The 266,758-nt window shown below is 48.1% G+C and overlaps 77 protein-coding genes across 81 annotated transcripts in view; 36 read left to right on the top strand and 41 right to left on the bottom strand.

Annotated features, from left to right (window-relative positions):
- J3458_013216 (uncharacterized protein) overlaps positions 1 to 110 on the bottom strand; it is a gene marked incomplete at both ends in the record, with an annotated part of 856 nt that extends 746 nt beyond the window's left edge. The window contains one exon of the mRNA XM_066120311.1: positions 1 to 110. This exon is cut by the window's left edge and continues 256 nt beyond it. Within this exon, the coding sequence (XP_065974598.1) occupies positions 1 to 110 (110 nt within the window).
- A 7,913-nt stretch (positions 111 to 8,023) lies between these two features.
- On the bottom strand, positions 8,024 to 8,574 carry J3458_013215 (uncharacterized protein; the record flags this gene model as incomplete). The annotated part of the gene is made up of 2 exons (XM_066120310.1): positions 8,024 to 8,258; positions 8,318 to 8,574. The coding sequence occupies 2 exons, from the start codon at positions 8,572 to 8,574 to the stop codon at positions 8,024 to 8,026; spliced, it is 492 nt and encodes a 163-aa protein (XP_065974597.1).
- A 29,378-nt stretch (positions 8,575 to 37,952) lies between these two features.
- Positions 37,953 to 39,736, top strand: J3458_013214 (uncharacterized protein). Its single transcript, XM_007813390.2, has 2 exons — positions 37,953 to 38,230; positions 38,318 to 39,736. The coding sequence occupies exons 1-2, from the start codon at positions 37,970 to 37,972 to the stop codon at positions 39,428 to 39,430; spliced, it is 1,374 nt and encodes a 457-aa protein (XP_007811581.2). The 5' UTR covers positions 37,953 to 37,969; the 3' UTR covers positions 39,431 to 39,736.
- Positions 39,737 to 46,046: 6,310 nt separating this feature from the next.
- J3458_022483 (uncharacterized protein) lies at positions 46,047 to 47,745 on the top strand. Of its 2 annotated transcripts, XM_066123043.1 has the most exons (3): positions 46,047 to 46,343; positions 46,396 to 47,113; positions 47,161 to 47,745. In XM_066123043.1, exons 1-3 carry the CDS (start codon positions 46,237 to 46,239, stop codon positions 47,398 to 47,400), a joined length of 1,065 nt encoding a protein of 354 aa, XP_065974595.1. In that variant the 5' UTR covers positions 46,047 to 46,236; the 3' UTR covers positions 47,401 to 47,745. The 2 variants fall into 2 exon arrangements, with proteins under 2 accessions (XP_065974595.1, XP_065974596.1); XM_066123044.1 differs by having other exon boundaries at positions 46,396 to 47,745.
- A 1,384-nt stretch (positions 47,746 to 49,129) lies between these two features.
- Positions 49,130 to 49,582, bottom strand: J3458_013213 (uncharacterized protein; the record flags this gene model as incomplete). Its single annotated transcript, XM_007813388.2, has 1 exon — positions 49,130 to 49,582. One exon carries the CDS (start codon positions 49,580 to 49,582, stop codon positions 49,130 to 49,132), a length of 453 nt encoding a protein of 150 aa, XP_007811579.2.
- Positions 49,583 to 50,935: 1,353 nt separating this feature from the next.
- J3458_013212 (uncharacterized protein) lies at positions 50,936 to 52,526 on the bottom strand. Its single transcript, XM_066120309.1, has 4 exons — positions 52,362 to 52,526; positions 52,169 to 52,295; positions 51,771 to 52,103; positions 50,936 to 51,697 (listed from the first exon to the last, which is right to left on the bottom strand). The coding sequence occupies exons 1-4, from the start codon at positions 52,497 to 52,499 to the stop codon at positions 51,114 to 51,116; spliced, it is 1,182 nt and encodes a 393-aa protein (XP_065974594.1). The 5' UTR covers positions 52,500 to 52,526; the 3' UTR covers positions 50,936 to 51,113.
- A 513-nt stretch (positions 52,527 to 53,039) lies between these two features.
- Positions 53,040 to 54,539, top strand: J3458_013211 (uncharacterized protein; the record flags this gene model as incomplete). Its single annotated transcript, XM_066120308.1, has 1 exon — positions 53,040 to 54,539. The coding sequence occupies one exon, from the start codon at positions 53,040 to 53,042 to the stop codon at positions 54,537 to 54,539; it is 1,500 nt and encodes a 499-aa protein (XP_065974593.1).
- Positions 54,540 to 58,927: 4,388 nt separating this feature from the next.
- On the bottom strand, positions 58,928 to 59,434 carry J3458_013210 (uncharacterized protein; the record flags this gene model as incomplete). The annotated part of the gene is made up of 1 exon (XM_066120307.1): positions 58,928 to 59,434. One exon carries the CDS (start codon positions 59,432 to 59,434, stop codon positions 58,928 to 58,930), a length of 507 nt encoding a protein of 168 aa, XP_065974592.1.
- A 34-nt stretch (positions 59,435 to 59,468) lies between these two features.
- Positions 59,469 to 60,296, bottom strand: J3458_013209 (uncharacterized protein; the record flags this gene model as incomplete). Its single annotated transcript, XM_007813385.2, has 1 exon — positions 59,469 to 60,296. One exon carries the CDS (start codon positions 60,294 to 60,296, stop codon positions 59,469 to 59,471), a length of 828 nt encoding a protein of 275 aa, XP_007811576.2.
- A 94-nt stretch (positions 60,297 to 60,390) lies between these two features.
- Positions 60,391 to 63,318, bottom strand: J3458_013208 (uncharacterized protein). The gene is made up of 2 exons (XM_066120306.1): positions 62,562 to 63,318; positions 60,391 to 62,516 (listed from the first exon to the last, which is right to left on the bottom strand). The coding sequence occupies exons 1-2, from the start codon at positions 62,629 to 62,631 to the stop codon at positions 60,985 to 60,987; spliced, it is 1,602 nt and encodes a 533-aa protein (XP_065974590.1). The 5' UTR covers positions 62,632 to 63,318; the 3' UTR covers positions 60,391 to 60,984.
- J3458_013207 (uncharacterized protein) lies at positions 60,436 to 63,244 on the top strand. Its single transcript, XM_066120305.1, has one exon. It carries the CDS (start codon positions 62,815 to 62,817, stop codon positions 63,118 to 63,120), a length of 306 nt encoding a protein of 101 aa, XP_065974591.1. The 5' UTR covers positions 60,436 to 62,814; the 3' UTR covers positions 63,121 to 63,244.
- A 165-nt stretch (positions 63,319 to 63,483) lies between the features above and the next one.
- Positions 63,484 to 65,848, top strand: J3458_013206 (uncharacterized protein). Its single transcript, XM_007813383.2, has 2 exons — positions 63,484 to 64,412; positions 64,473 to 65,848. The coding sequence occupies exons 1-2, from the start codon at positions 63,935 to 63,937 to the stop codon at positions 65,585 to 65,587; spliced, it is 1,593 nt and encodes a 530-aa protein (XP_007811574.2). The 5' UTR covers positions 63,484 to 63,934; the 3' UTR covers positions 65,588 to 65,848.
- A 359-nt stretch (positions 65,849 to 66,207) lies between these two features.
- J3458_013205 (uncharacterized protein) lies at positions 66,208 to 67,158 on the top strand (the record flags this gene model as incomplete). Its single annotated transcript, XM_007813382.2, has 1 exon — positions 66,208 to 67,158. The coding sequence occupies exon 1, from the start codon at positions 66,436 to 66,438 to the stop codon at positions 67,156 to 67,158; it is 723 nt and encodes a 240-aa protein (XP_007811573.2). The 5' UTR covers positions 66,208 to 66,435.
- Positions 66,860 to 69,384, bottom strand: PUS4_1 (pseudouridine synthase pus4). The gene is made up of 2 exons (XM_007813381.2): positions 69,044 to 69,384; positions 66,860 to 68,943 (listed from the first exon to the last, which is right to left on the bottom strand). Exons 1-2 carry the CDS (start codon positions 69,102 to 69,104, stop codon positions 67,526 to 67,528), a joined length of 1,479 nt encoding a protein of 492 aa, XP_007811572.2. The 5' UTR covers positions 69,105 to 69,384; the 3' UTR covers positions 66,860 to 67,525.
- Positions 69,385 to 69,529: 145 nt separating this feature from the next.
- J3458_013203 (uncharacterized protein) lies at positions 69,530 to 72,310 on the top strand. Of its 2 annotated transcripts, XM_066120303.1 has the most exons (5): positions 69,530 to 70,037; positions 70,098 to 70,381; positions 70,442 to 70,591; positions 70,667 to 71,832; positions 72,160 to 72,310. In XM_066120303.1, exons 1-5 carry the CDS (start codon positions 69,773 to 69,775, stop codon positions 72,239 to 72,241), a joined length of 1,947 nt encoding a protein of 648 aa, XP_065974588.1. In that variant the 5' UTR covers positions 69,530 to 69,772; the 3' UTR covers positions 72,242 to 72,310. The 2 variants fall into 2 exon arrangements, with proteins under 2 accessions (XP_065974588.1, XP_065974589.1); XM_066120304.1 differs by having other exon boundaries at positions 69,530 to 70,381.
- cbc1 (Nuclear cap-binding protein subunit 1) lies at positions 70,854 to 75,183 on the bottom strand. 2 transcript variants are annotated; one of them, XM_066120301.1, is made up of 4 exons: positions 75,042 to 75,183; positions 74,488 to 74,963; positions 73,326 to 74,406; positions 72,296 to 73,214 (listed from the first exon to the last, which is right to left on the bottom strand). In XM_066120301.1, exons 1-4 carry the CDS (start codon positions 75,100 to 75,102, stop codon positions 72,403 to 72,405), a joined length of 2,430 nt encoding a protein of 809 aa, XP_065974586.1. In that variant the 5' UTR covers positions 75,103 to 75,183; the 3' UTR covers positions 72,296 to 72,402. The 2 variants fall into 2 exon arrangements, with proteins under 2 accessions (XP_065974587.1, XP_065974586.1); XM_066120302.1 differs by having other exon boundaries at positions 70,854 to 73,214; positions 74,488 to 75,183.
- Positions 75,184 to 75,367: 184 nt separating this feature from the next.
- On the bottom strand, positions 75,368 to 78,271 carry gsk3 (glycogen synthase kinase 3). The gene is made up of 5 exons (XM_007813378.2): positions 77,906 to 78,271; positions 77,521 to 77,836; positions 77,117 to 77,465; positions 76,658 to 77,056; positions 75,368 to 76,576 (listed from the first exon to the last, which is right to left on the bottom strand). Exons 2-5 carry the CDS (start codon positions 77,584 to 77,586, stop codon positions 76,443 to 76,445), a joined length of 948 nt encoding a protein of 315 aa, XP_007811569.2. The 5' UTR covers positions 77,587 to 77,836; positions 77,906 to 78,271; the 3' UTR covers positions 75,368 to 76,442.
- A 7,296-nt stretch (positions 78,272 to 85,567) lies between these two features.
- Positions 85,568 to 85,891, top strand: J3458_013200 (uncharacterized protein; the record flags this gene model as incomplete). The annotated part of the gene is made up of 1 exon (XM_066120300.1): positions 85,568 to 85,891. The coding sequence occupies one exon, from the start codon at positions 85,568 to 85,570 to the stop codon at positions 85,889 to 85,891; it is 324 nt and encodes a 107-aa protein (XP_065974585.1).
- A 2,152-nt stretch (positions 85,892 to 88,043) lies between these two features.
- Positions 88,044 to 90,653, bottom strand: J3458_013199 (uncharacterized protein). Its single transcript, XM_066120299.1, has 6 exons — positions 90,129 to 90,653; positions 89,870 to 90,058; positions 89,505 to 89,808; positions 89,365 to 89,445; positions 88,685 to 89,290; positions 88,044 to 88,617 (listed from the first exon to the last, which is right to left on the bottom strand). Exons 1-6 carry the CDS (start codon positions 90,140 to 90,142, stop codon positions 88,168 to 88,170), a joined length of 1,644 nt encoding a protein of 547 aa, XP_065974584.1. The 5' UTR covers positions 90,143 to 90,653; the 3' UTR covers positions 88,044 to 88,167.
- Positions 90,654 to 90,861: 208 nt separating this feature from the next.
- Positions 90,862 to 93,142, top strand: TOM40 (translocase of outer mitochondrial membrane). Its single transcript, XM_066120298.1, has 3 exons — positions 90,862 to 91,496; positions 91,573 to 92,220; positions 92,290 to 93,142. The coding sequence occupies exons 1-3, from the start codon at positions 91,188 to 91,190 to the stop codon at positions 92,395 to 92,397; spliced, it is 1,065 nt and encodes a 354-aa protein (XP_065974583.1). The 5' UTR covers positions 90,862 to 91,187; the 3' UTR covers positions 92,398 to 93,142.
- Positions 93,143 to 93,162: 20 nt separating this feature from the next.
- J3458_013197 (uncharacterized protein) lies at positions 93,163 to 96,492 on the bottom strand (the record flags this gene model as incomplete). 2 transcript variants are annotated; one of them, XM_066120296.1, is made up of 5 exons in its annotated part: positions 95,983 to 96,492; positions 95,676 to 95,780; positions 95,244 to 95,621; positions 94,436 to 95,168; positions 93,163 to 94,379 (listed from the first exon to the last, which is right to left on the bottom strand). In XM_066120296.1, exons 1-5 carry the CDS (start codon positions 96,073 to 96,075, stop codon positions 93,163 to 93,165), a joined length of 2,526 nt encoding a protein of 841 aa, XP_065974581.1. In that variant the 5' UTR covers positions 96,076 to 96,492. The 2 variants fall into 2 exon arrangements, with proteins under 2 accessions (XP_065974581.1, XP_065974582.1); XM_066120297.1 differs by having other exon boundaries at positions 95,676 to 96,492.
- An 884-nt stretch (positions 96,493 to 97,376) lies between these two features.
- On the top strand, positions 97,377 to 99,654 carry mrpl7 (mitochondrial 54S ribosomal protein uL5m). Its single transcript, XM_007813374.2, has 3 exons — positions 97,377 to 97,682; positions 97,756 to 98,449; positions 98,511 to 99,654. Exons 1-3 carry the CDS (start codon positions 97,432 to 97,434, stop codon positions 98,634 to 98,636), a joined length of 1,071 nt encoding a protein of 356 aa, XP_007811565.2. The 5' UTR covers positions 97,377 to 97,431; the 3' UTR covers positions 98,637 to 99,654.
- FES1 (hsp70 nucleotide exchange factor fes1) lies at positions 98,915 to 99,583 on the bottom strand (the record flags this gene model as incomplete). Its single annotated transcript, XM_007813373.2, has 1 exon — positions 98,915 to 99,583. One exon carries the CDS (start codon positions 99,581 to 99,583, stop codon positions 98,915 to 98,917), a length of 669 nt encoding a protein of 222 aa, XP_007811564.2.
- A 4,795-nt stretch (positions 99,655 to 104,449) lies between the features above and the next one.
- ACT1 (actin) lies at positions 104,450 to 106,100 on the top strand (the record flags this gene model as incomplete). Its single annotated transcript, XM_007813372.2, has 5 exons — positions 104,450 to 104,480; positions 104,680 to 104,735; positions 104,873 to 104,903; positions 105,038 to 105,809; positions 105,870 to 106,100. Coding segments are annotated over 5 exons (1,121 nt in total), but the record flags the coding sequence as incomplete, so codon positions are not given.
- Positions 106,101 to 106,399: 299 nt separating this feature from the next.
- J3458_013193 (uncharacterized protein) lies at positions 106,400 to 107,364 on the bottom strand. The gene is made up of 2 exons (XM_007813371.2): positions 106,939 to 107,364; positions 106,400 to 106,840 (listed from the first exon to the last, which is right to left on the bottom strand). Exons 1-2 carry the CDS (start codon positions 107,116 to 107,118, stop codon positions 106,457 to 106,459), a joined length of 564 nt encoding a protein of 187 aa, XP_007811562.2. The 5' UTR covers positions 107,119 to 107,364; the 3' UTR covers positions 106,400 to 106,456.
- A 119-nt stretch (positions 107,365 to 107,483) lies between these two features.
- On the top strand, positions 107,484 to 107,929 carry J3458_013192 (uncharacterized protein; the record flags this gene model as incomplete). The annotated part of the gene is made up of 2 exons (XM_007813370.2): positions 107,484 to 107,589; positions 107,688 to 107,929. The coding sequence occupies 2 exons, from the start codon at positions 107,484 to 107,486 to the stop codon at positions 107,927 to 107,929; spliced, it is 348 nt and encodes a 115-aa protein (XP_007811561.1).
- Positions 107,930 to 108,845: 916 nt separating this feature from the next.
- On the top strand, positions 108,846 to 109,025 carry J3458_013191 (uncharacterized protein; the record flags this gene model as incomplete). Its single annotated transcript, XM_007813369.2, has 1 exon — positions 108,846 to 109,025. The coding sequence occupies one exon, from the start codon at positions 108,846 to 108,848 to the stop codon at positions 109,023 to 109,025; it is 180 nt and encodes a 59-aa protein (XP_007811560.2).
- Positions 109,026 to 114,944: 5,919 nt separating this feature from the next.
- Positions 114,945 to 115,949, bottom strand: J3458_013190 (uncharacterized protein; the record flags this gene model as incomplete). The annotated part of the gene is made up of 1 exon (XM_007813368.2): positions 114,945 to 115,949. The coding sequence occupies one exon, from the start codon at positions 115,947 to 115,949 to the stop codon at positions 114,945 to 114,947; it is 1,005 nt and encodes a 334-aa protein (XP_007811559.2).
- Positions 115,950 to 116,879: 930 nt separating this feature from the next.
- On the bottom strand, positions 116,880 to 119,468 carry ELP2 (Elongator subunit elp2; the record flags this gene model as incomplete). Its single annotated transcript, XM_007813367.2, has 3 exons — positions 116,880 to 117,024; positions 117,091 to 119,270; positions 119,337 to 119,468. 3 exons carry the CDS (start codon positions 119,466 to 119,468, stop codon positions 116,880 to 116,882), a joined length of 2,457 nt encoding a protein of 818 aa, XP_007811558.2.
- A 181-nt stretch (positions 119,469 to 119,649) lies between these two features.
- Positions 119,650 to 121,066, top strand: URM1 (Ubiquitin- modifier 1). Its single transcript, XM_066120295.1, has 2 exons — positions 119,650 to 120,160; positions 120,438 to 121,066. The coding sequence occupies exons 1-2, from the start codon at positions 120,009 to 120,011 to the stop codon at positions 120,553 to 120,555; spliced, it is 270 nt and encodes an 89-aa protein (XP_065974580.1). The 5' UTR covers positions 119,650 to 120,008; the 3' UTR covers positions 120,556 to 121,066.
- A 1,964-nt stretch (positions 121,067 to 123,030) lies between these two features.
- Positions 123,031 to 126,117, bottom strand: AZF1_1 (DNA-binding transcription factor). The gene is made up of 2 exons (XM_066120294.1): positions 124,580 to 126,117; positions 123,031 to 124,524 (listed from the first exon to the last, which is right to left on the bottom strand). The coding sequence occupies exons 1-2, from the start codon at positions 125,426 to 125,428 to the stop codon at positions 123,961 to 123,963; spliced, it is 1,413 nt and encodes a 470-aa protein (XP_065974579.1). The 5' UTR covers positions 125,429 to 126,117; the 3' UTR covers positions 123,031 to 123,960.
- Positions 126,118 to 144,151: 18,034 nt separating this feature from the next.
- On the bottom strand, positions 144,152 to 147,563 carry J3458_013184 (uncharacterized protein). The gene is made up of 3 exons (XM_007813364.2): positions 147,206 to 147,563; positions 147,013 to 147,143; positions 144,152 to 146,943 (listed from the first exon to the last, which is right to left on the bottom strand). The coding sequence occupies exons 1-3, from the start codon at positions 147,334 to 147,336 to the stop codon at positions 145,655 to 145,657; spliced, it is 1,551 nt and encodes a 516-aa protein (XP_007811555.2). The 5' UTR covers positions 147,337 to 147,563; the 3' UTR covers positions 144,152 to 145,654.
- J3458_013186 (uncharacterized protein) lies at positions 144,717 to 145,184 on the top strand (the record flags this gene model as incomplete). The annotated part of the gene is made up of 1 exon (XM_007813365.1): positions 144,717 to 145,184. One exon carries the CDS (start codon positions 144,717 to 144,719, stop codon positions 145,182 to 145,184), a length of 468 nt encoding a protein of 155 aa, XP_007811556.1.
- A 2,261-nt stretch (positions 147,564 to 149,824) lies between the features above and the next one.
- J3458_013183 (uncharacterized protein) lies at positions 149,825 to 150,460 on the bottom strand (the record flags this gene model as incomplete). Its single annotated transcript, XM_007813363.2, has 1 exon — positions 149,825 to 150,460. One exon carries the CDS (start codon positions 150,458 to 150,460, stop codon positions 149,825 to 149,827), a length of 636 nt encoding a protein of 211 aa, XP_007811554.2.
- Positions 150,461 to 152,755: 2,295 nt separating this feature from the next.
- J3458_013182 (uncharacterized protein) lies at positions 152,756 to 153,136 on the top strand (the record flags this gene model as incomplete). Its single annotated transcript, XM_007813362.2, has 1 exon — positions 152,756 to 153,136. One exon carries the CDS (start codon positions 152,756 to 152,758, stop codon positions 153,134 to 153,136), a length of 381 nt encoding a protein of 126 aa, XP_007811553.2.
- Positions 153,137 to 153,148: 12 nt separating this feature from the next.
- J3458_013181 (uncharacterized protein) lies at positions 153,149 to 153,529 on the bottom strand (the record flags this gene model as incomplete). Its single annotated transcript, XM_066120293.1, has 1 exon — positions 153,149 to 153,529. The coding sequence occupies one exon, from the start codon at positions 153,527 to 153,529 to the stop codon at positions 153,149 to 153,151; it is 381 nt and encodes a 126-aa protein (XP_065974578.1).
- Positions 153,530 to 154,642: 1,113 nt separating this feature from the next.
- J3458_013180 (uncharacterized protein) lies at positions 154,643 to 154,873 on the top strand (the record flags this gene model as incomplete). Its single annotated transcript, XM_066120292.1, has 1 exon — positions 154,643 to 154,873. The coding sequence occupies one exon, from the start codon at positions 154,643 to 154,645 to the stop codon at positions 154,871 to 154,873; it is 231 nt and encodes a 76-aa protein (XP_065974577.1).
- A 6,799-nt stretch (positions 154,874 to 161,672) lies between these two features.
- Positions 161,673 to 162,367, bottom strand: J3458_013179 (uncharacterized protein; the record flags this gene model as incomplete). The annotated part of the gene is made up of 3 exons (XM_066120291.1): positions 161,673 to 161,883; positions 161,943 to 162,009; positions 162,075 to 162,367. The coding sequence occupies 3 exons, from the start codon at positions 162,365 to 162,367 to the stop codon at positions 161,776 to 161,778; spliced, it is 468 nt and encodes a 155-aa protein (XP_065974576.1). The 3' UTR covers positions 161,673 to 161,775.
- Positions 162,368 to 162,791: 424 nt separating this feature from the next.
- On the bottom strand, positions 162,792 to 164,388 carry J3458_013178 (uncharacterized protein). Its single transcript, XM_066120290.1, has 2 exons — positions 163,673 to 164,388; positions 162,792 to 163,623 (listed from the first exon to the last, which is right to left on the bottom strand). Exons 1-2 carry the CDS (start codon positions 163,745 to 163,747, stop codon positions 162,838 to 162,840), a joined length of 861 nt encoding a protein of 286 aa, XP_065974575.1. The 5' UTR covers positions 163,748 to 164,388; the 3' UTR covers positions 162,792 to 162,837.
- A 1,449-nt stretch (positions 164,389 to 165,837) lies between these two features.
- Positions 165,838 to 167,605, top strand: J3458_013177 (uncharacterized protein; the record flags this gene model as incomplete). The annotated part of the gene is made up of 4 exons (XM_066120289.1): positions 165,838 to 166,105; positions 166,212 to 166,519; positions 166,580 to 166,713; positions 166,789 to 167,605. The coding sequence occupies 4 exons, from the start codon at positions 165,838 to 165,840 to the stop codon at positions 167,603 to 167,605; spliced, it is 1,527 nt and encodes a 508-aa protein (XP_065974574.1).
- A 507-nt stretch (positions 167,606 to 168,112) lies between these two features.
- J3458_013176 (uncharacterized protein) lies at positions 168,113 to 168,472 on the top strand (the record flags this gene model as incomplete). Its single annotated transcript, XM_007813359.2, has 1 exon — positions 168,113 to 168,472. The coding sequence occupies one exon, from the start codon at positions 168,113 to 168,115 to the stop codon at positions 168,470 to 168,472; it is 360 nt and encodes a 119-aa protein (XP_007811550.2).
- A 38-nt stretch (positions 168,473 to 168,510) lies between these two features.
- On the top strand, positions 168,511 to 169,416 carry J3458_013175 (uncharacterized protein; the record flags this gene model as incomplete). Its single annotated transcript, XM_066120288.1, has 1 exon — positions 168,511 to 169,416. The coding sequence occupies one exon, from the start codon at positions 168,511 to 168,513 to the stop codon at positions 169,414 to 169,416; it is 906 nt and encodes a 301-aa protein (XP_065974573.1).
- A 3,263-nt stretch (positions 169,417 to 172,679) lies between these two features.
- J3458_013174 (uncharacterized protein) lies at positions 172,680 to 173,848 on the bottom strand (the record flags this gene model as incomplete). Its single annotated transcript, XM_066120287.1, has 2 exons — positions 172,680 to 173,360; positions 173,420 to 173,848. The coding sequence occupies 2 exons, from the start codon at positions 173,846 to 173,848 to the stop codon at positions 172,680 to 172,682; spliced, it is 1,110 nt and encodes a 369-aa protein (XP_065974572.1).
- A 1,205-nt stretch (positions 173,849 to 175,053) lies between these two features.
- Positions 175,054 to 175,533, top strand: J3458_013173 (uncharacterized protein; the record flags this gene model as incomplete). Its single annotated transcript, XM_007813357.1, has 1 exon — positions 175,054 to 175,533. One exon carries the CDS (start codon positions 175,054 to 175,056, stop codon positions 175,531 to 175,533), a length of 480 nt encoding a protein of 159 aa, XP_007811548.1.
- Positions 175,534 to 175,567: 34 nt separating this feature from the next.
- J3458_013172 (uncharacterized protein) lies at positions 175,568 to 176,008 on the top strand (the record flags this gene model as incomplete). The annotated part of the gene is made up of 1 exon (XM_066120286.1): positions 175,568 to 176,008. One exon carries the CDS (start codon positions 175,568 to 175,570, stop codon positions 176,006 to 176,008), a length of 441 nt encoding a protein of 146 aa, XP_065974571.1.
- A 1,415-nt stretch (positions 176,009 to 177,423) lies between these two features.
- Positions 177,424 to 177,681, bottom strand: J3458_013171 (uncharacterized protein; the record flags this gene model as incomplete). The annotated part of the gene is made up of 1 exon (XM_007813356.2): positions 177,424 to 177,681. One exon carries the CDS (start codon positions 177,679 to 177,681, stop codon positions 177,424 to 177,426), a length of 258 nt encoding a protein of 85 aa, XP_007811547.2.
- Positions 177,682 to 179,608: 1,927 nt separating this feature from the next.
- Positions 179,609 to 180,749, bottom strand: J3458_013170 (uncharacterized protein). Its single transcript, XM_066120285.1, has 3 exons — positions 180,566 to 180,749; positions 180,469 to 180,506; positions 179,609 to 180,396 (listed from the first exon to the last, which is right to left on the bottom strand). Exons 1-3 carry the CDS (start codon positions 180,660 to 180,662, stop codon positions 179,725 to 179,727), a joined length of 807 nt encoding a protein of 268 aa, XP_065974570.1. The 5' UTR covers positions 180,663 to 180,749; the 3' UTR covers positions 179,609 to 179,724.
- Positions 180,750 to 183,459: 2,710 nt separating this feature from the next.
- Positions 183,460 to 186,248, top strand: J3458_013169 (uncharacterized protein). The gene has a single exon (XM_007813354.2). It carries the CDS (start codon positions 183,700 to 183,702, stop codon positions 185,665 to 185,667), a length of 1,968 nt encoding a protein of 655 aa, XP_007811545.2. The 5' UTR covers positions 183,460 to 183,699; the 3' UTR covers positions 185,668 to 186,248.
- A 6,336-nt stretch (positions 186,249 to 192,584) lies between these two features.
- J3458_013167 (uncharacterized protein) lies at positions 192,585 to 195,328 on the bottom strand (the record flags this gene model as incomplete). The annotated part of the gene is made up of 1 exon (XM_007813351.2): positions 192,585 to 195,328. The coding sequence occupies one exon, from the start codon at positions 195,326 to 195,328 to the stop codon at positions 194,384 to 194,386; it is 945 nt and encodes a 314-aa protein (XP_007811542.1). The 3' UTR covers positions 192,585 to 194,383.
- On the top strand, positions 192,622 to 194,143 carry J3458_013168 (uncharacterized protein). The gene has a single exon (XM_007813352.2). It carries the CDS (start codon positions 192,633 to 192,635, stop codon positions 193,836 to 193,838), a length of 1,206 nt encoding a protein of 401 aa, XP_007811543.2. The 5' UTR covers positions 192,622 to 192,632; the 3' UTR covers positions 193,839 to 194,143.
- Positions 195,329 to 198,097: 2,769 nt separating the features above from the next.
- J3458_013166 (uncharacterized protein) lies at positions 198,098 to 199,002 on the top strand (the record flags this gene model as incomplete). Its single annotated transcript, XM_007813350.2, has 1 exon — positions 198,098 to 199,002. The coding sequence occupies one exon, from the start codon at positions 198,098 to 198,100 to the stop codon at positions 198,821 to 198,823; it is 726 nt and encodes a 241-aa protein (XP_007811541.2). The 3' UTR covers positions 198,824 to 199,002.
- Positions 199,003 to 199,186: 184 nt separating this feature from the next.
- Positions 199,187 to 202,196, top strand: J3458_013165 (uncharacterized protein). The gene is made up of 4 exons (XM_066120284.1): positions 199,187 to 200,594; positions 200,650 to 200,732; positions 200,797 to 200,882; positions 200,962 to 202,196. The coding sequence occupies exons 1-4, from the start codon at positions 199,693 to 199,695 to the stop codon at positions 201,136 to 201,138; spliced, it is 1,248 nt and encodes a 415-aa protein (XP_065974568.1). The 5' UTR covers positions 199,187 to 199,692; the 3' UTR covers positions 201,139 to 202,196.
- J3458_013164 (uncharacterized protein) lies at positions 201,292 to 202,173 on the bottom strand (the record flags this gene model as incomplete). Its single annotated transcript, XM_066120283.1, has 1 exon — positions 201,292 to 202,173. The coding sequence occupies one exon, from the start codon at positions 202,171 to 202,173 to the stop codon at positions 201,292 to 201,294; it is 882 nt and encodes a 293-aa protein (XP_065974569.1).
- Positions 202,197 to 202,715: 519 nt separating the features above from the next.
- J3458_013163 (uncharacterized protein) lies at positions 202,716 to 203,447 on the bottom strand (the record flags this gene model as incomplete). The annotated part of the gene is made up of 1 exon (XM_066120282.1): positions 202,716 to 203,447. The coding sequence occupies one exon, from the start codon at positions 203,445 to 203,447 to the stop codon at positions 202,716 to 202,718; it is 732 nt and encodes a 243-aa protein (XP_065974567.1).
- A 216-nt stretch (positions 203,448 to 203,663) lies between these two features.
- On the bottom strand, positions 203,664 to 204,001 carry J3458_013162 (uncharacterized protein; the record flags this gene model as incomplete). Its single annotated transcript, XM_066120281.1, has 2 exons — positions 203,664 to 203,818; positions 203,872 to 204,001. The coding sequence occupies 2 exons, from the start codon at positions 203,999 to 204,001 to the stop codon at positions 203,664 to 203,666; spliced, it is 285 nt and encodes a 94-aa protein (XP_065974566.1).
- A 791-nt stretch (positions 204,002 to 204,792) lies between these two features.
- On the bottom strand, positions 204,793 to 205,299 carry J3458_013161 (uncharacterized protein). The gene has a single exon (XM_066120280.1). It carries the CDS (start codon positions 205,188 to 205,190, stop codon positions 204,855 to 204,857), a length of 336 nt encoding a protein of 111 aa, XP_065974565.1. The 5' UTR covers positions 205,191 to 205,299; the 3' UTR covers positions 204,793 to 204,854.
- On the bottom strand, positions 205,278 to 207,079 carry J3458_013160 (uncharacterized protein). Its single transcript, XM_066120279.1, has 2 exons — positions 206,666 to 207,079; positions 205,278 to 206,612 (listed from the first exon to the last, which is right to left on the bottom strand). The coding sequence occupies exon 2, from the start codon at positions 205,831 to 205,833 to the stop codon at positions 205,342 to 205,344; it is 492 nt and encodes a 163-aa protein (XP_065974564.1). The 5' UTR covers positions 205,834 to 206,612; positions 206,666 to 207,079; the 3' UTR covers positions 205,278 to 205,341.
- Positions 207,080 to 213,083: 6,004 nt separating this feature from the next.
- Positions 213,084 to 213,389, bottom strand: J3458_013159 (uncharacterized protein; the record flags this gene model as incomplete). Its single annotated transcript, XM_066120278.1, has 1 exon — positions 213,084 to 213,389. The coding sequence occupies one exon, from the start codon at positions 213,387 to 213,389 to the stop codon at positions 213,084 to 213,086; it is 306 nt and encodes a 101-aa protein (XP_065974563.1).
- Positions 213,390 to 213,935: 546 nt separating this feature from the next.
- Positions 213,936 to 215,373, top strand: J3458_013158 (uncharacterized protein; the record flags this gene model as incomplete). The annotated part of the gene is made up of 1 exon (XM_007813344.2): positions 213,936 to 215,373. One exon carries the CDS (start codon positions 213,936 to 213,938, stop codon positions 214,608 to 214,610), a length of 675 nt encoding a protein of 224 aa, XP_007811535.2. The 3' UTR covers positions 214,611 to 215,373.
- On the bottom strand, positions 214,648 to 214,959 carry J3458_013157 (uncharacterized protein; the record flags this gene model as incomplete). Its single annotated transcript, XM_066120277.1, has 1 exon — positions 214,648 to 214,959. One exon carries the CDS (start codon positions 214,957 to 214,959, stop codon positions 214,648 to 214,650), a length of 312 nt encoding a protein of 103 aa, XP_065974562.1.
- Positions 215,374 to 215,837: 464 nt separating the features above from the next.
- On the top strand, positions 215,838 to 216,416 carry J3458_013156 (uncharacterized protein; the record flags this gene model as incomplete). Its single annotated transcript, XM_007813343.2, has 1 exon — positions 215,838 to 216,416. The coding sequence occupies one exon, from the start codon at positions 215,838 to 215,840 to the stop codon at positions 216,414 to 216,416; it is 579 nt and encodes a 192-aa protein (XP_007811534.2).
- Positions 216,417 to 220,347: 3,931 nt separating this feature from the next.
- J3458_013155 (uncharacterized protein) lies at positions 220,348 to 221,205 on the bottom strand (the record flags this gene model as incomplete). The annotated part of the gene is made up of 1 exon (XM_066120276.1): positions 220,348 to 221,205. The coding sequence occupies one exon, from the start codon at positions 221,203 to 221,205 to the stop codon at positions 220,348 to 220,350; it is 858 nt and encodes a 285-aa protein (XP_065974561.1).
- A 187-nt stretch (positions 221,206 to 221,392) lies between these two features.
- Positions 221,393 to 223,283, bottom strand: J3458_013154 (uncharacterized protein; the record flags this gene model as incomplete). Its single annotated transcript, XM_066120275.1, has 4 exons — positions 221,393 to 222,064; positions 222,109 to 222,866; positions 222,925 to 223,024; positions 223,086 to 223,283. The coding sequence occupies 4 exons, from the start codon at positions 223,281 to 223,283 to the stop codon at positions 221,393 to 221,395; spliced, it is 1,728 nt and encodes a 575-aa protein (XP_065974560.1).
- Positions 223,284 to 225,670: 2,387 nt separating this feature from the next.
- J3458_013153 (uncharacterized protein) lies at positions 225,671 to 226,522 on the top strand (the record flags this gene model as incomplete). The annotated part of the gene is made up of 1 exon (XM_066120274.1): positions 225,671 to 226,522. The coding sequence occupies one exon, from the start codon at positions 225,671 to 225,673 to the stop codon at positions 226,520 to 226,522; it is 852 nt and encodes a 283-aa protein (XP_065974559.1).
- Positions 226,523 to 226,574: 52 nt separating this feature from the next.
- Positions 226,575 to 228,911, top strand: J3458_013152 (uncharacterized protein; the record flags this gene model as incomplete). Its single annotated transcript, XM_007813341.2, has 1 exon — positions 226,575 to 228,911. One exon carries the CDS (start codon positions 226,575 to 226,577, stop codon positions 228,909 to 228,911), a length of 2,337 nt encoding a protein of 778 aa, XP_007811532.2.
- A 1,042-nt stretch (positions 228,912 to 229,953) lies between these two features.
- On the top strand, positions 229,954 to 230,370 carry J3458_013151 (uncharacterized protein; the record flags this gene model as incomplete). The annotated part of the gene is made up of 1 exon (XM_066120273.1): positions 229,954 to 230,370. The coding sequence occupies one exon, from the start codon at positions 229,954 to 229,956 to the stop codon at positions 230,368 to 230,370; it is 417 nt and encodes a 138-aa protein (XP_065974558.1).
- Positions 230,371 to 230,491: 121 nt separating this feature from the next.
- On the top strand, positions 230,492 to 232,536 carry J3458_013150 (uncharacterized protein). The gene is made up of 2 exons (XM_066120272.1): positions 230,492 to 231,164; positions 231,245 to 232,536. Exons 1-2 carry the CDS (start codon positions 230,876 to 230,878, stop codon positions 231,553 to 231,555), a joined length of 600 nt encoding a protein of 199 aa, XP_065974557.1. The 5' UTR covers positions 230,492 to 230,875; the 3' UTR covers positions 231,556 to 232,536.
- Positions 232,537 to 232,682: 146 nt separating this feature from the next.
- J3458_013149 (uncharacterized protein) lies at positions 232,683 to 235,875 on the top strand. Its single transcript, XM_066120271.1, has 3 exons — positions 232,683 to 233,304; positions 233,361 to 233,528; positions 233,586 to 235,875. The coding sequence occupies exons 1-3, from the start codon at positions 233,172 to 233,174 to the stop codon at positions 235,514 to 235,516; spliced, it is 2,232 nt and encodes a 743-aa protein (XP_065974556.1). The 5' UTR covers positions 232,683 to 233,171; the 3' UTR covers positions 235,517 to 235,875.
- A 1,814-nt stretch (positions 235,876 to 237,689) lies between these two features.
- On the bottom strand, positions 237,690 to 238,611 carry J3458_013148 (uncharacterized protein; the record flags this gene model as incomplete). The annotated part of the gene is made up of 2 exons (XM_066120270.1): positions 237,690 to 238,502; positions 238,564 to 238,611. 2 exons carry the CDS (start codon positions 238,609 to 238,611, stop codon positions 237,690 to 237,692), a joined length of 861 nt encoding a protein of 286 aa, XP_065974555.1.
- A 924-nt stretch (positions 238,612 to 239,535) lies between these two features.
- Positions 239,536 to 240,277, bottom strand: J3458_013147 (uncharacterized protein; the record flags this gene model as incomplete). The annotated part of the gene is made up of 2 exons (XM_066120269.1): positions 239,536 to 239,980; positions 240,054 to 240,277. The coding sequence occupies 2 exons, from the start codon at positions 240,275 to 240,277 to the stop codon at positions 239,536 to 239,538; spliced, it is 669 nt and encodes a 222-aa protein (XP_065974554.1).
- Positions 240,278 to 240,463: 186 nt separating this feature from the next.
- J3458_013146 (uncharacterized protein) lies at positions 240,464 to 241,679 on the bottom strand (the record flags this gene model as incomplete). The annotated part of the gene is made up of 2 exons (XM_066120268.1): positions 240,464 to 241,036; positions 241,335 to 241,679. The coding sequence occupies 2 exons, from the start codon at positions 241,677 to 241,679 to the stop codon at positions 240,464 to 240,466; spliced, it is 918 nt and encodes a 305-aa protein (XP_065974553.1).
- A 3,366-nt stretch (positions 241,680 to 245,045) lies between these two features.
- On the top strand, positions 245,046 to 246,911 carry J3458_013145 (uncharacterized protein; the record flags this gene model as incomplete). Its single annotated transcript, XM_066120267.1, has 3 exons — positions 245,046 to 245,282; positions 245,368 to 245,774; positions 245,834 to 246,911. The coding sequence occupies 3 exons, from the start codon at positions 245,046 to 245,048 to the stop codon at positions 246,909 to 246,911; spliced, it is 1,722 nt and encodes a 573-aa protein (XP_065974552.1).
- Positions 246,912 to 247,061: 150 nt separating this feature from the next.
- On the top strand, positions 247,062 to 247,664 carry J3458_013144 (uncharacterized protein; the record flags this gene model as incomplete). Its single annotated transcript, XM_066120266.1, has 3 exons — positions 247,062 to 247,134; positions 247,209 to 247,228; positions 247,308 to 247,664. The coding sequence occupies 3 exons, from the start codon at positions 247,062 to 247,064 to the stop codon at positions 247,662 to 247,664; spliced, it is 450 nt and encodes a 149-aa protein (XP_065974551.1).
- A 335-nt stretch (positions 247,665 to 247,999) lies between these two features.
- Positions 248,000 to 249,351, top strand: J3458_013143 (uncharacterized protein; the record flags this gene model as incomplete). Its single annotated transcript, XM_066120265.1, has 5 exons — positions 248,000 to 248,119; positions 248,178 to 248,405; positions 248,501 to 248,977; positions 249,037 to 249,103; positions 249,161 to 249,351. The coding sequence occupies 5 exons, from the start codon at positions 248,000 to 248,002 to the stop codon at positions 249,349 to 249,351; spliced, it is 1,083 nt and encodes a 360-aa protein (XP_065974550.1).
- A 143-nt stretch (positions 249,352 to 249,494) lies between these two features.
- On the bottom strand, positions 249,495 to 250,115 carry J3458_013142 (uncharacterized protein; the record flags this gene model as incomplete). Its single annotated transcript, XM_007813335.2, has 1 exon — positions 249,495 to 250,115. One exon carries the CDS (start codon positions 250,113 to 250,115, stop codon positions 249,495 to 249,497), a length of 621 nt encoding a protein of 206 aa, XP_007811526.1.
- Positions 250,116 to 251,895: 1,780 nt separating this feature from the next.
- J3458_013141 (uncharacterized protein) lies at positions 251,896 to 253,339 on the bottom strand (the record flags this gene model as incomplete). The annotated part of the gene is made up of 1 exon (XM_007813334.2): positions 251,896 to 253,339. One exon carries the CDS (start codon positions 253,337 to 253,339, stop codon positions 252,179 to 252,181), a length of 1,161 nt encoding a protein of 386 aa, XP_007811525.2. The 3' UTR covers positions 251,896 to 252,178.
- Positions 253,340 to 263,057: 9,718 nt separating this feature from the next.
- On the bottom strand, positions 263,058 to 263,675 carry J3458_013140 (uncharacterized protein; the record flags this gene model as incomplete). The annotated part of the gene is made up of 1 exon (XM_007813333.2): positions 263,058 to 263,675. The coding sequence occupies one exon, from the start codon at positions 263,673 to 263,675 to the stop codon at positions 263,058 to 263,060; it is 618 nt and encodes a 205-aa protein (XP_007811524.2).
- Positions 263,676 to 266,758: the final 3,083 nt, after the last annotated feature.

Below are 266,758 nucleotides of genomic sequence, written 5' to 3'. Positions count from 1 at the left end.
CCGAGGACCCTGACTTTGAATTGATCAGCTGCGGTCAATTTTTTGAATATAGCGGAGCCCACATTGTCAGCCGTTCCGACAATGGTAACGGCCTTGATAGCTTCAGACATGTTGGAAAGTCGTTGGTGTTGACATGGGAAACGGGGGCTGGACGAACCGTTTCTCTCTTTTTTGTCCTATGAAGAAGACCGTCGTTCTTGTGAAGGATATATATAAGTCAACTAGTAGTGGCAGTAAAAGAAAGTCTACGGCCGTAAATGGGCTAGGATACGTTGAGATAATCTGAAGGTTTCGTACGAGGCTGACTCGCGATGGCATACCAAGAAAGCAGTCTGCCCACCCCGTAATCTCATTTATCGGCCAATGTGGGTAAGGTCATCTGTATCCTCTGCTTACATCACCGCATTTGGAATTGATAAGTTGGGTTAAGCCAGGTCAGATTACAAATGCGGCGTGACAAAAGAATCAGAGGTATTTCCGCTGCCATCTTACAACCCCTGGTCTATCTACTACTACTCACGCCACACAAATTGCGATCAGACGCCTCATAGGTCGATCCAAATAAACATTGTACGTAAATGGCAATGGAAAAATCCTGTCAATCTGGTATGTCACGATTTAACGACACCAAGTAAAAGGAAAATGCCACTTCCACTAGTGCCTGTTCTAATTCAACCTTATATACCTCTTAGTTGTAGATGCCCTGTAATCTTACCTGTTGACATGATGTCTTAAGCTGCGTTCGACTCTAGGTAGTTGTGATGCCATCTATACCGCCATGGACCAAGCGATGGACCAGAGTAAGGCGGGCCGCTCTTGGAGATTGGCCCTGGATTGCTCCATATGCTAGACTTGTATTCCAGAAGTCTGCTTTCTCCCCAATTCCCCCGTTCTTTCTGTTGCAGCGACTCTCACGAATATCTTGATTCCCCTGTCACGTACTCGGTAAGAAAATTGACCCAACAGAAATATAGCTCCTAAGATTTCTATTATCGTTGTATGTCTAGTTTCACCCATCTTAACAGTTTAATTACAAAATCAAACATTTCTTATTTAATAGTACTCTATGGACGGCTATATTCGGCAGCTCCCCAAAGCCGAGAAATAAAGCATCGAACAGCTGGTGGTGGAGTCGACCTGTATCAGATCCCTGCAACGCTCTCTGACGAGGTTCTGGGCAAGACGCACGCTGCTCCAAAGCCAACTGATGTCGCCAAAGCCTCCGGTTGTCTACATGGTCGTGGTCGAAATATTGGAAAGTGAGAGAAGCAGGCTGGAAATGGAGCAGAACCGAAAAGTCCAGATTTCTTCCCGGCCAATGACACGCAGTCCGCGAGAAAGCAAAAGGGATTTCTGCGTGGGTGGCCTGTCAAATGCACAATATGTAAGATCCGTCTATCAATTGGCAAGAGAGATTTCCATAGCATGATTAGCAAAGCTTTAGTTAAAATTGCGAGGATGTAGCTATTGCGTTTAATAATTTGTTGATTTGCTGATGCTTATTATCTACCATGTTTATGTGCCAAAGCGTATCTTTGTTGCTTGGCCATTCCAGTTCTGTGATCTCACACTGGCCTAGCCGTTACCATGGAGATCTCCCCTATTACTGCGGCTGTAAAATAGAAACCTGGTTGAAGATGTCGTGCAAACGATACGGTGAATGGCTCTGATCAATGGATGGTATTTACCCATAAAGACGGCCACGTAAGTTTTGCTGTACGTGGTAACGGCCATTCGGTTTTCCGATATCATCTACAAGCGTTTTCATAACCAAGATTAGTTACGCGAAAATCCGCGTGTGTGACATAAAAACGTAGCCTCAAGTGCTGGCCAGGACGGCAAGAGGTCCAAACGCGCAATGTGGCACTTAATCAAAATCGGCACGTTGGCAAGCAATGAAGCTGGCTGTAGCTTCCCGATTTACCTCTTTCATGTAATATAGTAGGAGTATTAAGTTATGAAAAAAAAACCAATAAAAAAAAAGGGGGGGGGTCCTGAATGAAGGGCATCTGGTAACACCGTATTTTGGCCGTCCCTAGGTCAGGGAACAGTAATTAGCCATGGAAGACACCATGAGTAGACGCATCGCGATGCGTCAGACACACTAGCGGAATCGGTGAGCATCTCGGTATAGGGCGGTTAACACGCGATAATGATACGCTTTATTGGCGTTGTTTTGGCAACGACGTCGCCATCTTGAAGCTATCAACTCCAATTGAAGGCCATAATATCCGCTATGCCAGGTTGCCGGCCAAGGACTTGGAGTCCAAGGTCGATTCCATTGAGAAGCATATGACTCCCAACTTGGACTTTACTTTCCGCATGTCAGATATTGATCAGTGCAATGGTGGAAAGTTGATTTCTGGCCCCCCCGGATAGGGGAACAGATGCATTTCAGTGTCTAGAGAGGCTTACGAGCCTATCAAGCAGGATTATGCATACTCTTAAAAAGCCCTCACCTGCATGGCTCAGTAGAGACAGTCTATCAGCGTATGCCTAGCAAAAGTATGCACTAATGTTCTGTATGTTTTATTATAGAGTGAGATAGCCGGTATCTGGTCTGGTCAAATACCTTTTGCCTCTTACTGTATATTGAGGGCGAGTATTGCCCGTAGGGCAGGTTCCTTCTCCTTTTATCCCTACCTCGGCAGTCAGATTCCCTGAAAAACCATGTCAGGGCCCCTTCTAACGAGCCCTAGAAAAAGCAACTATCACAACTTAGCAGGCCGTTGTCACGCAGCAGAGCCACAGGCCACGAGAAACGAAGGGAGAGGATACACAAAGAAGGTCACGAGACGCTGCCAGCAGGAGATTCGTGCACTATTAGCTCTGGGTGTACTTAAACGGTAAGAAATGATCTCCCTCTTCTGAATCTTCAAGCGAACTCTTGAAAGGCAACTGATTAAGAGACTTTCTTAGGAAGCATGTATTCACAATGTTTGCACAAACTCTTTTGATGAGTTCCTTGGAAGAGGCGAGGAATGGGATGTTAAATCATATACGTTCTGTGATCAATCATCGTCTCATTTATGTGTGTGCGTCGATGACGCGCTCATAGTACGTGCTTCTGCGGTCGTCAGTTTGGAAGCCACATGGCGAAAGTCTGCTTAGATGGATATTGCGTAGCTATTAATAGCCCTTTCGCTAGTTTGCAGTACCAAGTTGGCCTAACTGATGTCTATTAGGTTGCTCCCGGGACTTCTGTTTGGGTAGTTCTAAACTGCGTAAAGCGTAGGTACAATTAACATTCACTACCCCTGGTATAGATTTAGCATTACATTAGTTGAGATTATATATTCTGACGTAGCCAGGACCACAGCTAGTCACATTTTCATAGCTATTTGAATGAATCTGTGAAGCAAAAAGCGCCTTTTTGTGAATGCCACAAGGATCAAGGATGTTTTAGAAGGGTCCATGTTCGTTCTTTGTGGCTGTCATTCACGGACTACATTCCGGGCGAACTGTGAAATTGCCGAGAATGCCCCAAAGAATATATTCTTGAACAGTGAAAAATGACTATTGATGTATCATGCAATATGTGGGAGAGACTTTATCTTTATTTTAGTTCTTTGTTTGTTTTCTTGTTGTGGAGAGAGTGTTCGCATTCCGTTCTAGAAGAGTCCTGTAAGACCCCTGACGGCGAGACTCTCCCGACGGACTATTTAATCCAGGCCATCTCCCTCGACGGACGGCAAACTGGAAAATTATTACCTATTGTATAACAACATATTTCCCATACACATCTACAAACTTCTTCCAACTCCTTTCACCCACAAAGACATCATCACATACACAACTACCAAGTACTTCTTATTCCTCTCAAATACAAGAATATTAAAGCAATCAAGTATTTCCAGGTAAGTGTAATATAAAGCAGGGCTAAGACTTTCATTTCTGCTGCAGACGAAGAGGGCGGAATGCCGGCGAGACAAATCGTCCTGCCTGCGATAGCAGCCAGATTAGTGTCTTTGGGATTGTGTAATAATATCAGCGAGAATGCTAATGTTTTAGGTTACAGGCCAGACAGAGAAAAACAGACAATGACTGGCAAAGAGGACATTGTTGATGTGGCCAACTTCACTATTACAGTGACCTCGCCGGATGCGCTCCCCATCATTTGCGAATATGCGGAATCTAAAATACGCGAGGCGAATTTAAGCTATGCATTCGCTTTTAAAATCAACGACACCGTGATGTTTCAGATGAAGCCGGACGATAGCAGATCGAATGAGGAGGCCAGGTCGGAGTTTAGTCACCTGAAGGATTGCTTACTGGAGTGTGGGTGTATTCAGAAAAGTTCAAGTCAGTACGGTGTAAATTTGGAATATAGGTTGATGAGGGCGGAGAGTGGTTGAGCCCGCTAGGTGGATCGTTGAGCTGGCTTTGAGCTGGCTTTGAGCTGGAGTGGAAAATCGAGAGAAAATAAAAAAAATATTGGGGGAATTACAGAGTCCTATTAATGAAAATCTTGCGTGTGAGAAGGCGGACGGCAGTGGCCGACTTCCATGATGTGGCCGTTTTGAAGCCCCGGCTCCCTTCGCGCTGATCGAACCAAAGCAGACGAAATCACGGCCGCTTTGTATGTATAGATAAGGGACCTTTGTCGCAAGGACCTTTGATACCAAAGAAAATCTTTTGTTAAGAGCCCTTGTCAAGAATTCATACCAGCACCGGCAAGACAACAGCGAAGGTTGGGGAAGAAGATGGAAACACAGTCAAGTGTATGTATTGGCTAGACAGGTAAAGACGCGCGCGCACAATAGTCTTGTTCGGCCTGTGATTGCCAAGAGAGTGGCGACATTTCCTCTGTTCAATGTTTTTTCAGAGCTTGGGTGAGCGTCGTGGCGCCGGGCTTTTGTACATGCACGGAACGTGGCCTGCACTACCAACAGCAGTGGTGTTATGCCGTCAGAGCCGATTGTATTGAAAGGATATCTGCTGTAAGACCTTGCAATATATGTGGCTAAGAGTAGTCTTCTCCATCTTTAGTTGTGACAGCGGACAAAATCCGCATTTATGCAGACCGTGAATGAACATATTTGTCTCAACAACATGTTTGATGCTATAGCCGACGAAGGGCTTCGCCTGGGTCGACAAGTAGAGGTATTTTGAGCAGGGTCCTTGGCCATCCAGACCTCGAGTGTGCATGAAAACCCGCAAGCTGGAGACGCGGGTCGTTGCACCAAAAATGAAACCAAGAAATTCCTCCTTTGTTCGACATGCGTGTTTGAGTAGTGTCTTGAGTGAACAGTCAAAGACCCCCTTGAACGCACAGCCCGTTCTAGACCCCATTCTTCGCATTTATTTATTTCATTGTGGCCTAAGGCGCAGACGTGATATTTCTGAGCAGTTTTACCAGTGTTCGCATTCTGTTCTAGCCGAGAATCTCGAATCGGAGCAAATTCTCGTTCTAGCCCATGACTAGGAGGCCGCCAGTTGGTGTAACAATAGTTGGTCTTACCTCCGGCGTGGCCAAGTTCACGGCTCATCACATTTTAATAGCTAGTTGGAGGAATCTTAACAAAAAGAAATAAAAAAATTAGCGCACTTTAATGGACACCGCCAAGTTCAAGCAGTTTTGACAAGGACATGCGAATGAGTGTACGACGTCTCCAGTGTAGTTACTAAAGGTATGGCTCTACATGGAGGTTTGTTATTAGTTACAAATCTTGCACGAATATTCCGCATTCTCTTATTTTTAGTTAGTAAACATTCTGTTCGTTTTTTTGGGGTTGCTACACGCCGCACTACCTGCAACTTGACCTTGGACAGGTAAGAATGACTGATATATCACGCAACACGTCAAGATATTGCAGGCCGCAGTCAACTTGCATTGAATAAACACTAACGACAACGCGTGACTGGCAGTGACTTGTCGCCTCAAAGCATTTGTCAAGTCTTTGTAGTGTGGAGAATCGGTGAGGCCCCGAGTGCCTATCAAAAGAGCATGTGTTGCCAAGCCTTGTGGGAGCATGTGTCGTTATCCTACTCCTTGTATGTTTTCTTATTATTGAGCGAGTGTTCGCATTCCGTATTAATGGATGTTCTTCAAGGCAAATATCGGCAAGACTCGCCCAGCGGAGCAGCTATATGCGGAGCCCTGTTTCTGGTGACAGCACAGCTACCACAACATACAGGTCCTCAATTTTCACCTGCAATTGGACAGTCTAATTAATTGATCACCAAGTCCGACAGAATGTCTTGTCTAAGCTGATGAGGTTGGTGACACGGGAAATCAGGTCGGCGCGCTGTAGGTATTTAACCAAGGCCACCTCCCGCGATAGATGGCTAACCGGAGCACCATTCACCATTTCTTAAACATTATACTTCCTACGCACTCCTACCAAATATTTCTTACTCCTTTTAGTTGAAAACACATTATCACACAGAAGTCTTGCTTGTTTCAGCTACAAAGACATCCCATACACGTCTTTCTTCTATTACAAAGACATTACCCCAACCACTTCTCGCTTCTTTCAACTGCAAAGAAAATATCCCACGCACGTCTTGCTCCTTTTGGCTGCAAGAAACTGCCGCATGAACGTCTTTTAAACACTTCTTACTCCTTTCAACTACAAAAATATTCAAATAATCAAGCATCTTCTGGTACGTGTACTACGAAGCAGGGCAAGGCTTCTATTTCTCCTGCAGACGAAGAAGGGGGGGTGCCGTGGTGACAAATCGTCCGACATGGGGCAGCAGTCATAGTAGTATTGTCTTTTGAATTGTGTAATGATCTCAGCTAGAGTGCTAATATGCTGGGTAACAGGTTAAACAGATAGCGACGATGAATGGCGGTAACGCTTCGCCCGCATCGGTTAGCCCGACCAAGTACAGAATTGTGCTGGCATCTCCAAATGCAATTCAAACTCTCATCGATGCGGTACAACAAGAAATAAACCGTGACGCTCTTGCCTACCGATTGGAACCAAGACAAGAAGAAGAGCGAGTGGCGGTGTTCCAGATGACGAGGCAGATCGGCAGGATGGAGGGAATTCCATGGGAGTGTGCCCAACTCTGGCAATTTTTGATCGACATGGGATGTAATCAGACGGGTGCCGATGATTTTGGTGTTTATTTTTCTTATCAGCCTGCCCGGTAGAACAAAGCGGATAGGAGAGTGCGGCAAATGGAAGAGCCTGCTAAGTGAATCACCGCGATGGCTTTGGGCTAGAGTGAATAATGGATAGAAAATACAGAAAAAAAATTATGGAATATTGCAGAGTCCTGTGAGTGAATTATTGCCTATGTGAAGGCGGACGGCAGTCCTCGAGTTTCTACTTACGACCCCATGGTAGTATGTACCATTGTAGCCCAGTCTTTTGCAGTAGATGAGTTAACGAATACCTTGTAAGTGCGTGGATGTGTATAGGGGCATGTATATGTGGCTTGGACACTGTCACGAGCCAAGGGAGGTCAAAGAAAACACTGATGAGTGAGATAGCTTGTCATACTCGGCCCAGGACCGATTTCTGCACGCCCTGTTGTCTTCTTCACAATACAGAGCTTAGCTTCAAACTTTCTTCAACCTAAGCTTCTTTTAATAAATACAACGTATATATACAATTGATTATAGATAAAGCAGCCCTTACACTCCATAGCCTACAAAGTAATAAAACAGCTTGGTTACTACCAACGGGTAGCAATCCAACTTTACTATAGTATCTTCGAGTAGCTTCGCAGTCAACTCACCTGTGCATAGTGTCGTTCGAGTACCATGCGATATCAATCTCGTCAATCACTCTCCACTTGTCCACCAGCTCGGCCAACTAGCGATCCATCTTCTCGACTGCCAAAACCTCGGCGACCGTCCTGTACGCCGAGTTTACAGCCCCAATGATCCAAGAACGTCCCGTACTCAATGCATCGCCAGCAAAGTGCAGCCTTCCATGCGCTCCAGGCTGCATCAAATCCGGCATGACTGTGCTGAGATTCCCGGGGCCAAAGAGGGCGAGCGCGCCCCGGCGTTTTCGCCACGGTACCAGTTCCAGTGATGCGAGTCAACGTACTGCGATTTGAGGTACTAATACGTTATGTTGTGCATGGCTGCTAGCTTGCGGAGGGCAACGTCTACAATGTTCTGTTTCGCATCGCCGGAGCAGTAGGCGCCGAGACGAGCACTGTCCTGAGCCCATTTATACGAGGTTCCCGGGGCGTCCGGGGTGTTGATACCGTAGGAGGGATATACACACCGGCGGATAGGCAGGTCTGAGAAAGACTGTCCGCCTTTGAAGGGGCCCGAGGCGAGATGTTCCCACCTAAAAAGAGTAGTTAGCTGAGCTGGCAGGGCTAGTGCCAGATATCTAGGCTCTCGAACCATCTATTCCTGAGCCTTACGCTTAGTTTGTCGGCTGAGTCACAAAGAATCTTCCTAATAGCAAGCTTCTTTCGGTAATCGAGATTAAGGTCAGTCATATCCATGACTTGCATGGCTCCCAGGGGCACTGTGTTGATAACATGGCCGTAGGTTCTTGTCTCGGCGCCGTTGCCAGGTTTCTTGATGGCTGTGACGCGTTTGCCAGTCTCGACTGTCTGGTTGATAGTCCTGGCCATTCCGTGTGTGATGCGGTCCATGCCGCCTTCCAGTCAAAAGGAGCTTCACCAAAAATCCACTCTACGATAACAGCTTCCGAGAGTGACATGGTGTTGTAGTGGGTGGTGGTCTCATTGACCGTCTCAATCCAGTCGATCTGTTGAGAAGAGTAGCCCTTGGTGGCCAGATACTGTCGCACGGAAATCTGGTCATATTGCATCAATTTCTTGAACCCGCTCTAATCTCAAAATTCACTTCCAACGAGTGAACCAGGTCGCTGACCGCAGCACTAAATATGGCGCCAGGGGACATGTCGGCGAAGGCATTGTTTTGGATGGTTCCGCCTTCAGAACGCAGAACACCAAATGTTCGCGCCGAGGGAGGGTCTTGGTTGTACACCAGGCTGTCGTTAAATAGACGGAATGTGTTGTGGGCTTGGAGTACGCAAGGGATCAGCTTTACCGGCTGGTCCCCTGACTTGAGCCTCGAGTTTATATAGGGAATGAGTGAGTTGCTTGACTTTCCAATAATGCGGCTCATTCAATCCATGCCGGAGAATCTCATGGCCCCGACATCCTGCAACGTCGATGAGTGGACGGCTGACAACGAGGCTTACTGGAGGGCTTACATAGTAATCCTAATAATCCGGTTGTCCCGGCTTCGAAGCATCCCAGGCCTTTTGGTCAAAGCGATGGGTGAATATCCGCCCTCCAATCCGCTCACTCGACTGCAAAATCTGATAGTCGATGTCGAGGCTCTCCAAAAGAATGGCTGCATATAGACCAGCAACCCCGCCGCCAATAATACCAACTTTGAGCTCGTCATGACTTGTCGCTCTATGATTTCGCTGGATACTAGACATTGATATGGATGCTAAGGTCGTCGACCGTGTTCGTAATAGTATTATGGCTTCACGGCCTGAAGGCTATCCATCAATGGATCAAGGCTAAGTAAAAGGAGCGAGCATGTCTAAGTCAAATTTCTGTCATTATTTCTCTCGGGGCGTTATCTTCTCCAACTTATACGCGGGAGGCTTTATGTTTGTCATTAAGTCTAGGAGATGATATCTCGTTTAGCCTCAGCTTATCGTCAACTGGTGTTACTGAAGTAGCTGAAAGATTAGCTTATGCTTTTCTTCTCAGCCCAAACACGTAGTGTTAATCTAGCTTATTCCCGGACATCCTTGAAACGGAGGCAAATTAAAAAACCACCAGAGCTCGGAATCCATCTTCATCCTTTTATTCACTGTTTCATAACCGTTCTAGTCTAATAAATCTTCTAACAGGTCGTGCCTTTCTCCATCCGCCTTATCGAGAACGAGAATAGGCACACTAACGATAATGACCAGCTCTTGTCGCTCTTGTCCTCATCATACCGCGCGAGTTTCGGTGACTTGGCCGCCCAGGTCGGGATGTCCTGGCCTGTGTCAAGAACGAGCTTGATTTGCAACGGCTCACCTGCATCCACAAACGGCTTTAGCTAGCTGCCCGCCTATGCCACCACGCCCATTGATTACCAACTTCTTCTCGGCCGAGATATCTGCATTACAGAAAGGATGGACATGCAACTCGTCTGGACGGCCGGCCGGATATTTCTCAAGCCGATTCCTCGCTTTCTACTCGAGCCGCGTTTCTGGACAGAGCATATCAGCTGTGTGCATGTATCTGGCTGCCCCAACGAGACTTGCACATCGCCAAAGAAAAAAATCTGCTTCCAACAGAGATACAGTGGCCCGCGGGGGGGCTCTTTGCCGAGCAGCTGCTCACATAAACTATCTACCGGCGCATTGATGCTCGATTCCACCAAGACGTACTGCGCCTGCGCCAGCGAACAAGATCTACTTCTGGCGGTTCCCGCTCGGAGACAGCTACATATCCCGCTGGAATCAATATAGCATCTTCTTCCGCGATAATTTTGCCCGGCCGGCCAGCACGACTGTCTACATGGTCATTGTCCTCACTGCCATGCAGGTCGGGCCCACGTTGACTGAACTCAGCAAGAACAATGCCTTCCAATCCGCGTCATACAGCTTCGCCGTCTTCTCTATCTTGGCGCCGCTTATCGCCGCGACCCTTATTATCATGGCACTCTGCTGCCTCTTTATGTATAATTGGGTCAGGACAATCAAGTATAACAAGACACGGTATGCAAGCATGGGCCTAACGACGCGTGAGGCAGATTCGCCTGCTTAAACAGGAGAGAATCAAGTCCAAGTCCTTAGCGAGGCCGGCACACTTTAATGATGTGTATTCTAGGGAGGCTTTGGCTCGTGAGAGGAGCAATATCATGAACAAATTCCTTTTTGAGAACGTTCTAGCCAGTGGCGAAGTCCTCACGCACGTAAGCTCCTAGACTATTGGTTGTCCGACATAATCTGAGAGCCCAATTTACGCCGCCGATTAGAAGTTGGCAAATAGATGGCTCTGTTCAACCGTGAATTGCACGCGATCCCTGTCTCAGCCTAGGTTTGCCGACATGTCCAATTCCCGCTCTTCAGTGTTTCACACGGGCCGACCCTCCCGAGGATCCATGTAGGCTGGGTAATGTAGAGCCCAAAACATCAAACAAACATGATTGGTCAAACATTTGCCGCCACCAGTTGGGCGTCAAGTGCGGAAATGGTTGGGGAGAGGGACATCGGGACATCTTCGACGCTGCAAGTTAGCAGCCGTTCCTTGGCATGAGCCATTAGCCAACCATTCAGAGAACTTGAGCTATCCATCTTTGGGCGGAAGTATGTGCTTCTCCTTGGCAGTCAGGAAGTCTCTCTTATTGCGTCGGACAAGAAGAAGCTCCGTGGCCGGAAAAACGGAGTGCAAAAAGGGCAAAAGCGATGCTAAAAACCGCTGCCTTTCCATTCCATTCCTCTACAGTTTCAAGAATCGTAGGCATTCTCATCGCAGGCCTCTATGAACCTGGTGTTGACAAGACTACATTGCGGTGACGGACTAGACGCCATGAGTTCTATCATGGGTGGCGGGGATTTCGTGTCTAATAGGATCGACCAGGAAGGGTAATTGGTTGCTGGTTCGTATAATTGAAGCACCATCACGCAGGATACTGCATGTCATCTGGCAAGACTGGCACTGGCAGAAGTTGGCCGACTTTTCCTTGCTGCCACTCACGCTTGAGTGTCTATGATCCAAACAATTCAAGCAACGCTTCACAAATACGTCGAGTCGGAAAATGACGCCGCTTCTCCCTGATTCAACAGCGGTTCTCGCTTTAGTCTTCTCCCTTGCCGTGGCGTTGTTGGCCGTCATTCGCCCAAATCACAAGTCGAGGCACGTCCGCAAGTTCCTCACCGTTCGGATCTCAAGTGTCCCCCGATGTCTGACCAAGGACCAATTTCGTAAATAGTTATTCTGCTCCGCCTACCCAGTGGGACTACACCTTCCGATCTGCTTGGTTGATCATACACACCTGCTGCAGCCTCCAGTCTGTCGGGGCGATTGTGCGTGGCTGTCGTCATGTTTTATATACACCGTCAACGCTAGACAAGTTGGACAAGGACATCAAGCCTGGGAGTGGCGGTAAAAGCCGATCGTTTGAAGGTGGATTTGGATTTCGTCGACCTTGCTGAATTTGCTGACCCTGTAGAAAATGTGACTGGGGAGTAGGTCTTTTCATTCCTATGAGCTAGAGGCCACAGCGCTCATGTTGTGAGATGCTTCAGGCTATAAGATCTGACTGGTCTCGTTCGTTACGGCATCATGGTTGTGACTGGGTTTTCTGCTCACGCGTTTGGGTTGTGCAAGTCAAAAAGCCAACCAGACATGTGGCTTCGCGACTCGTTGCCCATGTTCTCAAGCGGCTTTGGGGACATCATTGGCCTCGGATGTGACACATGAATGTAGGCCCTAATTTAGGTAGTGAAGGCAGTCCAGATGACAAGGCAGTTTTCCTGCCCTGCAGTGCTTCCATTTTTTTCGCTATTCCAGACCAAGGCCTTGACAATAGGAGCTTGACGACAATGGTAAAGGACAATCAAATGAGGATTTAGGGAGAGATCTCTCTGAGAAATTGGCTTTTTTGAGATTGTTGCGCAACAACTTCCGTAATCTCGCTAAGCCCTGAGAACGCCGACAGTTGGAGTGAGTTATGCTTCTTTGACCTGGTTTTCTTACCACCAAGAATATTGACTATAAATTCCTCCAGACTAAATTGGAACGGACCCTCTCCGACCCCAACAGCCAAGCTACAGTCGTTTGCTTCTGTTTCTACGACCAACGTGACGAGTACCGGAAGGTCGGCGCAGTTCCAACACCTGTCACCGAGCAAATGCGATTGCTTCGAGGTGCCTTCTAAATTGTTTCCCATTGGTTTAATATTGAAAGTAACGCCATGAAACAAGACTCCCTTTGGGGAATTTTAGAAGATGTGCTCGGCGATCCAGTCTTCCAAGAGGGCAGCCAGTCTTTCAAGAGAGTCGTCGAATCTCGGGTCCAGTCCAGGGTAAGCAGACCCGAGATCCAGGTGGGGCTACGACTGGCAGCTGTTTGATTTCCACAACTAATTACAGTTACTTCGGCTAGATTAGTAGGTGGGGTGTATATTAGGGCTTATACTACCTATAATATGTATTAGTATAACTTATACTTTATATTTTATATAATAAAATAATATATATAATTATAATAGGTTATAAGCTTAATAACTTTAAAGCTTTTATTATTACCTTAAACTTCTTTTAAGCTTATAAAAACCTCTTTTAATAAATGTTTTAAAGATTAAATCTTCTTCTTTAAATATAATTCTCTTTCTTTTATATTAAATATATTTATTATATAATAAATATTACTTTATTAAATTTATTATTATTTATTATAAGTAAAAGTAAGTTTAAGATAAAATAACCTTAAATCTTAAATTAAAATAATATTAAATTTATTATTCTTAATATTATTATTATTATTATAAAAACTTAATATAACTTTAAGAATTTAAATTAATAGGTAAGTAACCTATTATTTATTTTAAATAAAAAGTATAATAAGCCTATTAATATTTTAATAATTAATATTAACTTTAAACTTAAGTAAGTTTTATATAAAAAGAATATTAATATAAGTAATTATTAATATTAATAAATACCTTTTAATATAATTAAAAGAAGTAATATTTTAAGCGTAAATAATTCTCACTTAGTAATATCTTTTAGGTAAAAGTTAAGGGTAAATTAATATATTTAAGTCTTTAAAGATATTTCTTTAATAAGTATTAATTTTAAATTAAAATTTTTACTTATAACTTATACGTAAAATTAATAAAATACCTTTATTAATAGGTATTTTATCTTTAAAAGTAAGCTTTAAGTAATATATTAAAGTAATCTCTCTTTTAATTTAAAAGAGATTAAAAGTAAAACTTATACTTTATAAGTATATATAATTATTTAAAATATTTAATATCTTTTAAACACTTAAATAAATTAAAAACTTAATTATATTAAATAATTTAATAATCTTTAAGCTTTTAAGTTATTATTAGCTTTTATTCCCTTAAAATATTAATATATATTAAAACTATTAAGTTAATACTTTAATAATATATTATATATAATAGCTCTTTAATAACGTCATAATATTATACTTTTTAAACTAATATTGAATAAAGAACTTAAAGTTAATATTAATAACTTTAACGTATAAAGCTTAATAATTAAAGCTATTAATAATAATAATAATTACTTAATTATACTTAAACTTAAGAACTTTATTAATTAAATTAAGTAAAATAAAGTATTAAAGAATATTATTATAATTAAATTTATTATACTTATTCTTTAAGAACTCTTATAATTTACTTTTTTAATAAAGCTTTATTTAAATAAAATTTAAAATAAGTACGTATAATAACTTATATTTTAAAAATAATATAATTATAATTTACTTATAAGTATTTATAAGTTATACTTTATTTATATAATAGAAAAGATTAAAGTTTAAATAAACGTATATAAAGCTTACTTAGAGTATTAAAAGTAGTATAGTTTTATAGTTTTTAGTGAATTTTAGTATAGTGTAATATGGTATAGTTTTACTACACTACATTACATTTTAAAAATTAGTGTAATATATAGTATTAATTAATTTATAAGCTATTATTAGCTAATATAATTAGTAAGCTAAAATAAAGCTAAATTTACTTACTAATATTAGTATTAGTAAGTAGGGATTAGCTAGCTTAAATAAGCTAAAAACAGGGATTAAAAAACTAATAAAAATATAAAAATAAGAGAAAGTATAAGGGAAATTTAAGGGATTTATATTAGGTAAGTAAGTATTATTTTATATTATAATTATAATTAAAATTTACTTAATTTAATAAAGGAGAAAAATCCTATTATTTATATATAAATATTTTATAAAAAAAGAGATTTAACTTATTACCCTATAACTTAAATATAAAAATATTAAATATAAATTTATATTTTGTTGGCCTAAACGCGACACACACACACACTAGTAACTCTATACGCGGTATCGCGATCTAGTTACTTTCTAATTCTCGTAACTCACTTCTTAAGGCTAATAAGGTCCCTATATAAGTAGTAAATTAATCTAAATAGAGTGATTAAATACTTTTAAAATACTCGTAATTCTAATCGCATATATCGTAGGCTATAGCCTATTATAAGTGCAAATAAGTAATTAGATAACTTAGACGATTTAGCTGTGTAGCGTAGGCTCGTATAAGGCTGATTAAATAACTTAGTAAAATATTAGTAAAAGATCTTATAAACTTAATTATAAAGGCGAAACTTATTAAATTAAAGACTTATACGTGTGCCTATCCTCTTATACTAATAACGTGGCTACGATTAAATGCACTATTTAACTTCCTCCAACTTGTAAGCATAAATGCCGCCATATAATATAAAATATAAATTTAAATAACTCTTTATATAGTTAACTTTAAATATTACTTTTTAAACTTTTATAAAGCTAAAATTTCACTCTTTAATATAAAATAAAAAATAATAATAAAAAAACCCTTTTAATATTAAATTAAGTATTAGAATTATAAATATTTTCCTTCTCTTCTTCTTCTTTTATATTCTTATTAATATTTATATAATTAAACTTAAAAATATTCTTATTTTTATTAGAATTAGTTAAAACTTTATTTTAATCTTCTTCTTTCTCTTTTTCTTCTTTTTCTTTTAAATTACCACTAAAATATAAAAATAAATTATAATATCTCTTATTTTCCACCCTTTTATTCTTATTTTTAACCTAGTTTTTTAATAATAAAATAATTTAAATATTTTCATGTAATAAAGTAGTTCTTCGCTTAGTAATAATATTAATTTTCTAGTTAGAATTCCCTTTTATAGCTTTTAAAGTAGCTGGAATAATTAAATATTTTTAAGCTATTATAGAAAGAATTAAGAAAGATTTAGTGGAATTAGCCTATTAAATAAATATATCTTATTATTAAAAGTTAACTTATAATTATAAATGTATAAATAATATTATAAAAGATTATAAAAGATTAAGAATACTATATCTTCTTTAAAATTAAGCTTTAAATAACTAGAAATCTTATTTTTTTTAGTTTTTTTAATAGCTTTAGTTTTTTGCTTTAAAAATAAGTTATTAAATAAGCTAGGCTTTTTTTAAAGCCTAATATTATTATAAGAAGCTAAATTAGCTAATTATTATAAATTAACTTTAATTCAAGTATTATTCGTATTTTTAGTTGATTTTTTAGAATTAAAAGAAATTCCTTTTAATTTTATATGAGAAATTACTTTATTTTTAGGGTCTTTTATATATTTATAATAGGTTTTATTATATAATTAATTATTAAGAAATTTAAAATATATATTATATATAATAAATTATAACTTACTCTTTATATTTAGCTTTTAAGTCTTTTAATAGTTAATTAATAGTATTAGAATTAATACTTAATTGATTTTTAATTAATTATAAATTAAGCTTAGAGTTTAATATAATAGTAAATAAATAAGGCTTTTAAAAATTATAATTACTATTAATATTCTTAAGAAAATAGTAATTTAATTTATATAAGCCTTTTTTTAAAGCTAAAATAAAGACCTTAGCTAATAGATTATAAGTATTTAATTATAAAATAGTTAATAATTTAAAATAAAATTATAAATATTATAAATATTATAAAACTTATATTTTTAGGCTAACTTTTTTAATCTTTTAATATATCTTAAAGTAAAGTATAAATTCTTATTAAAAAAAAATATATTAAACTTATAGTATTATAAGATTAGCTTTATAATTATATTATAAGCTAATTAAAAATCTCTAAAATACTTATTAAAGTATTTAAATTAGCCTATTCTTACGTAGTTAAGCTAGTATCTTTAAAAGCTATTAAATTCGTTTTTTTTCATAATATTTTAATAGATTCTATTACTAAAATAGCTGTGTAAAGTATTTTATAGGTTAAATTTTATCTTATTACGTTTACGAATATAAGTAAAGTTAGTTATTAATACTTATTATAACTTATTAATATTAATAATATTATTTATAAGCTTTTAAAGCTTTAAATAATATTTATAATATAGAATTAATAACTTACTTAATAGTATTTTTATAAGATTATTATTTTTAGTAATAAATCCTTTATCTTTAACTTCTTTTAAAGCTTTTAATTATTATAAATAAAGTTATTAATTATTTTTAATAAGAATAGCTATTCTTTTAACTTTTCTAATAATTTCTATTTTATAATTAACTTAAATTATATAAAATAACTTAAAATAATTAATATAATAAATACCTGAAATTAAATTATTAAATTTTATTCTTTTTTTAGCAGATAAATTATTAAATTCTTTGGTAGAATAATATAAAAATTTACTATTTATATAATCTTTAATATTTTTAGTATTTATTATTTTATGAATAAATATAAATATTATACCTTTAGCTATTATATTTAAAATATAAGCTGTATAATAAATATTTAAAGGCTTTTTATACCTTTTAGAATATAAGTTTAAAAAAGAAGATAAAAAGGTATTATTATTAGAACTATTATCTCTAGTAAAGCTATAATTAAAAAGTTAGTAAATTAATATTATTTTATATATAAACTATTAACCTTATAATGTTTTTAAGGTTTATATTATATTTAGTTAATAATTCATTGAAAATTAAATTAATTAAGTAGCTGGTATAGCTAGTAGGTAAATATTTAAATCCTAAATATATAATTAGCTTTTAAATTATAATAATAATAATAATAATATAAATATAAGAATACTTACCAATTAAATAATATTCGAAGTTAAATTAAAGGTTTAACTAATTAGCTATAACCCCTAAATATAATTTAGAATTAATAGAAGTTTAAATATTAAGTTAAATAAATATAAAACCTATTTTATTAACTTAATTTTAAATTTTATTTATTATATTCTTTTTTATATTAGAATGTAATATTTTTATATAAGATATAAGGCCTTTATAATGAAAAAAGCTAATATTATAACTAAAATAACTTAATATTAGTATATTATATAAGTTATATTATATATATTAATATAACTTACTTGTAATAATAACTTAAAAGCTTTTTAAAGCTTTTACTAATTATAATAGTAAAAGATAGGTTATTTTAAAGTATAAATTTAAGAGCTAATATAAGAGTAGTATCCTTAGAAAATCTATTACTACTACTAGTAATAGTATTATTTTTAGGTCTTTTATTACTTCTTAAAAAGCTAGAAAAGCTAAATTCAATTAAAAAGTTAAAAATTAAAGGTAATTCTATAATAGTAGGGATTATTTATAAGTATATTAGTAAATTATAAATTTATGATATTATAAATATATAAATTAATAATATAATAAGATATAAAATAATAAAAGAAGTAACTTACTAGTTATTTTATCGTTTTCTTTAGCTTTTAATACTATAATAATAGAATGTTTTTTCCTATAATATATTAAACTATTAAAGGATTAAAAATAGCTAATTAAGTAGGTAAAAGTAAAGTTATAGCTTAACTAGCTATAAAAAAAGGTGATTTCTCGTGGTTTTTTTAAATTAACTATTAAAACCTTATAAGAAAAAAGGTTATATTAAATAATATATGATTTCATGCGAAATTAATAGCTCTTATTATTTATATAGTCTTTTTTAATTAAAGTTTACTAAGAAAAGCTTAAATTATTTATAATAATAAGCGGTGTAATTCTAAGAGGGTTTTAATCTATTATAAAGGTAAGTTTTAAATAATAAAAAGTTTTTATAAGATGGCTTAAATTTAAGGCTATTTAATAATAAAAAAAGTTTAAATAAAAGTTAAGTATTTATAGAGTTATAAGGGTAAGAAGATTAATATAAAAAAGAAAGGTTTTAAACTTTAAAGTAAGAGAATATAATTAATATATAAAATAAATTTATAATATAAACGGTTTTAAAAACCTTAAAATTTAGGCATTTTTTTAATGCTTAACTTACCCCTTAAACATGTATATTCGTGTAAAAAATAATAGAATAGTTTTACGAGAAAATGTAACTATAGTAAAATAGTTAAAAAAGCTAGTATACTTATAATATATTAAAAGCGTTATATTATATAATAATATACTATTTTATCACTTAAAACATGTATATATAGCTTATAGGAAATCTTTATATCTTAAAACTTTAACCGAATATAACTCCCAGAATACTAGACTTATAATTATATAACTAGTATTAAATTAAAGGGCTTTTTAAGGGCTATTAATTAATTATAAGTTTATACATTTTAGTTAAATATTCGTAAAGATATTAGGAAATAGAAATTATAGCGTTTTTTATTAAAGTAAAGTAAAACGCTATAACGTTTTACCCTAGTTAACTTACCCTATTAAATACTATAGCTATTATCTTTATAATTAATAGATAAAATTAAGTGGGGTTAATATTTTTAAATAATTAAGATTATAAGCTTTAAAATAATATTACTCTTATTTTTAAACTCCTTTTTTTATAAAGTTATAATAGTTTTAATATATAGAGTAAAAAAAACTTAAGAATAAAGTTTTTAATATTTATATTAATCTTTATATATATAGAATTAATTATATTAAATATATATTTAAACTTATAAAATACTTTATAATATATAAATTAATAATATATATAATTTTACTTTAATATAAATAATATATATTAATTAAATTAAAAAGCATATATAATTATATATAAAATAATTTATATAAATTTTATTAAATATATATTAAATAAAGTTATATATTTTATATTAATAACCTATTAAAATAACTTATATAAAATATAAAAATACTTATTACTTATTTTTATAGATGTATTTTAATTAAATAAAATATAAATAAAAACTAAAAATATTTTAAAATATTATTTATATATAATTAAGGTAAAAAAAAATATTTTAAATTTTTATATTAATTACATATATTATATATATATAAATAACATTTAAAAAGCATTTATTTCTTATTAAATACTTAAAATAAATTAAGTTAATATCTTTATTTTTAGAATTCTTTAAACTTTAATATCTTACTTATTAATTAACTTATAAAGGATATTTTTATAGCATTATAATAAGCTAAAATTATAGTATTTTTTAGTTATTTTTATAAGCTTATAAGTCTACTTTTTAAGCCCTTATAATTACACATTACACTATGAATATAATTATAGTATAGTTAAACTATACTAAAACTATAAAAACTACACCACACTAAAAACTACACTAAAAAACTACATGTAGTGTAGTTTTTTTATTAATGCTCTAAGCTTACTTAATATTTTAAAAACTTAATTAATAATATAAAGTTAATATTCTTAATAAAGTTATTATTAAACTTATTATTAATACCCTATAAAAATATAATAATATATAAGAATTTACTTAAGTATTTAAGAAAAAACTATATAAACTTAAACGTATATAGCTAAATTAAATAATATTTAAAAAGCTTTATTAATTATAATTTCTTATTAATTTAAGAGATACCTTTAGTATTTTTCGTTTATAAGTTTATTAATAATATTAAGTAATTAATATTAATAATAATATAAATATTACCTTAAACTTATTAATAAACCTTATTTAAGATAAGTATTAACACTTAAAGATAGAAAAAAAGCTTATTAATTAAAGTAATAAAGGCCTTATTAATCCCTTTATTTACTATACTAATAATAGTATTAATAGTAAGTATAAAAGAGATATAATAAAGTTAAATTAGCTCTTATAAAAGTAAATAAAAGCCTTAAAGCTTAATAATTATTAAGAGCTCTTTTAAAAGATTTATAATATATATAAATAATTAAATACCTTAAGTAATTATAATAATAATAAGTATATAGTTTAAAATAAATAACGCGTTAATAAAAATACTATAAATAAACGCTTAATAATATATAATAGAAACGCTAATATACTTTAAAATATAAAAGTATTTCTAATATAATTATAAAATTTAAATAACTTCTTTATAATAATAATTAATAAGAATAAGATTATTAATATAATAATTAAAGGTTATAAAGTAAACGTAAAAAGCTTTAATTAAATATTTAATAATATTATAAAGTATTATATTTATTATAACTAATATATATTTAATAATTATAAGGTATTTAATAAATTAATCTTTATAAATAAAGTAAGTAATAATATTTAAGCACTTAATAATAATATAATTCTCTTAATAATTTAAAGGGTTAATAATATTAAGCTTATTAAGCTTTAATAAGTATTATATATCTTAATATTATTAATAAATCTATTAACTTTAAAAGCGTTTATTAAAAAGCTATACTTTAAGTATATATAAAATTATTATAAAAAGCGTGTAATATATAATAAAGAATATCTTATTATTTAAAGTATAACGTATAAATAATTTAATTACTTAAATTACTTATATACGTAAATTATAAAGTATTAAAATACTCTTAAAGTTATTAATAATTTAATAGCTTTCTTTATAAATAATACCTTATAATTTATCTCTTTATAAGTATTACACCTTAAAATAAGTTATTTTAATTATGTAAATTATATTAAGTTAATAATAGATTTAAGTATTTAAGTAATAAATAAGAGTATAAGGCCTTATAAAGCTTATATTATAAGAAAAGATAAGGCTAAAAACGCTTAAAGCGTAACTTATAAGGCACTTAATTAAAGTTAAAGATAAATAATTAATCTTAAAGGTTTTATTAGTCTATCAACTTTAATAAAAGAAGCTTATTACCTATTAATAATTAATAATCTTATTAAAAAGTTATAGGTTTACCTATTATAAGAGAAGTTATAAGCTATTATATATATTTAAGCGAATATAATAATAATAAAAGTATAAACGTATAAAATAATTTAATAATATAAGTTAAATAATAATAATAAATTTAAGAATATAATTCTTTTAAACTTCTTTAAGTATAAGAGAATTATATTTAAGTAAATCTTATTATATTAATTAAATTAAAACCTTATAAAGTAAGCTTATTAAATAATATAAAATTAAGTTAAAGTTATATTTTATAATAATAAATTACTTAAGAAGCTTTAAAAGAAAATATTATAAGCGGTTATTTATACTTAAAAAAGATTATTATATAATATAATAAGCGATATAATACCTTATAAAGCTTAAATTAATATTAAATTATATATATTATACCTTTAATAATTAAGCTATTAAGTATATAAGCTAATATTAAAGGTTAAGTTTTTAAAGAAGCTTAATAATTAAATATATTTATACTTTCTTATAGAATATAAAGCTAATAATATTTATTAATTATAAAATTTAATTATTAAATTAATTAAATAAGTTAAAAAGATTACCTTTAATAAATAAACGTAAATTAACTTAAAGGTTAAATTTAAACTCTCTTAATAAAGTATAAACTTACTTATATTACTTTATATAAAAGAGATTCTTTTAATTAAATAATTATAATAATACTTTTTAATTAATTTTAAGGTAAAGTTAATTATAAAAGCTCTTATTAATTAATTTAAGAAAAGAACTTAAAAGAGAAATTAACTTAATTATTAAGTATAAGAAGTTTAAAAGAGAATTTAATTAACTATTTATACTAATAAATTAATTAATAAGCTTTTAAAAAACCTAATAATATATTATATAATTAATCTATTAATATAAAAATAAAAAGTATTAAGTTAAATACTTTACTTAAAAACTTTATTATAAGAGTTTACCTTTATAAATAAACTTTAAGAACTTCTTTTAATATTAAAGAATATTATATCTCTTTTAATAGTATATCTTATAACGTTAAATAAATTAATAAAGAATAAAAAGCTTAAAACTTACGTAAAGGCCTTATAATTAATTAATTAATTAAAATAAAAGATAATTATTATAAATAAAGTTAATATCTTAAAAGAAATAAAACCTATAATAAGGTAAATAAAATAAATAATATATACGTATTAATTAATAAGTAAGTATTTAAAGCTAAGTTAAATTTAACTAATAAAATTAAATATTATAAGACTTAATATATAATTTAAGGCTTTAAATAAAAGTATAATATTAATTATAATAAAACCTTTATTTTAATAGTTTAATAAAAGATTTATGTTACGAACTAAGGGTACTTAAAGTAGTTGGCCGGCGTTATAGGCCGCTAGTATGCAGATAAGAATGGGGCTAACAGGATTATAAGTTACGTGAGGGGATTAGATAGGATTAGTTTAATTTAACTTAATAGATTAAAGGGGATTAACCTAATCTAATACAAGGGATTAAATGGGATCTATTTAATCTAGAATTATAATAAAGAGATAAACGAATACTTAAGAAGAAAGTATTTTTATAATTAAATAGTCTAGTTCTCTATTAATTAATTTAAGTAATAGTTTTATTATTAAAAGTTATACTCTTAATAGCCTTATTATAATACTACTTAAAAGCTACTTTATAGCATTTAACTTAACTTACTTTCTAAGAAATAAACCTATTATACCTTAGAACCTAAGCTACTATTACATTTTAATTAATTTTATTTAATAAGTTACCTTAAAACTTTAAGTAGTAATAACTTTTAAGATATTTACTTTAAGCAGAAAGATTATTAACTCTAAAAAGATAATAAAGTACCTTTATAATAAGATTATTAAGCTTAAGAAGTAGAATTAATAGCTTTTTAATTAATAGAATAATCTCTACGAAAAACTTAAGGTATAAAAAGAGAAACTTATAGTAGTTTAAAATCTTATACTTATATTCTCTATTAATAATAATAATATATTAAAATTCTTTAAGCTTAAATTATATAATAGTTATAAGGGTAATATAAGAAACTTTCTTATATAAGCTTAAGCTTATTTATAAGTTAACGAAAAAATCTATATAATACCTAAGTTATAAATTCTTTATATTAATAACCTTTCAATTAAAAAGGTAATAAAATAATAGAAGCTAACCCTTCGCGTATATCTTAAGTATAGCGTTAAAGCTAAAGTAAAAGTTATTTATATTTTCTTTAATTATAAAATCTTTAAAGAATAACTTCTTATTACATTTAAAAACTTTAATAAGTATAAAGAAGCTATATAATAGCTTACTTAACTTAAGTAAACTAGATTTATAGCTTATTATATTAAGGAATTTAAACGTATTATAGTAAAACTTAATTAAAATATTAAACTTAAAATAAAAGTTTTTTATTAAGAACTTAAAGAAGAAGTAAAGAATAACATTTATTAAGAAGATTATTTTAAGCTATTTAATAACTTTATTAAAATAGTTATTAAGGTAAATAATTATTTATATAAGTAACGTTATAAAAAAAGTTATAGGAAATTTAAATTATATACTAGGTTTAATAAACCTAATAATAATAAGCCACATTAAATATTAATAGTATACGGGTATTATATTAGACTTATAGAACTTAATGCTATAAATAAGAAAAGAGGGAAAACTTATTATAATTATAGTAAGATTAAACACTTTATAAATAAATATAAAGCCTTAAAAAAGCTATAAAAGCTAATTTTTAAAGGTAAAAAGCTTTATACTATAAACTAAAAAGACTTATTTACGTGAAATCTTAGTATAATAAGTAATAAAGAAAGCCTTACATTAATAAATAATATTAATTTAAATAAAGATTAAAAATTTAAAACCTAACTAATACCTAATAACTTTTAGAAATATTAAATACCCTTACTAAAAAGTAAACCTTTATTAAAATAAATCTAAGAAGAAGAGAATTATTTAATTAAGAAAGATAAACCTAAAATTAAATATAAACTTTTTAATTAAACCTTTTATTATAATAATAATTACTATACGTATCTTAATAGTAAGTAAGGTAACGAATAGTTTCTACGAGAATAAAAGAAAAGGAGAATAACCCTTATAATACAATTAAAATTACGATAAATTAATTTAAAGATATTAAACGAAAAGTTATATTATACTAAGAATAACGCATATACTATTTAAGCTATAATCTTATAATATAAGAAGAAAGAGAATTATATAACTACGAGTAACTCGCTTAGCTTAAGTTTAATTAATATAAATAGTAGGTTAAGTAATTACTAAGAAAGCTTTAATAATATATTAAAAGATAACTGTTAATAATAGCGCCTAGAATAACGCGTTAAAGAATAATATAAGAATAGAATTAATAAATTAGGAAATAATAGCTATTATTATAATTAAAACCAATTTCTTAATAGAGATGTAACGGTGGCTTAGGTTCTAAGGCATAGTAGGTCTGTTTCTTAGGAAGTAAGTCAGGTTAAATGCTACAGAGTAGCTTTTAAGCAGTATCACAATAAGGCCGTTAAGAGTATAACTCTCAATAGTAAAACTATTGCTTAGATTGATTAATAGAGAACTAGACTATCTGACTATGGGAATACTTCCTCCTTAAGTATTCGTTTATCTCTCTATTATAGTCCTGGATCGATTGGCTCGACCATTAATCCCTTCGAACCTTGATCGACTGGCTCAAGGTTCGGTCGGTTTAATCCTCCCTGGTCAATGTGTTTGAACATCGACCTCTTCGATCGCCTCTTAGGTCACGTGGCTGGTCACGTGCCCCTGCCTTCTTCTTGTGCCCACGGGTCGTGCCTGTCCTAGCTGGTACGGTCCTGTCCCGTGTCTTATGTAGTGTCGTTCGTAACATTATGCCCCTTCTCTGTTAGTCTTATCCTTAAGGCCATTGAAATAGGCCGGCTTAAGTGTCGTGCGTTTTCTTCCTTCTATTATCATGTGCTATTATATCGACTAACCGTGTCTTAAAACAGTGGTTTAAAGCTTCGTTTACTTCTTCCCTTCGCTGGGATAACCTTCTTTCTGCGATAATTAACAATTCGTCTTTGTCCTTTATAAAGGCTTGCGCTCGCTACGCTCGTATGGGACTTCCCTAATGTGAAGCCTCCGTTTCCGATTCGAGTTATTATGTGAAGTGTGTAGTGGATAAGCAAGGGAATTATAATATTGCGGGGGTGACCCCTTAACAGCTTCGCAGCATTGCGAATTAACATTACAAGCTCGAGAGGGAGCTTAAAGAAGCTAAGGAGCGTGCCTTAGCCGAAAATTAAAAGGTCTTGCGTTTACGAAAACAAAAGAAATTATAGTTTAAGAAAATAATGCGTGTGGTTACGCGTGGTATCGATAACGTTAAAGAGTTGGAACGTGTGGAACGTGAGGAAGCGGAACAGCTTTAGAAGACTACGGGGGTCCTTCCTACTCCTTCCGAGGATTTAGATCCTGCTTTGGTTCGTTCCTTGGATACCGAATTTAGTATCAAGTTATTAGACGGTGCTTAGGAGATTAATTGGGATGCGTTCCTTAGGAATGAAACTGTTTAAGCAACGTTAAGCAGTTCGTGAGATTTTTGGCTGGTTCCCAGGTGTTTTCGGAGTTTAGATATCCCTTCCATTTAACGAGATAATAACGATTCTTTGTGTCTCCCCGTGCTTTAAGTATCCGTTTAACTTCGTATTCGTTAGTATCTTCCATTGTAATGTTTATAGCGATTATAGATTTATCTGGTGCTTTCTCTAGTAGCAATATATGAAATATGGGATGGATTCTCATTCCATCTAGTAATAATAGTTTATAGTTGGTATTTAAGATTTTCCGTTTGATAAGGAATGGTCCGATCTTCTTCTAGTCGAGTTTATCGCTAGGTCGTTTAGTTTTGATGTTTTTGTGAATAAGGTATACTTTATGTCCCTCCTTTAGGATTAGCGCTGGTAATCTCTTTTTGTCCGCGTAGTGTTTTATTCGGTTCTGTAAAAATATCCATTCCTGTTACAAGTGTTTCTATATTTCTGTTATGGTTGCTGCATGCGTTGTAGCTGCTGGCGCGTTCACATTCTGTGTTGCATGTGTTTCGATAATAGGGTCAAATCCGTAATTTGCCCTGAATGGTGACATCTTCATGTTGTCAATCTCAGAGCTATTGTAAGCCCATTGTGCTAGTAGTAGCCATTCTACCCAATCATTCTATTAGTAGTTAACATAGCTTCGCAGATATTGTTCGAGTATTTAGTTCAAGATTTCTATTTGTCCATTTAATTGTGGGTGGAATGCCGTTAATAAGCTTTGTTTGATCTTTATAGTTTCCATGAGGCATTTCCAAAAGTTTGAGGTGAACAATTTATCGCGATCCGATATAAGCTTTATTGGTAATCCATGTTGTGTAATGACTGTTTTAAAGAATATATACGCTAAGTCCTTGGTGTTGCTTGATTCCTTGTATGGAATGTAGTAGGCGTATTTTGTAAGTTTGTCCACAATAACTAGAATGCTATTGTAAGCTACTCCTGTCATGGGTTCTTTTGACTTTGGTAGTTTAACGATGAAGTCTATTATAACAGTTTGCTATGCTCTTTCAGGTGGTGATATCGGTTGTAATTCTCCGTATAGTGCGTGTCGCGCTAATTTTACTTTGTTACACGTATCATATTTCTTAATAACTTCTTGTACTATTTTTTGCTTTCTGGGAAGTCGTACGATCTTCTTAGCCTACTAATCGTTTTCCCTACACCCTAATGTCCGTGTAGTAGGTGCTCATGTATTTCCTTAATAAGTTATTCTTAAAGTGTACTGGGAATATACTGCCGTTTATTGTATAAGAAGGTCTTACCTTCCTTAGACAAATGCGTTTTCGTTTCCTAATTGTCCAGATAGCTATTATTATTAATGCATAATGCGATCCAATACATCCATGTTTCATTTAGCTTAACTTACTAGGTTATATTAATTTCTTGGGTGCCTAGCACAAGGTTCCTATCCTTAGTAGCGCGTAGTAAGGGTGCATTACTCACTTGCTTATCCGATTTTAAGTCCTCTCTTTGGCTGAGCGCGTCTGCTCTTTCGTTTTCGGATCCTTTACGGTATATAATTTCAAAGTTATAATCCGTGAGGGTTTCATACCATCTAATCTGTCGTTTATTTAGATCCTTTATGGTTAAGAACGATATGAGATTCTTGTGGTTAGTATAAACCTTAATTTAATACTTTGCTCCTATGAGATAGTGTCTCTATTCTTTAAAGCACTTAATAATAGCTATGAGTTCTTTGTCGTGGATCCTATAATTGAGTTTGGGTCCGTGGAGTTTCTTCGAGAAGAATGCAACTAGGTGTAATCTTCCTTAATTATCTCGTTGTCTAAGCTGTTCGCCTAGTGCAAAGTCTAAGGCGTCCGTTTTAAGCTCATAAGGTTTATCCTAATCAGGTGCTTTTAATACAGGTTCTAACGTAACTAAATTTTTCATTTTCTGGAATGCTATGGCTTCTGGTTCGTTCCATTAGAAGCTAACTTCTTTCTTTGTTAGGTTTGTAAGAGGTCGTGAAATGTCTCTATATTCGCTTAAGAACTTGCGGTAGAAGTTCACGAATGCTGTGAATCCTCTAACTTCTTTTAGATTCTTTGGTGTAGGCTATTCCTTAATGGTTTTGATCTTATCCGGGCTCATTCGTATTTCTCCGTGTGTGAGCACGTACCCTAAAAAGTGCATAGTGTTCTGGTGGAACTGGCATTTCGAGGCTTCAACTAAGAGTTTATTGTCCTGTAGAGTTTGTAGTACCTCATGTACATGTTGCTTATGTTCCTTAAGGGTATCCAAGTAAATAAGAATATCGTTAAGGTATACAACCATAAACACTCCTAGTTGTTTCCGTAAGATTATATCGATTATTCTTTAAAAGGTTGCTAGTGCGTTAGTAAGCCTAAAAGGCATCACTAAATATTCGTAGTGTCCTCTACTAGTTCGAAATGCTGTCATCTACTCGTAGCCTTCTTTTATTCGTATAAGGTTATAGGCTCCTTTTAAGTCGAGTGTGGTGAACCATTTGGCTTTTCCAACTTTATCTCTAATTTCCGTTATAAGCGGTAACGGGTATTGATTCTTAATTGTGATCTTATTTAAGTGTTAGTAATTAATGCATGGTTGTAGTTTCCCGTTCTTCTTTAGTACCCACAGGATTAGGTATTCTGCTAGGGACTCTAATAGTCGTATATATCCCTTTTATAGCATGTCCTCTAGATACTCCTTAAGCGCCTTGTCTTGCTTAGGGTTCTGAGGATAAATTTTATTGAACGTTAGTTTAGTACCGGGCTAGAGTCTAATCTCGTAGTCCTAGCGTGAATGCTCCGGTAGTCCTGTTTCTAGCTCTCCGCTAAACAGCTTACTATACTATGAGTATTCCTCGGGAATCTCCGTTATCTTAGCTTTTGGCTCTCTGGCGATCACATATATTCTTAAAGGCCTGTCGTAGTTTGAATGAGGTGCCCTTTGTAGGCTGCTCTCTGCTTCGTAACCGCATCCTGGTAAATCCCATTAAAGTTAGCCGGTTCTCCAATTAACTCGTGGATTGCTCGCTTATAACCAGGGTATCCCTAATATAACATCGTGTTTTGAGATCACTGTAATATTTAATGTAACTCGGTGTTTTGTGCCTTGTATATCAACTAGAAGCTGCGCAACTTCCATATCGACTACTCCTTGGCTATACTTTACCGCAGTTCCTTCCACAATCGTAAGTCGGTAGGGCTCGTCTTTGGGTGTCTAAGGCAATCGTAATTTGTTAACGAGATTTAGCGAGATAAAATTTCCTTATGCTCCGCTATTAATTATTGCCTAGATCCTTTGTCCTATTATAGTTATGTCGATTATAAGGTGTGCTATGCTGCCGATGTTTACAGTATATAGAGACCTGTTAGATCTCCGTTGAGGAATCGGTCTTAATTGCGATGACGGCTGTCGTTTCCCGATTTGTTGATCCTATCCTTATGTCGTTCTCTAGCGCGTTATTCTAGGCGCTATCGTTGGCGGTTATCTTCCGACGCATTATTAGAGCTTCCTTGGTGATCGCTTGATCTACCATCTGTGTTAATCGAACTTAGGCTAAGCGAGTTACTCGCAGTCACACAGTTCCCTTCCTCCTTGCATTATGGGGTTATAGCTTGGGTAGTGTGTGCGTTATCCTTAGCATAGTATAACTTTCCGTTTAATATCTTTAAATCGGTTCGTTGTAATTTCGGTTATATCGTGAGGGTTATTCTCCTTCCCTTTCGTTCTCGTGGAAACTATCCGCTACCTTGCTTGCTGCTAAGGTGCGTGTAGCAATTGTCATCGTAATAGAAGGTCTAATTAAGGAGTCTGTGTTCGATTTTAGGTTCGTCTTTCTTAGTTAGATAATTCTCTTCTTCTTGGATCTATTCCAGTAAAGGTTCACTTTTTGGTGAGGGTGTCCAGTGTTCCTAAAAGTTGTTAGGTACTAGTTGGGTTCCGAATTCCTAATCTTTATCCGAACTAATATTATTTGTTAACGTGAGGCTTCCTTTATTACTTGCCACACTGAGATTTCGCGTGGGTAAGTCTTCTCGGTTTACGGTATAGAGCTTCCTACCTTTAGGAATTGGCTTCCATAGCTTTTTCAAGGCTCTGCATTTATTCGCAAAGTGTCTAGTCTTGCCATAATTGTAACAAGTCTTCCCCTTTTCCTTATTCGCGGCGTTAAGTTTTATAGGTTCGGCGTGGTACCCGTATGCTGTCAATGTTCAGCGTGGCTTGCTACTATTAGGTTTATTAAACCTAGCATATGATTCGAATTTCCTGTGACTTTTTTCGTAACGTTACTTGTATAAACGGTTATCTGCCTTGATAACCATTTCAACGAAGTCGTTAAATAACTTAGGACGATCTTCTCAATAAATGTTATCCTTTACTTCTTCTTTAAGTCCTTAATAGAAGACTTCCATTTTAGGTTCGGTATTCTAGTTAAGTTTTGCTATGATGCGTTTAAACTCCTTAGCGTAATGAGCTGCAGATCCGGTCTGCTTGAGTCGAGTAAGCTGTCGTGTAGCTTCTTTGTGCTTATTAGGGTTTCCAAATGCAGCGAGAAGTCGTTCTTCAAAGGTTTCGTAATTAAAGAAGATGTGGACAACTTCTACTCCGGCTTTAGCGCTGTGCTTAAGATGTGCGCGAAGGGTTAGCTCCCACTATTCCATTGCTTTCCCAGTCAAGAGGTTACTAATGCAAAGAATCTGTAACTCAGGTGTCGTATAGATTTTTTCGTTGACTCGTAGGTAAGCTTAGGCTTGTGTGAGAAAGTTCCTCACATCACCCTTGTAACCATCGTATGATTTAGGCTTGGGGAATTTTAGCATGTTATTATTAATAGAGGATGCAGGTGTGAGATTTTAAACTGCTGCAAGTTCCTCTTCTCGTGCCTCAAGTTTCTCGTAGAGATCATTCTGTCGGTCGAGAAGCTATCGATTCTGCTTCTTAAGCTCGGTGATCTTGTCATGGAGGTACTTCATCATCTCCCCGGGGTTGGTGGTCTTTCCGCTTAAAGTAAACATCTTGGAAGTCGTTACTGCTCAAAGTTTCAAGGTAACTTACTGAACAGGATTAATTAAAATGTAACGGTGGCTTAGGTTCTAAGGCATAGTAGGTCTATTTCTTAGGAAGTAAGTCAGGTTGAATGCTACAGAGTAGCTTTTAAGCAGTATTACAATAAGGCCGTTAAGAGTATAACTCTTAATAGTAAAACTATTGCTTAGATTGATTAATAGAGAACTAGACTATCTGACTATGGGAATACTTTCTCCTTAAGTATTCGTCTATCTCTCTATTATAGTCCTGGATCAATTGGCTCGACTATCAATCCCTTCGAACCTTAATCGACTAGCTCGAGGTTCGGTCGGTTCGATCCTCCCTGGTCGATGTGTTTGAACATCGACCTCTTCGATCGCCTCTTAGGTCACGTGGCTGGTCACGTGCCCCTGCCTTCTTCTTGTGCCCACGGGTCATGCCTGTCCTAGCCGGTGCGGTCCCGTCCCGTGTCTTGTGCAGTGTCGTTCGTAACAAGAGATTTAACAGGTCTTTATATACTATAAATATTAGTAGTATAATATACCTTATAATTAATATAATTATAATAGAATAAAGGATTTAAGTAATAATTAATAGTAGAGTATAAGGAAATTTTATCTCGCTAAATCTTATTAATAGATTATAATTACCTTAAACACTTAAAGATAAGCTTTATTAACTTATAATTATAAAAGAAACTATAATAAAGTATAACTAAAAAGTAATTAATATAAAAGTAGCGTAACTTCTCGTTAATATATAAGGTATAAAACACTAGGTTATATTAAATATTATAATAATCTTAAAATACGATATTATATTAAAGATACCCTGGTTATAAGCGAGTAATTTATAAGTTAATTAAAGAACTAGTTAACTTTAATAGAATTTATTAAAATATAGTTATAAAGCTAAGAGTAGCCTATAAAAAGCACTTTATTTAAACTATAATAGGCCTTTAAGAATATATGTAATTACTAGAGAGCTAAAAGCTAAGATAATAAAGATTTTTAAGGAATACTTAAAGTATAATAAGCTATTTAATAGAAAGCTAAAAATAAGACTATTAGAGTATTTATACTAGAACTATAAGATTAAACTTTAACCTAGTATTAAATTAACGTTTAATAAGATTTATTCTTAAAACCCTAAGTAAAATAAGGCGCTTAAGAAGTATTTAAAGAATATATTATAAAAGGGATATATAAGACTATTAAAGTCTCTAGTAAAATACTTAATTCTATAGGTATTAAAGAAGAATAAGAAACTATAATTATATATTAATTACTAATACTTAAATAAGATTATAATTAAGAACTAATACCTATTATTACTTATAATAAAAATTAAAGATAAAGTTAGAAAAGCTAAATAGTTTACTATACTTAACTTAAGAGAAGCTTATAATCTTATATAAATAAAAGAAGGCTATAAGTAAATAATAGTATTTTAAACTAATAGAGAATACTATAAATATTTAATAATATCTTTTAGGCTTATTAACGTATTAATAACCTTTTAAAGAATAATTAATATAATCTTACGAAAATAACTAAGAGTATTTATAGTTATATACCTTAATAATATTCTTATTTATTTAAATACTCTTAAGAAATATAAATAATATATATATAAGATACTATAAACTCTATAGAATAATAAACTCTTAATTAAAGCCTTAAAATACTAGTTCTACTAGAATACTATACACTTTTTAAGGTATATACTTATATATAAAGAAATATAAATAAGCTTAAATAAGATTAAAACTATTAAGAAATAGCTTATATTAAAGAATCTAAAAGAAGTTAAAGGATTTATAGTATTTATAAACTTTTATTATAAGTTTTTAAGTAAATATAAAGATATTTTATAATCTCTTATAAACCTAATAAAGAAAGAAGTTAGCTTTTAATAGAATAAACTAAAAGCTATAGTATTTTAAAAAATAAAAGATTTAATTACGTTAAAACTTATATTAAAAGCACTTAATTAAAATAAACCTTATAAGCTTAAAATAAACGCCTTAGACTTTATATTAAGCGAATAGCTTAAATAATAAGATAACTAGAAAAGATTATACCTAGTTATATTCTTTTTAAAAAAACTTTATAAACCTAAACTTAATTATAAGATTTATAATAAAGAACTTATAGCTATTATTAAGTGCTTTAAAGAATAAAGATACTATTTTATAGGAGTAAAGTATTAAATTAAAGTTTATACTAATTATAAGAATCTTACGTTATTTTTAATTATAAAGGATTTAAATAAACGATAGATTAAATAGTATAAAACCCTTATAAATTATAACTTTAAGATTATATACTATAAAGAATTTAAAAATAAAAGAGTAAACGCGCTTAGTTAAAGAGAGAACTTAAAATTAAATAAGTAAGTAAGTAATACACTTTTATTACGCGCTATTAAGAATAAGAACCTTATACTAGGTACCTAAGAAATTAATATAATCTAATAAGTTAAGCTAAATAAAATATAAATATAAAGAATCGTATTATATATTAAGAATAATAGTTACTTAAATAATTAAAAAACGAAAACGTATTTATTTAAGAAAGGTAAAACTTTCTTATATAATAAACAGTAGTATATTTTTAATATACTTTAAGAATAGCTTATTAAGGAAATATATAAGCACCTATTATACGAATATTAGAGTGTAAGAAAAATAATTAGTAGGCTAAAAAGATTATATAACTTTTTAAAAAGTAGAAAAATAATATAAGAAGTTATTAAGAAATATAATACGTGTAATAAAGTAAAATTAACGCGATACGTATTATACGAAGAATTATAACTAATATTATTACCTAAAAGAGTATAATAAACTATTATAATAAACTTTATCGTTAAACTATTAAAGTTAAAAGAACCTATAATAAGAGTAGCTTATAATAGTATTTTAATTATTATAAATAAACTTATAAAATACGCCTATTACATTTTATATAAGAAATTAAGTAATACTAAGAACTTAACGTATATATTCTTTAAAATAGTTATTATATAATATAAATTACTAATAAAGCTTATATTAAATTACGATAAATTATTCACGTTAAACTTTTAGAAATACCTTATAAAAACTATAAAGATTAAATAAAACTTATTAACGGTATTTTACCTATAATTAAATAAATAAATAGAAATCTTAAATTAAATACTTAAATAATATTTATAAAGCTATATTAACTACTAATAGAATAATTAGGTAAAATAGCTACTACTAGTATAATAGGCTTATAATAGCTTTAAAATTAATAATATAAAGATATTACTATTTAGGTAAACTATAAATTTAACCTTATTATTAAGATATACGCGGTATAAAATATAAACGTACTAGTAGCTATAGCGTATATAGTAATAATAATAGAAATATAGAAATACTTATAATAAAAATAAATATTTTTATAGAATTAAATAAAGTATTACGCGAATAAAAAGAGATTACTAGCGCTAATTCTAAAGAAGAGATATAAAGTATACCTTATTTATAAAAATATTAAAATAAAATAATCTAGTAATAAACTTAATTAAAAGAAAATTAAACTATTTCTTATTAAACGAAAAATCTTAAATACTAACTATAAACTATTATTACTAAATAAAATAAGAATCTATTTTATATTTTATATATTACTATTAGAGAAAGCACTAGATAAATCTATAATTACTATAAATATTATAATAGAAAATACTAATAAATATAAAGTTAAACGAATACTTAAAGTATAAGAAGGTATAAAGAATTGTTATTATCTCGTTAAATAAAAGGGATATTTAAACTCTAAAAACACCTAAAAACTAGCTAAGAATCTTACGAATTACTTAACGTTACTTAAATAATTCTATTAAAGAATAAAAACTTATTAAAAATAGGAAAACCTAAGTTTACTAAAAACTTAGGTATTTAATTAAGTATATTAGACTTTAACTTTAAACGCTTTTAGGCCTTTAACTTGTTTAAACTCTTTATACTATAAGTAATTATCTTTATAGCCTTTTATTATAAAAATTTCTCTTAATAATAAATCCTTTATAAACGAGCTATTACTTACTTTAAATTCTTTTTAATTAAAGCACGTTCTCTATTAAGATAATTCTTTTTATAAAGGATATAATTATAAGTATTTAAAAACGTTTCGCTTAAATTATAGCTAGTATAATTACGTAAAGTATATTCGCTATATTTATCTTTCCCTTTAGTAATAATACACTCTTAATTGTTTTTTTAACACGAATTATAAGAAAGTATAATAAAGCTAAAGGTAAATATAAACTTAAAAAAACGTTTACAATTAATCTTTTAATTAAGGTGAGATTACTATTTTAAAATACGGTTAAAAGATATTATAAAAAGAATAATAAAGAAAGAAAAAAGGGAAAAGAGAGAAATAAAGAGAATACTTATTAAATAAAACGAAATAACCTTAAGAATAAGACTAATAGAGGAGAAGTATTATATTATAAACTAAGAGTACCTAAAGCAGTTAACTAGCGTTATAAGCCGCTAGTATATAGATAAGAATAGGGCTAATAGAATTACAGGTTACGTAAGGGAATTAAATAGGATTAATTTAATTTAACTTAATAGATTAAAGGGGATTAACCTAATCTAATACAAGGGATTAAATAGAATCTATTTAATTTAGAATTATAATAAAGAGATAAACGAATACTTAAGGAGAAAGTATTCCTATAATTAAATAGTTTAATTCTTTATTAATTAATTTAAGTAATAGTCTTACTATTAAGAGTTATACTCTTAATAGCCTTATTATAATACTACTTAAAAGCTACTCTATAGCATTTAACCTAACTTACTTTCTAAGAAATAGACCTACTATACCTTAGAACCTAAGCTACCTTTATAGTTTATTACTTATTATTTACTTTAATTATACTCTTAAATTAAAAGATTAAATAAATAAATATAAAGATAATCTTTTTATATAATTATATAAATAAAATAATTTACATTAAACTTTTAAATAACTTTAAGAAATTTAATAAGATTTAATAATTAAAGAAGGTATTATATAGCTTAAAATAAGCACTTAAAGTATAATTTAAAATACTCTTTATTAAATGAATCTCTTATAAATTTAAATAATTTAAATATAATAAGGTTATATTTATTAAGAATAATATTATTATTAATATTTACGTAAATAATTTATTATTCTTTAACTTAAATAAGAAAGTTATTATAAAAGTAAAGGGTAAGTTATTAAATAAATTTAAGATAATTAACTTAAATATAATAATATTTTTCTTAAATATAATTATAATAAGAGATTATAAGAAAAGAACTCTTTTATTATTATAATAATTATATTTAAAAAAATTACTTAAGTAATTAAAGATAAATAATATAAAGCTTTAATATACACTTATAAATATCTTTAAAGTATTAAAACCTTATAAAAAGAGTAAAGAATATAATAAGAATAATAAGTAGCTTTTTTAATATATTCTTAAAATACTAATATTTATAATAATTAATACTTATATTAATTTAACCTATTTAATAATAAAGCTTAATAAACTTATAATAAATTTATTAATAAAACACTTATTTATAATAAAGTATATATTACGTTATATTAAATATACACTTAATTTATTATTATAATTTAATAATAATAATAATTAATAAATTATAAATTACTTTAATATTAAGTAAATATAAGATAAGAGTAACTTAAAGTTTATAAATTATTATATCTTTTTATTAACTAATATTATTATTAATTAAAAGAGTAAAAAATAAAGTATAATAATTACGTTAAGCATTAAATTTAAGTATATTAAGCTCTTTAATATAAGACTAAAAATTATATATTTAAAAGGCCTAATAAAGAAAATATATAAAGAGTAAATACTATTATAATTATTTATTAATAATAATAGCGCTATAATAATCTTTAATAACGTTAAATTTTACGAATAAATTAAGTATATTTAAATTTAATATTATAAGATATAAGAGCTTATATAAGAAGATATAATAAAAGTTAATTAAACTTTTAAGAAGAAAAACCTAATAAATTTAAAAATAAAAGTATTATTATAATTAAAGTTAAAGAAGTAAGTTAAGTTTATTAACTTAAGGTAAAAGAAAAAGAAAAAGAAAATAATTACTTAAAAGAATAATATTAATAAAGAATATTACGTTAATAATTATTAATTATTACTCTTTTTCTTATAAGATTTTAATAAAAGTAATAAAATATATATATTAACTTTTAATAAATAAGCCTTTATAATTATATTAAGAAGAGGTGTTTAATTTTTATAATTAATTATAATTACTTTAATTAAATTAATAAGTAAAATATATATTAAAGCTTATACCGCCTATAATATATACCGGTGTAACTTGTACTTTACATCCCACATAACGGGACAATACATACAGTTGCAACAGCAGCACTAGTAGGATATTGGCCGTTCTGGTTAATCTAAAATAGCACCAGATTAGACCGGACCGGACAAACCGGACTTCACATCACAATTTCAATGTAATGGCTTCAAAAACAGCAGCCATGCGCTGCATCGTGCGCGCACAGCAACGCCCAAGGCATTCGCCATGTCGCCTAGTCCAGCAGCGCCAGCTCTGCAACACACCTCGCCTCCAGACAGACGGCGTGTTTCGAGCATTGACTGAGCAAAGGATGCAGGTTCCCTGGATTGAGGCATTTCGCAAGCAGCAGTCCGAAATGGCCAACAAGAGCCACAGCGAGCCTCGTGCGCCAGCTAAACCTGACCTGACGCCAAAGAAAATGTCAGACAGCTACCATAGCGTCGTAAGTGCCACGAGACGTTGACCGGTACGGGAAAGACACAATGAGTACTACCAATGTCTGGGCTCTAATGTACTGTTTCACCTTCAGATCCTTCCTCTCGCCCAAGAGCCATCTCTGCTCGACACCTACCTCAACGCCACCGGCCACATTCGTCTAGGGACCATCTTCATGGACTTGGACGCCTTGTCCGGCGTCATTGCCTACAAGCACACTGGCGAAGGCGTCAACACTGTCACAGCCGCCTTTGACCGCATCACCATCAACCGCCCTCTCACAGACATCTGCGACCTCGAGCTGAGCGGCCAGGTCTCGTACGCTGCCGGAGGCTCGAGCATGGAAATAAGTCTCCAAGTCGCCAAGGCGCCCAAGGACGGGCAAGAGGTCAAGCAGGAAGACGTCATGATCACATGCCAGTGCACCATGGTGGCCACAGACCCTGCCACCAAGAGGCCCGTCAAGATCGCACCAGTCCGCACGGATACCGAAGAGGAGAAGCGCATCTTTGCGCGGGGCGAAAGGAACAGCAAGATGCGCAAGAAACTCTCGCAGCAATCTCTGTTGAAGACGGCGCCCAACGACGAGGAGAGCGACCTCATCCACGCCATGTGGCAGCGGCAGCTCCGGTACCATGATCCCAACGATTCGCTGCGCAAGCCCGACAACGTCTTCTTCATGGACACAACAAGGCTCAACACGGCAGCCATCATGCAGCCCCAGTATAGAAACCGCCACCACTTCATGATCTTTGGCGGGTTCCTGCTCAAGCAGACGTTTGAGCTGGCCTTTTGCTGCGCCGCCAGTTTTACCCACACGAGACCCAAGTTTGTGTCGCTTGATCCGTCGACGTTTCAGAATCCCGTGCCAGTCGGCAGTGTTCTTTATCTCACAGCGACAGTGGTGTATACGGATCCGCCACTGGTCGACCATGGCGCCGACGACGCAGAGTCCAACGAGACGCCGCGTCAGACGCGTGTCCAGGTCCGCGTAGACAGCAAGGTGAGAGACGTCGAGCATGGAGAGACAAAACCCACCGGGCAGTTCAATTATACTTTTCTCGTTGATAAAGATGTCAAGGTTATGCCGAGGACGTATTCCGAGTTTATGATGTACGTGGATGCGCGGAGGCGGGCCTCAAGGGTGCAGCAGGCCATTGCGAGCGGTGCATCGGAACCTGGCAAGGGCGAAGGCATCATGGAGTAACGACTTGCAGCACCAGGCTATTAAATAGGTTTGGCAGTACGCAGGACATTATCAAGAGCAAACATGACTGTGTCACGTCACGTCACGTCTCTGGGCACCCTGCTGGCAGCCGTGCGCTTTATAGAGGGAGTTGCGCGCATCCAAAAAACTCATTCTTGGGAATCTAAATCCGATTCACCGATTGCAACACATGCATTAAACCTGCGATCAACTCCAGAAGGTCATGTCTCGTGTGTAGCCTTGGCCAATCTTCGACTGGTATTTCCCAAGTAGCTAAAATACTAGCTTATGCTCGTCTTCTCGGTCCAAAAACGTAGTGCGATCAAGTCTCTCATTCTTGTCTGTGATGGGTGCTGGTGTGCTGATTGTAGATTCTTGTTCCACCATTTCAAGAAGTCGTCGTCGTCGATGTTGCCTCAGGTAGAGCAAGTGACTCCATCCATTTGTATTCACCCTGTAGCGTCTCAGTCAACTTTCGGGCGACTCAACCCCCTCCGTCTTCCGGTTTTCGCGTATATAGTGCCACTTATACCGAGGGTGGCGCAAATTCCAAGTACAGTCGGTCTTTTCGGGACGTGGCTCTGTGCGAATTGCCCCAAAGCAGGCCTCGTCTTGCACAAATGCTGCAACGCAGGCGGGCGTTTCGTTAGTAAAGCGACAGTACTTGTCTAATTTCACCTATAATGCCGTATTCGACTCGTCATTATTTCCCTCTTTTCTTGACTTGACTTATGTCAACACAAAATCTGTAATTTGTCGGCCCCAAAGCAACACACAAACCACCAAGTCCCAACACCACAATTATAACTCAAGTCCTCGTAGTAATAAAGGCTTTAAATAAGTGGTAAGCTGATACTAAAACGTTGATTAAATGCTTTTGAATATCCTACAACTGTTACACTTGTATTATAAGTGGAAGTCGCCTCAACGCTGTGTAAGTAACAAGGTAACGTGAACGATTTAGCCGTGCGGCGTAGACTCGTACAAAGTCGAGAATAAGACATATATAAAAGACACGATACAATTACTCTTAAAGATGGAACTTGTTGAATTGACGAGGCAGGCGTAAGGCCATCTTCTTACTCCAAAAGTACAGGTTCACCGCAAATGTGCCTCCAATTATAGAGGTCATGGCATTAATTTTTGGAGGATGGGATGCCGCTTTTGGAGGACAATTTACGAAGCGCCGAGGCTGACTTCGGTCGGCCCCACCCGACCATGTCAGCGCCACCCGGTCGGGGACCCACAGCACGGCGCTTTTAACGCATGGGATCCCTAACCTTCTTATAACCTAAAAGAGCGCCGACTAGTAACGTGCCACCCCACAACATCGTTAGCCCCCCATTTTCGTCACATCCACAACGACGCGATTGATGTAAGAGCCCTTTTTTTAACATTTAATAACTTTATTAAATTAAGCTCTTTTAACTCTAAATTTACATTATAGCCCCTATTAATATCGCTTATAAGAATAGAATTAAAGCCGCTATTAAAGACGTTAATTCCGGCCTTTTAAAGGTTTAAGTAGCTTAAGATTATAGCCTTTCTTAAATAACCCTTTATAATTAACTTTACGGTTATTAACTAATTTAAGAGGTTAAAGTAGGCTCTTAATAATTATTATAAAGATAAGAGAAAGACCTAGTAAATTAAATTCTATATAAGAAAGAAGCTAGTAGATTACCTAGCTACCGTAACGTTTAAGCTATTATATAGGTTATTATAGCTTAAGGTAATAATAGTAACCTAATTAAAAAGTATTAGGTTAACCGCTTTCTTTAACGTAACCAAAGGTTAAAATAAAGGTATTATAAGGTATTAAATTTAAAAGAACTCTTAACGTAATAGAAGATTAAATATAAGCTTTTTATAACCTTCTTAATTATTTAATTAAGGTTTAATTAATTAGGTTAACTTAAATTTATAACTTTAATGAAACTAGTATTATAAAAGGGGATTTTAAGGCTAGTAAGGTTATTAAAAGTAGCCTTATTAGATATTTAATAAGAATAATAGAGTCTTCTTATAAGTAGGCTTTAATTCTTAAATATATAAGCGTTATAGGTTATTATATTAAGCTTATAATTATCTTAAAAGGCTTAAAGCTTTAAGGGTAATAGTTTCTTAACTATTTTCTATATTAAGCTTTTACCTATAATAATTCTAGTTAAACTAATACTTAAATTACGATAAAATAGTTTAAAGAGGTCTTTTTACTAGAAATAACGCTTAAAAACCTCTTCTTATAGTATATTCTCGTTTTAAATAGCGTTAGGTTATACATTTTAATTAAATTAATGTATATAGCTTATATTAATCGTATATAGCTTCTTTTCCTTTTAGTAAAAACATTATATATTACCTAGCTATTAAACGTAAGCGTTTTTAGGCCCTTAAAAACCTATTATTATTAATAGTAAGCTAGTATTATTAATTTTAATATCTTATTACTACGATAAAAACAGCGATTTATTTAAGCTTATAAGAAAGCTTTTAGAAAGGCCTTTATAATAATAAATATTTAAGCTGAATTTTAAGCTACTAGTATTTTTTCTATTAATATTAAAAGAGCTCTTTAATCTATTATTAAAGATAATAGCGAAAATAAGCCTATAACACTAAAAAAGCAAAAAATTAATAAATAATAGGTTTAATAAATACCTTATAATAGTAAAGAGATTTAAGCTTAAGTAAATATATTATACTATAACCTTAATAGTATTAATCGCGAATATTAAACCTTAGCCTTAAAGGCTAATTATAGCCTTAATTAAAAGAATAGCCTTATTATAATCTTATCCGCTAAAAATAAATATCTTAAAGCTAAATTTAACGCTTTAAAGCCTATTAGCTAAAAGGCTATTAAAAAAGACCTTAATTAAGCCTTTACTATTATCCCTAATATCGTAAAAGCTAAAGCTAAAGCTAACTATATAATAGCTCTTTATAAAGAACGTTACAGCTATATAATTAAAGAAGATGCCCTTAAAATTACAGGCATAAATTAGTCTAATATAGAATTTACGTTCCAGTTGTAGATAGCTAATATATGCCCTTTTCGTTGAAAAATGCCTTAATTTCGATGTGTTATAATAGAGCCCTGGATATGACGAAAATGGGGGGCTAACGATGTTGTGGGGTGGCACGTTATTAGCGGATCTTATATGTGCTAATACAGGTAACTTGAACGAAGAAACGAAACTGAAACATCGCATTTATACTACAAATGCAATGATACTTCTTGGGAGAGAGCGTGAAATCCGGCGTGTGAAGTTTAAGGTGGATGTAAGATTATAAGAGGGACTGGAAGTCAGGTAGCCAAAGTAGGGGTAGCTGTATTGTAATAACTAAAGCTTATCCTATTTTTTAGTTGTGCGAGATGCAGGGGATATGGTCCCAAAGCCCCCGTTCCACGTGACGTTGTCAATCGCGTTGCAGGTGGGCGGGGTTCCCCAACCACCTTACAGTGGAGGCATAGACCGATGAGTTTCCTTGAAGCTGCGATATAGATTAATGCTTTATCTGCTTCTGGGACGAGTGTGCGCCCATGAGCTAGAGGCTTAAGAAGTTTTACTCTCCTTATCAGAGCATTGGAAGTAGTGTAGTTTTGTAGTTTTATAGTTTTTATAGTTTCAAATATAAAAAATTATATTAAATCTAATAAAATACTTATAGAATTATAAGTTTTACGGATAACTAGTATAAATTCTATATTATAAGCTTATATTAAAAAAAGTGGGTCCTTATATGATATTATAAGCTTAAAACTTAAAAAACTAGATTTTATAGTTTTTATAGTCTAGTATAGTATAGTGTGTTTTTAGAAAATTACATAATCTAGTTTTTAAGCTTATAAGAAGCTAAAAGGACCCACTTTTTTATGTGAGCTGATTGGTTATAATATTAGCTAATTTATGTATTTATTATTATAATTCAAGTATTTTATTAGATTTATTATTAATTATTTAAGCTTTTTTGAAAATTGAAAATGTAGTTTTCTTGTCAATGCTCTGACCACGGGTAACCTAATATAAAGATAGGTACCCTATAGATACCTATAACGTATAATAATATAATATAATAATGTAAATTAAATAAATAAATTAATTATAATAATTAACGTTAACCCTTTAATATTTAATTATATTTATAATAAGTCTTAAGTTTTTAAAGCATAAAGTAAGTTATATAAGTCTTATTTAGGTACCTAAAAATACCTAATATTTCTAATAGATAGTTATAGGTACCCCATTTTCTCCCATAAATCTATTTAGGTCTTTTTTTCCTACCCATACCTACCTAAAGGCTAAAGCCCACGGGTAAGCAACCCACACGGGTACCCGTGGACCTTTTACACCCTAGTCGCGCCCCTCTAACCCTGCGTAAATTGATGTAAATAAACCAATCCATATGTATGAATCAGCTAAAAATGAAAGGCAATATATTATTTACAGCTATTTAATGCATACGATTAGACGATTAGCAGTCATCTCGGTACAAAGTCAGGAGACTGGTGGAATCAATGGCGTCAGTTGTATCGAGAGGTAGCAAATTGAGAATCTGGAGATCTTATTAGTTGAAATCCCTGTCACGCTAAAATGTAACAGTCAAAGGGATAAGATCACCCTGGCGTCTTAGCTCTGTTACAAACTGGTGCCGTATGGAGTGAAATATTCAGGTGTAAGACTAACCAGTTTTCAGCGGCGACTTGAGATCCAGAGGTTATTTCATATACATGGCATTTATCTTAAGGTCAATTGCGGGATAAACGGAAGGCAACATGTCAATTCGTAGCAGCTAAGAGTACACTAGGGTAGAACTACAGTAAATTGTTCTCCACATGACGTCTGAGATCCTGCACAATTGAGACATCCCAAGGCCTCCCCAACTCAGCCTCCCTTTCAGTCTTAGCAGAGATATACATGCAAGTATTCAACAGATTAGCTGGAATGCTTCTGAGGACCGCCGAAGAAAGTTCCTTAGGCGGAAATTCTGCAAATAAGCTCCTCTTACTATACGAATATTAGCTCAATTCGCCGGTCGTTTAAACCGAAAAAATACCTACATAGATGTCTCGGCAAAGTCCGAGTATACCGCAAGCAAGAGGCTAGAAGGTTCTGCATAAGCTCTCTAACGTCTTCCTATTAACCTTTTCCGCAATAGCTCTTGCCTAGGCGATTTTGCTCTAGGGTCTGAGCCAAGGGCATCCAGGTACATATCGTAGGCGATGGTTGTGTACCTGCCCCTGCGCCAATCAAGAGCGTTTGGCCATGTGTCCCGCTCACTCCTAATTCTGAACTCCAAAGCGTCTAGAAAATTGGCTAGCTGGAAGTAACCAAACCTGGCTGGTAGGGTCACTCTAGGGTCGCCGTTGATGACACTCTCGAGTGCATTCACCGCTGCAATGACATACGTACGTCGCATAGGTTTATTGTTCGGAAGAGATGTTATTCGAAGAAGGGCAGTCCAGGAGTCTACAACTGTTTCCCAAGTGTCAAAAAAGTCTCTTTTCGCGTTAAATTTAATGAATCTTCCGCAAATATCCTCATAACGTGATACTTTATCTGCCGTTCTCTCGGTCCAATCATTGGTGAATGTGGGAGTAGACATTGGGTAGAGCTGGCTAGGAGCGATTTGAGAAAAGACATTTTCCTGTCTCCCGGGACTGATATTGTGGCGATGTGGCATGTTGGTAGCATTAATTTGGATTGACATGATGTTATTTTCAGGACTTTACGTTCAGTTATCTGTGCTGTAATCGTAGGAGTTCCATGGTCTTTTGTATTTGGACCCTTCTCTTCATTTTTGGCTGCCCATTTGGCTGCGTAATTTGGCTGTCCATTTGGCTGCGTATTTTAGCTGCCCATTTGACTGCGTATTTTTGGTGCAGCGCATTTGGCTGCGTTCCATTTGCGGCTATGGCACACTGGCCGTGATCAAGCATGTTGCTATGAAACAACATAATCGAGATTAGTGAACCAACACAACCTACGCTGATGCGGCCATTCCTGCAAGCCGCATCACATTACAGCTGGAAGGTAAGAAGGGAAGGAAGGATACAAGGCTGGTGGGCTACGATCCTACGCTTGTGCAGACAGTGCCCGCATGCAAGGCCTAGTCAACGGCTTGGTGCACAGGCGCCGAGTGAACATGCAATGCGCAGTCCACCAGCCATGTCGTCGCGATTTCACTCAAGGAAGACGCTCTCCTTGAATACTTAAATGGGAGTCGACTCCAGGGAGGGAACGTTCAGATGCACTCACTTTCAATTAAACCTTCGTCTTCAGTTTGGCAGCTTGAACCTTCAATCTTAAGGTAACAAGTGCAAGCATCCATTTTCTGTTGTTTATCATAACTAACTGTTTTCTGTGCAGAACAAAGCACCTATAATGGCTCAGTGCAAGTCGTGTGGTGGGACTGGCAAGGAGAGGTGCGGGGGTTGTGGGGGCAGTGGCTCCACCTCGAGCGAACCATATACTTGTTTCAACTGTGGTGCAACTGGCCAAACTACTTGCTCAGCCTGTAGCGGATCAGGTGCGAAATGATAAGGGTCTATAAACAGAAGTAGATCAACCATAGCCATGACACTCTTTTTTTCCACTTCCGTGGTTTTTTTTTAATGAGGGCTGGCACGGTTGCTTCTACAGGGTTTGACAAATTCGATGTTATAGTTGCAATATGAGCTGTAAATAATTACTTTTCCCACTCTTCTTCGTTCCCGGAAGTTATTTTTGCCGAGCCGAGCTTGTTGGTGACCTTGCACCCGCAAAAATATCCATTCCTGCACTGGCAAGTCCAGAAATCGTATGATCATGGTGCTGAGTACTCAAGAGCCTACTCATCCGCCGCATCTTGCGGTCAACGAGGCAAAGAAGCCTCGGGTACAGCCCTTGGTACACCTGCTCGCCGGCGCGTAAGGTCTTTCAGAGCTCTGACTTGATGACAGTAGACTGACATATTCTCAGGACTGGTGGCATGGTAACGGCCACTATCACTTCTCCTCTCGACGTATTAAGAACTCGACTTCAGTCAGACCTATATGCCTCTCCGCCGCATGACTCAAAGTCTGGGCTTCGTTCATTTAAAAGCCCCTTTCGTCATGTTTATGACACATTCCGTACTATTGGCACAATAAGGGGACGCGAGGGGTGGCATGGCTTGTTCCGCGGTCTTGGACCTAGCCTAGCCGGCGTTGTCCCTGCAACCGCCGTGAAATTCTACGTTTACGGCAATTGCAAACAGCTTTGCGTTCGGTATTTAGGCTTTAGGTCTGACGAGCCCACTGTGCATGCTTTAGGAGCTGTCGCCGCAGGCCTAGCAACTGCAACGGTAACGAATCCAATTTGGCTCGTGAAGACCAGGCTACAACTCGATATAGCTCAATCACACGGTAGTGCTTTAATGCGTCAATATTGTGGTAGCTTGGATTGCATACGGCAAGTCGTACGGTCTGAGGGCATAAAGGGGCTCTACCGAGGGCTGACAGCCAGCTACTTGGGTACGGCTGAAACAGTTATTCATCTTGTGCTGTATGAGCGACTTAAAGCGGTCTTTCATAAATCGCTGGCCAGATTCACAATCACAGATACCCCGGCCCTCAGCGAATTCGCCAGCTGGACCAGTACAAGTGGCGCCGCCGGTTGTGCTAAAATAGCGGCTGTTTTAATGACATATCCTCACGAAGTATTGCAGCTCATGCCTGCCACTTGATGCAAGCTAATTTTCGATAGGTGGTCAGAACGCGGTTGCGCCAAGCACCGGTAGAGAAGGGACAGCAAGGATATTCTGGGCTCCTGCAGTGCTTTCGAATAATATGGCAACTGGAGGGCTGGCGAGGATTTTATGGAGGGTTGACGCCACATCTAGTACGCTCTGTTCCGTCGGCAGTGATCACACTCGGAATGTATGAGTTTGTCTTGAGACTGGCCAAGACACCTGCAACCGAACCTTTCAAGCGATTTACTCCATAACACTGCTCTCATATGTACACACAACTTCTCCAGCCTATTGTTAGCAAGCGGGACTATGAGTGACAGCAAAAGCAGGCCAAGAGAAGTCCCCCGACTGGAGGAGTACAGCGAAGGATTACCTCGTCCCCGTCAACCAATTTAATATCGTGCGTTGGAGATAGCGAAATGACGAAAGATCAGACAACATAAAATGTAAAGGTTAGCAGTCATCCAACGTTGTCACTGGCAACGTGGCACCATATGGTGTTCGCGAAGTTGTTGCTAGTAGCACGGCAACTACGTTGGTGGTAACCTCAGGTGCTACAGCCCAGATGCTCCAACTTCCAAAGTGATCGCCCGTGCCCACATACCCCCGCGCCGCTTATCTACTGGCGAAGGAGACCATAACTTCATATCACTGTCGCGTTCTCTGTCGCCGGACAGCACTCCTCATGAGAACCAAGAAAGTCTTCAAGCTAAAGGAGATTTAGAATGTGGAGACATACATTTGCCATTTGCCATCTAGTCCTATTTACCCTTCGTATCCACGCAGCCGAACTTCCTCTTCTCCCTCTCCCATGCGACGTGACCGAACTTTCTCATTACCAAGTCTTTCGCCTCCTTGATTGCCTGTTCCCCACGTAATTAGTCGCATAGTAAGAAGATAAGTGCCTAAAACACTTTAACTTTAATTGACCCATTTAACGCTTAACGCGCTTCTCTTAGTTGCTTGTATTTATACTCTTAAATACTACTAGATAACGCACGTTTCGTACGCGAGAAGCCACGGGAAGCACCCTTCTTCCACCGCTAGGTCTTGCGCTTTAAGGTTTAACGTTACTGCGAACGGGTAACGCTCATAAGGGGGCGTGGGATAGCTTAATAGCCGGGTTTTAGATGGTTAAAGCGTCAAGATTCGTCATCTATAAATCGGCTGTAAGTCAGGCGAGGCAGGTACTTAGGCGAGGGCTTTATCTTACTCTTAACTGGTGAGCCATGGCGTTCACGTGGTGCCTCCTGGCTATTGATAAGCTTGTCATACTTAGAAAAGAGAGCATGAAGGCGGTCGCTGTCCAAAGGCGTGGGTACAGGAGCCCTCTCGAGTACATCCTGCCCAGCCATTGGTTGTACAGTGGAGGTGGTCGCAATGCCCAAATCCTTGTCAGAATTTTCGAAACTAGATTTCAAGGGAGCATCGTCGGTGTCACCGAACATGTTCCATTCATCGTCGTTAATATCGTCGCAGCTGCTCACACTACTCGGCGAGGATGTGATCGTTATCGCGGAGTCCCAAGAGGAGCCAGGTGATAATGGTAGGTGATTTTGAGGCATGAGTGTCGGGTATGACTGTGCTAGTATAATTTCATGCATCATGAAGTCAAGAAGTCAAAAGTCGGAATCGCTGGGAGAAAAGAAGAGCGGCATGATGGAGAAGGTTTTTTTGTAGTTGACAGAACCCGACTCGTATAGCCTTTATATAGACAGAACCTAAGCCGTTACCTGCACCACCAAATGGTGATAGGGCCACGAAAGCTTCGCTAGAACTGTCTCTAAAGGCTTAATTGGCTCCACCCACCAAATGTTGTGAGCCTCCTAGTGATACGTCCAAGTTCATGACTGGTTCTATAAGGTCTCTCACATCATCCTAGATCTGCCTCCTGTTGCTTTTCCATTTCCCCTGCTTAAGCAATTCACACCTTGGAAGTTTACTGTCCCACTTCCTACTTCTCTGGCCCCTCTTTCGGCAGCATCAACTGGTCAGATGTAAGAACCAAGGTGGGCATACCGCTTGCCAACTCTGCGTGTCTTGGTTCCAGATTCCCACGACGATATTAACCGCTTGGGGGTAGCCATTGCTTCCCACATTCACAGAGTTCGCGTCCTTGTTGGGGTCGTTATTGTTGATGACCCATTCGCCAACACTGGTCAAGTTGTAGGATTCGCCAAGCTTGCAGGCTTGCCAATTTCCGGTGTAGATGACTTTGGCACCAGGATCTGCCATCTGTGTGGTCCAGTTGAGGCCGTACTCGGGAGTCCATGAAACTTCCATGTTTGGTGCGAGGCTCGTCGACTTGTAGACCACGTTGAACACGGGTTTACCCCCCGGTGCAGATACAGCTTTTGCGACCTGGAGGTTGTAATGGTTCTTGGAAAGGAATGCCAGATCATTTGCCCCCTCCTGAACAGTGAGTGTAGTGGTCATGGTGAGGATTGTTGTAATGGTAATAAGAGCGTAGGAACTCTGGTGGGAAACGAATATTTAGAATGGTAGCCCGTCTTGGGATACTTTTATATGCGTCTGAGCTACAATACAGCCGTAGAATGGGGGAGAGGATGCCTTTCAATCCCCCCCTCCTTTTTTCCCTTTGGTCCCAGAATTCCAACCATACATATGCCCAAACTGACAAGTCATCCTCACTATGTAGTTGTGAATGTAAGTAAGGCAGACAGACATCCAGGAGTCTATGAGGCATTTTATGCAATTGGCCTTGAAATATATCGTGTCATTGTGACAAAAGCACCATGCAAGACAATCACTACAAGCACATAGACGTAAATGTATCGAGGAAGACTCGTTCGACTCGGCTCACTGCTAGTCAAGGGTGAAGAGAGGACGCTTGCTTTGCAGCAGGTTCTGACCACAACCAGTCGCAAGTTGCCTTGCTGCACGTGTGCCGTCACAACGTCATGTCAATGCATTTAAGCTTGGGTTCTCGAGATGCCTGACGTCACGTCGCGCAGCCGACTGTCGATTAAAATGCGATGGACAATCCCATGGGCACGCCGTCTCTGACAAGGCGGCATATCTCCCACGGACAGTCGACGCTCTGGGTTTCCGGGCCCAATCAAGGCTTGCCCATCTGAAACAGCCAACGACAGACGAAACTAACTCTGCATAGTTGTGCCTCTTTGCAAGTCAGAAGACCCAGCTTGGTTCAAAAGAAATCCCAGGGTAGGATGCGCGACATGTCATGTTTTGGCAAATATGCCTCTGGCAACGGCAATCAGGCGACAACCCCATCTGCAACACCAACCACTTCTGGACTGGGCTGCAGTTGGCAGTTACCCGGTGTAGCTTATGGCTGCCAAGATTGTGACGTGACTTTATGTAGCCAGGGTCATTTCTGGCGTTGCAGAAGTACAGAATTGGGATTGAAGCCATGTGATTGGTAAGAAGGGGGCCATGTATCGTCGTCTACTGCCGTGATTAACCTTGGGGCATTCGTCAGTCGGCTTTCAACTGGCTATTCGCAGTTTGTACGTAGTACAGCTTAGAAATAAATATCAAGTCTCTGGTCCCCGGCAGGCAAGGTGACGGCGAGAAGATCAGCTTCTCCCTACCGAGGACATATGCCAAGACACTGCCCTCGAATACCTCTACTGGGCTCAGCATAGTCAGCTTTAGAATAGTCATGTTCAAAGCGTGAGAAATAGAATATATATTACGGAGTAGACAGTCCATCTTGGGTCACAGTACATTGCAAGCGGCAGAGCGCAAAGAGCAGCTCCAGCAAGTCACTGCAGTCTACTTGTATATAGGTCACACAAGCGACATGTCGTACACGAAACCACCCTGACGACGCTGTAATAGGAAAGCATTATCCGGGGTACAAAACCCGCGTCTTGATACTGCCGCGTAAGGATTTGACGACGCACAGATTCGTTGTATGAGGCTACCATGGAGATTGCAGCAGCCGGCCTAGATTAAAAGCGTACAGCCAATTTAACACGAACTACAACTCATCCTTGGCGCCGGCCGCCTTCTCCCTGGCGCCGTCCTCCAAGCCCCTCTTCACCATGGAGCTCAGAATCTCATAAACCACCTGCGCGGCCGCCAGCGCCGTCTCCTCCCCGCGCCCCTGATACGCAGGACTCACCTCGACGACATCGGCGCCCACGAGATTCAGGCCCTCGATGCCCCGCAGGATCCTGATAAACTCCCTCGTCGTCCAGCCGCCCGGCTCGGGGGTGCCCGTGCCGGGAGCAAACGCCGGGTCCAGCACGTCGATGTCGACAGACAGGTACACGGGGTCCTCGGTGCCCAGCACGGCCATGATGCCGTCGACGATGCCGCGCGTGCCCACCTCGTCAATCTCGTCGGCCGCGAAGCGCACCCAGTTCTGCGCCGTGTCGGCCTCGTGGTCCGCCCAGTCGGTGCCGCTGAGGCGCGTCCGCAGCCCCGCGTGGACAGACTGCCCTGCCGACGCGTTGGACAGCAGGCCCTCCTGGCTGGCCATCCAGAACATGGAGCCGTGAGTAAAGTGCGTCGAGCCCCATGCCGACGGGTAGGCGGCCGGGTCCCACGTGTCCAGGTGAGCTGTACAAGATTCCAGCTTAGTTCTCAACATCCATTTACGTCCCGCTGTAGGAAGAGAGAAGGACAACACTACCGTCAAAGTGAAGCACGCGAACGGGCTTTCCGTAAATCTCCTTGAGGGCCCTCAGCGCAGGCAGCGCGAGGCTGTGGTCGCCGCCGAGCGTGACAAGCTTGGGCTTGCCGGCGCTCAAGGAGCTCACGGGCCGCGCCCTGCCCAGGTTCCGAAACGCCTGCGTCATTTGCTCCGTCGCAATGGCATTGTCAAACGGCGTGACGGGGATGTCGCCGCAGTCAATGATCCTGGCCCAGTTCTGGTACGGGTTGATGTTGGCGCGCGGGTTGAAGGCGCGCAGCGACGTCTGGCGCGACGAGGCCTGCCGGATCGCCCTGGGACCAAACCGGGCGCCTTGGCCGTACGTGTGAGCAGACCGCGTGTTCAAGGGGGAAGGAGAGAATGACAAATTCACCTACCTGGTCTAAAGGAAACGGCCGTGTCAAAGGGCGCGCCGATAATGGCAATGTCGTACTTTTCCTGCGGGTTCGTCAGGCACTTGACGTAGTCGAGGTGGGCAAACGACCCGATGCCATTGAACGACCACTAGACGGGCAACGTTAGCAACCGCTTTTTTTCACCGTCTTTTTTCAAATTGTCCTAGCTTCTTGCCTCGTGGCCCCATTTCTCCTGCAGCTCTTCCAGTTCCTCCTTGGTCCATTCCTTGCCGTTGTCGTCGTCGTGGCCGCCGCAGGCGTGTGCGCAAGACCCGGCGAGGGCCAGGAGGGGAAGCCATGTCGCGGGCTTCATTTTGTTCCAGACGATTGCTCAGCTCGCTTATCTATGCTCGCAAGAAGAATATGAGTAGCTTCTTGCTTCATTTCCCCTTGGCCCCCTTATATATTGCAAGCCGCACCCCCCGGACTTTGGCCTTCCCCACATTCTCCACTCCCGGCGTCAACGGCGGGAAGACCGACGTCGTCCGAGATCGGCGGAGACGGGCCGGCAACCAACGACGTCCCGATAAGGCAGCCAGCCACATGCTATCTTGACCCTTGTTTTTTTCAATCTGTCCCGCCGATATTTCGCGATAACTGATATGGATTCTACCCCAGAGTTTCTCATGGCCCCGGTGTTGTTCCCCGCAAGCAGTTAAATAGCATGGTTCGCGCCTCTCGATTCTAGATGTAACCCAAGGATGGTGGTGACTGGCCCAAACCATCCCATCACTGCCCGACTCCTGATTCTACCCCATCTCCCGCCCTCTTCTCCAAACACACGTTTTGATATATAAAACAGGACAATCAACATACAGCTATGGACGACAAAGGGCAAAAACCACATATCACCATGGCAGAAAAACACCCAGACCCCGACGCGCAAGACGAAGCCGCCGCCCACGCAGGGGATCAACACCTCAAGAGGCGGTTCGGCCTCGTGTCCGTCATCGCATTCGGCTTCACCACCATGAACTCGTGGGTGGCATTCGCGTCGGGCGTCGCCGTGCCGCTCTCGTGCGGCGGCGGCCCGGGCCTCATCTACGGGCTCATCGCGGCGGCCGTCGTCATGGTCGTCATCAACACGGGCTTCGCGGAGCTGGCGTCGGCGTTCCCCTCAGCCGGCGGGCAGTACCACATCGTGTACAAGACGTTCCCGCCGTCGTCGCGCCGGCCCGCCGCCTTCTTCACGGGCTGGGTCTCGGTCATCTACATCACGGCGGCGGCGGCGTCGTGCAACTTCTTCGTCGCCTCGTCCGTGCTCGACCTCGTCGCCCTCTGGGACGCCGGCTACACCCCGCAGCCCTGGCACACGTACCTCGTCCACGTGCTGCTCTGCGTCGTCGCCTTCCTGGCCGCGTCGCGCTTCCCCTCGGCCGTGGGCAGGCTCGGCGTGGCGGTCCTCGCCCTCTCCGTCGCCGGCTTCGTCGCCTCCGTGGCCACCCTGCTCGCCGTCCGGCAGAGCAGGCCGCCGGCGGACGTCGTCTTCGGCGACTTGCGCAACGAGAGCGGCTGGCCGGACGGGTGGGCCGTGGTGGTCGGCATCACGGGCTGCCTGTGGGCGTACAGCGGCGTCGACGCCGCGACGCACGTGTCGGAGGAGGTGGACAACCCGAGCCGCAACGTGCCCGTGGCCATTGCCGTCACCATGGCGCTGGGCGTCGTGACGGTGCTCGCGTGGAACGTCGCGCTGCTGTTTTCCGTGACGGACCTGCGGGCGCTGATGGAGTCGACCGTGCCCATCCTCGAGGTGTACAACCAGGCGCTCGGGTCCAAGGCCGCCACGACCGTCTGGGCCGTCTACTACATGGCCATGTTCTACGACATCGTCATCAACCTCTTCGTCTTTGGCGGGCGCACCATCTGGTCGCTGGCGCGGGACGGCGGCGTGCCGTACTCGCGCGCGCTGGTCCGCCTCGACGCCGGCGCGAGTCCCGTCAGCGCCACGGCCGTCGTTCTCGTCCTCCAGGTCGCCCTCGGCGTGCTGTACGTCGCCTCCACCGCCGCCTACAGCAGCTTCATCAACCTGACGCTGTTTGCGCTCAACATCACCGTGGCGCTGCCCCAGGCCGCGCTGCTGTTCCGCGGCCGCCACATCCTCCCCGAGCGCGCCTTTTCCCTCGGCAGGGCTGGCTACGTCGTCAATGCGGCGGCCACGGCGTTTGTGGCCTTTTTTTCTGTCGCCTTTTGCTTCCCGGTTGCGTATCCCGTTTCTGCGAGCTCCATGAACTATTTGATTGTGGTCATGGCGGTTGGGCTCGTCGTCACGGCGGCCGCGTGGGCGTTGAAGCTGCACAAGACGTTTACCGGTCCGCGGGGAGATTTTGAAGAGGGCGAGGCTGATAATATCTAGATGTGTGTGTTTGGCACGCGGTCTTGATTTATGAAACAGCATGCTTTGATTAGATAGTATAGACTATAACATACGGTACATGTATTTATAGCAGGAGCATAATCGATTAATCTGCGCAAGATATTCACGCGTCTGCTGGGAAGCTTTAACAAGTGAGAATTGAAAAAGTATCTAATTTCAAAGTCTAGCCTAACAAGGCCATCGTGAGTGTCAGCACAAACACGACCCAATACACTGTAGAGGCAAAAGGCTACAGACTGGAACAGAACATTAATCTAGACGGACCCAGTTTCCTTTCTCGAAAGAGTTCCTGAGCTGTGGCTGCTTTATCTTGAGCAGCTCCGGCGCTTCAGTGAGCCTCAGTGAGCCTCAGTGAGCCACCCTGAGCAGCTCACTGAGCGAACCTGAGCGTACCGGAGCAGCTCCCAGAGTTCCTCCGAGTCTGTTGGAAAGAACAATATACCAGACACACTTCTGACACTCTAAAAAGATTACGTAGACTTTGTGAGAGACTTACGTGGCCTTCATGCATACGCCCTTTTCGACCCGCTTCGCCAAAGATAACGAAACAACAGCTATCCATTTATTTGCGTCGAAGCTTTCTTATTAAATGAAAGATATCACAATTGTTTCGGCCATGGCGATGGATTCCTAGAATTCGGCTGAAAACATCGTCTTGGCCTGCTGTATTCAGGTTGCAGAGCCCGATGGAAACTCGCGGAAGTCTCGGGCTTCATCTAATCTATTTTATTACGTCTACCTTATTAACTTTGCCTTGGAGGTTTGCAGCAAAGACACCTTGTGGCAGGTGATTATCGCGGCTAAGCCCTCCCTTGAAGAATCGAATACTCGCCCACTGCGAGGTCTCTGGGTCTAAGGTGAGATAATCTGTCTTGAGCAGAATCGGTGAGGACTCAAACATTTGTATCGCAAGCACGATCTATAACATTTTTTTGCTCGTGAGGTATTGCACATATTTGACACTGTTGACTGTTTTGTACAGCCGCATCCACTTCAAATCCTGTAGGTCAAAACATGCGGCAGGTTTTTTCAGAAATGAGGCTGTGCAATATAACCTCAGCATTCAGATGACGAACGGATAAGGCTTATTAATGAACCCCGAGAGATTTGGTCTGAAGCGATTTGTCCATCTCGTGGGATAAAACGATAAACGAGCTTGGGTCACTTGCTTAGAGTTGCAAGCACATAGATACAGCGTTATTGCAAAATGGCATTTCTACTGTGAATACATGTGTTGCTGCATGGTACTCTGTCTCTCGCGATTTTCCTTGTAAAAGCTTTCGCATGATCAAAGTCACTGGTCGTCATTCTCCACTCGTATGTTTGGGTCAAATGCGAGTTTGAGAATAAATGGCCATAAGTATGTACATTGAGGCTATCACCAGGAGGCTTAGGCTTTCTCCGATTGGCCAGTTAAAGAAACAGATGTGGCTTTAAAACTAGTCGCAAAGCCCAACGGTGTCGATTTTTCAATGGCAAAGTCATAAAGGGCAGGTTTTAGCGCACATTATTCTGTTCTTTTTTGGTTTGGGGAACTAAACATTTCAACGGACAACGAATGGCGCCCTCTGTTTCCATTCGTCTGGTGTAAATTTAGACATGCACCAAAGAATCGGACACATGTGAGGTCAATTACAATGGTCGGGTCATCCACACTCCCACCTCTGGGCGACACAGATGAGAAGTTCATGGGCGGGACGGCCCGCCTTGGTGATCACACCATGGGGGAGAAATGGGACATATTTCGTGGAGCCGTAACTACCCGGTTGAGGAGCGGTTTTCAGGGAGTTTGACTTGGGAAGCAAGTGTTCTGTCAGGCTGCTGCAGCCTTCTCAGACTTGCCTCTAAACGCTATTTCTGGAAATTCTTTACTTCCGGCTCACGGGGGGCTACAACCTAACTTACAGAAGAGCTTACTATCGGAAAAAGAAACATTGAACATATACGAGGCCCTAAAATAAGGTAGCCTACCCTGTACCTTGCGATCGAACACATCACCCCTATGACGGGCTCTCCGCCAGGACTACGCCTCGGGTGGCGGCGGATGCTCGCTGTAGACAAAGTCTTATTCACGATGCGACTTCGCTCGTAAATCTTTCTTGCCCGTCTTGACCGTCAGCCGATGCATAATAAAAAATAACTAAACAGAGACAGAAACGCAATCGAACAAACGAGAAGAGAAGAAGCAAGCAAGAACGCAAAAACAAACGCAAAGTGCTTCTCTCGGACAAAAGATGATCAAGTCCAGCCCGCCTGGAAAGGGCGTGTGAGCGCTGAATCTAGCTCGAGTAAATTCACACCCTCACCAACTGCTGTCCAAATGTGGCGCGGGTCAAGGCTTAACAAGGGCTCGTCAGCCCGTTTTGCCTCCTGTCGAACCTGTTCAGATCTCTCTGTGCCTGCGCTGTCCCTGCTCTTTGTAACTACTCTCTCTTGAACGGCTCTGCCAAAATCATGGCTCACAACTGCTGCCTTATGTTCGCCATCTCATGAAGCCAATCCTGAAGTCTCGGTTGGGAAATGCGTTGATTATGTCGAACCATCGCTCCCCAACATAAATACTGGAAATGGGCACTCCAAGCAAAGTACTAAAACGGTGGCCAGTACTGACAAGAGATGTATACGGGTTACAAAGTCCTTGAAAAACGTTCTGTTCACTTCTGAAGAACGCAAACAGAATCAGCATCGTCATTTTTCCATCACGCATTTTCAGGATGGCCGCATACTGCTAGAGCCGGCAACGCAAGTAAGGAGTTGTATGTAGCCATAGCCTTTGCATACTCTAGCTGACCAGACCATTGTCACAGAATCAGTGTCATCTGCGGCGACATGCACAGAGTCGAGGGATGGAGAGCTCCCGCTCCCCTTTGAAGCCTCGTTATTCCGAAAAGCAACGAACAAACATACTCTGGAAAACATCGTCCCAGGACTGCCCTAATGATCCAGACGCATATGGAGCACACATTAGCGATGATGCCCTCTTCTTTTACGATGTGCGGAGGAGGCGTAGAGCTCCCCACTCTGGTGGTGTCGATAATGTCTTACCAGCACCCGAAAACAAACTACCACAAATAGTTGGTGGGCAGCCCTCAGTCGCCGAGAAGAATCTCATCCATCTACCTCGACGAGTTAGCTTCAGCGATAGTGAGCACCTACCCGACGACAAACAAATGCCGACGGTTGGTGGACAACCTTCGGCTCTGAATCAATACTTGGCCGGTTTACTTTAATTTCTCCGTATGGTGAAAACAGAAGAGCCTTTGCCCAGGCCGCTTTAAGGCCGTGTGGTGTATTTTGCCGTTTCCATTCGGTTGTGAGAAAGCTTTGCAATCTCGTCACAACTTGAGAAACTGGGTCCCCATGACAGGAAAACCTTTGGTTTGGGGGGGAAGTTTTCAATTTTGCCGACCGGGGGATGCGGAGCTTTTAGATAGGAGCGAGTGAAAGACTCTTCCTGGGGTTTGTTGGTGCTTACTTAAATCCCTGGAGGCAGAAGAGAAACAACAAACCCAGTACGGACCAATCTGGTTGAGCAGTCATGGGGTTGCAATTTTCTGCACCGAATCAACCAACATACCTATGACCTCCGTTCGGAGTGCCTAGCCTTGTTAAGTCCCAAGAGGCAGCCTGTTATACAAGTGCTGGATCACAGATGGTTCCAAGGCACCGGACAGTATTAAAACCCAGGCATGGAACCGCGATATATTTTGACCCAATCCTTTCTAGTCCAACCCATCAACCCTATTCCTCCTTTCTCTGGAATCTCGGCTCCTAAGACTTCTTCCAACTACCCCACCACTACGAAGCTTACGAACCCGGAACAACCACTATGACTGACTGATAGCGGTGGTTTCATCAAAGTACCAAAGCCAGATGAGGAGGAAATGATGCTAAAGGCAGCCGATGATTTTAGAAAGCGTCGAGAGGAGTACAGAAAGAAGAGGGAATTGGAGGAGCTGATGAAGAAGGCAGCCGACGAATCTCGGAAGCGTAGGCAATTGGGTTCCAGCACCACCTAAAGGATGAAATCCTATGGCCAAAGTATGTCAAAATGGGTTAGAGATGCCGTTTATCCTACTAACAGATATGCAGGCATCTTCGCTCATCCTTTAGCTGGATAACCAAGACCTCGGGTTAGGCATAATCCAAGGCTATCACTGCGGCATTGGTATCTAGTAAAGGGCGTGGACTGAGATAAATTTCGTGGGAGTGTAGCATATGTAACGCATGTTTCCTAAAACGTAGCGGTTGCTACCATTGTGTACCATTGTGTACTGACATCCCCCGTTCCGTGTGTGCTACTGTAACACGAAAGGTCTTCTCGTTTCATTGCTCAATTGAGGCCATTCTGAAGAAAACCCTACTAATTACTGCCCTTCGGGGAACCGAATGGCACACTCCTCTTTGTATGCCTTCCGTTGCTCCATCTTCCTCCGAACCAGGGGATCCAGCTTCGTCATCGTCACCTTATCAATGAAGCCGCATCCATCACTGCCCGCCTTATCGTGCAAAGCATGCCAATATATGTCATCCATATCCAAGCACGTCCTTGCGGCGCAGTTGAACCAGAAACGCCCCGTCTTCCACGAATCCCGCATCCGGGCAGAAAGACGTGGTTCCCTGTCCAAGTCTCCGTTCCCAGCCGATTTTTCTTCCACTTGCTCCAGCGCTCGCAGGAACTGCTCCATCCTTGGAACATAGCATGCTACGAATTCATCCATGCTACCACGATCAAGCCACACGTCTCCCCGTAATAACAACCACCACGGCGGGTCATAGATGAATTGCGCTGGCATGCTATTCGTGAACTTGAAATCGAGTATGGCGGTAATACGAAGGGATTTTGGGTCGATAAGAATATTTGAGGGTTGCATGTCGTCGCAGAACAGCTTAAATGGGCCTGCGTCTTCAATGCAGAATTTGGGGTATCAGTTGCTTAAACGCATGACGGGCGATGAATCGCCTGAGAACATCAGCCTCATCTTTAGCCAGATTCCGCTGGGTGTCAAGGTGAAGGAGACGTTGGCGCGCAATCGAGTGGAAGAAATCACTCGAACAATGGAATGGCGAAGTGGGAAGTTGGTCCATTGGATATCCTGTTCCGGTTACCAACTCGTTCATATCATATGTCAAGGGCCTTCGGGTGACAGCCCATGCCCCAAGATCATCCTTAGAGACCGCTCCAATAAGAGGGAACTCAAGTTGAGAAATCTGAAATATGTAGTCGGCTAGCTGGTCATAAATAACGTCGAGGGTTTCGTCGTCAATGGCAGGGTCCAGGATAATCTCAGCATTTTCGTCTTCGGTCAGCTGCTTAAGAAACCTCGATAGTTTAATCCCGTCAATCAATTCCATGATGATAAATGGACCCAACTGTTGAGGGCTCTCCTCAGCTAAACCCCAGCAGCGTATGCAAGGCAAGGGAATAGTGGTGTGTTGGCGAAGGTACTCAATAATGTGCACTTCGTTTTCGACCTTTTCGGCCCTCCACTGGAGATTTACATGGCCGGGTTTTGCAAAGCGGATGAGAGCGCTTGGTCCTTGACCCCTAAATCCGATGTGGAAGCTGAGGTTAAATGATCCCTTGAAGAAACCAAGGTACTCTCCAGCTCCCTTGCCATCCAACTGGGCATCAACAAATGCCACGACTTCATCTCTCGCGTCGATAAGCTTACGTACCCAAGCCCTACATTCGTCGTCGGCATTTGCCTGGGCAATATTATCGCAAGTTGTCATTTCGGCTTCGGGGTAGGTGTAGAATTGCGGTCGTAGTCGCCATCGCCGGATTTTGCTTTACGAGGTGACGGCTGATTCGGTCTACTTAGTACGGGTAACAATAACAACTTGATGTGGTGCATGGAGTTAATTGGAACTTGTCTTTAGTTGCATGTATTATTCTGATGCTCTTGAACGCCAATCTATCAATGCTGTAACAGCTTATCAATTGCTTCGTCATGCATTAATGATAGCGTTATAGAGCTGGCTTGGGTTTCCTTCAGGCGTTCCAACGTCCATCCTCTCATCCTTATCCAATGGAAAGAGAATCTTTCGGATCCTCAGACAGAGAGGCTTAACGGTGTAGAAAGCCTCTGCGATGAACATCTCGAAATCTTCCGATAATTGACGTTTAGCGTCCAGGACTTTTGAAGGCTGGATGTTGCAGCGGTACTGCTTAATAAACTGCCTCACCCATTTCAATCCAACTTCGGGCCGGTTGATGTCGTTCGTAAACGTCCGCGTCTTCAAAACAAGGCGGGCTGCATCGCGAATAAACTCCTTTTGCACCGCCAGATTATCACGTGGCAATAATGCTGCTTTGGGACCTATACAGCATTCTTTTACTGTTATGTATCTTCAAGGGGCCTATGATTACAAATTACACGGTTGCCACAAATCTCTTCGCTGTTGAAATATTCACAACTCTCTATCCTTTCCCGTGCTTTCGCCTTGGCTTCTTGACCGCGGCTGGCCCTGTGAAAGAAGAATCTGGAGTTGCTTGTCGATAAGAGGTCTTGGGCTCAATCGCCAAGTCCACCTCTGACTGAGATAGGTTATGACTTTCAAGATCCTGTGAGAGACCGGATTCTTGAAGAGAGGGGACATCGAAGTCCAAGTGAGACGGCAACTGGTCAATGGCCAAGCAGATTCTCTTAAAATGCTTTGGCATCCATACTTGGTAGACGTTCTTAGTGAAAGAATAGGTCACCCACTTATCCTTGCCTTCAAGCTCCGTAAAATCGAATAGGCGGATTGTCCGGCGATGGTAAGTTGTTTCTTTGCCCTGTATTTCAGGGTAGTGTCCATAAATTCGCACAGACTGATGGTCATGCGAGACGGAGAATGCGAGCAACTGCCGGTTAATTTCATCTTCTCGCCCTATCGCACGGAACAGCTCAACTACAGCCCGCACGGCCAGTGTCATGCTGTGAGTATTTTGACGATCTGCAACGTCCAGGGCGGCAGCACCGCACTTTACCTCGCAAGTTAGAAAAGGGAAGTATATTAGGTACGTCGCCATGAAGAAGGACTGGTCTCCAGCAATCCAGTCACCAATGAACGGGGACAACCTTTCTAGCTGGCCTTTAGTAAATGCCTCCCGCCTGAATCCCACTGTGTAGTCAGGCTGTGGGCGGGTGGCGGTCAAGGGGATAGAATTATACCATCCTTCGTTTATGCTCTCGATTAGGCATTCGAGTTCGCTTGCTCCGAAAATAGCGAGTAGTTCTGCGGATGGCACAAGCAAGGGACTGATATCTCGCATGACCCTCAGTTCATTCCTGTCTGCGACACTCCGACAGGTTTTCTTGAAAATATCGTCCCGAAAGAGCGAGTCTTTGGGAATAGTCTGCTTAGAGCTCAGCAACTCAAGGATCATATCTCCACTCCCATCGGCGACACCAAGGGCAGACTCATCCATAAAGCTTCCTCTGACTTCAAGCAATTTCTTGTAGCGTGGATCGCGGTACGGAGCGCTCTTAGCTTCCCTGAGCTTTTGGTCGCTGGGCGTCGCAGAGCTCGCAGAACCAGGCTCCGAACGCTTGCGGCTCTGCAGGGAAGACGACGATTTCTTCCTGGCCAGGATGCGATTCATATTGGGGGCTTGCGCAATGAAGTGACTCGGCCAACGCCCTTCTCTGGCCCAATGAGCGATCGGGTTGGTATCTCTACTGTCGAGTTCCTGTCGCGACTTTTCCCCTCCGTCAGATAGTCGTGCTCGCTTGAGGACTGGTTTGTCTGCTCTCTCTAGAGTATCTTGGGCTTGCCGCTGCCTTTTCCGGCCTGGGGATATCGGGTGCAGCTGTGTTTCAAGCTGTTGGGGCGAAATGTTCTGCGCTGTGTATGTTGCTGTCCGAAAACGAGAACCGGAGTGACTTTGGTTGGCCTGCCTGGGTTCGAACTTTCTTTGACTACTTCGGCATCTTCTCTTGCGGACCTTGCCGCTTTGGACTTGCCTCTCTGCTCTGTGTCAGCGAGCGGTCCATACGAGGGGATGACACGTACCTTCACTGTGTAGCGCTGGAAGTTGGTAACTCCTTGACTCTGCGCGAACTTGTGCTCGGGTGCGGGCCATGGCGATGAGAATAGAGGAAAGATGTATGCTTTCATTATGATGGGAGCGAATCGCGAAGAAGTTGGATGCATTAGTAGTCCCCGTGTTGCGTGGAGGTGGGACAATTCGGCATCCAACGTAAGCTTGATTGGAGTGTGGTGATTCTCCGACGACGCGAGATTTTTCACGGCAGCAAAACGTAACATGGCGAGTGAGTCACACGCGTCATACCCCACAGCAACCTCCTGTCGGCGCGAAGGTTGGCGGCTACCACCAGTAACACTGTCGCAATTGAGTACAGTAAACCAGGTCTATAACGATATCCTTCGTGAGGCTTTTTTCATCGTTATAAGGCGTCCGTCTGCCTTATTGGACTTTGGCTCGTCCGACTTCAAGTCGTCCATGTTTAAAGAAGATGGTATGAATGATATAGATGTGAAAGTTGGGCAGTCAAGGTGGGCAGATGGAGGACTTTATATAGAATACTTTGCTATGGATGATGAGGCTTGATGGGGTACTGGTCCAGCAAACAACACCAATGACACCCCCCTTGTACAGTCAGCAGCTCTGTGTGCCTACACTTTTGGCTCAGGGAAAGCAGGAAGAAGTTCAGGTCAGCTCAGGTCAGTTCAGGTCAGCTCAGTGGGCACTCAGGAAGCTCACTTTGGCTCCGTGAGCAACGGGTGATTAGCGCCTGGGTTGGTGTGGCTTGGAGCGGCGGTGCGGGCCGTCTGGATTAACGTTCTGTTACAAATTGAACAAGTCCCTCACGACTCGCTGCAATTAAATCGTATAAATTTCTAAAGAGACATCTCTATATTTTTCATAGAAACGTAAACGATCAAGCAATACAAGATCTAACAGACTCGCAAGGGGACTTTGACAAGTCCGTAATTCTAGTACAGGAGCATATATATACCATCTGAGGCACTTGGTCTTGATTTAAAACAGCGTAAATTGCTCCTTAACTAATTCCACGTGCTTTTGCTCCGTCCCCTTCCCCAACCCCAAGACGTGGTTCTTCCCCACGGTCCCACGTATGCAAACGACTCGCCAGCCAATAAACGGCCAATCCCTATCGTCAACTGATAGAATTGATACGCTAGTGACATGAATTGATAACCAGTTCTGTTTGCCGCCGTTGACGCCGTGCATGCCGTGAACCTCATCCCGAGGACCGGCTCTGCTCTTGTCCGCTGCCCTCGTCACCTTTTCCCCCAGACCATCGTCGCCTGCCGCAATGAAATCCCCATTACCAAATTGTTCCCACGTTTGCCGCCATTGACGCTGCCCGTCTGACCCGGCAGCAAAAATCCACTCAAACATGTCGGCGCTGGCCGTCTCCCCAGAAGCAGCACCCGCTCCCGTGCCGCAGGCTCAAAATGTTGCACAGCGCAAGACATTCAAAAAGGGCGGCTACACGAGACAGCGCCGCGGGTGTCTGACTTGTCGCCAGCGCAAGAAGAAATGCGACCAGGGCCTGCCCATCTGTGGGCATTGCTCGCGGCTCAACCTCGTCTGCGCGCGCGAAAGGCCCCGACAACTGTCGAGTCCTTGGGGCGAGGATGCCGTGCAAGACCGTCCGCACTGGGGCTCCGGCAACCCCTGCTGCCTGTCGCAGGGCGACCATGTTTCCGAAGTCCTGAGGCTGGCGAGTATCCCCGAGCCGTTGGATCTCGTGCATCCCGATGACGCCGTGGGTCGCGACTTGAGCGCAAGCCGGAGGACCATGATGCGCTACTACACATCCACTCTTGCCGTCATGCTGTCCGCCACCGCTGAAAATAACTGCTTCTTGTCAGGTTTGGTGATCCCAGTCTCTCTTTTACAATGTTTCGTTGGTTGACACGCGGACCGTCTAGTCCTGTTGCCAATGGCATTCGACTGCCCTACCCTCCTTGACGCCATGGCGGCATGGGCATCCTCCCACCTTGCCCTCCGTGAGCCCAGTTTCCGCGACACCTCGCTGCTGCATCGCGGGCGGGTGCTTGCGAACCTGGGCGCCGCCCTGAAAGACGGCAGCCTGTCTGGGGAAATGTGCCTGGCCGTGGCCATGGCCATGTGCTCCATGGAGACCATCTCGGACGCAACCAGCAGCAGCTGGGCTCACCACCTGTCCGGGGCCGCCGCCGCACTGCAGCCCGGGAGCTCTGGCATGCAACTCAGCCCGCCGCGAACATCGGCGTCTGTCTTGAGCGGGGACTGGCTGAAGTCGGTGGAGGGGAGGTGGCTGGTGAGGAATTTCGCCTATCACGATACCCTCATGAGCGTGTCCCTGGACAGACGGCCCTTGATGACTGGTGATTACTGGATGTCGGCTGACGATGCCATGGCAGATCCATACTTTGCCTTTGCGTCGAGGATCATGCTGTCGACGTCTGAGATTAGTGTTTTGAACGCAGATTGTGCGGAATACTACAAGACGTCGCTTGGGGGCGGTGGCTCGAACACGTCTGGACTCGCCTTGGATCCCAACTACGACGCACTGCTGCAGCGTGCCCTCGGCATTGCCAGCGACCTTCGAGAATGGCAATGTCCGGCCGCCTCGACCGACACGCCGCTCACGTCCCTCAGCGAGACGTATCGAAGCGCAGGGCTGATATACCTCAATCGCGTGGTGCGCAAGTACCTCCCACAGCATGCGACGGACGTACTGCCGGAAGGAATCCGGGTATACGTCGACTCGGTGTGTGAGGTTGCCGAGAAGGTGCCCGGGGGCTCGTTGGCCGAGTGCTCGTTGTTGTTCCCTCTTTTCATGGCGGGAGGGGAGGCAGAGGAGGCAACTCACATGGAGCGCATTAGGAGCAGGCTGTGTACCATGAACAAATGGAGGCGGTTCCGCAATGTAGATGCTTGCAGGGAGGTTTTGGAAGAAGTTTGGGAGCAGAGGGAGGAATGGAGACGGGGCATGAGGAGGGACAAGGTGGATTGGAGGGATGTTGTTGAGCAACGGGGTTGGCAACTTGCCTTGTCGTGATTTTTCATGGCGTTGATGAGAACCTATGACTGTAACGATACTCGATTGATGACGGACGGCTAATTTCTGTTGACCTAGGCGGTAGTAGAACCACGCGGAAAGGGCCACATGCTGATGATGGTTCATGTTGCGGTGTAGCGTTGAACTTGATTTCATCAATTGATCTCTAGCTTGTGCAGCACAGCGTAGCATAACAAGGTTTCAATGTTGTTCAAGGGGAGTTGACGTCAAGTAGCTACAGGGTAGGCCAGTACGAGTGGGGGCCAAGATGCGGCCATAGCCCCTTGCACATCGCAATGTGACCAGATCATGTTCACGGGCCTCGGCCGCGCGAGTTAATACGCGAAAAAGACCACCGAGTTGAACAGCAAAAGAAGCCTGCTTGAACGTTTTACGCCCATACCAGGATACATTCTTGCGAGAAGTCGCGGCGCCATGGTGAAGTTCATAATTTCCGAGCTGTCAAAAATTAAACATTGTTGAACCATGGAACCTTGCGCCTGTCAACCTGTCACAGGCCAATTCAAACTCCACTATCCACGGTCCATCCCGTTGTGCCGTCTGGTCCGCCTTCACGCCCCGCTTCACCTGGACAAAACTCACAACGCACGTCGAGCATCTAACAAACAGCAGGAAGAAGAAAAAAGAAAAAAAATTTTACCAACAGGCACTACCCCATCCGGCCGAGGAATGAACACGCGAGTATCCTTGGCATTGCGACACAATTTTTTCCTCTCCCCGTCACCAGCGCGTCAATCAACCTCATCCTCGGTTCCCCAACCATAAAACCTGCCGACTTGTCTCTCCACCACCACCGAACAACCTCAACACCCCAAAAAGCCACCATCATGACAGCCACAACCACGCTCGCCGCGCCACCGCCAACAACCTGCTGCCCCAGCTGCGGCCTGTCCACGGCCCCCTCGGCCTTGGCAGAGGCAGACCTCGCCCTCGCGCGCCAGAAAATCGCCCAGCTCGAGTCCATCATCAACGACCTCAACGCCAAAGCCAGCGACGCCGTCGGCCGCTGCGCCAAGTACGACGAGGAGCTGCACGCCCTGCGAGCGCAGCACCAGCACCGGCCCTCGACCCCGCAGCGGCCGCCGTCGCAGCCTTCCCCCTCGCCGGCCACGACGACGACGACGCAGTCGCCCACGCTGCCGTCACGCCTCTCGTCGTTCCTGTACCCGCGCAAGTCGACGCCGACCCTACGCGCCGACACGCGCCGCCAAAACTCCCTCCCGCTGCCCGCGCCGCCGCCGCCGCCGCCGCCGCTCTTCCCCGACACCGCCTCGACAGAGGACCTCGTAGAGGCGCTGACGCGCGAGCAGACGCTGCGCAGGGAGGCCGAGCGCCGCCTGAGCGCCACGAGCAAGGAGGTCGAGGAGCTGAGCGTCAGCCTGTTCGAGCAGGCCAACGAGATGGTGGCCGCCGAGCGCCGCGCCCGCGCAAAGCTCGAGGAGCGCGTGGGCGAGCTCGAGAAGCGCGACGACGACAAGGGGAGGCGCCTCGATCGTCTGGAGGCTGCCGTGGCCCGCATCGAGCGCGTCAGGGGCATGCTCGGCAAGTGAACCATACTGACTGACTACTTGTACTTTGGGGCGTTAGACGAGGGGGCAATCCGGCTGGGAGTGATTGTTATTAATTTTCCTGTTTTTAGAGCATGAGATACCAGGCGTTGTAATGGCATTTAGAGGACACTGTGTTCGGATCATACGTGTATGACTAGAACCTCCTAATACATCACGGTGTATGACATACGAGATGGGATGCTCGTGTTTGCCTGAATATATCGACATTGCGGCTCCCAAGTGCGTCTTGGTCACATTTCCTAATGGCACGCATTTCCCCCCCGAGGGTTGAGGGCTGAGGACTGATTATTTAGATGCTTCATGAGCCTTGTTTGCAGCATTTATCTTTGTATATATACATATTTCTCTAGTCTTCAATGCCATGCCATGACTTTTCGTCATCTGATTTAGTTGCAGCTTTCAGGGTGGGCTTTGCCGCGGACGGGGAGGTCCTGGTTGTTTTGCGGGGAGGCTCGGCAGACTCGCTTGAAGGTGACCGCCTCCTCTTGTCCTGCCGACTGGGCGAATCGGCCTCTGTGGACAAGCGGCGTTTCTGCTGCTTCTTGAACGCCAACTTGTCGTGGTCGGGCTTGGGGCTCGTCTGCCGTCCCGGCCAATTGCCCTCTGGCTCACCGTTCCAGCGCGCCAGCATGTCGGCGACCTTGGGGCCCCAGACCTCTTCGCCCTTGCCCAGGTCGTCGTATTCCAGTGTGTTTGTGCCGCCGACGGTGAAGTCGCTCTGACGCACGCGGCACAATTCCGCCATGATGGCCGCCGACCCCAGCTTGGAGCCCAGGTCGTGGCAGAAACTCCGGACGTAGTACCCCGATGACACGGTGAGCCGGATCTTGCACGCCGGAGGGCCCTCGTCGTTCCATGGTGGAGGTGTGCTGGAGTCCGGCGTGGCCGGAACCAAATTGGATCCCTTGTTCGAATAGACGGGTTGGGGCATTTGTCCCAGAGCCCCCGACATCAGAGCCTTGCAGTCTTTTCTGTGTCGGCTTTTCTTGAGTGGGGAGTCTTTGATCAGCTCATCCTGCCGCTCCTCGAACCGCCTCTTGAAGGTCTCGTGCGCCGTTATCGCCTGGTCGTCCTGCTCCTTTTCCTCGGGCGTCAGCGTCTTGCCCGTCTCTTGTTGCTTCTTCACCCTCCACACTTGCTCGGCAAGATTGCGCTCCGCGGCCTCGGCCTCCTCTGTTGGCCACCTGTGGTTGTGCTTCCCAGGCTCGTACCACTCGACTAGCTCGACTTCCAGCGCCTCTACTTGCCTGCTCTCGATTTCCCTGGGGATAGGCTTGCCCTCTCGGGCATATTCATAAAGCGGCTTCCCGTTCATTTTGAGAGCCGAGTACAGTGGCGGGATCTGTGTCTGCTTGCCCCGAAAGCTTTCCAGCTCCTTTTCAACCAGTTCCCGGGTAACATGATCGTAGCCTTTTCTGGATAGAACCCTGCCAACTCGGTCGTAGGTGTCGGTGCTCACTCCGAAGACGACAGTCGTTTCATATGTCTTGGTGCAATCGAGAAATTGCGACAGCACCTTGGTCCCAGAACCAATGCCTAGGATCAGCACGCCAGTCGCCAGAGGATCCAGGGTGCCTCCGTGTCCTATTTTGACCTGTGATGCCTTCTTTTCGGCCTTTCGGCGATTAAATTGCTTGCCTGACTCCTTAAGCCGTCGCGCCAGCTCGGCCTCAATCATGGGTCGGAAGAAAGTCGAAGGGTTGAAGGCTTGTTGGCACTCTCGCACCACCTGGGCCGAACTCTGGCCGCATGGTTTGTTGATGGCTGCAAGTTCGGGTTAGCAACTGCCACAAGATGATGATGGCCATGCTGTTGCGTTGGGCTTTGTGCTGAGAGAGAATAGAAAGCGAGACTGGAGACTCACCAAAGACGCCATCACGGACGACGTCTGACGCCATTTTCAACACCTTTCCAGCTCGTCGCATGCGAGCGCAACTGACACCTGTCGCACAAATGAGGTAGCGATTGTGCGATTGAAGAACCGAAGCTGCCTTTCACGGGCCAAGTTACACGTTCCAGTGGAATAATTTACAACCGGATAAATCTGCTGCGGTAAAAGTCAAGAATTCAAAAGTCCAGGATATGGTGTTGCGGTGATGCGATGATGCGATGATGCGCCGCAAGCTTTCCTGGGCAACCAAAGGGACTTGGAAAAAAAAAAAGTTGGAGACCACCACAGGAAGGGGTCAAGCGCAGTTAAAATGCTCATTGGTCGAGAGGTCAGCCAGGCTGAGGCCAGCCAGACGGTCCATGTTCACTGCCGAGTGCTGATGTGGATGCTGCGGTGGAAGCTGTAGTGGATACTGCAGCGACCCGCCCTGCAACTGCCAACATTGAACATTGAACCAGACTGTTTGTTGCCTGTCAGCCCGCTGTATCGTATTGTTGTGGCATCAAGTGTCAACTGACGCCAGGCATCGCAACATTGAAGCGCCGCCAACTTGCACCAGACTTGAAACTGCCCCGCCAACTCGATCCGCAATCGTCGCGTGCCTCACCGCAGCACTTCGCGACTTCATCTCCTTCTCCGTCCACCAACCTGCGAGACTTACCCAACGCCTTTCATGCCATCTCCTCTTGCATCATAGCAAACATGACGGGGCGCAGGCGCAGGGCGTCTACATCCAGCGTGGAAACCGTCGATGGCTCGCAAATCCGCTGGCGTCAAGAGACCTCTGTCGTGCGATCCGTACCAAAGGCCACTTCCTCCGACGACTGGCCCATCTTCGAGCTCCAAGATGCCATCGTGCTGGATAAAGACGGCGAAAATATCAAAAACGCTCTTCACGCCGGCCATGAAGGCCCATTCATCGTGAGGGGCAACCTCATTATCGATGATCCCGCCCAAAGGACGCACCGTAATACGGCCCATCCATCTACATTCACTCCCCCAAACGACTGCGTCTGACATTTGGCAGTCATTATGAAAGTGCGCGGCGCTACCCCGCTCGAGATTCGCCGTTGCGCATCCTACTCCATTGGAGAATCGCCCGATGGAAGACCGTTGATATGGGTTTCCGGCCAGGGCGGCTGGTACGAGATCGATCCATGTCCTGCCTACAAGCCCATGTATAACAAGATGTGCGAGGCAACAACCATGTACTACAACATTCTTGACATTTATACAGACGACCCGCCAAGGAAGACCAAGAAACTGAAAAATAGCTCCGCCTTGGATGAGCTGGACCAAGTATTTCACAAGGTATTCTTGCTGTCCCTTCTCATTTCGAGATTGCCGTGACATGGGACCTGACAAAAGCAGTACGCCGCGCGCATTGGTGATGGCGCAACCCTGGAAGAGGTCCATGAGAGGGCCAACGAACACAGTGCTTTCTTTATTGACCAATTCTCACAAGATGTGGACACTTGGAAGTCAACGGGCTTTTATCAGTATATCACCACGAAGCATGTCGTAAGCTCATCCCGCTGCTATGTGAGTCTCTACGTAGGGGCGATGCTAACTCCTCTTCCCTTTCCCCTCTAATAGGAGCTGGGCAACAGAATTAGAGACGCAATGGAGAAGCTCCGTCTCCAGCCGTACGCATCAGACGCAGAACACAGCTCCCGCTCGATGGGCCGCTCCCGCTCGATAAAGAGCAGCAGCGTCGAAGTCCCCGACAGCAAGGCTTTCCAGGCAAGCCAAAGGCCAAGACCAACCCCAACCGCTCCCAAACGCGCCGAGAAGCCTGGCCAAGAAGCCACCCCAGAGCCAGTCCCCGTCATGTCACTCTACGTCCGGGGCGGGCAGGACGACGCTGCCGACTCGCCATTGCGCTCTGCCCTCGCTGCACTGGAAGATGTATACAGCAATACTGGAGCCAGCAAAAATGGCATGACATACCGAGCAGCCCTCACCAAACTGTACTTTAACTTTTACTTCCCAACTTACAAAGACAGCCGCCCCGGCTCCTACAAGCAGCCCGTCGAAGACGCCCTCCACTACTACTCCAAGGCTCTCGTCGAAACCCTGGACCCAAAATACCGCACTCACGAAATATACAGCAAACTTCAGGAACTGGCCACGGCCCCCTTCCAACCACGAGCATACAAACCATCCGACTTCCCCATCATTCTTGTTCCCCGTAAATCACAACCTCGAAAGGGCACCCCTGCGCAACCGCCTCCGAACGTCCCCAGCGTCAGCCCCGGAAACCACACTCACCAGCCCCCTGCTGTGACGGAAACTCCCAGGCCGCAAGGCAAACGTCCTACACGCACACCCGGAAAATCCGCCCTGCGCCCCGTAAACCGCGCCCCGAAACGACCCCGCGATGAGTTCGAAAGCGATGATAACGAATCCCCCGTCGCCAAACGCTCCCACTACTTCGTCGAAGACGACTCCATGGACGGCGCGCCCGACCTCAACTCCCAGGATGAAAACGACGCGGACGACGATACCAAAGAAACAAAATCCAAGTTTGACATAGAACCAATCAAACTCGTCATCAGGGCCGACCGGGTTCCCGATTCCTCCCCCCGCGGTCCCCACGACATGTGGACCTGCGACGAACAAGGCTGCAACTACATAGTCCGAGGAGGCGACCAAGAAGAATGCCAGCAGAGAATCCAGCAGCATTTCAGAGACCACGAGAAGCAGCTCGCACGGGTCAACCTCGCCATGAGGGAGGGCGCCCGCAACCACATGCCCATCAAGTACGCCTACTTCCCCCCGTTTCTAATCCAAGTCTGCTTTGATGCCCCTTTACCACGTCATACGTATCCCGCACCCCCGCTACCTCCTCCTCCATCCGTCCCGTCTTGTTCCCCGTCATCCTTATTCCCGTCCATTGCAGCAGCAGCAGCAGCGTCACACGACACGCCGTCAAGCACGACCGTGTCCCCCGATCTAAGTAGATTAGCCAGGGGCCGTTTCCGCGCTCTAGTCGAGCGGTTTCGCAGAACAACACCCCCGCTGCGGCGGCGCGCAGTCGACAGGCAAAAGAAAGAAAAAGGAAAACAGAAAATCTAACTTGCTCCCAGCCATTTACTCGAAAAGATTAAACAGATGAGGGGTGAGCAGGAAGAGGGTGTGCAGCCGATCAAACGGAAGCTCATTGTCTGATGGCCAGGCCACGTTGTACATGTACTTTAGTAGGCGTTCGGTTTTGATATCCATGTGAATACGATTTATTTATTTTTAATCAAGTACCCTTGTTGAAGTAATTTACATGCCCCGATCCAAATACTCCACTAACCTGTACAGCCCATTGATGATATGGGGTCTCACTCCTGGCCGCCGCCTGGTTGCGTCGCCCCTTCACTTGCGGCGTCGGCTGTGCTGCTTGTCCACCGGCCGTTCTTGGCCTCGGCAACAAACGTCTCCTCTATGGCGGCTAGGCGCTGGAAAACGCGGAGCCAGCGCTGCCCCCATCTCCGGATCATGGCCTCTCGCTCCGGGGACCCGTCCCCGTCCTCCATGAGTTGGTCTTTAGTGCCCGAGGCCCAGCTGGCCAGGGCGTCGTTGATGGCGGCGAACAGGTCGCGCATGGAGGAGACCTCCTTGTCGCGGGTGTCGGCGTCTGCGTCGGGAGACGTGAGGAGCTGGCGGACGCGCCCGCTCACCTTGGCGACCGTGTTGGCCACGAGCTCGAACATGTGAGAGCGGCCGAGGGCTTCGCCGCCCTGCGTGCCGTTGGAGGGGCTGCTGGCGACGAGGGTCCAATCCACGATGGAAAGGGGCGTCAGGATGGAGTAGTTGAGGAGCTTTTCGATGATGGTGATGGCGACGCCCGGGTGGGCGGCCCAGTAGTTCATGATGGACGAGATGATTTGGGAGCGGGCGGCCGGGTGCGCGCTGCCGACGTCGATGAGGCGACCCTTTGTGCGGTCGATGCATGCGAGCACGTGGCTCAGTGATTTGGATCCGACCCAGCACACAGCTGTCATGAAGACATCTGTGCTGGCGACGACGGGGTCGAGAGCTTGCTCCTTGGCTTGGGCTTGGATGCTGTCGATGAGGGGCTGGATTTCCTCATCTGTTGCTTTGCGTCGCAGGAGGGCGCTGATTTCTTGGCCTTCCTTGGCAAAGGGGGTATCTGTGTTGCGGTCAGCCTCGTTTGTTTTCCTTGTGGTTTTCTTATTTTTTCCCCTTTTGTTCCCAGCAAAAAAGGCTGATATTTCCTGGAAGCGAGAATATGTGTACTTACCAGGATTTGTATACTTGAAATCAGGTACGTCTTTCTCCTTTTCAGGCCCAATAAGCGGTTGGTATGGCTCTGGGAGCGTCTTCTGAATTCTCTGTGCAAAACTTAGCCGAATCTCCTTGTCCAAGGCGCCCAGCAGGAACCATTTGCATGGGTGGAGGTCAGGTAAGCCAGTATCCTCGGACCACTCAGCCCACTTCCAAGTGAAGCCAAAGTTGCTGAGATGATGTGAGAACCAATCCAAGAAACGGTAGCTTAGTTCAAGGTCTGTCCGTGGCGTGTTGCGGTACAGAAATCGTATGGCTCTTCCAAGACTGGGGGCAATAGCTGCTGGAGCAAGTTTACAGGCTTCGGTCAGTACGGCGTGATAGTACACGACCTTGTGTTCAGACTTGGGAAGCTGGAAAAGCTGTGAAAAGACGGCATCCACTGCAACATCTTCTGGCTTCCATGTTGATCGATTATCAGGCTGGTTGCGCAGCTCGTCAAATGGAGTAGCCCGCTTGACAAACGTCCCGTCGGCGAAGTAGCAATCAAGATCCATCAAGAATCGAGCAGTAGCATTTCTGTTGAAGTGCAGAACGTTGATGGTGTCAGCGAGTGAATCACGGATAAGAGATGCGGCAATGTTGCTTGGAGGCGGGACCGATTCGACCTCTTGCTCGCCGTACACAGAGAAGTAAATCTCCGGGAACAACAGACGAGGCCCAGCGATGGCCGTGGGAGGGACGGCAATCGCAGGAAGTGCATGCTTGGTCGCACTCGCAAGCTTCTCTTGAATCTCGACCTCCTCTAGCGGCATTTGCCACGGTCGAGGGATGCAAGCAAGCGCCCAATTCTTCGACGCCTCAGCCTGCAACTGTTTCTGGAGCAACATACACAGGCTCATTGATGCAGTAGGGCTTTCGTCATTTCCTTCGGGATGGAACGGATCGACGAGGGCTTGAAGAGCGTGGGGTTCAGAAGCAATGACGTCCGTCTTTTCCATAATGTCCGCGGCTTGTTGAGTAAATTGACCTGGCGCAGCAGCCATCGCATAAGGAATAGTAAGAAGAATAATCTTGACGATTTCTGTTCCGATAACCTGCGCTTCAAGCATTAACACAACCAAAAAGAAAAGAATGAACAAATACACAATGAAACTTGGCAAGCCAAGGCCACTTACATCATCCGAGCTTGCAGTCTGCAAATCTGCAGCCCTCATAAACAACTCCTCCAACAACGGAAAGATGCCATTCCCTTCCAAGCACCCTTGCAGACATGCCAGAAGCTTCAGCAGGAGCTTCACCTCTCTCCACTGGCCCTTTGCGATATTCTGCTCCAGCCCAGTTGCCAGACGTGCAAGTACCACATCCACCAGTTCCGCCTTGAACGTATTAGCCACCACCACGACGGCACCGACAAATGGCGTTTTGAGGGGTTGCTCCACGGCTAGCTGCAGCACAAGGTCGACAAAGTTGTTGCGCAGATTTTCGTCTTCGTAGTTGTCCGTGACCATTCGCGCAAGGGACGTGACTTCTTCGGACCATCGGCGCAACGGGGAATCGGCAAGGCTTAGGAGCTGACGTCGAAGACGGACCGGTACAGGTGCCGAATCTATGCGTCGGCGCTGTTGACGGCGGTCGTAGTGATCATCGTCATCTGTGTTGAGAGCTCCTTGTTAGTCTTGCCGTGGAGGGGGCCAAAGTAGCCTCGGGCGAGGGTAGATGTGCGACCAACCTCTATATCGCCTCTTGCGGTTATTATACCCGCCAGACTGGCGTCTATCGTAGTCCGCCATTGCACAGTTGCCAACAGAGCCTACGGGATTGTATGCTCGTGCCAATGGGTTGTGAAGGCAGGTATTGATGTGGTCTCGCGAGGGCTGGCGGTACCTTACAGAGCTCAGGTTGGAAAGTGATAGCTGATCCACGAGCCCAGCGTTGGTTCGATGCCTCAGGCAACATTTATGATGCTGCCACCAATTATGGAGTACCCAACTCACATTACACAAAGGCCCAGCCAGCTATGAATCCCACTGGTATACAGGGCACACACAGAGAGAGAAAAAAGTCAAGTCGCGTTGTTCAAAACACAGCTTCTCATGCAAATAATCCATATGTTAATGCAAATCCCAAGGTAGGATCCAACTTGGGAATCAGAATCGTCCTTCCAACCTCGTGGTATATAGCCAGGTCCACAGCCGCATGCTGGAAACAGACAGTCAAGACACCATCCGTAGAATTCGTTCGCCAAAAGCAATGACACCTCAAGCGAATCCTCTTCTTTTCCTTTTCTCACTCTGACGTCAAAACTACTCGTCCAGATACCAGATATGCTACTCACAAAATAATGCCCCACCCGCGATCCACACCTTGTTCCGTTTCTCGTGGTCCTATGCAGGGCCAGTGATGCCGAGTCCAGCCAGGCCCATCTCCATACCGATCAATGATCGTTCTTCATCAACCAATGCTGACAAGACACTCCACAGCTAGTCCCTCCATTTTCTTCCTTTTTTTTTTTTGTCCCCGCCGCAGCAAGTCGTCAACTCAAGGTTCGTGTAAAAAAAGACATTGATTGAACAAAGCAAGCCAATCGTTCCAAAACCACAACACCAAAAGAACTCGTGACACATGGACAGCGGAAGAAAAGAGGGGAAAAGCGAAAGTGATAGCCTCCCTTTGTTGTCATGCATCGGAACTTGGTCTAAAGCGTCATCATCTTCCCTCCCATCTTTCACATACAGCCACCTTGGCCGTTTTTCCCAAGAATATATAGATTAAACCCGGTCGCCCTACAGAAAAAAAAACCGGATCCTCGAGGATCATCATCATGATCGCTTCTCTTCGTTACAGATTGAGTCTCGATCTCCAATTCCCTAGAACACACTCCTCAAAGCCCATCTCGCTTGGTGACTGACCGATCGTTGCGCGCAAGTATTTGCCGAATCAATCATGCCAGTCTCGAGAGCATAAAGTCCTCCTCCCGACATCCCGTTCTGGCTTGCACATCGAGCATCTTCCCCAGTTTTCCACTTGCAGCTCGATGCCGGGAGTGGATGGGGCATATGTTCCAGAGCCGCCTGATGCCGCATTAAGCAACCAATGGCTTACTTCCTCTCCTGTCTGCCTGAATAAGCGATCAGTCCAGTTTGGCAATCATCTCCTGCTTCGTCATCGGCGTGAAGTTGTCGATATCAAGTCCTTGTGAGGCCAAGACAGGTTTAATGTGAGCAGGAACAAGCTGCGCGTTCAGGTGTGGCGCAATGGATAGCTCTATGGGAAAAATACGGGTTAATCACAATCATGTAGAGTAGAGTTTATAACGTGTCAAGTTTAACCAAAGATGATGCTTACCATGTCGCGTAAAGTCGAACAGAGCAGGCAGGTCTCGGAGCTGACCGGAGCCATGTCTTGAGTCAGGCAACTTGGTGCCTGGATCCCGGAGCTCGTCGAAGAATGGGTGTACCATCGCGTCAATGGCTGATTGTCGCTCGGTCGGCGTATATTCGAGCAATCTTGCAATCAGGTCAATTGCACTCGCATCTGCCTTACGGAACACCTTATTGAACGGGTGAGGCTTGATCTGAGGAAACTTGTGCTCCATATAGTTGGGGTTCATGGTACGGATTTGCTCTCGCGTTGGGGTGCCAAGGACCTTGATAATTTCGACTAATTGGTCAATACCCGACTCGCCAGGAAACAACGGCTGGCCCAGCATCAACTCAGCCATGACGCATCCAGTTGACCAAACATCTACATTTGAAGTTAGCGGTGTCAAGTCTACTGATTACATTCCGGGATATGAATCCATACCAATCTTGGTTGTGTAGTTGGTGGCACCAAAGATGAGCTCGGGGGCACGGTAGTATCGAGAGCAAATATACGAGACATTGGGCTCGTTCTCGACAAGGATCTTGGCGCTACCGAAATCGCACAATTTAAGAATACCACTGTTAGGATCGAGTAGAAGATTCTGGGGCTTGATATCACGGTGGCAAATTCCTTGCGAGTGGATGTATGCCAGTGCTCTAAAGAGTTGGTACGTATACAGCTTAACTTCCAGGATGGGCATGGTAGTCTTCATCTTGTTGAAAAATCGAGATGCTCGGTAGACGGTTTCAGGGACAAATTCTTGGACCAAATTTAGATAGACTTCATCTTTCTTGGGGTTGGTTAGTAGGGAACACAAATATCATTGCTAGCAGGTGGATACGTACCCTTTCACCGTTGGAGTAATAAAAAGCTTTGAGCTGGACAATATTTGGGTGTCGGACGATTCGCATGATTTGGAGTTCACGATTCTTTGATGCGTTAGTGGATTTGCCATTTTTCTTCTCATTGTCATATGCCTATCACCAACCTTGAATCTCTTGTCTTGTAAAACCCGCTTGATAGCGGCATCTTCTCCTGATGGAGACAGCTTGGTTTGAAACACTACACCGAATGAACCGTTGCCTACGATCTTGCATTGCGTGTACTGCAAGTCCCTGGTCTCTCCTGTTATTCCATCTTGAACCTTCTCACGAATGACCTCTGTAGCGCAGATCAGCAACTCGAAGACATTGTAGCAAACGGGTAACAGGGCAGGGCGAGAATACTAACCCCCCATCCTGAGGTTGTTGAATGCATTTGGCCGATGAGACATCCTTGGTGAAATGAAACCAAAATCAACAAACTAGGGCTACCGGGTATCGACAGTCAAGAACCCGGGCTGAGAGGAGATGTGAAGTATAGACTCAAATGCGGCGTACCGGGCCGTGGTGGGCAACTTGTCGAGCTGTTTGAATTGAAGAACTAGAATAGTCGGTGCACCGGGGCACAGGGGCGCGCAAGACGGACGTAGATAGAACTAGTGCCAGTCGCCAGCTGGTTGTTTATAGGAAACTATCGTCTCGGGTATAATCGAGGCGATTGTGATGACGGATAGGAGGCGCAAAAAAGAAAAAGGTCGAGATCTCAAAGTGCACCTATCGCGGATGAAAAAGAAAGCAGAACCAGTCAGTATAAACGTTGTACGTCACTCAGGCAGCGATAGCAAAAGGAAGGATAAAATGACAAAACAAGCAAATTCGAGCATCAGAATCAGTCAAAAGGCCACCGAAAGAGCATCCGCCTGATGGTTGTCATGCTACTAGGTAGTTGGGCTTCCTTTGGCTAGCAATAGTGTATAGGAATGCTTGGGCCCAAAACAAGCTACGAAGCCGTGTTCGACGCCGCCAAGATGCCAAATACACAAAAGATGCTATAACAGCGTCGGTATGGCAAGATTGAGTTGGTACTCAAAACACGGGCGTAGCAGCACAGGCTGTCACCAGACACCCAGTGGCACCCATTTGACAATGCCCAAGTTGGCTTCCCCGCAATTTGGATGAAGATGTAGGCAGTCTAAAAAAGCCGTATTGTAGAGCGCCATATAACACCAAAATGCGAGCGCGAGTCGTCCAAGAATTGATAAGGATACGCGAAGGACAAGGAGGGTATGATTTCTAGGTAATTTGGCGAGACCAATGCGAGTGGGACGGAAACCGAGTGCAATTAATTGACTGCGAAGCAAATGGTGGGGTTTTGCCCATGTGCCCCGGATGCTGGGAGGATTTGCGGCGCACAATTGTTGGAAAATGGCGAGAACGGAAAGTCGAGGAGAGTGAAAAGCGGGCATAGGCAGACAATTCCCCATTTCCTTGTCGACGGGGAGCAGCAAGAGAGAAATTGCAACGGATGGCGCATGTGAGGCAAAATAAACCCGCACCAAGACAGAAAGAAGGACGTGAGGGGAGGGGAGGCACAAGGAGGATGCAAACGAGACAAACAAGGGACAAAAAGAACTCACCAAAATGGGATTCAAACGGCGGCAAGAATACTACTCGGTCGGCAGATTGCGTCAAGGCGGACGCAGTTGGGATCGGGAGACAAAAAAAAATTAGGCCTGGTCGAGTCGAGTTGGCAGAGATGGGAGAGAGCAGATGGATGGGTGTTTGCGAGGGCAGCGGGTGCGAGTGGGAAGAGGTCAAGTCGACGCTGGTACAAGCACGGAGTACGGAGTACATACAGCTGGTGCTGATGGTGCTGATGGTGCGAATGGTCCGGCTGGCACTGCGGGGCAAGGCACGAACGAGGCGGCGGCCGATGCAAATGCTTCTGGTCTGGCTCAGTGTCGAACGGGAGCTGGAGCTGGTCAAGCGGGTGACTGGAGGTGACAAGCGACAGGCGACAGGCGATAGGCGACGGCGAAGGCTGGACAAGTCGACGTAATCGCGGGGAGGTGGAATTGCGTGCGGATGTCGACACAGGCAAGTCACGACGGGCTATCTAGGCGTCGCAGGTTTCCAATGTTCGTCAAGGACGAGCGGTGCGAAGCAATGGCGGGCAGTGTCAAGCTGCCAGGCGGCGAGGCTATCCGATGGCAGTCGCAGAATGCTTCAAGACGGACAAAGTCTTGATGTATGGTGAGTTGTAGGAGGAGCTCTCCAATGTGTCTGGTGGTGGCCACGGCGGCGTCTGGAGGGGCTGGTGGGGGGGCTGGCAGACTGCCTAGAGGGCCCCGGGGGGCCTGTCAGTCAATTGCTCAGGGTCAGGAGGGCTTGATTGAGGCTTGAGAGGGATGGGCCCCCTCAGACCCGCTTCCACTTTGCATCTTCACTTGCGCAGGGGGAGCTCTCGCCAAAGGACGGAAGACGAACCTGATGACGCCCTGCTGCAGTCTGCACAGAGCCTTTGTTAGGGGCAGTGGTGCAGAGCGTTGTTTTTGAGCTTCCAAAGTGCCAGCTCAATGCTCAATGCTCAATGTTGAACGTTGAATGTCCAATGTCTACCTACTTAAGTAAGCAGGTACTTCAATGTCGAGAATTCAATGTTCAATGTCGGTGCGGGGCACGCGCGCGATTCAACCACTCTCTCCACTCCTGCCTTGCCGTGATGTGATGCCCTTTTGCCCTTCGATGCCAACTAGATGTCGCGGCAAAGAAACGGTAGTCTGCAATGCGTATTGTTGCAAGTCTCCCGTCGAGCTCTCCAAGTGGTGGTGCCTTTTCGAGTCCCACCTTGTGCGTGCAGCTGGGACCAGGGCAAGGGACTGATTGACTAGGGGGGTCAAAGCAGCTACTAGTAGCTCAGGGTTGTTGCTGGGATCGTGAGAGCAGAGCTCCAAAGATGGCGACTTGAGACGGCAACGGTGAGATGCGAGGCGGGGTGGTGTAGTGGTGTGTCCTGGCTTGCGTCGCGAGGATCTCGGGTATGTTGGAGCAAGCTTGATGATGCAGAGCCTATCGTGGTGTTTTAATAAATCCAACTGTCGCCTTGTCAGCCTTTGTCAAATTCCATCCACACAACCAGACCGAGCAGCCCACTTGAGCACTCCAACATGCTTTGTTCCGGCCCAGCAGCGGAAGTGGCGTGGACCATCAGAAGTAAAAATTCGCTGGCCCCGTGCCACTCTGGCGCCCCAACCCAGGCCTGGAGACTCGACGAGATGGGCCAACAAGCCATGCTCATGTTCCACCGCAAAGCGGTGCAAACCCGACGCCCAATAAAGTCAAATTCGCATGGTCGACTGCTCAAGTGCTTGCTCTCTAGCGCCCTGGAGACGATTCTGCTCAAGGCCAATGGGCTCGTGCTTCTGCTCCTGATCGTGCTTGTTGTACTTGTGCTTGTACTCGTGCTCGTGCTTGAAATAAAAAACAAAAATAGAAGAATGAAAAACCACAAGCCGTGATATCTCGACAACAAACGTCGTGGCCGGCCAGGCAGCAGTCTTTCATTTACTGCACATCCACCTTTCCAAGGCATGACGGGAACCGTCTCTGCGAAGAAGCCCAAGCCCAGCCCTCCGTACGAACGAGACCAAAACAGCGGAGTAGGGGAAAGGGGGTGGAAGGGCAAATGTAAATGCAGAATGCTGACGGTGCTGGCGCTGGGTACTGTACCTTTCGAATACTACTCAATCTCTACAAACTCAACGTCAGTGAATAAGACAAAGGCTTTTCCAGATGTTTTTGGCAGAGGACAAGATTGTTCAGACAGGCAAGATAACAAACACGCTTGACTGCCTTCCAGCGAGGACAAAAACAAGGGGGGTTCAAGAACAAAGATAATGGCAGACGACAAGCAGCTTCGACGTTAAAAAAACACAGTCAGGGGCCGCCGATGACGGGTTATGCCACCGACACACTAGTTACTTAGAAAATAGATGTACACGGGGGGGCGCGACAGCATGGAGCATAAGAATAAGTAATATTGCAATTATCACGGTACGTACTCCGCACTCCCTTCTTGCATCTCTCTGTACTTTATCGACGGTCCATGATGCTACTTCGGATGGAGTAGCACTTGAGCAGACATCTTACACCGTGGACGCCTCAACCCGGTCAACCCAGAAACTCGCCGTACTAAAATGGGGTAGACCCGCAGCGTTGGGCTTGGAAGTGCTCATGTGCTCATTTTTGAGACGGGCAGCATGGCGCTAGGCGGCCGGCAAGCGGAAGTCAAAAGAAACTGGCAGATGCTGGCCCAGATGTCCCGTCATCGTCTGGTTCCCTGCAAGATCAATTGAGGGCTGATGCACCACGGGTGCAACGCCGAGGCCGCACAGAGACCACCCCGCCCAATGTCCCCCATACGGTAGCGAAAAGAGAACAAGGCACGCCATGTCATGACATGCCAAGCGTCTTAATACTGTTGCGGCTCCTCGGTGCTTGAGCTCTTCTTATTACGGAGCGACATTCTGGTTCGCTGTGATACTGTCATATTGTACTTGACTGTACAGTACCGTACCGAGTATGGTGTTGCTGGTGCTGGTGTTTCCGAAGACTTTGTTGACCTGCGTCATGGTCACGGGGCCTTTTCGACATGACCCTGGCTGGGTGGTATGTCCGTACCTGTCTGGCGATCGTCTTCAAGAACCAAAGCTAGCGTGGCTTTTTGCGTTCTTTAGGGTAAAGATGGCACATCCAGTTATTTGGGACGGCGTGTATGGCTTCTAAAAGCAGACGAGTTTGGCTCACCTCGGGGGTATTCACTTCCTGCGAGAGAAATGGTTTGGAAGGAGAGGCTAAAACCTCATATGTGAGTGTCATTTCCATCCCAGCGTTTCCTGCGTCATTGTGGCAACCATATGCGTCACGGAGCACTGGTGAGTGTATTGCTGGTCATCATGGCCTCTGGCTTGTTGGTCAGTTTAGTAAGTACCTCGCCATGCTCCGCCTGCCCCTGTCCCGGCCAGTGCTTTGGTCAGCAGCCTAGCCCAGTTTTCCCAAACATGCCCCGTTCACGATGTTCTGTCGCCCTATCACCTGACCACCGGGCAGGGGCTCATACGGCCCAGACCAGCCCATTTGCCTCGAGGTTTCCCAGCTGATCTAATCTCGGATCTTTGTCGTCCAAAAACATGGTGATATTGCATTGAAGACGGCTGCGGACTTGTCTGTGGACAGCAACGCTAGCTGGTTCAACCGACCAGGGAACCTGGGCTTGGCTGGTAAAATGTAGATAGAAATGTCTCGACTCTCGACGCTACTGGCAAGCACCGCTACAGACAGAGCGCGTGGCGATTCAGCTTGGGAGTGGATACACGAAAGCTGATAGAGGTAAACTACCCAGGTAGTTACTTGTCGATGTATTGGTCCCTTGATATAGCCACACTGCCACATGTGAACATAGAATTTTGTGTACGGAGTCGAACAGGTAGGTTTGGTGCCATGTTCTATTCGAATACCTGGGCGGTCGACACGATCAACGCTGGCAATGTCCTCATTGTTACATGACCGTGTGTGGATTGCCGATGCCCATCATGCCCCGTGATGAGTCGGGCGATGTGCGTTCCTGGCCCAAGTTCTGTGGCCACCGGATCTTGTCAATTCATGCGGATTGATGCAGCCACGAGTTAGAAATATTCCAACAAGAACTCGTCAACTGACGATAATTTGCTTTCTAAGTTGCCCAGGTACCGGTTATGGTTGGAAAGTCGAGTCGGCAGGGGATGCTCGCTCCTTCCCGGTTTTGGTTGCCAATCAAGTCCTGGTCAAGTCCAGCGCCCTTCGCACCGTTTACTGGTTGAGCACCACACCATACTTTCTGGTCCTGCACACCATGATTTTGAAATCATCGTTGTCATTGATGCCCTTGAGCGAATTATCACTTCAGATCTGTAACATGTCAATGGACAGTTCTCGCACGGTCGCTTGTTTGGGTGTCTGCACCCCTAGATGGAAAGCCACCGGTTGGATTGCTCCTGCGGATCGTCCAGTTTTTGAGCGCCCATTGACCAAGCGTCGAGGCACGTCAAGGAAGAGAACTACTACCTTTTACAAGCGGCAGCCTTCCGCTGACGAAACGGCCCCATAAATACGCTTACTGATGCTTTTCCAACCAGACGGTTTCTTAGTTCTGGCCTGCAGCATCGACCAGCTGCTATTGAGGCTGGACGTCCTTTGCGAACTGCCCTCGTGAGCTAAGCTCGCGCTCTGTCTGTCTGTCTGTCTCCTCCCTCAATTACGAAGAGTTCTCAATTACAAAGAGTTCAGCACCGTCGCCGTATTGAGGGACAATTTCATGTTTCCGTTCAACACGGAACGTTTGCTCCCCAGAAATGGATCGCCTTCTTCCACGAGCTTCATCCCAGTTACCGGCCACCCGTGCGGGGCGACTTGGCTTGCAAGTGGACCAGATGCAACTAAGTTACGGAGTGCTGCAATGTTTAAGAGGGTGTAGTTCCTGTTCCGTCATATCATTCAAGGCACGGAGTACGGAGTAGGTTGCCCTACATGAAAGCCATGGTCCATCGACCCAGTGCTTGTCCCTGGTATTCGACGTATCATGGTGTGCCAATTGCCTCTGCGCCGGTCGAGAGTGGAGGTTCACATCGTCTGAAGAGGCAGGCCACCCATATGTACTCGAGTTTTGAAGTGGATTATCTTGCCCCGCGCTCAATTGACTTTAACACGGCGGCTTGTCCAGTCCGCGGAGCATCGAGGCATCCATATCTAGGCAGGCATGTATATGCCCTCATTCTTGCCGCAAGTCAGCATGCTTGGGGCGTATAAAAGCTGTTTGGGAGAGCATCGCTGACAGCACAATACCAAACAATCTCAATCCATTACTTGGCTGGCTCCAGATTCTTGTTTCTCTGCGTGGGGGGCACGATACATAAAATACCGCGGAGCAAAAGACCGCCAAGCTAAGTCTCACCAGTGGGTGCATCGCCTTGCTGCCCCTGTTTTCTTGGTCACGCTACAACTCAGACGTCATAACTGGGCCGTTGGCGAGTGTGAAGGTTACGGTTCAGAAACCTTCAGGCTAGTTACTGCGAGTCGGCCCTCATCAGGAGGTCTGTCCTGGCACGGCAGGCCAGACAAAGATTAGCAGTTCGACACCGTGGTGTTTGTGTTCCGCTAATACCAGTGCGTCCAAAATGACGGTTACACAACGTCTGTCTGCCGCCACGAGACTGCCGGCTTGATTGTTTTGTTGGGTTGGTGCGCGGCTCTTACGAGGTTATTTGCGGACTAGCACAAAATCTGAAATACGTGTGGAATGTCTGGAGGTCTCATGACCCTGCCATGCGGCGCTAAGGGCCGATTTAGGTTCGTCAGCGACAAACACTCATTCATGCCATGACCTGGTTCACCACCGGCTACGACGACTAGCTTCTTGCTGCTTCGAGACAAAGAAAAGGGGGACCTGGTGGTGCTCCCTTTTTATTTTATCTTTGCCGGTTGTGCAGTTTCATGAGATACCTCGCTCACCAATCGATTCCACAGATCTTCTTCACCAATTGCTTTAGTTCGCGACATGGAGCATTGCCTGTTGACTTCCGACTATTGGCCCAGGCCTGCGGGCTGCTGACGTACAAGGCAATCTGCCAGACCATCGGCGACAGAACTCCCGCAACCGAGAAGATGTAGGACTGCCCACTGAGATCCTTGCAACCACAAGGAATGGTTCCACATCACATCCCAGACGAAGCATTCTATTCGTAGGCGCTGGTCTGGCTGCGATTGTGGCTTCAGTAAGTACTCCATAGGTGCAGCTGTGATTCTGCAGGTGAAGTATCCATAATTGAGGACCCTTTCGCTGACACCAACACTTCAAACAATGTTCGGAAATAATTTTTGCATCTCCAGCATGACATTCTCAACACCATGCTCATACGATTCCGACGGACTTTGCACGTACGCCTAGACGTGTTTGAATGGGAGTTGGCCGTGCCAATGTTGACAAAAACCACCCCTGTCCTGTGCTATGACAAGATTCGCATAGCAAACGAATGAAATGTATAATGGGGTTTTTGAAGATGCTGGGAACGAAACACAATACTATTCCAGATACTGGGTCAACTTGATCCCTCACCACTCTCTCCAAACCACACACCTTTGGACAATGCTGCACAGTTTGCTAGTTTGGGTAGGCTTTGTTCCAGGAACCGTTGGTCTTCTAGTCCCTATTGGGCGACAAGGAACTAGACCTGGTTATCTTCTGCTTCGTTGGAGCCAGGTCAGTCGGGCTCTTGCAGCTGCCAGTTGGGCAAAGCTTTCGGTCAGCCCACTCGTCATCGTCTTCAGCTACGTTGGCCAGGGCGCTGCAAGGCCGGGATGAGCTATTACATGGGTGAACATGCTGCAGGCGAAGTGTGCCCAGTGCGTCAGATGGTGGCCGGTAACGACTCTGGGGCGTGCCAGACGTGTATGTCTTGTCTTGGCGTTCACATGCACCTATAAGACGCCATTGATGAACTCTTTATACCGGAGAAGACAATTGTCGATGTCTCGCTCAAGAGAGAGAGCTGCATGATACATATGTATGGATGATCTCAATACCACATTCCGGCCGGAGTAGCGCAGGATGGGGCATTCTCGTCTCGCATCGGCATAATAGGGAGGCAGTATGTCCCAAATATCTCACATTGGCGGGCTTTACCGAAACTGAACAGAAAACTTCCCAGATGATCAGTACCGATACTCGGTGAAATGGCTTGCGAGTATACGACGCTGGCGTAATTTGGCAACAGCTTGACCAAGTTTGTCGTCCGAAACAAGGGAGATATAATCTCGCATACATTACCCCACGTACAATTAGTAACAGTCGAAATGGCTGTCGAACTAGGAATTCTCGGGCTTTAGTCCCTGGTATCCCTGGTAAAAAGGCTTTTGTCCCTTCTTCGGCTCACCGGTGCTACTTTATTTCCAGGTTTATCACCGAATAAATGCATTTGCGAGGTCACCTTGTACTGTACAAGCTACCTTGGGAAACAACATGTAAATACATACATACGTGTATACGAGGTATGTATATATGTCTAGATATAAAGTAGACGGAACGGGGGTCCAGCTCTGTAACCTGAGCAGGCTTTGATGCGGATTACAGTGAGCATGGCCAGAACAACGGAGTCAATGTATTAGACAAGGCCAACGATTTACAAACATACAGGAATATCAAGATTCGACGTGATCTCCTCACGGCATATACTTGGCAACTTGTCAACAGTCCTCTATTTCAACAAAGTATAATAGTCGGATTCCAGACTCCCCCTTTCCTGCCGACTGAAGCATTTCTGTTCCACCGAAACCGCTCATGTCACCGCCCCCCTCGACATCGGGGAGCAGACAGTATCTTCACCATCCTAGAAAACACCATTCAAGACCCCTCAAAGGCGAACACTTGAGCCCATTCAAGTCGGCCGTATCACAGAACCACACCTCGACAAACGTCTCCAAGCAGTCGGCGTAACAGCCAGGCAAATACCACCACCAATCGAGCCTCGCCAACATCATCGCCAGGCAAGCACATCTTTTCCCGCTCATCAATCACCACCAGGTACTACTCCCCTCTCCCACAGGCTCACGTTTTTGACAGGCCAGATTTGGGGGCCAGAAGACCAAGGGCCCCCTCGTCGCACGACGTACCCTCGTGCACAGTTACACCATGCTCAAACACGCCTACTGGGCCTTGCATCCTACATCCTAGAATTTTTTTTTTCCTGTACCGAGTACGGAGTTGCTAAGCAGGTTTTTTTCTCCTTTTCTCCTTTTCCTAGTCCTTTTTTTTTTTTTACGCCCCCCCCCCCCTTTTGATTTTCTGCCTCCATCCAATTATTGCCGGCGTGTTGTAGCCAATTTTTTGGTGTTTTTCTGACATCCTGCTGGCTGGCACCTGCGCGAACAAGTCGACAGGGGTAGAGGGCCTTTCACCACCTGTGCATGTATGTAATGTAGGCAAAGGGCATGGGCGGAGCGGGCGTTTGAAAGAAACATGCATGGCGTACAAAACACGCTTGGTTTACCCTGGCTGGGTAGGCAGAGCATCATCACTCTGCAGCATGTTCGCGCCCCGGGCCACCAAAGGGAAAGAAGCGAGGCGGATGGAAGAATCGCAGGCCTTGGTGGTTGAACTCCTGCATTGGGCATCATGCATCTGGGTGGCTGGCATCATGTGGTCATTCCGGGAGCCGAAGGGGCACTGAAAAAGGCACGAGACGAGGGGGGGAAGGGGCGGAGTGACAGACAGAGGGGGAGAGAGACGCGTTTGCAGCTGTTGGTCGTGTTCCTTTTTGTCGCTTGCGTGAACTGTGTGAGCGAGATCTACGCAGGAGGTAAGCATGAGTCAAGCTGCTTGAGGCGGTGCCAAGGTTTGGCTCGTGGATTTTGTATCACCTAGAGCTTCCCGTCTTGCCTTGGCTAAGGCATGCGCCGGACAGTCCGGTGGACAGCAAGGTGATGATGGATGATGGGTGTATTTTTGTAATTTTTTTTTTTTTTCCACATCCATGTTTGCCCTACTTCTATATCACGTCGACCCGGTGAACAGAGTGACTCTTTACACCAGTGTGCACCTCCCCTCCCTAAATGGCATCCCCCATGTTCCATTTTTAGAATTCAATCCTCATCGTCCACCTTGTCTGCCACCATGTCCTTGGCCGTATTAATCACCTTCTCAGGTGGCCGCTCCAACGGCACAGAGGGACTGCTCATGCCGCCTGCAATGGGACTCATCTGACCACTGCCGGGGATGCTGCCTGCTCCACTCGCCGGGACGCTGATGCCTTGCACCGGAGTCTGCACGATATCCGGTGATCCAGGCAGCAATTTGGGATCGAGGCCGGGAATGTGGATGCGTTTGGCTTCATTTTGGTACGCAGCGGGAATGATCTCAATGATCTCATCGCGGGGGAACTTGAGGTTAGGAATTTCCATCGTGGAACAGTGCATGAGGTAGGCGTAGAGGACGCGGAGGACGGATTCGTGCGCGATGATGAGCAGGTCGTTTTGTTCGCGCTCGAGTTCGAGGATGATTGGCTCCAGGCGCACGGCTAGGTCATGGTAGGACTGAAATAATGTTAGTGAGGGGCGTGTTTGGAAAAAAAGGAAACTTGCCGGTTACGAGTATGCATACCTCTGCTCGAGGATATCTGTGGTGATATGGGTCCAGATCACGCTTCTCAGCTTCCTCGGGATAAATCTTGCGAATCATGTGCTCCGGCATGTTCTCGCAAACACCGGGGTTGATCTGGCTCATCTGCGAGCGCAGGCGAACCTTGTAGCCCTTGTCTTTGAGATAATCAGCCGTCTGGACCGTTCTCATTCGCGTGGACGTCCACACGGTGAGAGGTCTGAGGGGGATCTGCTGGCCCTCACTCTTCTCCATGTGCTCCGCGTGTTCTTGTTGGCGGTGCTTGAGGAGCGTCTCGGACATTCTCTGTGCATATGTCTTGCCCAGTTCACACAGGGGTGCGTCGGCCTTGTAAGAATCCTCTTCCTCCGTGGTGCCGGCGCGGACGAAGAAGGTGGTTCTTGATTTGATGTGAAGGTTGGTGAGATAGAAGACAATCCTGTGGGAGAGGTAGTTGAAGCTGACGTTGTTGTAGAAGAACTTTGCGCCGGCGTTGATCATTTTAATGTAGTTGAGTTCTGCTTCATTCATGGTTTCGAATACGGGGATCCTCATTTCGATTCTTTTGAGGTACAGTTTGGCGGCCTCATCGGGGTCCATTCCCGCGAACTTTATATGAATATGTTAAGTTTGTCTTCTGGGGGGAGGGGGGGAGGCAGGAAACGGCTTCGCATTGCGCTTACGTCTGGAGATGAAATTTTGACATTTCTAGCATTCTCACGGAGAATACGCTCATCATCTACAAATGATTCGATAAACAGGGTCTTGTTCAAGTCAGCTATGTTTCTGTCATTGGGGTCTTATATGTGGGCTTGTATTTCACCTGAACATCGTGTTTGCCCAGCTCCTTTGCTAGCGATCGGCGACCACTAGCCGTTGGGTTCACGGCATCATAGATTGCCACTTGGCCATTTTCATGATTCAGCCAGGCGTAAATGTCTTCCCGGCACTTCTTCAAAATTTTCTGACGCAGAATAACGGATGATGGAGATGCATCGGGGAAGAAGTAGTCCTCGGGCACCGCACCTTCTGGGCCGATAGTAGCCCGCCGGTAGTCGCCAAGATGGAAGATGCGCGTCTTGACGCCAAGCCATTGCAAGTATCGGGCCAGAGAGACACAAATGTGACTGCGTGTGTTAGGTACATTGGTCATTCGTGAGGGTGAAATCAGCACTAGACTCAACTCACGTCTTGCCGCGAGCTGGGGGGCCAACCATGACGATGGCAATGCGTCCCGAGTGAAACAGCCTGCCGGACATGGTACTATACAGCTGGGCGGGTGCCATATTGTCATTTTCCGTCACATCATGAATACCGTCAATAAAGGTAGAGCTCTTGCGGCGGTATCGCGGGGCGTTGGCCGCGATCTCGGCAGTGCTGGCGGCTGTTAGATTCCGAGAGCTGTTGTCATGGCACAGAAGAGGGTGACTGGAGACAAGAGACTCACAGTAATGTGTCCATGATGGCCTGTGGATTCAAATGGCCCAAGGCCAAGGTTGACCGTCTCGTCGGCCGGGCTTATCTTGGGATTGCCCCCGCCGTTGGACTGAACTCAACGAGCCGACAAAGGTGTCGTGAGCCGGGGTCGATTAAGCAATGGCGAAAAAGAAGCAGACGGCGTGAGCGGCGCAGGAGGCTTGCACGGTTGCAGGTGTGGTATGGTGATGAGGTAAAAATGAATCTATAATAACCCCTAATGTGGTTGGAAAGAGTTGCACCATGGAGGGGCATAAAGGTGTAGCTAGTGTCGTGTCGGAGAGCCGTGGCCAACGATGCCCGGGTCCTATCGGAGGGCTTAGGATGGGTTTTTAAGACCCAAGAGGAAATGCGGCAGCTCCAAGGATAAAATCAATTACATGTAATACTGACATCCTGTAACATGTTGACGCTGTCACAGCAATGCAATGCAAAATCGTCAATCCTACTCGAGTAGATCTGGTGCACCTGCCTGTAGGGTGGCATTTGATCGCGCAGTTGGACACTCGGAAACAGGTTACTGGCTACCTGGGTCGAGTCGTTAAGTCGCCAGCTGCCAACCAACAGCCAGACAGGCCAGACATGGAGTAACGGCGGCATCGGCACGGAACATTGAGGCTCCGCGCTCCTCCGCTCCAGCCTCTCTCGAGACGCAAGCTCGTTAGCGCGGAGAAGCGTGCTGTGGTCCGGGCGGAACCACCACACACAAACACCTGGACCCAGTCAGTTGCCAGCTCCAGTCTGCTCAAGCCATCGGCGGCTGATGAAAATTATTCTCCAACTCCATTTCCCCCAACGCCAGCGAACCTCGTCATCGCGTTACCTGGCGACATCACCCCCGAGACAATTTGCCATCCGCGAGGCCCGGCCACCGCCTTGCAAATTGCTCCATCCATCAGGAAAGCCGAATTTCCTGTGGTGTACTTTGTCCGTTTCTCCGCCGCGGCTTCTCCTTTTCCTGCCATCACCAGTTTCTTAGCCATTCTTTAATACCGACGTCGTCGTCGACTCGAGCCACAACCCCGTCACCATGGCTGCTCAAATAGAATCCATTCGTTCCCTCCTCCTGGGAAACCCCGTCGCCGCTGCCATTGGCGATGCGCTCAACTCCTTTTCTGAGCGCAGAGCAAAGCTGGGCCTCCCCAATCCTGGCAACATGGAGGGTTTGTCCAAGGAGGTCCAGCGCGATGTTCTGCTCAACAACTACATGTTCACCGGTATCCGTGCCGACCTGACCAAGATCTTCAGCATGGCTCCGCTCTTCCAGGTCTCTCACCAGTTCGCCATGGGAGAGCGCATCAACCCGTACACATTCGCCGCCATGTACGGCACTGGCAAGGTTTGTATACCTACCTTTTCCCCGGACTATGCATCTGCTGGAAAGGACAGACAGATTAATAATTTTTTTTAAACAGGTATTCTGCCAAGGCAACATAGACAACGAGGGCTCCCTCTCCGGACGATTCAATTTCAGATGGACCGACAAGCTCGTTTCCAAGTCTCAGCTTTCCATCACTCCCGGCGGTCAGGATATGGCGCAGTTCGAGCACGAATACAACGGCGACGACTTCAACGCATCTCTCAAGATGCTGAACCCTTCTTTCCTTGAGGGCGGCATGACGGGCATCTACATTGGCAGCTACTTGCAATCCGTCACCCCCAGGCTCGCTCTTGGCATGGAGACTCTGTGGCAGCGACCTGCTCTGACCCAAGGACCCGAATGCGCCGTCTCGTACTGTGCCCGATACAAGGCTGATGACTGGATTGCCACTGCTCAATTGCAAACCGCCATGGGCACCCTGAACACGTCATACTGGCGAAGACTCTCCGACAAGGTCCAGGCTGGTGTTGACCTGAGCCTCGGTCTCGTCCCCTCCCCCGGCGGCTTGATGGGTGGTGGTCTGCAGAAGGAGGGCGTCACCACCGTTGGTGCCAAGTACGACTTCCGCATGTCCACGTTCCGTGCCCAGGTCGACTCCAAGGGCAAGCTGAGCTGCTTGTTGGAGAAGCGTGTTGCGCCCCCGGTCATGATGACGTTTGCCGCCGACATTGACCACTTTACGGTTCGTGTAACCCCCCCTTTAACTCCGCCAAAGCTGCTCTCACCAGACACTAACAACAAGCTTCTGCAGCAACAAGCCAAGATTGGCCTGGGTGTTTCCATCGAGGCAGCCCCCGAAGAGCTCCAGGACCAGCAGGAAGCCCTCGGCGCCCAGACGCCCCCCAACATCCCCTTCTAAACCTGGTTTCTTCCTTCAAACCACCACCCCGTCTCCGATGGACTCGTCCCGCCACATACAAACCCTACTCTACTCCTACCTAATGAGGTGAGAAGAGCACCCAAACGTTCTCAATGCTATCGCGGATGGAACAAAGAAAACGGCCTACACCTTGATCTATTTTCCTGACCCCCTGTCTTATTACCCCGTTTCTCATTTCACCATTTCGAATCATGTACTCCGGATATTCCAGTTCCTTAGCAATCAGCGTTGAGAAGTGCTCTTCCACAAGGGATCCCTTCATCGAGACTTGGAGACGAAAAGAAAAATAAAACCGCCAAAAAAGCGGCTGGCGTATGATTACAGGTTTTATTGTTTGGCCTGTAATCGTGTATATTATGGGAGGCGCAAACGTCGCATGCCTCGATTAGTTGGTGCATTGGTCGGGCATTCACCGACTCACGCGAGCATGAGGTGGCGATTTCTTTTTTTTTATATCTTTGGTTGTACGTGGGTGCATCTCGGGGCTACGAGGGATGTAGCTTGTCATACAGGTGCCATGTTCAGTGTATAGGGAAGAAAGAAAAAATAGACACGAATGTTCTGTAATGTGCTGTGTATGCTAGTAGGTCTGTAGGAGTCCCCTCTGTACTGCCCATAAACGCCTGGTATCTAGAAGTCCCAATGTCGCTCATCCAACGGTCTCCCCCTCCGTTGCACCATATAGTAGTTATGTACTGTTTGCCACACGCCATGCATGCACGGTGTACCTGTATCAGATGTAAATCACATGACTGAACATTCTCGCTCGGGCTGCTCCCCAGTCTTTTGCTTTTCCACCTTGTCTTTATCCTTTACCTTTCCACGATGTTTATGTTTCTGCGCCTGCGGGGTAGCACCGTGCTTCTCCCCGTCGGCAGGCGAGTCGGGGCCTTTGGTCGACGTTTCCGAAATGGGAGCTGTAGAGTTGGAGGCAGACATTTGTAACCCGTTCGACGGATGAGGCTCAATGAGCGGCTCCTTGCTGGACTTCATAAGTCCGCCTAGACGGCTCATGGAGAAGCTGAGTCTTCCCTCGCCGGATTGGCTCTCCGGCCGGCTCTGTCGACCTAGTGCGAAGCGGGAGGCAGCACGGGACAATCTCGAAGCGGTAGGTTCGTCGCTGGGCGTCATGACAGGCGAAGCACCGCCTGGGGTGACGGCTGGTGATTCCGTGTTGGCCATGCTTTCGCGGCGGGAGGCATTGGGCGTAGAGCCTGTGTGGGATGTGACCCAGGAAGGGTCAAAGGTCCCTCTGGTCGGACGATCCATATCTGCGGATAACCGAATGCTAGGAGGTTTGCTTCTTGGGCCGAGGTCGACGGCTTGGAGATCGTCTCTGTGATGTCCCGTCAAGCGGCCGAATGCAGAAGACGACAAGTCGCCATTAAGCTCCATGCTCGTCTTAGATTCACTGTATGACGGAGGGTTTGTCTCTGTGCCGTCGGTTGATGCGCGGGGCATGTCGACCATGGGGACAATTTGGTAAAATAGAAGGTAGGGCATCTCGGCCTTTAACGCATGCTTGATGTCATCCACGTAAGTGATGCGGCTTTGCGCCTCCAAATCATCGAATTTCACCCACTGCGCCTCCTCGTAATCAGGGGGAGGGTCAAAATCGTGCCGTCGGTTTCCAGTCAGTAGCTTCGGGGCAACCCGGGCAAAGGAAATGTAGTGGCCGCTATGGAGTGAATCTCCTCGATGGCAGACCACAGACTGAAGCACGAGTTTGTATTCGGTGCTGAGCCCATAGATGTCTTCCTCCAACTTGGGTCCCCCGGCAAGGATGAAATGCGGCAAGCGTAGACTGTCGGGGATGTCAATAAAAGTGTTGTGTCGTTGTGCTTGTCCGAATTCTGTCATGACGTAGCGTTTGAGGCAGATGCCAACTACTGGTCTCTGGTCGAAATTCAAGGCTACTTCAGAGTCGCTTCTAGGCTCGTTAGGCGCCAAAGCATGCCAGGCTGTGAAGCGTTAAAAAAAGAACGAACATCAAAGCTAACGGGGTACACAGACTTACGAATCAGTCGGAAGAATTGCCAAGCAGGAATTGTGACAGCTTTGACGACCGTTGAACCCTGACGCTTGGCCCGTTTTTTCATTACTTCGCCCTCTGTGCCTGTTGGCCGGCCATCTTCGTCTACCACAACACGCTGAATAACACTAGTAGATCTTATCCGGGCGTTGGGACTAGTTGGTGTGCCTTCCTCTGCACCTTGGTTCTCGTGCGACGGTCCATCCTGGGAATGGACCCGATGAACACTATGCGATGCTGACGTCTCAGACACGCTTCTTTCCATGGAGATGCCGAAAGATTTCTGTGACGGCGTAAAATCAACCGGCGAAGCAACCAAAGGTGATGCGCCTCCTTCTTCTGACCGAATTAGCCGGACAGTATTCTGGCTCAGGAGAGGCGACCCGTCCCCCCTATCATCTATGCTGCCTTTCTTTCCTTCTTCATGATCTCGCAAAACATCAACTCTGGCATTGAAGTACTCCTCCAGACAATCCTCAAGCTTAATCCCCTTGCCTTCGGGATCCGGGGGCACAGCCAGATTCAATAGTCGCTCGTATACCACCTTGTGATCATCCTTGTCACCTTTGCCTTGGTGAAAGAGGTCGACCTGCAAGGATAAAAGCGGAAGCTGCAACGTTTCGGTGAGAAAAGCAAAAGCTTCAGAAGTGTCCTGTTGTTCCAAGAGTTTGGCATCGGCCCATCCACAATCGCTCAGTGATTCTTGAATCAATTTTGTCTTGAAGCAGATCAGCTACTCGATGCGTTGCAACTGCCATGCAGGCAATCGGGCGCGGCCCTTGCGTGTACTTACCAAATCGGTACGAATGAGCTTTCCTGATCGCAACATGTTGACCCATATACGCAGCAATGTAGCAAGTTTTAGTCTCGCGTCATCTGCCGGGAAAGTTGACTTGAGCATACACTCGAAGGCGTCGAGTTTGGCGAACATGGCGAACAGTAGTGAATCCAGGTAACATGTGACATTGCCTCGATTCTCAGCACCAAGCATGTGCACCGTCGGATCGTAGGGCAAAATAACGCCTGAAGCGGATTTCTGTTCCAACTTGATAAATTCGGCAATCTGCTCGGGGTCGTCTTGGGCTATGTTTGTTGACATGATATCCTTGATATACTCGGCTGTGACGTCTGTCATGTGCATTTTCTCTAGGTGATGCTGGACAAGTTCAATCTGGCATTGCCATCATCAGTAGCTGTTCCTATTTGCTTGGCGGTGCAGTCCAACCTTGGTGACATCGGGGTCGTTCTCGTCGGTGTCGGATTTCAAGTTTTGTTTCGAGCCGTCCATCTTGAACATGGCTCGGAAAGCGTCTGCGGAGAGCGGGCGAGCCTGGGGTTTTTGGACATGGTCAGCAATCAGACTTTGGGAAAACAAGGTAGTAGCATTGGTGTATCGGGGGGGGGGGGGCCTGAATGTCTTGCTTGGATTGAGAACAATGGCATTGAATGTTAGCGACAGACCCCACCCCCCAGAAGACCAGGACGCAGAGCTGTGTCTGTAGAGCTATCATGTAGCTGTCACGTAGCTGTACCTTGTCCTTGTGTCCCGGAGGAACAGACTTGCTCCGACGATGGATGGCATTCTTGTCGCGCAGGCTAAGAAACTTTCGAGGGAACTCTTTCATGGTGGGAGGCTGTCGCGGAAGTGCTTAGGACCCCGGCCACGACCACGACAGCATGAGAAGTAGGGACGGGAGGAGGGAGATACGTTGGGGCGACGCAGCGGCCTCGCAAGTGGCTAGCGAGACAGCAATGGAGTTCTGATTCCCATCTCAGGCTGCCGAGGAGGTATTTCAAAGTTGTTGGGGCGGCGGCGACGTCGAGCCCCGAATGTGTTGACTTGCGGCGGTTGGCGGGGGAGATGGTCTTCGGAGGTGCTCGGCGGAGGTGCTCGGGGCAGAATGTAGAGGCTGTCACTAGAGAGGGACGAGATGGATGGCGGGCAGCAGTAGGAGGAAGAATGATGATTGAAACGGAAGCTAGGATAAAGATATGACCATCTGCCTGGGCGGTTGCGAGAAGAGATGCTCTATCTGGCCTGCCAACCCAATCCCGGCATCGGGTGGAACTCGACGATTGGACATCTGGAGTCACTGGTCTAGAATGTGGTCGGTTAGTGGGTTGGCGGGGGCGGACAGGACAGGCTCAGCACCTCAAGTGCCAGCACTATTAAACCTTAATCCATTGCCTCTCGGTCCCTGGTGCCTGCGGTGGACCATCGTCGCACTGTCGACAGCATCTATGGCAAGGCGAAAAGCGTCCAACCCGAGTTGCATATAGAACAGGCATCCTTGCCCTGGTGAGACGCCCACCATTGCCTGCGTCACATCCCATGGAAATCACGCTGCCAACGAGTCTCGCCAAGTGCGGCAACGTGTTCAACTTGATAGTAACACGGCTTGTCTACTGTGACTCCTGTGAGCAGCGCTGTGTTCTGTGAATGAATCGATTGTACAATGAGCACATTGGACTGCAGTCAATGTATCACGCTGAGACACCAGCACCGGCCAAACAGTCTCAATGGCTATGTACTCTCTGGCTTGCAGTATAGTTGCAGCTGGAGCCTCGTTTCTGACAAGAGAAGCATTTGACCCAAGGTCGAATATGGTCTCAGGTTACTAACGCTGCACATGGCTGTGGAGTTGCGATACGTGCCTGAAAATCGGCACTATAGCATCTATATCTATTTGTTATCAATCGTTTCGAATTTAGTGTAGAGAAAAGCTTAAATAAGTGCGGGACAGAAGAATAGCTAACCATTGTTCATGAGACTCGTTCCCTTGCTGCTTCCCTGCAACCATCCCTAGTAGTCAGGTATTAGGCGCCGAACCAGAGATGCCACCGCACAGCCACACTTCAGGGACGCTGTGGCTGACTGTAAAGCCACATCCAGCTAAATGGAAATTTCCCACACTCACTTCCATCCATCGTACCATCACGGGAGCTTCAATCTATAGCTTCACGACTCTCTTTATCACGCCATGTCTGGTGTGCGCAAAGGCTCCCGCCTGGTGAGAACCCTGGGCCAAGGGAAATTCTTTTCGAAAAAGACACCCTCATGCGCGAGGAGTTTCGCATCCGCGGCCGAGGCCAACCCCCGCCAGAATGACCATCTGAGCGATCTCGAGTCAACGACGACATTCACATCGCCCGCGCCTGACCAAAAGTCAATTGATGCATTCAACCAAGCCGAGAAACTGAGCGCCAAGGAGAGGAGACTTCCCGGTAACCGGTAGGTGTCTTCTCTTCCAACAGCCGTCAGCTTACCTCACGAGACGGACAATAGTAAACTGACAATTTCAAAGATACCAGTATCACCCCCCCAAGTACTACCGTGGTCCTCTCCATCCCGTCCAAACACCCCCAGCCTCCGATCCAACCGCCCGAGATTTTGTTCCCGGTCCCTTCAACTTCCCGCGACTCAAGCATACCTACGACAGCACCATCGCCCCGGACCTGCTGACCATGACCTACCAACACACTTCTCCCGGCACCGAGCCAGTCGTTTCCCAAAAGGGCACCTTGAGGCAATGGGACGGATCCTCGCCCTACCACAAGAACAGACCCAGCCGAGGTCCCCGTGGCGGCGGCTCCTCAAGACTCGGCATAATCGAGCGCAACATCGACTGGAACAACATCCCCGAGATTGAGGCAGTCACCATCAACTCGTACGCCCCCAATGCCGCCCAGAACAAGGAGTACCTGCACGTCGCCCGTGCTGTGGTCCAGGCCATCAGCGGTGTCTACCCCGAGGTCACCACCGTCAAGCACCATGTGATCCAGTGGGGTGTCCGCAAGGGCGACAAGGCCGGCGCCAAGGCGACACTTCGCGGCGGCGCGGCGTACGAGTTTGTCGACAAGCTGGTGACGCTGGTTCTGCCAAAGATCAAGGATTGGCCGGGCATCAAGGCCTCCACCGGTGACGATTCGGGTAATTTGGCATTTGGCATGAAGCCAGCTTGGATGGCTTACTTCCCAGAGATAGAATTCAACTACGACGTAAGTTGACACCATGTGCCTTTGACGGGGCCTACAGCAAGCTAATTATTTGTGCGTGCAGATGTATCCGCCCAAGCTGATGCCCGGATGCGACATCTTCATCCACACAACCGGCACGTCTGACCGACAGGGACGCTTATTGATGGAGGCCTTGGGATTCCCCTTCTACGGCAAGGCAACACGCTAAATGCAGCTCGCAAAAGCGACCGCGTATAATCAAAACTTTGAGCAACGCTGGGAATAACGAGATGTGGCATAGACATGTATAACATTTTTGTATCATAAAAATAAAATCGCAGGGCTGCCATTCCACAAAAGCAGCCCCAGCCCTTTATTCCTCATCAGCCCGTCTATCCCTGTCTTTGACCTAATACCCAACGCCAAAAGAAAAAAGAAAGTTGTCATAAAAGGCCTCAAGAAACTCCATATAATGCGCCTTTCCAAAAATATCCCCCCAAACACCCCCTACGCACCCTTGGCCTTCTCCCTCAACGCATGAATAACAGCGTCCACGGCGTCCATGTCAAACGCGTCAATCCTGGCGCCGTCCCCGAATCCCCTCTTGCCCAGCTCCTCGACACACACGTCCATGGCGGGCTGGTAATTCCGGCAGGCCGAGCTCAGCGCGTAGACAGCCTTCCTCCTCACGTCCTCCTTCTCGGCGGCGCCCAGCGCGACGGCGACGAGCGTCGGCAGGCCGGCGTCGCCCATGGCCACCAGCCTCTCCTGCGTCTTCTCGTTGTTCTGCACCGCGGTGCCGACGCACCACGCGGCCATCTTCCTGACGTCGGCCTCGCCGTGCCTGAGCTGCTCCAGCAGCGGCGTCCACAGGCCCAGGTTGGCCATGTTGTTTGCGTTGTCGAGCGACTCGATCAGCTGCTCAAAGTTGTCCCACGCGATGAGCTTGTTCTCCAGGTTGACCTCGGCGTCGGGCGCGGTGATGAGCTCCATGGCCGCCTTCATGAGGTCTGCGTCCGAGGGCCCGCCCATGAGGGCCGCCATCATGTCCGGCGTCAGCTGCGACCGCGAGGGCTGCGAGGCGGCGGTTTCGGCGGCCACGGGGTCGTTGAGCGTCACGTCTGAGTGCTCGACGGACCAGCGGAGGAGCTCGGTTAGACGGGGGTCTTGGGCCATATTTGTGAATTTGCTTTGGGTTTATTATTTTGTATCTTGGCGGATGGGTTGTTTCAGAGTATGCGAAAGATTACGTTTGTGCAAGTTTAGACGTCGGCTTTTTTTGGGGTGGTTAAGCTTGGGATTTTTTTTTCCTACGGAAGCATCATGCTCATTCTGGAAGCTTCATAGAGGGACTAGTCCGAGTGGGGACTAGTGCGGCGGCGCATGTAGCGGCCAATGTCGAGCAGATCTTGGTGACGGAGATGCACTGCTTGGAGTGAGTTGCTAGACTGAATTATGAGTGCTGAATAGCTTCGTTAACCTGCTGTCTGGATGTATAATTTTTTTTTTTTTGCAGGCGTTATTACGGACTGCCGTGCTCTGCGAGGAGCCTTGCAGTAGGGAGCCAGAGGAGGGAAGAAAAAGTTCAAGGAGCACTTACCCCGTCATGCCCCTCCTCGCCAACCCGGCCCTGTGTGCCACAAAGCCCTCAGCCTGAGTGTCGACAGAGGCAGGATGCATCATGGTATCAGGCTTCACAATTGAAGCCTGGGCTTAAATTGGCAGCAGCTCGGGGTTGCGCCCAAGGCAACATGGATACATGTGGAGTGCAATTGGGATTGTGGGGGGTTTTCAAGCCAGCCTGCTCGTGTCTTTTCCTCCCGGAATGCAACGGATCTGGGCATCTTGTCTTGGCGGGCATTGGGCCACGATTCTACAGGAACCGCGTAGAGTGACATTCGATCCCATATTGGGGGGCGGTTTTTAGGCTACTGTCCTTGGCCCGGGAGCCGAAACTGCAATCTTCCCAATCAATGCCACGCCTAGCGACCGAGGCCATTCGCAAGCAACTCAAATCATCAAGGCAGCAGCATAAAGACTTGCCGCCCGAGACAAAACATGGCGTCCATTACGTGTATCTCCGCCTCCGCCAGTAATGCTGACGACGCCGCCCCCTTTTTTCCCGGGTAGTCCGTCAGTCGGAGCAGCCGCAGCGTTTCCAAGCTGGGAAAACGAGAAAAGACGAGGACAAAGAGTTCTTTTTTTTTGTCGTTAGCACCAATGGTGTCCCGATGGGGAATGGTGCTCTTGCCGCTCTTGCGAGGGGATTGTGGCCGTGTTTGACAGCCTCGTCGACGGTTTGCGGTCAGGTGATTTGCCAGCAGGCCCGTAGGAAACGGCGTTTCGAAACGGTGTTCTAGTGAAGTTGGTTGGTTCCTTTTTATTCTTTTCAATTCAGTTCACCTATCCTAATATTCGAGCAACACTGCAGCAGGTAAGGCCCGATACAGCCACATCAACGCGCTGTGCCTGGTCGTACCTAAACCAGAGAACCGTCATGTACTTGTGAGAAGCTATGATTCATGGCTCATAGCGCGGCATGCTACGCGCCGGCAAGGGCTACACCTCACCGTGGCCTCAGCCACTGCAGGGAAGTAAACTTGACATAGATATAGGTTGTGCAAGTCACTGACTGTCCGGAGTGGGTGTAGAGGGAGAGTGACTAGGGAGATTCTACGTACGAAAGGACTCGCCATGAGGTAATTGCTAGCTAGGCTCGCAGATAAGACTATATTCATCTCTGATCGTCTAACTTTACACTAGCACTTATCTCGTGTCTGCGCTCGTTGGTAATCCATGATTTCTTGCCTCTTTTCTCTTAACAATTACGAACCCAACTACCCGTCAGATCTCGCTTATGCCAAGTCTCCTTGAAGTACTTGCAATATCGGCTAAAGCAATCAAATCTAACCGCTACACGGCATATTATCTCAAGACTCGCACTGCGTTACTGGCCTACACGTGGACTAAGGGCTGAGCTTCGTACGGCAGTCCCATCAATCAAACGTCTAACAACATTAACGCAACTGCCAGAGCAAATGTTGCCTGTTGTAAGATGTGAGGAATGAATCTAATGAGACCTGTGGGTAAAAAAGGTACCATAACGGATCAAAGGCTGGCCTCTTTTTCTAGCAAGAAGGGCTGCGGTATCTTTGTTACCCATCAAGACTTATTAGCTTTAATCCTTTAATGTTATAACAAGCAGTATACTTGCTTTGAATCTTAGACTTTCTCCCTTATTTCTTATCTACACCCCTTCTAGCTTTGTTTGATTTCTTGATTTCTTGAAAAGGTTTAGCTCTTTCGAGACTGGCCTCTTTAGGCGCTGAGTCGATATACTTGACATACTGCTGGCATATTGAGACTGGATGAACGGAAAGGCATGGTGGATCGAATGGTTATATATGTACTAATGTATGTTGTTCAGACGTGGGCGAATATGACCGTATAGACCCCAATGCCGACCAAAGCACGAAGGGGTGGATGACTGCCATTCTTGAGCTCGGCGTTTGGCTGGATAGCTTGCTCTGGGGTGTGTTGGCCGAAAGTATTTCCCCATATCAAAGCCTAGTCGTTACTTGACGAGAGTATGCGGCAGAGCGTTTTTCTACACCTGCAGGGGCAGACAGCTTGGGGAAGTTCAAGTTGCAGTTCGTGACGGTCCAGTCGCCATGTCAGACTACGGGTGTGATTGGGCGTGTCGTCATGGCTACTGTGCCCATGTTCTTTCACGTGCGTACCGGATTTGCTGACACGGATGCTAGCAAGCGACCGGTGTAATGTCGTGCTGCATTATGATCCGACAATCTTCAAGCGGCTCAGGCTTAGTAGCAACACTACCGCGCTGTTGGCGACGGACGTAGTCGGCACTGTCATGTCCAATTTGGCCCTTTATCAACAAGCCTGACCTTTTATCTACAAGGTTCAACCCAGCTTGCAAGCTTGAAAATAGAAGCCAGCTGGCTAGCCTAAAACCCTTTGATGAATTGAAAAGGCGTCATTTTCCATGTCCATCTTCAGCCAAGTATAAGAAAAGCCTCTATCCAGTGGCTAGATAGCAACTTCATTGTCAGCCAGGCGACACCCGACGTTCTCTAACAAATAGTGTACGCGATATATTATATCCTTGCTATTCTCCCCCTAATGGGAACCGGGTGCGTTTGGTTCTTTGTTCCTGGGCCCAAGGGACTTGCCCTGCAACTCATGGTAAGTTAGAACCCAAAGAAAGCACCGATTAGTTGCTGATAGACACACCAGAATGCCCCGCTTGACTCTGAACCGGACGAGCAGGACGACTTTGGGATAATGGTAGACATTACTCGTGACCTTGTAGCCGAGATGGATGATTCGGCTTCGAGAGCCGAGAAGCGTGATGACCGATGGCTTGATGTTTTGCCGAAGCTGCTCGACCGAAGCAAGCAACTTTGTTGAGTAGGAGCTTGAGTAGGGAAACAACGACAGTTACGAAGCATCTCATTCGTATTTGGCGGACATGAGGCACAGGCCAATTTTCCAGTGTTGAGCCAGGATTATGATGGGCTTCTCCCAGGGCTGACGAACGACACAGACAACTCGGAGAGCTCTTCTCCACGCCTAGCGGTTCGTGCTGATGGCAATGTAGCGGGTGCGGCAGCGGGTATTTTCCCTGTGAGCTGTTGATGTGTTGGTTCGCACTGGCGTCTGGGTGGATTGTGGTGTGGTTTGAGCAACCGAGCACACCTAGATCGGTTCTCGTACATGGTCCGTACGTTGACAGTTGGAGTACAGTCTGTGGCAGAATGTGTTTGCCCGTCAGGTAGTACGTACTAATAAGGTACGATGGTATATTGCAGTATGGAGCGCGATAGCCAGTATCTGATGTGGTTCAATACATACTTTTTGCCTGCCACGGTACTCCGTACGGAGTAAGCACTTGGTAAACGGTGGATGAAACGGTGGGCAGGTCGACGCAAGGCTGTGTGGCTGAGCGGTTAAGATGATGGAGGGGCGAGGAATCGCTGAGTCGCTGACCTCGCGCTCGCTCAGCAACTGCCAATGTGTCTGGTGGGACAGCTGCAAGAGCTGGTGTCAAGAGGTGTCAGGCGGCCGTGCATGGACTGTGCCAGATGTCAGGGATCAATGTTTGGTGAAGCACAAAGGCGTATGTTGTTCCATCCCTGCCAATGTTCCGGAGAGATCTTGGAGGTGAGGACAAAAGGAAAAGGACGGGGCCGGGAGCGGTTGGTTCTGTTGGTTCTGTTGGCTCAGTTGGAACATGTACGGTGTTTGTGTGGTGGTGACGACGGTGAAGACGACGACGGCTTGACGCATTCTCGAGCAGCGTCAGATGGTGAGAATGGAGGCTCCGTCGTCTGGCGCGCAACCAGACCCAGCCACCACCACCAGCCAATCATGCACCGTTAAAGCGGCAGCCCGGCGGGCAAAGGGGGGCCGCCCGAACTGCTACCAGAGACAGCTACTGGTCGTTTGGCGCTGATGGTCTCGGCTGGTGGAGCAAGCGCTGCGTGGTGCGCGGTGCGTCGGCGAGGGGCTGACAAGACAACGAGCGCCAAAGAGCCAGTGGGCCTAGCACCAGTTGAGCAGTCGTCTGGTGCGCTCGCCGCTGGCACAGACGCTCCCCTGGCCACCGGTCCAACTCTGTAGCGCCAGGCGCCAGGCTGCCCTCCTTTCTCCCCTCCACTTAACATGCCCCAGCCACTTCTTCCTCCTTCTTCAACCTCACATCCCCCAGCTACCACCAAATCTTTCCACCACCGAGTCTCCTTCCTGGCTCTTCCTCATCGCTTGCTTCGTTACTTTCGAATTCCCCTTTATCTCGTGAGCCTCATCCATAAACGCCCAGTATACCGCTTTTTCTTGCTCTTGAACTAAACTGTACTCTTTTTCTTTTCTCACAAACAGCTTTCTATCTTAGTCAGTCACCATGGAGGGTACGTCGCACGCAACCACGCATCCTCGTCTCGAGATGCTGCAAAGCTGCATCCCCAAGACCATAGATCTTGTGTGTAATCGTCGCATTGCTAACCCTTCTCCTCGATACAGAAGAGGTTGCCGCTCTCGTCATCGACAATGGGTAAGCTCTGCTGTGCTCTGCCACGGATATACCGTCCTCTGCCACCCCCGCTCCCTCACCGACCTCTCGAGCGTCGCACCCTGCGTCCCCCACGCAAGCGTGTCGAGCAGCACCAGAGCCGTCGGGGCGATTGGGCCATCAAATCGAGAGGAATGAGATGGCTATTTTAATTCGAATTATCGTGCTGACTTGATGGTAGTTCGGGTATGTGCAAGGCCGGTTTCGCCGGTGATGACGCTCCCCGAGCTGTTTTCCGTGAGTACCCCACTTCGTGTCCTTCCAGCTCCCATATGGCCTTTGTAGCTCGTTGTGGGAGCATTTGTTGAGCGGCGCGCGCAACCGTCGCTACCGCCATAATGATTACATCAAATATGCTAATTTTTCTGCCACAGCTTCCATTGTCGGTCGTCCCCGTCACCATGGGTAAGTTTTTTTCCCCGCAACCGCACGATATCTATTTTTTTTTGGGTCGCCTAAACGATTTTTGCGCTGCAATTGGATGCGCACCACGCTCGATACTATGTCTTGAAACTGGTCGTCTAACAGGTGTTTTGCAGCATCATGATTGGTATGGGTCAGAAGGACTCTTACGTCGGTGACGAGGCTCAGTCCAAGCGTGGTATCCTCACCCTGCGATACCCCATTGAGCACGGTGTCGTCACCAACTGGGACGATATGGAGAAGATCTGGCACCACACCTTCTACAACGAGCTGCGTGTCGCTCCTGAGGAACACCCCGTCCTGCTTACTGAGGCTCCCATCAACCCCAAGTCCAACCGTGAGAAGATGACCCAGATTGTTTTCGAGACCTTCAACGCCCCCGCCTTCTACGTCTCTATCCAGGCCGTTCTGTCTCTTTACGCCTCTGGTCGTACCACCGGTATCGTCCTCGATTCGGGTGATGGTGTAACTCACGTTGTCCCTATCTATGAGGGTTTCGCTCTTCCTCACGCCATTGCTCGTGTTGACATGGCTGGCCGTGACCTCACCGACTACCTGATGAAGATCCTGGCTGAGCGTGGCTACGCCTTCTCCACCACTGCCGAGCGCGAAATCGTCCGTGACATCAAGGAGAAGCTCTGCTACGTCGCTCTCGACTTTGAGCAGGAGATACAGACCGCTTCTCAGAGCTCTAGCCTGGAGAAGTCCTACGAGCTTCCCGACGGTCAGGTCATCACCATTGGCAACGAGCGATTCCGCGCCCCCGAGGCTCTGTTCCAGCCTTCCGTCCTCGGTCTCGAATCTGGCGGTATCCACGTCACCACTTTCAACTCCATCATGAAGTGCGATGTTGATGTCCGAAAGGATCTGTATGGCAACATTGTTATGGTACGCATCTCGTAATCATCATCTCCATGTCTTTACTTACTCAAGCTAACTTTGCCCCAGTCTGGTGGTACCACCATGTATCCCGGTCTCTCCGACCGTATGCAGAAGGAAATCACCGCTCTTGCTCCTTCTTCCATGAAGGTCAAGATCATTGCTCCTCCCGAGCGAAAGTACTCTGTCTGGATCGGTGGTTCTATTCTGGCGTCTCTGTCTACCTTCCAGCAAATGTGGATCTCGAAGCAGGAGTACGACGAGAGCGGTCCCTCGATTGTCCACCGCAAGTGCTTCTAAGTCACACCAGAACCGAAACACCCCCCGCCCATGACCAACTCAAGCCAAGATCACGGAGGTGGCGGCCGATGCAGAGCCTTCTCGGCCTCGCGAGCATCTCATTCCGGTGTCATATTTACGAAAAGTTTTTGATAGGGTTCAGGAGGCGGGCCGTGTCTTTTATCCGAAGAGGGATGATGGGTCATGTGCTGTAACCGGATGGGTAATACGGGCCTAGTGGTAGAGCTAAGGTTGATCAAACCAGTACTTTATTTTGCTTTCCGTTCTAGACTCGTTTAAATGGAAGAATGTAACGATGTCAAGGCAGAGTTCCACTTGTGAATGCAATGTGTTTTGCCGGTGGCAGGATAACTGCGTCACGGCTGTTTATTCTTTTCTTGGGGACGTCTGGTTTCCTCTACAACAGTCTCTCGCTGAACCTGACTAGAGCTGTCGAGCTCGTGTGGTGGTAGTTGTTGTTGGGGCTCGCCCTGACCTCCTGCAGCCCCCCTCTCCTCCCTCTCCTCGTCCAACTTTCTATACTTGCGGCGACTCTTTTTGGCTGCACTAGCGGCCTTTTTCTTCTTGACTTGGCCGACTATGCTCGACCGGCTCTGCTCGCCGTGAAGCAAGTCGTCGACTTTCTGGGCGAGCAGTTCGCGGGCGTGCTTGCGGTTCTGGCTTCTCGACCGGGTGGCCTGGGACTTGACGACTATGCCCGTCGGGACATGTTTTAATTGAACCGCCGAATTAGTCTTGTTCTGTGGGCATCGAATTAGAAAAAAATAAAATAAAATCACCGTGTGGGTTGGAACATGTGTGGGATTTGGGGAGGTTGTGGTTTATTTATTTTGAGTACAATCTTCTGGCCGCCTGGGCCGGAGCCCTTGAGGAAGGACTCTTCGATCTCGCAGTCTGGCGGGGGTTTAGGGCGTGGCGGGAGGCTTTTCGATTGCGGGGCCGTGAGGGTGAATGGTCGTGAGAGTGTTGCGAGAAGATGCGTTCTTGGTATGCGCCGAGGGAGGCGAAACATGTTCATTGCGGTGGGATGCGGAGGTTTGGGCTTGGGTGTCGCCTGTGTGATGGATGATGGAGTTTGGAGATTGATTTGGATTTGAGGATGGGGCAGACTGTGTAGTGACTTGTATTTAGGGGCTGATGAGCCTGTGGACCAAGTACATGTACATCTGTGCAACTGCGTGGGGACAAAAAGTTGGAACCTGACTTTTCCCCCTGGCCCTCGGATTCAGGGACAGTCACTCAAACGAACCATCTGAAATCCGCACATCTCGACCGCGACACCCCTCGACTTGCCGCCGCTCGCTACGCTTATAGACTCCCCGCGACGCGCTCAGAAGGAACCCGGCGTGCTCTACGATTTTGCACCGAAGAGGGCCCGCCGACATGTCCGTGGCCGCCGAGTGTCAACGCTGGCTGCGGCGGAAGCAGTACACGTTCGAGGTGACGTTTGCGCTGAACATGTTTCGGTCGTGGGAGAAGAGCGTCATATGTACGTGTGCCCCTGCTGCGTCTCCACGCCCGGGGAGAAGTTGTTTTGCTATTAAAAAGGAGCGAGTTGAAGAAATAATGCTAACGTTGCGGATTCAGACTCGGTCCTGTTCCTCCTTTGCAGCATGACGTTTATCGCCGCGGTGCTCTATCTCCCGCACCATGTTACCGTTCTTGCCGGCCGCGCGTGGTACTACATCAAGGGGGAGCACATCAATGTCGCTGCGGCGGCGCGGGAGGCCGTGCAGGAGGTGGTGTCCAAGAGCGTGGCTGGCGACGCGATGCCGACGGTTGAGGCGGTCAGGGAGGCTGTTGTGGGTGCTGTTGAGAAGGAGTTGTAGGGACGGGAAAAGTGGCAGTACGGTCGAGGATGGTTGTCGGTGGCAGCGCAGGGGGATATTCGCATCGCGGGCATTGTATGGCGCTGTTGATTGGCCTCGCTGGGCTTTGGCTTCATGGTACGCTGCATAGTAATACTAATGACATGGAATGTATACTTGGTGTGTGTGTGGTGTGCTTGGTGCTGTGTTGCTGTTGGTGTTTGATGACACGGTTTGGCATGTGCCGTGAGGAACAATGAAGGAGCCCATGTCTACGAACTGCTATGACTACTTGCGCGGTTTGGCGAAGACGTCAGCGGTGCGTGCCAGCCCGCCTCATCATAGACAGTCCGCTCGTTACCGTCAAAGGATCTTGGGCTGGAGGAAACAGTCAATCAAGTTTCATCGTGGAGCTAGGTAGGATATGTTGAAAGATGCACCGACACAAGCAAGTAGAAGGAGGACGCCTTGTCTCTTTATTCTCTCTCTTTTTTTTTTTTTTTTTTTTTTTTTTTTGGTGAAACACGTTTCGAGCCTGGGCACGGGGCGCGACGTCATATGTCATAATTCGGTATCTTGGGTTGCGGAATTGCGAGGCGTGTTGGGACCTCCCAATGCCCTGGTATGTCCGGCTGGTGATGTGAAACCGACATTGTTGCTTGAACCAATCACGTACTGCCGTCTAAAAAAGGATGGCCATTGTATACAGTTGTTCAACCTGGTATATATGCCCTACGAGGAAATCGAACCCGAGGGGCTTGAAGTGAAAGCCGGGGCAAGGCATTCTTACAACTTGTCAACTGGTACCAGACTTTATTTCACTTGGGGCTCCGACTGGATATGACAATACAGCGCCCTTGCTATCCTTCCCCTGCGTCAAGAACAACTTTATTCAAAACGGCTATATAACTCCTGCTCTTGTATTTACCTGGCCAGGATGCCCGTCACCGTCATCAACTCAAATGATCAACTCAAGACGTTCCTAAAGAAGAACAAGAAAGTCGTGGTCGCGATCGCGTCGCCCGGTCTTGCGCACTGCGATGGTATGAAAGGTGAAATCGAGACACTCTCCATAAAGTACCCAGACATTGTTTTCGTCCTCGGTCGACGGCGGTGAATTCCCGCCTAAGGTCGGGGAGGCCAACAACTATTTGGTCCCTTGGGTCACGATGTACGAGAAGGAGGAGAAGTTCGGCGATTGGACATTTATCGACAAGGTCAGCCTCGCCGAGAAGATTGAGGCGTTTGCCAACGCTCAGCCTCTGACATCGGCGGAGCCATTGCGGGAATCTGGCTCTGAATGAGGAATCCAATGTAGAGAGTGGTTGTTTTGGTCATCCAACGCTTGATGGGCCAAGTGCACAGATAGGAGATACAAATGTGGCGATTTTACAGGAATAGCCGACAATCTCATGTATTATATATAAACTTTCCATAGAAATTTGTCTTTGACCATCTGCAAGTCCACAGAAGAACCTTTCTGCCCACTTCTTGGGGAGCTAAAAGAGGCATGCCGGTCCATTGCCGTGTCATGTTATACCTCTACTAGGTGGGCACATTCGCCATCCAGGAGACTGGAATACTATAAATTAGCTGCATGGCAAAACAGATGGCAACGTCAACTATACCGCGGGCCGTGAATACATTCTGCCCAGCGTATACTGCAACGAGCACGACGCACGGCAATAGCAATATAGGCGTTATATTCAAAGACTAAGCCCGGGCCCTCGCATATCTCATTTATAGGAAAACCACACCAGGCTGCGTGGCTAGATGAGCTAGCTGGCTGCCTAGTTGGGCTGAAAACCTATTCCCGTGAGCCACCCACTGTCGTTGTTACCTTATATTTCTTCCTCCGCATCACCACTCTCCCCTCCAGCTTGGTCTGGGAACAAGAGTTTAAAGCGATCTGTGATTTCTTTGTCACTCATACGGTTCCAATCGGCTCTACGACTAGAACCAGCGCAGGAATCTTGTTCGGACCCATCGACCGTGCTTGGTCGCTCATGGTCTTCTGCAATGTCTCAGCTGTCGGAAACTTTCTTTGGTATCTGCTCCCACGCCTCCTCTGCAACTTTTGGGTCGTCGAAGAACAAGCTATAAAGGCTCCCGAGTAAATTTGAGTTTGTGGCAAGTCTTAGCCACTGCAGGCGAAAGCCCTTGAATCACGTCACGCTTCGCCGAATCAAGGTGCCGCACAATGTCAAGAGGTTCCATCTCCTCGCCAGCGATTTCAACAACCTTGGGAATCCATTTCTCTTCGAGCCGTCTATTGCCCGCCAAGTAATGCTTTAATCCGTCTTTCAAAGCCTCTTTCTCTTGGACTCGGAAGGCTATATGATGATCAGTGTAATATCTACCACAAGAAATACGCTTCTTACTTTTAGGCTTGGACATTGTGTCCTAGGTCTTGTAAAGTGTACCGGAAAGCGTGCGGAATTTGCGTTGTGTTGAGCAGCTTTTTTGTGCGTTCGGCTGGTAGACGGTTGTAGGTGAGCTTTTCTTCTTTTTTCTCTTCTTTGCGATGCCTTATGTCAATGAGAGTGTGTAGATGAGAGTTGTGCTGGCAGTGGCAGTGGCAGTGGCAGTGATGGGGATTTATATAGTTGTTTGACATCACTTTCGTAGCTGACTGGTTGTGTGCTTAATGTGAGAAGGTAAAAACATTTCCAAAAGATACTGTAGAGAAACAAGAGGCTGAGTGAGTGTGCCTGTTGTTCACGCAGTAGTGCTCTTTGTTCATAGACATGAAATGTATCGAACCTCGAACGGCGAGTGTACAACAGAAGGACGCATTGCGAAGCGGTAAGAAATAACATGCAAGTTTGTTAAAGCATGTACCTGGGACAGAGCACCCTTGTTTTTCTTACACTTGTTGGTAGCTAGCTCTTATCCACGACGTGTTCAGTTGGCTGGACAGAGGCACGCGATTGTTCACAAAAAGAGGTTTCACAAGGAGAACACTGAATGATGCTGTATACTTAATAAGGCGGGACTTTCATTAAATAGAGAGGCTGCATCATTGCCTCACACCCTTTCTTTTGTAGCGCAGGGCGCTGGTGGGCAATTTATCATGCGGCGAATCATTCTACGCACTCAGCGATGCCGAATCTGAAAGGCCTGAAACCGCCCGTACCTCAGGACTATGCAGCCGAGTCTGATATTGCCCTACCTTGAAGTTCAGAGCGGAGGTCCCTGCTGTTGTTCAAAAGGTATAGGGAATAGATGACAGGTTCATTACAACTACTTACATACTGGGTTTTCAGCCTTGGCCTGCTCCCGGACCTTGGTGAACATATTGACAACAACTGTCGTAACAGGGCTAGTTGTAGTCACGGTCCAAACCCAGAATCATAGACACTTACGCACATCGACAGGGGGTAATCTTCTCAAGGTCCAGGTTATCCGGGCAACAGGCTAAGCCCACAGCTATCCGAGACTATTTTGTGATCTATATGCGGTACCTCTTGTACCAACTAGTTGCGTTCTTGCACGACGATTATCGGGCTTGGTTGCTGAGCCACGGAGCAAAAAGACGCAAGCAATAACGACCCTTGGCCGAACATGCCCGATATCCAGCTTATAATCGTATCATTTGGGCTCTTTGACAGAGCTCCAGTCAAACTTTCAAACACATCCAATACAGATGACGACAGAAGTGGGTCAGCAAACTATTTGTGAACATCTCCAGTGAAGTGAAACCTATGCCATTCACAACGTGGGTAGAGTCTAGGAACCCCCTTCGTAACCATGGATATTGTCCCACGGCACACGAGGGCTACGATTACGGGACCTAGGGCAGAAGGCCCTCACCTACTACTTGTATTTATAGAGACCTTTGGTCCCTCAAAGACTTTGAAGATCAAGGACGTTTAATACCAAAGACTGTTATTAAATGAATTAAGCTACAACTCTAAGCCCTCATAAAGCCCTTGCCACAGATATGATCACATCTCCCCTTATTATCCCACAGCCTTGCATAGCTGTGATAAACGTTTACCATTGATAAATCCCTTGATATTCCTCCCAAGTGGCAGTATGTCTACCCAAAGCCGGAGACGCAGCTTTCGCAGCTGAGTTGCAACAACCGTCAATACCATTGCACAGTTCATATTCGGCATTACGCTATGAATTGGCAGAAGGGGCTGATGTTTATTATGCATCACTATAGGCGTAGATGAATCGGCACAATTCGAACGAATAACCCACCGCGAGCATTAATTGCTTTGCGAGGCTGACAAGCAGACTACGCATCCATTGCCAAGTTGCGCAGCGGCGGAGACTAGACCGCTCTTACAGTCTGTGGCAGGACATGTTTGTCCACCGAGGAGTATACATTAATATGTTGTAGTATGTTGTCGTGTAAGCCGCGACAGCCGGGTAGCTGATCTTGTTCGTACTATTTGCCTCCCACTGTATAACGGCGTAATCACCGGACAAGCTAGGTTGCTGCCTGCTATATGGTTTTGACACTGTTTTTTCAGCTCGTTATGAGAAGAGATCCGCCCGCTTATCTGCGTGGGCAATGCCTAGGCGCATTCTTTCTTGTGACTGATTTGTCATTCGCAAATGTCAGCTGCTAGTCGTACATGTTGTGGTATAAGAATTCCGCTGCCCTGGGTCAGTCCGTGGACGGTAAACTAATCGTCCTCAAATCTTTGATTTTAGACCTACCCGTGAAGAGAGCACAATCCAAAGGTAGACCATTCCATTGATTGTCTTGGAAAAGGTACCCCGGGATCCTCAAGGCCTTGAGCTGTGAGCGTGCACCTGTTTCGTGATTTTCAACTTCATGCATCCTCACGAATCTAGAGGTCCTTACATCGGATTTTGTGGAACCATACCGATTACGAAGAGCTAGCTCTTGTGAATCCGAGCAGCTCAGCTTGTAGGGTCAGTACCTTCAGGGTCTCAGAGTGTTTATCGGGCTTGACTACTAAGCTACGGAACAAACAGATCTAGGAACAACGGCCCTTGGCCGAATATCCCCGATAGCCTTATAAATGTACGCCCTTGGCTCTCTTCTTTCTTCGTGGTCCTGACGCAAGTTTCGTACTAAGTGCTTTCACGGCTCAAAGCCGTTCTCTCAATCGACGATTATTGCCTTTGGTTCTTTCTCATACTTCAGCTTTGCTAGACTTTAAAAACCGTTCAAGGTCGAGCCCGTCCAACCCAGCGGGATGATGAAGAAACTTCCTCCATCTACTCTAGCTTGGATGCAGAGGTGGCCAAGACCTGGGCAAAGTATTGGGTCAATGCTGATGATGTTTCTCCCCAAAGTCGGCCCTCTCATCAACTTGCCTGGCTTTCTCACCGTCTTAGAGAGCACTACCAGCGTCTTATTGATAAGCAACGCACAGAGGGAGGCAAAAAGTATTTAACCAGATCAGGTATGTGGTTATCGCGCTTTATATTATAACATATTATTGTATAATTCTCGCTCGGTAAGATATTCCATCACAGACTGTATATTATATCATAAATCATGTACTTAAGCCAAGATTGAGTCAAGTACCTGATGTAATGCAGGTTTTAATTATATATCATCCTAACAGCACTCCTAGTTATATTCGTTTAGGAGGTTAGCCCTGTCCGCTTGGTCAATTACACAACCGGCCTGTCACCGGTGACGACTTCTCATGGGCGAATACACTAGTCAGGAGTGGTTCCACCAATACCCAGAAGAGGGCATTCGCACTGCAGTGGCCGCAGGACGGCAGCGTGGACCTGTACAGCGTCAACGTGCCGCTGGTGGAGGATGTCGAGTCACGCAAGACCGTCTTTGCCGACATGCTCCAGAATACGTGGGAAGGCAGCTGCTTCGAGGAGGTCGAGGATGAATCGGGCGATACGGCCATCGAGGAGGCGCTCTGAGCAGAAAAGAGCTGCTGCTTTGAGCATCTCAGCGAGCCGAACTGTCAAGGGGATATAAACAGGGGATGTGGTTATTAAGAGAATGTTACTATTTCGCGGGGCCCGTGGGAAACCAATAAGCTAATATAAGCAATCGTGCAAGATAATCAGGCCCGGCAGGTAACTGCAGTCAAGTAGCTACAGCGAGGTAGATTTGCCAACATATAGCCAGCCCTGTATCAGGCATATGACTCCAAATGTTGGAATCTGGTGTACCCGAGTTTCGCTTTCCGACCGTACCAGGTCCCTGAGCAGCGCCTGAGCGATATATTACGGTTCAACATGGCCGCCTCTCACCAAGCGGTGTCCAACGCACCGATAGAATATCCCGCTTCAACCCCAACCATGGCAAGTTTCACGTCTCAACTCCAGCATCGCCCCCCTGGTCGTGTAGAGTCGGCGAGCATTCCTTCCACCGTGGCCCCATCCGGAGACCTCTGCGCATCTCTGCTAGGCTTCCTCTTTCACCAAACGACCTTGATCGCAACCCTTCTCCTCCTCGGCCTCCTCAGTGGCATCATGGTGTCCATTGCGTGCAACAGGCGCGTGAGCCTCCTTGCAATCCACGCCCGGACACGCTCCGCACCGACGACGGGCTTTGGACCCTTCTAAGCCAGGTGTTCCTCCAGATGCTGTCCGTCTTTTGCACCTTGTACCCCGTCATACTCATCCGTGAGATAAAAGTGTCCATTGCCAACGTCTGGTTCCTGTCGCTTTTGGCCGTCAGTCTCGCGGCGGTAGTTGGGGCCGTCGCTGCGTACTCTTAGAGCTGGCAAGTGGCCGTGGTGCTGAGTTTTGTCATGAGTTTTGCACAGATCATATCTGCCGGACAGCTGGCGGTGAGTCTGCACTCGATTGATGGACGACGTGGACGTGTTAGGAGAAAAAAAAGGTTGGAGATGGAGGAGCGATAGTACTATTTCTTATGAGGTCAGTCGCGTAGTTTGAAAAAGGGGGCCGATATAGACCACGACGAAACAAATCAATGCCGATACCATACAGTCTGATTCTTCCACATGTTAAATTATGTACATAGTACAAATACGGCTCAATCGTTAGGCCATTTGGAGCATGCGAATGGCGGCAAGGGCACTTACGATTTGAAAAGATTATTTCCACGATATTACAAAAAGTTCCCAGCAACACCAGGCTTAATCTCCTCCAACTTCTGCGTCAACTCCCCCCAAAACATCTTCTGCACCTTGCGTCCGTCCTCACTCCCCAAAAACGCCGACGGCTCAGTGACCACACAATCAGACACATACTTGCCGTGGGATTCTTGGCCCATCGAAGCCGCAGCAACCAGATTTCTGCTCCCGACCTCGGCGGAGCGCGCCAAGACCAGCTTCAAGAACCAAAACCCCCAGGTCGGATAATCACGGCCCAGCTCCGAGTGACAAAGGCCAGGGTTGACACAGTTCACGGTGACGGGAAACTTGGCCGCGGGGCTCTGCTCGCCTATGGCCCTGACGCCAAATATCTCCAGCAGCTTGGAAGCCGGGTACTGCATTGCAAAGCGCGTCTCGACCGTCTGCCGGTCATTGACCAGCGGCCACAGCTCTCCCGCCGCGGCGGCCCGCGTAACGAGATCCGCGGCTGAGGCATGCACGCCCGACGAGGTGATGGTCAGGGTAGGTCTGATGCCGAACCGCCTCGCCGATTCCTTCATCTTGGGGAGGACCAGCGCGGCGAGCAAGAAGGTCGACACGACATTGACCGTCATCATGCTCTCGTTGCCTTCGGCGGTGTAGTAGCTGCCTGGTGCGATGCCCGCGTTGGCGACAAGGACGTCTACGCGGCTCAGCTCCGAGTCTACGCGGGCGGCAAACTTCTCGACAGAGGCGTAGCTGGCCATGTCGAGCTGCCAGACCTGCACCTCCGTCGGGCCATCTGCGCCGCCTGCATCTCGTAGACTGCTCTCGATTTCTTCCTTGGCGGCCTGTCCCTTTTCGAGACTGCGCACGGCGAGGATCACCTTTTTGGCGTGGAGCCGGGCAAAGTGTCGCGCTGCTTCTTTACCCAGACCGACGTTGCTGCCCGTAACGATGACCGTCTGGTCTGCGTGCGAGCCTGATGGGTAGGGCAGCCGTCGGATGAGTTGGCTGTATAGAAAGCTGGCCAAGGACATGGCTTTGGAGATCTTGTTGGGATGGACTGGATTGAGAAATGCATTGATGATTTGAAGACGTGGTGGCGGTTTTATGTGCTCTTATGAAGGTATTTTGCACCCGTCCGTGAGCATTTTGGCACCAGTACACGTGGTAAATTTCCCGGTTGGGAAAGTGTTGTGCAGAATGCGGCTCCCGGAATTAGCGGAGCCAACGCACAATTCGCACAGGCTTGATGAGATCAATGGCGGCCGTAAAGCCCGTTTCGAGCGATTGGAAGGGTGCGCCTGGTATCAGGAGAGTCTGGTAGATACTCCGGACAGATGGCTCGCTCGGCGTCGCCTCTACAGTGGCCGTATACGCCTGCTGCATCCCTTGGGAATTGGAGATGAAGTGTTTCGCCTGAAAACATGACGCCTGTCGCATGTTAACGCAGGACCTGCCACCGTCACGCATTTTACATTACCTCGTTTGAGACTGACAAAGGTCACTGTGAGTGGTGGTTGACTATTCTGATTGTCTAGCCTGGCACCCCAGCATTCGAGGTCATATTGCTGCACAAGATGAAGCATTGACGTGCTGTGAGGTTGGCACCATCTTTTGTGAAACTCGGTCAAGTAGCAAGACAGTGGCGTATGGCAGTTCTTGCATTCATCACCCAACACTGTAAGACAAGACTAATGATATGGTTGACGTTGAACGGCTGGCAAGTATAAAAAAGGGCGCATCGCTCACTCACTCTGTCAATAATGTTGACCATCACAGGAATCCCAACGGTGAATAAGATCTGCCAACAGAAGGAAAAGGCACACACCAAACTGCCACTAGTGTATTGATCATGTGAGGCGGAAGACAGACTTGTACTTGCATTGCGTCAGAGTTGGCAACACCTGGATGAAAGGTCAAAGTATATACTTTCTTTTTGCAACCGTATTTTTATTTCAGTCTATTCATTGTATTCGTAAATAGGCTTCATTGAATGAAATCAGCCTCAGCGAGCTATCGTCACCAGCCACGGCTAGTGTGTAGGCAGACTCGTCGGTTTTGCGGATTGGTTTCCAGGCCAACTGAAGAACTGTCTTGGGAAGCTTCAACCTACATCATGTCAGTTAGTCATGGGATTCAGCTGTTGGATGAATACTTGTCCCGCTATCAGCTTACTCTGGTTGTGATGGCAATTCAGTGACCGCCAGGCCATCTTCTTTTACTAAGCAGATGCTGACTTTGCCCGCTTCTGTTCCGACTGCCAAAACCAGCTTTCCCCCGACCATGGTTGATAGGAAGTCAACAGATGTGACAGAACCTCCGCAGGGAAGACTGGTAGTTTGGGTAAAGTGCAACTTGCCATCTTCTCCTACCTGTGAAGACCAAATTCTAACCTGCTTGTCTCTGCCTGCCGTGGCAAAGAGAGGCGCTTCTGTTGGTGCCCAGGCAGCGTCGAGAATCATTCTGCTATGGCCTTTGGGATTTGACTGGAGCAGCTGGTACATGGCGTCGATGCCAGTATTTCTCTCAAACACAGCCCACTGCCGGTCGCGACCGACGCTGAGTAGGTACTTGTCGTCGCCTGAGAACCTGAGTCGAGTGGCCGTCAGAGAGTGTGCTACAAGCGGCGGCCGGATTTCTGTCCATTTCTCCGTCTCAAACAGTCGAATCACGGCATGGTTTGTAGAGCTAGCTTTGCAGGCGCTGGCGATAATTCTGCCGTCATGGCTGGTTGCAAGGCATGAGATTTCATAGCCATGGCCATATAGCTTCTCAACCTCTGGCCACAGAGTGTGTCTTGAAAGGGTTTCTTCAAATGGCGGGTGGTCAATTTCCAGGTATGACTTCTTGACCACCGAGGCAGGATCCATCGCTTCTCGGTCGCGGTCATCGATTGGTTGGATCTCTTGGTCATCATCCACCGCATCGATGGCCTTGTTGGAAAGTCCGAGAACAGGCATATTAGCTGCATCTGGCATGTCTTGCACATTCTCATGGCCAAAGCCCGCAAGCCTGTTGAGTAGTGTCGCAACTGCCTTCGGCTCGCTGAACACTCTCATGAGCTTCTCATCAGCGCCGGAGACAAACTGAGAGTCTCCCAATGAGTCAATGCAGTTCAAGTCGTACCCGTGAATTTGCGGCCGAGACATTTCATGCCACGTGCCAGCGCCAGACGCCGTCCACCTTGTATGCAATCGTGATGTCTGATCAGAGCTTGTTGACAGGAGATAGTCGCCGCCCTTGGCCCAAGTGATGCCAGTGACTGCTTTGGTATGACCAGTGATGGCGACACATGGCTTCCATGTATCGGTTGAGGAATCGTGTTGCCAGCGTCTCCAACTTCCTGTCCTTCCAAGACAAGCAACAGAGTCGCCGAGCGGCGACCACAGTCCAGTCCAGAAACCGCCAGTACTGCCAGTTGCTGTCGTGGCCCCCTTTTCTCTGCTGATCTCGCCCAATCTTGCCATGCTAACCCAGATTCCAGAGGCAGGATCAGCTTCCCAAATTGCCAAAGAGTTGTCGGCGGACGTTGAGAGAAGTTGCAGCTTGCCATCGGCACGGGTCTTCCACCTTGCGCTATAAATCCAATCTTCGTGGCCTAACAGCAATGCTTCGAACGTCACAGAAAAGTCTTTGCCTGCGGCTTTCAAATGATGTACCTTATTTGAAGGCGATTTCCCAGGAAGAAACGCACCGCTCAGTGGATCTGACCCGGCTGCTGCTAGAGCCGGTAGCTCTTGTCCTTGGCGAATTCTCCAGATACGAATGTACTTGTCTTGACTGGCTGATGCCAGGAGGAGATCGCTACTAGGTTCGTTTGTCTGCTTTGTAAAGCTCAACGATCGCACCCAGCCTTCGTGTCCAGATAGGGTCGCTTGCACACTAAAGCCTATGCTTGGAGCATTGAGATCAGCCGTGAGGATCTGGACCGTCTCGCGTGTGCCAGCAGCTGCTAGAATGAGCACGTCGCCGTCAATAATGCTCAAAGAGAGAGTCAAAGGAAAGAATTTTGGTGTTGTCTTTATGGATTGAAGAAGTTGCAGTTGACCATTCTCAAAAGACCAGATCTTGATTGTTGCGTCAGCAGCTCCCGTTGCGACAATCCATTTGGCCGGTTCGCCAGCAATCCTCACGGCAGTAACGCAGTTTACAAGAGCGGTGTGTTCGGACGACGACTGTACAGCTTCAAAGTTGTGGCCATGGTCTGTCGACTTCCAGAAGATGAGAGTCTTGTCATCAGAGCCTGACACGATGTAGCTCGAGTCATCCTCGTCGTTTTCAGGCAGAAATACTACTGCTTTGACTGTTTCCTTGTGGCCACTCAGAATACTCTCAATACCACGAGGAGGTTGAGCCTTTGGAAAGTTAGTTTGTTAGCGTCAAATGCGAATCGCAAGGTTTGGCAAGGGTCAAGAACTCACGGCCGGGCGCCAGAGGGCAATGTTCACATCGGCTCCAAAGGCCAACAACCCAGTCTTGCTCCAGTCAGCAACCGAAGTCTGCCTGTTAGCACCGGCAGACAGGTATTCTACCGACAGCCCTTCAGCGGCCATGTCGACAGCCGTCTACGAGAAAGCATTCGAGGTGAGTCTGAAAATTGTGTAGACTGGACGTTGTGGAGGAGCAATGATGTCCTTATCGATAAGCAGTGCTTTTGCACTAACAAATTCTGCACATGCATCCATGATATTATGCTAAGATTCACTTCCAAGTGGCCCCCGCGCGCAAATCCATCATCGCAAATTGTAACTTTTTGCTATGCCTCTTTGTCTTTTCACACAACCGTACGCACAAAGAAGAATGGCGACAGCGGAAACTCCGTGTCCCGACGGGCAACTTACTGTAGCCGTCGAATTCTCGTAAGTCCACTTCACTTCGCACGCAATCCCTATTTTGTGGCAAATTCAGCTGGACAACCAACGGCCTTCACGAGTCAGGGACCTGGCCTGGTCTTTGCAACATCGCCATACGCCCAATCGCCATCTCAATGGCAGCCATCATTATTGAGATTTATGCGTCCCCTGGTCCCAGTCCTTCGTCCATCATGACGCTAGAACCCGACTAACAATATCGACTGCAGAGGAGGCTTGGAGATGCTCTTTGCCGACCAGCGAAACCATTCGCTCAAACTTCCTGTCAAGGACAAGGGGGGCCAACCGGCTAATATCGCTTTCTTGATCCATCATCTTTGCCAGAACGTTATGAATGACACACGCAAGGAACTTTTTGTCCTGGACGACCATCTGTATGTGAATTTCCAGTTTTTGTGTCTCATCCCCGTGCGGTCTCTCAAAACACGCACCCCTTCTGTTGTGAGAAGTCATTTTCCACTCGCAACGTTGCCTGCTGCTGGGTGAACGTGCGCCGACAGAATGGCTCAAACCAGTAGGATTGGTCAAGCGACCACTCGGGTAAAAGCATGGCGTATCTCATCATTTCAGGTCCTTTTTTTTTCCTTGCAGCCGCTATTTCCGTTTCGGCACCACTCGAGCACCGCTAACCAGGCTGTTGGGTCACGGCAGTCGGCCGGGAATCCTAGTTCTCATCAACGATGCTGACTGGGAGTTGGAAGGGGAGGAGTCGTATGAACTCAAGAGTGGCGATAACATTCTCTTCGTGTCAACTTTGCATGGAGGCTAGCTCCATAATCCGGATGTAGCTGGACAGCCTCCCCGTTGCCGCAGTTAGAGTCATGGATGGAGTCTCCCAGCGCTTCTGCTAATCGACTACTCTTTTCCCCGAATCCATTAAGAAACGCTGGCGGTTGAAGTTTGGAGAGTGACGGTTGTGTTCGTCAACTACATGCTGGAAAGCCACTCCCCGCGTGACTTTTGTCTCAGACGGAGAGGGGTGTCGATGCTGGAAATCAGACCACTCCAGTTTTGAAACTGGCCAGCCTGTTGGTTTTCATCGCCGCCAGTCCGTCATGGCCTCGGCCTCTCAAACGATCCTTGCAGTGGTCTTCCGGGCGCGCCGCCCAAAGGCTGCGGGTTTCACTTCATGATAGCGCCCGTTGCGCTTGTCTGTACTAACTCAAACAAACTCTCGGCAGAACGGGCTGGAAAACCAGGGGCGGGCAAGGTGATCGAAGAGTCTTTGTCTCTTCCCTTGCTTGGTCTTTCTTTCTTCTCGGGTGTGTCCTTAAAATACATGTGGAATGAAGATTTGGTGATTCATTATGCTTGGCCCGGCTGTGCTTTGGTCCTAGTAACGACGGCATTGCGCTTTGATGCGGAATAGGAGGACCATTTTCGGGTGCAACATACATACAAACACAAAGGTGTTTGGTAGAGCATTTGGCATTGTTGATCGCCAGGTAGCCGGTACCAGAGGTGTTATTCGTCCTGGAACTGGAACAACATATTCCGTCAAACCCGCGTCATCACCCGCCAGCAACCTACGATACTCACGCTTTCTCGTGATAGTGAGACTTGCAGCTGCTGCACGGGGTGCGAAACCCCCCTCCCCAACCTGTGCTTTACAACAGATGCAGTTTTTCACAATAGACCAACCCTGAAAGATCCCCGTCCGCAGGCGGTGAATTCGACGATGTCGCAATGCTACCGTACGTCCCGAACAAGCAGCCAGATCTGGTGCACCCATGCAGACCGATCTTTTCAACAAACCATGTCAACCAACAGAAACGACGTAGCTTGCCTGTACGCACGTCTGTCTCGCCAACCCAACCCATCCCGTCAGACACTGGTAGCAAGGCCGGGAAGCTCTCAACCCGAGATAGTCCTGTAGCTGCGTCTGCAAGTCTTGCTCGAGGATTTTCCAGCTTGTCGGCCGATACCCTGCCACCTCCAGTCACCACCTTGCCAGCCCTGCCGATACGCACTTGCCATGTCATGCCCTCGCCTGCACTCTCTGTTCGGAAAAAAAATCTGGTTGCCAACGCACAAGTAGCGGTCATGCCGCACTTCACAAACACACAGAAACCGAGGAGGAGACAAGACGGTCAAGCCGCCTCAGAGCCCTTGTCCATGCAGCTTACCAGATGCACAGTTGCGCCACACTCAACCTGGCGAAGCTGGAACCATCTCGGTTCAATCCCAGTTGTAGCTCAAATCCGTCATCTCATCTCCATAAGTGTGGCTAGGATCATCGCCGATGACCGCCGATTGCCATCTCCAACATGCGTGGCGTTCCGCAAATAGTCATTATTCCTCCGTCCATCAAGATCGGATGAACCACCCTGGGCATTGTCTTCAGCACAGCAAGTTGTGTAGCCCAGCAGCAGTCGTGCTTGTGTAGCGAAAACAACCAGAAAAATTCATGCCCTCCCAACTTGTTCCCCCCAGACCTCGACATGCAGCCCAAAGCAACCGGGATCTACCGCTCCCTATTCCACAGCATCGGGACCAACAGTCGCACGGTGACAAGTTCGGCATCTTCAGACGCATCAGTCTATCCCCGGAAAGTCTTTTATCACTCTTTTTTTTTTTTGGGACCCGAGGTGGTCCACGTCACCAGTAGTATTGCGCCATGCCCGTCGTGCGGCAAAAGATGCACGTAATGCACACCCTCTGGCTACATTGTCGCCAACGTAGAGGAGCGACTGGGAGGCAAACCGGTCCGTCGGAGAGAATTGAAAATGACAAGACGCAAGGAACACCCATGTTCCCGGGTACACGGTGGCCTTGTCCAATCATTGTGGCTGCCTTTTTTGGTCCTGGCTAGCCCGGGATATGGTATGGTGCTCTCCCAACACTTGACTGGTTTGAGGGCAAAATCGATGTGGCCAACAAGCTTCCTTCCTCTCCGCTATCACTTTTACTACTTTATGGTGTTTCTTACCACAAAGAGGCTTGAGCGAGATATCAGACCCCGGGGGAGGACTCCGATATGGACAAGTCCCATTCATATTCATTCTCCCTGCATGGTGTCTGAGTGTAGTGGAGAAGAGGCGTGTATGTAAGTTTTAATACTACTCACTTCGTTCTCTCCCTGTCGGAACAGTCGGGATTTCCGCCCATCCGAACAGAAAAGGCCCAGGAATAAAGTCGAAAACAGGCACAAAATCCGATTCACGTCTTAGCGTTAGAAGAAGGTTGCGAAGCAAAATAGATCATGTTATTCTGTCTTGAGAGAAAATCCCCATACAGGAAAGGACACCTAGCAATAACCTTGGCCTCGGGGGCTCCTCTGGCGTACAACAAATGACCCTTACCAAAAAAGTATCCAATACCATAGCACACTAAATCGATTCCATAGTGATCGAACCGCGAAACCAGTTCATATTCGTACAGAGAAAAGCAGCAATAGCTTGCCCATAAAAGCGTAAACAGATGGTGGTATAATGATGCAATGGTGACAAAATATCAAACGATAGGCAAATAAACGAAACGCATTTGAAACAGCCTCTCTGCATAGACAAAAGCACGTTAAAACTCCTCCAAACTAAGTCGTTTTAACATCACACGGGTATTCCAAGCCCAATATCCCATTGCTCCTGCAAATGTAAAATAGCCACGCAATTTTTGTTTTCTGCGAAAATGCAGACACACTTGCCATACCCAATGCTGATGGTGACTAAAATGTCAAAAAAAAAAAAATTGAAATTGATACAAAGCGCTGCCGACCCTGCTAAACTTTTGAAATATGGTGAAAATGAATTGTTTATAAGCCGCCCAGGGTATTCCTCCAGGAAGGTATTGCATTACATAATGCGTTATTATTAGCGGTTAAGGCTTAATTACCTAGTAATAAAGGTAATATATTTATTGTCAATGCATTACTGCTGCTTCCCTATGATTAGTATGAACCTGTTAATATAACCAAAAATATGGCTGTTATTAGCAGCTTAACATTTTATTTTTATTTTGCCCCTCATCTTTTTTTTTTATATGTTACGGACGAAGGGGTTTAAGATGAGAGGTAAAATAAAAATAAAATGTCAGGCTACTAATGACAGCCATATTTTTGGTTATATTAATAGGTTCATACCAATCATAGGGAAGCAGCAGCAATGCATTGACAGCCCCGCGAAAGTTGTCGGTATCCATACGGTTTATCATGTCGTCGTGTATGTTATTCGTCCTATTAGTACAGGCGGTTGGCAAAGGCCATCTGTCGAGCGTGCTCGTCCTCATAGAGCATACCACTTGTCGCATGGTCTGCCTCAGTCTCAAACATGCCGAAGTTGCGAGGAACATACGCCGAAGCCGAGCTAGCCATGTGGGGTTGGGAAAACTGGCTTGCCATCATAGGAACTGTAGTAGCAGTCTGTTCAGAGTTGCCCTTGGGCTTCCTTACAGCAACAGTTCTGGCCTTGCCACGCCCTTTGATGCCCTTGTTGCTGTTCTTATAATGCTCCTTGAAGTAATCAAAAAGATCCTGGTGCTCCTCAGGGACCTCGCCCAATTGAGCGAACTTCACAAACATGCTTGTAAGGCTCTTCAAGGTCTCCTTGTGGAAGTTGTTCTGATGGGTCTTCATATTACCGAGCTGAGAAAATGACTTGTTGCAATCATCGAGCCTGCAAATGAAAGGCTTCAAACCTTTGTGCGTTTCTTCGTGGGATCGGACGTTTCCTCTCTGGGCGAACGTTTTACCGCAGATGCTGCAGGAATATGGCTTCTCACCGGTGTGACGACGCATGTGAGTCTTTTCACAGTTAGCCTATCAAAGTGCTTTCAGCCCATGAGTTTGATACACTCACCTTCAGATTTCCACGCTGAGAAAAGGTAAGTCCACAGTTGTCTTTGGTGCAGACGTAAGGCTTGAGGCCAGTGTGGGTTCGGCGGTGGATGTCGAGATGCGTCTTCTGCACGAATCGCTTGTTGCAACTTGGGCCGTCACAAACCCACTTCTTCTTGGGCCTGACTTCAGGGGCGGGTGTAGAGGCATGACAGGATTTGGCTGGACTATGGACATCAATGGCCATCTCAGCTTTGGGTGTATGTGCGGGGGTCAAGGTCTGTCCCGGTGTATCATTGCGGTCGTCGTCTTTGGCCTGAATAGCCTTCATAAGTTCATCCACGTCAGTCTCGAAGTTGATACGATCAGCTGGGTTAATGGTCTCGTTGTATGTGATAGTCTTGGAGTTGGCAGTCGGATTGGAAGCAATCGAATGTGCCACGGAAACATTGGAGTCGCTCCGAGCCGGAGACTGCAAACGAGCATCACTAATCTGTCTCGATCTTCGTCGAGATGAAACCGTGCGCATAGCCTCGGAATCTGTGCCGATTGGCATGGGGTGGGAACGATCTTGAAACTCGGGCTTAAAAGGTGATCCGACAGGAGTTGACGGCGGAGGGCTCTGATATGTCGCATATGTAGCGAAGGGGTTCTGAGCCTGGTAATGAGTAGTCATAGATGTCATCGGCGCCGAGCTGTACGCAGGAGACACGACATATTGAGGTGGCATGGGCCTCTGCATCTGAGCTGGGTTTCCGCGGGAGTCGTAAGGCATGAAGGAAGGTGCTTCCATCATGGCAAAATCGTGAGGCAGCTGCTGCGGCCATCGCCCCCAGTTGTGCGGAGCAGCTGGTGAAGCTGTGAGAGCCATCGAACCAGTAGTCGGAAAGTCTCGTAGTGTAACAAGACTATTAGGACAGAAAAGAAAGTTGAGAACAGATGGTATATGCTTAGGCAGTAATGAGAAGAGCTTCCAACAACACTGGCAGAGAGTTCTGGCCTAATTGCGTATTTGAGAATAATACTTGGTGACAATGCTCTTCTGTGATGGTGAAACCTCAGCGGCAAGGGGAGGGCGGCAGGATATATAAGTTGAAAGAGCGATGAGGTTGAGAGAGGGGTCTGACAACTCCGCTGAGGAAAGGGGGTGTCGTATGAAGTTGAGGTCAAAGATGGCCATCTTGTTAAACGACGTTCAGATAGAGGACAACAAGCTAGGGGTGGGTCCGACTGGTCGGTACATGGCAAGATCTTGGCTTCAAAATGCCTGCATAGATGCGACCCCGAAAGCTGGTCCTCTCACAGCAGCTTGAAATCCTAGCCATCGGGGGACAGATGTGGCCCAGAAGGCGTATTACTTGCCGTACACGCCAGGCTGAGATGTTGAGCAACCCCCCTCTCTCCACATAGCGGGTAGGAGACGCTACCGGCCGGAGGGAGGGGCGTGTGAGTCAAGTCAAGCCCAAAGGGGTCTGAAGGAGCTGGGATAAACGCCTGTGTCGGATGCATGGTGACGATGGCCGGGGCGTGAGGTGGGAGTGTCGAGAAAGAGACGATGAGAGAACGGCGGGGATGTCATGTAAGATGAGCAAGCATGAGCTTTTTCGAGCACAGCTGGAAGACAAGGCTATGGACACGGGTGCGGGATGATATGGGGCCGGTTGCGCTTCGATTGTGTATGTACATACACTCCGTACTCCGTCTTGTACAGTAAATGAACAGGGGGGCAGGTTGACAGGGTGTCCGATGAACTCCGTGTTCCGATTTCCCCTCTGCTCATGAAGTCACTGGAGCGCTTGAACAATAAATGCGGCTCAGATACTGAGGGACCACACACCTTAGTATTACTTCCGACCTGTCACCTCAGGAGGCTCGGTACCGCTTCAAGACTCAACTCGGTGCGTTTACGGAGTTGCGCGAACACATACATGGTCAACCACGCACTATACTCGGATGGCTCAGTAATAGTTGCAGTCAGCTCGGCGCTTGCCCGCTCCGCCAACTCGTCCTTGGGCTTCGTCGGACCCGAACCGTTCTCGATCAGTGAGGAGCCATGGCGGCGGCCGCTGTTGCGCAACAGGGATAGGGCATTTGTAGAAGGTGGGTTTGTTGGCACAGCAGCTGTAAGATCACAGCCCTGGCGTCTTCTATCTGCGGAGTGCGGATGTATGCATACTGGCCAATACTCGGTACGCATATAATGTGCATATGCAAGCTTTTCGCGATTCAATGAGACATGAAGCAGCAAGCAAATTAGCCACTGGACCGTCAACACGAGTGGGCAAGCCAACGGGTACGTGTAAAAGCCCAAGTCTAGGCCTGCGGCTTTGGCTGTGCAGCAAATTCACGTCAGCACGGTAGACAGGCGCCACGGGTACAACAATGCTGGACACGGCGCACAACCCGTAACACACGGGCGAGGCAACCTAGCCATGCAACGATCTAATCTCGCCAGAGATGGTGCTATGTTGGTTCTGGTTTGTCGTGGTCATTGTTGAATGAAGTCATGATTATTATACGGTGCACTTGTTGCGATATGATGGTGAACATGAGGGCTTTGGCGGCATGCGGCATGCAAGCGGCCCCGAACTGCAGGAGGACTGGTTAGCTGATGAAGCAAAATTTTTCGAGCTAATCCTCTGTACCAGATCGGACGAGTTGTTGGCGCCATACCTTGCACGCTTGTACCAAAAGGTGTGGCACGTTCATGACAGCAGCGTTGGTCGAATTAGAACTGGGCTGATTTTGGGCACAGACGTCCGAAGGCAGACCCGCCTGGCCCCCCTGGGCTCAGCTGTCTCCAATGATGCCAGTTTGGGCTGGCTGGAAATAGCAGTCTCTTGCGCAGGTCCTGAATAGCTTGTATGCGATTTGTGTGTCTTGAGTAAATCCAGTTGTGGCATTGGTACTGAGTGTGTCTAGCTCATCAATTCGGCCCAAGATGCGAGATGTAGTGGCGAGAGCCAAGGCCAGGCCATTGGCGGTGCTCGGCACTCCCACACTCCGCAGAGATGGGCCCAAGGCAGGTGCACGCAGATTATAGGCAGGTGCAGGCAGGTGCCAGCTTGCCTGCCCGCCTGCCTGCTCCTCTTTCATCTCATCGCATCGCATCGCATCGGGTCTCATCTGGAGGCCACCTCAACCTCCACTCTGTTTGGAAAGGGCGTCCCAAAGTTGACATGGCAGCCCGCCCGTACCTGCCCGTATCTGACCACCCAGTTCCGCGCTACCTGTACTTGGAGCAACCTGGCCGCTGTGTTCTGCTGGACTGGCTGCGACTGGGCAAGGACGGCCCTGGTCCCTCCTGCCCACCCGGCGGCATGCCGCCCGCCCTAAATTGTCTAGTGGCTGTTCGGCTAGGCTAGGGTTGGACCCGCGAGAGCGCTAGGCCAGGGACGCCGGCCCATCAAGCCAACAATTGATCAAGCCATCAAGCCATCAAGCAAACTTCCCCACCCTCGACTCTTGGCTCTTGATCAACTGAGCCCTCGAGATCCCACCACAACCACCTAACCACCGTGGCTCTTGTCTAGCGTTTTCCATGCGAAATTGTCCTGCATATGTTGTGTCGCGCTTTCAGTGCTCCCGCCAGTGAATTGTTGGCGAGATGGGCAGCCGCCCTGTCTCCCTTTTACTCTACAAAATCCACGTCCCCGGCGCTCAACAGGCCAAAGTTCCTTGCTAACCATCACCAGGTTTAGGGCGCTGCCTGCGCGTTCCCATACATGCACCGACTACGAAGTATCAATTAATTGTTGTACAGGGTACGGAGTTGCCAGCGTTCGGATCAAGAGCCATTCGGGCAGCCACAATGGAAGGAAGGTTGCCTCTTGACACCAAGACTGGCTTTCCGGCTACAATCGATACAACCACTCGTGTCTTCATATGCGAGTCTCAACTGCTCTTGGTGTTTGTCCCGCTTACACTTCGACTTTGTAGTAAAATCTCGTCACTGATACCCTGCTTTTTCTGCATGGAAATCACGCCAAAACACTGGATATGCGGCCGCACATTCTACGGCGCATCTCGACGATGAAGCCCATTTCGTGACATGGACAGGATTTCTTGTGTATTTGGGAGCACATCTTTAAAGCTCTAAATAAGTCGCTTCTTGGGTTAAGACCCAAGAGGACATACTACACGAGGAATTGCGTCAATTCTGCTAATCCATGTCTTCTCTATTTACCTGGCCCAAACAGGCAGGGCTCATGTCTCGGTGTTAAGGGCTTGCTTCTAACCTTGATGATCGCCCGGGGTATAAGCATTCATTTGAGGGCAAATCGAAACTGGTTCATCTCGGAGATTTATGCCCACATCATTTGCCCGTCTTTTCGTTCGCTAGATTCAAGCCCGGATTTCATAAGAGGAAATGCCTCCAGCGACAACGCGGATTTCTGGCACAATTTACAAGGCACATTGGAGCTATGGCCATAATTTAACAGTTGAAAAGCACTAGCTGCTAACGAAAAAAGTGGTCAATCTTCCAGTATGGTCGGCGGCCTTGTACCAAATTGGCCCTGCAGAGCGGCTGCCCATAATCTCGGTCGTTAGATCTCCCGACTAGTACCATCAGTTCCAGGCAAATCGCCCATGCGGAGACTTCATCACCCATGAGACGGAAAGACATGCGGCTAGCAGGGGGGAAATCCCCCGAAACCTGTTCCTGCTACTTCCAGCCTAGAGCTCTTCTCTCAATCAAGCTCAGGTGAGATCTTTACCCGCCATGAAACACAAGCCCAGCACCCAGCAGAGTTGCAAGCCACCTTCGCGGCTCCACCTACCCGCCAATGAAAATACTGACCTGTGATCATGTGTTGCCTATAATCTTGGGTCAGACGAATCATCACAAGCAATGCCACAGGATAATCTGAAGAAACGTTCAACCAGCGAAATAGGCAAATGCGGGGTAGGGCTTCGCGGAAGATATGGGGTGCCTCCACCAAAGCCGGATTTCAATACCTGTCCAACTTCACAATTCCAAGCATGAATACGAAACTTGGACCGGTCTTTGGGTGCTGGGAGCATGCCAATGGCAGCAATTCGTGCCCATGGCATATTGCATTTGATGGGATGCGTACATACGGAGTAGGGAGAGAAAGCCTCAAGATGGTGGCGTCAGGGGTCTGCCTGTCACGAAGTGGCAGGTGTCAGACAGATTGAAGGAACCGGGATCATGGATCTCGGATCACTCAATGAGATGCAACTGCTGGCAGAATCAGTCCATGGCGTCTCAGCTTGGCGCACTGCACCCTGTACACCACCGCTAGTACAAGCTCGCAGCTTGGTCAGGCTATGACTGCACAGTCCTTTGGCATTCCCGATTATGAGATCTGACGGTACTCAGCTGGACCAGGACTGCATCTGTTTGACTTCAGAACCTTTCGACTATCATCGCTGCTTCATGATCGTCATGTAGGGACCTTCTTCGGCCTGTCACAGGAACTTATAGCGCTCCCCGTAAAGCTTTTATTAGTTGACGGGAAATATCCCTAACGGAGGAAGCACGATTTCAGACCTTCCGCCCAATGGCAAATCACACCCGAGCCCGCTGTCACTCATTCATCGTCCAGATTAGCATCAGCCACCTGACAGTTTGGGTGTCTGTGACCCATTAGCGTGGGAATGTCTAAATTGCCAAGTCCGGTCAATCTTGTAGATAGCTATCAAAAGAGCATCCAGACGCATAACGAGGATCGCCTTGGTGTTTTTAATGGGCAAGGCATTGCCAATACACAGGAACCTTGAATCCCATTTCTCCCTCTCTTTCCCGCGTGAGTAATCATTTCAAGCGCAGATACTGCCGATAGCAACAAATCTACGACCATTCTCTCCATTCTTCAATGGAGCCGAAAAGAAACTGCGCTAATAGCCCTACATTACCCCGTACAACAAGGGCAACGGACAGTTGCATTGGCGGATGCAAACGGGAGCGTGGCCCATGTTACCCTCACATCCACAACCACCGACTTTACGGCCATATACCTCGGTCTAGTCTCCCCCGAGCAAATGGCCAGTGGAGGTAATCCATGAGAGGCCAAAATGTTGTATTACAAGCACCACTTCCGGTCGTTACGCTCCTTTTTCTGCCTTCATTCAGCAATCAATGCTAACGTACCTAGTATGCTACATAAGTAGACGGGGTTGGCTCGATGGTCGCCAGTCATGTTTGGCGGTTTTGCCAATCCAATAAGATTTTGACTGTAGTAAATGCCATAAACTATGGCATCGAGTGTGTAGAGAAGACGAGATTGTCAGTCTCCGGCCGAACCCCGATAATCATCGGCTCAGAACCGAATACTTGGTACTTTGGATGCCGCGTCTTGTCCCTGTCACGGGATGCGCCGGCATGGTTGGGAGCTGGAGCAACAGGAGCACAGAGTTACTCCGTAGTTACCTTGTGAATTGGTGTACAAGGTAACGACCCAACCACGAAAGTGGTCCTGTTAGTTTCATGGCTAATTATGGCAGTGATGTGTCCCCAAAAAAGGAGAATAGAATGCCTTTTGGAGGTGACTATCATATTCCTAGGGCAGATCGGGAAGAGAACAATGCGTTCTACCACTATAAAGGGCGAGAGGTTGAGAGACAATCCTCTTAGTCCGGTTAGAGCGTGGGCCAAGTTGGTGCAGGAAGACCAACGATATCAACAAGCACACCACAATCCTCAGCAGTCAAATATGACACATCGCTTGCATGGAGACAACCCAGCAGCCACTGTGGCACGAAGAATTTCCGTCCACTCAGTATCAGCTTTGCCAGGGAAAATTGGTGTCGTCAGTCCTCGCACGAAGCAGTCACCTAGCCCTTCTGGGTTCGCTATTTCAAATATGTTCCAGCGAGTTATCATTGGCGCCAGATCCGACTGCCGGCAACAAATAGGCCACGCCATCGGGGGCACGCTGCCTCATGTATTTAGGATTCTGCTGCTATGGCCCGGTAGTATGACGGTCAAATTTTGGCAGGGAAAACAGGCTAGGGTTATGTTCAGTCAACTAACTGCTACCATCCCACACAACCAGAAGTCCATGCGTCTGCCAGAGCCAATTCAACACTGGCTGTCGACTAAAGATTGTATGTATGAAGCTGCAGATCAGGCATGTTGCTTACGGTCGACCCTCGAGCATGACGTTTGTTCATACATGAATGAACGGGATTGTCTCCATAGCACTTCGATATTTCCGGTAAGGTATGAAGTGGGCAACAGGGCAATTGCCATATGGAAAATTAGACTCATGCGCCTCCGTCCGGGGAGCAGGCAACCAGGTTCCGGGCAACCATAACCAGACTTTTGGAGCCAAGTTGCCTCCTTGAGGCCGCCAAAAGCAGCAAGCTTAGCTGCTCCCAAGTGTTTGCTTCTACGATGATGATGATGTCTGGTAAAGCAGTCGAAGTGCACAAACGTCTTTCCTCATTTCATTTAGCCGTTGGTTTGTTATTGGCCTTCTTTTTGTTGGCATCCAGGAAAATAGAAGCGACATGTCATTCTGTCGGCGTTAATTTCGGAGGTTATAAAGATCTTGACGTCGAGATATTATTGTCACGATCGATGGACATAGCTGCGACCGCTCGTGCCGTAGGTTTGGGTGATTACTGAACCGAGTTGAAGCAAAGGCCACATGGTCTGCTGAAGAACAAGAACCCACAACCCGGTTCCTATACGCTGAAATTTATACGCAGGCGAGATGTGACAGAGGCACCAACAACGAGCCATTGTGAACCTGGGCCAGGAGAGTGAGTAACTAGGTCAAAGCCCAACTAGGGTTTGAGATGGGGACCTTGCACAACCGAATCTTTTGGTCATGGCAAAAAAAGCTCCTACACTGGTAACTCGTCCTGCTCGTTTCAAATATTACAAATGTAAAGCACCCTGCATGAACTAGCAATCACAGGATGTTAACTGCGGCAGAAGGTTTTTTTTTTTCCCACGCGTGAGCAACAAGGCAATTGTGGATCGTCAGGCAGAGCAAGTCTGTCAAAAGCTTCATCACTTCGAAGACCACTGACTACGGAGTATCAAGCTTAGTTTGTGGGGAACCCAAGAGCTCCCACGTACAACATGAGATGCCCAGCAGGGAAGAGCAACTCGAGGACTGCGAGGTTCCAAGTTACCTCAAACTGGCGGAGCAGCGGCAGACATCTTGCCACAGTCCCACAGTTCCGACACCAACACCCAACAACATCAACATCAACAAGACGAGATGAGCTGCAAGTGCCAGGGGTAGCAGCGGGCTGCTGGTCAGGGTGTGGCTTAAGCACAAAGCCACAGCGACACTTTGGCCAGGACCCCCGGTGGCCGAGATTTAACGGGAGTCCAACCAAGGCAAAGGCTGTCCAAAGCTCTCCAGCTGAAGCCGTCCCGGGTTTCTGGGAGAATTGAAGGACTTCCGGTAGCCGTGATTGGCTTACGAAAACCGATGCCCTGGTAAACTGGTGTACTGGCATACCCGGCTACCTGGTCACGCTTTCATAACATATCACCAACATGACGAACCGTGCAAGCTAAATTGGCGGGTACGGAGTACAGGAGGGCCACAGCTGAAGAAGTTGGCTTCTTGGACAGTTGCATCATTGGCCGTGGTACTCCGTACTCGGTAGTATCATCATCTCTATCCATCGCAGCGTCATCGTCATCGTCATCGTCCGTGCTATGCCAAGATTGAAGATTTCCATTACTTGGGAGTGGCCAAATTTATTATTATTATTTTTTTATTTATTTTTTGCCCATAGTCTATATGTTTCTCTCCATGACAATGCTCGTCCCCTCTAAACCTTGCGTTTATTGGCGCACATTTGGTCGTCCGGAGTACAAGGCAATTTGAATGAAGATGAGCTTCAGCATTACCGATAGGCTATCCCGGTAACGCACTGCAATACTCCGTGCATACAATATTGCAAAGAACTTGTCAAAAACAGATGATGATAGTCCTGTCCTGGTTCAGTTGAGCCAATAAAATGCCGCACAAGGGGGTGTGGGCGTGTGGCTTTATGAAAAGAGTCTACGGAGTAACTACGGAGTAACCAACAGAGCATACATAACCCAGCCAACAGAACAGCGTGGCGGAGGGACGGCTCATATTTTCTAGAGTTTATGTGATTGATTGGCTTTCCCCGCCTTTTCGGCATACTCCGCCAACCAACGCAATCAGCAAGTAAATTACTTTCCCCAGGTTTTCATCGTTACTCTGTACAACAGAGACATACGTCCTAATCGGTACACGGCCCCAGGGCCGTGTTAGCATGGGTTTCTCGTTGCTCATTATCTGTGTCTCGGTTGGTTCGACCAATCGTGGCCATCTGCACATGATGAAAGAACTCTGCTGCCTGTGCCGCCATCACGAAGACTTTGCCACTAGCCATGACCACGGCATGGCCGCGAGTTCCTCGTGCTTGTCTATCACAGCACCCTGACTTCATTGGCGCCCGCATACTCTCAGAAACGATCAGCGATATCAGTCCAAGGGGAAATGTACACGAGGTGGCCGGGACAAAAAAAAAAGCCAAATGGCAGTCCAACGGACTGGCCCAAACCTATTCGGGCCATCAAATGCACGACACCGCATCTGGGTTCCATTGTACTGGGGCGAGGCTAACCCGGAGACTGCTTGGTTGGGGGAGGCTTTCCGTCTGAATCTTGCCTTGACCCGGACGAGCAAACCGATTTGCAACTTTGGCATGACAATATGCCACAGCGTGAACGCCATGGAGAGGAATTCCCAAGGTTGCCCCGTTCTGCCCACTCAAGGGCATTGGCATCTATCTTTCTGCTCCCATCTTGCCAGCATCTGCCCTCTGGCTTGTCATGTGCAGCTTTACTGTGTCCGATCACAGATCCTAGCCATAGACAAAGATACCCTCAAGGAGCATACGCCTAAATGTCTAGGCATCGAATCCGTCGTCACACCTACAATACCATCCCCTCACATAGTCTTGCAAACCGTTTCGTTACCACGCCTCAATGGCACTCTCCCGCGATCAGCCGATGTCTGAGACGCTGTACGGAGTGCCGTGGCCGTCGTCCGATCAGGAGGAACGAAGTAGCAGCACAATCAGAAGAGGATATTGTAGCCCCCGGATGTTATGGTCCCCCGACCGCGTGGCTTATAATTGAGAAGGACGTTGCTACGCGAGGAAAGTCTCTCAGTGGTGTTATTTTCACGAGTGCTCGCTACGTTGGAAATTCTGCTACTTGGATCTTGTAAAACTGCAGAAAACGCAGTTTGAGCCCCTGACGGTGCCTGACCCAGTGCCCGTGCACACGGCAGGACGGCCCCAGCTGGGGAAAGGAACAAACAAATCCGTTCGTCCAGCAATTCTAATAACAAGGGGCGTATGTGGGTATGATGATGATGACAAGAGGAACAAAGAGGAAAGGGGGGGCGGGCAATTAACAGAAAACATCCTCGCATACGGAGTACATACCGATCGTTTTGCATTGTGCCCACGAGTGGTGTTTTGGTAAAAGTATACGGGCCAGTGTACGGAGTAGGTGAAACACGCTTTCTCCCTCTCCCCAAGCGACCGTCTTTCTGCAAATTCGTGCCCCGTGGCTCCCCTAGACAAAAAAAGACGTGTTGGTTCCTGTGGCAACACAGCACGGCCGCTGTGTCTCGTGGTTCCATGTGTTCCTACCCCGTTATTCATCGGGCGTTTTTCAACACACGCGAACTGGTGGTTTCCCTGTTTTCCCGCAGGGTCCAAAACGGGCGTGTGTCCGAATGCATGACTTGGAATGGGATGCAACGGTGACGAGCGGCGGCGGCGAAATTGAGCCACCTGAGTAGTATTGACTAATCCGGGCGCATGGATCTACCAGCGATTAAGGCGGTTCGCTTCGACGGCTGTTCTTGGCAGTGCGGAGAGCGGGACGTATATCTGAGCGGCCGGTTGATTCCGAATAGAGGCAACGAGAACAAAAACAAAAACAGAAGGAGTAATTCAACAAGACTAGCGACGGTTTCATTTGTTTCAGCGTGTTGCATCGTCGACGTCGACCAGATGGGTCCTACTTTCGGTACAAATCCGCTTGGGGGTCACACTCTTCACCACGCCGACATTATGATATTGCGCCAAGGTTTTGCCCGTCGAGTAATCGAAATCCCGTGTACGGGGGGTATTGAGCCCCAAACTCGGACCCGATGCCGATGCTCGGCAGACCACCCCCCCCCCCCCCCCCCCCCCCCCCGCTCCAGGCAATAATACGTGGTATATGCACGGGTAGCCTGTTTGCAGAAGTAATAAAATGGTCAAGTCGCGAGAATTATAAAGGAAAAAACTTCTCTTCCTTCATTCATACAAAGATCCACAGTCCGGCGAGCAAACTCCGCTCCGTCGTCGTGGTTCTGTCGAGTGGCTGACATGCTGCATGCGCAGTTTTGCCGGTGTTCTCAGTTGCTACAAAACCGGTCCGCGTTCGATACAGAAAATTTTCATTCAAGACGAATGTAATCAGGGTGTCTGATGTAGGTGGAGGCGCCGCATCCGTGCACCATATTGCCGAGTCTCTTGAGTTGCTAACTCGACACGGTGACAGCTAGCTGTAACTGGTGACGGAACTACTCCGTGAGTACGCACGGCCCAGATGGCACTCACTGCAGAGTACGCTCCTCGTCAGAGGTTAGCTCAACCCTTCTTTTTTTTCCCCTCAGATCGCATACTGTAGGGTCTGCTAGCTGGCGTGACAGCTTGGTCCCGGGTGTGTGGAAATGTGACAAAGATTCCTGCACATTGACGGAGTAGACACGCATAAGTGCACTCCATTCCCGTACACTAGGCATAGAGATATCAAGATACGCGGCGAGGACAAAGAAAACATGAAGGGGCCAGGCATCGAGCACGGCCCTTCTCCGCACATCTGCATACATGTCAATGGTTCAAGTTGACGCAAGGCACGCCATGTTGGTTGAGAAGTGGTGGCAAGCCTTGCCGTAGTCATGCTGCTGCGAGTCCCCAAGGCAGGGGAGATGATGGGAAAAGGAAAAACAAACGGCTCACGCGGTCGTGTGGAACATGGCATACATACGGAGTACCTGCACCCACTCCCTCTGTTTCAAACAAAAAAAAAACCGAATTTTTTCTGCAGCCAGTTATCAGCCTCTTGAAGCGTCGCGGTCCAATATAGCGTTGGAACCAGTCCAGTCCAGCCCTTTGGCCGCTATCTGGGGCGTTTGCATATTCGGGGCCTAGATGGCAAGGGACTCGAGGTGCTGCCGTCCGCCAGCTGGTCACTCTAATGCAGGTTGGGTTGAAGCCATTTGCGGTAGTTAAGCTCCACGTAGTTAGCCCGCGCAAAGAGCTCGAAGTAGCTGCTCCGTCATCTGTATTGATTGCTTGATGCCTCTGCTGCTTCATTTTCCGTCATTGTTCATCGTCCAAGGCACCAAGGGACGAGAGAGAGGTATTCGCTTCGGAAAACTACGTTGAAATGCCGCAAGAAGAACGTGCCTGGTCATTGATGTTCCCGGCCGACGCAGCCCTCTACCGCCGCAGAATCCTCCGGGAAGGGGTTTACATATAATTCCTCGAGGCTGTCGGTTCATAATCGTAACTACAGGAACCAAGTAGTCTGATTGGTGGCGCGAAAACTCCGAAGGTGAAAGCTAGCGAAACGGTTTCCATTGGGTGACATATCGACTCCAGTGTCTCCCTTGACAGTACAGGACACGATAACTGCAACGCAAGCACTAATAAGCGACGCGGAGCTAGGCTGGAGTGCTCGGCAGGGAAAATAAGCCACTGGCGCATGATGCAGCAGTGGAACGCCATGGAGAACCATTGCCATGGTTCGTGCTGGTACCACGGACCAAGCGTTCGGGTGGCAGCGACGAGAGAGCGTCCAGACCTAATGCCGGAGTATGGAGCATGTAGCACGTAGGACGACATGCTGTGGTTGATGGGATGGGCCTGGCCCAAGCCAAGAGTTGAAGTCAAGGGAGCACTCGAGGTTAGTTGATTTGGGGCGGCGCCATTTTTGGTGCTTGATGTGAGCGGTTTGCTAGGTTGATTGGGGCGGGCGGGCGCGCCGGTGACGGCCTGTTGATCACTGATGTCTGGTGATGCCTTGCGGGCACGTGCAATTGAGCGGCAGATACAGAGTAGTCGAAACGGACCAGACAATGAGAAACGCGGTCAAGGGGCAGCTGGCGACTGGCGACTAGCGACTAGTGACTAGTGACTGGTAAAGGCAGCTGGCAGCTGGTATTGGTGGCTCCTGCCGCATGAACCACTGTGAGGCGAAGCTGGCTTCCCAAGCAGCCCGAAATCCGGAATTGGCACTCGACTATGGAGAGATGCAACATGAGCAGCAGCATACTATTACAAGTGACTTATGAGCAGCAAAGATGAAATACGACTAGTCGGAGAGACGGGCTCTTCCCCCCTGCCTTGTCCGGCATAGGCATCACAGGCGCCAGCCGCCAACTCCACTCTGGCTGGCTTCCGCTGTTCCAAGTCGATCCCAAACCGTCCCCCCACAAGCGACAGCATTTTGCGATTTATTCACAAGTACCATCAGACGCCCTGCCCTCATCACCATGATGCAACAGTAGGAGCCGACTGTTCCCAGCTGGGTCGGGACAGCGACGCTAGCTGCTGAGCTTGATCCATCGTTGGTTAGTCCTGCAAAGCGCAACCCCTACAAACGCAAGCTACCAGGATGCAGTTTTGCTAATCAAATATCGACTTTTGACATTCCCATGTTTTGAAAGTCGCCCTGGACACTGGTCGCTCCACAACGCCGAACGCCGTGGGAAATACTTGAGCTGCAGAAGAATGGATTCAACGTGGAAGCATTACAATACCTAGCATATAGTAGCGGGGTGGCTTTGTCCAATGTCAAACACACTCCAGCCTGGAGCGATTTTAAACAACGTTGATGGGGACTCGTGCTTACCCTGCATCAGCACTAGTCATAAGAAAAGGCTGAAAATCGACGAGATTGCGGCCGCGCCTCTTGCTCGTGCTCCAACTAACTATCTCTATTTGCTTGCAATATTCCCCATCCACGTGCCAATTGTTACTCTGTTTTTGGCTCTGGTGTGCGCAGGTACGAATTGCATGTTGACTGTCTGTCGATATCACGCTAACCAAATCTTTAGCCATCACCTTACACTCTACCCTTCATTATAACTTAAACCGGCCCGGCGGCCGTGAAAACATATACGCGCTGTGCCATACATGATGCCGCATGTACTCAGCACCGCACATTATCTAGCCACCTTTAATCACTAGTCTGGCCCCTTGGTCCGTCTGGCCCCTACAGTGACGGCCCAGAGTTGATTTGCGATAGATACGGAGTATATGCTAGCCATCTGCTGCATCTAGGACAAAGTCGTCAGGTGCGAGTTCATCAACCGAACACTGGAAGCAGGCCCCTCTCCCCCGGCTCGATACTAGCTTCCTTTGGGAAAACAGCATGTTTGCGAGCCCAACTGGTGCTTCGGCTCGTGGTACAGCGTCATAACCGAATGCAGTCCACTCCTTCGCTAGATCTAACCTCATGTGCCGAGTGCAACTAGCTGCATTTCCTACTTGGGCCTGACTTTCTTGCAACACAAACCCCTCTTTAGATCATATTTGGCAGTTGCTCTGCCCCGGGATTATACATGAATCAAGCACTTAATCGTAGCGCACGTGTGAGTTATGCCGTCACCGCGTCTTTCCTCTCCGTGGTCAAGGTGGCAATAAACGCAAGACGCCATCCGCTGCGTCGTTTATTAAGCGATTCCATAAAATGGGAATGGTTATGGCATCTTAGGAACAGGCATCGAATTACTTACTTTACTTGGCGATTCTCTCTCCTCGGCCATTGTCCGCAAGGCACATTTGTGTACATGACATAAACCCATTGCCTGCGTGGGTATCGGTTACATCTTGGATGGACAAGTGCATCCAGGGGAAGTCAGTTGACGACGCTTAAATGCCCTAGACGATTTTGGGAACGACCAAGTCTTCTTGAGCTTGTCGTCAGCTGCAGCCAAATCTGTCAACTATCACAAACGCCAAAGATGGACGCAGCCCCTCACATCATTCCACAGTTGGCAAAGCCCCCAGTGGCTCACACAGGTGCCAAGGGACCAATCTTTTCACAGAAGTGTCAACTTGAAAGCTGTCCAGCTCGCTGCAATAAAAAATGGACTCGCAACCATCAGAGAAAGAAGAGTAGGGGTTCGGAGACCCGTAAAGAGGATGATCGCGCACCTCGGCGGCGCCTCCCTTGACAGCCGCTGCTGCCAATGGACCCGTTCCTACAGTACGTAGTACGGAGTAGACACTTGAAAATATTGCTACGCTCGGCTGGCATTACTACAGCGAGTGCCCACTTCAACAAGCATCGACAGTGTGCAGAGCACTGGCACATATGCTGCTCCTAGCGCCCGCAGTCCGAGATCGACGGCTTGATCCCGCGAAGCGTCCGAGCGTGCGTTGGGAATTCCAAGCCGTTCTTCATCTGGTTCATAACGTCCCTTCAGCTTCTTTCATCCAGGCACCCCGAACAGCTGGATCCAGGTACCACGCCAAGCGTCTCCAGCAACGCGAGCCCGTTCGACATCCTGACGGAAGCAACCTGGCTTGCCGCTACTAGATGATATCGAGTCCAGAGCAGACGCCATGTTCGGCTGGCGGCGACTGCTTCGAACGCCTTTGGAACTCATTGAAACAGTTTGGCAACCTCTGACGTGTCCCTGTCTCGTTAGTTGAGAATATATCAACTGATTTGGTGCTGGGGTGCGAAGCAGGAGTCGTTGTTTTCTCGCTCCCCCATTTCCTGCTCCCCCGCCCATTGCCCCCCATCCCACTTCCCGTCTGCTAGTCGTTACGCCACAGACGTTGGCCTGCTGAAGCTGAGCCGCCGTGGTGTGGCTCATGTCTCTGAGGTTGATCTTGATGCCCCTGTGAGTTCAGATGCCTACATCCCAGCAGGTGATTCCCAGATCGTGAGGCTGCTCTTCGACCTAAACAAGTCCGAGTTGAGGTCTTGTCGGTCCTTTTCTTCATAACTTGCTTACAGGCTGGGTCAGATATTGGCAGGCCTTGGCTAATATTGAACCAGACTATCATTTTTGACAGGTGTTTCCTTTTCTTTTCACCAATATTTAATGACCCTCATATTAATACCCAATATTAAGTGGTAGGACGGACGGGACTGTGCTCAATTTTTGTTGGTACGGACGCTTCAATGCGCAAAAGTGGCGCCCCCAAATTTCAACAGTTCTCACTCTCTTGCCGGGAATCATGCTACAATAAAAGCCACAAATTTGAACATCTGGAACATGATTGGTGCATGAAACTTGCAATATAAAAAAAAAATATGTTGACAATGATGTCGTATAATCATGGCGCAGCATAACAGGGCCGCCCCTGACACGCCGACGAGGAAATATTACCCTACTCTTATGTATGAGTTTGCGGATTCGGCCCAAGGGTGCGCAAATCGCAGGTTTTGCCACAATTGATCGCAAGCCCAACTCCAGCAATAGGGCATCAGGAAGCAGTGCTCGTTGTCAACCACGCACCATCCTGAACAGTCGTCAGCTAATAACCTTTTTAAAGCAGAAACGGGATACGAGGAGAAAAGAGGTACCTATAATCTGGCTTCGTCAATGAAGTTCCCCGGGAACGCTCCGACTCATGTCTACCGGCTAGCTATATATCAATCTTCCAAAACTCCGGCTCTTAGCTGAACCCACTATAGCATCAATGATCCAAAGAAGCAGTTCACTATGTAAATTCCAGAAAAGGTACTCCGTACGTTCGGGGGATTCTAACCGCTATCCAGTGTTTCTGACACTCTCACAGAGGATACCTGGCATTCACATCTACCCCAAGACATCGGCGATGTTTCTGCTGGCATACTTACACTCGTCGGCCTCGCTGCCGTTCAAGAGCGCACACAATTAATTATCTGCCAAACCTTCGATTCTTGATCTCATAGTTCTTGTGCCTGGAATTCACCTCCTTGTAGTCTTGAGCAGGAACTAGTGGGGAAAGATGGCCATTCCCACGCCCGCCCCAGCCATCAATACGTTTATTATCCGACAAAGAGCCCGTTGAATAGATTTAGGATATCCGAAGGCAGAGAAGAAGGCGATGTGCTTATACCTCTAAGCTAAGGTCGTTGAATTGGGGCGAATGGATGCGTCAGTTGTCTCCAGGCTGTAATCTCTGCCTAATGGCCACGCTAGATAGTCACATCACTGCGATAGCTGCTCTTTCCGTTCACCTAACTGCTGCTCTGGCAAGCAATATGCAAGAATTTGGAAAGCTCCCACTGCATACTCTTCTGTTTGGAACTGTCGGTCTTCTGGCATGCGAGGTCACTCGGCCAAGGTTGTTGGGGAATCAACCGGTACGAAAGATTGCTAGATCTGGGTAATAAACGGATACAGGGGCCGAAACACGATACCGGGAGGGGGGGGGGGGGGAGGTTGCATAGGTTAGATCGTGAAAGAACGTTAGTCTACAGACAAAAGGAACTCTCAAGTTCATTACATGATAAATAAGTGGTACAATACGTATGAAACCATGTCTCTTAAGTGGTGCGTAGGTATTTACTGTAAAAGTCCTGATGTCCGGGGCCGCTGAGAAGCGTAGAAGAGTTACGATCCATCCTAGGCCGAAGTTGAAAGGATGGTGTCGAAAAGCCAGAATGGATTAGGAAGTATCTTTGCAGTCGACTTCTTGTCAAGATGCTCTGACTGGAGTCTGATTCAACACCAGACACCAACATTGAGGGAATAAGGAGCATCAAGGATTATAATCCTGTCGTGCAATTACCGTAACTATATGGTATCCTTCTAGCATTCCACCCCAACATGGCCCGAATATATATTCTGACTGAGGCGTTAGTATCCAGGTAGTGGTCTGTCGGAGGACTATAATTGTAAATAACTCACGGAGTATAGGCTTGAACAATGGTATGGTCTAAATAACCAGCTTCAGCTTAATCCGTAGATCTGATGGCCATTAACATAAACGTCTTGGTTCCTTGAAAAGATGTTCAATCACGGGAAAACACCTCTGTTTAAATGATAGGCCAGTAGCCGGTAGAGTCAGTCGGATGAGCGGGTGAAGAGCCTGCACCCATCATCTCCGTTACAGTCTGCACACGCGAAACGATCCGCCAGCGCCCCCGGCATCTGAACCATTCATGATCAAGCTCACGACCTATCGGCACTCCACGATATTCCTGCAGTCGGCCGCGCTGTAGGCAAAACCGGCCCAAGACTGTTTGGCTAAAGGCACAAGCATGCAAGCCCGTGACTAGCTTATTCGGCACAGGAAACTGTGGGCACCTCCGCTGCGTGAGGACAGAAACGGAAACAGTGATTCTCGCGTTCATTCCGCCATCCGCACCACGTCGCTGCGCAAAAGATGGACCGCCGGCTCATAGAGCTCTGTCTTACGATGGTGTCCATTACTGGACGCTCAACGAAACACGGGAAACGAAGCAACTTTGGCCTTTGACATGAATCATCCGCCCGTGTCGTACGTCTAAAATGTTCCAGCACGTCTCAGTTCGACGATGCCATTGCAGGACGGACGGCCTAGCGACCGTTTCTCTTGAGTGGTGCGAGGGTCGGGATCCGCTTGACTTGAGGCTCCTTGATTCGACAATGGAAAGATGCAACGGGTTTCACGACTGAGCCTTGCCGGATGGGAAAGCCTTGGGTGAAACTCTAATGGCAAGGGTCTGTAGATTCTGTTGTGAGTAGGATTCGCATCGGGGTAAAAGTTACCGAACTCGTGTTGGGCATACCTCGTGGATTGCCATGCAAGAAAACGCCGCCTTCTGACTCAAGTACACATACTAGACAGAAACCAGCCCTTGTTTTCTCTTAAACAAAAGAATGATGCTATTGGTGCTCTCTATCAAATTATTCGGTTGTGTGGTGTACCTGCTAGTTGTAGGGTAGCTTGCTATAATTGCAGAGGCCACAAGTACAGGCGAGGTTTGCATTCAGACTATCGCGCTGACATGTAGCTCTACGTGGTCCTAATTTACCATTGACCAATTAACTACCGCATCCAAGATGGGACCTTTGGAACGACACACTATTGTGGGCGTGCTGCCAAATGCTTAACGCCACGATAGCCCTTGCATGACTAGGAGAGCGTCTCTATCCGCGTTTGGAAAAAACAGCCGCCGGGAAAAGGTGTATAAAACATGACAGAAACAGCAGCAATACCAATAGAGTTGATGTGGCGCCTGCCTTGAAGAGGCAAATCATCATGGCGCAGGCCATGCCTCCCGAACAATCCAGGTGGCGTGTCCAAGTAAAAGGTAAACGCCGCAGGGCCGGTAAAGGGTTCCCCTCTTGACCGTCGGCCGTATACCGCGCATACTTGGTTGCCTGCTATGGTGTCGAAAGAGAAAAAGAGACGAAAAAGAAAGAAAGAAAGGAGTGACATGACGATGGTCCATGGTAGAACATGTGGCAGGGCATTCCCAAGTCCCAGCCAGGACTGTGTGTTTCCGCGATGCTGCAAGCCAGTTGCTACATGCTGCCTCAAAAAATGGCCATTCGTTACAATTCTTCCCATGTCAACGCACACGCTTGCCGTCAGCAGCACAGGATGACAGGCGCCTTGCCAAGCGTGCAATACGAGCTCCGTTCCCTCTACTGCTGACGGGCACGTTCAAAATTAGAACCTTTGACGTAGGTAGTATTTCAGAGAGTGTTGATCTTGCCAAATCAAGGCTACCACTTTCTCCAGCATAGCCTTCCCGCCCACAAAAAGGAGCCAAGTCAGCGATGGGCGCGGAGTCCCAGACCGGAAATCAGCTTTGGGATCGGTCTTTTGGTATCTGATGCCTGCTTAGTTTGCGTGTTATTCTGTCCATCAACCGTGTCTGACGGGTGGTGGAGAAGGGCGATGGACGGTGTTTGCCAGTTTTGACCACGTCCGATGATGATGGGCCCGAAATGCACCGTATAAGCTTACCCGGCTACTGGAGATTCATACCAAGGACACGACGGGACTGTCTGATACGAAGAGGATTCATGGCCACGAATTGTGGCCCGTCGCAATGCATGGCACCGAAGAAATGTATATAAGACGGGAGACGTTCTGCCTCGTCTACGCCATCACCATGGAACCAAAAACCATCTCGACAGCTTTTCAGTAACTCACACCTCGCAACGACCATCACCGAGAGAAAAATGAAGGCCACTCAGACTATTCTTGCCGGCCTCGTCGCCGCCTCCTCCGCCATGGCCGCGCCCGCCCGCGCCATACAGTCGGGCGATGTCGTCAGGACCAAGGCCGCGTTCCAGGCGCAGTTCAGCCCGGCTCCCGTGCCCAAATGGACCGTTGAAGAGGTGCAGCGTGCCTGCGCCCCGGACGACGGCTCTTGCACCTGGCACTTGCTCATCGACACGCACGTCGCCGGCAAGACGGACGTCAACTTTGTCGTCGACGGGCCGGGGGCCTCTCGCAACAACGGCGGGCCCCAGGACTTTGGCGACTTTACAATCACCTCTGGCTATGACCCTGCTGGCTTCACTACCTTTTCTGCCGTGGACAACAAGGACGGCCTCATTGCGTTCCCGGCGTACAGCGATGCCGAGGTTGCGAATGGCAACGTTGCTGCTGCCCGCGACTACGACGTGTACTACCTGAGCTCGTGAATGGTGGCTCTTTCTGCATCGACGTCGGGACGGATGCTGTCATGGCATTCCTGGAATAGCGTCTGCGTGTCTGGTGACCGGCGCTGCTAGGGAAGACGGAGCAGCTCGGTGTAATGATGTTGATGAGTCCAATTTTGTTTGAGGTTATCGGCCGTTCCTTTGTATAGAGCCTCGTTGGTTTGGGAGCTGGGAAGTTTTGTATAGATGCAGAAATGGAGTCATCAGTCATTCGTACGGATGTCATACAAAAGACTCCTCATTTTGTATAGATGCAGAAATGGAGTCATTAGTCATTCGTATGGATGTCATACAAAAGACTCCTCATTTTGTATAGATGCAGAAATCGAGTCATTGTTACGAATATCACTTCAAGGACCGCTTTGTGTCCCTCCAACAAGGGCTCGAGCCAGTAGTTATTCTTGGGTGAGTTGATGTACCACTACACAGCACGTGCGATTTCCAGACTCGTTTCAAGACTTCCACCTGAAGCCGGGATGTTTCCAGTCCAGATCCTCGATTTGCTTGGGCGTCAAGCCGCTCAACTCGGCGTCGACACTGCGCGTGGCTCGCTGGCGATTATCCCTCTTGATCCACGCCCACATGAGCGCGCTGGCAACGAGCGTCATGCTCGCCGTCGCCAAGTTGAGCCCGTTTCCGACGTGATAATCCGGCGCATCCCAGGGGAGAAACGCCCACGCGGCAATCAAGCCACCCATATTGCCGCACATGACGTTGAACCCAATCGCCGCGCTCCGGGCGGTGTCGCTGACAATATTGGCGGAGACGTGCGCGTTGGTCAGGGGGCCAAAGGCAAAGGCCGACGAAGCGACGAGAAATGTGGCCGCGTACCGCGCAGTCGCGTCCCCCGTGCCCAGGAACACGCAGTAGCCGACCATGACGAGAGGCGCCGACAGGACGAGGAGGACGAGGCGCCGATCGAGGCGCCAGCTAATCAAGGGGAGCAGGACGGTGAAGAAGGCGCCGACAACGTAGGGGGGCACCGTGTACAGCTGCTGCCGAACCACGGTCGCGCCCCCGTAGATGGTCTGCACAATGGTCGGCGCGAAGAAGGCGAGGCTCTGCACGGTGACATTGTTGAGGAGGAAGACAAGGGCCGTGGCGAGCGTCACGGGGCAGCCCACGCCGCGGAGCAGCTTGACTGCGTCGATGGTGTCGAGGACGGCGGCCCCCATGCGCTCCGACTCGATGCGCGCGACGGCAAGCGCCTTTTCCTCCCGGGACAGCCACCGCGCCGACAGCGGGCTGCCCGTCAGGGTGACGAGGGAAACTAGCCCAAGACCGATGGTGATGATGCCCTCGACGGCAAAGATGACGCGCCAGGCGCGCAGGCCGCCAAAGTGGTCGAGGGTCAGGATGGCCGACGCAAGCAGGCCCCCAAAGGCGCCGGCCAGGGGCGCCATGACAATGTACAGAGACAGGCGAAAGGCCAGCTCGGCGCGGCGGTACCAGCGCGAGAGGTAGTAGGCGATGCCGGGCATCATGCCGGCCTCGAAGACGCCGAGGAGGAAGCGCACGCCCATGGCCTGGGGCACCGTCGTGACAAAGGCGTTGCACACGGACGCGACGCCGAAGAGGACGACGCTCAGCGGCAGGAACCAGCCCGGGCCCAGCCATTTGCAGCACAGCGTCGCGGGGACCTCGAAGGCAATGTACGACACGTAGAAGACGCTGATGAGGCGGTTGTAGTCGTAGCCGTGCATGCCGAGGTCCCTGTCCAGACCGGCGATTTTGGCATTTCCTGGGGGCGGGAGGCGTCAACTGTCAGCGCGTCAATCTCGCCTTCTTCTCCCCCTCGCCACGTACGCACCTAGGTTGGCGCGGTCGATGAAGCAAAACAGGTACAGCAGCGAGACTGTCGGGACGACGAAGAGGTCGATTTTGAGGCACAGCCTGCCTTCGGCGGCGGCGGCGTCCGGGGGGACGGAGCCCTGGGCCAGGCTGGCGCGCACAGTTTAGTATCTGCATGTGGTGATGGACTTCTTGGTGGTGTTTGACCGTACCTCTCTCCCCGCGGCTTCTCGTCCTGAGAGGCGTCGCTGGACTGCGCCTTCATCATGCCTTGCTCACGGCTGCTGCGAGGCGGCAACGGCTGCGCCTCTAGATGCTGCACCTTGGACTCCTTGGCCGCCATGGAGGCGAATACATTCAGAAAGCTGCCTGTGATGCGGTTGAGAGAAAGGGAGGAGCGTGTCGGGAATTGCGGGGGCAAAAGTTGTCTGTGCTTTGTATGAACCCGGCGTTATTATCACGTCAGCTGTCGCGGAGCTGATGACGCTTGACTGCGCTCTTACAGGTGCCGTGCCAGTTGCCGTACCCCAGGTTCGCGGGCTTACATCGTCACCGCATGCAAGCATTTTCCGCCGTCAAATGCTTCATTGGCAAAGGGGTGGTTCCTGCTTGGCACATTGAGCGTGGGGGCCAAACCCCTCAATTTGACATGCACCAGTTGACGCCTTGTCCGAAGCCATTGCTTGTTGGTTCCGAACAACCCTAACCCTCTGCGGGGCTTTTCGGATGCCCTCTCGGCTGCTTGTCGGGTAGCTTTCCTCGTTCAATTCGTCGTCGACGTACAATAAAACGGCACGCTGGCAAGCGACGAAGCTCGCACAAGTGGTGTTGCGGCCCCCGGCAGGGTCCCCGAAGGGATATATCACAGGCCAATGTTGGCTCTCTCCGCTTTGCCTATCCCTAGGGCAACTTGCTCGTTGACCTTAGGGTCTTGTATTGTGACGGGCCTGGAGTGGACTTGATGGCGACAAGGTCTGGCTTGGTGGTTGAAAGGGAGTGTATAAAGCCCTTATGTGCCTTTCGATTGATGGCTCATCTTGGATCTGTCGGCCTTGGGGCTTCTTGCGGGAAGCACATGTAGCAGATGGCCGCCCATGCGTGCAATACCACGGCTGCGTAGTTGTAACCAAATTGGGAGGCAAAAAGTATTTTCTCAAATCGGGTACCTGGCCAACGGGCTTTACTATAATATATTATAGTATCTTGGTGTATACTTTGTGATAGGCAAGTCTATTCTGCCACATGTTTCTTCCTCACAGATTCGATACCGTCAGCCTCCACCACGATGAGTGCCGTCAGCCGTGAGATGCATGCAAACGAAATCTCCGCTATTTGTCCCAGGCACGGGGCAATGACCTTTGCAAGGAAACCATTGCAACATTATACCCACCTTTGTCCGGAGGGATGCTCGAGGCATGCTGCAAGAGAATAGCCAAATATCGGCACAAAGGCGAGGACCGAAATAAACAGATAAAAATCCGGTAAGAGTCCGGCACCACTATGATATCGAATCATGTTAGTCAAATCGCCTGAGCTAATGACCATCTTGGACAGCTGGTTGCGCACCTACCTCCCGTTGAGGAAATGGTGAAGCAAGAAAAAACCAGGAAACAAAGCCTCAACCAAGCTGCGCAGCCACGTACTCGGACTGCAGTAGTTGCTCAGACATGATAATGGCAGCAGGAGGCTGAAACGCAGCGTCACACATATCAACAGCGGTAGAAGCCATGGAGGCCACCTCGGGCGAGAGGATACCGGTAGTAGATGAGAAACGATGTCTTGGCGATACATCCAGACTGTCAAAGGGAGAAGATGGGGAACAAGACCCCGTATGATTGGAGGAATGAGAGGTAGTATGCTGCTTGTCGCCATGTTGGTGATGAAAGAGCAGTGAAGCTGCGTGCACGGAGGCGGTTCGACTAAGCTGCAGTGCATTCCTGGAGGAATGAAATCAGCCATGAGCATTCGGCGTGAAGAGTATTTATAAGTGTACAGATATGGTGCGTGGACACTTTGGGTTTTGACCAAAGTGTCCCCAAGTCACCTAGTAGACTGCAAGGGCTTTACTTCTTTGTTTAGACTCGCTAGCCAAAATTCGGCCCAGCATACACAATTTAACTGTAGCACTTGTAGAGTTTCCCGGCGCTTGCCCTAGCTAAAGCCACCGAGCAGGAGCTACGGCAAGCAGCCATGCTCTGGATGATGCGGTGTGGCTGAAATGGAGAAACGACGAAAATGTCTCGGCCTAGAAAGAGCTGTCCTTCCTGCCAACTCCAGGGGATTACCTCGACTCGGCGTCGCGACCAGAACTGCGGTTGCCGTCGGTCCCTTCAACGTGGCCAGTGTTGTGCCAGCTTTCAATCTAGCAAGCCCAAGAAGCAAATGTTCAACCAGGTGATTATAAAAGCCAGCCCTCGGGAACATGTCCAACAAGGCTTCCTCAGATAAGCCCATCATCACCAAGAACATTGCAGGTACAGCTAGCACAATCCTATCCATCATCTTGACCCTAAAGTGAGCGTTTCCATCTGACTCGTAGGGCTTAGCGATCATGACGTCCGCCAATCCAACACGTGAAGAGCTCCGGCTTGTGAAGCGCCGAATCAGCGAGACGATGCAGGACATGTAAAGGAAGCAGAAAATGTTGCAAGATGCGCAGGGGCTTATCGACTCGATCCCACCCGAATCCAGGGAGCAAATGGTAAACTCTGCCTCTGAGTCCAGATCAAGGAGCAAGAACGCGAAGAAAGGTGTTTCCAGCTCTGCAAATTATTGCTCGACGCTTGTGGAAAAGTGGACACAGACAAACGAAGCAGTTTCTCAATCATGGCTCAAGTTGGGGGAGTTGCAGGGTCGGGAGCAATACTTGAAGGCGCAAAGTCACAACGCCCGGCTTGGTTATTAGGTCCATACTTGTCATCCAGACTTGCAATCCCGCTCTTCAACTTGGCAAGCAATTCTTCCCGTCTCTTTTCTGCCTCTTTGTCAACAATTTGCAGTCCATGTTCGCGAAGATATTGAACGTAGTTCCTGGAGTTCTCGACACGATGCCTAATCTCCTCGGCCAGCGTTCCATTCTGATTGTTTTGTGCGAAAAATTCCAAGACTACTTGTTCACGGTCTCTTTGGAAGAACATGCGGAAAATAAATCTATAAAATACGTGGAGGAGGGTCTCAGGCTGGCGTGATATTTGGACTATGGGAAATGCGACTTGTGCTTGCCGATTCCATTCTTGTATGAGCTGTGCGCAATTCTCGGAGGTGGCGGCCTTTGTCCCGAGGGCTGCGTAGAATTCGTTGGCATTAGTGTCCGTATACAGGTTTATATACCCATCCCGTCCGTGACCCGTAATCCACAAACGAGGTGTGAAATATTCCAACGGCACCGTTCCTGAAAACTCCCAATCGATTATGCCAGCAATACTAAAGTCTGCATCAATAATAATCTTGCTACATCTAAGATCCATATGGGAGAGAATAAAAGGGCCATTCGGTGACTGCGAGTTACAAATGGTAGGAATCTGCTTTGCCAAACTGGCGAGGGCAACAATTCCTCTTCTGCTTGGGCCCGCTCCAAGTCTTCCGAGGGAAGTCTGCAAGTTTCCGAGAGGATATAGTACTGATAGTTTATGAAATATTTTGTGGAGACAAATGGCCCTGGGTTGTCCCGTTCGCCTTGGTATCGGTGCGGTTCTTTTCCAGCCATGGTAAGCTGGCCGCCGACGATGGGCTCGGAGTCGCGGCCAGGGTTGGGCATCAATCAGCCAGCCATGGGGTACTCCAAGTGGTGTAGCTGGACTAGAATTTCTATGAGCTCGTCGAGAAATCTTCGTCGCTGCTTTTCCGTAGCGTTGGGCAGTGCCTTCATATCGAGGGATTGGCCAGCGACATGATTAGAGATAATAAACGCCAACGCCTCGCAGCCGTTGTTAGTCAACGTCGTGTCTTCCCCAAAAGCTCGAACTAGGGGGACAGGAATCGTCCATTCATGCCAAAAGTATCTATTTGACTCAATATTCTGTATCAGACGCTCACTACACATGTGTATTATAGAGCAAAGGGAGGTGTTGTTACCGCATCGCGGCAACTTCGCTCCGGCACTTCATCCAGACCTTGTCGACAACCGGATGGACGGGATTCCCACAACCCACATAGTTCCGTCGTTGAATTGTAAAAAAAGAAGCAGACGTTAAAACTCCCATTACCGCGTCCAACATTTTCCATGGCTTTTGACCGTTATGTCGCGAGGCCAGCCGGCCTATAGCATCCTCGTCAATATTCTGGATGGACTGATCGATTTGTCATCAATTTGCTCGGCGGTCAGAGGGAACCTTGTTGGCGAGTCTCCAAGAAACTGGTAGTAAAGTCGCTGCTCTTTCGACAGTTGGCCGGCCCTATTATCCTCTTGTCCTGTCGCCGCAACGGTGGCAGGCAGTCGCCTCGGTTTGCGCCAGGGACGCTACAGAGATCCGGAGCTCCATAAAATATGGACCAGTATAGAATCGGCATGATTCGTCATGTGTGTCGCTTGCTGGGTTTCGCTCATTTTAAATGTTAGATGTACAAATGACCCGACGCAATACCTGAACTGAGAAATGAAAAGAAAGAGTCCTGGGAAGAAGCACGATGCAAAAGATATCACTACTAGTTAGAGAGTTAGGTAGGGTAATACTAGGTGTTAGGTTGTGATGAGATTAAAAAGCTCGCCACTTATAATCCTAGAGCGAACACTGTACAAATACTAGAGAATCATCACACAAAAATTACACCACTAGGCCAAAAGTGAAGCTCGACTAATGAGGGTGGATTATCTTGGATATACGGAGTAGTACGTGCGACAAGATTTACGGGGTACACGTGTAGGGCCATGTGTGTAATTGTCGCGTATCTGCACCTTACACACGACTAGAATCTTATACTACGAGGCCGACATATAACCTAATAAGAGACGATTAATAAAATGAAAAGCTTTTAATATTCATTTTCATTAACTTAAATACTTAATTAAATTTTCAACAGTTAAACATCACTTTATCGCTTATGCTAATTAGGTTATTTTCTCGCTCCAAGTATCAGTGTACCAGACCTTCCTAGTATAACAAGTTCAACAATCGCCGAATACGTGGAGTTTAGCTGCCGGCAGTCAACCAACCATTGTTGACGAAAAAAGCCGAGCACTCGGCTTATTAGCAATGTGCCAACAAGTGCCGCCATACGAGTATACGATATAAAGAGTGTTGTCGTTGCGAATTTCGGATGTATTGGGGCAAGCTTTCTTCCTCATATGTTATTTACAATGGCTGAGTCTACTCTACAAACATACAATGCTAACTGCAGCATGGATATACCATCTGAGCGAGAAGAGCCCAAACCTCCCGCAGACTGGCCCGAAGGAGGCACCAGGGCGTGGTTAGTGGTCGTAGGAGGCTTTTGCGTGTCATTTTCGACATTTGGATACTCGAATGCATATGGGTATGGCTCCCCAGTCATCCCTTACTTCATCTTGATTCCTTGAGAATGCCACTATTATACCTCAACGCAGCATTTACCCAGACTACTATTCCCAACACATGCTTTCACATGAAACACAGTCGACTATATCTTGGATTGGATCCGTCCAGCTATTCTTCTTGTATGCCGGTGGCGTCATCGGAGGACCACTGTTCGACCGCTACGGCGCCAAAGCAAGTACACCTGTATTCCCCTCTTGACTTGGCTAACACCAGTGACTGCAATAGGTGATACCGCTCCCGGGGCTCATAATGGTTGTGGCAATCATGATGACTTCGCTGTGTACCCAGTACTATCAGTTTATGCTGGCTCAGGGCATCTTGGGGGGGCTTGCTTCAGCCATGACCGGCGTCAGCCACTACTTCCACAAACGTCGCGCTGCTGCCCTTGGAGTAACCGTCACCGGATCATCCCTCGGAGGCGTGGTGTTTCCCATTATGCTCAGCAGGATGATCAAGTCTCTCGGGTTCGCCTGGTCGGTGCGCGTTGTGGGATTTGTGATCCTGGCCACCATAACAATCGCCATCCTCACAGTCAAAGAACGGCTGGCCCCTCGCCACGGCAGCATTCTCTTACCCTCGGCCTTTAAACAAGTTCCATATACGCTCGTCGTCGTGGGCATCTTCTCATGACACTTGGTCTTTTTACGCCCTTCTTCTACCTGCGCAGTTTGCGCAGCGGCAAGGGATGAAGGACGACCTGGCTTCATACATGCTCTCCATCTTGAACGCGGCATCGGTGTTTGGCAGATCTTTGCCGGGGGTAGTGGCCGACAGAATCGGACGGTACAACGCTTTGGTGATTGAGGGGACATGGAGCGGCATTTTGCTGTTATGCTGGCCTGCAGTATCATCAAACGCCAGCGTCATAATCTTTGCCATCCTATACGGGTTCTTCTCCGGAGGCATCATATCGTTAATGTCTCCGTGCTTCGCCCAAGTTATGCCACAGTCCAACCAGATCGGGACGTATCTCGGAATGGCCATGGCCATGTTAGGTGTTGCCGCCTTGGCTGGAACACCCATTACCGGAGCCTTGCTCGAATCCGGCGGCGGCTATACACACCCTGCCGTTTTCAGTGGTGTGGTAATGCTAGCTGGGGCAGTGATATCGGCCGTTGCTCGCTAGTGGCAAAATACGGCATTGCTTGCAAAGGTATCGTCGCATGTGTTACTCTTCAACCGTTGCTCAGGGGCCCGGGGCGCGCAGCTTTCCATTCAGCCGCCACTCAAGGGGTCAACGCAGCGTTTTGTCTTTTCAAGACTGGAAATGGTACTCTATTCTATCTCCCAGAGGCTGGTCATCCATCTTCAACTAATCTAAGCTGGGCTGATTGCCCATGTCAACACTGATGCCCCGGTTCTGTCCCGACCATTGCTGGCTCAACCCGAGCACTGGCTCCAACGTAGGTACCAAGGCATTTAGCACATTTATTTCTCGGGATTTGTGAAGATTGGTGGTCATAGGTCGTAGGATGCGGGCAAGTTCCGTAAGACCGGGCGTTTTGGTGTCGACGGGATATAGAAATGTTGGGATTACTACCTCGCTGGAGAATGACGGGATGGACAGTTCTTTTCTTGGAAGGCAGTACCAATATTGAACATCAAGTCCCTACTAGCCACCTTTCCCGTGCGAACCGTATTCAAACCATGCAACTATCCGCAAAAGTCGATGCTCGTCCTCGCTTCGAAAAAATCAGCGTGTTGTATTGCATGAGCCGTCCTGCCCCTCTCGAGGGAATTTATCTTCATAATGGCCATCCTCCTGGGCACCGGGCCAGAGTCTCTGTTCAACTCTCACACGGATTTCGCTCGTTGCACCCGAGGGCTTACACATACTTCAGTTACTCGTCAACATGCTCGAATCGGCCATCCCAGATCATCTCCAATGCAAGAGGAGTCAGCCGGCCAGTACTCGAAAAGGTTACGCACCGCCATTCCCTATATACAGCGCTCGGTTTCACCAAAGGCGAAAGAGTTGGTCATGGCCATAATCGGCGCCTATTTTCCCTCTGCGAAGCTTGATAGTTTAGGGACAATGTCTATAATCACGGCGTTCATGGATGCTAGCCCTTTTAGGCCGTCTTGCTGGGAAACTGTCTCGACCACCGATGTCTTGGCTTCTGCAACGTAGCTATCATGGCTTACTGGCCAAGCAAAGCCGACTATGCAGAATGGGCAGAGAGCAGCGGGTCCCAGAAATGGTGGACAGAACTGAGCGCAGACGAGCAACAACACGGCTGGTTCCGCGAGGTGTTCTTCCCTCCCGTAGAGCGATTCGAGACAGCATTTTCGAACAATGAGATTCCGGAAGGCGCGGCTCATATGTGGGAAGTTATAAGCGGCGAAATACGGAAACATACATACTGAGGCAGCATGCGAGATGGCCTCCCCATCGCCCAGACAGACCGTCTTGCCGGAGATAAGGCCTCGATAAGCACTGCCAAATGAAGCTGTCCCATGTATTATCGCGTTTACGTGCCGGGCAAGAAAAACCTGGGCATTATCCGTTCGGGCCAAAACTGGGGCGCAACGAACCCCCACGAACGGAAATTATTCAGCCGAAGGCTGACTCTACATTAATCCATAAGTTTTCCGAATAATGAGGGTTTGGTGCAGGCTTGACAAATAAGTTTCTATTGGTCCAAATTTTGTATGGGAAATCGCGAAAGAAGGCTGGATTGGTTGGTGGCTCTAGAAAAGTGGGTAAAGGACAGCCACCGTCTGTCGGTGCTTCTTTGTTTACTTCTCTGTTTACAATCGTTTACAATCGTTTACAATCGTTTACAATCGCTAAATTTGCCCAGCGATCTGTTCGTTTGCTTGGCCAGCAGCCTTTCTTCCATTATTGAAACAGATGTACCGCATGGTTGGGTATGGATTATGATTCTAGGGGTAATATTAGTCCTAGATCTGAATTGGCAGTCCATTGCCCGTCTTGCGACCGAACAAAATCACCAAGTAATTTCGTTAGCAGGAGGAAATCTGCCAATCCAACTACAACCTGTCTGGAATGCCGGGACCACCGCAATTCCGAGGTAACTGACACCATTGATATACTATATATGCCTCCCTAACCTGATCAAGCGTGCCAGGTCCAAAGGTGCCGTCCTTGCATTGAGAAAGCTGGCTGTCCGTCCTACCTCAGCTGAGAGATCTGCCCCGAAAAGAACCGACAGAGACGCTGGCCTATCGCCTCCTAACCAGAGATCTGGAACCCAACCTACATCGCCAGAGAAGCTACGGCAACAACATACAGCTAGGAGTTTGTTCGGAGAGCCAGGCAGCCAGCCGCAGATAGTGCTGGGGACGCCGATCCCACCAACCCAAGCGAGCTCGCGGCTCTTCCGGGCTCTAGCTCCCTCACCGCCTGTGCCGCCCTCGACCGATCCTGTCGCCTCACATTCTGATCCATCTACTGTCCGAAGCAGCACGACTGGTGTGGACTACTCTTACCTGGCTGTTAGGTTCCACAAGGGCGGGAAGGACTCGCAAGATGATGCCTCCAAGGCCGGCGCCAGGGCCAAGCAGGCCACTATTCGGCGCGACCATCGTTCACGACGCCGTGCAGGGGAGGCTGTGTCACTAACTCCCACAATCTCTCAACTCGGCGTCTTTGAAGGTTCTGATGGTCCTGGAGAAGGTATCCTTGTGCTGTGGTCCCGGCAGTTTGTTCAAGCTAACCACGGAACGTAGCTGGGAGTCAAGATCGACTACAGGCAAATGAGCTCCCAGATGGGGATGGAATGACCAAGGAAGCGGATGACAGGGGACAGTTCTCTGAATCTGATGTTGACGTCGAGGACTATTTCAACTTGCTGCTTTCACCTGCTCGACCACGGAAGTACCTCGAACACCTAGGGGTAGAGTCTGATTCCGATCTAGGGGACGAAGACGGGAACGATAATAGCAATGCCTTGGACGAAAGCCCTCTTCGCTATTGCTCGCGGCAGCCTTCCAGAAAGTCAGGGCCTCGTCGCCGTGCTCGCCGTGGTCCTGCCCCTGGTACAGGAGGGCGGCCAAAAAAATCTCAAAGGCAAACTCGATCGTCGGGGCCGCCACGACGGTACCGGAGTCCAGTGATGATTCCACCTGAAGAATCGGCCGTATTTCACGCACAAGATCCGGTGTGGAATGGGGACCTGGACGCTTGCGCCTTGACCTGTCGTGATAAAGCAATCCTCCGTGAGTTCTGGACAAAGCTGGACAATGACCAAATGCAATTTTGTGGTCGATGTCAAGAGCGTTGGTTCCAGATGAAGATCGATTCTGATGGCATTTGTGCGCGTTGCTGTCGAAAGGATGATAAACGCGGCCCTGAAGAGCCGTACTTCTTCTCTGTGGACAACCAGTTGGATTTTGGCTCCGTACCGACTCAATTGCCTCAGCTTACACCTACTGAAGAGTCTTTAATAGGCCGTGTTCACGTCCACGTGAATATTATGCTTGTGCGGGGCCAGCAGTACAAATATCGGGGACATGTTGTTCACTTTCTCCGCGAGGTTGGCTTGGTGTACAACCAACTCCCGCTTTTGCCGCGGGAGTTGAACACTGTATTACTCCGTCCTTCCAATACGTCGTCCCATGCAAACCTTAGCCGGCAATTCACCCGCCAGTTCCGTGTACGCCGCCAGCCAGTTGCCATATGGCTTAACTACCTCCGGCGCCATCATCCTGGCTATCGATGCATCGTCATCGACGAAGAGCGGCTGAGTCAATTGCCTCAAGATGGCAATGTCCTGGACGACATCCCCCAGAGCCAGGTGGAGGCTGCCGAAGTTGGACCCGAGGAAGATGAGGAGGCAGAACCGGACCTGGAGGACGAGGCTGCGGTGCCGGACCTTTTGGCCAAGGACACGGAGCTCGATGCTCTGCGGTCTATTCTTGCCGGAGAACCAGAAGCTGAACCAAGGCTTTCCACAAGCTTCCAGGAGCAGGTGCAGCACGAGCTGCAGCTTCCGAATATACGGCGCACACCCATTAATGAGTTCAATCGCTCTCATGCCCTACTCTCCTTAGCTTTTCCCTGCCTCTTTCCTGACGGGAGAGCCGACTTTGTTGAGCCTCGGCTACGGTCAATCGACTACAAGGACTACATCGAGCACGCGATGCGCTGGCATGACGGGCGTTTTGCACGCCACCCGACCTTCCGCTTCGTCGCCTTCAATACTCTGATGCGGTCACAGGCCCGTGCACGGTCCAAATTCTTCGTGAAGCAACACGATGGTAGTCATGAACCGCTCACACGGGAGCAGCTTGTTCAGGCACTGGAGCACAGCGAGGACCCTGAGGCGCAGGTGCTAATCAACTCAATCACAAGACATGCGGTACCTATTCGCGGCACGCGCCCCTTCTGGAACAGGAAGAGGCAGGACCTCGAGGCCTATGCCTACAACCTTGGATGTCCTGGTGCATTCATCACATTCAGCCCGGCAGATTTACACTGGCGGAGTCTCTACCAGCACATGCCCCGATATGATGAATGGCTGGCTGCGTCCGAGTCCGAGAGGATGGGTCTCTCGCGCCAACTTTTGCGTCAGAATCCTCACATTGCTGCTTTCCATTTCTACCGCCGATACTGTTTCTTTCGAGATATCGTGTTAAGCAAGAAGTTCAACATTACGGATTACTGGGATCGGTATGAATGGCAAGGGCGTGGCAGTCCGCACAACCATGGCCTGTACTGGATGGAGAATTGCCCAAGAGTCGACATGGTGGATGAAGCCGCTCGTGATGTTTTTGCACGCACGTGGGGATTCCACATCACTGCCATTAATCCTGAGCCGACTAGGACTATGCCCCAGGGTGAGGGTAACCCCCTGAGCGTAGATCCACTGAGTACAGAACTGACATTCCTGCGTCTCTCACAAATCGTCAACCGCTGCCAGCGCCACAGATGCAATACCACATACTGCTTACGCGTAAGGAAGAGAACCGTTGATCTGGCGAGGGATATGGAAGGCGCTGCTGCAGATATCGAGGCGGCCAATGCGGCCAATCCAGAGCGGGAGTGTCGTTTTGACTTTCCTCGTGCCTTGCGGGAGCTGGCCGCAGTGATCAGGAAGGAAGGCAAGTCGTACTATGTCTTCGAGGCGGCGCGGAATGACAACCTCATGAATCACTTCAATCCCGCCATTATACTAGGCTGGCTAGCCAATATCGACATATCTCCTTGCACCAGCCTACAGGCGGTTATTACGTACGCTGCCAAGTATTGCAGCAAATCTGAGAAGAAGACTGAGCCTTACTGTAAGCTTGCAGACCAGGTTTTGCCGCACACGGCACACCTTCAGCCGCTATTATCCTTCTCCTCTCGCCTGATGAATAAGCTGATTGCCGAGAGAGATTACTCGGCGCAGGAGATTTCCCATCTTCTCCTTAACATTCCTCTGCAGGAAGGCACGCGGATGGTGGTCTCTGTCGACTGCCGTCCTTTGGAGCAACATGCACGTTCGTATCGCGTGGATGAAGATGTCAACGAGACCGTCGGCAGCTACAGGAGGTATCTCGAGAGAAATGACCAGCACGAGGATGCAACTTACCTCGAGTACCTGCAATCGTATAATCTCAAGACGTGGAGGAGACTCGCTGCCAACGCGAAGAAGAGAGTCCTGTCTTACTTTCCTCGATACAGGTCCGTGGAGGCATCTCCCCAGTTTGGTGACTTCTGCCGTGTTAAATTGATGATGGCTCATCCGCATCGCTCTCCAGAGGAGTTGCTCACCGTGGGCGGGCAGCGGTTCGATTCCTTCGCGGCTGCGTACAGGTTTTGCAGAGAGCAGCACCGTGACACCCATGCGGACGATCATTATGGGGAGCCAGATACAAATGAATTGAGGGCTGAGGACGACGAATTTGAGCTTGAGGTCCATGAAGAGCCCATTGTGGATGAAGACTGGCATGAACTCGCCCGCATGCTTCCCGACCGCCCGCTGGAGGAAGAGGATATCGACATGCTCGGCCGCCGAGACATCGACATCAATTATGATTGGACCCCTCACGTTGGACGGTATACTGATGACGGTATTCTCAAGGGCGACTACTGGAAGCAACGCAAGGCGGCAAACCGCCTTGACCTTGATGTGGATCATCAGCCCTTGGAAGCTCGAGATTCCCTAAACCGGGATCAGCGCTTAGTATACGATACCGTGATGGACCACTTCCTGAATCAGGAACCCTCTCAGTTGCTGCTCCATGTGGATGGTGGAGGTGGTACCGGGAAGTCATACCTCATTAATTTGCTCTCCGCGCACCTCCAAGCCGCTGCTGCCGGGAGAGGGACACCTGTTTGGCGTGCCGCGCCCACTGGCGTCGCGGGAAATCAGATATCGGGCACTACTTTGCACTCCCTGTTACACCTTCCAATCAACAAGGACTTCAAGCCCCTCTCGCCCACTGACATGGCCCAGCTCCAGAAGAAGCTGAAGGACATCAACTACCTGATCATCGATGAGAAGAGCATGCTGGGACTGCGACAGCTTTCTTGGATCGATGACCGCCTGCGCGAGGCGTTCCCGAGTAGGAATGAGGAGTTCTTTGGTAGTCTTAACATCCTTCTGGTTGGCGACTTCTTCCAGCTTCCACCCGTGCTACAGAAGCCGCTCTATTACGATAAAGAGGTGCAGGGAGTGGAGATCAAAGGCAGGAACGCATATAGACGCTTCGATAAATCAGTCTTCTTGAAGGTTGTCCAACGGCAACGGGGCGACGATCAGAAGGCGTTTCGCACAGCTCTCGAGGAATTGCGGCTCCTCCAACTGTCAGTCGAGTCCTGGAAACTCCTTTCCGGTCGAGTACAGGCGAAGCTAGATGATCTGGAGGTCGCCAGGTTCGCCAACGCCTTGCGAGTATACGCCACGAAAGATAGGGTGAACGAATATAACCACTACCACCTCGACCGCCTCGGCCGGCCAGTCATTCAGGTCAAGGCTAAGAATGTCGGCCTTGGCGCGGCTGCGGCGCCTGATGACAAGGCGGGCAACCTTGCGAAGCAGATCCCTATATGCATTGGCGCCCGTCTGATGCTGACATCTAACCTTTGGCAGCCAGTTGGTCTCTGCAACGGCGCTCGCGGTACCGTTTACGATATCGGCTGGGCACCGGGGGCTGACCCAGTCCAAGACCCTCCCTGTGTTATCATGATGGAGTTTGACAAGTACAGTGGACCTGTGTTCCTGACCACCGCTGATGGCAGAAAGATTGTCCCGATTCTCCCAGTAGACAGGGACTTCCTCATCGGAAGCACTCTCTGCACTCGCACGCAGTTTCCCCTGATCGTATGCTACGCCATTACGGTTCACAAGTCGCAGAGCATCACTGAAGATGTCATCGTGACAGATCTCTCCTGTCGGGACTTTCAGACTGGTTTAAGCTACGTAGCTGTCTCTCGCGTAAAAACGCTCCAGGGCTTGATGCTGGATGCGCCCTTTGATCGTGGTCACCTGTTTTACGAGTCTCCACCAGAGGGTATGAAGATGAAGATGAGGGATGAGCGGCATAGAAGACGACAGGTCCTTACACGGAATCCATATAGGTCAGACCACGGCTCTGCATAACTAGATAGCTAGCTAAATGTAATGGCTTAATAGTTGCTTGGCCCAAGGACTCCCAGCCTTCGGATGATCGTACCCCTTGCACCCACAGCTCTAACGTGCAAGGGGTGGCGTAGTATTTTACTGATTTCGCTTCAAGTTCACGCATGGACCACTTTCAACACCAAATTCAATGCCATTGTCGTAGTCGTACAGAATAGCCTTAAATAAAGACATCCAATAGATATGCCAATGTGCTTTTCGTGTGTAGGCAGGCTCGCCGAGTCAGATTGGGCTGACAGGGAAGTCAGGAGGACGAAAGGAATCACGCTTTGAAGACGCATGTTTAATAATTTAGTGTGCCTGGACGGAGTTTTAGGAAAAGATAATCAAGACTCGGCAAGAATTCCGCAGCTCCCCCTTTTAAATATATATGTTCATTATCCCTCGGAGAGAGCAAGTACCGGGACCACGTAATATATGACGCACATCCAAGACAAAATGCTGTCCGATGCCGTCCCAAGCAAGCCGAATAGTGCGTGTGCTACTCCGTTGTGCGGCGTCGAGAGGGTTCTATGCGACTGATGCGCGGTATTATCACACCGAGTAATGCGGGATAGTCAGACTCGGGAGAAAACGGCAGCATTATGGCAAACTATTTTAACAGATATGTATATGATAAAATATTGCGCGAGATAAGCTGGCATTATATAAGAGCAGCAATATTTGTATCGTATAATCTCACGCGTTCCATGAAAACAATGGAAGATGGGACGCCTCGGTGTCAGGATCCTCCAAGAAGGAACCAAAATTAATATCATTTAGAAGAAAGTCCATATCGTCGGGTGTCTATGTCTATTGTCAGCAACAGAGTTTAATGTGCATTAGAGGTGCTGAAGGTATCTTACAAGAGTGTGAAAAAAATCCGCGTCGTGGTCACGAGCCGCACCAGAGTTTGCCTCACTGGCATAGGTGCTATGAGCTGTTAATATCCCACCACTTGTCTCGGAGCTACGCAAATAGGCCATGTTGGGACCCACATCGGAGTAGTTGAAGATCTGTGCAGGGCATTATAAACGACTCTGCTCACACGTACCACTTTCTCGCTAACGTCTTTAGCCCAAGTAGCCGAAGATGTTGGAATATACAGCGACTTGACTAGCCCAATTATCATGGAAAAAACGTAGTAATCGCTTACACCTTCTAGTGTTAACGTGACTCGCTTCTCCACGATTCGCCAGGCATGTTCCACGGGCGATGTAAATGGCCCGACGAGTTCCGGAATGGACGAAATAATGTTTAATGCTGATAGAATTTTAGTATTAAAACACATGATAAGTCATTAAAGCTAAGGTATAGCTCGTGGCAAAGATTCATTACAGCGAAGAGTAGTCCGACCCGACAAGCTGTTTCTGTAACAAGCCGTTATTAATTAAGCGAACGGTATTGACTTGGAATCACGACTACTGTGTCGAGCCTTGCTTGGCGGCAAACTGCCGTTATAGCGGTTGGCGGCGTTTAAATGGCGGCAGCAACATGCACCAGCAGAAGATATTGGTTCAAGATGATGCTCAGTGACGTCTCCAAATGCACCATCACCGAGTGTTTTGGACTGCCTAAATGAGACTCACCCCACGCTAGCACTTTTTGTAAAGACTAAGTCAATGAATCCGCAAAGGCTAGAATTCGATCAATCTCGGTATTACTCTGACAGCCGTTTACCACGGCGCAAATCTCAGATCGAGTGGCATATGATTGTCGTAGAAATACCTGGAACAAAGAGCCCGTCCACGTGCCTAGTGGCTAAGACGTCACTTCTTGGGTGCCTGATAGAGTCATGACTTCACCATCTTCGTTTACTGGCGCCTGCGTATTAAACTCATCCTGTCTAATGCTAGGGGGCATTCCGCGCTCCATTGCAGCCAGCAAGTCAAGCTCAGTTATTGTCGCCCACAGCCTTCGCCGCATCTCGCGATAAAATGGAGAGATTGGAGCCTCTGACCCAACTTCCCGGTGATACCCTGCCGCCATTGCCCACCGTACCGATGCCCCCGTCGATGCCCAAAGCGTAGTCTCGTGGATATAGTTTGCCCTTTTCGCAACCAGCAACAGACATTGAACTTGTAACGAGGGCAAGCTCTCCACAGAGGTTGGATGTTGGGAGTTTAGCCAGGATTCCGCGGCTTGAATCCATTTTTTTGCCATTTCGATGGGTTCTGGACTCGCGACCAGCGTGGCAGCCTCATGTCGCGTGGCTGATGCGATGGCCATGATGAGACACAACTGAACTAGAAAGTTTTCTGAAGTTTCCTCAGCAGTCTCCCAGTGGCGGTTGTACTGACGGTAAAGAGATGGAATGTAAAGAACACGGTGAGTGACCTCGACATGGTCAAGGTAGGTTTGCACCAAGGCGTCCACCACTTCCTTTCGAGGAACCAGGTTCACCAGGCTTTGTGTATCAACCTGGGTCTGATTACTGTGGCCACTCGCCGGCTTTCTACTGGCTTTGAAGAAGATGTCGTCGCACAGCCGGTTGATGAGAGGATACTGGGCTTTCACCTGAGAAATATATCGCGGCAGATGGGCAAACTGAATCGATTAGCCACAGATACCAAATGGGATCATCAGACGCCTATACCTGCTGGTAGAGATTCAAGTGATAACTGAATCCGTAGAATCTAGTTGAAGCTGCTCGACCCTTGAAGTGTATCATGCCTCTGGACGAGATTGTCTGCGGAGGATCGTTTGTCTCTTGCGCGAATGCCTGCGCCGACTGGCCTCGCCCATTTGGCTGCGGACCTTGGACATCCCTCCACAATGCTAATGGAACAGCATCTCCAGGCTCCGGCAAAGACGACTGCGGTATATTTGCAGGAGAGCTGTTCCTGTAATGACACCAGACTCCTGCGGCCTGCCCGTGACCACTCTGGACGCAGCGGTGACACACGGGAACTTCTCGCCCGCACTTCACCTTTCGGCAGTAGCACGGAATGCAAGCGACTGGCGGACGCCGCCTCTTCAAGTCCGGCCTGGGGACTCTTTGGCGAGACGAACCCTAACCTCGGCCCATGTTGCCGTTGGTGGTGCTGGCAAGAATGGTACTGCATGCAATGGGCCGAGATGTTGAAGCAAGGAAAAACTGGGGATGCCGGCATTTTCGGCATTTTCGCGACCACCATTTACTTGCACGTCCTCGAAGGTGGCGGACCATATTGAGCTCCCAGAAATAGTACGCTTTGCTTGTGCGATTCCCATCGCATCGCCATGGTTCACGACACCAAATCCGTTCAAGTACAACTTGGCGGACCTCCAGTCAGACAGGACAAATCATCAAATTTTACATGCGTTAGGCTAGGCTCTATATGGCTCCTAGGAGCTCGTGTCGAACATGCATGCTGGCCAAGTAGGTATTATGAGATGCCCTGGTTTCGAGTCAAGTGGGCAGGGCACCGGCATCTGAAGCCATCGGTGGCAACTATCATCAGGCCAGGCGGAAAATAGATGATGCGTAGAGCGTTGTGCGGCCTTTGGAAACGGTGACGAACAAATGGTGCTTACCCTTCACAGCTCAATTCGTACAAAGCGCGTTCAGACCTTCAGACTCAACTTCTCATTGTGCTTCTAGTATTGTTTGGCAATAGCATTGCAAACTCTCCCCTCCATCTAGTGTGTCCGAATGACTGGTTGCTGCCGTCACCAGGAATGGCCTCCCGTCCCGTCTATCTCGCCAAATCTCGTGCGGCTTCGAGCCAACGCGCCCATTTTGCTATTTTTATTCCGAACTCCCAAGACGCTGGTCAAGATGTCACCCGGGATTTCAAGTCTTTGCCCTGTAAAGGCACCGTCTTCAACGTCGTGGGCGAACCTCTACTCCAAGGCTATGTACTTGAAATCAAAAGAAATCATGACTGCAGCAGTTCACGAGACCTGAGAGAGATGGTTTCACTGGGTCATGTAGACCCGGGCAATTTATAGGATTCCCCATACGACCAACTCGGGGAAGAGAGCCATCCGAGGGGGCTGCTGGAGCGTGAGGCGGCCATGGTAACTCCGCCTCCGCGCGGTATTGACGGTGTATGTACATTGGACCTACACCACGGCGGATATTGCTGATAGCGCGGCAGATCACTACGAAAAGATGTCAGGAGTGGACGATGGAATACCTTTCTCGACTCGAAGAGAAAGGCCTAATCAGCACTGGGGCTGTCAGCATCGCAGAGAGCCACAGAGATCAGCCAACTCACGGCATTTTTGGCCAGAGAGCCGCTTAGAGGCCGGGAAAGTCTTGCACGGGAACATGTTGCGACTCGGCTGCAAGATTAGTGTTGGGATAAAAACGACTAGCGTTACAAGTACTAAGATTAAGTAGTGATAGCTCTTCCCGGGAGTTCTCGTCAGGTTGTGCTTGCAGCTAAGGCAGCGATACGAAACCAGACGCTTTTACAAAGATTTGCAGACTTTTGGCCACATGTTTTCCCATGTTCTGGCAGGCATCCACAGATCAACTCGAAGTATTGCCTTGCGACTCCACAGGGCTGAAGGTGTGATGCTGTGTTAGGCTGACTGGCAAGTTGACGCTGACATCGAGGCACCCAAATAGCTAATCCAGTCAGCAGAGGAGTCTTTTCGTTTTTGCGTCAGACGGCGCATTCAAGCTCCGCCACGAATCGTCATCGTTGTCATCTGCCGGCTTCGAGAGATGCGCTTCCTCGACGTCGATATTCCATTTGCTTGCAACACGTCATCACGCACATCTTGATGGCTGGACGGACGTCTGCTCAGTTTCGCCCGGCCGCAACTACTATGCCAGGCACTAAACAGTGCTGGGAGTGTCGCAAAAGGCGGCTTGTTTGCGACTTTGGGCGCCCGTCATGCATCAAGTGCCGGGACAGAGGAGTGCAATGTCCCGGATATGACCACAAGCCTCTACGATGGGTTGCGCCCGGCGAGACCAGATCCAAGAAGCGAAAGGCCCAGCAGCCCTCCGTTGGCCAGTCAGCTGTGACTCGGATACCACGGGTCGATTTAAAAGATGCCGGTGCCACGGATCTGATACAAGCAATAGACTATTGTAGGTTGTTTTTGCTCTTGAAGCGGCTTATTTCGCTAGGACGAGCTTTCAACTTTTCACATACTTGGATGGTTGGAGGGCTTATGCTAACTTGACCATGACGCAGACAACCGCGTCATATGCCCAGATTTGCTCGCGACGAACAAACGAGCATGTGAAAACCCATTCTTTGCGCCGCCAGCTGCGGCAGCACACATTCTTCCCGCTATCGCGGAAATGGTTGTCTCTACCGCGCTGGGACATCGCATTTTACAGAGCAGCCATTGTTCGACATCTGACCGAGTAGCGTTGGCAACCAAGCTGCAACACCACCGAGGGTTGGCCATTCGGTTGATGGCGGACGTCTTGGCCACGGACGGCATGCGGACAAGTGACGAGATGCTCGCTTGTGTCTTGGTGTTTTTGTTTGCCGAGGTGAGGATCACTCCGAGCGACTTTGGCGAGCATCAAGTTACTGATTGGTCCTATTCCCAGATACAACAATCCATTTCATCCTCTTGGCGTCAACACGCGGATGCAGCTTGGACGATAATCAACTCACGTGGCGGCCTGGGTGACTTGATACATAGCCGCGCGCCATTTTGCCATTTGTTTCGCTATTTTACCATGTGAGTCGCTCCATTGACATAATCTGGTGCGTGCCATGCCTACTTGCTGACTTGCCGACGCTTGATGCATTGCAGCATCGACGTATTTGGTGCGACTACTTCGCCGCCGCTCCATCTTGGCCGAGCACGCCGGCAGCTCGATGTCTTGCCGGTGCTACCTACGCTGTATGGCGATGGGCTCCAGACATGCGTGCCATGTCCTCCTGAGCTTTTGGGACATGTCATCCTCGTTAACCACTTTAGGGCAGATTTACGTGGCCTTGCGGGCGAGCAGAAGAAGAATCATCATCTGTTTGCAGCGGCTAGAGCAACGTTGCAGGAAATTTGCAACTTTTCTGTGCACAAATGGGTCGACGACACCGTCCTCCCTAGTTTGTTGATGGATGATGCTGAAGAACCCCGGCGGCATGCAGGCTTGGATTCTAGCCAGACCATGGCTCGGCGATGGATTTGGCTTGCCCTGACATCGGCTTTCAAATCAGCCATGGCAATATACTGCATTGAAGCAATATTTGACGGTCGCACCTTTGAAGCTGAGGACGATGACAGGACATGCAACGCCCTCACCTCCTTTTTTGATGTCCGCATGTTCCACAAGGAAACGCTTCGAACAAACTTACAAACCGTGGCCTCCGACGAGAGAGGGAAGCTTCGAAAATTCACCATTTGGCCATTGGTCGTTCTGGGGGTGGTGACGGACCCGAGTGACGAGGCAGCCAAGAGATTCATAACGGGCGAGCTGAAATGGATTAGTGCAAATGTGGGCATTTCTTCACCTTTGATCGCCACTGAAGTTTTGGGAAAGATTTGGCAAACATCTCGCACCCGGACAGACAAGAAAGACGTGAGGTGGGACGACCTTTTTGAGAAACCGTACATTTTCGCCTTGTAACAAGACTTGGTAGTCCTGTTTGAAAAGATGGTCCTTGAAAAGAAACCTATTTAATCGTATATTAGACTCAAACTATGATTTGCAACACCCAATCCAGATATTCTATAGCACCCTTCTTCTATTACATGGCCCGCTGGAACTGGTCTTGGCAACACCTTTTGTGGCGGCGTTACGAAACGAGCATTGATTAGCACTGGTAGGTCTTGGCCAGTTTTTTTTACCTTTTAGGAAGTATATGCCCATGGCTGTGAAGTCGATAACAATAATCCGGGACCGTGGCACTGCAGCATATACGCCCTACAAGGATACTTCCCTTTGCGGTAAAAAAGATACATCGCGGGCTGCATTAATGTTTGCCATGGTACACGAAATGCCGGAGCTGAGCAACATTATTGCCTCAAGTTACTATATAAAGACCTTTAAAAGCTCAGCTGAGAAGGGACGATGTCTTCTACATTGTTACTTCTCCGAGACGTTTCCCACGTAACTGCACATATGTGTCGCAGAATGCGCAACTTGACAATCCAATCGTTGAGTATATTCTCCTGTTTCCAAGCTACTCTAGCATTCGGAAACCAGTCAGATTTCCCCATACTTGCCGACACCAACCGCGATGGTCTTGTTGACGACTTGGACAGAGACCACAAGCACATGTGGACATCCAACCACGGGGCAATCTTTCCTCACGATATCGGTGACGAGTATCACCGCTGCGCAATTCAAGATGGCAACGGGGCTTCACTCAGTAATTTGGAGCGTGCGAGCTGCAATGATGCGGCAGGGGATGTTCTGATCGCTCCGCGGTACGCGGCGCCCCTTTGCACAGCCGGCAAAATGGCGTATCCAAGTGGCAAGCTCAATTTGTAAAGGCAGCCGACGGTACCCTGGGCAAACTGCCGTCAAGAATGCCATTGCTTGTCCTCAACGACAGCATTGAGGTTTGGGCCCAAGACTTCATGCAGCCAGCATACGCGAGCATGCCAGGGCCAAACGGCCCCATTTCTCACCGGAAACTTCTTTGCACCGCACAGTCCACCCGTCCAAATGGCAGAAGAGTGTTTGAACAGCTTCGAGGACCAGGGGTTGGAGGTTGGCAACCGGGACTGGGATCGGGTTTTTGCTGGGAAGAGATCAACTCTGGCGGCAACATCGAGACCATCCCCCCCTACGTCTCCCGATCTGGCACTGTTTGCCGCAACGGTCGGGTGCTGCTTGGCAAACACTTTGACAAGTACCCTGCAGGATCCTTCGTGGGCTTTCTCAAGGCACAAGTTGAACAGACCCCATTATTCCTGGAAGCTGGCTGGCCGGTCCCCGGCCACATCGACGAGATGGTCCAGTTTTTGCCTCACAATAACAAGTTGGGGTTCAGGATGGCAATTGAAAGCATAACCTCTGCCTTGAGGCTTTTCGAGGAGCTGAACGACACTGGTCATGGAGCAGCCATCCTCAGCTACAAGGGCGATATGACGCCCGACAAGGACGCAATCTTTGTCGACCCTGATCTTCACAATAGAACTGTCGATTCGCTGCTGTCCAATGAAGATTTTGTGCAGGCAAACGAGTACGCTCAGAAGTTTCTAGACAGCAATTTGGCTCTTCTGCTGCAAGAGTTACCCATTGAGGAGAAGGACGTCATTCGCGTCCCAACACTGTGGAAGGACACGACGTATCCATGGCCACGGAGCCCTGACGGTGTTCCCACCCGGCTTCACCGAACGCTCCCCGGCCAGGGACAGCTGCGGGCATTCTACCCATCAGCCGTAAATGGGCTTGTCCTCGGGTTAGACTATGTTGCGCCGAAGCCATAGGGACTGATCGTCCATGGGAGAGATGTTCTCGAGGATGCCACACGCGACGTATACGAGGCTGCGGGCATGGACCTAATTTTTGTCGATGACTACATGTCACACCACGTTCGAGGTGGCGAGGTGTACTGCGGGACGAAGACGCTGAGGGAGACGAGTATTTCGCGGTGGATGTTATAGTGGCCCGGCATATCCCACGGCATTGTTCGCTTAGACGATGTATTGGTAGAGGGTGTAAAGGCGACAGGGTATCCAGCTATAGCATGTCTTGCATTCGTGGGTAATTATAAGCGCTTCGTATTGTCCTAAATACACTACAGTATGATTTGCAGTACCTAAAACAGTCTAGCCTTTCGGCTCTATTGAGCACCCGTTAAGTGATTCGACTTGATTACCTCATCTTATAGCTATGTTGTATTCATGGGAATAGAATATCTCAAGTAGATACCCAGTATTAACTAGCTTGTTTATTGGTGTCCGCTAACGTATATGGATCCCATGGATACCGATTCCTATCGTTGGGTATCCAAGGGGCACCCAATTCTGCAGGCTTTATAGATGGACGTAAGTAAAGGCATGTATATCGATCGCAAAAGCCTTCCGTAGAGGACACCATAGTGTGGAAATATTTTTCAAGGAGCTTCAAGGTCGTCACTGTTTGTTTTAGACCCACAACAAGTATCTGGCAAAAAGGCCGGCAAACGTGTCAACTGGTCTCTGTTGGATGACTCTGAGGTAAACGCGGCATGACAACCTGGCCGCCAGCCCTGATGGTGCCGTGTGTACGGAGCATGCGGATGCTTATGAAAGATTCAGCATCTCTGCCTAAAATCTCGGACATGTGTGGCACACGCTGCCAATAAGCCATGGTTCACTCGGAAAAGTAATTGATCAGGCGGACGTGGCCGGCACTTCCTTAACAGCAGAATACCACAGAACCGGCCAGGCTGGCAGCTTCTGGAGGTCATCCCACCACACCCCCGAGCCACATACTTGAGACATTACACGGCAAAAACAGGAACTGAAAGCCACCCAAGATATAGTCCGATGGCTGATAGCTCACCCTGGGGAGTCATCAATGTGCGTCAGCGCGTGGCACACAGGGAACAATGCTCGGCGGAAGGTCCAACTTGGGGGTGGTAAAGTAACGAAGGCTGCATATATGAGGCCTACTCCTGTTTATTCTACTCTCGTGATGAGCGAAGAGGTTGCAGCAGTGGATGCTATCAGGACTCGTACGTGCCATTATTGCCCCTGGCGGACCAAATTCGTGACGAAGGCCGGGAAAGAACCCGCCTTAGCCAAAGAGCTTCTTTTTGGTTTTGTTTCTGACGTTGCGATTCAGACACGTTTTCATTGTTGTGAGAGGCCTTGAGATTTACGCGTATTGCTACAGCTCAGTCTGAAGGCATGGAGCCTGATGAGCAGGAACCCTGGCACAGGGGGACGAATATGGGCAAGGTGAATTCACCTACCTCGAGAACTTGTCAGACACTGTTGACGTGCTTACGCTGATTAATGCTGGGAAAAATATTATTAGCACGACAGCAGCCATCCTACTGTCTGGATCGACCATCATGACTACCCATCCGAAATTCCCTCGAGAGACTGGGCATATGTATCGACTGCACAACTTTTGGTAAGCCTACCATATACCGACAAAGGTAAGACTGCCACTTTATTTCGCCATGGGCGACCGCGAATGATTTTCCATTTGCACCTCCCAATACTTATGGACTACAGAACAACTTCCCCCGGATTCACATGGCAATAGGATACCAAGTGATGCAACTTGGACGAGAATCGACCGTCGATTCATAAGCGTCGAGATGCTCCAGAAGGCCGGCGTGCGGTATGAAGCGCGTGAGGATTTTGTCGCCATCCTAGGCGCCGTCACAAGCGCACAAGTCGTCGAGCTCGTGCAGCATAGCACCGCGATACGACAGCAGCGTCGGCCGATACATGGTACACATGTCGCGGATCCTCGTGGAGCGAAATCACATGGGTCTCAATTCACGCAGGGTAATAATTCAAGCACTGGAAGGTCTGCCCTTTTTCCTGCCGAGTCCGAGTCGGAAGAGGACGTGAACGGAAGCAGTCGGCCTAAGCGCAGGAACAAAGAAAGATTAAGACCCCATGTGAGTGGCTTTGAGAAGAGAAATGAGCTAGAGAACGAAACATCATACTCTATTTCGCGACTACAAGGCTCGGGGCATAGTACCTCGAAGATGTTGTCTCGGCAGAGTCTGAAAAGTACAAAGGGGGACCTGGCTGTTAAGACTTTGAGCATCGCTGGATCAGTCGCGAGCGTGGTTAGTTTGGCAAAGGACTTTCTGAAGAAATAATGGACAATTATATTGTGCACGCGAAAGCAACATGGCTGACGTCAGACATTAAGCTGGGTCAACATGACAATGACATGGAGCACGACACTTTGCACCGTCGCTTTCAGCCGCACAAGCGTGGGCGCTGATTTCTTTTGCTTTTTCCATCATGTTTGTGCCGAGGCCGCCATCGACCATGAAAAAGTCTAGTGTCATTCTTAGCATGCTGGTCAAAGATGGCTGTCGGGCCAACAACTCTCTTTCCCTTGTCCCCCGTTGAACTCCATCTATCGTAGTTACTTGTTTTAGTCCCCATCATACCAACGATGTTCTCTTTCGTTAAGAAAAGGCACGTTTTCGTGAGGAAGAAGCCAAAGTAAGAGCGACACGCGCTTTTCGCGCCGGCATCTCCATGGGATCAGAAAAATATAATTGGTTTGAAGACTAAGTCGGGCAGGCAGCACAAACTACACCTGAGCTGCGTTTCATATACTTGTCAGTGAAACATGGAAAGAATACATGATGTGAGGGCGGAAACTAGAAGATACTAGTTGGCGTTCATATTCTGAGATGTCATTCAATATAATCATCCAACTTACAAAGTGTCTACAAGATTCTCCTCGCATAAAACACACTATGTTGGCCGGAGATTGTGAAGATACGTAGATCGTTGCTCATGACGGGAATTCAAGTCTCTGTTCTGTATCAAAGGTACGACCCATGGCTATACTGGCAAACATCAGCACCAGTATCCCGGTTCATGCGGTATCTACACAGTTGTCCATTTCCTCGGATCCAGCCTTATCGTCCCCAACGCACCATAATCGCCAAAATCGACTTTCACATGGCTCCCTCTGAATATCACAGCAGCTTGAACCGTTGCCTAGCCGCTGCTCACATTGTACTCTATCATTGCCCTTGAACTTTCCGATGTGGGTCATTTTAAAAGAAGTAGCCCCTTCCGAGAGGGAATCGACGGGCTCCCACCTGGTGATGATGGATTCCACAGGCTGGAGGCTTGCCGAACCATCCACACTTTCTCGCCTTGTCATGACAAGCTTCCTGGCTCTTGGACACGTGCCATTGAAGCCTATCAGCTCTATCCATCTCTTCAGAAGTAGGCACAGGGGCGCTCGGCTTGGTATAGTATCCCTCGTCTTCGGTATAGAACTTGTCCTCTCCTGTCCTATTTGCGCAGTACCATTCGGCCGAGTCAAGATCATAGCACCTGTTCTTGACTGACCTGATCACGGGGTGAGGGTGCTTGTAGCCACGAACTTGGTCATCCAGGTTGGGGTAGGCTTCGTAGTAATGCCAATGGTTGCTAGCATCCCTGTACTTGGCAATTTGTTGATCCGGGTCGTATTCGGTATACCCTTGCTCTCCAGATTTGAGTAGATACCTTCCAGCCTTGTACCCTATAATTTGAGGCTTTTCCCATAGTGGCAGGATAGGAAGCCTAAATGCCAACTCCAGATGGAAAGGCGTCTTGCCATCAGAGTCCAGAAGCGGCGTCTCAACAGTGCAATTGTTTGTTACTTTGACCCTTTCACGGGATCCATCTTTCCAATGTGCCCATTGATCGCACTCGAATGGCCCTTCATCAAACACAGTCGTCGGGCACTGTTCTGTTGGCCAGATCTTGTCTGCGCTGTCATTTCTCAAGATTTCCTCAGTTTTACAAGCGTCTTGACAGTCCAAGCTTCGGTCCAACAAGAGTATTTGGCTTCACATTGGGAATCAGCCACTTCTGAAATTGTCTTTTCCGTAGTTTTAGTCGTTGAGCGGGAATAGCCCCCGGTGATGGTGATGCCAGCCATGTTGCCAGTGTATGGACTCCTAAATCCCCCGTTGATCTGGCCCCCAATGTTCCAGCCCTGGATAGTGCTCTCCATGTTGATGGAATTTTTTTGTGTGTTGAGTTGCATTGTGCCGCTTCTTTGGTCGTTGTCTAGTCGGCGGATCTCTTCAGTGTGAATGGCAAGGTCATAATCTACCTTGCTTATGTCCTCAAACACTATTATGATGACAAAGTGCGTATGGAGGAGATTCCAGAAGTTCCAGTTGTGGCTCACATGTTTCTTCCTCAAAGTCGGATTCGTATCGGGCATTGAATAAGCCAAGGTTGAGTCCCGGCTTGAGGTTGCTAAGAAGATCGTTTTTACGCTCCTCGCTCTGGTCCGGCCTTAGACTAGGACTCGATGATTCTTGGCAGCAAGCTCCTGCTGCGAAAAGGGCGGCTACTAGAGCCGTAACTCACATATTCCCAAGTGGTGGTCGGGAAATGAGCTGCTAGCAGGAAGACGATGGTTGTCGTGTGAGGAGCTGGGCAACAAAGAGGCCAGTAGGACATGACTGGATAATGCTGTACGGTGGCTTGCTGAGGGAGCGCCGTGCATAATATATAGAAGGTAAATCAGTACGTAGGGCTATACTTGTAAAATTAAGTTTACATGTAACTTGTTCAGGTATGATATTCATTCTCGCATCACGCTTTCTATAACGTAAATGTATATTGCACGCATGAATCATGACTCATCTCTTTGTATAGACACACATAGTGTTATAAGGCAAGCTCTAATTGGAAAATATGCTCTCCAGCGAGGATTGGGATAGAAAGCCTTACCGGTAGGGCGATGTTAATGGAGGAGTGGCCGCGATACAGCCGCTTGCAGGGGGACCGAAGGACTCAGAAGCATCAAATTTTGTCAATAGCCTCGCCAAACTGTTAGCCCCCGCCAAAGATTGAACTAATCTGGTCTGACTATGCTTATTTTTTAGCAGAATGTTGGACACCGCAGGCCTCTTTTTGGTTACGCGATATTTGATCTCTTTACGTGTGCGCGCCCTGATGGGGCCCGTCATACAGGGTCAATAAGCCAACCAAGCGGTCAATACCTCAGTAGCTTATTATAGATGATTAAACAAAATACCAGACGTATATATTATTTTTTCCCTATTTCAATCACTGCATCATACCGGACTATTTCTATCCTAGGACGGTTATGTATCTCGGTATATTACTTAACCAATGGGCGCGCACGCGGAAAGAGATGGGATTTTGATTCCAAAGAAGGTGGCATTAATTGCATGAATTAATCCCGTGCATTCCTGGTTTTCGTCTATACGAGCTACTCTTCGTCCATACGATATTTTATAGCCTGCAAAAGAGACGAATGAGGTGTATATGCCAAGTACTTTAGTTGATGTCCCCGTGAATCCTCTTGTATGCTAGCCCATCAACGAGTGTCTTGTTTCTTGTTCATAGTGACCAAGAGTTCCTCGTCAGTTGAGCCACGACACAACGTTTTTCGGTATGCGTGCTCTTTTGGCCGTATCGCTTTACCTCTGCCTCGGGAGCAGGGCAGCCCCGGTTGCCCTTCTTCAAAGGGCCGTTACAGTCGGACCGCCCTACGAGTTAGGAGGAGGAGGAGCCCGTCTGCTTCTAGAGGTCAACGTACCACCAGAGATAGAGCTTCTCCCCGAGGGAGCAAGACTGCCGATAGAGAATCCTGAGACGACTTTACCCGAGGGGTTGCCCCCTACTAAAGTCGAACCGCCAAGGCAGATACCAGGAGAACACAACCCTGACATGCCTGGGCCTGAGGGATACCCGCCGCCACTACCGGGCGTCGAGAGTCCCGAGGCGTCTGCACCCGGAGGACCCGAGGGACTGCCACCGCCCGCGACCGAACAATCCTCACGGGGGGGCAAGTCCCTCGAGGACATCAAGGAAATGTGGTTTAAGGAAAACAAAGAAGGCAGAGCAGCCATTTGGGAAAAATCCCGTGCATGAAATATGGAACTTGTTGAGCAGGGATGAAAGGTTTATGCTCGTGCTCGGAAATCCCGGTGCCAAAAAGTGGCCACACTTGACGCCCGAGCAAAGATTGCATCTCTGGCAAGAAAGGCCTATATTGAAGTCAAGCGACAACCAGAAAGTGTGGGCTCTCTTGACGGCGGAGCAACGCGAAACGTATTGGAATCAGGCCCCCAAAGTGTGGCAGAACCTGACGCCACAAGAACAACTGACGATTGTTGAATCAGTTCGTAAGCACACACTTTTCCAAGGCTTGTCAGGCGAGGAAATACGACGAACAGTCGCAAAAATAGACCAACTTCCGCCAAAGGAAATGCAGGCTCTATCTAATGCCAGCATCGAGGCGATGAAAGAGGCCGCCATTGAAGTGCTTGCTGAAGAAAGTAGGCAACTTGCAGCACAAGCGGCAAAAGCCAAGGCGGCTGAAGCAGAACACCCAGTGGGCCGCTAGGCAACTAGCATTTCCTCTTTGGAATGCCGAAAGATTCATCTTTCGATACTGGAAATTACATTCAGAAGCCGTACTATGTGGATAGGAACCATCCTATCAGGAGGAACATGAACATATGAGACTGTCAAGCGTTACTCCGTGGCTTATTGTACGAAGGGGGAATACTCATGGTAGTGAGAAAGGGGGCAACTTATTTACCCTTTATCTCAAGTATCCCTTGTTATGCAGTAACATCTTTATTCAACCCAGCATCTGGCACTAGCCATAGTCTTTTTGTTGATAACTTTGCCATATCTGTACTCCGTACGAAATTAGAAGTCGCCGCTCAGAAGTATAGCATATCGAAGATAGCCCATCAAGGTCAAATCCCCAATTCAAGACAATGACATTCTTGCAAGGCGATTGCAGTCTAGAGTTCTTGCTTTTGTATGGTCCCACTCCTTTACGAAAGGGATGAGGACTCCCTTGTCGCCCATTTCAGGTATCATGTCTTACCCGTACATGTTGCAGTTACATTGAACCAACTGTGCTACGTGACAGGGCACTTTTCGGGGTTTGTTGCGCATGCCCGACTTCCGAAGGCGCCGGAAATGTAGAAAAACGCGGAATAAAACATCAACTGTTCGTCCATCTCATGCCATGCCATCACATTGCGCCGCTGTCAAGATGAGCCAACGGATTAATAGTCCTTATCGCTAGAAAACTCTTCAAAAAGATTGATGGCGCAGATTCAACAATAAAAAAGACTTCAATTCTGCAGGTCCGTCTGAAGCTCAATAGATTGATGGAGCACAGAATGACTAGTTGCTTCGAGATTCGGAGTGAATAGAGGTTGCCCCCCCACCATTGCAATGCATTCCCTATGAGTAGTGTTGAGGATATTTCCACCCGCAGTCCCAGACTAGAAGCACACACGCTAGAGAGAGGAGTTGGGTCTTGGAAACCGTATGTACTATTCCCGCGTTGCATTTTTCGTACAAATGCAGCCTAAACACACGGCTATTTAGTTGATAGAATTTGCTACTTAATCGTAATGAGTGTACGAGTGCAGTTCTTCTAGTAGAAGATGCAAGTGTGTCGAGTAAAGAGAGAATATCGCACCCCTACCCCAACATAGTCATTTCAGTTATTCTCATCTCAAACTACCAGCGTCAAATGCGTCCGTTGCATGCGACACAAGCTTCACAACAGGAAATAAACGCCATGTAAAATGACGTCAGGGTTAGAAATGAATAAAATGGCCAATACATGACAAGTAAAACACTTGTTGATAAGTTGATTCATTGGCCGTCTCGTAGCTTGGGACGAATCCTCATTCAAAGACTCTCCTTTTCCTTGTCTCTATCAGCACACTTGTAGCCCTGGTGCCAGCTGCAGTAACCCGAGCAACAGCTAGAATTAAACTTGCATTCTGCTTAGAGGTTAGGACAGTACAAGAGCAGAGTAGGCAGCGTATACGCACTAGTGCCATTTTTCCGACAATTTGGCCACACAGCTGGATCATCAGAGTCTGTCATGATGTTTATCACAACGGGAGCCTGAGTAGACGGCTTGGTGTCTTCCTCTGGGACTTTCACAGCAACAAGGACTTCTTCATTCTCGTATTTGAAGAATTGAGGCGCGGCAAGCACGGCCGTGGCAAAAGCCAGAAGAATAGAGTTCTTGGCGACCATGATGAACTTCTAGATATAGATTCGAGTGGACTGAAATGCCAACGGCTTCTGGTGGATATAAAATTGAGCGGATTCGAGTTTGGAGAGTTGATGAGCTGGTTTAGGTGTCCAGGCTATAGAAATAACTGGGAGTCAGTTGGGGTTTATGTAGTTGAGCAGAAGGAGGGGGCCCCCTGAGGCCATGTCGATCAGTCAAACAATTCTTCACCATCACCGAAGACTGTCCTGTCAAGAGGATGTAGGTTGCAAATGTTGTCACCCCCTCAAATCTCAAGACATGCATCGCCCTCAATTTGCGAAGAAAACATCACATTTCATTTATTTTCATCCTTCATGACAACCCTTAGTCAAGCCTTTGCAGGTGACTTGTCTTTCTCACAAGCTTTTGTGTGGTCAGGTATCAGCCATTGCTCATTATCATCTGAAGAGGGGTGAGATGTGCAGGCTCAAGTGAAGAGACGATCATCTCGCAAGCCACGGAATTGACTGACGAAAACAAGGATTCACGGATTATTAGACCTGGGCGTTATAAATTGTAACCCTGCAGCGCAATGGCTGACGTTTCCTTGAATGAGAGACTCGATCTCGACAATACGTAGCTGTGTTTATGGTCTGATAATGTTGGTGAGAAACGGCTCAACGAGCCAGTAAAGCTGACGCAGATGCAGAAAATATGTAATTTTCAGGTGAGATGCATGCATGTAGGAGACACACACAGCAGGACTGACTCGATATTTGCTGTGTTGTCTGCAACAATTGCTCGAATACCGGTTTCTTTACTCCGTACTCCGTATGCGTAAGCTTGATCAGCATATCCCACAATCATGATTCAGCAAGGCACCGTGGCCGCTTTCATTCGGTGTCATGTCTCATTCCAATTCTGCTCTTCTCGTCACTGCCTCATTGTCAACCCATTCCACTTCATCACAAACATGTCTTTCATAATGTTACTTGATTAGTCGAAGTCACGATTTCGGCCGCACCAGGGCAAGACATACTTTCTGACTGCATGAAGCCAGCCTTGTACACATCCCGGCGAAAATCCCGGCAGGAACACGAAGTACTCCGCGCTCTCTTTTACCGCATTGGAAAAGCCAGGCTCTTTCTTGAACGCGATCTTCTGCGGTATTTATTTCCTTCCTGGGTTGGTTATCGCTATCTGTACTGCTCTCCCGGTCCAGTGACCGGCTGGAAGCTCGACACTACACAACAAAGCCGCCGGGCTGCCTCTTTTACACGACGCATTTCTGCTATTGGTCGCAATCTGCAATGGAAGATGAATGTCAATACGAAGGTAAATGTGTGGAGGAGTGGAGTGGACGTGGACTGCATTCCCAATGGTCAGGGTATTGCCCGTCTGCATGCTCGCAGCGTCTCCGGTGGCGTTGCTTACTTCCGGCAGTCACATTTGATGAATTGTGATAAACGATCAATGATGCGGGGAAGATCTCGAACCCCACAAAACACTTCTGTCAATAACTCGGAGCACCAGAAACTTCCATGATGCTTGAGCTGTGGAGAATTAGTCCGCCCAGCTGCGTCAAGGAATCATGACAACTACAGCTTTCTTGATATCGCATAATTAATGCTTCGGTGTTGATTTGCATGAATATATGGTGTATATCGTGTGCCCAAGGCATTACTAAATAGAATTAGTCCACTTCAATTTATCCACCAATTTAGCTATCGATTGGCGTTTTGTATCTCAACCGTCTTTAGGCACAATGTGGCCTTATTGCCTTGGGAGCTGCTACATGCGCGATAGTATTGGATGGATGGCCCGAGGGCGATGAAGAAGACGAACCCGGGGATAACCGATAAAGAGTAGTAGCGGACAAATTGCACTTGGTGCCGCAAGTCACACATGTTATCGACTACAAGCAATGAGTAACAGGAGCCAATAAAATATTTCCCGTTTAGAAATTGCCGATTTTTGACGATTTTTCCGAGGTAAATTTTGGGCTAAGAATTTATAACCTTTCTGACAAAAGGCACATTACCGGCATATCATCACCAGTCAGGCCGCCAGCGTCCTGCACCGTGTTATTCTTCCTTCTGGCCCTCTTTAGGCTCTTCCTTGGGCTCTTCCTTTGCCTCCTCGCATCGTTTCTTATCCTCCTCTGCTTTCTTCTCAGCCTCCTCCGCCTCCCTTTTCGCATTCTCGGCTTCTGTCTTACCCTCCTCAACCTCCTTGGTACCCTCTTCAACAATCTTCTTCATATCTTCAGCTGTCTTCTCAGCCTGTTGGACGTTATTCTCATCCGCCTGAGCCTTGCGCTCGAATTCCTCAGCCTGCTTCTCAGCATCTTCGGCTCTCTTCTTAGCCACTTCAACTAATTGCTCGCTTTCTTTGACCTTGGCCTCAGCCTCCTGAACCTTTACTTCATCTTCCTTGACTCTCTGCTCAGCCTCTTCAGCCTCCTTTTTTGCTCGTTCGGCTTCTGTCTTACTTTCTTCCACCTTCTTTTTATCCTCTTCAACTACCTTCTTTGCCTCTTCGACAACTTTCTCAGCCTCAGTAGCCTTCTTCTCATTCTCCTGGACCTTTAGCTCGTTTTCCTGTGCTGTCTTCTCTGCCTCTTCGGCCTTCTTCTTAGCTTCCTCTGCTTTCTGATTAGAGGCCTCTGCATTTTTCTCACACTCCTCATTGCCACCTTCAGCGCGGGCAAAGACGTGTGCCGCTAACATATTCCCCACGGTGCTTGTGGCTCGGTCCTAGGCGTAATTACGGCTGTTAGCTATTTTTGGAGCCACGTCGTGCCTCAACCCATGCTGGATCTTTCTTACCGCGATGTGATTATCAGCTGCTGGGTCCATTCTGACAGCTATACAAAGTTTAGCGCGTCACTACTCTTTTCTCGATGCGGCTCGTGTTAAAACGTACGTGTAAGAGACCCGACTTTGCCTATTGCCAAGGGAGTGGCAGCAGCGAGCGGTCCTGAGACGGCAACGACATAGACGAGAGCCTGTTTGAACTTCATACTGCTAGTGTAAGGAATTATGAGATGGCAGTTTTGTTATGGGACGAGATGCACTAGGTGTGACCAGGAATAAGTTCAAGAATAGAAAGACTTGTCAATGTAAGAAGATTGGGTCGATAGACATGGCTGGGCATTTATACAAGTCTTGGCATCCGAAGCCTCTTCAGTTCTATGACTTGTAATTTTACACAAGACTCCCAATTACTAGTTTAGTTACTCTCTGGGGTAGCGGCTTGACTCTCGCAGTGCATTTAAGACTATACTTGTTAGATCAGCAAAGGTCAAACTAGTCAATAACATAGGGTGTACTAAAGGAAAGCTTCACATTAAGCTTGATAACGCGACATTGAAGAAGCATCAAGCTCAATTGGTGCGGCGGTAGTGGCACAAGCCCGGTGTATCGAATTGGCGTTTCGCGTGATGAAACGGTCTCTAGTTCCTGAAGTCGCCATGGAAAGGAAGCCGATCTTCGTTCCGGACGGGCGCGGAGAATTAGGGTGTCGCACTCTGGGACAGGAAATTAGGACGAGGATCTCGGATCGGAGAATTCCGTGCCGTGTTTGCCGTGGTGGAGAGGCATTACAAGGATGTGGGTGGCTGATTTAAAATCATGAAACTAGCTGAATCACTTGACGACTATATTTAGAGGCATCATGTTAAGGTGGTCTGGAACATATCGATAGCCATCAACTGCTCTAGCCATTTTTATGCGTAGCGCCCGCCCCAATTACTTGGAACTTGCAACAGACTCGTCAAGGAGTGAATTCACAAAGTTGAGTCGATTCCCAAGGGTGAGTCCCCAGGCATGACGATGCGGGGATTTCGTGCTTTGAGCTAGTAGCGCAGTTTTGCTTGCTGAGCTGGTGAATGAGTATGACTCGGTTGATAGGTCAGGAAAATATGATATAATAGCCAGTTGTCATCGGAGTCTGTAAATAAAACGTTCCGGTTTGGGTTGGCTGGCCAGCTTTGACCGTCGATTGGTTAAAGCTGGCATGAGTAGTGCCAAATTTGTCACAATAATCTGTCACAATCGTAGAATAATAAAATAGAGTAAAGAAAAAAGGAAATTACAAAGCCCACATCTAGTACAACATGCATGATGCGTATTAGGTCAGTATGGAACAGCCAGCCCCTGATGGATGAAAATGCTGCCGGTGTGGTTGGCAGTGCTGTCTATCAATTCATTTGTTACGAGTTGAAGTCAAGGGTGCACTAATGATAGATGTTAGAGACATTCAGCTATTGGACCAATGTTGCCAGATTTCCTGGCCAATGACTTGATGGCTATAGCTAATAAATTAGGGTGAGGTCACGCCGCCTGTTCAGAATACATGTTCTCTACTCGGTCTTTGCTACTGCTGAATCATGGGAAAGGAGCTGAATGAAAAGTCTCCGAGTTTAAGCCGAGCTTCCAGAATTCCGCATCCGGCTTTTCATTCACGCCGCATAAACTGGTGAGTCCCCTCCGATATATATTGTCAAGCAGCATACACTGGGCATCTATGTAGCGAGAAGAGAGGGCGAGTCTAAGCTTAATTAGGTTGTGATGCGTACTAAATCCTGTCTCTTTTACTCATGAGTGTTTTCACAGCTTCTTCTTCTTGAGTGACACCGCCTTCCTGCTCAGGGTTTTAATCGCGCCCCGCCGTGCCTTGATATCATGGGGTTTGAGACATTCTAATAGTATCAGGATGTAGTCTTCAGGAAGGGCTTCCTGATTTGTGAAAAAACTTGGCCAGCTTCGATCGTACGCGCTCCCCAGGATCTTATTGAGAGGATCCTATCATAAAGAGCGCTTTCATTGGTAGATTTGTCGCTTGATCAAGATAGGAGCTGCGGAATTCCGTACCTCACATCTTGTACAAGGCCGACACTGCATCGGATCATACACCGGTGGAAGGATGCTTCGGCGAGTCTACTATTTCTGATATCAGCCACTCTGAAAATCTTTCCCGACCCTCAAAGACCTGAGATGCATGCAGGCGAATCGCATAAGTCTCAACTATTAGCAAAAACGGCATCAATAGACCATATTCTCTGGCAAAACCACACGAGGAGATGAGAGCAAATTGACGGCAGTCTCCTGTAAGCTCCGTGAGATTCTCCTTTTAAGCATGAAAGGGTTGAAAAAAATCATCGGCCTTTCTTTCTATGAATGTAGAGCTGCGACTTGGAAACCTTCGGGTATATCTCACATTCGACTTGTAAGACTTGATTCAGGATTTTGCCCAGAAACTCCCATCTCAGTTGCCAAGTCATACAATTTCTCTGATGAATAAAGATGCCGCTCTTCATGAGGGTTAGGGTTAGGTCGATTATAGCTTTCTTGATAATCTTAACGAGCCTAAGAAAGAAAGCCTTGCAAACGTATCGTTGGGGGACGACTTTGAACCTCATAACCTTAAAACTATCTTTTCTAGATGCCCTGTAGTGAATTCTATAATGTCGCTATGCAGGAAGAAGTTGGAGTGTCGCGATCTCAGGTTGGACTTCACAATCCGGGAAAGCAACCAACGGTCAACAACACTTCTTTCAGGCATTCCAAGCGGAAAAAGAGACTTATATCATTTGATGAAATCTAATGCAAGAGGCAGTCCTTGCGAGCTCTCAATTGTTATTTGCGGTTCAACATAAAGATGCATGTTTAGTAATGACATAGTGTCGCAAGCCAAAGGCATGAGAAAATCCGAGGATTTGCCGCACAGTTCCCCACCATGGCTGAAGGTTGTGTGTGGTCACACAAATCAAGGGCAGGGGAAGAAATATCAGCAAAAACCCCGATCGGTTCAATGCCCTCTCGTTACATCCCAGCAGGCCTGTGTAACCATCGCCACGTTGTACAAGATTTCATTCCGATATGTCATGTCCTTATACTAGCTCTTAAAGTTGGGTTATATTTTGTATAAGCGGACAGCTCCTGTTCAGTATCCAATTTGCTCGCATTTGTCGCGCGGAGCCGGGATAGACGGTTGGCGGTTGACTGTTTCAGGAATCTAGACCCCGAGAGACGTGGCACTTGATCAAGTACAAATCCATGATGGCGGGCAATACGCTGTTTATGACGCCGGAGGAGTCGGTGCGTGTGCAAAAGACAGTGCAGGATCTAAGACGGAAATGTCAAGAGCAAACGGGCCAACGACGGGTGCCCAACGACGCAAAGTCTTTAATCCAACAAGCGACTGGATCATCCTTGATGGAAGACATGGCGTCTTCGTTGTTCGGCCTGTCACAGCAAAGAAACAGCCCGGATACCATGCCGGCATACGCGGTCGGATCGCCGTACCTACCGTGCACGACAGCATTGTCGGAACTGAAGCCTATCGGGCTGTCAGATCTGACTATGGAGACACATCATCGTGGGCGTGTTCTTCGAGTGCGCCGTGTGTCCCCCGTGGTCGCATTGAAAGCGTCCTCTTGGGCGGTTGTGCAGGGACAGTCAGTTGACGATGTAGAGCGGATCGAGGTCTTCTTGCACAAATCCAAGTACGGCCAGGAACTTCTGGATTTAGGTTCCATCTTTCTAGTCAAGGAGCCGTATTATACACTCAACAGCCAGGGGGAGCCTGTAATCCGCATTGACCACCCGTCGGACCTTGCTATTTCCACGTATAGCGATAGTCCAGAGTCATGGCGCAATACGGAAAGTGATTCAGCTGTCACAGCCAGGACGGCTGCAATGTGCAAGGAGGAAGGGAACGTTGCACTTGGGAAGAAAGACTTTCCACGAGCTCATGCCAACTATACCGAGGGTTTAAGTCGCATTGGAATTGATGATCAGGCCAGCAATACCTTGGCTAACGACCTCCACCGGAACCGGTCCTACATCAACCTTCTGCTTCAGCGCTTTGAGGAGGCAAGGTCTGATGCACTATCATCTCTAAATCATAGCGATGGCCAGGATGAGAAGCTCTTGGATGCAAAGGCCTACTATCGTGCTGGCACCGCCGCCTACAGCCTAGGCGATTTCGAGGATGCAAAACGTTTCTTTGACGAACAGCTAAAGCTTGAGCCTGACAACCGACTGGCACAGATCAACTTGCGGCGAATCAACAAGCGCATCGAAGAGAAAACCACTGGAGTATATGACTTCACCAAGATTGTCGGCAACTTGTCCAAGACCCAGGGGCGGGCCGACGCGGCAAGCTTCAACGGCGACACCGAAGTCAAGAAGAGCCCTGGAGCTGGCCGCGGTCTGTTTGCCAGACGGGATTTTGAACCTGGGGAGACCATCATGTGCGAGAAGGCCTTCTGCGTTGTATGGGGCCATGAGCCCGGGGCATTTTCTGCCCTCACATGCGATGTCCGTGATGACGCCGCAATCCGAGTCTTCCCTGCTGGCTTGCACAAAGCTGTGATGCAGAACCTGCTGAACAATCCCTCGCAGGCTCACAAGGTCCTGGATCTCTTCAGCGACTATAAGGGACTCGGCGGTAAACCCCTCGAGCAAGACGGCAACCCCATAATTGACACTTTCCAGGTTTACGACATTGTCCAACGGAACGCCTTCGGTCCTGGTCAACAAACTGAGGACGAAGATGTCACAAACGCCAGCACAGGACTCTGGGTCCGCGCAGCGTACATCAACCATTCATGCGTCTCAAACGCCAAGAAGGACTATGTGGGCGACCTCATGCTCCTCCGTGCTACCCGTCGAATCGCTGCTGGCGAGGAGATAACACACAGCTATGACGAGTCTAGCGACTACGATTCGAGGACTGCGGCCATCCAAAGGACATGGGGGTTCAAATGTCACTGTGCGCTGTGTGCAGCAGAGGAGGCGGATGGACCAGCTTTGCGGAAACAGCGTTTGGAGCTCGAAAATGAGGCAAATGCATTTTTGCAAAAGGAAAATCCATCCGGGGCAAAGAAGATATCAATCAACAAGGCGAAACGACTTCAACAGTCGCTCAAGGACACCTACAATGATAAACGATACAAGGGTCTGCCTCGTCGAGCGGTGAGCGGACTGGAACAGTGGCTTCAGACTGCCCTTGCCAGGTAGCTCTTGAATCACATAATAGTTACAGGGAAGCCACAGTCTTTTGAGCGGAGAAACGTGTGTAAACGATGGACTTTCAATGGAGAGGAAAGTCAGAAATCCCGCATACGCTGCACTAGATGGTTGATCTTTTCCTGCTAGGAGCAGCACGATGGTTATGGTGTAGATTTACAGCCTCGGTCCCTGCCCCAGACGAGCACAGCGCAAGACATAACAAACGTGCGACGATATTCCGACTGGCAGCAACATCTTAATGCTCTTTTGATTGCCTGACGGAAAGGATGAGATACTTTTGAATAGCCCTGAATCTTCAAATTTTCTCATGACTTGACTGTGCGGCAACAGCGCTACCATACCCTTTGGGGGTTGAAAATAATCCGTCAAAGTGGTGTTTACTGCAAATAATCAGGCGAATCCCTATCTACTTACTTTTTGATTACATATTTACAAACTATCTAGTCGATGGGAAATCTGCTGTGCAGTAGACCGTAGCATTGAGTTTCGTAAAATAAACGCACGTTTCAAAACTCGCCAACATTCAAGAAAGTGGCATCTATTTGACACCTAGAACCCTTAGAATTTCCGCGCGGTAACGCATTCTTTGTAAATTGTAACTTTCCTCACCCGGCTGTGCCAAGCCAATACTAGTGACTAGACAACAAACAAAAGATAATGCCAACAAAAAATATGCTCTCGTCGAGAAGGATTGTTTTCAGTTGGCACATAGCTTGAACTTTTTCAAGACGAAGAATTCGAGTAGCTGCCATATCACTCTTCTCCGCCTCACATCATGCAAGACAGAGTCACTGGCGCGGCGCGGCCAACAAGCTGCTGGAGAACTTGGAACAGCCCAACTCACGGACAGAAAGCGTGTACTTGCACAAGTAACCACAGGCAGGATCGAGTCCCAGGCGCGTAACTATTACGGGGCGCAAAACCGCATTCAGTAGCGTTTAATTCTCCAGGGTAACGGTTTAGGCCAGATGGTTACGGTCGAAGGCGTTGAAACAGGCCGTGACATCCGTAAACCTCACGTCCATCATTGTAATAAAGAGAAATAAAAATTACACAACGGCTATGAGCCTCAGAAAATGAAAAGAAATTCCTTGTGGGCAAAAGAATGAAATAGGTAAGTCATATTACCTCTAGGGGCTAACTATGCATTTCCCTTTATAGCATTATTTGACACAGCTGCTAAATTACACCCGAGATTTGAATCCGAGACACACCGCTAGAGATACTGGATGCATTTGTAAGAGTGGTTATCGGGCTTAATACTAAGCCATGGAGCAAAAGAATCCAGTAATAGCTTCCCATGACCGAATATCCCTGACATCCAGCTTATAGGTGTGCCCTCTTGGTCCCCTCTCTCTGTGGCCTCCGACAGCATTATATATTGGTACTTGGCCCACAAGCAAGACTTTTAGTTGATTTTCAGGGCTTTAAATGGATCCTATCTGTGCGTTGAATAATCATATCCAACTTTGTACACCACCCGAGGTAACGCGCTACATATTGCAAAGTATCCTTAAATAACTAATATTAGGAAACATACCCTATCATTCCATCGAAATTATTTCGAGAGCTGAAGATCCTTTCGAGATCAATCTATTGAACTTTCACTTATACCTCGACTATGTCTTGCTGGAGATTCGAAACTACTCGGGCATATTGTCCGAGAAAGAGAAACAAGTCATTGCAAAGCTTATTACCAAGCAATACAAGTCATGGACTCGCAGCATTTTGGGTCAGCGTGATTTTTCATGAGAGTCCCGTCGGATATTTCTACCCTGGGTAAGTCAGCCTTCCTCATCGTATTTTTCTTGCCATCTACCAGGTCGTGGCGGTACATGAAATGATAGTAGGTCGCACTACTCATCCGATGCTCCACTTCAGTTCATATCCCATAAGGTAACTCTAACCCAAACCCAAACCACTAACCCTAACCGCTAAACCCTTGGTCCGGGGGGGGGGGGGGGGGGGGGGGGGGGGGGGGTTCGGGTGAGCACCCGCACCTAATATCGTATCTTCACGTCCCTCTACCGGGCCCCCCGGACCTTCCAAACTGAAGAAGAGGGATTGGCACTTATTGACAGCATTCACTCATCTATTTGACCAGCTTTAGAGCCAAAGAACTGAAATGGGAGTGCAATATCTACGAGCATCTTTCAGAGAATTGAAGACCAATGAAATGGTCCCTCGCATGTCAAATCCAGAAGTGCTGGCGAAGCCGGTGCAAAGAAATGAAGCTATGCCGTACTAAACTTTGATACTTGGCCAATAACACGATTGCAATATTGCTTTCCCAGTCAAACCAATTACCTTGGAACAACTTCTTGAGAGTTCCAACCCTTCCTTCAAGATGTAGAATCAGTGGACTTTCCACACAATTGGGCGCGGTTACCCTAATACACACTACTACAGTGTCATCTGGGTTCCTGACCTAAACCCGGCTGTTTCTGGGGACGTAGTCCATGGGCAAGTGCATCAGATGCTGTACGAAGCCAACACCGAATCCAAACGCCACGAGTGGATTTGGTCTATTGAAAAAGTGGAAGCCCATGATCAATATTATGTCGTCCCCGGACGTCGTCAACTTGAGGACAAAGAGGATGCGTGGCACTCGCCAGCCACCAAGAGATAGATATGTTGAGTATTTTGAACAAGTTTGAAGTCAAGCGCAAGCCTGAAGATGAGATGTTTAATGCGGCACGTAAATTGTATACGAGTTGGTACAATTCCAATACACTTGGACTTTGTGCTGCGGGAATTCTTCTTGCTCCTAGGAAATCTAATGTTTAAATGAAGCCACGAAAGCTACTTGCCTAGGCAAAAATACACAGCAACATTTGCCCTCGCTGTATTACAAGCTCCCTATCCGCACTTGCTGTAGCACTGTCCACTTGAAGTCGTTCGGCTCAAGTTTACTCAAAAATCAAGTATCTTCGAATGGTCAATCCGGAGCTATAATTAGCCTCTCACTCTGGTAGCACATTAGTTTCGGTTGTAGAAGGTTCGCGAGTAAATCTCTAGAGGAGGCTTCCTGCGTTTCCCTCGACTTTCAGGTTGCTACGTACATCAACATAAAATAACTACCGAACGAGTCAGCGATTATTCCACCACTATTCCATGCAGCACGGCATTCCCTTAGAGTTGCTCTCAGCCCAAGCCCTCTACAAGTGGAAACGTGTGTTGGCCTGTCTCGAGTCTAAGTGCAAGAAGTAATGAAGCAAAAACAGAAAAAAAATAAAAAATAAAAAAATTAAAGATAAAGAAGAAGGAAATTCAAAGAGGAAAAGAATTTATCCCATGTCGTGAGAAATATCAACTTGAATTGTTGTATGCCGGGACTAAGGAAGCTACCGGCCAACTGGGCGGACACATCAATCATAGTTTTGAGTTCCATCCATCTCCCCAGGAGTTGAAACTTGCGAATTTTCTCAGTCTACCTTCTTTTTTTACTCTAAACCAGTGTAGTTCTATTGCATAGCCATGACAGATCCGCTGCTTGACCATTCCCCCCTATGTTGCCAAAGTACGCCCGCAAACGCTCAGCAACCCATTCCGGATTTTCATCGGCCATGCAATGTCCGGATTTAGGTGTAATGTCTACTGTCAAGTCAGACGCAACGAAACCCCATACCTCCCGTATTGTGCTCTCGAGAGCAAAACTAGCCTCTGCCCCAATCGCAATCATTGGCATTTGCCAAGGTGCGTCCCCTAGAACCTTGGTAAAGAATTGGTTGTCTGCTCTCACAGCCGCAGTAGAAAAGGAGCAAGCATGTTTCGCAGAAAGCCTGGCTTGCTAATTAGCGTAACGTTGTAGTACCGGCTTCGATGTGGCTTCGTTACCCGAGTGGCTTTGATGATAAAAGTACCAGGCTAACATTTCCTTCTCCTTTCCTCGGATAAAAAGCTCGGCCGCATCCGGTACACTAAAGAAAGCAAGTTGCCAATTGGAGTATAGATCCCAAGTTGATGACGGACAACTTCTTTCCTCGTAACCGAATCCAGGTAGCAAATACCCGGAAACGCCCAGAGCAGGTATCAGACTTGGATATTGGAGGCAAGAGCAACGGCTGGACCGGAACCCGTATCATGGGAGAAGACAAAAGTGCGATTGATTTTCAGAAAGTCAAGAAGTCCTTTTAGGTCACGAGCCATTGCTCGGGGCTGTAGTCGTTGTTTTCCGGGATGGAGCTATCGCCCGTACCGCGGTTGTCGAGAGCAATGACTGTATACTGGTTTGCCAGGCTGAGACCAATCGTGCGCCATGTATACTATCTTGAATCATTAACACCTGCTCCGTAAAGGTTCCCTTGTACACGTACGCTATGTTGAGGGTTGCCATGGACAAACAGCATCGGCGGACCATAACCCGCGTATCGAAAATGTATGCTAACGTCGTCTAGCTGCACCCGACCATGCGACCAGCTATCAAAAGATTGCGTGTCATCATTTGCCGATTGGAAGCCGCTAAGGCTAGTGTCAAGGCAATTCGTAGAGTCATGATGTGTGGAATCTATATAGTGGAATCTATATGTTGGACAGACTAGTTAAATGGTATAATAGGTCTATTATGATAGTTGTGGAGCATCTCTTATAGATGGTTTCTTAACAAATCGCCTCATAGCCAAGAGGATACGGGTACGCAATTATCGGAGGAGAAGACAACGTAGGCCTGATAAATGCTTTATCAGCCTGTCAAGACGGTCTTCTTGGGAATCGAACATTGAATTTGAAATTCTAGAAGAAATAATGGGTTTCTAGTAGAGAGAACCGATGCAACGTCGATTTGTCAGGTAAGAGAGATTTGTGGTACCCACCGATAGCTTTCACAAGTGTGCTGTCTAAACGAAGCACGCACAAAACTAAACAAACTTAGTTCTATTCATCAATAGTCGAATCAAGACATAGATGAGCCATGCCAAGACATTGCTCATCATCTTGTAAAAGAATTGTAGAGCATTGACTAATCCGGGACGGGTAGCCCTTGCGGGATGTAGCTTCAAAGATTGAACACGCTATATATCACCATTTGAAATATGTCAAGTACTATAAAATAAACCACCTAGCATAATATTCTCGGTCGGTAAAAATATATTATTTTAACTAATTCACTAGACTTTACTGGAAAAAAAAAAGGAGGAAAAAACACTACGAGCACCATGTTGCGTCTACATCATTTCTTTTGCTTGCTACTTGTGTGGTATCCGGTCTGCACGGTTAGCTTGCTTACCCCAACGGATCGCTTCTCAACAACTCTCATTGCACCAGTCCTGCATTGACCGCAGTCTCACTTGCGATAATGCAAAGCTCTATGCTTCGCTCTACTGGCCCGAAGGGAGATCCCGCGTCATTGGTACAGGCGTAGCTCCTTAGATTTGCTGATCCTCGGCGGAAAGCTAACTAATACCAAGGTCCCAAACGTGATGTTACCATGATGGGCGAACGAGAGATCTGGGCGAATTATGACTACGCGCACTCCGTCTTCCCGCTTTCGCGGTGGCGCCACTCGGTGGGCGCTTTCGAGATATCCGATAGCCCGTTGCCAAACTATCCCTAGCCGCTAGTAAATAGAAGTGCTGGGGGAAATGAGAGGGCTTACGTGCACTGGAACTGGAGAGTTGACTGGAGAGCCAATACTACGGGCGTTGTGAGCACAGGAATATACGACGATGTTTTTGAGAAGAGAAATGGAGAATGGAAAATTCTGGCCAAGGTTAGCCGGCATGATGCAAACTGGCCGCTTTACATGTTTGAACCGTATGTTGTTAGTCAGGTGGCAACATATCGGAGCACTTGTGGCGACACAAGTCTTTGATCGAAGTCAAAGTCGAGACTAGGTACCTGTGCTGGTATTACAGGCAGCCATAGAGTATAGTAGTGACACTTGCGACTGGCGGCGGGGAATATACTAGTTTTATTAACTGTGAACCCGTAATTTCAGCAATAGGAAATAAATTGACTGCCTGGTTTGCTTTGAATATGGCGCAAGGTTCAAACTTGGCCAGCGTCACAACGGTAATTGGACAATCACCGTTTTCTGAGGACTATTCGGCTAGATGAGAGGATAAACATTCGAGACAATCACGGGACACGAGGTTTAATTGCATTTGAGGAACTTGACTCGTTTTGATACCAAATATTCACACCTCGACCTTGTGTTAGTTTTCATGAGACTCCAATTTCCTGTCGTAGTCCCAAGACATGTAACACAATCACAGCAATCAGCAGGCATCAAAGTTGTAGCCTATGTCAGTATACTCCCACAGCCGATTGCTTTTGGAAGGACCTTGGGCATTGGGAATGGCCAATGAAGTCTTGAAACACGTCGAGTATCGGTGCCGCATGACTCAAGTCTTTCCAGCGGCCTGCACGTGGGCTGCTTCTTGACTCTGATTCAGCTCTGTAACAACTAGCAATACCTAGAATACGGCAATTAGCCTGCGTCAGCCACGCACAAAAGCCAATAGTCTATGCCTGAAAGTGTGTTCTTGCGTTGGCGGGCGGGAAATTAATGCCGCAGGACAGAGGTGTAGGGCCGCCAGTTATCAGCAGTATCTGGACTGCATAAACCAAATTTAAGGGGCCGGAAAAGGGCAACAAGGCGTTTATCAGACGATTACGTGCTCGCCCCATTCGAATTGGCCCAGGTCTCGGTCGTATTCGGGCATAGGCCCGGGCCGGGTTCAATGTTGGCATGTAGACCAGTGACTCCAGAGTAGAGTTCCCCAGCCGGCTCAGCCACGCGGGCCAAGAGGAGATGTCAACCTCGTCCACGGAGACATCCGCGTCAACATGGATATCTGCCGAGCCGAGCACCTCCAATCGCTTTGTCTACCAAGATGCAACTTTTAATTGCTCGACCCACTTCGCCATCTCCACGTCCGTCCGCCTACTGCTGCCCGTCTTGCCGTCTTTTCACACGGTGGACTTCCATGTGCAACCTGCAAACGCCAGCAGAGATGAGTCAACAACCCGAACCCCGGGCTGTGGCCAAGGAGCTGCTGTCGTGGATTGGCTTCGACGTCATCTCCTGCAGCATACTCCAGACCCTTTGGGCGGGATACGGACACATTTGCGCCATCCACGTCCGCCCGCTGCCGTCTGAGGAACCGGCCCAGACCACACATGCCAAGCAGTCTCTCATCTTGAAAATCGTGTCGCCGCCCCACGGCCGCAAGGACGAGGGCCATCTGCGAAAAGTATTCAGTTACCAAGTAGAACAGCATTTCTACGACCAAGTTGCTCCCACACTTGATGGGTTGCCGTTGGCAGAGTGTCTGGTGTCAACATCAAAGTTTCCACAGAGAGCCGCTGCTGCAGGCCTGCAGCATGTGACTGCTTCCGTATTGACAGATTTGCGACTGGAATATCCCGTTGCAGGGGGGAAGCGGACAGTCCTGACCCCAACACAGGTCCATTCTGCCCTTCGCTGGCTGTCGCGCTTCCACGGCAGTTACTGGAAGTCGACAAGACCTGCTATGGAGAGTCTGATTCTCCCACCGCTCCAAGAAAATAAAAAAAGGCTGCAATCAGAGACCTTGGCCAGAAGAGGTTTGTGGCTCAACGGGGGATATACATATCTCGCTACCCGTCGGAATGAATACAATGCCCTGGCCCAAGACGGTGACTCGGAATGGTCCCAGACGTTTTGTCAGCTAGTCGAGGGAACGTCCATGTCAGTTGCTGAACTTGCCGCATTCTTTCTGACACCTACTGGCCGCGACTTTGAAACATATCTCCATGGAGATGTCAAGTCGGAGAATTTGTTCTCTACAGACAGTGGAGACGAGGTCGCTTTCTTTGATTTCCAATATACCGGCCTGGGGCTCGGGGTTTGCGACCTGGCAAAGCTATTCACCTGCTCGGTGCCTGTGGAAATGCTTACTGCTTCGACGAGCGGGCCTCGTCGCTTGACGATGGGCGATGGGGAACGTCATCTCCTGCACCAATATCGGCAAGAATTGCTCAAAGGGAGAGGCGTTATGAATGCACCGTTATATGACTGGATCGAGTTTCAGCGGCACTGGGAGACGGCGTTGGTTGACTGGTGCAGATTCCAGGCATCGTGGGGTTTCTGGGAAAATACGAAGTGGCTGCAGGCCAGGGTGCGGTCCATTCTACACGAGGGAGAGTGGCTAGAGTGGATCAAGAACACAAGGTCATGATTGCAGTTGAGTATAGAGCAGCTGATATACTGGACCCTGTTTGCTAGACTGGACACATACACACCAATTTGGACTCCCGAGCCATGTATTCTATTGGAGGAATAGAATCGATGATACACTGCTCAGGCCCCCAAGTCAGTAACAGGGTGTTTGTTGCAATCTTAATGGTTCTTGCCCTCCATTTGAAGGGTGAAAAGAAGAGCCCAACGTAGAGACAAAAGGAGACGGAACCCGCTTTGTCATGCAGACATTCTCGCCGCGTTAGGTCTACCTTTATAAACACAAATGAATGAGACAATTTTGATACACAAATAGAATGTCTATTTTCAATGCTACCGGAGGGTTTGTCCATCAAGAGCCAAGTAGAAGACGCAAAGCAAGCCCGTGTGAGCTCCCTCATTATGCATGGTCCTCGTCTCCAAGCAGGAAGTAACATGGGGTGAAAGTAACACAATCTAATCACACAAAGGTAGTCTGGGCTGAAGCCGCAGCCGCAGCCCGCAGCAGTAATTGTGTGGAGAGTCGGCCGCATTTACAGCAGCCTCTTAGTCAAGAAACTGGAACTTGGTTCCCTGCTTCATAGCCTCCAAAACCGTCTCCTTGGTTCCAATCACGGGCTCCGCTGCCTCGGCCCTTGCGCTCTTGGTGATTGGGTGAAACACCTTGACGATGCGGGTGAAGGTCTGGTAGCCGTTTGCTTCGTAGACGGGCACCTTGATGTGAACTTCATCAAACTTGGCAGGAATATGCACCGCACCGCCCTCGAGCTTCTCCTCGGTGCACCACTCGTTGAATCTCTGCGTGAACTGCTCGCAGCTTCGCAAATTCTTGGGCATGGAGCAGGTCGGGATTTCCTCGCCGTATTGATTGGCAACGCTCCATAGCTGATAATTTCCATTAACCCTAGGCTTGGCATGGATGTCCATGTGGAACGTCCACGTTTCAATTCGGCACTCGTAGCCGACTTCACACCACTCCTCGCGGGTAACAGTCTTTGTCGTCGAGTCCGTCTTGGTCGTAGTGTCGGAATAGGTTCCAGAGAGCTCAACCAAGCCGCTTGCCACGCCTTCCTTGCCAACGGTGCCAGTAAGCTTGACGCCGACTGTCCAGCCCTTGGTGTCCACCTGCGATGTGGTGGTGGAGCTACTAATAGTCATTTTGCTCTTCTCTGTTCCCGGACCCGGATTGACTGAAGAGGTTTCCACATGGGCGATGTAGTAGGCCTTTGCGCCCAGGATATTTTGGCGGGTGATTGTCCCGGTCTTGAAGAAGGCAACTTGCTCTGCATAATTCAAGTTCTGAATGCAGATACCCTGCCACTCCTTGGTAACATTGAGCTTGGGCAAGTTGGCATCATTCACTTTGAAACCAGTCTCAATGTTGTTGAGAGTTTGTACGGCATAATCATCGGCAGTGACTTGACGAGCAGTGTGCGGTTGGGCGCTTGCGGTCGACACCAACGCTAAACTGAGAGCTGCGAATGTCTTCATTTTGGAAAAAGCGGTAAAAGAGATTCTTGGTGATGATGGGGGAAGTAGTTGGCAAGATGTTGGTGTTGTACGACTGCTTTGTTGAGATTGGAGATGCAGTTCTGGGTCTATCGGGGGCATTGACAAAGGCTTTATATACGCAGGGAATGTCATCAGTCGCTGTTGGTATATTGCCGAGACGATGTTGCTAAGACTGAGTGAAACCAGCTCCTTCGGCAGTTATGGCAACCCACGATTTGTCGGAGCCACGGATCCTGGCCGCGGAGGACCTTGATGGAAAAGGACCGGGTGCCAAGGCCCATGTACGCGCATTACCTGCTGTACAGCCCCAGAGGGTCTAATACGTACCGAAACATTAGCTAAATTAATGCGGGCAACTTGGCCTTTGCTCGATATAGTAGTTCTCTTGCCCCGGCTCCGCCTCCCGATACTCGTCCCACTTACTCCTCCTGCCTATTTGGTTACTAATACACCTGTACCGGAATAGTACGAGACTTGAACAACTCCCTAGCAGCACGCGTTTATTTGTAAGGCTAAACTGTGGACTATGGGACGACCGCGCCTCGGGTGTCATGCGTACCCCAGTCCCCGGGGCTCAGTGAGCTATCGCCGAGTTACCCGAAATTTGTAAACCATAGTCACTCTACCACACATTTCGGCCAATAAACAGCATTATTCGGGCTTTGAGAATGACGGGATTTGAACTTTATGCAAACGCCGCCTTTGGCCCATTTTCTCCCAAGTTACGGGTCGGCAATTCACTCAATCCTTTACAGAGAAGTCATCATATGATGGGGCGGATACCAAACATATCGACTATTCGAATTTTGCATTAAATCAAGCTAAAAATTGAGACCTGGACCAATTCATGCCGTTTCAAGGGCCATGTGCCGACATCCACAACGAACATGACGCTCTCTTATCTCAACTCATGCTAGGTTCTGGCATCGTTACCAGAATTGCGCGAGTTTTCCTAATAACACCGGGACATGGGACTTCAAGCCAAGAATATCAATTGGAATGACTACATGATCCAGCATTGCATGACATAGACTATCGATGACAACGGTCATCGCATGATCGTATGAAACATTCCTTGCGATGTAACTTCATGGCCCTTCGCTAGCCCCCTTTCTTTGTCTACTGAGTGACGCTTCACCATGTAGTTCTTCGTATTGTCAACTTCTCTCAACACGTAAGGAATCGCCTTGGAGACATGGGCCTTATGAAAAGCCCCGGTCAAGCTAAAAGTAAGCCGTTGTGTCGGTACCTTTGCCGACATAATCCGCCATGATCCCGAAATCAGCCGCAATTATCCATTTTCTGGAAGGTTCAAGTAGATTGTTAACTTATCCCAGTTGATCCTAGTGTATGCACGTCATGAATCGTTCGAAATTGCCTCCTTTACCGCACGCTGAGCCGCACCGGGATTCTCCCCCCAAGAAATAGGGTTTGTATGATGGATGCATGTGTTGGATTACGCGGCCTTGACTCTTGTACGTTGGTGGTCGTCTTTCAGAGTTCAGGCAAAACCCCCCTTCTTCATGAGTAAAGGAATTCTCTGTCTAGGACGGCGGTTTCTGATGTTCAAACTTACCCAAGTCAATAGCTTTATCCAACATACAGCTTTAGCTAGAATCCTACTACATGATTGTACATATTTGGTACAGTTATAATGATGAGTTATTTCAAATATTTACTCAAGAACCAAGGGTATTAGCTACAAGCATAACCCGATGTTAGAGAATTGCGAAGGTCTGGGCCAAACCTAAACGTGCCTGTTCTCAACACATTGGCTTTACAGTACCAATGGAGCGAGTATCGAGTGGCTTGATCAATTCGTATCCTTTTGTCGTGGTTGGCAGAAAGGTCAGGCGTAGCCTGTGCGACTGTGCTGATAGTCACGATGGCCGGTTGTGCCAGTCTGTGACAAGAATTATACATAGCAAGAGCTTGCTCTATCTAAATATATCCAAGGCACTGTGTGTGCCGCAGCGGGCTGGTAGATCTGACTCCTACCAAGGTCAAGTCGACTGCAGCCACGCAAAAGTAGTTGCTTGGGCTCTCCAATCTCTTGACTCTAGGGTTGGCCAGTCAATCGGGTGCATAGGCAAACCTTCCCAAATGTTATAATACCAGACATTATCCATTATGAACATTACGAATTATGCTATTTGAAATTTATTTTTCAACTTGTTTTTCTAGTCTATTAAAACAACCCTCCAACGCAGGCAACCTACCCTATTTGAATACGTACGTACGGGTAAAGCCTCATCCGCCCACACAGCATTACAATCCAGGAATCCCTCACCAAGGAAGAGGATCTCGGCAACTAAAGAACCCGACTGTCGGATAGTAGCTTCGGACCTTGATGCGTATGTTATTCTGTGAAGCTTGACATCCAACGTCGGACTATTTGGTGCAGCATTCGCCGTTGGTTTACCATTACACTGCTCCCGACTCATCAGGTTCATCCTACCGTTCAACATGACATTGGCATCTCCGCAGCTCCGCATCGCTGTTATTGGCGCAGGAACCATCGGGCCTCGACATGCAAGCACGGTCGTAAAGGACAATAGGGCTTCAACTTGTCGCTGTTGTTGACCCGTCGCCGCGGGGAGAGCCTTGGCAAGCGAGTTGAGCGTAAGCTACTACACAGGTGTCGACAACCTCCTCAACTCAGCTGAAGAAGTTGATGCAGCAATCATATGCACTCCAAGCCACACACACGTGGATTTTGCAAAGAAGTTTGCTTCTCGCAACATTCACATGATGATCGAGAAGCCGGTCAGCGCGGATGTGCGCAGCGGGCAGGACCTTGTGAATTGTCTTTCCTTGGCCAAGAGCAAAGTCCTGGTCGGGCATCATCATCGGTTCAACTCTTATATGATGAAAAGTAAACAAGTCATATCTACAGGAAAGCTTGGTGACATACTGGCGGTAAACGGGATCTGGGCCTTGCACAAACCGCCGCACTACTTCCAGGCGCCGGCGGAATGGAGACAGACTGAAGCCGGCGGCGCAATCCTTATCAACATGATTCACGAAATCGATATCCTCCCTTTTCTACTAGGACGTATAGTTCGAGTTCACGCAGAACGAATCCTTCCTCAACGAGGCTATGCCGCGGACGAGGGAGCAGCCATGACGCCCAAGTTCAAGTCGGGAGTGGTGGGAACGTTTTTGCTTTCGGATTACGCCCCGTCGCCGTATAACTTCGAGCCTGGCTCTGGAGAAAACCCGCTCATTCCCCAAGCCGGCCAAGACTTTTACCGCATATTTGGGACTCAAGGTTGTCCAAGTGTGCCGGACATGTCGCTGTGGTCTTACAGGGACAAGTCAAAGTCTTGGCACTCTGAAATAACAAAGCAAGAAATCCATGTGGACATTGCATTGCTATTTGAGCTGCATTTGCAGCATGTCATCAATGCTGTTGGAGGGTTGGAAGACATGACAAGCACAGCACAGTCTGGGCTCGCGGCGCTATGGACGTAGGCTGCTGGCACCGTGGCGAAGATCGGGGTGCATCAAGAGTGTTTAGCTGGTCAGATCGCTCTTTGAGATGGCGGCAGTGGTCTGCCTGCATGGTTAGCCGAGTTGGATTGGGAAATGGATCTATTCACCTGCAGGAGTCAATTGGGCGACTGTACTAGGGTAGAAGAAATGGGAGCTCATCGTATGTCATGGCATGGTCCTTTTGCTCTACAAATCAAGGTGCTCTGTTTGGCCAGAATCTCACCAGACTTTTGGTGGGGGAGGGGGGGCACTGGGAGGAAGCGTCATGTCTGGCCACGCCATTTTGACCCCGCTTAAATCTCGGAAGCGCCACGATCACCCGGAGCGAGCAAAGCTTCGAGGCTCATTTTCGCATCATTACAATATGCGTCCGTGACGGTGTTCACGAACAGAGCAAGGTGCGGCTCAGATACGGCCATGTCCCCCGTCAGCCCGAATCGAGCTGGCGCAGCAGCAACATACGCCTGAAGCGCAACCCCGATGCATCCGATCCGCGGCAGGGCCCTGCATTGGGCCGTGACGGGTATGTCATCGGCCACACCAGACGTCTCGGAACAAGCGGCGTTCACGGCTGATATTCGCGTCTAGCTGCCAGTTGCCAGGCATTCTTACTCCTAGGGTACGACCAGGGAGTAATGAGTGGTCTCATCGGTGCAGACAACGAGTTTGGTGAACAATTCAACCACCCCGATGCAGGCCTACAAGGAACTCGTACGTGCTGCTTGGCGCAGCTTCGTCGCAACCCGGCAATCAACTGACCAACCCTAGTGACATCCATCTACGACATAGGATGTGCCGTCGGCTGTCTTTTTGCCTTCTTCTGTGGTCATCGCGTCGGCCGCAGGAGAATGATCATGGCTGGCGGGACCATCATGATCGTAGGTACCATTATACTCGGTTCTTCATACAGCGTCGCGCAGTTCATAGTCGGACGATTCGTGACCGGTGTCGGAAACGGCATCAATAGTAGCACTGTGCCGGCGTACCAAAGCGAAATGGCCCTGTCCAAGCATCGGGGTCGATTGCTCTCTGCCCAGGGGACCGTCACCATTGTCGGGCTGTGCATAGCATACTGGATGGACTATGGCCTTAGCTTTGTGCAGAGCCCGATCCAATGGAGGCTGCCCATCAGCTTCCAATCCTTGTTTGCCATTTGCCTCGTGCTGCAAATGATTCCTTTGCCAGAGACGCCCCGGTGGCTCTGCGAGCAGGACCGCCGCGAAGACGCTGTCAAGGTTCTGACGCGCCTTCAACCTGATGCGGGAGCCCCAGGAGCCGCTCAAAGACTGCGTCAATGCCTCTTGGAAATCGAAACAGCAATTGCAATAGAGTCAGCCGGAGGACCATTCCACTACAGGGAACTCTTCACCGGAGGCAAGCTACAGAACCTGCGCCGCATGATTCTTTGCGGCCTGGTCAACTTGCAGCAGCAATTCACGGGAGCAAACATGATCAATTATTACGCACCCGTTGTCTATCAAAACGTCATGCACTTATCCAGGAATACATCTCTGATTCTGGGCGGATGTACGGCAATTGTGTATCTGATCGGCTCGTTTATTCCCCTTTGGAGCATGGACCGCATCGGGAGACGCATCTCGCTGATGGTCTCGGCAGCTGGGCTCTCGTTCTGTTTTGTCATGGTTTCCATCCTGCTGTCAATTGGGACGCAAAGCTGTGCATATGCAGCCACTTCCTTTGTCTTCATCTTTCAACTCTTCTTGAGCATCGGCTACTTGCCCGTCCCTTGGTGTGCCAACCTGCCTGCTCTCTTCCGCTGATCCTTGGTAGCTAATCGTGGCCAGGTTCTATCCGAGTGAGGTGACCACGACCCGAATCCGTGCGCGCGGCCAGGCCTTTGCCGGATTTGTCAATTGGATGTGTGTTTGTAAGTAGTTCCTGTAGCCCTTCTCACTGTGTGAACTGGCATTCTGACGGATTTTCGTGAGCAGTCACTGTAGTGCAGATCACACCAATTGCTATTCATGATATTGAGTGGCGGACATTCATCATCTTTGCGTGCTTGTGTGCATCTTGGGTGAGTATTGTCAAATTTGAAACCCCCCGAACGCTTAAAAAAAAAAAAGAAAATAAGTCGAGTTGACCACTGCCACTAGATACCCATGGTGTACTTCTTTTTCCCTGAAACCAGCGGTCTCGAATTGGAAGACGTCAATCATCTGTTTGAGGATGGCGGCATCACCGGTGGCGTTTTTGCGTCTAGGGGAAGGCCGGTACGACCAGGTTGTCACCGACGACAGGCATTGAATATCCCTTTGAAACATCCCGTGTAACGACAATGTGAGCATGCCTGGAAACATGACGAAACATTCAAAACAGCCGCCAGGTCATGCATGTAACGTGCTCACGTCCATGAAACACGTGTGTACATTGACTCAGACTTCGATTATATAAGTGCCGCTTGTGCGGCTACATAGCTCCATCCTCTACTTCCAGAAATGAGTAGATGCACTTGGAGGAATGTCATTTTCCCCCGATCCCCAAGCACCCTGTGATGGCCCCAGGGTCAGCTCCAGCACGCCGCCATTGCTGAAAAAGTCATGAGTGATCCACGACTTCGTATATGGCCTATCATTGAGCCTTGCGCTCTGTATATATATGTTCTTGTACCCCTGATCAAAGTTTACGTTCCTGATGGTTGCTGACTTGCCAGTCCCGGGGTGACGAATGGTGACTTCTGGGAAGAATGGTGGGATAATGAGGTACACGTCTTGGCCGCTCATCGGGTAGAGACCCATCATGGACGATGCCGTGAAGCTCCCCATGGCGCCCGAATCGTCATTCCCGGGAATGCCCGCCAAGGTATCATTGAACGCACTGGGTATATACCTGTGTGCGTAATGCGAGGACAGGCCTGGCTTGCCGACAAAATGAAACAGATATAGGAGAAGATATGATTGTTCGTCTCCAATGTAAAACAGGCCAGGTGTGTTGTGCAAGAACTCCAAACGACGGACAAACTCACCGGCGCCACCAAGCATTGTGATGAGGGTCGCCTGGTCGTGAGGAACTTGGAATGTGTAAAGCCACGACCCGCCCTCGTAGGTCTCGTGTCCATCCGGGTTCAGATAACAAGAGGTAAAGTTGAATAGAGCCGTGCAAATGGCCGGGTCCTGATAGCCAAAGCTGCCATTTAGATATCTTGGTTGCAAGAATCCGTGGAACCCACTGTCCACGAGGCCAGCCGGATCGTGGCTTCCTGTAGTATTGAGTTTCGAGCGAGAAGTAGGGTCAAACATGTTCTTCCAATTGGTCGAACGCTTCAAATATTTCTCAGCATCGGCAGCCTTGTTCAAGTCTCTGGCCATTTCCGCTATACAGAAATCGTTGTATGAATATTCAACGGTTCGGGAAATAGACCGAGTAAAAATTCCTACACCATACGGATCGAAGTCGTCGGTGGGAATATAGCCAAGCGTCTTCCAACTATGCAGTCCACCCCTTCCTTCAACTGTCCAAATGGCAGGCTCATCTGAACCCCCGTTAACAACTACGCCAGGAATAGCAAATCGTTTCCGACGCACTCACCTTCTGCATCTGATACCACAGCCTCATAGCCAGTTTCCCAATCTATCCCGTCCCTGAGTCCTTTGAGATAGGAATCGGCTAGGACATTGTCGGCGTTGCTTCCGCCCTGGGTAAACCCTTTACAAAGCGACATGCGGCAGTCGGGAAGCTTGCCTTCATGGCGATACACATCAATCATCGCGCGAACCATTAGTGCTTGAGCATGCGGATCGATCAAAGTGAGCAACGGATGCGTGCTCCTAAAGCTGTCCCAGATACAATAATAAGAGTCAAAGTAAGGCTCATCGCTCTTCCACAGCGGGTTTTCTCCTAAAACATGCGGTTAAATGGCGGTAGACTCTGGCACCGGTGCGAGGGACGTACCAGTATAGTCCTGGGGAGACAGCATCGTGCGATAGACGCCGCTCCAAAATGTCCTTTGTAAGGATTTTGAAACCCCAGTGTTATTTACCTTGACGACATTCAATTTGGTCCGCCATGCCTTTTCCGCCGCCCTCGTCACATTTTTGAAGTTGAAATCGGGTATCTCGGCCTCGGCATTGTTGCATGCTCGTTCTGTGCTGATAAAGGACAAACCAACTCTGGCCTGAATCTGATTCGACTGTGGCGGATGGAACTGAACCCAAGCGCCCCCTGGCACTGTATTACCGTCTGTCGGGAGTTGAAGCGATTTCGGCTCAGTTCCAGCACGGTTGTTCATGAAGACTCCCGTATCACGGATCTCGGCGCCGTTAAAATCGGCACAAAAGTACGAGTTGTAAGTGCCGATGCCGAATGAAGGATTAAACGTTCCAAGCCCCGTAATTCTTCCCGACTGAGCATCTACCGAAATACTTCCATGGCTTCTCGAGTCTGCCAAGTCTGTCAAGTCAGCTAGGATCAGGGGACTGTATGGCATTTTCAGCGTTGCATTTCCGCTACGCTTGGTGGGAGTGCCATCAGTCGGAAAGGTGAATCGGTACAACGCAGTGTGGCTGGTGACTGTCATTTCCGCATGTACCGATGTGTTCATTGTGACGGCAAAATAACCCTGGTCTCGCCTGGACGGTTCCATTGATCCTCTGTGAAGCTCGTGTTGCCTTTGGGAAGTAGCAGTTGTTCAGGGCATCCCCGTCACACCCGGTTTGAGGAAACAATGGGAAATTACCCAGAGAGGCACCCTACACGCAATTAGCGAATGGATGCATTCCCACCGGCGACGCAATGCAACCTACTCCGCTGTTCCGCTGTCATGCATATGTGAGAAGCCGGTAACTAGGAGTGGCATTTATTAGTAGGGTAGGAAACGGTGCTGCGCCACGGAAGCAAGCTTCGATTCCTTACTTTCGCCGTCGTTGGACGTGAATCCACCCTGGAGTTCTTTGTTCACGTCCGCAACTGCCTTTGCCATTCCATATGGCAAGCTGGCGCCGGGAAAGACGTGGCCTGGAAGTTGTTCAGCCGGGAACGAGTGTGGAATCAAGTCGCACGGATCGTACCTCCGTTGGCAGTACCAATGAGAGGGTCGACATAGTCCAAAACATCAAAGTGTGCATCGTCCGGTGTTGTACTGGCGAGCGAGCCCAGGACGGCGTGGGAAATGGCAAGTAAAACGTTGAGCAAAGGCATCGCGAGACTGTGAAATATTCAGAACCAGAGCGTAACGGCGGATACAAAATAGCCCTTGCAGTCCCAGTGGTATATTTCTAGAGGCCACAAGAACGCTGACCAACTAGCAGTAGTAGAGGTGGTCTCACTCGCGACAGTCTCTGCTTATATTCATCTAGGAAATCGGCGTCTCCAGACGAAACAAGTGGGGTATTGTTGCATTCCATACCGGCTGTTGTTGCTGGAAGGCCAGGGCTCGTACAAATGCCCTTTCATAGCCCTGCCGATCCCTTGGTTTTGCCAAATATCGTCGTTACACTGCGCACCATACCCCTCACAAGTTCGCCTTCCGCATCGCGTCTCGTCCAACTTGCGGGGTGACATCGCATGCTTGTAAAATTGGCAGTTTGAGACACTTCTGGTCTTTATGAAAACACCCGCGTACTATTAGCGGTGCCGTGGATTTGCTGGCTGTGTCATTTTGTCGGTAGTTGCGGATGCTACCATGTGCACCTTGGTGGATAATTGAGTTTGGCGTCGCGGCATCACCGCCGTGGTGGCGACGTGTAGGAATCATTTCTTGCGACCGATCCGCGTGCGTTTGAGAGGGATTGATTCAAAGAAAAGTCATGATGACTTGTTGTTGCATGTCCATGTTCATCAAAGAGGAGAGAGTGTTCAAGCCGAAACCCAGAGCCCAACGTACGATACTACCTCGCAGCCTTTCACGCCTGGTAGTGAATAACGTTCATAACCGATGTTAAAAGTGACAGATTTAGCGGCAAGCCACCCCCCGTCGTGCCGCTGACGCTGTGGTTTGTCGGGTCCGCCGTTGTGAATCAGGTCATGGACATATGAGACGTCATTCTCGTTATTATGAAGGGTTTTGTCTAGTGCCTGTAGCCACAGAATTGGCAAAGCTTGCACAAATCTCCCCATCAATTCTATGCTGTAAACATTGCTCTGGCAGAGCGACCGGTAGCACGTCTTCCACAATAGCCACGTCTGACGGACCACTTCGAAGTCTATGTGCATGCATATTGTGTAGTCTGGAGAAGCTGCGCCCCGAGTCAATGTCAATACCTTCAACGCCAACAACAGTGGAACCATATTTTATGAGAAATACCAAGTGTAAGCCCGATCGAAACAGCCACGAAGGAACCAACACCCGCCTGGGACCGAAATGGAAGTTGGTCAAGGGTATGGCCATCAGCTACCCAAGCGCGACGAAAATAAGTGCGAGATAGGCCAGCAAGCCAAACGCAGACGCGAGGAGAATAGCCATCAGCGGTCTGCCCTTTTGATCCACGTATGAGAGCATCTTTGGCGCGTGAGACTGTTCCGCCAGAGACGCCAGTATGCTAGAGGACCCGAAAATTGTCGAAATTCCCGACGCTGAGCACAGAAGTCAGGATGACTAGGTTCATGACTCTCGGCAAAACTGTCGAGCTCGCGCCCTCGACAGCAATAACAAACGGGCTAGCTGATGCACCCACAGAGCTTTCTCCGCCAATGATTCGTGGTTCGTTATACGGAACAAGTAATCCAACTAGGAGCAAAGAAACGATGCAGAATTTGGCGATCCTCCAGAACAGCTGACCTAATGGCACTAGGCAGCGATTTGCGCGGGTTCGCCGTTTCCGCAGCTGCAGGTCCAACGAGTTCTGTACAAATGACGAGGCGACCAGTACACTGCAAAATCCCTTGAAGCCATGGTTTGTTGAGCCAGGGTCCCGCCAGTTTAGGTGCCGGGCACTATTTACGACGATGTGGTTGTGAATCAAGTCGCGGACTTGTCGACGGTTAGTTCGCTCATCTCCTAATCTCAAAATCTCGCGTATACACGGTACCATTTTTCATGTCCTTTGGCTTCTCCGGCTCGCGTCCAGCCATGGCAGTTCTGTGACCGGAGGCTGCTCGGTCGTTGAGCTCGATGAAAGGACCAGTACCGTGTACGTCTATTCGGAGCTGTATTTTAGTGTGCCAAGAAGGCTGTATGCTACTGAAGTGAGCCCGTTGGCCGTGTATAACCTTGGGAATCATCTTCAGTCTTCCCACCCCTAAGCCAATCATAGCAGCGATTATCATTTTCTTCCAAGTCCTCCTTGGTCCGCCTGCTTCCCCCGATTATTCCATATACAGGCCGTTCAGAAACCAACGACTCCTAGAGAGCGGGCCTTGGTCACCAAAAAGGCCCTGGAAGATGCGCTCGCTCGATTGCCTCTAAACACACTCTTCATCGTTCTTTATATACGATCCGACCCTCCCCAGCCAAATGACTTTCACACTCGCGCCCAGGGAGGGTTGAAATATGAAAAACCTGGGCGGGGGATGGATCCCGGACCATGGCCCAACCGGAGGCGTTTCAAGTCCAATTTCCTGTGCGTCCTTGTCGAGATCGCAAACGTCCCACTCGCAAAGCATGGCCCTCTCGACCAGATTATGAGATCTCGTGACGGAGACGTCAGCTCAATTCCTGGTATGACCTGCCGAGTATGGCTAATGGTCATCTTGCGAGAGTTGGTTCGACAAGGGATAGTACACGGCAGTAATATTGTTGGTTTGCAGCAGGAATGTATGGCTTTCGGAAACCAATACAGTTCCGGGGCAGCGAGCAATACCCAGCCACGACCTGTAGTTAGATCAATCTTGTGTTTGTGAAAGTAAATTAGGGAGGGAACGTACGTTCTTGAGCAGAGGAGCTGCTTATATTTGTCTTGTTTTCTGCTCTCTTGTTTATAATTCGCGATCGTTATCTAAATCCATCTGGCCAATGCCTGCAAGCCTCTTATCCTTCAAATTACCAACTTAACGTCTAGAAGCCCCAGCCACTAAAGGGCTATATAAGAGTCGACGGTTAATAGATTTAGAGCCACATCGGAGTCCAACTCGTCCCAATATTGTGTTCCACCCATCCAAGAGGCAACTTGGAACCACCAGCTGTCTTTCCCAAAGCGCATAGCCGTAGTAAATTCCCAGTATTCGGGATACCAGCCTGCGGATTCCCAGTCGAGAAACCCAGATAAATGTCCATCATCATCGACAAGAATATTGTGCGCTTTGAAAATCCCCATGAGTGAAGACAATTCTATGTTTATGGCTCAGCAATCTTTTTGCGCGTGACAGAGTCTTTTGGTATTCGGTGTCGGATTTGAATGCATGGGCGGAAGCCGGGGCGAAAAGGTAGTTGTAAAAAGCCTCCAGGCTGGAAAATGGACCCATCATGTGCCCAGGAACTCGTGAGCTCCGTAAGCAGGTTCCAATAGGAGAGCATATCGTCTCTGACCCTGGAGAATGCCACGATCGCATAGAGGTGATACATAATGTCAACTCCTCTAGCCACGGCTCCTTTGTATCAACCTGTAGTCCATCATTCGAGTTCTCAAGAGGTACACCAGGTAGCCTTGTCATCAAGATAGAAAATCTTCGGTTAAAAGGCGCATCTAGGTGTTCACCACAGCTGATGACTTTGGGTACAGGCATTCCGGCAGATCTTGCCATTTGCATTGAGACGGCTTCCTCGACGCTCGTCCGGTCCGTCCATTTCATAACAAGTCCAAATGGTAATTGAACAATATTTGCGTCGAATAGTAGACCGAACCAAGAGCAGTACCATTGCGAGAAGTAATAAAGGAACTTGTGAATGATGCTCCAGAATATTCTGGTGCATTTGCCGGGTCCAACTGGTACGTGAGGGGTGGTCTGCCGGATTGCAGACTGCATCCGCCGTGGCCAGGTATAATCTGGCCGTAAGATCGATGGAATCATAAGGCGAGCCATTGAGTCGTCTATTAGCCTAAGTTCGAAAAAGGAAGCCGAGACGTCGGGGTGGGTTTTTCATTTCCTGTCGAGGTTTGTGTCAATTTCGACCTTATAGAAGACTAAGGAAGCTATAAGGCGTAAACAATCAATTCTTCATACCGTTGTACTGCAAGAATATCCGAAAGTCCAACGTGTCGAGGACCTGGTGTGGGAAGAGGTTGACAGTCATCTGACAGTCAAATCAAAGATGGCCGTGGTTACCGGCATGCTCTTTTTCCGGGCCCGCTCAAAGACTCGCCTTGGCTCGACATGGCCAAGTCTGTGGCCGTACCCGAAAGTTCTATGCAGGAGTCTTGCAATTCAGATGCGCATGAAAACACTCCTCCTAATAGGAATGTCTGCCTTCCTTTAACCCCTCCTGCTTCAGAGCGGCGCCAGTCATTCGCTGGGTTGGAACGCTGTAGCGATATTTGAGGACGTACAAAACAAACGTCCCGAACTCTCCCACGACGGACAGAAAACAATATATTCACCACCTGAGAAGTACCCACAACTGCTAAAAGCACTTGAGCGCGACCGATCACTTCAGGAATACGTCACAGACAAAGTGCGGTACGTCTCCTGCTATAGACACCCTGGCCCCTTAACGATTCACCGCTAACAGACACGATCCACCAGCAGGGCTCCTCTGTCTGTGTTCGCATGCCGACTCCGGTGCACGATTTTTGTCGCCAGCTCTATTGCGGTTGAGATATGTAAACAGCTCCAGTGTATCGCAGATGTCGAAGACGCCGCTGGCGAATTTGCGGAGCAGATCGCAAATGGAGGATCATCTCGTATATATTTGAGGGAGGGCGATTCCGAAGAAGAATCGGCGGATTCAAAAGTTTTGCTACAACGTCAACCGGATGCGTAATTTCAGTTCTGTGGCACAGCGTATCCCGGTGTAGTGCTGGAGGTTTCCTACGCACAAAGGGGGAAAAATTTGCGGAATCTAGCTCGGGATTATATTTTACGCTCCAACGGCAATATCAAGGTAGTCATTGGCATCGATATCATTACGGCGAAACAAACGAGTCAACCGTGTCAGTATGGCGCCCCATTTACATTCATGAAGAAGGAGAGGAGCTAGACGTACTGGATGTGCAGCAAGAAATCGATTCCCAAGTAGTAAAAAGTAATAATAGCCCTGATTAGGTATGCTCCAGAAGAAACTTCTCGGAATAAACCAGGGGGTAAAAAAACTAGGATATATAAGAATACTTATTGCGGCTATATCTAGCTTTCATAATTAATATACTTGTTATTCTAGAGTGACCCGATCTTGTGGAAATAACATCTGCGCACGTGTATCCTGATGGGTCGGTGGCGTCTCCGAACGCTATTTATGGCCGGGTGAAGCTAGCGGCCAATTTTGCTCTGACATGGCCTTTGATTTTGCGGGGGCGGGCCGAGTAGCGCAATTATTTCCGCGAGGTGCGAATTTGCGTCATAGTGGCCATTTATATCATGTCAACGGTACCTGCTGGAATAATTCCTTGCTACCAAGAATATTCCACAACTAACCAGACAGGATTATTAGCATTAAGCCTAAGCCAGCGAGTACAACTAAAAGAAAGGTGAACAAAATTCTCGTTGTATTATAGATTCACCTCCAGAAAACAGGAACAGGGGTCTTACTAGTGCACCCAAGTTCCAAATATCAGCCTTAAAATCCCAACCGCAGCCAAGGATTACCTCTGGAGCGCGGTAATAATCTGGTAGGATAGAATGAATACCAAGCTGCTCTCTTACCATTCCACTCCGAGTAGATGGCTTGTCGAGTCTTGTTGCGAGCCCGGAATCCGCTATTTTGTGAACCATGTTCTTGATTTCTCTGCCATTAAGACCACCGAAGTCATTATGGCAGAGGTAGATAGTCCGACCACTCTCATCATCAACCTTGCATGGCATTGGTTGTTGTCGTTGAATGAAGTTGGTAAGAACATTTTCGTTTTCGAATCAAATAAGGATATATCCCAGCTTAAGATCTGACAGGTAGGTTAGGTCTTTATGTTCTAGAATAGGCACGGAAAGCACTGACCTGTGTAGACCACTTTGCACTCCGAGTGAAGATAATCAAGGCCAGCGAGGAGGAAGTAGATACAGGCCTTCGCAAATAGGCAAAGGAAGTGTGTGATCAATAAAACGCTTCTGTAAAATCGAGATGGGCTCCCTCATTAATTCATAGATAAGGCACATGTGCTTTCCTTCTAGGCCAGTTACCCCAAAGTCATCCAGGCATGTCCGTGGAATCCAGGCATGTCCGTGGAATCACATGGCCACGATGCTCTGGATTCTGCTGTCTGACATGGCTTTCAATTTCCTTCTCATGACGAGCTTCGTGGACATTGTTACTGTTGATTATTTTTCAGGGCCACTGTTGTTTCGGATTGCCATTTGAGTCTTAATTATGAGGACCAGTGTTAGTTTCTCGGTAACATGAAATAAGCAAGCGCGGTTACGGTTGCGCGTAGGTACTTGGAAATGTCTCGGGCGAGCCACACGGTTGATTATGATCCCCAGCCGATTTTGACAAGTAGTTGAAATTTCTTGGCCAGTACTTCCCCGGGTTATACTGGGTAGAAAGTCGCCGAGTTATAGTTAAGACACACCTCATCCTGAGGAATTAAAGGTCTTAATTTAGCGGGTAAGTGCCAGAGCGACGTTTTGGCGAAGGAGAACATTGTTCGACGAGATGTCAAGTTCGGCCGCCAAAGAGGTGACATTTGGCCAACCAAGCGTTACTGGAATGCTCTGGAGATCATCAAGTATTGGGAAAGGTACAGGAAGCTGAGCTCGAAGTTCTCTAATGTCACACGGATTAGGTCAAGCAAGGATTAGAAGCCCTTTATTACACAAGAAGATTACGAGAACTATGGGGCACACTAGGCACGGGCCGTTCCTTTCATGTATATAGATGGTCCCCCCCTCGCCTCATGGCTTGGGAAAACCAAGGACCTTTAACATCCTACAAGATTATCATTGAATTGAGCCCTTTTGCTTTAAGCCCCCTAATGAATCCTTGTCACATCTAATTAGCCGTCAGGAGGCTGGTGAAGTAGGATTAAGCGCCAAACACCATTTGGCAATTTTGAGGCGAACTGGCAGATATGCCAATGGAACGAATATCCCAGGCCGATCTTATTCTTGCATATTTGCGTAATACCTTTCTGATCATCCTGTACCCCGTCTGTTTATGTATATAAGGCCGAGCTGGCGGTCATTGATTAGGACACACGCCGCGTAGGTATACTCCGTCATTTATATACTTAATTAATTACTTTAATATTTGAGAATGCATACCACCAGACCATTGCTCGCCTACCTGACCTGACCCGACCATTATAATTGCTGACCTGACCACTTGTCTCACCTAATTCGTTATTCAAATTTCATATCCCTTGGCTCACCCTTATACCTAGCCCTAACCCTAACCGCTAAACTCCTGGGAATGGGTCGGGTCAGGTCAGGTAGGCGAGCAATGGTCGGGTCATCTACAAAGTACACTCTCGTTAAATTTATTAGTCAGTAGTGGGGTAAAACACACCCCGAGCAAATCACAACCAGGGGCCGAGTACGTAAGTACCTTATATCGGTACTTTCGGAGTTACGTTTTGCCGGGGTCGAGCCATAAACGCCGTGCCTCCTTTGCAAGGGGCCTTTGCACCTCTTCCAAAACCGATGACATTCAATTCTCTGCGAAAGCACCAGCAGATGGCACTCGTTTCAAATTGTACCAGAGCTTGTGGATAAATCATGAGCAAAGCACAACATTTCAAGGATGGAATAGTACAACATTCGGTTCACCGCCAGCGCGATCAGTTCGTCAATCAACTACGAAGCCGCGAGAAGGACATTCTCAAACTCGCGTCGACAAAATGCGGGAAGCCGTCCGCTAGCTTCTTCCAATCGACTGCTCTTGGTGATTACCATGCCCGCGGAAGCTACAACGTCTCATTCTTTATCCGGTTCGCCGACGGGGAGAAATGTGTCTTCCGCGTACCGTTGCGGCCCTGTCTAGCATACTGTCCCCGTCTCAAATTACAATGCGAAGTCGCCACGATGCAGTAGGCACCCTTATCCCTCTTATCCATGTCATGGCATTTGCTTATCAGAATCAGACACTTGTCAGAAAGCACCACAATCCCAGTCCCAAAAGTTCTGGCCTATTGTGCAGACAGTGGCGCTGATCCTCTATCTACATTCATGATTCTCGAATATATCGATGGAAAGCTGCTCTCGCCAGCCGAATTTCGTCGCTTACCCCCAGACCCAAAAGCCGAGCTATACAAATCACTAGCAGATGTCTTTGTGCAACTAAGACGGCAGGAGTTCCCCTCAATTGGCAGGCTTAAGCTAGGAGCAAGCGGGGTGCGCATCGGTGAAAAGACGGCATCGCTTGAGATGAATATGATGCAACTCGAGGGCTTAGACCCCTTTAGCATTCAAGATTCTCACCATGACAAGTCTGGGACCCTAAAATCCGCTAATTCATACACAAGAATGCTGTTAAGCGTTGGGTACAACGCTTTTCTGAAGAGTCGGAATGCTGTGGCAATCGGCATGGGCCTAGAATGCCTCTACAGCCATTTCTTGTTCTGTAAGCATGTTCAAAAGTGGGTGGACCCTGACCTAGATCAAGGGCCGTTTGTGCTGGTCCATGGCGACCTGCACTTGTCAAATCTATTAGTTGATCATGATATGCGGATTATTGGCGTGCTTGATTGGGAATGGAGTCGTGTCGTGCCGGTTCAGTATTTCGCACCGCCTTTTTGGCTTAGCGGAAAAAGTACTGTCCAATTAGCCGGTCCTAATTCATGGCAGCTCTTTCTTGAGGGACCGTTTGCCGATTTTCTAGCGGAAGTTAAGACGCGGGAAGGGGAATTGTTTAAAAATAATCTACTCTACGATGAATGGACTAGACGAACGGAATACGCCGAACCGTTGGTCGCCAATGCTCTCGAAAACTGGACCGACGTGGATTGGTTTGTCCATCGATACTTGGCCAGCAAGGAAGCGTCCAGCGCCAACGACACTCTGTCGGCATTTGCTGACGAGGACCCTTTGCGCTCTTTGCTCGCAGATATAAAGGAACAAGACCACCGCAAATATTGCAGAGAGTTGGACTTGTTACGTAACTCTGATAACTATGAAGAAGGAAACGCAAAAGATGCGGCAATGCCGGCGACCGTTGATAGGAGAGCTCATGTCCAACAATGTATCCCAACGGCTGCTGGCATTCTCGGTTTGACTGTAGCGGCTTCGATTGTGATAGCTGCTGTCTGGTTGAGACTCCGACCTAACCCCACCCTCTAAGAAGATCAATCTCGTCCTGAATTTCAGCCTTTGCCTTTTTCAGTCTCTTAATATTGATATCAAGTGCATCTACCTCGTCTTGTAAGCTAAGGGATGTCGATTCCATTTGGCGGGCTGCCCTTACTGCAGTCGATGATGACAAGAGCTGTGCTTCAGTTTCGTTGGATATTTTGTCTTTTAATTCCTGCATTTTTGCCTGCACTGTCTGGATTTCGGCCTCGATGTTATTTCGCCGCCGGAGTTTGTCCTGGAGCTCCTCGATTCGAGCATGACTAATCTTGTTGGACATGGTCGTGAAGAAGTGAATGCACTATACATGCCGTCAGTCAAAACCTGCAGTGTTAGAAAGCCGTAAAACGCCATGTACTTACCAAGATTACTAGGCGCTGAGATTCTCCTCTTTTGTTGCCATGTTTAGGTGGCAATGTCCCCAGCCGTTAATACGCTGTTGAGTTTCGACGAGAGCGGGAAGCAGCGGAATGTCAAAGCGGGGTTATCCTGCCCATAACGTTCTCACCTAACAGACTCCCTCCTAGGCAACTCTGATCGCACCTGCGGGCCCGGTAGAGGGACGTGAAGACATGATATTAGGTGCGGGTGCTCACCCGATACTACCCCTCCCCCCAAGAGTTTAGCGGTTAGGGTAAGTGGTCAATGTTAGGGTTAGGGTTAGCCTATGGGATATGAACCACAGTCATCGAATGATTACATAATCACATTGTGGGTTCAAGGACATCTGGAAGTTTACTGAAACCAGAGAGTCACACTCGACTTCGGTCGACACAGCATCGATGACAAAGAGATCTATTTCGATGATTGAGTGTTGTAGCTCATCATGGGGGAGCTTCCTACTGAACCTTCAGGCCTTTTTATGAAAGAAGACTTCATTTCACCAGAAGCCGAACGTGAACTGTTGAAAATTTTCGCACATCTCGAGTGGCCAACATTGCCCGGTCGCCGGTCTCTTCATTATGGCTACACCTTCAGTTACAAGACGTTTGGGATTGACCATGATGTCCCCTTTAACACTTTTCCTGATTGGCTAGTTCCGCTGCTGCCGCAAAGAGAGAACAGGCAGCCCGACCAGGTTTGCTTGCAGCATTATCCCCCCGGAGCCGGCATCCCTCCTCACGTCGACACACATAGCGCATACGATCAGCTCTATTCGCTGTCGTTAGGTTCCCCGGTATGCATGCAGTTTTGCGACGGCGACTCGGGCAAAAAGGTGGAAGTGGACTTGCCACCGAGGAGCCTGCTACAGCTGAGTGGTGATTCAAGATTACACTGGACGCATGGTATAAGAGCCCGCAAGACAGACACATTGCCTGAAGGAACGGTGCGGCCGAGGCAAGACCGCTGGAGCATCACGTATCGGTGGTTGCGGGAAGGGGCTACTTGTGAATGCGGAAATGAGAAGCTGTGTGATACTGCGCAAAGCAGACAGGGCATCGCAAGAGCATACAGATGGCAGAAGACGAGTACTGATGACCCTGAGAATAAGACGTCATAGAATAAATCGCACCGCAGGGACCATTCGGCATTTGCGACTATGAAAGTATGCTGAAACTTCTGTGTGGGTGAAGGCGACAGAAATGTTGACGACGCAGCTCTTTGGGCCAGGTTAGGTCGCGTGAAGAGGACAGGTCTTGTTCCACAGTTGACCCCAGTAATGACTTGGCACATATCATTGTCGCAGGATCCAGGCGGCCTTGGGTGTAGAGTCGCTCGGTTCGCCTGAAAGATCTGAGTGAGCCTCTCACCGACAGGCAGCCGTAAAGGCGGCACACAACTGTGCTTGAGTACCGCAGCGGTGTACCATCCTTGGCACCGAAAAGTCTCTTGCCACATTCAGCTTTCATTCTTGATTCTCGGCTTTTGGAACATCTCCTTGCTGAACAATCTGGACCGTGTCTCAAGTCTTTGGTACCCTACTAATTGGCCGGGCTTGATATATGGTTCATGGCAGAAAGTTTAAAATACGAAAATATCGTTCTCGAAATGACTCAATTCTTTCTGAACAGCGGTGGCTTTTAGCATTGAAGGGTGCATTTATAGTGCTAGTGAAGGGCTGCCTGCAAGTTGGCGAGGATAGAATCTTTCTCTTGATAATAGACTCATAATATTTCTTCATCAGCATAGCCTTTTCGGGATTCACTACTCTATAAATATTTGACGTTATTAAATTGTGAAAAAAAAAGAGGGGGGGCTAAATGAAGGGCATCTAGTAACACTGTATTTTGACCGTACCCAGGCCAGGGAACCGTAACTAAGCACGCAAGACACCATGAGTACACACATCACCATACGTCAGACACACTAGCCGGAAATCCACCGTAGAGCTAGCCAAAAAAATGAACACTGTGAGCTAATTTATCCTCATTGTGGAGGGATATTTAGCGTTAAATTAAAATTACTTTGCGAGGCCTTCCTACGAAACGAAGAAAGACTAAGTCTCCGTGTCCGCGTAGTTCTGATTATGATAGCGTGTTCACCCAGCGTCCCACAGCTTGACGGTTTTCTAGTAAGGCCAAGTATGCGCTAACAGAAAGCTCTGGGTTAGAACACAATCTACAGCATGGCGTTTCTGGATCCCAAGTTTCTGGTGGAGGCTAAATCTTTTGACTGGCGGGCGGGTTCTCGACTCGCAGTTTGAGAACGAAATGGGTTCACCGTACCTGTTAGCTCACGAAAACCAGTCACAGATGATTCAACGGGTATCTCTATCTCGCTTGGTGGTATGTATTACTTCTGTGTTCGACCTAAAGACTGGGTTCCTGGGCATCACCCCGGCATACTTCAGGTTGAAGTTAATGGGGGAACGCTGGATACAGAATTTGACGACAATAATAAGGACCGGTTCTGGGAATTTCCCGGCCCAATGAATCTTCCTGCAGGCCAGATAACGCTTGCCTTGCATGATCTCACAGGATCCTACGGACGCTGTGACGCCATCTTCTGCAGCCGTGACAAGGCACCTCCTCCACTGAGAACCGACGGCGTAGCACGATCACGGCGACGCCAACTCCTTGGCTTGCCCGATACGCCGGGATCTGTAGGAATCTTCGACTTCGCCGTGCTCGGAGGCGGCATCCTGGGGGCCGCTGCTGTTCTGACAGCAGCCCAGTCGGGCCCAAGCGTGGCTCTCATCCATAACCGGCCTTATTTGGGAGGCAATGCGAGCCTAGAGATCGGACTTAGCCCACGTGGCATCATTGGGCTAGTGGTCGAAAAGATTTCCAAGCGCACGTTTACTGGTGGTTTGAAAGCGCCGCAGCTGCTAGAGGCTGAGCCTAATGTTACCATATTCCCCGAATAGACTGTCGACTGACACAGTCGTGTCGAGGTCGAAGATCACCCCTGTTAATGCTCGCGATGTTCAGGACTAGGCGAGAAGTTCGCCTTTTCGCATCAATTTTTATTGACTGCTCTGCAAGATGTTTCCTTGGGCTTCTATCTAGATCCAAGACGCTCTATGGCGAAGATTCTCGTGTAGAGTATGGCAAAGGCATGACGCCAGCGAAGGGCAGCAATATACATCACGGGAATACCGTTTTCTTCCGCACCAAGGATACTGACTCGCCCGTGCCTTTCCACTACTGTGCCGCGGGCAACAGAGGTACAAAGGACTTTTCCGATCTCAGTGGTCAACTCATTTATCTAGGTTTCAGTTTCAACAATGGACCGGGTCCCAAAGTTAAACAGACGGATGATTCGCCTAGCCTAGGGTTGCCTCGGCGAATAGCCTTACCCCTGACTCATTTTTGGGAATACGGCCAGCATCTAAACCCCTATACGCAAGGTGAGAATATTCGCGACCTGCCACCTGCTACGCGTAATTGACGGCACTTTTTCTAATATCAAGACTGAATAACCCCGAATCCTATACCAATCTCGAGCTGACATAGGTTGCTTTTATACCCGCTGGTGGCGGCTACTGACGATCCAGGGGCGGCTATGTCATCAGCAGGAACGACATCTGCACTCACAGAAAATTTTCCCGGCGCTGTGCTGTAAAAGACACTACGGGGGAGGTGCGAAATACAACTTTCGCCTCAAGTTCTGGGAGTGGGACAAGCAAGACAGAGAACCTTGCGATATCCCATTTCGATGTATCGATTCTATTAATATCAGTACCTTAATGATGGTGGAAATCACGTTATTGCTACTCATGTAACAGGCTCAAACATGATATGGGCAATGGCGGACAGCATGTGATCGCAACAGCTGCTGCCGCTCAGCCATGCAATAATTACAACACTGTGCCTCTTGGTGTCTACTAGATTCCGCTTGCGGATCTTCGAGCCAAGGTATTAAATATTGCCGGAAAGAATAACCGCGCGGTGGAAAGTGTTAAATCTGAACAAGGCTGAGCATGCATGGCAGTCGGGCGGAAGCATAGGGCTGTTCATGCCTTTGCTCTACCCTAACGAACGAACAATAGTTCTAGGCTATCTTCTCTCTGAAAAGTAATATTAATCTCTCTTGGGTCGGGCCTTGTGGGAAAACTCACCCAGGATGCCACACCTACCAAACTGGTAAAGTATATGCCGCTTCAGACACTTGAATTCAGTCTTCTTTTGGAGTGGTTTCTGACAAGAGTCTGACTTTGCTGAGCAGTCGTGGAGGTTTTAAAGAAACTCCGGGAATGTTTGTGTATAGCGTTGCTAAATACGGCGTTATAGGCTTGTTGAGGCCGCACCGCCTGCATGCCCCTGCGAATTTTCTGGGACTCGGGGGGTTGGCAGATTTAATCGCTGTGAACGACTATAATTTAATCCCTAGTAGGGCATGCATTGCCGATCCTTCGATCTATAGCATGGAATAGATGTTAGGGAACATGTAAGAAAGCAAGCTTGAGTGGAACGGACAATAGTACAGTTAAAAAAACAACGCATTTATAACAGATCAATTCTTGTGATACATGGCTGAGTGTAGATGGAGAGAACCCTACTTCGCCTCTTTTGTTTCCTGAAGTCTTCTTCTTCAAAGAAATGATCCATTACTAGCCCGCTACATGACCGCGTTTCGCCCTAAAAGGAGAGTAGACGAGGATCAAGCCAGTATCAAGGACCACATAATTTCCATTTGAAATCTAGGAATCTAGACAATTCACCAGGCATCGATTGCCAATCAGACCGCTCATCACCTTGACTCGGTCCATAAATTTGACGGGCAGTTACTGGCCTCCGAGATAAAGTCAGCTCGTAAGAAGCCTGATGACCATGAAGCTATTGACTATGTGTCGGGCCTTTTGAACTTACCCCAGATGTGGAAGTTGTCAGTACAGACGAGAGTCTGTTGGCGGGCACGGTATTGTCGAACAAATCGCCGTCTACATAATGCTTAACAATAAAATTCAAGGGATTAAACCTTAAGGCGCCGAGTATTAGCAAGCCTGAGCTTTGTGGAAAGAAAAGACTAACCCTCACTAATAATCAAAAATCTGACTTCCAAGCACATGTCCTCTAACTCCCCTGCATTTAGTATACACTCTATCACGCAGCTAGTCATGTCTAATTTTTTGAATGTGATAGTCACGGGTTTCAAAGGAGGCATGATGGATGTGTACTTTGGGCCATTGGAAGAAAATGAAACAGTGATAAACAACGGGGATGAGGCCCCTGTCCAACCGACACAACGCCGTGATGTTGCGACTATTCTCGCCAAATATGAAGTGAGCGGACATGTTAGCGTGGTAAATGTTATAAAGTTGGTCCATGTTGATACGCACATCGCTGGGTTTAAAGTTAAAATAGGTGGCGAATTATTCAAGGAATGCGTCGAAATTTGTCACGCAAAGTCCAAAGATGACACAGTTTATGAATAGGAGCTGGACCTGTAGGACAGAATTGAGGCTAGTAGCGTAGAGGGGGTGGAGGCAGGTCTCTCATGGTTACCCCTTTCAAAATCTCAAAATCTTTAGGTCTCTATATAACGGCACTTCATGGGTGACTAGAAGGATGAAATTAGAATATCTGCAAGTGGTTAAAGCCGTAGAGGGGAAGGCGTATAGAACTAAACCTCAATTGAGGAGAAGAAGGGCTGGGCTCATTATTGAGGACCTGGTCGCGAACCAGATGAAATTGAAACCCGTCCACTGGATCTCTGAAAGTAACGCATTTGCCGCCGCCAGGAGAGCCGAGATTGTGAACTTCTGAGGCGCTTGGGGAAGATGCGGCTGGCAAGCTTCAAATCTTGTTCGCTTTTCACCACAAATCTGGCTCCGCCAAATTCATCACTATCACCTTTCTATGCAGAGTAAACCCACGGATCGACGCCATAGCCGCGGTACAGGAACTTGTGGCCCGTTTGACCGCACATGACCAGACCAAAATCATCTAGAAAGCGACAAGCTCGACGATGTTCTTGTGTATGTAAGTTACGAAGGCCGGACGCACAAGAGAGATCCTGCTCGTTCCAGGTTGCGGCCATCTTTTTCGTAATGGAGGTAAATTGATTCAGTCGTGAAGGCAGTCTGCATCGACGGGATTTCGTAGCACAACGGTCAATATATAGGTTCGGGAGGGAGCCTTCGCTCATGTCAAGGTGGGAAAAAGAATGATGAGTTGGGCCCCTATGAGCCCGGTACAGAGAGCACGGAAGTTGGAATAACAGATATAAACCGCCCGCCGAGGATCACTCGGACGGCTTTATTCCATGCAGAATCAGCTTCACTTACAAGGTCCAATTGCCATGTTCGACTCCCCGCGTTCGGCCCCGCGTTCGGCGGAGTCCGGCCCGGCCCCATAGCTGATTATGACATGCTGGTCTTGAATTCAAAAAGGAGTCAGGTTGGCACACGTCGTGACGGTAATTCACATTATCTACGCTCATCTTTTCATCTTCACTATTATTCATACAAAAGCAGATATAGCCAGAGTTAGTACACAGCTAGTATTAAGGCTTTATATCTAATATTAAGTAAATTCCCAGAAATTTATTTCGTCAACCCGCCAATTAATGCCAGCCTCGTTCTCGTCAATGTCCATTTCATCTTCGTTTCTCGTCCTACTATTCGCATTTTTCCCTGTGGCTACTACATCCAACGGGTCAATAAACTCCACATCATCGTCGACCTCGAAGATATGCGGCGGCAACGGCCCATTATCATCTTCAAAATGCATGTGATACCTATCTATACGGCCGTGGCACTTTTTACAAACGTGAAATTCTGCGCACGTCTTGCAAACATAGTCGAGTCCATAGATTTGCTATAGGTACAAACACAAGTATGAGTCAGCTAAGTTCTACAATACGTAGCACGCTGCGACTGGTAGCGACGTGAATGACTGGCTCATCCATCGTGCGCCAGAAAACGCTTCGTAGCTGGAGCGCAAGTAACTTACACCGAGGCAGATGCCACAAATCCAGATGCGAGGCTTATATGGGCTGAAAGTCTCTTCTTCCAATCCTCTTTGCCATGTAGAAGTGTCTGTCCCATCTCTCAGGGCATCTCGGATGAGAGCAATGATCTCCTTATCGACATTATGCAGATGGGCGAGATGGAGCAGTGTGAAGCTTTCTTTATCCTTGCCTTCGCCCAACCAACACCGAATGGACGCATCCGCACCTTTCTGGAGGAGGTACTGAGCCACGCCCTTGTATTCAAACGGTTCGGACATCCCGTCCCATTTTAGGCGCGAGTTCCGCATCGACCAGCAGAGAGGCGTCCAGCCGTCGATATCAGGCTTGTTAACTTGTCTTATCCGCTCATCCGGGCTCATTGTTGATAAAAGAAGCTTCAGTGCCTGCAAACGCCCGAACTGCGCAGCCCAGTGCAGAGCCGTCTTCCTGGAGTTGTCCGCTATCGCAGAGCTTCCCTGGAAAAACCGCATCACGGCGCGAAGGTTGCTTACACCGTTGGCGGCAGCAAAGTGAATCGCCTGTCGGCCTAGGGGATCCCGCGCATCGACATCCGCGCCCTCACCCAGGAGAATCTCAAGGGTGGATGGTCTGCTCCAGAAAGCAGCCGTGGCCAGGGCATTATAAAAGGCGTCTCGAGTCGCCTTGCTCGTGGAATTGACATCAGCGCCGTTGCGGATCAGAGCGCTCACGATGTGATCGGCGCTTCTCAGCTTCTCTGGGCTCACATTTTTGAATGGCATACAAGCGGCGATAAGTGGCGAGCAAGCCGGGACTGGCAGGTGCTGGTTGATGTTAGACCCAATTCTGATCAACCTTCTAGCGATTTCGACGTTGACCATGCGACAAGCAAGGTGCAGCGCGCTGCCGTGGGACTTTGAGTAAAAGTTTAGATCCAGCTGAGGCTGAGATAAATAAATCTCGATAACTTCAGATGCCGCGCCAGTACGTAACAGCATTCATCAGTGGTGTGGCTCCATCCGAATTTTGAGCGTTGGTATCAGCTCCGGCCTTGACTGACAGGCTGACGCAATCAGCCTTCGGGTTGTTCACCATCATGAGAGGCGTGTTGCGAAAATGGTCGCGGTGGTCTATATCGACGGCTTTGGGAAATTCGAACAGGATACGGATAATGTCTGAGTCTGCTTCCATGGCCATGTGCATAAGGTTCCTTCCAGTATCCGGGAGTATATAACTCGCATTGGCGCCGCAATCTACTAGTAGTCTCGCTATCTTGGCATCGTGGACTTGGCCGACGGCATAGTATAGAGGGCTCCATCTAAATTTATCAAGGCGGTTGATGTCCGCCTTCCACTTGATCAGCATCTCCACAGCATGGGCATTACGAGCCTGTATAGCTAATCGCATGAGCGTTCTGCCAGACTCAAGGGGCGAGTCAGGGTCTGCTCCGGCCTCGAGAAGCCTCTCAAGCAGGGTCAAATCACCCCCTTCGAAAGCCCTCTGCAGGACTGTGGCGGTTACCTGGATCGGCTTCGGCTTCCAGTTGAGCAACTCCTCGACCACGTCAAAGCGACTGGCCTCGACGGCATAGGACAAGGGGCTTTGCCCTCGTCGTCCACAGCCCCAACATTTGCGCCGCTCCTAAGAAACCATTTAATTATGGAAAGACTGCCGTCCTGGCATACATGCATTAGAGCCGTTGAACCGTTCGCATCGGTCTCATTGATGTCAAGGGGTGGACTGTGGCCTACGAATACCTCCAAAACTGGAATGATGTCTTCGGTAGGTCTTTTTGATTTGGATATGCTCGAAGTAACGAGTTCAATCATGAGAGGTAGACCCCCGGTACTCGTATCTGCTCCGTGAGCAAGGAGCGCCCGGCAACACGGAACGCTTGCAGCAAAGTTGGCGGCGCACCATAGAGCGGTGCCCTCGTTATAAGCGCCTGGCCTGTTTACATCGGCGCCATTTTCAAGAAGTGCTTTGGATGTTTGTAACCATCCATTCAGGCTAGCCAAACAAAGAGGAGAAAGCGAAGAACCTCCTCCTTCTTCTTCGTGCTCAGTATCGGGGTCTGGATCGGCTCCAGCGTTGAGAAGAGTTGTCACTGCCTTCCAATGCCCGGTAAGCGACGCCATGATAAGTGGCGTACACAGCTGCTTGGAACCCAAGTCATGAAGGGCCTCCGTTGAGTGTCCCATTCGAAGTAGTGAGGGCGCTTCGGAGAGGAGTAGTTCAATCACGTCAACATGTCCCCCATTGGAAGCACTCATCAAGGTAGAACGACATTCTTTATCCCAAACCAGCATAGGATCCGCGCCATGATTAAGCAATATTCTTGCAGCATGTGCGTTACCTAAAACATATTCAAATTGGCGATCAGGGACTGCTAGCGAAAGGAGTGTTTGCTCGGCGGCAACCTGATCCGGGTCGGGCACCCACTCTTCAGGAGAACGTAAATGATCATGACATGAGAGTTGATAAGCAGGGGCTACACTTACGGTGAACCAGCGAGCATATTTCAGCAGCTAGAAAGGGAGACATATCGTCCAGTGAATCTTCGAGTGGCACGCCCAAAGTCGCCATCGCCTCGTCAAAGAGCTTCGGGAATTGCATCAGTCATCTCTGGTTGACAATGACGAATATATTCCCTGCGGCTTACAGGATGTATTTTGCGGTGAGTTCGAGAATTTGCGTACAAGCTTACGATGCGCCCCCGCAAGGTAAATTTTGAGCTGAGGAACTCATCCGTCGACTCCAGTGCAGCCTGAGCGAGCCCTCGAATGGATGATGGCGTGAGCATATGAAACCAGGGTTCGTTTTTGTGGTCATGGAGAAACTCATATAACTTCGATTCCATGGTGAAGAGACTATTACTGCGCTGTGGAGCGCCACAGAATACCTGTGCAAACACCCAATTAACTAACTGCTTCTTTTTAAATACTCGGACTAACATACCACTCGAGATGAGCTTGTAAAAGTGTCTGGCCATTCGTATCTATCCCTTTCTGCTATTGAAAGAGCCTGGCGAAAATGTTTAACTCTGCACGTGTTATCATCGCTTCCAGTGGCGAGACTTTACCTTTTTGAGGATCAAAGCCCCAAGGTCATAGGCCACGAAGATGATGGCTCGCTTTGGCTCTCGGGTCCTCCCCTATGGCAGCAAACAAGTGAGCCTAGGTTTGTCTCTTTCGCAATGTCATCCATTCTCACTAACCGATGCGTCCTTGTCTGCGAGACATACAAGACTGTTGAGCAGACGAAGGGCCGTGTTATGGACTGCATCACGCGTAAGATCAATAAGAAACTGAGCCATGTCGCATGGAAACAGAATCTCTCTGACCAGCGTAGCAATACCACGCTCGATAATCGAATTAATGCTTAGCCTGTCGGCTTCGCGACGCAGCCCAGTCACGTGAACAATGCTAGGAAATGATTAGCTTCAAAGCGCTGCTTGATGTCTACAAATAGTCATTACTCGATATCTGGGGCTTCATTATCACGACCAATGCCACGTCGTTCAAGGGTGGAAATGACTTTGAGCCCACTATACCAACAACCCGTCTGGACGTTGTTGCCTGGGTGTGATGTTGTTGCTGAATGCTCGGAGGCTTCGCCCCGAAAGCCAGTATCCATCGAATTCGTAGGTATCACTGTGGAAGGGCCTGCAAAAAAAGCTGTCAATGTATCTGATAGCTGAAGTGTAGTGAGCAAAGATAGCGTAGTCTTAATGTATAAACTTCAGAGAGGCTGGATGACGCAAAGAGCGGCTTCTTGCCCATGGGCGTGTCAGACTGGTTTGAATCCTTTGCTCCAAGCTCTTTGTTCCAAACCTCTCTCACACAGACCAAGCGTACGGTCAAGCCTGACGTGTCGTGGCCTGAAACGTTCCAAGAATAATTGCATGGTCATCAATGCTGCGACACTACAGTTGCCTTAAGATAATCCTTTGTAACCGCGTCTTTTAGCCCACTTTGTCTTGTGATTTGAGTCCGCCGCGAGTGGTGTTGATGGGGAGGTATTCTCTAGGGCCGTTTCCCAGATCGTCTGATGCAGGCACTGCGAGGATCGAACGTCTGTGCTCCTAAATCTGTCCCGTCTACTGGAGAGCTCTAACATCCTTAGACATTAAGAATCCTACCGTGAAAGCAGTCCCGTTCCAACCATGTCTGAGAGCTTACCCAACTTTCTAATCAAGTCTCCTTTATGCTCTCTCACACAAGTGCGGCTACCCAGCAAATGGATGACGAAAATGATCTTTGGATGCACGAATATGATAAGGAAAAAGGATCTAGAGAATACAAGAGCACCTCTCATCCTCTAGGTCATACCTATTACCTTCTTTTACGCTCGAATTAAGTTATCAGGGCAAGCTGGGTCGTATGGGTCGGTTTGACAACGCTCCGCCTTGAGTTAAGCTTCCCACAATTAGCCATACCCATCTCGAGTCTCCGAGCCTTACTCTCAAGAATGGCATCTTGCGACTCGAAGTGGAGGGCCAAGAAGCTGTGCCTCACACCGACACTATACCAAGTACACTTAAGAGATACTAATGAGAGTGAGGGTAAGGATTTGGGTTTATCCTACTGCGTCAATTTTGGTAATTATTTATACCTACATATTTTAGTATAATAAGTCAAGTGCTTTATTACTTTTTCCATGCTTTCTTGGCAGAATTTGGCCCAGCCTCACCCCTAATAAGATAGCCTCAACATGATAGGGTAGCACCACTTGGCATGGAATGGAAAATTGAAATTTGCACCTGGGATGATTACTAATCAAACCAGACATTTGAGCGACATGGCGGACAGACTCGATACCCAAGCGTTTGGAGAAGTATTGAAACACAATCTCTCTCGGCTAGCAATAGCAACCTGGAAGTATTGAAACATTTGAACATTTGGACATTCACTGACGCACATGCGCAGTTGCTCTATCCATGACGGCTTCTTCAGTCGGCTCCACCAGCCACCTCGACTCAAAGCTAAGCTTCGGCACACCATGTGACGCTCGGCTCCATCGTTCAGGCCATTTAAATCAAGCATCATCTCCAACTCCCTAATGTTGGTCAAGCCTTCCTGCTGAGTCTGCTTGACATCAATTGAATCCATTCTTTTTGAAATGTTTCCGGCTGTGGCCCTTGGACCCCGAGACACGCGGCTGTTGGCAAACTACGCTGACTAGGCTCAATATCCAATCTATCCAGCTTGTTTTTTGCGCTGTATTTGCGGGCGCTGCCTGAGGACAATGGAAATTACAGACCCAAACCCGATCAATACAAGGCACAATGACGTGCCGCCGCCGCATCTCGAAACCCCCGACGAACCAGCCATGACAATGGCATCGACCGACGAGCCTCAGTCTCGCAAAAATGTTACGGCGCCACCAGCAGCAGCACAGAGCTTTCCAGGCAAACTCAAGGTACCCTCGCGGCCTGGAACGGTCGATCAATTGAGGAAGAAGTCTGCGCCATTCCCGACTGGCTATGGATCTTCGGCTCGTAGACCTTCAGCACTCGAGAGGTGGCAGACGACCACGTACGGGGATACAAGGGGGAGGGCCGAATCGATTCCGAGCAGAGCATGGATCCCTTTGATGGGACAATTTTCTGGGGACGGAGACGAATCCGATTCCTCATCCGATGATGATTTCCTTGATGATGGCGCGACCGACCATCCACGGACAAAACCTACTGCCGATGCCAAAAGTGTTGGGAGCACAGGCGCAGGTGCCAGAGCACCAAAGAAACCCTTGGCGAGGAGGATTCTCATGATGAATGAGCACTGTAAAAGCACGGGGCGGCCAAGGAGGGACGGTCGACTATGCATTACGGTTCACGAGACGGCACACACTGGTTACTTGGCGAATGCCCTTGGAGCCGTTGCCCACAGCATGCGGCCCAAGAGGAACAAGACTGGCACGTCGCCAAAGGCCATACCCCCGGCCCCAGTAATATATCCGCGCCTCAACATTGTGGTCATGGTCGTCGGGTCTCGTGGCGACGTTCAGCCATTCCTCCGAATTGGCAAGTACATCAAGGAAGAGTTTGGGCATCGCGTCCGCATTGCCACCCACCCCGGTCTTTCGAGATCTTGTTGAAAAGGACACGGGCCTGGAGTTTTTCTCTGTCGGTGGAGACCCTTCTGAGCTTATGGCGTTTATGGTAAAGAATCCGGGCATGATTCCAACCCTCGAGACTGTAAAGGCTGGTGAGATTGGAAGACGGCGCGCAGCGATGGCGGAAATGTTTGATGGTTTCTGGAGGGCCTGCATCCACGCCACTGAAGATGAGACGACCGATCTTAAATCCAAACCGATGGATGGGAGAGACGTCTTCATTGCAGATGCCATTATTGCTAATCCGCCTAGCTTTGCGCACATTCACTGCGCCGAGGCCCTGGGTCTTCCTCTCCATTTGGTCTTTACCTTTCCATATACACCAACCCAGGCTTTTCCACACCCCCTGGCCAGCATCAAGAAATCCAATGTCGATCAGGGGTACACGAACTTCATATCCTACCCTCTTGTAGAGATAATGACTTGGCAAGGTCTAGGAGACCTAGTCAACGACTTTCGAGTTAATACTCTCGCTTTAGATCCCGTATCGACCCTGTGGGCGCCGTGCGCGACGTACCGTATGCACGTACCGTTCACGTACCTGTGGTCACCAGGTTTAGTGCCAAAGCCAGAGGATTGGGGCGAAGAAATTGACGTGTCAGGATTCGTCTTTCTCGACCTTGCTTCCGCATTTCAGCCCCCAAAGGACTTGGTGGACTTTCTCGAAGCAGGAGAGCCTCCTATATACATTGGGTTCGGCTCCATTGTGGTGGACGATGCGGAGCGGTTTACAGACATGATCTTTGATGCAATAGAAGCCGCTGGTGTCAGAGCGCTCGTGTCGAGAGGATGGGGCGGGTTTGGCCGAGATAGCGTCCCCGACAACGTCTTTATGCTTGACAACACGCCCCACGACTGGCTGTTTCCAAAGGTCAGGGGCTGTGTTCACCACGGGGGCGCAGGTACAACCGCGATTGGCCTGAAATGCGGCCTCCCTACTATGATTGTGCCCTTCTTTGGCGACCAGTACTTTTGGGGTAGTATGGTGGGCAAGTCTGGCGCTGGTCCTGAACCCGTGCCATATAAACATCTAACGTCTGACAAGCTAGCCAAGGGCATCAAGTATTTACTTACTGATGAAGCGAAGTCTGCCGCAGTCAAGATTGCCGAGTCAATTAATAAAGAAGGAGATGGCGCAAAAAATACAGTCGCTTCTTTTACTAAACACTTGAGACTCTATGGCCCTCCGAGTCTTAGTTGCTCCATGCTTCAAGCACGCGCTGCTGTCTGGAAGGTCAAAGGCACACATATCAGACTGGGTGTTTTGGCTGCCCAAATACTTGTCAAAAGCGGCCAGCTGAGTTGGAAAAATTTACGACTCCTACGCCATACGGAATGGAATGACTTTGAAGGTCCAGGTGAGCCCGTGACAGCCGTTGCCGAGTCGCTGAAGAATTCTTTGCGAGACATATTTGGCGGCATTGCAAGTGCTCCAGTTCGGCTTGGGAGAACTGCGAACCGGCGGGTGAGGCACCGCATGCGGACGATGCAGAATAAAGGAAGTAAGACTGGCGACAGGGTCTCGGGCGAGCAGGTCAATGAAAAGGCCCCAGAAATGACGCCGACAACGAATAAGAGCCAGAAAGTTCGCAAGACGTCTCTTACGCCCGTACCAGGGCCGGATCAGTATGCCGTCGACATATCCAAGAGTGTCGGCCAGACAGTGTTGGCTATTGCTAGAGCTCCAACTAATCTCGTTGTTGCTCTTGCGCAGGGCTTCCACAATGCACCCAGATTATACGGCGACGACACGGTTCGTCGGCCAACGCGGGTCACTGGCATCCGCTCCGGCCTGGTTGCATCGCGCAGGGAGTTTGTGTATGGCTTATATGACGGTGTTACTGGTGTTGTTCGCCTTCCAATTCAGGGAACAAAGAACGAGGGTGCAATTGGCTTTCTAAAAGGAACCGGAATGGGGATCAGTGGATTGGTCTTGAAGTCAATATCGGCCGTCGTTGGGCCAATTGGATATAGCATGCAAGGTGTTTTGAAGCAGGCGCAGCGTCGACGCAGCCCGCAGAAGTTTGTGCGACGAGCTCGTATTACGCAGGGTCAACAGGAGATGCAATCTTTGGATGAGACGGAGAGCAAAACGATACGGGACCAAGTGCTGGCTGGATGGCAGGTTATGCAGCGCTTGACTCGGGCAATTGCTGACGAGGAAGACAAGAGGGGCATTGCTGGCCAGCTCGACAAAGTGTCCCTGGACATAGCCTTCTTGTTTGTGAGCGTCGACAGGGCAAAGACGTGCTTGGAAGAATTAAACTCTGGCAGAAGCCTGCAGGAAGTCATGGCTGGGTACAGAGATTGGAACCACAAGGCACAAGATCCGATGACTTTGCAGAAAGGGACGTGGAGCAGTAATGGATAGAGCCTTGGGAGCATCACCGTACATACATAACAGCATAATGTCGGACTCTTGGAACCACATAGAACACAATACTACGCGTTTTACCTGGGAGGACCTTTTGCTTTGGGTCCATTTTTGCCCCTGACTACCCACAGTTTTAGCAGAAACAGCCGTTCATCAAGCAACCGCGGTGCTGGATAGAACAACAGGGCACACTCTGGCGGCTTTAACATGTCTGTCACAGACTCACAAACGAGGTCATGCACAGCGGCACCCGCAGACGCAGCGACCAATCGAAATGACGCCCAGCGTAGGACGGAAGCATAGTCGTACTGATTGCACTTTTGTTTTGGGGACATCCCCGCAGTTTGGGCTACAGATGACTCCAATCTGTAACTTGCCTATGCAGTCCCCCGTCTCGATTAGGCAGGTCAACCATGTATCGATCAGCAGTTTCATCGCCCAGTAGCAACTAGCGTCGTCCTTTTATCCTCTGTACCTCGTATGAGCGATCGATAACTTTCATAAACATCGAGACAAAGCGGTCGGCCAGAAGCTCTCGGCGCACATGTGTTGTAGTTGCGACAAAACCCAGCACAAGGCTTATACATGTTCTCAGCACCCGCGAGACGTGCTTGACACTGCGTAATGGCGAGGGTCTCATGATTCTATATTTAGTGTCGCGAGTCCTGGAGGCCGAGCGGCAATCAGTCTACCCAAAGTAGAAGGTTGCCTTGGATGTTTGGTTTGCCGACCTGCTCAACACGGCAGTAGCTTGCGTTTCGCAAGACGATTGACACCCCGAAAAGTACGCACTTACTCCCATCTCCAAAGCCTGATTGCAGATCCAACTAGACCACGGATCCTGGCCCTGTGACACTAGGAACTAGCCGTCACAAGGAGATCCCTTTGACACATAAAAGGTCCGGCTATGCCTGCCTTTGGGTCCCGGTGCGTGACACGCACGATTTATTGAAGCGTGCTTGTCGCTTCACACTCTTTAACAGTTTGCTTGCGCCTCAGACCTCTTACTGGGGAAGAAAATAAAGTCGGAACCGGCGTCATGAAGGCTCTTGTTGTTTTGTCCTCGTTTCTGGCACCGGCCGCGGCCGTGGCTGTCGACTCGACAGTCTCCTATGATGGACACAAGGTCTTCCGTGTGCCCGTTGCGGACGACGGCTCCCTCATCCAGGGTGTCATTGACAGGCTTCAACTGATTCCCTGGCAGCCGCCTACGCGAAAGGGCGCCTTTGCCGATATCCAAGTCGCGCCGAGTCAGCTCGAGGAGTTTCAGAAGGCCATGCAAGGCCAGGATCTCATTACAATGCATGATGATCTCGGGAAGTCCATCACACAAGAAGGAACATTTATGACCTACGCTGGTACGTTGCCGAATGCTGCCAGGGGGAGTGATTTGAGGAGAGAGTCGGGAGAGAGAGAGGGAGAAGAGTGCACGAGAGAGAAAATTTTGCGTCATTAACACCGTTTTGATCATGGCATCTAGCTGGATCCGCCAACGATACGTGGTTCGATTCGTATCACAGCTACGACGACCATGTGCAGTGGCTGAACGACCTCGGCGCCAAGTACTCCAAAAACGCCAAGGTTGTAACCTCTGGAAACACGCTGGAGGGAAACCCAATTACTGGCTTGCACATCTTTGGAAGCTCAGGTGGCGGGAAGAAGCCTGCCGTCGTCTTCCACGGGACGGTGCACGCTCGAGAGTGGATTGCTTCCATGGTAAAAGTGTTCCCCTGGTGTTTCCAACCCTCTCAACCACGGGCATCCGGAGTCGCTAACGGATCACAAGGTTGTCGAGTACATGACCAACGAGCTCATCACCAAGTACGGCTCTGACAATGCCACCACCGCATTCGTGGACAAGTACGACTTTTACATGTTCCCCATTGTGAACGTCGACGGTAAGCAACAGCGCGAATTCACCGACAGTCTTTAGAAACTGGCTTTGGCAACTTGGGCTTATCATGCCTCCAGGTTTCAAGTACACCCAAACAGCCAACCGCATGTGGCGCAAGAATCGCCAGAGGACAACGGGAAGCAATTGCCTCGGGCACGACATCAACCGCAACTGGCCGTACAAGTGGGAGGGCCCAGGCGCTTCTACTAACCCTTGCGCCGAGGACTTCAAGGGCACGAGCGAGGGAGACGCGCCCGAGACCAAGGCTCTCTCTCAGTTCCTCCAAGGTGTCAAGGACGCGCAAGGGCTGAAGCTGTACATTGATTGGCACGCCTACTCGCAGCTCTTCATGACACGTAAGGCGGCGCGATACAATACCCCCCCTTTCTTCCCAACTGTGTTGTTATTTGCGGCTAATTCTCTGCTATTTTTGTAGCATACGGCTACTCTTGTGACGCCAAGGCACCTAATGACGCCGAGCTACAATCACTAGCCAAGGGAGCCGTCGACGCCATCTACTCTGTGCACAATGTCAAGTTCAACTATGGTCCGATTTGCACAACTATTTACCAGGCCAGTGGCAGCAGTGTCGATTTCGTAGCCGACGTTGTGAAAGGCGATTACATATTCACTGCCGAGTTGCGAGACACGGGCGAGCATGGATTCGTTTTGCCGCCGGAACAAATTATCCCTAGCGGTGAGGAGGCGTTTGCCGGAGTCAAGTATCTTCTCCAGAATATGAAGTAAGGCGACCAGCGCCGGAAAAGATTTGTTTGATTCGGTTATAGTAGGCCAATAGATTCAGTTTTTGGCGGTCGATGGTGTGATTTTGCATTGTGACGCGTTTCTATTATCGCCTCGTCTCGAATACTTGCTGTCGCTGTATAGACGGGTGGGTATGGTAAGATAACGGGAGATGCGGAAAACGGAGCAAACGTAATACATTGCTGTAATTATACAAATGTCTGTACAGTAGCGAGTGGCTGGTGATAAGTGAAATAATGCCCTTGTCGATTAGCTCCCGAGGTAATGGGCCACGGAAGAGACTTGGACGCTGTCACACACGCTATCATGAGTGGAATAAATGTGGTTCATATGGGAGATGTGTTTATAGAGTGGATGTATCGCCTAATTGCACAGCTCAGAGATTTCTGACACGGCCTTGTCCTGAAGAAAGTGTTTGTTGGAACGGAGGTGCAAGATATGTAGTCATGCACTGAGAGGATCAAGGCCTTGATGAAACCTTTCAAAGACAGTACATTCCATGAAGTGACTCTCGATTCGCATCCTGACAATCTGTAGGTATGAGTTGGGGTGGATAAAGGAATTTTTCGTCCACACGTGTGATATCCTCCAGCCGTTGAACGTGCTCTGTGTGAATGAAGGCGGCAAAAGCCATACAACTTGAGTAGTTGCACCGAGCTACCCCAGCACTAGTGTATGCAAGTAGTTGCCAATTTAGGCGTTGGAAAGGTCCGTAGATGGCTGGGTTAAAGATGGCTGCCGCGTATGTTTCGGCAAGAAACGTAGCAAAATGATGAGGAGAGCGGGAAAATAACCCACGTGGGTGGAGCTCGTGGCACTACGTAGAGTGTCATTCCAAGTATTCTGTCAGGGTGGTCGATTGTTCGAGAACCAGAAGCCAGTAGCATGACTCGTGCCCCGGACGGCAGCTTGGTAGACTTGAGCAGGCGGATGTGCTGGTATATCATGCGTCGTCACCAGGGGCCAGATGTTTTTACCTCATCGAGGCCGCGAGGCCTTGTGGGTAGTCAGTCGCAAAACCAATCGGATAATAACGGTTAAACAGTACCTTTATTTCCTTCAAAATTAGCAGATGATGGCTGTACTGATAACCTGGCTAGTATAGAGAGCTACATGTTTACTAGTGAGTTTTTCTACTCAAGTAGCGCGTACTGGCCGCGGATTCGGCATTCTGGGTACATATTACGCGATTTCGTCCATGGCCAACTCGACTTGAACCGCCAACCACGAGACACTCGGTAGCCCTTTCACCACCTCACGAAATTGCGAAACGTGAAAACGCCGTTATTGGTGTGGTCATGTGCTACATTCCGACGACAAATTTGTGTTACGGCAGTGCCAGCGAAGGAGCCTTATCGTGGACCTCCATGCCCTCTTGGAGAAAATGCACTCACAATGGTGGCCGTTTCCCACCGGCTGAAATATCACAGGGGGCTAGTTGCAAAGTATAAAACGTAGAGGCAGCACCCGCGACTCTAACTTGCCATCGCCACGTTGCAAGACTGAATGAATGACAGTCACCTCTGGGCTCCTCATAATTCCGCTCAATTCGGCCATGCAACTCGGTAGACGTGCTCATTTATTTCGGAAACTTTGCCATGTCTAAGCAGCAGGCAGACAAAATCCCCAATGTGGTCCAGACGACTTCACAGGACAGGCACACGGCGGATGCCGACTCACAAGAAAATGACGGCACCACACATGTCAAGGGCCATCCGGTGATTCGCAACGGTAAGCATGGTCGGTTGTACACATTTGCCGGGCGTTTCTAACACCCCCCTCTGTAGGAGCCGACGTGTCCAAGTATCTCGTCTCGGATCGCGACGATGGTGATGCGGCGCTCACCTTTCGCTCCATACTCCTGGGCACGGCTTTCACAGCTCTGTCCAGCGTCATCACCATGCTCTACACCTTTAAGCCGACTCAGATGCAGGTGTCAGCCGTCTTTCTACAGCGTAAGATTGTCCACTTGACGTGTATTTTGCTCCTGTCGCTAAAAGCCCGCAACATAGTTCTGGTCTACATTGCTGGCGAGGCGTGGGCACTGGCAACACCGCGGCCGGACCGGGTGAAATGGAAATGGCTTCGCCGTGTATTTCGATTTCTCAATTTCGGACAGCCCTTTGGTATCAAAGAACATGTTGTGGCGTCTCTGATTGCCTCTTCGGGGAACAACGGGCTTTCTGGTGTCGAGATCTACGCCGTGGAAAGACTGTTTTACGACCGACCCGTGTCTGCCACGACAGCAGTACTGGGCACCTTTTCCATCTCGCTCTGCGGCTTCGTTTTAGCCGGCGTCTTGCGACCGCTCATCGTCTATCCGGCCGAGATGGTGTACTGGTCGACGCTGCCGCAGGTCGTGCTCTACCAAAACCTCCATTTCGACCAGCGCGAGAACCGGTCTCGCTTGATCAAGTTCGGCTGGGCTTTGGCCATCGCTGCCGTGTGGGAGGTTTTCCCCGCCTACATGGTGACGTGGTTTGGCGGCATCTCCATCTTCTGCCTGGCGTCCATGAATGCCCCCAGTGCAACTCGCCGCGTCTTCACAACCATCTTTGGCGGCGCGTCTTCCAACAAGGGGCTCGGCTTGCTCAACTTTTCCCTCGACTGGCAGTACATCCAGAGCGGGTATCTATCCCTGCCACTGAAGCAGCAGTTGAACTCGTGGATTGGCTACGGGATATGGTACGCGGCGATGCTTGGGCTCTATTACAACAACGCCTGGGGCGCCAAAAGCTTCCCCTTCATGTCGACGTCGCTTTTCAACGGCAACGGCACGAGATTCAACACGACGTCTATCCTCAACGGGCAGGGGACCATTGACCCAGAGAAGCTTGACGGCGTGGGTCTTCCCCATATGACTGCGACCACGGTTTGGGGGTACTTCACGGCAAACTTGGCCATCGGCGCCCTGATTACCCACGTCTTGATCTTTTATGGCAAGAATATGACTCTCGCGTGGAAGCAAGCACGCAGCAGGGCCCAGCCGGATCCGCACTACCAAGCCATGCTGAAGTACAAGGAGGTTCCCATGTGGTGGTACGTGGCCCTCTTTGTGCTGTGTTTTGTCGCCGGGCTGGTTGTCAACATCAAGGGAGAAACCACGCTGCCAGCATGGGGATACATAGTGTCGCTTCTCGTCGGAGCATTCATCGCCCCGTTTTCCTGCGTTCTTTACGGCCTCTACGGTACCGGGATTGGTACCAACCAGCTTTCCAAAATGGTAGCTGGTGCCATCCACCCGGGTCGACCGCTTGCCAACCTCTACTTTGCGAGTTGGTCTCACCAAGTCATCTTGCTGGCTGTCAACCTGGCCAACTGGCTCAAGGTTGGCCAGTACACGAAAATCCCCCACCGCATCATGTTTGGTACCCAGGTCTATGGCACGTTGCTCGGAGCGGGATTCAACTATGCCGTCATGACGACAATTGTTACCAACCAGCGCGATGTTCTTCTCGACCCCACGGGAACGAACATCTGGAGCGGATCGACATACCAGAGCCTCAACTCTCAAGCAATCACGTGGGCGCTCGCAAAGCAAATGTACAGCGCCAGTGGTCGGTATGTGCTCGTTCCTCTCGGCCTGCTTATCGGTGCGGCCTTGCCAATTCTGCATTGGGCTCTGGGCAGGGCATTTCCACGGATTCGAGCCTGGCCGATCAACACGGCCATTGTTTCGTCATTTGCTGGGCAGGTGTACTATGGCAACACGTCCTGGATTTGGTCATCCATCGCGGTCGGAGTCTTCTCGCAGCTATGGCTTCGGAGGAAGCTGCCGAGGATATACAATAAATACAACTACCTTATCGGAGCAGCATTGGACGGTGGATCTCAGATTGTCATTTTTGTCTTGTCCTTTGCCGTCTTTGGCGCGAGCGGACAAGAGCATCCCTTTCCAACTTGGTGGGGAAATCCGGCAGGCAGTCCTGACCATTGCCTTTGAAAAGCATCCGTCTTCACAATCCTATCCTGTCGTGCAATAGCAATTACATGAGGTGCCATCGAAATGTCATGGGTTGTAACCTCTTGCCAGTCTGTCATGATGCCTAGTGGTGCTATTTAGACCTCATGGGACGCCGGTTTGAGCGCAGCAGCCTTGTTTTAGAGAGCGAAAAAGGGGAAAGACACGTATATGAGGACAAGCGGTAGAGCCAAAGGGGCGTAGGCATACATTGTCAAGATACCAGACTTGTTCCTATTTCAATGGCCTTGGCCCGTTATGCAACCAGTACAAAAAAGATAAATGCCAACCTAGCAAATTAGCGGGGAGCAAATAAAATACATGACCAACATAACCTAATCACAGCGTCTATAGACTGTAAAAGAAGGAGTTAGGAGAGACGTGGAGTTTTATGGTAGCCGATATAAACATTTATGAGAAACATATTGTAATATAGTTTCTACTAAATTACCGTCTCCCAAAGATTAGAGGTTATACAGCCTGACTTAACCCCACGTACGCAAAAGGAAAGGTGCATGTATTGTGAAAAGAATTGTGGCGTCTCCTGATATGTGAATCATCCTATAGGGGGTTTCTGCATTCTGGCGGCTTTCATGTTATTGGGCGAAAGTGAAAAGTGTGACCAGGCTTACCTGACTCTATAGGATGCCAGCAGACTAGACTCCTAGACATAACGCGAGAACCGAAAGATTGATATCTAGCGTCTCATCTGGTGGACAGCAATGGCCCTGAAGCTATACGTAGATGTCTGGTCAAATTCTAGCAAAGCACCCGTCAATATAATGCCAGCGGAGATACATGGGCTAGCAATTGCATGTATTTAATGCACAAGATACTAAATAGAGAGCAATCCATATAGTATATTACTCGCACTTATAAAAAGAATGGCATGGCATCCACCAAGTGTCATGTCTGGTGCGGGGCATCCATTAATCTCTGGCCGTGTAGTAGGAACGCAGCTTATCGCCTACCTCATCCGTATACATGGGGTACGCCTTATATTCCTGCGTTTTGTATCACTATATAGGTATGCTGCAGGAATCGTGAGGTTTGTCTCTTTGACTACCTTGGCATATAATGGACCCATTGCAAGACTGCACGTTGGGAAAGGGTATTATAATTCGGGCTGAATATTCAGCCGCCAAGTCCCATGCCTCTCCAACGGGCGTTTGAAGTATTTGAATGATGTGTATTATACGCGGATTTTACAAACCCTAAAACCTAACTCTCCATAGGAACTACTTTCCCTTGTCTCCGACAGAATTAGCCCTGTGCTTTTACTAGCGGCCTCCGTGATTTGTATGGGAATAACTCAGAACTGCAATTCAACAATTATTCATCAAAGTCAGGTACGGGCTGAAAATACACGTAGAGACTTGGCTTGTCAGGCAGGATATAAGATTTTACTCTGTCCAACCACCCATCATTCTCAGGCGCTGTTTGCAAATTAAAAGTATAGAGAATCTTTGCCATAACAACCCGAGATTGTGCGTTGACGAGACTACAACTGCCTCTGTTAGACATGCTGCACAAAATGGACAAAGAGTCATAACGCTTACGCTCGCCCAATGCAGTTCCTGTTGCCAAAGCTGAAAGGTTGTAGGGCACAAAGATCATCGCTCGAGTATCTCACATCTCCCAGAAAGCGCTCTGGACGAAACTCAAATGGCTCAAAGAAGTTGATCTCGCTGTGATACGCGGCCCAATGAGGCACAGAGACTATTGTCTGTGTAATCTCTCTTAGCACGGGTGCTGACCCTGAACATTTACAGTAGAATGGACCTGAAATTACCTCACCTGGAACAGGATGGCCTGCTATCATTGCACCTTCCTTTGGAACCACTCTGGGTACTCCCATCGGCACTGGGGGAAACAGTCTTAAAGCCTCGTCCAAACATGCCTTCAAGTAGGTCAGCTTAGCAGTTGAAGCAACTGTTATATCTTTTCCATGGCAGAAATAGGACCGGACCTCCTGGGTTGCCTTTCTAAGTGCCTCAGGATTCTGGACCAAGTGATAGAAAACACCGGTGAGATGTGAAGATGTGGTGTCTGAGGCTGCTATGATGAGGAGGGAAGTGTTCTGAAGCATCTCGCTTTTTGACTAGAAAGCCACCCAAGTCAGATTTATTTCAATGGGTTGAATAATTTCGCAGTACTAAAAGCGTACCAGGGGAGGGTCAGCTACGGTCAATAAAGCTTCCACCATATCAGGAGGGTCTACTTTGGTCTTGAGGCGCACATCCAGCTTCTGTTGCGTCGAGTTCTCATGTTCTTGGAGCCGTGCCAGCAAAGCCTTACCCGCAATGGTATGGATAATCCGTCTTAAACCCAGAGCAAAAGACACGTGGAGAATAGCAGCTTCCTTTGCGCAAAATGAGACGGCTTTAACCCACGAGTCGTAAGCCGAGTTTCGCAAGCAGCCAAAGTCGGAACTAAGGACAAGCTTTCCAGAAATATCAAATGCAAAATAATTAATCCAGTCGCGCACATTGATGGCTTGAGTCCCATTCTGTGAGTTGGCAGCCAACCGTTGGATAAGAAGACTAGTGTACTCCTGCAGATTGGGCTCATACAGTCTGATGGCTGCTTCGGACAAGCAAGGAGCCAATTTGTGACGGAGCTGATCATGCCTACGAAGGTCGGCCGTGAAGATGGTCGCCGGTGTGTTTGGGCCCAGAGATTGGAACATGCGATGCTTGGCCATCTCGGGAGCTGACCTACCCTCGCGACGCCATTCATAAATGTCCCCCCAGGCCCGCGAGCTGATGAAGGACAGTTGGTTAGGAGCAACACGCACTACGGGGCCATGCCTACTGTGGAGGGTGTGAAAGTCGTTCGGCAAATGACCTAGCAAGTATCTGACGTGATAATATAGGACGGTTGCGCGGCCGATCAACGGGCCTGGATACTTCCGCAACGCATGGAAAAAGATATTCCATATCACGTTGCCGATCCAAAAGATGGCAAACTTGAGAATGCGGCATAATTAGCAGAAACAATTGACATATAGCACACATTCTTGCACTCACGCTGCCAAGGACCAAGGTCAGGATGTTGTGGGTGGACTCGACTGGCATTGTGTGACGTGCAGTTTTGGATGTAGCTAACTGGGAGTGAGAATGAAACACGCTACATTAAGAAGGTGCCATGACATGATAACATGGTTTTGAAGGGATAGCTTTATAATTTTGCACTCAGCCCATCTGCTTGTTTAGACATTCTCTCCAGTGGCCGGTCCTGTGCCCCCGCAGGCATACATGCTAAACTTGGGCTAGGTCACTCAGGAACGAGGTATTCTGATATGGTAGAAAAAAAGTGTCAGTATTTTCCGGGAGACGGTGTTTAAATCTCCGACTACTTGCAGGTAATCACAACATTGGTACGTGTCAACGTGGCACTCCGGATTATCCCTAAGCGCCTCTCAGCAGGCGCTGATTCAGAGCGTCATGCAATTCTCCTATTACTCTCTCTTCCTGCACTCACATCACATCGGATTGCATTGTACGGCCGTTTCGTGAGTAGTCGTGTGGCACAACATGAGCAAGAATTACATTCCAACGTTATGTCGCATATCCTATTTTGGCTTGACAGGCCGAAAGAGGGGGGCAGCTGAAATACGAAAGTATTGTGGCTTTTCCACGGGCATATCAAGGAGGACGCCCGCTACCGAGACTACAATTTTATCGGGTTATTTGTGGGTATCAAAGAACCTAGTGAGTATTCTCGTTGCCTGACCATTATTGGTACTTGGTCCTACGACGTATTTCTAGTCTACGGATCGTGGAGACTTTCATCACCCAGCATGTTAGCGTCTAAGTAAAGAAAGGATGGTTCATTTGCCAGAGTACCGTTGCCACGTACCTCAAAGCAGCGCAAGTACGATGAGTATCTTCTGTCAAACTCTGCATAGATTACTCACCAAAGAAGGAAAGCCGCTAGAAAAGTGCGACTCATATACCGTTCTCAGCAAGCTGACATTCAGCCCATGCATGAGATGGCTCCTATGCCGGTTTGATCACGCCATCAGGAAGCTTTGACTCATCCCCGGAGTATCTGTTCATGGTAACGGCAGATATCATATTCCCAGTCACGCAGTACAACATGGCACAGATCAGCCGCCATTCTTGGGCAGAAAAGTCCCCAGACAACAGTGCGCCTAATTCTGCGTCGATTTGCCTCTCCTTCTCCATCTGGTATGCGTATGCAACCGCCTTGGCGGCGTCATCCCCGGAAGTAGATAGCAAGTTAGCAAGAATGACAACGCCGTTGGTGGTGAGAAACTGCTTGGCCTTTCCCTCTCTCCAGTACCGCATTTCCTTATCGTAGGATGCAATGTCGTTGGACTGAAGCATATGGTCTGAAAAGATGCGCACAAATCGCGCCAATCTGGGCTCTCGCAAATCCAGATTCGATCCGATAGAGAACTTGGCCGAGTTCCAACAGACCCTGTTAGATGGTTAGAAAAGTACAATATGGCTGAATTTGTACTGCTAATGGAGCGAGAGTACGAAAAACTCACATCACTCCCCCGTCGTTGAAACGATGGTCCATGAAGTCTTGAAACGTGCTGAAGTCCTTGGTCGGAGTGGGATGGGTAATGTAGTCCGTTAGAAACTGTATGAGGTTTCTGCCACCGTTCCCTCCGGTCATCATGTCATGCGCCAAAACGGCTTCAATAGACTTCCAGATAGTGTCTTGTAGAGGTGTTTTTGGAGAAAGCTCTCTGTGGTTTTCTGGAGGCATAAGGGATGTGAAGAAGCTTATATTCTGTGAATCCTGGTGTCAGTTGTGACATTGGTCCTCTGGGTCTATCCGGGGTTCTGTCGTACATGTTCATGTTCGTGAAGCTCCCAGGATTCTAGTATTCAAAGAGTTAGTTGCACTGCGCTAAATTGTGTTGAAATATAGCCAATAAGTACGCAGCGGGAACTAACCATCGAAAAGCAGAGATAAACACTGCATCTCAGCTAGCATTTTTACTACCTGTGCATCTGGAAAGGGGTACATGTATGTTACAAAGCGGGAGCTGCCGTCCGCCACATACAGCAGTTCTTTACGAGCCATGTCTGCGATAGTGAAAGCACCCGGACTTGGCGTGCGTTGTGCCGTCTTGTCCTCTATGAAAGCTCGTAAAATATTGGTGTATCCATCAACTGAAGCTTGCCAGTGAATATTCTGACGCACACATCGGATGGACGTTGGCCACGGGAAACCACCTGCCACCGGGTCGAGAGTAATAGAGTTCTCATCAAGGAGGGCATGTGTTTCCAGAGCGCCGGGAATATTGTAGCCATCAGTAGAGACAGAGCGCATGTAGTTGTTGAGCTTGAGGCTAAACGGCTTCACGTACGGCGCTGTGTCTTTGATCCAGTCATAGGAGTACTGAATGGGGAGAATATGGGGGCGGTCTTGCTCGGAGCATAGCCGTTCCAGATTTACAACGAATAAACTGTTAGCGGTCATTACCCTACTACTGAAGAAGTAAAATTGTCTCACGAGATCCTTTTGGTTGCGTCATTATAATTGTGGTGGTTTGGGGTAGTTGGGTGTACGGAGGGGTTTTATACTTCTGCTCAGCCCACCTCTTCCAAGAGAGGTTCTAGTTGCGACAAGGGCTAACTATATAAGAGCCCGGAACAGTAATGCCAGGAAGCATTACGGTATGTGACTACATACCAGCTTGGCAGCAAGGGCGTGAATCCAACCGGAAGCTTTGACAAGGTTAAAACGCACCAGACACGAGCATCCGAGCCCTGCCGCATGTATACAGTGTCCCAAAATGCCGTCATCTGTCACGAACCACTGAAAGAGCAGCCACAATGCTACCAAGGTAGCCGGCGCTTCGTATCGACGTGATTTGAATATCAGGTTGCCACCATTTTGGGCACCTGTTGCATTGCTGAACGGACTCGAAACTAAATACGAAGCCCTCCCCGCGGTCCACTATCCCATGGATCAGATTAGACATTTGTCCAACGTCTTCTAGCAGTAGCACCTTCCTCGCTGTTCCACCATTCAATTCAATATCGACAAGACCGGAATCCTCAAGCATAATGGAGTGTCCATGTGCCCGCCGCAGCGGCCCTTGCACACCCTCGGGTCGATTCCAAGACAGGATCCTTCTCTTGCTTGGATCATTCTCCATGTTGTTGACGCTAGTTTTCAACGCTACTGGCCATTTCCTCCCCCCGATTTCCCCAGCTGCGAGTCTGAATGAGGTAGCAAGTCACTATGAGCAACACTCTGCGGGTGTGAAAGCTGGCAGTCTTGGACTCCGGTTCGTGTCACTGACTTGGCCCCTTTACACCATTGGGCTCCATAACCAACTCTGCCGCATCCCCGGGGTTCCATTGAGCGCCATTCTCTTGCAGGTGGCGGCCGGTTGCGTTTTCAGCTTCGGATTTCCCATAGCGGCTACCTTCGCATCAGCTGCAGTCTATCGACCCGATCGAGACCCTGCCCTGACTCAGCTTGCCAGCGACCTGACGTGGTTGTGGTACAACAGCAGCGCCGGTCCCATGGTGCTGCAAAGCCTGGCCGTCTCCTGGGGCATCTTGTCCGATACCAGATCGAAGGCGCCGATTCCACGGTGGGTTGCCTGGGCTAATATGCTCCTCCCTCTGTGGTGTCTGTTGGAGTTTGGTGTCCACTTTGTCCATGGGGGACCGATGGCATGGAATGGAGAAGTTGTGTTTTGGGGAGCATGGGCCGTTAGTATTGTGTCTTGGGCGCCACTTGTATTCTATATGTGGGTGTCTTCCGGCGTGGGTGACGATTCTGTCGCCAAGTAGTGCCGTCCCCTCGGGTACAGGTGGTCATTAATCTCTTTAAGCCACATGTGTTACGCGCCTTGAGTTGGCTCGTTGGTGTATTGCGTGGCGGATGTGATGTTTGCTTAGCTCTTATAAATGTGTCGTACGGACATACACTCTTTGCCTCTAGGGAATTGGATAAGACACAAAATCATTCAAGGCAACCTTGGTGTATGAGCAGCGCTAACCTTGGACCACTACATATGCGAAGTCTGGTGATAGCTGACGAGGGCAGATATAGATTCCATCAGAGGTAGATGGGCTTGAAATGGGACTACGTAAACGTCTTATTCACTCGCTACCTTGGAGTAGATGCCGCTGTACGATATGAGGAGTGACTACAACTGCTGCGTACCAGCGTGGAATTTGCCTCGCAGGGGGTGTTTTGTGGCTGCCGGATTGGGCAATGGAAGCACTTGATGGTCTTGCACATAATCTTTACAGTTCCAAAACGACGAAAAGTCCATCGAAATTGTCAGAGTAAATCCTCCAAAAACTGCGGCCTCGACAGCAACTACACCGAGTGTTCAGGGCCCAGTTGGAGCTGTCAAAAGTGAACCATACACATAATAGACCACGAAGCGCTGGTCGGAATAAGATTTAAGGTTGAAATTTCGTTTCACAGCCTACATTAGACGCGCAGTCTAACCAACGTCTCCGAATTTCAGCCGCACAAAGTCAGTCAACAAGTTGCCCGTTTCTTGTGGTCAATGATAGCTTGCCTCTATCGGGTCCCAGGAGATTTCCAGCCATTATTCCGTGAACAAACTCAACGCGAACTCCTTTCTGACATAATGGGGCACCACCAAATGCTTACTTGGCAGCTGGGATAGGCTGTTGGGAGGCAAGCTTCATAAAGTTTGCGAGAGGGAGGTTGAATGTGACGGTGGTGGCAAGAGAAGTGTCAGCAGCATTCACCTATTGTTGCCGCTGTAACCCGAGCCTATATGCTTCATTAGAAATGGTTGATATCGTAGAGATTCGCTGTCATCTGGCAAGTTGTTCGTCGATCTCGATAGTAAGACATCAGATCCCTATACGAACCAGAACCGAACTAGCAACTTTGTTGGATGTCAGCCACCGCTACCCGTTATCGTGAGCTTACAGTGACTTTATCATGTCCAAAAACGACCGGGACGGATACTTCGTCAAGGACAAGAGTAGTTCTGGTGCAACTGGAGGCGGAACCCCTAATGACTCCTTTGCGATTCAGAGGGTAATTAATGTGGCACAAGGCAAAGGTGGCGTGGTTTGGTTTCCTCCTAGCACCTATCTCATCAGCCCTGGCCCGCGCTCCGATCTTGTGTACTTTTGTTTGCCGCGCCAATATCTCGCGGGCACTGGCGAAGGAATCCCATTCGGTATCCCTCCACAAACAGGTCCCATCACCACGGGTTGAAATTTTTTCATCACTTACAGGGACATTGTTCACATCTCGATAGTCGACCAGGGTACTGTTGGAAAAATTGCAACTATAAATGCGGGCAACGACGGTAGCTATATTGGCATCAAAGTGGATGGGCCACTCACAATCGGCCAGATTGTGAATTACATTCCAGGGGTACAAGGAATCAGAACAGGCATGCATATCAAGGCGTTTGGTGCCGTCATCCAAGCAAACAATGTCCGGATCAAGCTCACAGCGGCGAAAGCAATATGTATTTCGGGGACAGGGGCGATCTTGCTTCTGGACAATGTTTGGATACCAAATTGAGATCAGAGAAGCGAAGGGTTTCCCGGTATTGAAGCCATGGACGACGGAGAAGTCATTTCCGTGAGATTCAACCGCCATTTGACCAAAAAAGGCTCCAAAAGGTTAAACGAGCGGATAGATGGCTTTTAGTCAAAGGGATATGGCTTGCCACATTCAATAAGTGAAATGCCCTCGCCATCCATTAACTCTTCAATATGAGCTTCGCCAAAAACCTCATAGTTCTTCCCTTTTGGGCGCACAACGATACAGCCGAATAACATGGCTATCGAGTCTCCAACCAACACTAGCGAGGTTCTCTGCTGAGTCGCCGTACGGTTTATCGAGTGAGCAACCCCGATATCCATTTACTGGTCGAATGTCACCTAGCGTCGTTCGAATTCTGCTGGTGGCCAAGGTCACGGGCCAATACACCGTCATTGAGCGACCAGTTCTGATATAAAGCTTCCACCGGGCATGTCGTCCTTCCTCTAGCCACGTGGAGTTGACGCCTCAAGCAAGGTTTAGACCAGGGAAAAAGGCGCAGAGGTCAGTACATCAGATGATATCCTCGCCTCTATGCAATGTTCAATGATCCGCCTCCTCCTCTTACAAGGAAGCCAAGTTGCATGGTGGCGCCGGGCAACTTCACGCAGATTCACACCCACCTGGTTGCTCACGGCAATGCGAGCCCGAGGTCCAGGACTCGAGATAAAGTGGGTAGTTGGAGCACTTCGTCGAGGCTAGTCACAAGGATCGCAGACCTTGACTTCTCTTGCAGCTGGTGGCCTTGCAGACTGTAACCCCGGGCAAGTAGTAAGGGTTCGGTACAAGGCGGCCAGGTATTTAGTTTCATAGTAGGCCGCGATAGGCCCGCTGTGGACGGTGTCTATGCCCATCCTCAAGTTTACATGATTCTACCACCTATTTACACCATTTTGCCGTTGTGCTGTATCTTCCAAATCACCATCTTATTTCGTATCCTTCATAACCGAATGCAAGAGGTTCAATGGGTCCCGTAGGAATTGTCCTCCACGGAGGCGCCTCGGAGTCATGGGTAGGCGACGCCGAGAGCTTCAAAGCCACCAACGCCTTTCTCGACAACTTGGTCAACAAGGCAGAAGCATCTCTTGAGCGGGGCGCAACCGCCGTTGATGTGGCTGCCGAGACAGTGGCGGAACTGGAGGATTTTCCCGAGTTCAACGCGGGCAAAGGATCGGCTGTAAATATCGACGGCTGCTTCGAGGTGCGCGAATATATTTGCCCAGACCCCTTCTACATGATTTCATGTGCGTCTACAAACTAACGTGGAGAGATAAAACGGCCACCAGCTAGAGGCTGGTATTGTCAATGGCGCAGACTCTGCGTACCGCGCTGCCGTTTGCCTGCGGACGACCAAGAACCCGATCAAGCTTGCGCGGGCCATGCTCGACCGCCGAGGCACGACGGCGCCCGTGTTTATCGCTGGCGTCGGCGGCGATCAGCTTGCCCGTCGCTTGGGTCTGGAAACGGTGGACAACAGCTACTTTGGCACGGAGCGACGCCTGAGTTACTGGCGCCAGAAGCGCCCCGACGTGTCTGAACACGGCACGGTCGGGGCCGTTGTGCTGGATTCGCATGGGAATGTGGCGGCAGCCAATTCTACGGGCGGCATGACCATGAAGCCGGTCGGGAGGGTTGGCGATACGGCCATCCTGGGATCTGGGCTGTATGCGGATGAGCGAGTGGCAGTGGCATGGTATGTGAAGCGACCCGTGGTTCCGCGCGTCTCGCTAATGGGATTCATTCATTTCACAGCAGCGGTGGGGGCGAGGCCATCATGACGAGCATGCTGGCCGGCCGCATCGCCAATTTATACAGGAGTGGTGTTGGCATCGCAAAGGCCGTCGAGCAGGCCATCTGGGAGGCGACGCGGCTCTGCCCGTCCATCTCGTGTGGTGTCATTGCCATTACATCCGACGGCGAGCGGACGACCCAATGCAACAGCAGGATCTTTACCATGGCATCGGCAGGCGATGCGGCGCGATGTGGACGCCAAGTCGGGCTGCTTCGCTGCACCATGCCCATCATCGGCCCCTTGTGCTGCTACGAGGACGACATGATGCAGATCGGAGTGTCGAAGCACCCGACACGGCCAGGCCAGCTCACATTCAAGCTCAAAGGCACGAGTCTCGCAGGCATGGATAGAGAGCAGGTGTTTGCCTGGTTTGGCACCCTTAGACGCGCTGCGAAGGCTCTGGTTGAAGTTGTCGGGTCGTCGGACGTGGCCATGATGACTTGGCCAGGCTGCGACGGCGGCCATCTGTTCCCTGTGCACGGTCGATATGCGGCGGAGGAGAGGAGCAGGAGCAGGAGAAGCACGGAGAAGCACTCTGCCATTTTCCACGAGACGTCCATGGTGATCAGGCGGGCATGTGCTGGGGGAGATGATGGCGTGGATGAAGGTGGCGAGGAAAACGACGACGCGGAGGAGCAAAATGGCCGGCGTGCATGTGGGCTGTTCCTGGTCAGCGAGGCCGAGGCCCAGGGGGCTGTTGAGGCGCTGTGGGGGGCCTTGCAGGGCGGCCTGCGGGAGGCCTTGCAGCCGGAGGGCCCCCGAAGCCCCTGTAGTGGCCCCAATTGCCCCCGTAGATGGTCCCTGCTGGTGGACCCGGCGTCGGCTGAGCGCGACGAAATGCTGGTGGCCTCGTCCTTCCCCGATCACCACTGGCCCAACCCTGCGCCCTTTGAGCACCATGGATCCGATCATGGCTATGCAGAGCTTACCGCTGCTTTGGGGCCGAGGAGCTGGGATCTCGACGGCCTGCGTTGTTTGGCTGCCGGGTTGCGGGACAAGTTGGGCGGGCAGTCTGGCATGTCTGGTGTGTCTGGCTAGATTGAAACACCACCAGACGGCACTTCCATGTTGTCTTTCTGCGTTTATCCATTGTACTGCTGAATCACTCAATCATCTCTTTACTCCTTTACTTGTCCTTCGCTTCTCAATGGTCACAACAGCATCTGATCCGGCACCCATCCGCACACCATGGCCGTCCGCACCCAACACGCCAGTCGGCCACAGGCAAACAACACCACGCGCTTCTATCTCAGCATAGCTGGTACGTCGACGGCATCTGCAACATTTGAACACACACCCAAGTCGACGTCTACTGATATATCCGCCTCTCTGTAGCCATCCTAGTCTCCAACTTTGCAAGTGCCCTCTTCCCTCTTGGCACCGCCCTGCCATGTACGGCGGTATTCCCGTTGGCATCGCTAACCAACCCGGCAGATGACCGCCGTCGACTCCAGCTTGTCATCCTCAGCACACGTAGCCGTTGCCTCGCACTTCAACCGGACCAATGTCTCGACCTGGCCCGTCACCGCCTTCTTGGTCTGCTCCATCACCGTACAGCCGCTGTACGCCAGCCTGTCCGACTGCCTCGGCCGCAAAACCATCTACCTGTCATGCGCCGCCCTGTTCCTGCTTGGCATCAGCCTGGCTGCCCTCGCGCCTTCTTGGACTTGCCTGATTCTTGCCAGATGCGTCTGTGGGCTCGCCTCGTCAGGATTAACCATCATGGGTATGGCCCAAATCTGGCATACAAACGTAGAGTGCTGTGGAATTCTGACTTGCCGAGCGAGATAGGCTCCGTGGTATTGACTGACCTTGTCGGCGTCAAGAAGAGAGGTTATTATCAGTCGATGAATTATGTAAATTTTGGATCAGCTTCTGCGTAAATAGCCTAGCCCTTTACCTCGCTCGCCTTTTTGGCACACTGCTATGTCACGTACTTACTCTTGTCTGTGTAGTCTCGGGTCGGTTTCAGGAGGTACTATTGTGGACCGATTTGGTTGGAGTTGGTTGTACAAGGTGTGTTGCCCGCATGCCTGGTATTTTAATCTTTTCCCTTTTGTCTCCTTGGTCATCGAAGCTGATACTTTCTCTAGATTCAGCTACCTTTCGCCCTTGTCACTCTCATCATGGTGTATTTCTTCATACCTTGGACAATCGATGCATCGGAGGATACGAGTCCCCGTGATGAAACAGCACAAGGCCGACGTCTTCTCAGTTTATTCGATTGGACCGGTGCTCTTGTCCTCGTACGTCGGCTCTCCTGATCCCCGTCTCTGTCCTGCAGCGCTAATGGATCCGTCTCAGGTCATCTCTCTCCTGTTGTTGGTCTTCGTTTTGGGAACTGCCGGAAACGTGCTCCCCTGGACGAACCCTTTCATCTTGCTGGCCTTATTCCTATTCCCTTGTACGGTGTATGTCCTCGTCCGAGTCGAGGCAAAAGCCCAGAAGCCAGTCCTTCCCCCGGTCCTAGTTCAGTTTCCGTTCAGAAACATTATGGTTAACGCATTCTTCTTATCTATCATCAATTACATTGTAAGTTTCTTTCCAAAGAGTTTTTCTCCAAAAAAATTTCTCTAGACACATGGTGCGTATTGTATAGCTGCGTATTACACACTAACCTTACCAAGGTCCTGTATAACGTTACATTCTTCTTCCAAGCCGTGTTGCTGGAGACTCCTGGGCAAGCCAGCACTCACCTTGTCGCGCCTTCCATCGCCTTTACCGTCGTCAGTGCGATTTCTGGGGCGACAATTGCCAGGCTTGAAACCCCCAAGCCAACGCTACGAATTAGCCAGGTAATGCTGCTCTGTGGTGCTGCAGGGCTGATGGTCATGGCAACGATTCTTCCGAGGACGGAAACTCCGGGTGCACTGTATAACCTCTGCCTCGCATTGCCAATTCTGGGCGTCGGGATGATGGCGCCAAGTGCGTTGCTGCTTCTGCTCGGAATGAGCGATCGCAACAACCATGCGACCCTGAATGGTGGCTTTATCATGATGAGGTCCCTGGGCGGCTTTACAGCAACGTCCATCAGCACGACCATTGTGCAAAACGTATTCCAACAGACCATGCGGCCCTTGATGACTTCTGAAGAGATCAAGAAGGTAAGCCACGTTTAGTCGCACATGAGAAGATGGAGGCATGTTCACTCATGCGGAATCAGAAAATTAACAGTGTTCGCTTGAACATGGACAACTTGCGAACTCTAGAGGAGCCACTCCGGGGCCAAGGTAGCCAACACCTCCTATTGAGGACATGTGCGAATAAATGCTGACATCAGAAACCAGTGGTCAACGCGTATCGTACGGGTTTTATCGTCCTATTTGGGCTGGTGATCACCCTGTCAGTTCTCATCATATTTGGGTTTATTGGCGTTTCCAACGGCCAAGTTGTTGAAGAAGCGGCATCCACTGCAGGTTCAGGCAGTGTGACTGAGATGGAGGACCTTATGAGAAACGCGGACGATTCTGATGGCTGACGCAGACGCTGTTGCGATACTTGTACCATCCATGCCTAGTTGTTCCACAGTAATATGGTAATTTTGCAAAATCAAACGAGTGCCCCCCAAAGAATGAAAATGCAACAAGGTCTATTATGAGTACGTTTCAGCTATTTGAGTCGTCATGATGCCTTGTCACCAGCTACAGCCTGTTCGACCTCTGGACAAGTCTTGAACACATGTTGCAGAATCTGGTGCGCCGCCTCCTCGGCACTCAACTTGGTCACGTCCAGCTCCAGACTGGCGTGGTCCGGACCCTCGAAGCGGTGAATATCTACGCCGCTGCGGAACTTGTTGAGCAAGTCGCGGTCCACAATCTTCCCATGGGCCTGGCGCTCAGACGTGATCAACCTCTCGACATTGGTGGCCTCGTCGCAGCTCATGACGACGGACACGAGCGAGCATCCCCTTGCGCGTGCCGCATCCAGGTATTCAGCGCACGTAGCGCTGCCCACGGGGTCGCTGGACTGGAAGTCGGTGAAGAGGTAGGCAAAGGCGTGGGTGGCGGTGCTCTGCGCCAGAGAAGAGAAGACGGCGCTGCGGATTGCGCGCCGCAGGTCCTGGTATCCGGGCTCGGTGCGGTGCAGGACCGCGTCGGCCGGGTTGATGAGCAAGTGGTTGTGGACCAGGCGGCCGTGAGCCCCTAGCATCTTCTGCAGGCATTTCGCGACGGTGAGCTTGCCCGTCCCTGGGAAGCCATTGAGATGAATGATGGGGAGGGGCTTCGGTGCTGTTGTAGACATGGCGTTTATTTGGGGAGGGGGTTAGAAATGTGTTTTGGGAGGGATGAAAAATGTACTTTTGGGAGAGATGGAAAGGGGACTAGGAAATGGGAAAGGGAGGCAAATGAGCAGCAGATATCTTGGCTTCTCGAGATATTTATCTACTGTCTCTGGTGGTCTCTGGTGTGTAAGCCTGTTTCCCTCCCCCCACCAGACGCTACACACAACCAAGTTCTCATACTCCTACTTTTTAGACTGGTACGGTTTTACACCGGGGTTGACGTATATTGTAGAAAGACACAATTTCAACGTTGCGCGGCAGAAGTCGATATATTCTGAAGCTTCAACTACTGTAATGATCAGTGATGATTGTTGGTTTGTACAAGAGCACTGTAGGTACTCCGTACAGACATGCCGTCGCCGGCGCCGGCCACGAGCGGATACAAGCAGAGGCGGCTAATGCTCGTCGACGTGCTCTGCCAACAAACCCTGTCATTCCAGCGCCGTGCGAGTCATTGGGATGGACGCGATGCGACGCTGCGCCATGCAGGGCCTCCAGCGTGCGAGGTGACTCACAAACCACCAGACATGTGCGGACATTCAAGCCGCGGGCGCTGAGCCGGTTCTCGGCCAGCGCGGACTTCCGGACCGGGAAGGTCTAGTCGGCTGTCGTCAACCGGGTTGCTGCGACAAGCACCAGACGATTACGGCGGTCTCAACTGTGTGTCCCGCCATGCAAGCGCCACCGGCAGCAGCGTGCTCGGCAGTACGTACCACTCGCGTCAATGTCCGTCCGGCAGGACCCGTCTCCCCGCGACTTGATTGGTCCTGCGAGAACATTGAAATTCGGGCGCGAGTGAGTGGGGCGGGGAACGGGTAGCGACGTCATATGGAGCCGTGCGCCCCTTTTCACGAGGGCCCAGCATTCAATCTCGCATTGGCTTTTCATCACTACGTACATCAATTCCGAGCGTCCGGGTCGTGTGACAGAGTACATGTGCTTTTCCTGCAGGGGCTTTTGTCCGCAAAGGTCCCTTGCGGGGCACAAGACGCGTCCGTGAAACTACTCTTACCCGCGCAACGAACATGAACATTATTATTATTCGCTCCAGTCACTCATTAGCCGGGCATGGGGCTGATGTGTTTTATCCCTTTTGACTGTGAGCTTCCAATGGACATTTTCTCTCGCTGGAGGCGGTTTCTCAGAGGAAGATGAACTGTCCTAAAAGTCTTTGTCAGTTGGTGTTACACTGTTTACCGACACACGCCACGAAGTGGCCAGTAAAGTCGAGGTGGATATGCTGAAGCCGGCAAAGATGTAACTTTTACAAAGAGATCTCACTTTATTCTGCATAATACAACTGCCGCCATGTCAAAAGCCAAGGCTGCTCCGCCCCCGTCCCCATCGACGCGGCACCACATCCGGATGGTGGCCTGTCCATTCTCATTGCGTCAAGTCCCGAGTTCCGAGCTATGCACAGCTAGCTCCGCTTAGGATGGGAAGTTTTGTACAGGGGAGCGTTGCGACAATCTCCCATCGGCGGCAATTGCTCGCACGACAGATCAGCGCACGTAGACGGCAATTGCTCACGCGACCGAGGGGCCCAAACGGCGCAACACAAGCAGGCGCGTTCTACAACCTTACATTTAGTCCAATTGGGGAGACATCATGAGATGGGTCTAGGACAACACGACAAAATCGGTGTATTTGACTACGAAGCACATGTACAAGTCAAGTGTCACAGCCGGAGGCGGGATCCCATTCATTATTGCGGCTTCAATGGATATTTGACAAAGTCGTGTTTGATATTGAGCCATCTACAATCTGTGACGGAATTCTATTTGCCAATGGAAAAGTACACCTCATAGGCTCATACCCTGCAGTACATTCAAGTATACGCTCATACACCGTGGTGTATTCAAGTATACAACAACACACTGTAGTACGTCATGGTGTAGACCATGGTCGCCAGGTAGGTGGTCTCGTTGAATACTCTTTTGTCTCCCGTTGTAGATTGCCTACGATGGCAAGCTTACAACAAGCTGAAATTGACAACTCCCAACCAAAATCCAACTTGTTTCCTTCATGGAGCGCAGGCAAGGCCCTTGAGTCTAGGCAGAAGCTGGACGTCTCGCACATCGTCATGCTGCAAGACCCAGCTGAGGAACCTCTCGGACCCAATACCCCATCCGGTCGTGTCGAGGGCCTTGAACTTGCGCATTTCAATGTACCAGGCGTAGCATTCTGGGTCGACGTGGTGCTGCTCCAGAGCGGCCAGCGCCTCGTCGGCCGTCGTGTGCCGGTTTCCGCAGCCGACAACCTCGCCCAGCCCCAGCAGCAGGTCGCCGCAGAGGGCCTTGCTGCGCGACGCGTCGGCGTAGGCCTGGTAGAACGGCACGCCGAGATGGTCCATCTCGACGACCCAGCAGGCGCCGCCGAAGCGGGCGACGAGGGCCTGCTCTCCCTTTCGCTTGAGCGAGCGCCCGCACTCGGGGCGCCCGGCCACCGTGTATTCCCACATGGTGCCCTCGCCCTTGTCCATCTCGGGCAGACGCAGGGCCTCGTCGAGGGTGACGGTGGGGAACTTGTTTCCGTTGCGGGCAAACAGCTGCAGCAGGTCCGCCATGTGCTGCGTCGAGCCCGCCTGGGCCTTGATAACATCCCCGTGCCTGCGGAGCAGCTCCTCCGTCACGGCCACAATGTAGCGGTTGGCCACGTCCATGCCGGCGCCGAGGCCCCCGCGCAGCTCGCACTCGACGTGGCAGAACTGGTTGAGGTGAGTGCTGTCGTGGTCCTCGCCGCGGCAGCTGGTGCCGACGTAGTAGGCGCCCCGGACCTTGTCGTTGTAGCGGAGGGCATACTCGAGGAGGAACTGCTGGGAGTCGGCGAGGTAGGTGTCCTCGCCGTGCAGCTTGATGGAGACGGGCATTGAATCGGACCCGAGGCCCATGGGCGAGCTGATGCTGCCGGTGGTCAGGGGCACCAGCAGATAGCTGTAGTCGAGGTCGGGCTGGCGGAAGAAGTCGATGGAGGCGTGGAAGAAGGTGCTCTGAATGTCGAATAGCGACTGGTACCACGGAGACTTGAGAGCGGACACGGCGAATTCATCTCCGAGATCCCAAAGGCGCGGCACTGGTTTCTTGCCGTTTGCGGGCTGGATGGAAGCACCTCTGGCGGGCAGCATCTCTCCCGAGAGAGGCTCATTGAGCTCTCTAGCTCGGTTTGCCTCGACGTGCGCAGCCATGGTGGTTGTTGATGTTGATGATGATGATGATGACGACGTTGTTATTCTTCTTGTTGTGATGCAAGGGGATGCGTTAGGTTCTATAGTTGGAGTACTCCTTATTCTTCAGCGAGAGACTGGCCGTATTATATACTCATGTTGACACATATCTCTCAACCGATTTCAGTTCCATGAACCAAAGTCCAACAACAGCAACATAGACGATGCCAACATCAGCCGCCATTGAGGTCAATGTTCTGGTGTCGCGTGAGACTGGGGGCCTTGCATGCAGCCCCGTCCTTGTTGCGCCTGCTGGAGGGTCCAAATCGCTCGCACGGCGCCGGGGCTGTGTCTGGTCCGGTCAACATTTGAATGCTACCAGACGATCCAGTCATTACCTAACGGCCGACGGCCTGGTCCGGTGCGCTCAAGGCTCCGCAGCCGGGCTGTAGTCCGGCCTGGTGGGTCAACTGCAATCAACATTGGAATTGATGTCAATCTGGTTCCATGTTCGCTTGGTCCAACCTTGAGTGTCGCAGCGCACATGCACCAGCCTACAGTGGGTGGATGGGCCCGCTCTACAGTGAGGCCCCCCGTAAGCTCAGCAGGCCATGACCACATGCAGTGACATCTGATTGGTGAGCCAACATTGAAAACTTCAAATGTTGACTTTTCAAGATTGAACCAGACGACGGTCACGCGATTTTATGCGTCTAGATGTCACAAGAATGATTCGGCTTCGGCTATTGAGTCTACTATCAAGTCCCATGTGTGTAATTGGACTTCATTTTCCTTCTTTATGCACCAGGGGACAAAAGTTGCAACTTCTTGCACTAAGCGTTGCCGACTGGCCGCACGAGATATCCTGATATTGATCGTACAGGACTATCGGCACCAGTTAGGGTCGTATAGCCACAGTGAGAGGTATCAAGTATTCAATCACATCAGCCACCTAACTATCGCGCTCTATACAATGATGTACTGAAATACATTAGTCTATCAAGTTGAAACTTGATTTACTATAGTATATTAGTCTAGTAATTGATTCAGCCGAAGGCTGACTCTACATTAATCCATAAGTTTTCCGAATAATGAGGGTTTGGTGCAGGCTTGACAAATAAGTTTCTATTGGTCCAAATTTTGTATGGGAAATCGCGAAAGAAGGCTGGATTGGTTGGTGGCTCTAGAAAAGTGGGTAAAGGACAGCCACCGTCTGTCGGTGCTTCTTTGTTTACTTCTCTGTTTACAATCGTTTACAATCGTTTACAATCGTTTACAATCGCTAAATTTGCCCAGCGATCTGTTCGTTTGCTTGGCCAGCAGCCTTTCTTCCATTATTGAAACAGATGTACCGCATGGTTGGGTATGGATTATGATTCTAGGGGTAATATTAGTCCTAGATCTGAATTGGCAGTCCATTGCCCGTCTTGCGACCGAACAAAATCACCAAGTAATTTCGTTAGCAGGAGGAAATCTGCCAATCCAACTACAACCTGTCTGGAATGCCGGGACCACCGCAATTCCGAGGTAACTGACACCATTGATATACTATATATGCCTCCCTAACCTGATCAAGCGTGCCAGGTCCAAAGGTGCCGTCCTTGCATTGAGAAAGCTGGCTGTCCGTCCTACCTCAGCTGAGAGATCTGCCCCGAAAAGAACCGACAGAGACGCTGGCCTATCGCCTCCTAACCAGAGATCTGGAACCCAACCTACATCGCCAGAGAAGCTACGGCAACAACATACAGCTAGGAGTTTGTTCGGAGAGCCAGGCAGCCAGCCGCAGATAGTGCTGGGGACGCCGATCCCACCAACCCAAGCGAGCTCGCGGCTCTTCCGGGCTCTAGCTCCCTCACCGCCTGTGCCGCCCTCGACCGATCCTGTCGCCTCACATTCTGATCCATCTACTGTCCGAAGCAGCACGACTGGTGTGGACTACTCTTACCTGGCTGTTAGGTTCCACAAGGGCGGGAAGGACTCGCAAGATGATGCCTCCAAGGCCGGCGCCAGGGCCAAGCAGGCCACTATTCGGCGCGACCATCGTTCACGACGCCGTGCAGGGGAGGCTGTGTCACTAACTCCCACAATCTCTCAACTCGGCGTCTTTGAAGGTTCTGATGGTCCTGGAGAAGGTATCCTTGTGCTGTGGTCCCGGCAGTTTGTTCAAGCTAACCACGGAACGTAGCTGGGAGTCAAGATCGACTACAGGCAAATGAGCTCCCAGATGGGGATGGAATGACCAAGGAAGCGGATGACAGGGGACAGTTCTCTGAATCTGATGTTGACGTCGAGGACTATTTCAACTTGCTGCTTTCACCTGCTCGACCACGGAAGTACCTCGAACACCTAGGGGTAGAGTCTGATTCCGATCTAGGGGACGAAGACGGGAACGATAATAGCAATGCCTTGGACGAAAGCCCTCTTCGCTATTGCTCGCGGCAGCCTTCCAGAAAGTCAGGGCCTCGTCGCCGTGCTCGCCGTGGTCCTGCCCCTGGTACAGGAGGGCGGCCAAAAAAATCTCAAAGGCAAACTCGATCGTCGGGGCCGCCACGACGGTACCGGAGTCCAGTGATGATTCCACCTGAAGAATCGGCCGTATTTCACGCACAAGATCCGGTGTGGAATGGGGACCTGGACGCTTGCGCCTTGACCTGTCGTGATAAAGCAATCCTCCGTGAGTTCTGGACAAAGCTGGACAATGACCAAATGCAATTTTGTGGTCGATGTCAAGAGCGTTGGTTCCAGATGAAGATCGATTCTGATGGCATTTGTGCGCGTTGCTGTCGAAAGGATGATAAACGCGGCCCTGAAGAGCCGTACTTCTTCTCTGTGGACAACCAGTTGGATTTTGGCTCCGTACCGACTCAATTGCCTCAGCTTACACCTACTGAAGAGTCTTTAATAGGCCGTGTTCACGTCCACGTGAATATTATGCTTGTGCGGGGCCAGCAGTACAAATATCGGGGACATGTTGTTCACTTTCTCCGCGAGGTTGGCTTGGTGTACAACCAACTCCCGCTTTTGCCGCGGGAGTTGAACACTGTATTACTCCGTCCTTCCAATACGTCGTCCCATGCAAACCTTAGCCGGCAATTCACCCGCCAGTTCCGTGTACGCCGCCAGCCAGTTGCCATATGGCTTAACTACCTCCGGCGCCATCATCCTGGCTATCGATGCATCGTCATCGACGAAGAGCGGCTGAGTCAATTGCCTCAAGATGGCAATGTCCTGGACGACATCCCCCAGAGCCAGGTGGAGGCTGCCGAAGTTGGACCCGAGGAAGATGAGGAGGCAGAACCGGACCTGGAGGACGAGGCTGCGGTGCCGGACCTTTTGGCCAAGGACACGGAGCTCGATGCTCTGCGGTCTATTCTTGCCGGAGAACCAGAAGCTGAACCAAGGCTTTCCACAAGCTTCCAGGAGCAGGTGCAGCACGAGCTGCAGCTTCCGAATATACGGCGCACACCCATTAATGAGTTCAATCGCTCTCATGCCCTACTCTCCTTAGCTTTTCCCTGCCTCTTTCCTGACGGGAGAGCCGACTTTGTTGAGCCTCGGCTACGGTCAATCGACTACAAGGACTACATCGAGCACGCGATGCGCTGGCATGACGGGCGTTTTGCACGCCACCCGACCTTCCGCTTCGTCGCCTTCAATACTCTGATGCGGTCACAGGCCCGTGCACGGTCCAAATTCTTCGTGAAGCAACACGATGGTAGTCATGAACCGCTCACACGGGAGCAGCTTGTTCAGGCACTGGAGCACAGCGAGGACCCTGAGGCGCAGGTGCTAATCAACTCAATCACAAGACATGCGGTACCTATTCGCGGCACGCGCCCCTTCTGGAACAGGAAGAGGCAGGACCTCGAGGCCTATGCCTACAACCTTGGATGTCCTGGTGCATTCATCACATTCAGCCCGGCAGATTTACACTGGCGGAGTCTCTACCAGCACATGCCCCGATATGATGAATGGCTGGCTGCGTCCGAGTCCGAGAGGATGGGTCTCTCGCGCCAACTTTTGCGTCAGAATCCTCACATTGCTGCTTTCCATTTCTACCGCCGATACTGTTTCTTTCGAGATATCGTGTTAAGCAAGAAGTTCAACATTACGGATTACTGGGATCGGTATGAATGGCAAGGGCGTGGCAGTCCGCACAACCATGGCCTGTACTGGATGGAGAATTGCCCAAGAGTCGACATGGTGGATGAAGCCGCTCGTGATGTTTTTGCACGCACGTGGGGATTCCACATCACTGCCATTAATCCTGAGCCGACTAGGACTATGCCCCAGGGTGAGGGTAACCCCCTGAGCGTAGATCCACTGAGTACAGAACTGACATTCCTGCGTCTCTCACAAATCGTCAACCGCTGCCAGCGCCACAGATGCAATACCACATACTGCTTACGCGTAAGGAAGAGAACCGTTGATCTGGCGAGGGATATGGAAGGCGCTGCTGCAGATATCGAGGCGGCCAATGCGGCCAATCCAGAGCGGGAGTGTCGTTTTGACTTTCCTCGTGCCTTGCGGGAGCTGGCCGCAGTGATCAGGAAGGAAGGCAAGTCGTACTATGTCTTCGAGGCGGCGCGGAATGACAACCTCATGAATCACTTCAATCCCGCCATTATACTAGGCTGGCTAGCCAATATCGACATATCTCCTTGCACCAGCCTACAGGCGGTTATTACGTACGCTGCCAAGTATTGCAGCAAATCTGAGAAGAAGACTGAGCCTTACTGTAAGCTTGCAGACCAGGTTTTGCCGCACACGGCACACCTTCAGCCGCTATTATCCTTCTCCTCTCGCCTGATGAATAAGCTGATTGCCGAGAGAGATTACTCGGCGCAGGAGATTTCCCATCTTCTCCTTAACATTCCTCTGCAGGAAGGCACGCGGATGGTGGTCTCTGTCGACTGCCGTCCTTTGGAGCAACATGCACGTTCGTATCGCGTGGATGAAGATGTCAACGAGACCGTCGGCAGCTACAGGAGGTATCTCGAGAGAAATGACCAGCACGAGGATGCAACTTACCTCGAGTACCTGCAATCGTATAATCTCAAGACGTGGAGGAGACTCGCTGCCAACGCGAAGAAGAGAGTCCTGTCTTACTTTCCTCGATACAGGTCCGTGGAGGCATCTCCCCAGTTTGGTGACTTCTGCCGTGTTAAATTGATGATGGCTCATCCGCATCGCTCTCCAGAGGAGTTGCTCACCGTGGGCGGGCAGCGGTTCGATTCCTTCGCGGCTGCGTACAGGTTTTGCAGAGAGCAGCACCGTGACACCCATGCGGACGATCATTATGGGGAGCCAGATACAAATGAATTGAGGGCTGAGGACGACGAATTTGAGCTTGAGGTCCATGAAGAGCCCATTGTGGATGAAGACTGGCATGAACTCGCCCGCATGCTTCCCGACCGCCCGCTGGAGGAAGAGGATATCGACATGCTCGGCCGCCGAGACATCGACATCAATTATGATTGGACCCCTCACGTTGGACGGTATACTGATGACGGTATTCTCAAGGGCGACTACTGGAAGCAACGCAAGGCGGCAAACCGCCTTGACCTTGATGTGGATCATCAGCCCTTGGAAGCTCGAGATTCCCTAAACCGGGATCAGCGCTTAGTATACGATACCGTGATGGACCACTTCCTGAATCAGGAACCCTCTCAGTTGCTGCTCCATGTGGATGGTGGAGGTGGTACCGGGAAGTCATACCTCATTAATTTGCTCTCCGCGCACCTCCAAGCCGCTGCTGCCGGGAGAGGGACACCTGTTTGGCGTGCCGCGCCCACTGGCGTCGCGGGAAATCAGATATCGGGCACTACTTTGCACTCCCTGTTACACCTTCCAATCAACAAGGACTTCAAGCCCCTCTCGCCCACTGACATGGCCCAGCTCCAGAAGAAGCTGAAGGACATCAACTACCTGATCATCGATGAGAAGAGCATGCTGGGACTGCGACAGCTTTCTTGGATCGATGACCGCCTGCGCGAGGCGTTCCCGAGTAGGAATGAGGAGTTCTTTGGTAGTCTTAACATCCTTCTGGTTGGCGACTTCTTCCAGCTTCCACCCGTGCTACAGAAGCCGCTCTATTACGATAAAGAGGTGCAGGGAGTGGAGATCAAAGGCAGGAACGCATATAGACGCTTCGATAAATCAGTCTTCTTGAAGGTTGTCCAACGGCAACGGGGCGACGATCAGAAGGCGTTTCGCACAGCTCTCGAGGAATTGCGGCTCCTCCAACTGTCAGTCGAGTCCTGGAAACTCCTTTCCGGTCGAGTACAGGCGAAGCTAGATGATCTGGAGGTCGCCAGGTTCGCCAACGCCTTGCGAGTATACGCCACGAAAGATAGGGTGAACGAATATAACCACTACCACCTCGACCGCCTCGGCCGGCCAGTCATTCAGGTCAAGGCTAAGAATGTCGGCCTTGGCGCGGCTGCGGCGCCTGATGACAAGGCGGGCAACCTTGCGAAGCAGATCCCTATATGCATTGGCGCCCGTCTGATGCTGACATCTAACCTTTGGCAGCCAGTTGGTCTCTGCAACGGCGCTCGCGGTACCGTTTACGATATCGGCTGGGCACCGGGGGCTGACCCAGTCCAAGACCCTCCCTGTGTTATCATGATGGAGTTTGACAAGTACAGTGGACCTGTGTTCCTGACCACCGCTGATGGCAGAAAGATTGTCCCGATTCTCCCAGTAGACAGGGACTTCCTCATCGGAAGCACTCTCTGCACTCGCACGCAGTTTCCCCTGATCGTATGCTACGCCATTACGGTTCACAAGTCGCAGAGCATCACTGAAGATGTCATCGTGACAGATCTCTCCTGTCGGGACTTTCAGACTGGTTTAAGCTACGTAGCTGTCTCTCGCGTAAAAACGCTCCAGGGCTTGATGCTGGATGCGCCCTTTGATCGTGGTCACCTGTTTTACGAGTCTCCACCAGAGGGTATGAAGATGAAGATGAGGGATGAGCGGCATAGAAGACGACAGGTCCTTACACGGAATCCATATAGGTCAGACCACGGCTCTGCATAACTAGATAGCTAGCTAAATGTAATGGCTTAATAGTTGCTTGGCCCAAGGACTCCCAGCCTTCGGATGATCGTACCCCTTGCACCCACAGCTCTAACGTGCAAGGGGTGGCGTAGTATTTTACTTGATATACTACGGTATACTATTGAGTGTATAATTACAATATTGCAGTATATTGGTGTATACTTGTCAGTTGGTAATATATTCTGCCACAGACTGTAGGTGCCTCAGTGTCTCACCATTGTCCTGTCAGTGAATCCTTGTATCGAGAGGTGCTCCGGAATAGATTGTGGACCTCGGAAGTGAATAATTTCATGCACTCCCTAGTCTACCAACACTTGAAAGCCACCGAACAGCTGGGAAAGCCACGCCTCATGAGTATTATCGGCAGATGCTCTAACATAGTGACTAGATCCCCTGTATGAAGGGGCAAAAAAGACCCGTCACTATGGGTCTTGCGAAAGTTTCGTACTTCTATCTCCACAGCCTGTAATCTTTCCTGCATTTCTAGCCTTGGCAAGTTAGTATTACCGCCATATGACCGCCATACACCATCCTTTAACGACATATTAATACCCTCACTAATTGCAGGGAATTATTCTTGCTTGCCCTGCGCCATCATTTGACTTTTTTAGCACAAGTTGTTTGCCCAAGGTCCCCCTCCGTTTGGATCAGCTCGCAGGCCTGATTCGGTGAACCCCTGATAAATCAGCTTGATTAGAGAAAGGCGGAGCTTGAATTGATATTCGAGTTTCTCAGGGTATGTTCAATTTCATTAGCCACCTTGATGATCTGCCGTACTGGCGAAAATGCTGCAGGAGAGGGCGCAGATCCGGCCGTTTTCATCCCTGTAAGTCGCTCCTTCGAAGCTTTTGGGATGAGGAGTAATTTGGCGGGTCTAATGCGAACCTTCCAGAGTACAGAGAACTATAGTACTCTCCTTATACTACGGACCACAAACACCATCGACGATAGGTAAGGACCTAAGCTTGGAGATGTCAACAATGCTGTCTCGTACAGCTGCTAAAGCCGTTGTGCGCTTTGACGGCTACAAAACCACAACATAAAGGGGTTAAATTGTGTGGAACTCCGTGTAAGCCCAAAAAAATAAGACATTGTGTTCTTTATAATATGTGATACATTTTATTATACGGTAAAAGCCAGTACCGCTGAGGATCAGGAGTCGTCTACCGCCGGCCGCCTTCTTCGCTCTCTGTCGCCTAAAGTGCTCCGGCCCTAGAAGTCTCAACCGATCGTTCGACTGATTAAAGTCGAAGCAAACATGGATGTACCCGAGTCCAGCTCCATTTGTTGATATCCTTGCTCATGTGAGGCGTACTGCGAATATGCTTCCCGTAGGCAGGACAATTTTTATTGCCGTAGCTGGCTCTCTATTCCCCGACATGCTCAAGTAATAGGTCCCCCATCGTTTAATTATAACTAACCAGCCCTTGTTTATGCTCTTCTCCATGTTCCAGGTATCCCCCGGGCGGATACTATTTATTTAGATAATCTCGTAGAAACTTGAAGCAATCGGTAAAACGTTCTAGAAGCTTGGCGGTCAGAATAAACTTTCCTCTCTGGTCGCTGACAGTACTCATAATGCTTGACAAATTTGAGAAGGTGGGTATCTGTTGTGCATTAATCGCGGGTATCACTCGGTTGAAGTGATCTACTCACCGTTGCTCAAGGACGTCAATTGCCGCGTCTGTAACGACCTCGGCTCGCATAGCAGGTTTAATTAGGTCTTGAAATTCAATACAGTTGCAAATGGCCTGCGCTTGGATTTTAGAAAACTTCTTATTGGCTAGTTCGGTTGACTTTAGTTCTCGGCCCTCTATCTTTAAGACGCATCCGAGGCGGTTCGACACACGCGAGATTGTTTGGTTGCAGTGACCAGTTTGGCATCAGGGCTATCCGAAAGGTCTCTATAGCTTCCCAAACACGCCTCGACTAACTTGGTATCGTGATAGTCCCAAAACGCGCTATTGTCGCTAAACATTAGGCCGAAAAGGTTGGTAGCCGAGGAGGAGATGAGCACCAGACCACCTACCCTATGAATATGGTGACCCGATATGCACCATGGCCAAATAAGTCCAGTACGGCGGGGCATTCGTATGTAGGTCTGCCGATGGTACTGCATTATCTGAGCACCAGCTGCAACAAAGTCGGATCTCAGAGACCGGGCGCGGGCCGTGAGACAATGGCATAATGTGTCATGATTTCATGGCGCATCTACGGACTCCCCAGATGCGTCGTGGCTGCTCCATCGCAGGATGACTTTTGGTCTTGTGGGTTGTATTGTAATTACCGTTTCCTAGCCCTCAACTTCTTACACAACCTCGATAACGTTATCGGTGTGCCCCTAAAGACGTCTCTGTTGGGCGTTTGACATTTCCTCTTTCCACCAAACGTCGTCCAACTTTACGGGGCCCATGTCAGGGCTAACTTCGTTCCTTGGGTCCTTGTTTGCGCCAACCGCTACCGGTTCACCTCTGTTGTAGTAACACATTCAATCTCTAGACTCTAGTCATGTTTCATAGCATTTGATGAACTTTTGTATTCTATTATAATTGTTGGTGTATCTAACGACTTTGCTGATTAGTTGTAGACGTCTTAGACCTCCGACAAGGCTTGGGAAACAGGGTATTTTGTCGTCGCTGATGCATCTTAAAGAAGTGGTTTCTCTAGTCATGTGTCAGCAGTCTGAAAGCACAAAAACGCACGCAACACACGCAAGTCTCACCATGTTGTCCATTCTGCTAAATACTCGACTGCACGAGGCATCTAAACACGCGATATTGGGCTCGTGCGAGCGCATGTGTCGCTCATAATCCTTCCTGGTGGCAAAGCCTAGCCCCAGGGCGGCACAGTCAGGTCGGACGCAGAAAAAGACTTTGGTGTGGGAAGCGTAATGCTTTCGGAGATCGCATGCGCGGTGGAAAATGCTCCCTGATCTGCAACCTGCATAACTGCATCGCCAGTTTCCACCTTCGTCAAGAAACCCCATCTCGTACACATCCCTAGGAACCCAGTCGCTCGCGTTGGAAGACTCTGGAGAAGCATCTTCCGTCGTCTCCGTGTATAGGTGTCTGCTAGCAAGCCCGGCCGATTCCCCTGCCAAGCGCGTGTCGAACACGTTGTCCAACTCCACAAGGTGGCTTCGCGGGTCAAAGGACAGGCCGGACTCTAGGCAGAGGTTTTCAGCAAAAGCTGAATCGTCCGGGTCGCCTCTGGGAGAGTTAATCCACTTTATGGAATAATGGTCTGCCATGAGAGACCCGGATATACCGGAGTACATGGCAGGATATATCATATTGTCGGGGCAAGAAGCGCATTCTGAGTTCCTGCCTTTAAGGAACGGCGGCGTTTGATAGGTCGGCGGTAGGCTCCACGGCACATGTTGGGGATGACTTGCTTGTAAATTCCACGTGTGGTCCTCCTTAAAGTAATCATTAGGCGACAAGCTATGATTCAAGTGTGGTGATGAACAGATGGTGGTTGGTTGAAGCGGTTAATACAAGGACCAGGCGGATTTGACTTACAGAAAGCTCAGCATTCTCTAGCGGCGGAACTCCTGATTGGAAAAGAGCACATCTGTCAGTGGATGAGCCATCCATCATGGTCAGTGGCAGGCCTGCCAAGGGGGAATTTGAAGGCGTTCAAAGTGTGGATTATATGCAATACGTGCTGCGCAGTAGTTATATGTATCCTGCGTCGAGGGTGTACATGGCATCATCCGAGAAATTATTCGTTTAGACTACACTTCATAGATGCGGTGCCAGTTCCCGACACCATGGAGCACACCGAAGTGGCAGTGAAATCCAGGTCTTCATGCGGAGTAACCGTGCGTGCCACTTGACTACGAATGTACTTTCTCGGGTTTGCGTACGGAGTACTGTTGTGCTACCTTGAGGGCTCAGTCGAGTGGGACATGGCAAGGGTGCTTGGCTCAAAACTTGGACCAACTGGGCAGTCAATCAGTTGATGGGCACCGGTTCACTGACAACTCGACCCCAACGCTGTCAAGTATCGCGACAAGTGCCGGGTGGCGCATTGTTTCTAGCGCGACGAATAGGGGATAGAGGCGGACCCGTCCCAAACTCTAAACCGGGGGTCGCATCTTGTCAGCTGGTCTGATTGGGGGAATCCGCACCCCTTTGCTAGTTTAGGTATGGCGTCTCGCATTTGCGTGAGCAACCGGCCGCACTAATCTTGCATTAGGTTTTCATAATTCCTGCAGGGCCAAACATTGAATTTAATGGTTTTGGTTTTCCAGGACATGCTCTGCCACCGTTGCTGAGCAATGCCTGCGCGTCATACTAGGTCTGTCAGTCTCTCGTTATCTCGCGCTGCCATCTTGTACCGGTATCCAGCCGACCATTATGAGCCCCTCGGAAAAAGACTAGGCGGCTTTGAGGCCTAGCCCGCCAAGACACCAGACAGCTCTGCCGCGAACCGAATTTTTCTTGAGCGGTATTATTACCTTTAATAACATCTTTCCTTGCGCTATCCCAATCTAGATGCGCTGCTATCTCAGCTTTTGGTCCGGTCTCCGGTGCCCATCGAGGCAATGCCGTGTTTCCCCGCCTCCGCCGAGCGACCCCAGGTGTAATTTGTTTTGATATACCCCAGGGACAAATCGTATGCTCTCCGGCACTTTTGGTCATTTACGTCGCTCCACGGCATTCAGCTTTGTGCTTGGCCCCTGTCAGAGGCCATAGTGAGGAGAGAGAGAGGGCCGAAAGGGCAAATTTGCACGCTGGATATCGGGGTATTCGGCCAAGGGTCCGCTATCGCCGGATCCCCTTGCCCCATCACTGAACGGTTAACCCTATAACCGTCATGATGGCCCCTGTCAATATGTCGAGACCAAGTATGTCATTTAAGTCAAGAGCTATAATTATACTGCTACCTGCGCGGGTGGAATAGTCTCGTGATGCGCATGTTTGGCCTTCTCCTCGGAGCAGACAGCGCTAAGTGCCTGGAGGCAACGATACTATATAACCGTCGTGACGTGAACAGTGTGAATGCAGTTCCAGAGGCCCACCTAGCTCCTGTTATGCTAGAATCCTTGTGATCTCGCGTGCTCCTTTCATCAATGTCTGGGCATTCTTACAATGAATAGTCTGGATTGTAAGAGTGATTAGGATATGTGCTAGATTCTGGTATTATGTAATCTTTATAAGTTCTCTAAACCATTTGCTCAACACCTTCCAGGCATGCTTTGAAGCACAGCAGCCATGGCTCGAATCTACAGAGTCGCAAGGTTGGTCAGTCTTTGTGAAAGAGCAAACAGTCTTCTTTGCCGACCCGACAGCACGCAGTCGTTTGCAATTCGGCCCCAGCGATACAGGCAAGCTAACCTAGACGGTCGAGTACGCTGGTGACTTAACTCACTCCAGGCTAAACATCGCGGTGCTACCGGACGAGTTTCTCCTTACATAGCGGCCCACGTTGTTTATTCGCCATCCTGCGCTAGCGTTTCCAACCCTATACCGCACAGTCATCAAGAGAGAGGGCAAAGTCTCAGCAGCTGCAAATAACTTTGCTTAATTCTTGATAACTGTGGAATGGACTCGATCTCTTTATAACTTCCATGTGCAGAACCGAGAGTCGTTTCCCTGTCCGCCAGATCAGAGTCTAGAGTGGCTTATTATACTAGATGCTAATGATATTATAGCTCATCCTGCCACTGTAGTTCTGTATTGCGAAAAATAGGCATGGGTCTACGGAACCAAGTAAAGTTAAAAGAGCTATTCAAGATAAAGTCTAATTAGCTAGCAACGCGAATAAGTCTATACTAGTTAATAAGAATTAATGCAAGTGAAATTGCTTTTAGGATTAGTATTAATGATGAGGCTGGCAAGTGGCGGTCTGGGTTTGGGGATCGATTTGGCTGAGCACATTGAGAAGCTAGTCCGAGGAGCGATGGTTGATTGCGAGTATTTGAGAGCAAGGGGATTGCGAGCTAACTAGGGTTAATATAATGTAATCATGTAATTCTGTTGATAGACATACAAGTTAAAGGAACCCGGGTCTTTTTTAGGAAACCCGAAAAAGATTTCAGGTCCCGATCCGCTTCTCATATCGGATTGTTTCCAAGCATGGTAGCTTTAGCGCTGAAACAACAGGCTCGACAGTGTATTAACCATACGCAAGTGCTTTACTAGATCCTGCTTAACATTTCCTTGGATGCAACTATAAATCATGCGCCAATAACTTGTAATTGTATAGCTTAACCCTAGCTTTTTTAATTCCTCTTGAGCTGTCTTAACGGGAATGGATATCCAAGTGTCTCATTTCGTACACTTGCAAAGGCAAAGGCACGATAGTGCAAGAGCAGCTACACTTAAGTAGAGCAGTACGTTAAGTCGCAAAGAGTCCCCGGATAGTCGG

Source organism: Metarhizium acridum (assembly GCF_019434415.1).
Source record: "Metarhizium acridum strain ARSEF 324 chromosome Unknown scaffold_276, whole genome shotgun sequence".
NCBI classification, from domain to species: Eukaryota; Fungi; Ascomycota; class Sordariomycetes; order Hypocreales; family Clavicipitaceae; genus Metarhizium; species Metarhizium acridum.
The sequence above is the reverse complement of the archived record's forward strand: the minus strand, read 5'-3'. Positions and strand labels throughout refer to the sequence as shown.

What these genes read in the sequence shown, in the direction of transcription:
- TOM40 (XM_066120298.1), top strand. Translation starts at nt 91,188, where the DNA reads ATGGCTGCTCAAATAGAATCCATTCGTTCCCTCCTCCTGGGAAACCCC. An exon ending in CCATGTACGGCACTGGCAAG is followed by an intron (nt 91,497 to 91,572) that starts GTTTGTATACCT and finishes TTTTTTAAACAG; the next exon opens with GTATTCTGCCAAGGCAACAT. An exon ending in CCGACATTGACCACTTTACG is followed by an intron (nt 92,221 to 92,289) that starts GTTCGTGTAACC and finishes AAGCTTCTGCAG; the next exon opens with CAACAAGCCAAGATTGGCCT.
- URM1 (XM_066120295.1), top strand. Translation starts at nt 120,009, where the DNA reads ATGCTCTTTGCCGACCAGCGAAACCATTCGCTCAAACTTCCTGTCAAG. An exon ending in TTTGTCCTGGACGACCATCT is followed by an intron (nt 120,161 to 120,437) that starts GTATGTGAATTT and finishes GGGTCACGGCAG; the next exon opens with TCGGCCGGGAATCCTAGTTC.
- J3458_022483 (XM_066123043.1), top strand. Translation starts at nt 46,237, where the DNA reads ATGATCATGGTGCTGAGTACTCAAGAGCCTACTCATCCGCCGCATCTT. An exon ending in GTACACCTGCTCGCCGGCGC is followed by an intron (nt 46,344 to 46,395) that starts GTAAGGTCTTTC and finishes ACATATTCTCAG; the next exon opens with GACTGGTGGCATGGTAACGG. An exon ending in TAATGACATATCCTCACGAA is followed by an intron (nt 47,114 to 47,160) that starts GTATTGCAGCTC and finishes AATTTTCGATAG; the next exon opens with GTGGTCAGAACGCGGTTGCG.
- J3458_013193 (XM_007813371.2), bottom strand. Translation starts at nt 107,118, where the DNA reads ATGAACATGTTTCGCCTCCCTCGGCGCATACCAAGAACGCATCTTCTC. An exon ending in GCCCAGGCGGCCAGAAGATT is followed by an intron (nt 106,841 to 106,938) that starts GTACTCAAAATA and finishes CGATGCCCACAG; the next exon opens with AACAAGACTAATTCGGCGGT.
- cbc1 (XM_066120301.1), bottom strand. Translation starts at nt 75,102, where the DNA reads ATGGCGGACTACGATAGACGCCAGTCTGGCGGGTATAATAACCGCAAG. An exon ending in AGACTGCAAGCTCGGATGAT is followed by an intron (nt 74,407 to 74,487) that starts GTAAGTGGCCTT and finishes CTTGAAGCGCAG; the next exon opens with GTTATCGGAACAGAAATCGT. An exon ending in TTTCAAGTATACAAATCCTG is followed by an intron (nt 73,215 to 73,325) that starts GTAAGTACACAT and finishes ACCGCAACACAG; the next exon opens with ATACCCCCTTTGCCAAGGAA.
- J3458_013184 (XM_007813364.2), bottom strand. Translation starts at nt 147,336, where the DNA reads ATGGCGGCCAAGGAGTCCAAGGTGCAGCATCTAGAGGCGCAGCCGTTG. An exon ending in GAGAAGCCGCGGGGAGAGAG is followed by an intron (nt 147,144 to 147,205) that starts GTACGGTCAAAC and finishes TGTGCGCGCCAG; the next exon opens with CCTGGCCCAGGGCTCCGTCC. An exon ending in CATCGACCGCGCCAACCTAG is followed by an intron (nt 146,944 to 147,012) that starts GTGCGTACGTGG and finishes TCCCGCCCCCAG; the next exon opens with GAAATGCCAAAATCGCCGGT.
- J3458_013161 (XM_066120280.1), bottom strand. Translation starts at nt 205,190, where the DNA reads ATGGCCATACCCTTGACCAACTTCCATTTCGGTCCCAGGCGGGTGTTG.
- J3458_013149 (XM_066120271.1), top strand. Translation starts at nt 233,172, where the DNA reads ATGTCTAAGCAGCAGGCAGACAAAATCCCCAATGTGGTCCAGACGACT. An exon ending in CCATCCGGTGATTCGCAACG is followed by an intron (nt 233,305 to 233,360) that starts GTAAGCATGGTC and finishes CCCCCTCTGTAG; the next exon opens with GAGCCGACGTGTCCAAGTAT. An exon ending in GTCAGCCGTCTTTCTACAGC is followed by an intron (nt 233,529 to 233,585) that starts GTAAGATTGTCC and finishes CCCGCAACATAG; the next exon opens with TTCTGGTCTACATTGCTGGC.
- AZF1_1 (XM_066120294.1), bottom strand. Translation starts at nt 125,428, where the DNA reads ATGGCTCTCACAGCTTCACCAGCTGCTCCGCACAACTGGGGGCGATGG. An exon ending in CTCAGCGTGGAAATCTGAAG is followed by an intron (nt 124,525 to 124,579) that starts GTGAGTGTATCA and finishes AACTGTGAAAAG; the next exon opens with ACTCACATGCGTCGTCACAC.
- J3458_013150 (XM_066120272.1), top strand. Translation starts at nt 230,876, where the DNA reads ATGCCTCCAGGTTTCAAGTACACCCAAACAGCCAACCGCATGTGGCGC. An exon ending in CTCGCAGCTCTTCATGACAC is followed by an intron (nt 231,165 to 231,244) that starts GTAAGGCGGCGC and finishes CTATTTTTGTAG; the next exon opens with CATACGGCTACTCTTGTGAC.
- J3458_013199 (XM_066120299.1), bottom strand. An exon ending in TGGGCAAACACGATGTTCAG is followed by an intron (nt 89,446 to 89,504) that starts GTGAAATACAAG and finishes GACTTGAACAAG; the next exon opens with ACCCTGTTTATCGAATCATT. An exon ending in ACAGATATCCTCGAGCAGAG is followed by an intron (nt 88,618 to 88,684) that starts GTATGCATACTC and finishes ACATTATTTCAG; the next exon opens with TCCTACCATGACCTAGCCGT.
- J3458_013170 (XM_066120285.1), bottom strand. Translation starts at nt 180,662, where the DNA reads ATGAAGTTCAAACAGGCTCTCGTCTATGTCGTTGCCGTCTCAGGACCG. An exon ending in CAAAGTCGGGTCTCTTACAC is followed by an intron (nt 180,507 to 180,565) that starts GTACGTTTTAAC and finishes AACTTTGTATAG; the next exon opens with CTGTCAGAATGGACCCAGCA. An exon ending in CAGCTGATAATCACATCGCG is followed by an intron (nt 180,397 to 180,468) that starts GTAAGAAAGATC and finishes AATTACGCCTAG; the next exon opens with GACCGAGCCACAAGCACCGT.
- J3458_013178 (XM_066120290.1), bottom strand. Translation starts at nt 163,747, where the DNA reads ATGATACACTTCAAGGGTCGAGCAGCTTCAACTAGATTCTACGGATTC. An exon ending in ACTTGAATCTCTACCAGCAG is followed by an intron (nt 163,624 to 163,672) that starts GTATAGGCGTCT and finishes TAATCGATTCAG; the next exon opens with TTTGCCCATCTGCCGCGATA.
- PUS4_1 (XM_007813381.2), bottom strand. Translation starts at nt 69,104, where the DNA reads ATGCGACGAGCTGGAAAGGTGTTGAAAATGGCGTCAGACGTCGTCCGT. An exon ending in CGTCCGTGATGGCGTCTTTG is followed by an intron (nt 68,944 to 69,043) that starts GTGAGTCTCCAG and finishes CCGAACTTGCAG; the next exon opens with CCATCAACAAACCATGCGGC.
- J3458_013160 (XM_066120279.1), bottom strand. Translation starts at nt 205,833, where the DNA reads ATGGTACCGTGTATACGCGAGATTTTGAGATTAGGAGATGAGCGAACT.
- J3458_013165 (XM_066120284.1), top strand. Translation starts at nt 199,693, where the DNA reads ATGATCATGGCTGGCGGGACCATCATGATCGTAGGTACCATTATACTC. An exon ending in TGTCAATTGGATGTGTGTTT is followed by an intron (nt 200,733 to 200,796) that starts GTAAGTAGTTCC and finishes TTTCGTGAGCAG; the next exon opens with TCACTGTAGTGCAGATCACA. An exon ending in CGTGCTTGTGTGCATCTTGG is followed by an intron (nt 200,883 to 200,961) that starts GTGAGTATTGTC and finishes CACTGCCACTAG; the next exon opens with ATACCCATGGTGTACTTCTT.
- J3458_013208 (XM_066120306.1), bottom strand. Translation starts at nt 62,631, where the DNA reads ATGGCCCGCACCCGAGCACAAGTTCGCGCAGAGTCAAGGAGTTACCAA. An exon ending in TCCAGCGCTACACAGTGAAG is followed by an intron (nt 62,517 to 62,561) that starts GTACGTGTCATC and finishes GACACAGAGCAG; the next exon opens with AGAGGCAAGTCCAAAGCGGC.
- mrpl7 (XM_007813374.2), top strand. Translation starts at nt 97,432, where the DNA reads ATGTCTGGTGTGCGCAAAGGCTCCCGCCTGGTGAGAACCCTGGGCCAA. An exon ending in AGGAGACTTCCCGGTAACCG is followed by an intron (nt 97,683 to 97,755) that starts GTAGGTGTCTTC and finishes ACAATTTCAAAG; the next exon opens with ATACCAGTATCACCCCCCCA. An exon ending in AGATAGAATTCAACTACGAC is followed by an intron (nt 98,450 to 98,510) that starts GTAAGTTGACAC and finishes TTGTGCGTGCAG; the next exon opens with ATGTATCCGCCCAAGCTGAT.
- J3458_013206 (XM_007813383.2), top strand. Translation starts at nt 63,935, where the DNA reads ATGTCGGCGCTGGCCGTCTCCCCAGAAGCAGCACCCGCTCCCGTGCCG. An exon ending in AAATAACTGCTTCTTGTCAG is followed by an intron (nt 64,413 to 64,472) that starts GTTTGGTGATCC and finishes CGGACCGTCTAG; the next exon opens with TCCTGTTGCCAATGGCATTC.
- J3458_013203 (XM_066120303.1), top strand. Translation starts at nt 69,773, where the DNA reads ATGACGGGGCGCAGGCGCAGGGCGTCTACATCCAGCGTGGAAACCGTC. An exon ending in TCCCGCCCAAAGGACGCACC is followed by an intron (nt 70,038 to 70,097) that starts GTAATACGGCCC and finishes GACATTTGGCAG; the next exon opens with TCATTATGAAAGTGCGCGGC. An exon ending in ATATCACCACGAAGCATGTC is followed by an intron (nt 70,592 to 70,666) that starts GTAAGCTCATCC and finishes CCCCTCTAATAG; the next exon opens with GAGCTGGGCAACAGAATTAG.
- J3458_013207 (XM_066120305.1), top strand. Translation starts at nt 62,815, where the DNA reads ATGGCGAGTGAGTCACACGCGTCATACCCCACAGCAACCTCCTGTCGG.
- J3458_013168 (XM_007813352.2), top strand. Translation starts at nt 192,633, where the DNA reads ATGAGTCAACAACCCGAACCCCGGGCTGTGGCCAAGGAGCTGCTGTCG.
- J3458_013169 (XM_007813354.2), top strand. Translation starts at nt 183,700, where the DNA reads ATGATGGCGGGCAATACGCTGTTTATGACGCCGGAGGAGTCGGTGCGT.
- J3458_013212 (XM_066120309.1), bottom strand. Translation starts at nt 52,499, where the DNA reads ATGAAGCCCGCGACATGGCTTCCCCTCCTGGCCCTCGCCGGGTCTTGC. An exon ending in GGCCGTTTCCTTTAGACCAG is followed by an intron (nt 52,104 to 52,168) that starts GTAGGTGAATTT and finishes CGTACGGCCAAG; the next exon opens with GCGCCCGGTTTGGTCCCAGG. An exon ending in TCGCGTGCTTCACTTTGACG is followed by an intron (nt 51,698 to 51,770) that starts GTAGTGTTGTCC and finishes AATCTTGTACAG; the next exon opens with CTCACCTGGACACGTGGGAC.
- J3458_013214 (XM_007813390.2), top strand. Translation starts at nt 37,970, where the DNA reads ATGCGCTGCATCGTGCGCGCACAGCAACGCCCAAGGCATTCGCCATGT. An exon ending in CAGACAGCTACCATAGCGTC is followed by an intron (nt 38,231 to 38,317) that starts GTAAGTGCCACG and finishes TTTCACCTTCAG; the next exon opens with ATCCTTCCTCTCGCCCAAGA.
- gsk3 (XM_007813378.2), bottom strand. Translation starts at nt 77,586, where the DNA reads ATGCGAATCGTCCGACACCCAAATATTGTCCAGCTCAAAGCTTTTTAT. An exon ending in ATTACTCCAACGGTGAAAGG is followed by an intron (nt 77,466 to 77,520) that starts GTACGTATCCAC and finishes ACCAACCCCAAG; the next exon opens with AAAGATGAAGTCTATCTAAA. An exon ending in GTTCGACTTTACGCGACATG is followed by an intron (nt 76,577 to 76,657) that starts GTAAGCATCATC and finishes TTTTTCCCATAG; the next exon opens with AGCTATCCATTGCGCCACAC.